Below are 207460 nucleotides of genomic sequence, written 5' to 3' on the forward strand. Positions count from 1 at the left end.
AACAGTCTTTTTGTGTAGATGAAAATGTTTTTGTAATTAATTTGTGTTGCATTGTTGCAAAAATCCTTAAAATATAAAGAATCAATGAAAAAACAGCGTACGTGACTTCTGCACCAGTTTATCAACTTGTTAAAAAAGGCATTATTTTAGCATCACAGTTTGTGGCATTCAAAGGAAGTGTTGAATGTGCAGCGTTAAGCAGGTTTTAGTAACTTGGTTAACACTGAAAGGGACCCACTGCACATTCTTTTGATTGTGCTGTGATGACTGGAGTCTTCTACTTCATCAACTGCAGTAATTGTAATTAATTTGATTATGGACGAGTTCATAAGCCCACTTTGGTCCCTATCCAAGAAATAGCTTTAAAGTTGTATAAATAACTGAAAACAAAAAACCTGAAGCAGCTCTGTTGTAAATGTATCTGTTACAGACCTAATTAATTTCTGTGTTTTACTAAATAAACTTACCAAGAAAAGCCAGTAATGATGTTTCTTAGAAATTGCTCCTGCTTCTATAAGCAAAGCAGATTGTTTACATGTTACTGCTTAATAAATAATACACATCTTCATCCTCCCCCAGTGACTTATTGTCCTGTTTCGTGTCAAGTGACATAAAGGTGGAATGTGTTGCTGGGCATACAGGACTAGACTTTCAGTGTTTTATTAGCAATTCCATTTTTCATTAGGGCACTGCAGATATGCGTAAATGAAAAACAGAGACATTTTTTTTTCTGTTTTGCTGTTAATCAAAGGAACTGATAGCAGCATTAAAACCCAACTACCATTTAAAATCTACATTGCTGCTGCTTTTATAAGTGTATTTTGCGGTGTATTCAGCAGCTTCCACATGTGATTCTCCACAGTTCTGTCTATCAATACATTAGTTGACGCACCCTCTCTGAACTGTAAAGGTTAGTGGGTTAGTGTATAGTTCACTCACTGTATGTGCAAACAAACAGTGGGTACTTTTGCTATGACTTTGCAAACTGCCCAAACAGTTTTTTGTGATTGTAAACACAAATACTGCTTGTTTGTAAAAGGTTAAGACATTTTTGATGTAACAAGGGCTTTTGTGTTCATGATCAGGTGGATTAGACTCTTTCTAAGCTGAACGAATGCGAGTGAAAAGGCCAGCTGTTCCCCTCCCGTGGCCTTTTGGGGTTTGTCGGGTCAAACTGTTTGAGGAGAATTAGTGTTGTTTTATGTTTTTTCAATAGACTCAAAAAGACTGAAGCCACAGCTTGCTCATACATTACTACAATGTGCAACACATTTTTTAGAAACTGTGCCAAATCAACATGCGGACAATGATGCGCTGTGGCGACCCTGAACTCATGGGAGAAGCCGAAAGGACAAAAAAAAAAAAAAAAAATCAGATAAAAAATTACAATATCATCTCTTTCCCTACACCGGTGCAGCCACGTCATTTAAAACTTGTTCAATGCTTATTTCTTTCTCAACAATGTTTTTAAATCATCCTCACACTTCTGTTTTTTTTAACATTCATGTTGCGCTTCTGTCTTGTGGTTCATGACACTGTTTTGCTTACAGTTGTATGGCTCTAAATGTGATGTTGTTTTCAAGCAATATAGGCTACATGTAAGTGGCTGCAAAGGAAAGAAATTATATAAGTTACATTTTCTCAAAGGCACCATTTTGAGGTAGCAGCACTTCAATTAACCGTTTGTATTTTGTGCTACAAAAGGAAATTTTAGGAAAGAAAGATGTCACCCTTTACTTTTCTACAGTTACCTTACAGTTATTTACTAGTTTGCATACAGAACATAATCAGCAATATCATATCAAAACTCCTCCAGGTTATGTCACCTGGAGCTGTTGTTTTTCCGAATTGTTTGACATAATTCAGCTAGAAAAAACATTTAAAAAAAAGAAAATGAATTATAAATGCTTAAGATTTTCCAAGGGAAGCTAAAAAAAAGATGCTTCCTTATATGGTTTTAGGCAAACGTCAAAACCAGTAGCCTTAAAAACTCCTAAGGCAAAAACCTCAAAGGCAATTACGTGATGTCGTCATGATGACGTCACCTTTTTAAAAAAGTATACAAATATACAAATCTTAAAAAGTATACTAAAAGTAAGCTGAAAAGTATTCCGAAGTTGTTAGTCGAAGTTGTTAGGAAGTCATAATAATAATTCTAATAATCAAGATTGGAGAGAAGGGAGCGTTCACAATAATATTTACTGTGATACATACACAGTAGATGAAGGGAAGGCAGGCAGACGCTGGGTGTCATTCATACACGTGCCTCCCTAATCTACAGGAAGTTGAACACGGGGGAAGTCATCTGTAAGATGCGGTTTCCTGATTAATCCATTATTTAATTTCGCTCAAAACAAAACTCATTCACTTTTCATTTTGAAATCTTTTCATACAGGTCTCTTTAAAAATAAATATGATAACTTGAAAACGTATTTTACCCACAAATATGTCTCTTTTTAAAGTGTGTTTTGAAAGAGTTAACCCCCCCCCCCCCCCCCCCCAAACCTGCTGAGAGGAATGGGCGGAGTTTGGGTGTGCACAGCTTTTGTATGTTGAAGAGGGCAGTCCCACATTGTGTGTGTGTTTGTGTAAATGTTCGTGTGTGAGGGAAACAGAGAGCGAGCGAGAGAGAGAGAGAGAGAGAGAGAGAGAGAGAGAGAGAGACGGGGCTAAACATGGATACAAAATTAGGCGTGAGTTGTGAACTCGCACTGATCCTGAGTGGAAGAACTAGCTGCTCCTAACTGGCCGCAAACACGCGATTATTATGCCCAGTCCCAACGTGTCCGTGCGAAGTTTAACCGAAGTAGAGAAATCCCTCATGAGCCGGATGGTGAGTATCATGTGAGTGTGTTTCTGTAGTGTTGTTGTGTCTCAAACGGCCGGTCCCGCATGGTACCACGGATACATTGTTGTCTGTGGAGCTCCGCGTCATGTGAAACCAGCAGCTGCGGCGCTCAGAGCTGCACATTTCCCCCCAACAAAGAGCTTCAGTGCGCCGCTGAGATGTCTTCATGGAGATGTTGGGGTGAAGCCCCTAACTGTCCCGTCACTGTAAACTTAGTACGCAGCCCCACGAAGTCCTCGTGCGGACACAATGGGTTGCTTTCATGGGTGTAATAAGTTGGTCCACATGTTTGACGACATTCAAACCGCACAGTTATTTTTACTGTGCCTGGGATAAACCGAAACTAGGCCTGAAAGTAATGATTATTTGGACTATTCGTGAATCTGACAGCTGTTATGTACAGATGAATGGACAGAGTAGTCTGTTAGTGGCCGAAACGAGTTGTACCCATTTCCATCCAACAATCAAAACCTCAAAAATATGAAATTCACCAAGACAATATTTACACTGGAGACTAGCACATAATTCATCTAAGCCATCCACTAATAAGTAATTCAGAGTTTTAAATCAAAGCAGGTGATGTTAGTGGGTGTTGACTCTCTGTGCTTCTCCAAACTTTGGGCAAATGAACAGTTTGTTCATTAAAAGAAGTCAGTATACAAACAATAAATGGTCTGAACAGAAACGGAAAGTCCTCAGTTATCATCTTTATTGCAGAGGTATAAGAACTGCATTCCACCTCACAGGTGTTTCTGTGTTCTCTCTCCATGACTCAGTGTTTGACCCATTTTTCAGAAGTAATAAAGACTTACTTTATGTGGCAGGTAGTAGCCAAGCTAATGTTAATCATTATGTTACACTTATATTTAGAATATTTCATGCTAAATAATGTAACATTTGGCAATTATTGCTTATTGCTGTGTTATTGTCATGATCACATAATCTTCTTTTACCGACACACAGGCTTTTACATTATCATATACTTAACACATCATAATGACTGTGCAGCTTTTATTATGAGTGTATAAATAGAAATAGTGTTAAATTTATGCCTACAGCAAAGATGTGAATTTATAATTACCTAGAGAAATGTCCTGATTACTATGTCCTTACACTGAAATATAGTATTTTATAGCTTTATGATTTTCATAGCCTTATCAGAAATTTGACTAAAAGAGACACTGCTTTTGGATAAAAAAGTAAAAAAAAAAAAAAAAACTAACAAAAACCATCCAACCATTTGGTAATGTTAAATTAATATGTTCAGAAAAATCCCCTTATAGCTGCGACAGATGAACCTGATGTATGCGTGGTCTCGGTCACAGAGTGTGATTCTTATGCAACTGTCAGTTTTTCTACTTTCAGAACATGTACGTTCCAACGTGTAGGCCTGACATGAAATTTGAATCTACCTATCAGTGGGAACATGCATCCTAAAAATGCATCGGGCAGGTCGTCTTTGGCCTGTTGAAACCACCTGCCAGCCCGTAAACAATAACCATATTTCGAAATCAAATTGTAACCCCTCTGACGTCTTTACCTCTTAAAAAATGAATGGAATCGACAAGCTTTTCCCCGGAGCAGATCTTGAAAGAATCACACACGCACAATTTGAGCCATATTCTTCAAGTGAGCAACTAGACACTTGTGGTAAAACCATCAACGCAATGTAGTGCATCAGCAGCTCTGAATATGTTGCTGGTTTATTACTGCTTGGTGCTTTTCCTCCTTTTGTTGGCTTCAAATGACATTCCAGTTTTGTTTCTCAAAAAGCCATTGTGCAGCAGATATAGTGGGTTAGAGGCCAAAGATGATGCAACACCTCAGTCTGAGTGTCTTTTTTTCAGGAAACTGTTTTTAAACGTCACTGGACGGTGGCTCTGTGAAGACTTTCTGTACTGTTTTTTCACTGACATGCTTGTTGTTGCATCAACATTGTGCCGTTGTCTGTGGTAGTTCTCTTACCAGACTAAAGGCAAACAAACTAGCCATCACTTCTGCATGGCTTTTGACCTTTTAATATTCTAGTTCTGTATGTTGTGAATCTTTAAATGGTAACCACTTTTTATTTCTCTATAAGGTTTGTTGGATTTCTCATGGTTAATGAACTGTTTGACCTTCCACCATCTCTGCCACACCATTAGCTCTTCTTCCTATCTTACTTTAAATCAGTATGTTGAATATAGCTTCATATGTAACTTAATTGAATCCCATTCAATAATTTCCCAGTCCACGGGGGGAAAGCAGACACCGGGAGTGTTACTGGGCTATTGATTTAGTCCTTGACCAGTTTTGCTATGAGATAATGATGATTAGGTACTAAGCAATTAATTCCAAAGATTTTAGAAGGATTAGTCATTATGGAAACTTTCAACTTTGAATGCTATTGCTCATATTTTATTTGTCCTTTGGGATTATCCTGTGAGTTCAGGGTCACCACAGCGGATACATTTTTCCGGCACAGATTTGGAACTGTTTTTACGCCTGATGCCCTCTCTGACGCAACCCTCCCCAATTTCTACCGGACTTGGGACCGGCACTGCATGACGGATGATGGGCTGTTGGTGGTTCAGTGTCTTACCCAGGGACACTTTGGTATGTGGTCGGGAAGAGGAGGGTGCGAACCATCCGACCCTATGGTAAGCGGCCACTCTTACCAACTGAGCCACTACCGCCCCCTATTGCTCATCTTTTATTTTGATGAGGCATTTTTTGGCCTCTACAGAAAGCAAACAACGTGTGGCCACAGAGGCAGCTGTGGGATGCAGATGAGATGAGCAGGAGATGTTAGGTCAGTTTTCTGACTTCAATCAAAGATGTGCTCCCTGTCGCTTCCCCACTCTCTCTCTGTCGTTTTCTTCCTGTTCCCTGTGTGAGCTCCGAGTGGGAGAGTGTCTGTATCCATGAGGATCAGCTGGAGGGAATACCAATAAGCACTGTGGGCTTCTTCCCCTCTGAGATTCTGTTCTTTGCTGAAGGGACGGTTTTGTTCCATCTCAGTGAGTGTGCCAGCTCTCTTTCCCTGTGTGTGTGTGTGTGTGTGTGTGTGTGTGTGTGTGTGTGTGTGTGTGTGTGTGTGTGTGTGTGTGTGTGTGTTTATTTTGGGGTGCATTAACAGAGTCATTGCGGAGTGTCACCCTGTACACCAAATACTACTTCTTCACATCAGTGCTAACACCTGTGCTCGTGTTTGTTTACCTGCATGACTTGACCCTACATTGCAAACAGATGATTCTACTAGATTACATCTGTGGTTGGCTTACACACACGACTTCCTGAGAACAAGGTTAAGGCCCAGTTTGCATTAGAAAAATATCTGTGGTTTTAATTACACCCCCCGAGCAGGGACGTGCAGAAACAAACTCTGTTTCTGTATGTTCTGCTAATCCAAATCAATATTTTATTCATTAACACAGCTCAGTATGTACCTTTCCAGTTTGTGTGTTTTCCCAGTTTACAGTTTTCTCCTGTCTAAAATGCTGAATCGCTGCTTTGCTGCTCTGCCTATTTATTCCGGTGCTGCACTCTGCGAATGAGAATAATGTCCATTTTTGCATGAAAAATTGAATCACTAACTAGATCATTGATCCAAGAATGAGAACACTGTGGAGCAAGATAAGCAGCATCTGCAGTTTGTATCGACTTTTGGGATTTGGGCTGATTTCTCAAGCAGAACAACACATCACTCCCTCTTATTGGCTTTAGTCAGAATAATCCAGTTGGATCTTTATGTTATGCTGTCAAGTGAGTTCAGAGCACAATATGTGGGTCATGGTGTTGGACAGACGCTGTGCTGCTAAGTAGGACAGCGCAGGGGAGAGGGGGGTCAGAGGCTTTAGGTGTGAGAGAGGTGCCCCAGGGGCACAGGGGATCCCTGTAGATCCTGTTGGTGGAGTTGTTGATCATTGGGATGATGGGTGCTGCTGAGCCGTGTTTCGGAGGATCCACCCTTTGTTTTGTTCGTGTCCTAAATCTGTTTCAGTTTCTGTGGTCATCTCTCTGTTCTGTTTTCCACTTTCTGTCTCTATTCTTCTGCTCTACACACATGCTATTTATTATTATCAGTGGGTGAGTCAAACAGCAGCAGGCTGCTCATTTGATTTGTTAATGTCATTTCTAACAGTTTTCTTAAATGGGATGTGAGGGGATTATGGAATACTGGGAAAAAGCATTTCCAAAAAGAAAATGCGCTGTGAATGCTTCGACGCTGAAAGGTTATTCAAGCAAAGCTGAAAAAAGCTGAACTGTTTTTGATGAAATAGTTCAGTTTTGCTTTTGCTGAAACAAAATGACACTTCCTTATATACTGTTAGGCAAACTTCAAAGCCAGTTAGCCTTAAAAACTTCAAAGGCAAAAACGTCAATGGCAAATTATGGGAAGTCTTTGATGACGTTATCGATGGCGTCGTCGTTTTTTAAAAGCATAAAATTATAAAAATCTTGAAGTACACAGTATATCAAAAAGCCACATACAAGCAATAATGTCCTTTATAAGCTAAACTTTTTTTAGTTTGAAATGTATTTCTAGTTGAAAGTATATCGAAGCAGCCAAAAATATGGAAGACGGAAGTCATAATAATAATAATAAATAATAATAATAAAGACTAGAATATGATTACACTATTTTGTCACATTAGTAGATCAGAGCTTTTATATCCTAAAAAGTAATAATCACTGAGCACAGGTGGAAACTCAGAGTCTTGCTCAAAAGCACGCAGACAGGCCACCATGTAATCAGTCTCTAACCTTGTTTCAATATGTGACCTTTTCTTTAAGCACCTTCCACCTAATTGCCAGACTTTACTGCTGCCATCTGCCATGTTGTTGCAGCCTGTCCCCTAGTTACTGGGCTTTAAACCACCCATTTGTGCCCAAAGACTGTGAGTCGTTGCCCTGCTTTACCCTCCTACCTCAACAACCCCTGGTGAGTGCTTGCATATAAACTGCAAGTGCTTGTAAGAAACTGAGTGAAAAGTAGGGCAGCTCCTCAGCAAATTTGGAAGGACATTTTCATCAGCACGAAGGTAATTTGGTTAACGGAGCCAGTCATCCAGAGAGACCCTCAGATTGCTTCAGCCAACGTGGGTAGAAACCTTGAGTGGTGGCGGTGGTGAAAATAGGCTTAATAAATTGAAATGGTCTAATTTTTTGCAGAAACTCTTATCAAGAAACTGTCAGATGCCATACTCCCTTTTTAGTGCCAGAATGCGAAAAACATCTGGATTGTGTTATTTGTGTTACGTGAGCTGCTCCCTAGAATCAGGCCTTATCCTTCCACGGCCATGGACCTCTCCTTCCAGCTTTGTAATACAAGTTTGGCTTTGTTACTACACATGCATGCAAGTTTTATCATCACTTTTTAAACTTATCCCAAACCTTGCAAAGTCTGCTTTTGCTGCAGGCCATAGCAGTGATTCACCAAAGGTTTGCCAGGTCACTATTTGATCTATTTTACAGTCATCCCATAGCTACGGTATCACAGCACTGTGAAGGAATAAACTTAAACCCCTACTTGGCCCCTAATGCTACAGAGGAGAATTTTGATGTGGTGGGAGAGTGCCTAAGGAAGTAGCCTAGTGCCAGTACTGCAGAAATAACATGCAGGCCATGCTGTCTAGTCAAACAGGCCATTCTTTGTAGTTTGTCATTTGAAAACTACAAAATAGTGTAATATGAGTCACAGCAGCTTGTCCTACACTCTGTTGTGTCGGATACCCAGCTCCTTTTCTGTTTGTGTGACAAACAGGTTTGACACCAGGGCAGGTTCTCTTTGAAACTGAAATTTGGACAAGAGGTGTTACATGCTCAACAGAATGAGTGGGTTTGTGATTGGGTGCAGTGCTGCTACCGCTATATGTCACGCCAGTGAATCCATATGCAATGGCTACCTCATGAGAGCCCTAGACAGCAGAGGTAGGGCATGACAAAGTGTGCTTTTTTTCTCGGCAAAGAAAGAGTCCTGTGTTCAAGAAGGACAGATGCCGGTGAGGGAGAGAGTGGGATGAGGACAAGTGGCTGAAACACCCCAGGCATGCTTGTGGAAATCAGCTTGGCCCTCCCTGGTTACATACTTGCACATAAAAATATATAGTATGTATGTAAATATAAAATATTGGTACAGAAATCAGTATGGGGGGTTACCATGGTGATATTCATACCAATTTATTTGGCAATTTCATAGTAAGATATTTGAGTCTGAAACAAAGCGACGGACTGACTCAGTAAACAAACACAAAAAACAAACACAAAGTTTCAGTGTTGCACATTATGATGAAACTATGTTCTAGTAGGCTTAATAAGTGGAGATGACAGTCTTGCTGCTCACTGTTCGGCCTCACAAACAAGTTTGACTAGTTCATAAAGTCCTTGTGTCAACAGTGAGTAATACAGAAGGCACAAGTCTAAAAACAAATGAATGTGTTTTTGTTTTAGTCTGAGCATCTACTGTATATTTCTCACTATGTGTGCCACTGTGTGTGCCACTGTGTGTCTAATCATAATCACTTTGTTATCGGTAAACCGTCTTGTCACCTGACTGTCGTGTGGCCTGGAGCGACAGTGTGCGTTGAACACTAAATGCATTAGTCAGTTAGCCTGAAATGGAATTTAGCCTGCAATATGTAACCATTATGAGGTGATGTGGAAAGACTAAGTAGGATTGAGTCCTAAGTCTGCTTGAGTTAGCTGTTTATTTGCTTGAAACTAGCAGTGTTGTTGGGATTAGTGCAGCTTACAGCCTGTTGTGCTTGTTGTACAACACCTATTATCAGACATGATGATCTTGCACTTCTTATCATTGCAGTGGTTTTGTACTGTGATCATCTGCAGCGCCAGTACACATGAAGTGACACTTCTGCTCCAAAATGCTGCTCACAGACCTAATTAAATTCTTGCTTCAATGCTTCCCTTGGTTTCCTCTTTTTGGAACGTCTTAAAGTTTCCTCTGATAGTTAAACTTGTTTAAGCACAGAACATGTATTCTGTTTCACTTCCTTAAACCTAAACATGAGATCTGAACTAATGACACAAAGTCAGAAACAGAATTTCATGTTGTACCTTGATCAGGGAAATTCTAATGTATTGTAAAAGTAGCCTGAAAAGGGGATTTCCTGAGCCTTGGGCCCTTGTGTGACCTTATCTCTGACATACAATAGATGTGCACGCTCTATTTGTTTCTCACACATTAATAGTGGAAATTTGTCATTTGTGTCAACTGTGCACTATACTATAACCAAACAGGATTACTTAACTGCTAAGTGCAACAGATGTGCCAAATAAGAGCATTACATACACACCCAGATGGTCTCACAGTGCTAATATGAGCATAAATTCAGACACAAGTGAAAAAGCCCATTTAAACCTTGCTGTACAAGTCACCCAGTTATCTAAACTTTGCATTCAAAACAGTTTGTTGTAAAAACTCATAGTACTGTACAGGCACTGAACTTACTAGTTCAGCCTTGCACAAATATTTATTGCCAGGCCTGGATCACATAGTAATTTTACAAAGTACTTGTGTATTGTAATGGATAGCATTGTTTTACCTTTAAATAGGTAATTTAGATAGTAGTAGTTTGGAGTTCATTACTACAAAATAAAGTCTCATTTGAAAACTGATGGCATTACTCTTAGGGTTTACATTTTCATGCTTAAGATTAGAACTGTTGGCCATTTTAACAACAAACTTTTTTGTCCTTTGTGTTTATCCTGTGAGTTCAGGGTCGCCACAGCGGATCATTGTCTGCATGTTGGTTTGGCAGTTTTTTTTTTTGTTTGTTTTGTTTTTTTTTTTACAACGGCTGCCCTTCCTGACGCAACCCTCCCCAATTTCTCCCGGGCTTGGACCAGTACTGCACAGCTGGGGATGGGAATGGGCTGTTGGGGTTTCATTGTCTTGCCCAGAGACACTCCAACATATAGCCGGGCCTAGGGATTGAACCACTGACCCTGTGGTCCGTGTACTGCCTTACCAACTGAGCAACAGCTCAGTATATATCTATATTCCCTGTAAATGCACCACTTTACAAACAGTGTCTTAGCGTCTTAATCTTAATTTCTCTTATCTGTAGGATCGGAGCAGTGAGAGCAGTTTCCTGAGCATGTCTGTGTCAATGCGGCGAGGCTCTTCAGAGAACAATCTGGATTTCGACCTAACGGATGAATGTCCTGGTCCTGCTCTTGGCTTTGAGGTCCAGCGTAGTCGTTCCTGCTTGGACAACCTCCAGCAGAAGATCCTGAAAGTCACAGAGCAACTGAAGATTGAACAAACTGCACGAGATGAGAATGTAGCTGAATATCTGAAGCTGGTGAACAGCGCAGACAAGCAGCAAATGGGGCGCATCAAGCAGGTGTTTGAGAAGAAGAACCAGAAATCAGCACAAAACATTGCTCAGATGCAAAAGAAGCTGGAGCTGTACCATCGAAAGATGAAAGACAGTGAAGTCCATCACAGCCCAACACCACACCTGTCCACTGTCAAGCACAGTACCATACCCAGAGAGTCACCCAGACAGCTGCTGAGGGATATGACTGGCAGTGGCCGACACCCAACCATGGACAAGATCAAGACCATTGGACCAGGTGTATCCCTCTCCCCTCCTTTCTTCTTTAGCAAGCCCAGAGAGTTTGCCAACCTTATCAGGAACAAATTTGGCAGTGCTGATAACATTGCCCATCTAAAGACCACTCTGGATGCTTCGCCTCAACTGCCTACTGACAGCGCAGGAAAGGGGCTGAGTAGCAGCACTTCTCTGGTGGGAAAGCCCAAGGATCCCAGTGATGATGAATGCTCCTCAGAGAGTGCGTCCATTTCAGCAGAAAGTAACGGAAACCCAGCGGTGGGAGGAGTGCCAGCGGGTCATGCGCAGGGTCACGGTCAGGGGGGAGATGGTGAGAGCAGACTGGCCATGACCCTGGAGGAAGTGAGGGAGATCAAAGAAGCCCAGAGCCAGCTCGAGGAGGACATGGGGGAACTAAAAGCTCAGTTCAAGAGAGAGTATGGCATCATCAGCCAAACATTGCAGGAGGAGAGATTCAGGTATATTGTTATTATTTGATATTCTTTGCATTTTTCAACACCAGCTGTAACATTATTGTCAGATTGCTAATAGGCGTAATATATAAATCTATTGACATAAAATGTAAACATACAGAAGGGTTTTCAAAATGGTAGATCTTAAATGGCATGTGATAAACAATATTTTCACATCTGACTATAAGAAAAAAATTGTTACAATAATCCCACTCTGTGTTGATTGGTAGGTTTGAGCGTTTGGAAGATCAACTAAACGATCTGACAGAACTTCACCAAAATGAGATGGCTAATCTGAAGCAAGAACTGGCCAGCATCGAAGAGCGGGTGGCCTACCAGGCTCAAGAGAGGGCCAGAGATATACAGGTAAATAAAAGTTAATGTGTACTCTATGGTGCTTGACCACTCAGTTACAGGCCATAACATTTACCCAGGGGTAATTTCTATCAGACTGTTGGTGGATTAGCAGGACAACGTACACACATTGCCACAGACAAACGCTTGTCTGACATCTTTTAATAAGGATTTTATCATCAAGGGAGAGACCTGTAAATATCCATGTTTTTTTTTTCCTTTGTTGTCAATGCTGACACAGAGTTCATAAAACGTATTCGCAACCTTCAGTGTAAAAACGGTGAAATTAAATCCACCATGATTTAATGTTCGCCCATAGACACAACAAAATTGCCTTTAGCCACTTGAGAAACATTCAGGCCATACAAACCCTCTTTTTCTCCGTTCGCCTCAGGAAGCCCTTGAGTCGTGTCAGACGCGAGTGTCCAAGCTGGAGCTACAGCAACAGCAGCAGCAGCAGACGGTCCAGCTCGAGAGCCATGACGCCCGGGTCTTGCTGGGGAAGAGCATCAACGTCATGTTGGCCATCATCACCGTCATCCTGGTGTGCGTTTCCACTGCTGCCAAGTTTGCCGCACCACTGATGAGGAGCCGCTGCCATGTGGTAGCCACCTTTCTCGGGGTTTGTTTTCTGACCATATTCTGGAAGAACTGGGACCGTTTGCAATATGCCATAGACAGGCTGCTGGTGCCTGCCTGATAATGTCGAGAACATACTGAAAACAATAGCACGGACGCTATTGATTGTCAGGAAAGGACTGTCTAAGAGGATTGTTTGTACAATCACCAGAAGACACGGTCATCATGCATTTATTGATGTCACTGTTTATTTTAAGTCAGACTGAAAAGAAATTTGACGATTTTTTTTTCTAGACTTGAATGTGTGTAGCTAACAATTTCATTCAAACTTTAACATTTATATTTTGTTACTTTCCCAATTACTGCTATCAAAGCATTACATGCAAGACATGCATGGTCTATTAAAGTATTAAACATTTTAACTAATAATGCAACAACATCACTCTTTCCGACAATTTCTTTGGAGAAAGACATCAATTAAGCAATATTTAGTGATTTATTTAGTGATTATTTGCTCTCATCATTCTTCAGTTCAACTCAGATATCTCTGCATATGTCCCCACAAACTAATCGTTGAACTTGGTATTGTGTTGGCCATAGCTGTACCGTGTTAAATGTTACTGTTGAAACAATAGTTCAATATTTTGGTAATTTTTGTTATTCACTCTTTTGCTGAAAGTTGGATGAGTAGATTCATACAACCCCCATGCTTGTAAAGAACATGCTAAACTACAGGCAGCTGCTGTTTTGCTGCTGTATCATACAGACGTGACGGTTGTATATTCTAAACTAACTCTGCAAAAAAGATAAAAAGCACTTTTCTCCATATTTATTGCTTAACAATTTTATTGAAGACTCTACAGACTAAAGCACAAAGGCAAGAGACATCTTGTTTTTTGACATGCTTAGATTTTTAGTTTTAGTTTAGATCTCTTGCCTTGTCTGTGTTGTCAGTCATGTCTTAAAAACACTGTTTGTATAGTTCCTGATGTTTAAAGTGCAATATATTTGATTTCTAAGAGCACAGTTTTTAAAATGTTTTGTTGTCGTTGAGTGAATGTCGGTATATTACAGTGACAGGGTGTTTGTGCTGAGTGGAGCAAGTGAGGAACCGTCATTAATATTGGCAGGAGAGATCCATAACCACTGAAGCCGCTGCTCGGCACTGATAAGAGCAGCTGTCTCCTCTCTCAAGGGTCAAAAATCAATCCCATCTGCATTACGGTGCTGCTAGTGTGGTAATATCAACACGTGCCAGTCCCTCCCGTGCAGCCACACATGCGCACTCACACCCAAACAACGCAAAAACAGTTACTTTGCTGTCTCTATTTACATGTCTTATGGATTTTGCCCAGTTTTATGTTTTTCTTTTACTAAGAATATGTTTGAGAGGCTGGGTCATACTGTGATACAAGGGCTTTTTTCTGAGGAAAAATGCAATTCCCTATTTTTGTTTTTTTTTAAGAGAAGCAAAAAACAGCCTTCAATGCTCCAATGATGACAGAGGAGCACATTGCAGACTCTTAAGTGATGAACTATGAGCCTATTTTATGACTAATGTGTTCTTTTGTGTTGTCGTACAAACATTGCTTATGAGGATCTCAGCTAGGGATCACTTTTAATTATTGTCTACCATCATAACATGGTTGTGTTGAAGATGTGGCTGCATCATTGTATTTTGTTCTTTTTTTGACATATTTGAGGAAGTTTTACCTGCAGAACTAGAAACGTGGTTTACATTCTTTCATCTCTGGTACACTATGTGATCAATCATTTGTATTTCTATGCATTAATGTGCCTTTGTCTAACAATTTCTGTTAAATTAAACATGTCTTTTTAATCGAGTTGTGACTGATGTTCGGGAATTCGTATTTGCAATTGGTGTATTCACGTGACAAGTCTTGTGTTGTGTGGTCAGCCGTCAAAAATCGGAGAGGACTCTACACTGTCATTGCAAAAAGAAAAGTAATTTCATTGCAATTACATGAAAGATTACATTTTATTATTAAATCAACAGACTACTTTTTCTTTATTTGCCTCTGGGGCATGTGCACCAGAACAATAAATGTTTAGAAAAACTTGCCAAGCTTGCTGTTTCTGAGAAGTTCCCCTTAATGAACATAAATACAACAAGAGTTTTTAGTTTGCAGTGGTACATTGGGTTTCCTTCACCACCACTAGGGGGTGTAGGTGCTGCACAGTTGACGCCACAGAGCTCAAAACCTATTGCAGAGCTGCATTATCTTTCACAGCCAGACGAATTTCCTTGTGGCTGTGACATCACAAACAGCGTGGAAGAGTAGCGCCCCCTGCTGCTGCAGAAAATTAATAAAACTACAGAATTTCTACATTACTAATTAGAACAAATCTGTATTCCGTCATGTGACCAGGTACGTATGTGTTCATCATTAGGATGCTAATTGTCAGAGAGAAATGAATTCAATTATAGGTTTTTTTCAGTTTGATAACTCAATAATAATGACATGTCAGATATTTACAGTACACATGGGATTATTCACTAAATGCATTATGTCACATTTAACAAAACATCCGTCAAGCGCAATAGTTGCAGACAAAGGGACACGCTATATGCACACAAAATGAAGCTTATGCCTAGTTGGAGCCAGTCACACCGCACCATGGGTCACCTGGCACAACGGCGTGCATGGTTTATTCTGCGTGACTAGTGCCTGCCTGCATGTCGAAGAGTCACAGACACACGGTAAGATCTGGCAACACGAAGAGGGATGGTAGACGGATAGCTTAACTGAGGATCTCTGTTACTCACACAGTGTTCCTGTACTTTGTGAGAGCTTAAGTTTAAGAGTGGAATTGTGAATTGTGTGCACGTCTGTGTGTGTGTGTAGGTGGTAGGTGGACTGACTGTGTTTTAATGCATTTGTGCAGCAACTAAGGCCTCTGGGGGAGAAAAAAAATATTCAGATTGGTGTGACACAGATCCTCTCCAGCACACACATACCATTCCCCCTCAACACACAAACACAAGCTGAGGATGGGGATTATGAGCTATATTTGTAGGTGTGAATGGAGAGGATTATTTTCTTTCCCAATATCTCTCTTCTGTATTATGTGATCTAAAAAGTAAGCGTTTTCCTTTGATGTGAGCTCACATCCTGTCTCTTGTGGCTCCTGGAGCATGCTGGCCTATTCACTGGGCTCCATAATGAGCTGTTAATTATCCCAGGACCTCATCAAGTCTCTCTGGGCTCACTGTTAAGCTTCCTCCTCGCACAGGTTGGCATGGTGACTGTAGGAAATGGGACCTGCATAGAGGAGGCCACCAAAAGGACCGCAAAAGCTTCACTCATGCTCTCTTCTACTGTGGGGGTGTGAGAGGGACACATTTTTTTCACTCCCGGGAAGACAAAGAAGAGAGTGGGAAGTGTGTAGATACAATTAGCTTTATGCATTGCTGATTTTAATTTTGTGAGTGTGCATTTGAGTGTTTACAAATATGGGTGGGCTTATGTTTTGAAGTCGCTCTGTATTCATAGACTCATATCATGGGAAAGTTTTGACCTCTCTTACAACTTCCACGCTGATTCAAACTCTTCTGGCAGCAGTGGGCCCTTCACATTTCGGAAACAGGCCATGTTCCGTTCCTCTGCTTTTGCTTTATAATGTAAAAATGTATGCTGCAACCAGGAAATGGTCTCGTACCTCAGCAGGTGCAAGATTTGCAGTTCTGTTACGCAGCAGTGTCTGTGGCCAGAATTAGACCTTCCGATGACAAATACATAGAAATATCCGGTAGAAAATTCCAGATTTATGGAGACATTTATCATCAAGGTCTTCAGATAAATCACCTTTTGAAACGCCCTAATTCAAAGGCACCTCCAATTTCCTTTAGTTGCTAAGCAACCATGGAGCACCACAGTAATGCTTGGAGTTAAAGGCTGGCAGCCCAGTGGTGTAGATTGTGGGGTGAATCACTGTCTTTTATAGCCCTGAGGTTCCATTACACGGCCAGCTGACAGTGACAATGATACACTGTCACCAGAGGTAATTATACAGCCTCTTGGTTCCTCTGGTGTGTCCACAAGCAAATAATGTCAGCTGAACAGTTGAAGTGGGGGCTAGAGGTATTTGACCACTACCAGTGGACAAGCAGTTATAATCATTAGAAATGGTTTCAGAGACCTAACAATCTATTGTACTGCCGTTTGAATGCTGTTTCAATTTGGTCATTGAAAAAACACCGGTACTAAGAAAATATTGTCATGTGCGGTTGCACTTGTCTGCATTTAGAGTTCTTTTCAATTCTCATCTCAGGGCTTGATTAACCCACTATGGGGCCAGGGAACAAATATTAGCTTGTGTGCACTGGATATGTGACCTACAAATTTCAATTCAAAGACTAGTTAGAAATCACTATTTTGAATAGATTTAGATGAAAAGAATGACGTCGCTTTTTTGTCTGAAGTTGAACTATAAAGCTACAGCTGGCAGCCGGTACGAATTGCTGTGCATGAAAACAGGAAGCAGGAAAAAAGAGGTAGCTTGGTGTTGTTAAAATATGTGTGGTGTAGTGCAAAATGTGTGGCTGAACTAGTCTAACAGTGCCTCCTGTTTCTAGTCACCTTTTGTGATAACATGACAGTGATATCAAGCTTCATGTCTAAAATGTCCACACATTTACATCAAGTCCACACTGCAGACTACATATAACAGGATAATACTTCACCTACTGTCTCAGTATAGCTCCTCCACAAGACAGAATCTCAAGATGAGGTCATGGTGCAAGAATTGTCATAAGGCCCTCAGTTCTCTAGCTGATATGGTATAAACCCTTTGTTTGTGTGTCTCTGAAGGCTTTAAAGATGCTTTCTGTTGTTTTCAAAGATGCCAGGGAGCCATAACGGTATGAGAGTGAACCAGCATGCCTTTTTGTTTCTTTCAGATGTTAATATCATCCTACCCCAGGACTGAGTTGAAAATTTGCCTTTTGGGTAAATCTGTCACTTTATTCACTCTTTATTGATATTCTGCAACAACAATTTTTTGGCAGGTGGCAGAAACAAACTGCAAACACAAAAGTAACATATAATCACTGCAGGGGGCAACATCCAGCAGATGCATTAACATTTATTTGGGGACACATTTATCTATCCCCACCTGAGAAATACAATTATGAGCTGAAAGGCAAAAGAAAAATGCTCATTTAGATTAAGAGGACATGCAGAGTTGAATGTAGCTGGGTTTCTTGAACAACCCTTTTGACATATAGGAATCTGATAAACTGTGTATATAAGAACAAAACATTTCTATTGATGTTTTTTATTTCATGTTTCATGTTCATGTTAAATAATACATTCATAAATTATTAAATAATAAAGTAATAGGATCAATGCTGAGAAAAACTTCTGCATGAACTCTTCACATTATCACATTACTGACACACATAATCCATTTTCCTTCACGCATCAACATATGTAATGAAGCAAAAATCATAGATTTATAAATACTTTAAGAAACTGCTGACTCTTTGCTTTGTGTCTGAGTGAACACATTTGCATTACGTATCGATAACATGTCAATTACAGGCTCCTATTCCTGAGATCTGTACTCTAGCTGTGGGCGTCATGTGTACAACTACTTCAATCTGCCTACAGTATGAGTTGAGCGAATAGATTCCCGTCTTATGACCTCACACTCCGTGGGACTGCTCTCAGTTAAAGAACAAACAGCTCATCTCTAACACACTCTTACTGCTGGGTGACCACACCAGTCAAATGGCACATACAGACACCTTTTATAGTTTACTTTAAAATACTTTACTTTTTGTTGTTACCTTTTTAGGTGTAGCTATAGTATGAGTATAAATTACATTAAAAAAAAATAAAGAGCATATCCACATACTGCATAGCATACTTTGTGTATTTTGACAAATTGCTTTGTGGCTAGTTTTATGTGAGCTCTCCCAAGGCAGGAACAACCCATCTACCCGTCCATCTGGTTCAGCAAGCAGTTTTAAACAAGCACGGAGCACAGTTATTCTCACGTTAGACCAAAGTTTGATGCTATCTGCATTCTTTCTGTGCCCATTCTGCTCTGCAACCGGGCTGCTGCCACACTAGAGTGACATGGGTGGATTGAAGCCAGACATTGTCAGCTCATTATCAACACCTTGTCAGCCAACTCTCGCCACAGCTCCACACAGTGTGTGTGTGTTTGTGTGTGGAGAGGGGGTTGTGTGTTGAGGAGACTGTGGGATGACTTCAAGTTGAAAGATGCCTCCATGCTCACATTCCGTGTCTGTGGATTACAGCTGCCTGAGGAAAAGCTGCACAGAGCCACACGGAAGTGAAGGAAGTGCTTAAGCAGGCATCAGTCTTGTAAATCTGGTTCCTTTTATCCCTTTTTGCTTGTTGTCTGTCCCTCAGAAATCACTTGCGGTTTAACGGAGGTACAAGCGAGCACATGTTGTCTTAAGCGTAGACTTTGTGCTTCTTTCTATTTCTGTTACATAACATTTCCTCTTTCAAATGGCAGCAGGTTTTACGTGAGAACATGTGCGACCATATTCTTGATGTGTGCTGTGTGTGTGTGTATGTGTGTACATCTGCAAAGCACTTCCTGCTCTCTGTCAGTGCTGTGATAGGAATATCCTCGTACTGGGCCAGCTAACGGTTAAGCCTGGCCCTCCTTTCCTCTCTCTCTGAGCACTGACATATTTTCAGACTGCTTCACGGCACACCTCATTCTTCTGGCTCCTTATGCATTACACAGAAGTTGCTAAATGTGATAGTGGCTGAAATGGACAGAGAGAAAGAAAGAGAGTAAGAGGTGAGAGACAGACAGTGAGCGATATGTATGTGAAGGGTAATGATGATAATAGATGGGGAGGGGTGTGTTTCAGAAGCAGATCATAGCGCAAGAACCTTTGTTCATTGGCAATAAACAGCAAGAGAAAGACAGTCAGCGAGAGAAATGAACTACGGAGGGGAAATGATCAGTAATCTGCAGTGTTAGCTGTCAGCCTCTTCTGCAGCAGCCTGTCTGGATCCCATTATAGGTAAATTCATTTGGCTTAGGGGCCTACGCTGAATGTGCACCAGTGTACCAGGAAGCCAGTGTGTGCATGCATGTGTGTGTGTTCAGGAAAGCACAGAGAATAGTGAGTGCTGTGAGAAGCAGATATGTAGTTTCTATGCATGTGTTCCTCCTGTGCCCTCCTGAGCTCCTATTATATTTTTATATCTTTGTACTCAACACAACATATTTTAAGTTTCTTTGTTCATGTGGATCTGAACAAAACAGTTGCAATGCACGACAAAATACACAGTATGGAGATTTTGCATATTTGGCACTTAATGAAATTGTCACTCAGTAATATATAATGCTTGATACAAATAATTACAGTTTAATATCACAGGGCCAGATGAATCATTTTACAAATGTTGGCAGTTTCATGTGACATTTTACGTTTGGAAACATTCAGAAACCTTTTTCAGAAAGTCTATATATACACACATAGTTCTTAGTTCTACTCTTCTTTTTTGGTCAGTGTATGACCATGTTAGTAGTGATCATGCATTACTTGCACATCTGTGGTGTAGTATACACAAGTGGGGGTAATAATAGGAAGAAGCAAGACATGGAACTAAAAGGAGAGGAGGGTATAACATAGTAAACAGAGAGTAAATGAAGCAAGGAGAAAGAGTGTGTGTGTGTGAGAGAGAGAGAGAGAGAGAGGGAGGTCTTTGCAGGGAGACCAAGTTCGCAGTCTGGAAAACAGCATCTTTCCCTCCACCCTGCTCCTCCCCTCTTCCCTTTCGGCATCTCTCCCACGCTCCTAAGCTCAGCCTTCAGCTCCCCGGATCCTCCCAAATTCTCCAGAGGAACAGCCTGTGTGTGTGTTTGTGTGCGTGCGTATGTGTGTATACACACTGAAGCCAGCGTGTGTCAGAGTAGGCTACTTGACGCTGTTCTGAGTACTTTGCGTGTGTTTGTCTCTCTCCCTGCAGCTGAGGTGGGCGTGTGGAGCCTCTGACCCTCTCTCGCCCACTCTCTTTCTCTGTCTCTCCCTCTTTGCTGCAGCTACAGGGGGATATGGATGGACTGCGTTTACCTCCACTCATCGAGGAGGCTTTGGACTCTACAGGTCTGTGTAGCTGTTTTATCAGTGTGTGTTTATCTGCGATGCTGTGCACTCGGATAGTGTACGTGACTATTTTTAGCACTGCACTACAGATCAGATATGATCAGCCAAAAAGGTAGAGGGGATGATGTTAATCTCTGCTAAGAAAGAGTGTTTATTCCTAAAGTAAGGAACAGGGTGGTGAACTGAGCAGGCAGAGGAGCTGGTTGTCAGGTGGGAAGCTGTAGTCGAGCTAACAGAGTGGGCATGTTTATATGGCATTTGTGGACATTTGATAAAGGCTACACTTTGCCAGGTAATGGTTGGCTGGTGTATAATAATGTAGCCTAGGGTGTGTTAGATGGGTTGCATATGTTGTCCTGAGGCTGTTTGAGAACTGATGCAACACAGAGTCATTAGGTTGTTGTTTCTGTTGGTTTGAATTGCGTCGCAAAAAGTAATCATGGTGGAGGACTCGCTTTGCATGTTGTGGCTGTGTGGAACAGCTGGAGTCAAACTTCCTTGGTGACTTAGCTATAGATCGTCTTTTTTTCTGTGTCGCAAACAGAATCAGCACTGCCTAACTGAGGGTAACGATTTAGGGAAGAATGTGTCAGTGTGTGGAACAAGGAAGAACTGGGTGTTTTGTGTGTGTTTTGAATGGACATCTCTGTATGGTACACTGCTAGGAGGATGTTTACTGGTGTGGATGTCAAAGGGCTGTTAACCTCTGACCCCAGTCACTGAAGTCAGTGCTCTGGCTGCAAGAATCTAGCTTCTTTTTCCTGTGTAGTACTTTCATAAAAAACTTTTAAAAACATATATTTGGTGTATTTTTTTATTATATGCCACTGTTCGGCAAAGTAATCTGCAGAATAATTAAATCACTTTAACTGAGTAATTCCCTCTTTTACAATTTGTTATGCTGAAGCCTGTGTATTGACAAGGTGGCTGTGTCAGGAGAAAGTCATTCATCCCTAACAAGTTTGTTATCTGTTACCTGTTATCTTCACCCTGGTGATCTCTTTCCTTTCATCATGCTTTTAAAGATAGATAGTATAGTATAATGATAGAAGTGTCTGCTTTATCAACCGTAATGGGAGACATCAAGCGAAGTGATCGGAGAGACAGACAGCTTTCTTTTTCAATTACATATACACTTAGGGATCTAAATGGATTTACGTGTATGGATTCTGTCCTGGCTTGGGTCAGTTTTAGGTTCTTAGAAAGTGGTCGCTTTGTTGTTTTGTAGACTTTTTATTTCATTGTTTTTTCAAGCCTGTTGTGGATAAATTTCATACTGCACTGGAACTAATGCTTGTCAAATCCCTTGCCCCATCTACCAACAGGGAATACAGATGCTCTCACAAAAGCACACTTTCCCCTCTGATCAATAAAACCCCATCACAGCCTAATTTTACATTTGTTTATGTATCTTTTAGCCATCGACCACCACATTGTTCCTCCCACTTGCCCAAGTCGCAGACCATCTCTCGTCGTGCTTTCTTCTGTTTTTCGACTGGATAGCTGTTCCCCTTCTTTAGTCTGCTCTCTTCAGCGCCCACACACCCTCCAACACGCACACAAGCATGTGCATGCGCATGCACAGGCACATAAACCTTTGCCCCTGCCAGTGCCTCAGCCCACACAGCATTTCTCTCCTCCTTTCCCTCTGGCATTGTGCCTTCAAGCAGTGATACTCCCCAAGGGTGCTCAAAGAGGGTTTTTCTCAGGTCTTTGGAACTAATAAACAACAAAGTTGATGCCTTGGATAAACTTTGTAGATCTGAGAGCTGCAGAGACCTCTGAGAAAAACAACAATGTGAGATTCTCACATCAGTGTTTAACGTGGCCAGTCATGGGGCTAAATGAAAACATATCTTGCATGCTTTTACACCCTCATGCACCCTGGCTTCTTCTCTCTCAGTCCTCCCCACTCAATCCCCATTTTCCTCCACCAGACTTAGTGTTTTGCTATGAGAAAAAAAGCTTTCCAGGCACTCTGCAGGTCCCTGACAAAACTGAGCATGTCATATGTATTTTTACTTTCTGTTGGTTGCATAATGGAAAGATTCTTAAAACTTTTCAGTGAATAGAGGTTCGTGAACTCCTCAGCAGCTTATTCTATGGATTTTTCTTGACTTTTCTTCTCCCTCACAGAAATGTTCAGCATTGTCTACCTATTATTACCATGCCCTCTCTCTCCCTCTGAGTCTTTTTGCTTTTTGGATTTGGCAGGGGTATTGTCAGCTCTGCTATCCCCCCTTTCCCCTGTGAGTTAAGTGATGTAAAACCTTCCAGAGAGATCTGTTTTCAGGTGGGAGGCACAGATTTGTGATCAAATGGATTATTACTGCATCGCTTGTGTTTTATGCTCTGTTCTCTGTCTCTATTCATACCCTTAATGGTACTGCTAAAAAACAATGACATGCACACATACACACAGCCCCACCACAAACACATTCCTACAAAATCACTTTCCTTAAATCATTCACTTACAGTATGTACACAGTGACACAGTTTTTGTGCTTGCTCATCTAATGAGGCCAGATTATAACACACAATCTTGACCCACTTTCTCTTATTTCTCTTTGAAAGTGCAAACATCAATTTTACATTTTAATTACACAGTGACTTTTTAAATCAGTCCATCTCTTGGGTGCTCGTGGTTCCTGATGCTTTTATTTTTTTGTTTACCTGCTTGTTCTGTTCCTCACTGTCCCTGGTGTTTTCACCCTCAAAGTACAGAGAGAAAGAGATGAGATGTCTATCCCTGTAGCCCACCCTGCAATGGTGACCTCATGGTGTGGACTTCATGGTAAGATTGTTTATCATAAGGGAAAGGAAATGACAGGAAGGTTTCCACTGCAAGCTAAACTGTGGACAGAAGCTTTATTACCGCAGTGACTTTCTATACGTTAAGAAGCTGGGTTGTGTGTAGTAGTTGTATACCTTCCTGCGACTGTGGTGCAGGATGGTAGAGCGGTTGTCCACCAATCTCACAGTTGTTGGTTCAACCCTCGGCTCCTCCGGTCACATGTCGAAGTGTCCTTGAGCGAGACACTGAACGCCAACTTAGTTGCTCCCGGTGAATGTTGGCCAGCTGCATAGCAGCTCCCCCACTGGTGTGTGTGTGTGATTGTGAGTGCGAATTGGAGCTTTGAGTGCCAACAGGTAGAAAAGCGCTATATGAGTGCCGACCATTTACCATTTATATGTAGATGAACTGTTATATATCCTCACCTGACCTGCTTCAGCTCTGCTGCTCTCAATCCATAACTGGTTCTCTTTCCTTGCATCTCTTTCTCTCCTTGATTCTTTTGCTGTCACATAATCTCTCCATCCCTGCTTCTTATTATGAGTTGCTGAGAAAGTGAGCTAGTTCAGGGGTAAAGCTACAAATCATTGCTGGACTGGCTTCAAAGCTGGGCTAGGAGGGGGTTGTGTGCATTATGCATGGCCTCCTACACGGTCGCAGAGATCCATGGCAAATGTATACATACTGAACACAGCCTTGTGTGATCATATATACTGTATTTGTAATAGGCTCATAGCCACGAGCCAGAAGTCCATATATTGTATACTCATACACAAGTACATGAAAAATGTCCGAACACATGGTCTGCAATCGTGCACACATTCATACACATTATACACAATCACACACTAATGTGCTGCGCACACACAAGCACACACCATCACCAGCTGTCTTTGCAATCCCATTTTTAAGCTCCGTACAGCACAAGGCACCCATCAAACCGCACCTGTACACAGTTTCCAGCTCCTGTTTCAGTGAGCTGTCTTTTCTTTTCACAGCTGATTTGACTCCAGATGTTACTCTCAATACAGTAAAATTAGAAGTTTAACCAGCAGTCACACACACACAAACACAGAGTAGTGTTGACTCCTTTACTACATAGAGTAGAGAAGCTACACTAAAAATGTTATGCAACACATATGGTACCGTATTACACCCAGTGACATAAACCAGTAGCTCAAGGCTGTAAAAAGGAGAAAAAATACAACTGCTTATGCAGACATCATATTGCTATTTACTCTGTCGCACTTTACAGTTTTTCCTGCATATTTGATGTATAGAATAGTTTCTCTGCAACTGCAGACTCGTACAGTATTTAATGAACAAAATCTCTCCTGTGGCGCCAGGTTAAAACAACTGTGTCCTACATTTACCCCTCTCCCACAATGCATCTGTGTGCTTAAAATCCTCACTCTGCACTTCAATTCTGCAAAGTGCAAATTTCATTACACTCCTCACCCCATGATTGGACACCAAAAGGGCTTGTGTTTCCATATTAATGTTTAAATTTAATCTCAGACAGCAATTCCAAGAAGCTGACAAAGAACACTCAGCCTGCTGCTTATTGTCTCTTTTCTAAAGTGGCACAATGTTTGCACTGACATACTCAATGTGTACTGTGGCAATGTGATTACGAAGGAATGTGCAGTGGCTAGATAAAGCCATCCTTTCCCTGGAGCCATAACACCGCTCCTGAGATGACTTCCCTGCCCATTCGCGCTCTTGTATGCATACAGCGTCTTCCTCTAATGAAATCCCACCGTGACTAAATATCGGCTCTGTGCCAAGTGTGCAGTGGAGTGATCGCAGGTGTCACTGCAGCTGATGCTGCATCACAGTGTGTTTGGCATTCGCTCACAAGGTGAGGTGGTAAACCTTCTTTGAGGAGTGAAATGATTAACAAGCTGAGACTTAAAGGGACACTTAATAGATAGTATGGTTGGCTGTGTGAAGGAGGCTCGTAGAGATGATTGGCACATAATTTCATGTTTAGAGATACTGTTATGATTTTTCACAAAGACACCATCAAAAAGCAGAAAGGATTTTGAATCTCTTGCCTGGAGATTGAGTTGAGTTAAAGCTGCTCTCACTGAGACATCACATCGGGTATATGTGAGAAAAAGCCCCTAAAATGAACCTTAGACAGGATCCTACAGCCCTAAAATGTCTTGTTCAAGTGTCAATTGTGCTTCAGGTTCTTGGCCGTGACATTCAGGATCAGTCTATGTACTGTGGCAGCCTTAATGTAGGTACAGTGTAAGATAACATTATTCAGGCCATTCTCCCATTGGCTGAGGGGGGAGGTGAAGGCCACAGCTCCAGCCAGTCAGAGTAGGGCTCATCAATAGTACAAATTTACTGTAAAACCTGAGCAACATTAGGTAAAAAAATGTTATAGATATCATGAAATACACTCAGTATTTATGAAAAGGATTAAAAAACAACCATAACACTAGCTCTTTAACAATGTGTCAATGCCAAATACCTAAGTTGTGTACACAGTATACATACAACATTCATGTTTTGACTATAATTGAAACAATATATCACAGTTTTTTTTTTGTGATTAGCTGTATTTGGTGTCCATTCGAGGACACTCTGGATACCCCATCTGCAAAGCCAAAGAGGACAATACAGAACAATACAATTCACTGGAGCACAAATCGCTTGAGTCAAAGATTTGCACGTTATTATAGCCTGAGCTAGACGTCCTGAATGATTTTGATGTGAGTGATATTCAGTGGGAAGCCTTTTGTCTCTCGATGGTCTTTAGCTGCCGCTGGCTATACAAGCAGCCCCGTCTCTCTTTGCCACACGTCTCCAGCTTTCTCCTTTATGACTAACTCATTACACCAGCATCAAAGTTTAATGACAAAATAGCTCAGTGCTCATGAAACCTCTCACATGCCTCTCTGGGGTTACATTGTTTAAATTAATATTATTATGAACGAAGAAAGGCTAAGGCTGCCGCTAACGTCATATAGATATGATGAAAATATGTTGCATGTGCTTGGTTGTGAGGAAAATCTGTAAAGGAGAACAATGCAGAGAAATAATGTCCACAAAAATGGAAGCATCCCCTGAGCTAGCATTACCTTTGAGCATCACTATTAATTAGACAGAACTTTAGTTAATGCTTTATCCTGTTCCCTGCTGCACCTTTTTATTTCTCGTCACATCTCTCTGTTCCCATCCCACAGCACACACCATCCCTCCCCCATCCTCACACTGCTTTGTGAGTACAAACTGCAAGTCTGAGGCACTTGGAGACCACTTGAACGTGAATGTGTGGTGCTACATATTAATTTATTTCTGAGATGGACTTGACCTTGAAGTGCATGTTATTGAGAAGAATGAGTAAAATGACGGCAGGACAGTGTGTGTGATGAAGCTGGAAACGGGGCACAAGTGATAATTTAGTTTCAAACTACTCCTGAGAACGAAGCAGAACTGTGAATAAAATGACCGTTAGGCTCTGACCTTTTTTGCCTTACAGCAAATCTCATGCGAGTAATAGGAAAAGACTAGGGATGGGAATTTACTGTTATGTTGCGGTGGTGTAAATGACCCCTTCTCTGCTAGTTTTCTAACCTGCTCTGCATTTGTTTTTGCTACCCTAGCAAGCGGCAACAGTTATAATGTCAAATCGAGTTTATTGGTGTTGCCCCACATTGTATACAATGTCTCATTAGACTTTACAGGCCTCAATTAACAGCAGCTCCCAACCCACCCAAGGCTGTCTACAAAGATAAGAAAAACTTCCACAAAAAAGCAAGCAAAAACTGCAAACAACCACAGGATTTGACACATTTTAATATAAGAAAGATGTCTGCTGGTCACATTTCTCCAGACTATCACTGCTGGCTTGTGTCATTATGGTCTTTGGGGTGCATGGTTGTGTGGTGAGTCATAGTGATTGCTTCAGCACACTGCCCCCCCTTCTATCTCTCCATTGTATCTGCTAACGCACTCCACCTACTGGCTGAAAATAAAACTCCCCAGTGCAATTAGAGGAATACAAATCCTAGTAATGTTTGGGTCTAACAATCTGAATCAACTGTCCCCATCATGAGTCGCATATTAATAATTCACTTGATATTTAAGGCATCTCGCCTTTGATGTTCTCGACAGCGTTCAGAATATAACCTCATGAATTTTCCCCGAGAGAATAATTCTTTTTTGTTTCCTTTCTATCACGAACACAGATCTTAAATCCTTAAGAAATGCTCTGTTGTTGTTTTTGGTAGAATCAGTGTGTTACGTTAGGGTATATGACCTGCACAGGGGCTTTTGTGCAATGGACTTTAGGCCAGTTTCATCACAAGATGGTGCTGTTGATTCAAAGGACAATCTATTGTAAGCGTGGTTGATTTTGGGTGATGACAGAAGGGTTTGTCACCTGTAAATCTCTTTTTCTGTCTCCCTGTCTCTATTTCTTTCTAATATCGCCATAGTCTTTCCAACAGATGACCCTTGCGATCTGAAGGCAGAGAGCAGCCCCACCATGGACAACGAGATAACAGCCAAGGAGAGAGGCGTCCTGGAGGAGAACAACGAAAAGGAGGAGATGGACAAGGAGAGAGCTCAGGAGGAGGAGGGCGAAGAGAAGAAGCTGAAAGAGGAGGAAGATGAAGGGAAGGAGAAAACCATGAAGGAGCAGGAACTGCTGACAGAGGAGGAGGAGCTGGAGGAGCTGAGGGGCCAGGTGTTGCAGCTGCTGCTAGAGCTGGAGGATGCCAGGGAGACTTCCAACAAACACCAGGAGAGCTTCCATGAGCTGCAAGGTGAGAGCTCTCTGTCATTGCATGCATTTTAAACATATGGAATTATGACAATCTTGTATCCATTATTACAAACAACAGCCCTGAATCAAATGCTAAACATGTTCCATCACATATGACTACAACTTCTACTACTACTGTACACTTCTGTAGCACAAAAGTCAGTCAGGCTGAAAAGATGACCATAAAGTGAATATTCTATGTTATGCATTTCAACAAATTTTGCACCATGAGATACTTTCCATCTGAGTTTGTCTCAATTTCCTATTCAAAACAAATGCTATACTTGCAACCAAGGTGCTGAAAAGTATGTTCTATTTGAAGGTGACAATTACTTGTGAAATGTGATGCTGCCACCTTTTACGGTGTGCGCATTAGCAGTGCTCTGAAATTGCTCGTGTTGCAGCAGGTTCTTTGCTACAACGGATCAACACTGTTCTTGCACCCACATTACATTTCCCACACCTCTACAATGTGGGTGGTGAATAAAACTGTTACCAATAGACAAAAAAGACAAAAGGCAAGTTATTAAAAATAAAAAAAAACTTAATGCTAACAAACATTTATGTCCTGCTGAAATGTTCCCTCTCTATAAATCAGTTTATGTTGCAAATGTCAGATTAAAACCCCTGAACCATATCTGTTATTGTACTTCAATCAAATTAACATTTCCACTTTGCATGTCACGGTTTAGAAAAGAAAAAAAGACGCCTCTCCTCTACCCAAGTATAGTTTCACTGTCCATCTGAAACATTTTGTTTTTGTCAAAGTCTTGCTGATCATGTGGAGGCATAAATGGAGTCATTAAGATGGTCATTTCCTCATAGCCCCTACATGGAGCATCCCATCACACCTTAGAAATGATGAGCTGTGAGTAAAGCCTTTGGTATGGGTCTGCAGTGAGCTCAGTGTGTGTGCGCACGTTTTTCAGTTGGTGCACACTGTGTGTCCTACTGAAAGATATGGTGTGGTGAGCTGGCAGTGGTGGAGGGATTCCTCAGACAACTGCGTGCACACAGGGAAGCTTCCAGACTGGGTGTCCTAGACCACAGGGAGAAATCACCATTGGTCAGCTCCCACTGTGAAGATTCAGCTGTTCAGGCTGCTGGCAGCTGCTTGAGGGTGATGTGTTGGGGGTGGTGGTGCGCGTTCACCGTGTACATGGTCACAAAATGACATAAAGTGAGGTAAAGCTCAAGGATGACTAGTCAGACGATTAATACCCACACCATATCCATTAGTTATATACTGGTTACAGAAAAGTCTCGAACAATCTGAACAATAAGTGGCCAGAAGTCAAAGAATCTGAGGTATAGTGTTGCTCAATAAAATGTGTAATGGCAAATATCAGCAAACAATGTGCAGTATATCTATAATATATTCAAACTACATTTTCTGTAGTTTTACTATGGGATTTCTGCCCCCACAGTTATATGATTCTCATAAATGAAAATATGTTTGTCTGGCTGAAATAATTGGAAAGTTGGGATGAGGCGTAATATTTAAATTAAAAGAGAAAGAAATGATTTGCAAATCCTTAAATCCTTTAGTCCTTCTGCTCTTTAGCACAGAGGACACAGTGTCCACGATTTCCAAATTTAAAATTTTGACTCCGACCACAGGCCAGTTTCCCACTTGGCCTCAATTCATTTTGAATGAGCTCAGGCTCAGAGAAGGCAACAGCGTTTCTAGATCGTCTTTCTATAAGTTTTTTCTTTGCATGGTAGAGTTTTAACTTACATTTGTCGCTGAAAAACGGATCTGTTGCCAATTAACCTCATTAGCTGTGAGATGTTTAACCAGGTGTTTTTTAAGAATTATGCACATTTTCCAGTCTTTAGTTTCCTCCCGTCCCAACTTGTTTGAGATGTGTTGCTGGCATTAAAGTAAAAATATGCAGATCATTTAAAAAATACAATAATCAAGAGTTTTATTTGATATGTTGTCATTTTTCTATTTACAGTCAAAATAGGATTTCAAGTAACTTGCAAATGATAAGTTTTTTAAACAATATCCCAGAGTTTCTAGATAAATCATTAGTATTCAAGAAAAGATAATAAAATTGAGGACATAGGTTTAAGGTAGTCTAGGCACCTTTCTTATTCAACTAGCTGCTGCCATGGCTGCTGCTGTTGTTTTATTAAAACCACAAGTGAATCTGCCTGAAGAATGCAACAGCAATTAATCAGCATGGCACATACCAATGGGACAAAAAAGGAAACAGACTCAAAAATAGCAGCAAACCAAAACAATCTGCTTTACTGTGTTCTGCTATCCTTGCAACTTATTAGATTTACTAACAAATAAATAAAAAAAATGCATATACCAAGAAATCTAATAGTAATACTGGTAGCCTTGCTCACATTATCACACTGACGCACAAATCTGCTTGTGTCATTCAGTCATGCTTTCAAGGTGGGACAGCTTATCAAGATGTCATCTTTGTATTGGCCCACTGAACTGACATTTTCCTCTTATCTCTGCTCCCACCGATGATCTCTCCTCTCTCCATTGCTCCACCAGGTCTGTTAGACGAAGAGCGCCTGGCTAGTGCCCATCAGGCTGAAGCCTTCACACGCCAGATCCAGAATTTACAAGGTGACAAAATAATTAAGTTTTCACCAGTGAAGTTCAGCTCTTTGACAAACCCAGATAATAGTGATGACCATTTTTTTGGGGGGGATCTATCATAAACAGAAACAGGAAGAATAGTCAGAAATTCTGTTCTTACATTTAATGTTGGGTCAATGCTGATTTTGCTTTGTGTTCTGGGATTTAAAATGTGTACTGAATAATGCAGGCAGAATTGCTATAAAAGTACAATGGAGCTTATAAAATGATTGGCGTTATTTGGCTGATTGAATTGTGCGAAATGCATTTTCTGTTGACAGATGTTTTTTAATGAAGTTATTATTGCCATAACCTTATATTTTATGGCTTTATTTGTAATTGTAAGAGGTAAACTTTCCTCTCCTGAAAAAGCTAAACCAACAATTTAAAAACTCTGTTACAATCAGTTACATCAGCACCTCTTTCAAACATTAACACCCCCCAAACACACACACACACAAACACCCCTACAGTTACTGCATTCTCACCCACACTTACCCCCTAAAGCAAAGCAAATGTTCTCCTTTTCCTCCTCCTCTCTCCACAGCCCAGCTCCGCTCTGTGCAGGAGGAGATGGACAGCCTGGAGGAGGAGAAGGAGAGCGAGCTGGCCGAGGCCCAGGAGGAGCTGCGTGTGGCTCAGGAGGAGGTGATCTTGCTCCAACAGACAGCAGAGGAGGCAGCTGCAGAGAGGGAGAATGACATCGCCTCACTGCAGGAGGAGCTGTGTCGCCGGCGGGCCGAGCTGCAGCGCCTCAGCGAGGAGACTCAGGAGTACGAGCTGGAGATCACCACGCTGAGGGCTGAGATCAGCATGAAGAGCCAACGAAGGGAGGCTGAGAGGAGAGAGGGTGAGGGATGGGGAGAATGGAGGGGGGAGATCAAGACACAGACAAAAGAATGGAGGTGTATTTTATAGATTATGTACACCTCCCCTCATGTTAGTTAAAAAGTTAAAATACAATAAGGTGTTTTACTTAAGTTGTTTCTGCTTGCACTGTGGATTTTAAACAGTTTACTATCAGCACAAATAGCTCATGATCCAACTTTGTGGATGCTATTATGAAAACAAAGCATGATGTTACAGATGTTCTTTTTCCATGCTTACATCATGCCAGCATCCCGCAGTCAACATCATAAATCATTTGTTGGGTTTAATAAATATTACAAATGTGACTGCTGATTGTTGCAAGGGGAGTGGTGTGTGTGTGTGTGTGTGTGTGTGTGTGTGTGTGTGTGTGTGTGTGTGTGTGTGTGTGTGTGTGTGTGTGTGTGTGTGTGTGTGTGTGTGTATGTGAGTGCATTTAGGATACCAGGGACATGAAGTCATGAGGGAGGGACACACACTTTCAACACATGATATCACTGCTGTATTCTGCAGCTGAGCCTCGGGTGGGACATAAGGGAGTTAATATATTTGAACATGACCCCACATTTGTATGCAAGTCATTTATATAAAACAGAACATCGTAGTTTAGGGAGGCTGTGACCTGCATTCTCTTTTAATATCCTCACCGCTAACCTTCCTTGTTCTGTCAGGTGATGTGGATCTGCTGAAGGAAGAGTGCCGCATGCTGAAGGAGGAGTGTCAAACCCTGAAGGAGGACAACAGACGTCTCACCGAGAGACTGCAGCTGCTGCAGAGACAGAGGACATGGTGAGAGGTCAATGGCTGCTCACTCATCACCTGTGCTTATTGGATCAGCTGGAGGGGACACCCTCAGGAGTACAAGGCCACGTCACAGCCGTTCACTTCCTGATTCATTTAGAGTAGAATGGCCACCTGTTTAATCACTGCATTAAATTGGCAGTGTGAGGGATTACACATAAGTGCTGCAGCCATTAGTTGCTTCATTATCTTTAATAAATTGTTAAATTGACATGAAATGAATCTACCTATTTTCAGACTAAAAGACAATTTCTTCACAATACATATCACATGATCTACCTCAGGAGATGGAGAAGAGCAGACTCCAACTGTGAGACAGAAGAGACCGAGACGAAGATTTGTACAAAAGGGAGAAATTAGTGCACAACCCACAAAGTAACGTTAAACCCAGGAAAAGCTGAAAAAGATTTTCACAATGCTTTTTACAGCAAAAGACCTTGTTATCAATTACAATTTAAAACATAATAATGAGATCAAAGCACAGAGTACAAAAGGTGAATTTAGGACTGTAAGCAACTAAGAAATTGTGGAGCGTTTTCATTCAATTACAAGAGTCAGCAAAAAAGAACAAAATCAAAACTAACAAACAAAAAACTCCATCAGTATGTGTGCAACATAATACAATCTCTGCATACATATGTGATTAAAGCATGAAAAATGCAGCCTTTAGTTCTCTGGTTCCACATACCACACACTTATTAATAGACACAGACATTATCTGCACATTCAGAGCACATTTTTGACCTTTCAGGTACTTCAGTAGAAATTGAAGGTATAGTGCATTCTTTACCAATACCTCCTTTTCATCTGTGTCACAGCTCCAGTGTCTATCTTTCACTGAAAGAGGAAGATGCGGGGGAGGGCACAGAGGGGAAGGAACTGGAGACTGGCTCAGATGAGGTCATGACAGAGAGCTACATGACCATGGCCCAGTCTGAGAACTGTCGCCTGGTGGACGCCTCCATCCAGAAGAATATTTCATTTGATGGGAAGCCTGTGACACCGACCAGCTGGAACGGAGGCATTGGGGAGATTTTCTCCCTGAGGGACCAGTTGAAACAGGCTGAGGAGAAGGCCTCACAGGTTCAGAGAGAGGTATGATGCATGGTAACTAAGCAATGTCTAGGGAGTTGAATACAAATATTAATAAGAGATTTGGTTCAGATCTGATGAGAAAGTTCTTTTTAATTTTGGGCACATTCAATTAAAATGCAAGTCTGGTTGACCTCTATGTCCTCCAGTGTGACGGTCTGAAAATGGAGCTGCAGGAGCTGCAGATACTGTATGACAGCAGTCAGAGGGAGAGAGCAGAGCTGGAGGAGGAGCTGCAGCGCTGCAAGGCAGAGCTGGAGAAGCTGTCAGGGGGGGCGCAGGTGAAAAGCATAATAACATATAGTTAGCATTACGAAAAGACATTCAAATGCTAATTAATGTTAATTATGATTAAGACGTGATGTTACCTTTGCTTTCTGGACTGGAGATTATGTGGAGAATGTGTTGTTTCTCACGATTTTGAAAATTAATTGAGTAGTTTCCCTGGAGTTTTCAGCCTGTGTTTCTTTTTGATTAAACATTTAGATAAAGATTTTTTCTGTTAGCACGTAACACACTTTGCACTCTCCTACTGCATTCTGTGTCTGTTAAGCTCACTCCTTTAAATGTCTCATATTACAGCAATATATGTTTGGATATGAACTGACTTGACGTGTCAGTCTATATCAGTAATTATTGTGTACATTGTGCTGGGAAACATCCCCCTCCACTGTGTCTGTGTCCTAACCACTCTGTGAAAAATTCCTATTGTACTCTATGGGACAAAACCACAAAATCACAACCTTTTTATCTGGCAAATCCTACGTCAGATGCTGTTCAACCCAAACAACATGACTACAAAACCTTCGCTGCTTTGGCTTTTTAATGATTTTGCTCCCTCAAGACTTTTTAATGAGGTGGTGTATGAAAGTCATCTTGCAGTGAAATGAAACTTACAGCTTACAGCCGTTCTGCAGATGCTACAGCATCATTCATGACATCAATATTTGCTTATTGTTTTGTCATCTAAGCTCGACTTTTGGGCAACACATTTTGTGAACACGCACACACTTGAATGCAACAACTTGAGGAATATCTATGGTTTCAATTGCATTATCTGGCAAAGATAGACTCACTATTCTGCAAGGTGATTTTCATGCAGTTTCAAAAAAGAATGGATACCAATGAAATAAATAAATAGATTAAACTAGACTTTGTTTTGCACAGTGGAAGAAATCGAAATGAAGTGAACAGCATGGATACAATAGGGATAATAAAACTCTGTGTTTTGTCTACAACAGCCGTGATGACATGTCTGCCTTGTGTCAAACTGTCTACCTGTGCCTGTCTCTGATGCTGTCCCTGTTCTCTGAATGTCCATGACCTCTCAGCCTGTTCAATAATGAATTTGGCAAAACATAAAAGTGACTGAAATACAAAATGAAGATAGAGAGACAAATATACCACCATATGCTGGTCGCAGCATTCTGTGTGTCTTTCTTTTTTTTTTGTCATCCCAACATCACACACAGCCAGTAAATGCCACACAGGACTGCTCACACATACTCACATTGAGTTGCTGTGTAATGTCACCATAGAGTTATGCAATGTCTGTTTAGTTGGAAATGTACACCAGTCCATCTCAGCCCTCCCCCACCATATCACAGCCATTTACCATGTTGCACTTTTAATTTATGTCATTTTTGTAGTAGTGGCCCATTTGTGCTGTTGTCATAATTTACAATATCTATGTGTTTATTTTTTATTTTTTCAACCCATCACTTCATCATTCATTCCCTTCATCCCCATGGTCCCTGTCTTTGTTTTTATTCCCTCCTCAGAGATTCATCCATTCGTCTGAGCACGCTGTTCTCTCCATCCCCTTCATAGGAATGATTGTAATAGTGGCTGTGGTCTGGTGCTGGTTGTCGGAGCTGGCGTCCCAGAGAGCAAGGTATGGGTGGAGCCTACCCTCTATCTGGTGCAAAGTGCTGCTGTACACAGTTTGATGGATCAGTTCACCATAAAATCAACAACACATTTTTCTTACTTACCTATAGTTGTTTTGGCAATGCAAATATTGTCTTGGTTTTATTTGCTCAGGATTTGAGGTCTGCCTCTGAGACTTACATTGATATGTTTTAATATGGAGAATTATTGTTTCTGATTACTCTCAAAATTGTCAACAGTTCCCATCAACAATAATTCTTTAGTGGCAATGTAAGTGGTTCAGTTGGAGAAACTAATATGAAGTTATATAGTTTATGTTGGAAAAAAATACTTGAGGGAGCTGCTAAAAGAATCAGTGCAGCAATGTTGGCTCTTCTGGGAGAACTGATCCACTTGTAATAAACACATAAATGATGATTTGATTTCTCGTCAGCAATACCAGAAATAGCACATACAGACGAGAGGGATGTGGTGGAGGGAGCAGAAAAAGATGATGTTATCAAGGCATCAGTGCTGCACACTTGCATGGACTGTAGGTACTTGGTATACAAACAGCGGATGACTGAATGAGTGACTATGAAGCATGAATCAAACAGCTGAAACCAGTGAGCTAATGCATGTATACATGTAATGCTCTGCCCAAACTGTGGTGTTTTACTAATTAAAACATTTGATTTTGTGCAGTAAACTGAACTATATGTTTTAGGTCTTTCCATTCACCTCCATTGTAATCTACACCTGGGCAAATAAAAACAAAAGCATCTGCGTGGTTGTAGTCTTACCACCAGCTGCTTTTATGTGTTTTGGTGAACTGATCCTTTTGACATTGACAATTGAGAATCTTTGATGCTCTGAATTAATTTGATTGTAATGTGAGGGTCTAAACCAAAGAAATGATACTGTAGGTATTGATGTTAGGAATTTACAGGAGGTGGACATGGGACGGGTGGGCAGTTTGGCAAATTCTAACAAATCTTTCTTCGAACGAATTATTTATTTATTTATTTATTTTTCCAAGAACACATTACTTCCCTCGAACCACAGATTGACGGTTCTGGTTTTGTGTCGACTAATGCATTCATATGTTTAATTAATGAGCTTTAAATGTGCTAAATATTTTTACATGAGGCAATATATCCTCTCATATTACTCTGTAATGAAGAGTATGAACATCAGTAAAATGTCAAACTACTGCTTTAAGAGCCCAGTGTGGTTTATCTGTGGCTGATGGAAAGCCTGTACTGACTATTAACACTCTTGTTTTCCTGTCTTCCCTCAGGGGAGTGAGGTAGGTTGGAACTCCATTTTGACTATCGCTGCAGCCACAGCAGTGCTGCTAATGATGACTAGCTTGTTGAGAGCTCTCGTCCGATGTTGATTGGATGGGCAACAACTGCACAGAGACAGACGTCTGCTTCAGACCAGCCCATGTTCTCTCCTGCCATGTCCATAGATTGAACTAGAATTTTCTATATGTGATAGAGCTGACTGGTAGAAAATGTATGGGAAATCTGATGTTTAATGAGAAGGTACTACATGCACACACAGACTGAGAATTATGTGCTTGGCCTCCTTATTTAATGGCACTTGATGTGGAGACCGCTGCAATGTTGAGTTGACCTGCAGAGATGCTAGACGGGGACTGATTCCATTTTACTATATTAATGCTAGTCCTATGTGTCCGTGAACATTTTTTTTTTCTCTTTAGACTGTGAGAGGTTTAGCTTATTATTGTGTGCCAATTGATTTTGGATTATTTATTTGTTTGTTTAAATAGAGTCTGGATCTTTAATGCACTGAACAACCTGAGGTGTACGTACACCCTTAAAACTTTAACAGAATGAGCAGCTTGCATTTTTTGTTACTAAGTCTTTAAGTATCAATTACTTCCCCACAAATACTAAATGCAATATAATAAAAAAATACTGCGATGGTGTATTAAAGTCACAAAACATTTACTATTCCCTTTGCAACATTAAATATCAATTAGTTTTGTTTTTACAGTATTATAAACACTGATCATATGCTTTTACAAGCAGAAAAGGGATGGTAAACACATGTCAGTCTAAATATATAGAAAATTTAACACAACGTCACCTCATTAAACTAAAATGGCAGAAAGCCTGTGCAGTTTTTCACCTTCCTCCTGCTGCTGCTCACATTTTACTCTGAAAATTAGTACGCTTACACCCCCAGCCGCAGTGTTACATTTACAAAATGGTTTGCTGTAGTTTTAATATGTACAAGTAAACCTATTATAGCACATTTGTGAGCATATTCTGGGATGACTGAACCTCAGTGTTGATGTTAAATTTTTGTTCTCACAAGGAGGATTTAAATGGCTTGGTTTTCAAAGCATGTTTGTTAAAGGTACACAATACAAGGATGCTAAGTGTCAGTGTTCACTTGTTTACCGAGGAGACAATGGATGCGATAAACGTCATATCTGATAAACACCTGGTTACATCTAAATTAAACCTTTGTAGCAGATGAAATGAGGGATCAAGATTAGTTGTTTGTGAGGCTGTTTCCAAATATGTGAATAGGAAAGTGTCAGAAAAACGTTAGTTTATCCAATCATCACTTACAGAAAAATATGCGTATATGTGAAAGGACTCGTGTTTGTTTTTGTAGGTGAAAATCTTTTTGAATTGAAGAAGCATGCCACAAAACATACAGAAGCACAATATATAATTTATGTTGGTTATGTTAATTCTGTTACTTTGTATTTCATGTAAATAGGTGTGACATATAGTACTATGGGAGAGATCTTTCTTAAATCCATTTGTACTAGCTTTGTAGAAAGTTTATTCTATTTTGAAAGAGGATTGTATATTTGATATACAAGCTTTTTATGCTATGTAGATGTTTATTTATGGTGACATTATTCAGAAGCCCTGCTAACACTGATGATTATTTTCAGGACCTCTGTGTATAAAAGTGGAGTAGTCATTGCATGCATTTAGATTAAATTTGACCTTTGTTTCCCGTAAGAGTGAAATGACTTCTGGTTTTTCCTGTTCGTTAAATTTTGTGTTGGAATATTTCCTGAAACGTCTGTCATTAAACAGCCTTGATAAGCAATGTGTGACCGATGTAATTTTTCACATGAATATACTGTACTTTAAGGAGCTAATCTGCCCCTGGACTGCAAATGTCAATGTCTTTAGCAATAGAATTAAACACCCTGAACTCAAATAGCACATTTTATTCCTGAACTTATTTCATGAATCTTAATCATAATCACAAGCTTCTAAATTGCACAGTGTTTTTGAGCTTGCTGCTTTACATTAATAATTGTTGTTTTAAGTATAGTTGTGGCTATTTTGTTACCTGGAGGTTTATTTTGTACTGTAAATGACTTGAGAAAATAAAAATATTGAGACCCCATGATGTCTTAGAGCTTTCTTTTCTTGGGAAGTAGCATCACCAGCTCTCACAGTCACGGGGTTTCAGGTATCAAGGAATCCCATTCATGAACTCACCAGCAGTCAACTTGAGCGAGAACCGTCTCTCTTTTGGCATCACGTTACAGGGGTTGTATGGATATTAATAACCTTCAACTCCAGAGACATGACATAAGCTCATAGACATGTTCTTCACGGCACGAACTGGTTCATGAGGTATCTAAACTACACTCATTACGCCAATGCCATGACTCATGGTTTACTAAGCTTAAGTGCAGCTAATTGCCTAAAAGTAGCCTGTGTTTGCAGCTTCATGGGGTACAGTTAACCTAAACCACCTTCTGTTCCATGAAGTTCTGTAAATTATTCCTCCATGACTCCAATTATTCCCAACTGGTTCTGAATCAGGTTTCACTATTATTCATTTTGAGGGTTGAAATGAAAAGTGTCCTATCGTTGAAATGTCAGATGCAGATCATCAACAAAATCTAATCCACTGGCCCTTGGCCTCGAGCCTATCTGTCCAGCAAATTCACCCCAAATCCTTCCTTAAATATTTAATGGATTCCACTGACAGGCTGAGGGAAAAAGGCTAATTAAAAAGGTGGAAAGCTGAATGTGAGAGCAGCTAGGGCAGTGCACATACAGGTCAACTGAATCTGATTTTAACTTTACACTTCTTACCAATGGGGATAAGCACAGATATTAATATTATTTAATTTCTGAATTTATTTAATGTAGCTAAGATTACGAATTGTGACACATGTAAATAGAATTGAGCCTTTTTAATTGTTTTATTCAAACATGAGAAATGTAAAAAAAATTCTATTCTGGAGACATGTTTAAACATATTTTTCAAATTATTTCATTAAAGTGAACCTAACTTCCCACAATAGGCTATTTACTATCATTATAACTGGATGTATTCTGGTCTTTTCTTCAAGTATGCATTAAATTATCCTACAGGGTTAAGGTCTTAGTGTAACTACCCAGGTTGCTCGGGTAGATTAAACTGTAACATCCCCGAAGGGACAGTTTGTTCCCACCCAAAGGGAAGTAACACCTGTCATGTTGGAAGCAAATCAATCTCACTGTGAGTCCATGGAAATGGCCTGAGATCTCTGTGTAGCTCTGACTTGCTAGAAGTGCCAAGATCATTTACTTTACACCAGTTATTATAGGTGTAGGAGATATATGTATGTATGTATGTATGTATGTATGTATATATATATATATATATATATATATATATATATATATATATATATATATATATATATATATATATATATATGTATATATATATATATATATATATAATTGTTAAAATTATTAAATTCAAAACTATATATATACATATATATATATATATATATATATATATATAAACAATTGTTAAAATTATTAAAAACAAAACTAGAAAGTCTTTCCCCCCTGTGCGAGATCAACGTGGGGACCCCCTGCTGTGTCGAGACATATTGGCCAAAAAAAGCTTCCTACATGTGTCATAGTTATTCTTACCTTGCTCTGCTTCATCATGGCTGCTGCTGGCATATGGTGTCACTGTCATGTGACTGAGTGCTGAGTCACAACACCACAATCAAAAGCAAAAGCTGTGGCAAAAACAAAATTATACTAAGATTACATTTTGTTTACATTTTCAACACTGAAAACTCTCTTAAAGTATTTCTGTCTTCAGCTTTGTGTTCAAACAGGGAGTGTTTTCATGTTATGTTGTCAGAAGTCAGTTTCTCTTCTTTTTTATTTGATTTTAGTTTTTGGTGATTTTAAATGTATAACTTTGGGGAATTTTGTCCGCAAATGTTATGACTTATAATGAAATAATTCTCGTTTCTTGCTGGTGACAAAGGTGAACACATGTCATATGTAATATTTGAACATTCCACTGCTTGATGGTGCAGACAATGAATGTACATGAAAATCCACACAGTTTTAAAGAGCGCTCTCCTCCAACCCTCCCCAAGCTTGTGGTGGAGATGCTTTTCACTCAGGGGTGGGAGATAGCTGTTAAACACACGTAATGCAGTTGCTTCATATTTGCCAGGGTGACCTCATGCCTTAAAATATTTCTCCCCGGGGCCTCAGTGAGAGATTTTGTTTAAAATCCCACTTTTTGACTGTTGTCCTCTGTGAACTTATTGACATATCGGGACTCGCTGCACTTCTCACTTTCTTTTCTTAGCTCGTTTTTTCAACCACTTGGACCCTCAGAATGACATGCATTCACAACAATCAGTTAAGTCCCTGCCCCCCACCACCAAAATAGGAGCGCCTAAAAATAAGGAACATGCCGCAACTGTTGCGCTGCCCGGGGTCTGACCAATCACTGCCCCCGTCTGCGCGTAAAACGACCCCGACTCCCGTTATCCCTGCGGTTTAACAAATAGACTATGATCACAGAGTTTGAGTGACGTGGCCCTGGGTCCTTTATAAACCCCCTCATCTCTTTCCTCTCCCAACATTCAAGTTAAACACGCTCAGATTGAACTCCAGCAGATCTACTCCAGCCTACCTGCCACTAAAGTTTCGTCGGGTGACAGCAACGACTTGCCGAGAGGGTGCCAATTAAAAAAACAGACCAGCAGCTGCCTTGCACATTATAAATCGGACAATTTAATCCATCACTGTCCTGACACGAGTGGTTACTTCGCAAGTACATCCGAAATATCTCCGGGCTTCTTTTTAAACTCCTCCAACTTTGAACTTTCCTCCACGAGAGCGCGCTTGCCATCGACCCGCTAAAGTTTTCTACGCCGCCGAGCTCACAGTTTAACGCGTAAGTGTCACCGAGGTATAAAAGTGGAGACGGACAAAGCCACCATGATGAGCAACAACTACGGCGACGACCAGCTGCCTCCACAGTATTACCAGGCCACTGACTTTGGGGAAGAGGAGGAAGACGAGATGCCAGCCACGGAGAAGGACTTGGCCGAGGACGCGCCATGGAAGAAGATCCAGCAGAACACCTTCACCAGGTGGTGCAACGAGCACCTCAAGTGTGTCAATAAGACCATCACTGATCTACAGAAGGAATTTAGTGACGGGTTGAAGCTTATTTCACTCCTGGAAGTTTTGAGCCAGAAGAAGATGTACAGAAAGCACCACGCCAGACCCAACTTCCGTCAGATGAAACTGGAGAACGTTTCTGTGGCACTAGAGTTCCTGGACAGAGAGCATATCAAACTCGTCTCAATAGGTAAGTCCCCAGTGGAAACAATGCAACAATAAAATGTAAACATAAGTTGTTAGGCTATTATTAGATACCAACAAGATACCAAATTTATGATAGCTGATAGTGTGGCCAGATTCAGTTAATTAAATTGTCTTAAAATGTTGAACCACGGCATCAACATTTCATAGCATTTGGTATATTTAAACCTGCCAACTCTTCACAAACACTTGCTGTTATCAGCCCAGGTGTCAGCCAGCAGTGAGACTTTCACAGGCCTCTGGAAAGCTGCATTGAGTTGGGGTCAACAGCTCATAGGAAAGTTATTGTAGAGGTGTCACAGAGGTCATTACCTTGTGGCAGGGCCAAGGCCTAGTGGCTCCATTGTATGATTTCCACTGCAGCAATTTGGCAAACTATGGACTGGAAATTTACTAGGGCTGTGTTAATGAGAATGACACAATTTATACATGGGGATTGCAGGCACACACATGCCTCTGTGCACACGCACACACACAAACACTTGTCTCTGTCTGGCCAGAACGACTCACTGGGGCTTTCTGTTGACAGCCAATTGCTGTCCAGACACATCAGCAACTCCTGTGAGGTGAGGATTAACTCTGGTGGGATTTATGGATCAGGCTGCAGTTACAGATAGCTGAAGTTATATTAAATTGTAGTGGATTTGTGGAATTTGTGTCACATCTACAGAGTTTCAACAAGAGGATCTCACTCCACCAGAGTGGGCAGAATGCCGCCTCTTAAAACAATTTAATGACTGTTGAAAAAATAATCGCATAACATAAAAAAAACACAAAATGTGTTAAGTTGAAAAGTTAAAGGTTCATTATAAACCTGTGGAAAATTCCACAATTTACAAGGCTAGTCGTTATTAATTGTGTCTGTTTATGTGACTAATGATCCTGCCACACACTTGAGTGGAAGTCCTCGCATGGGCCACTGTGAAGGCCACTGTGTGTCCACTTGGACATGCAGCATAGGGCAAAGGTCACCATAACACATCTCTGCAGAATACATATTCAGTAAAGCATGCCTAGGACTTAACATGTTTGTGTGTGTCTGGCACAGTTTATGCAGCTGTACCGACAAACACTAGGTCAGACTGTTTTGACAGAAACAGGGCGTGATAATAGAAGTCCGAGCATTTTACTTCCCAGCACTCTCTCATTGCTTGTATCTATGGTGAGTCAGTGAAACCCTCTTAAGATAATGTCTCAGCCCTATTAAAGTGTCCCAGGAACACTAAAAAAATCACTACAGGATTAGTTCCACATGTGTCACACATGTGTGTAACTAGATTCCCTCTTTTTGATGTCTCTTTGACCACAACATTGCCCGCATTGTGCCACCTGCCTGTGCCAGTCAAATGATGACACAAGAATTTCCCTGTGACAGAAGACCCTCATCTATTCATGTAGTCCAAACAGTCTCTGATAAACAAGTGCCATAAATGTCCCTCTATCATTAAAGCTTTAATGAATTAACTGGAGTATATTATACAAGATTAGATGAAAACATTAAATCAGGCTCTCCACTGAGGTTATTTGGCTTAAATGGCTAAATTTCTAAATTAGAGTGGATTTAAAATGGCTTATTTGGCAAAGTTTTCCTCTGAGAATTTCAGGAAATGAGCTGCATGCTTGCTGTCAATGAATCTAATCTTCACCTATTTGATTTATCACAGTCTGGTTTTGGAGGTAATTGAAATCCAAGTGGTATTTATGCAGAGAAGGATCCACTTCCACATACCCTCAGCTGTCACTGTCTTCTGAGTGCCATTGTGACTGGATGACAGATTGTCAGGGGTCCTCAGCCAGGCAGCTGTCTGAGAGAAAGGGGCTCATGGGAAGCCGCGAGGAGCATTACATTCTAGTCTCCTCAGCAGTCAATCATAACTGTTTATATTTCTACTAGAATAACCCAGTCAACCCTGCACAACAGAAGAAGGCCTGTTTTGATATAATATACTTATGTAGAGATCTTACCTCTTAATGTCTTACAGTTAGCATTAGAATGCCTTGGTCAGTAAGAAAAAAACACAGTGCACAACGTAAAACTATTTACTAGATTGCAAAAAAGAAATACAGCTGGACAATGAAGGCAACTAGCATACGTCCAAAAACTGACATGATGCATTATCTAAATCGCTGGAACTCACACTGTTGTCTCTCCTGTCCAACTACAGATAGCAAAGCCATTGTGGATGGGAATCTAAAGCTGATCTTGGGTCTTATCTGGACTCTCATCCTCCACTACTCTATTTCTATGCCCATGTGGGATGATGAGGATGAAGAGGAGACTAAAAAGCTGACTCCCAAACAGCGCTTGCTGGGCTGGATACAGAATAAAGTGCCCCAGCTGCCCATCAACAACTTCAACCGTGACTGGCGGGATGGCAAAGCTCTGGGAGCTCTGGTCGACAACTGCGCCCCTGGTAAGAAGTGTGTGGTGCAAGTGCTGATTCAAAATACGTGCAGTGCCTGTTGACAGGCTTGTTGAATATGACAGTTTTGCTCGGTTGCTATGGAGTATGGGGTCGTGCATGTGTCAGTCAGCGTTTTTGAAACAGTATCACCGTCTCAAGAGAATTTGTCTCCTTTGCTCATCTAGAAATAAAGGCTGTATATCTGTCACACATTCTAGAGTGCACACACACACACACACCCACACTAAGCCAGATTCAGGCTCAGATTGTCAGCCAAGGCAATCTGTCTCTGGAGAGCAGGTAGTGTCACTGGGCTGTAGAGGAGTTGCTGATGGCCGGAGGATGTCCCTGCCAGCTGTCCCACAGTGACTGAAGCTTTTGCTCTTACTGCTTCGGCCCCGAGGCCCAAGCTCGGCTTTAGTGTTTATAGCCTTACTGCTACACAATACCCCCAAATTTGGGCACCATTCCTCCTTTTCTATCAAGAGGGATGCTTGGCTCTGCATCAAAATGCTGAGTGATCTGTCACAGGAAGATGCCTAAGCCAGAGATCCAAAGACCACAAGACCACAATTTGGATCACTGCCAGTTTAGGGTTTCTGGTTCCAACCCCAAGCATTGGAGAGTCTTCTCTTTACTTCTGTTTTACTGAGCAAAAGGTGGAGGAGTGTAGAACACTGTGTTTAACTATGTTTATATGAGCCAATGATCTGAGAAGACGCATCTTTCAAACACTCTGCGGCAACACTGACCATACAAGGTTCTGTTGTTTCATCTGCTAATGCCAAACACTAAAGTAACTGATGAAACTTGCTCTGCTCTGAAACACAGAAGCTCTGCTTTTAATTCAGAGACAAATGTGGAAAAGTAGAAACTAACATTGTAAGTTATAGACAGATATTCTTTCTGTAGTATATATGCATATATATATATATATATATATATATATATATATATATACACACACACACACACACACACACACACACACACACACATATATATTTATACATAAATTTATATACAGTGACAGTGACAGTGACAGTATACGTATATATACTGTCACTACACACTCTTACCTTGATGCATGTAAACTCAGTCTTGTTAATACTGTGGTTCCTGTGTCTGTATTAATTGCTCTATCGTAATCTGTGTTGTGTCTGTGTGGGCCAGCCCATCTCTACACTAATCCAATTTAGGCTTTAGCGGCATGGAGGAAGCTAGCTTTAGACACTGTGAAACTACCAGAGTATCTGTCAAGGTTGTTTGTTCATGGGAGACCTTCATTGCCACACATTTCAAACTCACAGGACCACAGGAGTGTGTGTAAGGTCATGAAGTATTCTAGTTCGGAGTGCTGCAGAGATAGCAGTGACAGCCCAAGTGGCCTATTATAGTAACCACAGTGCAACGCTGCCTGCATTAGCCTCTGCAGAACTGTCTAATTGTCCTATTTGTATTCCGTTAGGTTTGTGTCCTGATTGGGCCGAGTGGGACCCAAACCAGCCTGTGCAGAATGCCAGAGAAGCCATGCAACAGGCTGATGACTGGTTGGGTGTGCCTCAGGTAAGATGCACGATAAATTCTAGTCATAAATGACTTTTTAGTTTGGATCCGCTCAGCGTGGTGTCATACGGACATGGTCGATCTCATAAGACAAGAAGCAAGTGTGTTTGTTTTTTTTTTTTGATTGGCAACTCAGTTGTTATCTGGTGGACAGACATTCAGGAAGCACCACTCATTTTCAAGCAGTTTAAAACAAGTACCAAGACACACAAAAAGGCAGTAATGTGAATGAGCCCAGCTTATTTCCAGAGAGATCACATTGGAGGGTGTCATGAAATATTTATGACCCAGCTTACGTTTAATATTTCCTTTTACTTTATTGAAGCTCTCAGTAAGTGAGTGTGTGGGAGTTTTATTTAGTAGATTTCTGAATTTGTGGAGGTGTGAGATTTCGCCTTTCGAGCCAGCCACCGAAACAGAAACGTAAATATGCCTGTGCCCATCAGAATAACAATGTGAACAGAGCAAGAGCACAGTATTTCAAGTTCGTGTTGTAAATCTTTGCATTGTAATGTGCACTATGCAGGTGTGTACTTGTTTGTCTAAGACACAGGGTTAGCTTTTCTCCATAAGGCTTAGGATTGGTGAGATAGTTGGGAGGTGCATGTCATGGCTCTGCAGGCCTGGGGGCTAGATTCCACTGTGGTGGTGTTAAGGAGATGTAAGAGAGGTCTGGCTCAGGATAAATCCCCCTGACTGGCTTATTGAGAGCAACAATCCTTAACCCCACCGTCCTGGGGGTTAAATATAACCAGCATGGAGCATGGCTTTGTGCCACTATGTGATAGACAAGCAAACAAGTGCTGCAAGGGAGAGAGTCAGAGGTGTAAAGAATAAACAAGTTTAATCCTTGTTAAAGCCAATTGCTCTATGTAATAAGAAAGTTGTTTAAATTCAACCATATCTTCCTTACAAATGGCAGCAAAATCACTTTAAACAGAAAATGTAACTATTTAAACTAAATTTGAATCAACACTTTTCACATAAAACACTACTAGTTTTTCCATGCACACGATTAACTGTTGTGTTTGTTGTCTTTCTGTGCTTTAGGTTATTGCCCCTGAGGAAATTGTGGACCCAGATGTGGACGAGCACTCTGTGATGACCTACCTGTCTCAGTTCCCCAAGGCAAAACTGAAGCCTGGAGCTCCTCTTAAGCCCAGACAGCTTTTCCCAAGCAAGGCTAAAGCCTATGGACCAGGTGGGTGCCATGATAGTGGCCACGAAAACAAGCACAATTAACAACTGTTTAAAATAACTTTTGTCACCTTCTTAGTCCTCAGTATCAAAACAGTGATGGTAGGCAGAAGTACCACATAATTACCTGAGAAAGTGTACAAACATCTTACTCTGAGGAGACATTGTCCAGAAACTTTGTAGGTTATATTAACACACAATGTATCTTTATTTACTTTTCAGGTATTGAGCCTCACGGCAACAAGGTGCTGCAGCCGGCTGTGTTCACTGTGGAAACGCTTGAAGCTGGAAGTGGTGAGGTCCTCGTCTATGTGGAGGATCCTGAGGGCCACAAAGAAGAGGTGAGTAAACAAGGAACATTGACCTAAAGTCAGCTTGCCTTCTCAGATAACCATGGTGCTAGTTAGAATTTAAAACTGTAGCATGTAATTATTATTTAACCTGCTCTTCCCCTTTCAGGCTAAGGTTAAACCCAACAATGACAAAAACAGAACCTACACTGTCACCTATCTTCCTAAAGTTGAAGGTGTCCACAAGGTGAGAACTAGCATTATTCCTCATTTAAAGTATTGTAGTTTTACAACTTGCGGTCAATGTCTTAAAATTGTCTTTTCTTTGTAGGTGAAAGTGTTGTTTGCTGGTCAGGACATTGACAAGAGCCCATATACAGTAAACGTGGCAAAGGCCATGGGTGACCCCAGCAAAGTCAATGCAAGAGGTCCAGGTCTAGAGCGTACAGGCAACGTGGCTAACAAACCCACATATTTCGACATCTACACAGCTGGTAAGTATTTAAAATTCAACCCTGACTTGAAGATGTGAAGAAAACATGAATGTGATCCAATGATCAAATACCTGCAATGATTTACAACAAAGCCAAAAGATTCACTTGACACTGAAGCTACAGCATTAACCATTTGATATCTGTCACATTCAGGTGCTGGTAATGGCGACGTCAGCGTGGTTATTGTTGATCCTCAGGGCAAAAAGGACACAGTTGAGCTCATCCTGGAGAATAAGGGCGACAATGTTTTCCGGTGCACCTATCGTCCCATGTTGGAGGGACCTCACACCATTCACGTTCTGTTTGCAGGCCAGGAGATCCCCAAGAGCCCTTTCACTGTCAATATAGCAGAGGGTAAGTCATCTGTCTGTGTTGTAAATTACTGTCAGACAAATCAGATTTCTCAGCATGCTGTTAGTGTCAGGGTGATCTATCCATCACAATCAACAGTCATCTTTATTCTCCCTGGGAACAGCCACCCAATATAGACGATAACTCTTCCTGTCATTCTAGCTCTGCCAGTTGCTCCTCCCCTGGGGGCTCCACTGCAGATAGTTCCTCAGTCAGTGCGCACCCCTCCAGGAGTCAAGGGTGGGAAAGGGGCTCCACCCCCAAAACCTGCCCGCCCAAGTTAGTATGGTCTGCTGGGAAAGGAGCTTGTGCCGATTGCTCAGCCAGATCTGCCCAATCATTTCCTATTCTGTGCCCATGTTGGCCCTTTTTGCTTTCTCTATGATTTGGGTGCTGCAGCTCAATGGCAGCTTGATCGCCTGCTCGATTTTCTTGCGTCCTGCAGCTTGTCGGTTTACATTAAAGAGAGATGAGATGCAGTGCTGTACAAATAATTTACAGAGTTTGACAAGTTTGAGTTTCAGTCAACTTTGTCTTTCTCTGTTAAATATCTTTGCTTGTGCTGTTGACATGTTGGTTTTTATAGCATCCAAATTTGCATCAGCCGGCATTTAGTTTAAGCCTGCAGTAAACATTTCTGAGTGACTGACTGGAATGTTGTCAGACGCTCCCTTGGTGCACTCAGTCCTATTCAGCATTCTGTACTTTGTGTTGTATGTTCTGCAAAAAGCATCATTCTCATTTTCAGGTTCTGTCAATCAAACTTTAAGAAATTTAAATGTCTTTGCTACTAACATTGCTGTCATATGCTGGCTACTGTTTGCTTTGCCAAATATTCTTCTCTTTCACACTTGTTGTTATTCCTTTCAGCTATTAACCCAAATGCTTGCAGAGCGACAGGCAGAGGTCTCCAGCCTAAAGGCGTGAGAGTAAAGGAGGTTGCAGACTTCAAAGTTTTCACCAAGGGAGCTGGCAGCGGAGCACTGAACGTCTCAGTCAAAGGACCAAGTGAGTCAGACAGCTCTCTTTTCTCAGCATCGCTTCTCATTCTTCCTTGTACATTTTTGGAAATATTTCCCTTGTTTGGGCTGTTTGTCTGCAAGGTTGCATTCACATATGCATATAATAAAGCACAAAACAAAGTGCATAAAATGTCTCTGACTTGATAAGAATCCATAATGATTGCTTTATTTATTCTCAGCTGGTGCAGAGGAGCAGGTGAAAGTGAAAGATGCAGGGAATGGTGTGTATGAATGTCAATATTACCCCCTTAAGCCTGGTAAATACACAGTCAGCATCACCTGGGGAGGCCAGCCCATCCCACGCAGGTAGGGTCCTATTACTGCCTTTAGCTATTTAGTAACAATGCAATTTCTCATATACAATAGGAAGTATTCTTTATTCTGTTGTGTGCTGCAGCCCCTTCGAAGTGGAGGTGAGTGGGGAGGCAGGATTTCAGAAAGTGAGGGCCTGGGGTCCTGGTCTGAAGACTGGTATGGTGGGAAAATCTGCTGACTTTGTGGTGGAGGCCATAGGCACTGAAGTTGGAACTCTGGGTGAGACCTGTTAAATGTACTCATACCATGAAAAAAGTATAATTTTTCCATATAATTTAAATTTCCAACTAAATTAAATTTCCATCTAAAAATCCAACAATGTGACTTTTTCTTTCAGGCTTTTCCATCGAAGGCCCATCACAGGCTAAAATTGAGTGTGATGACAAGGGTGATGGCTCCTGTGACGTGCGTTATTGGCCCACTGAGCCTGGTGACTATGCTGTCCACGTCATTTGTGACGATGAGGACATCAAAGACAGCCCCTTTATGGCCCACATTCTCCCTGCAGCCAATGATGTCTTTCCTGAGAAGGTAATACCTATTCACTAAATTTTAAACCTTATATATGAGTTACCGTGGTGATTTTTTTCCAACCATATCCTAAAGTAAGACATTAAAAAGTTCACACCTTTGTTGTGGTTGTAGGTGAAAGCTTATGGTCCAGGCCTGCAGCCAACCGGTGTCATTGTAAACAAACCAACAGAATTCACTATTGATGCCCGCATGGGTGGGAAGGGTCATCTCAAAATCTACGCACAGGTATGGAGAGCAAAGGCTGTGAAATGTTCATTGTTTATTTATAGGAACACATCATTTATATTGCATGTAGATGCCAGCTCTCACATGCTTTTGTATTCACTAAGGATGCTGAAGGCTGCACGATCAACATCAAGATCACTGACAAGGGAGATGGCACATTTTTGTGTGTGTACACTCCTGTAAAGCCCATTAAACACACCATCATCATCACCTGGGGAGAGGTCAACGTGCCCAACAGTCCCTTCAGGGTAACGCATATGGCAATGTGCACACACATAATTATAGTGCAAATAAAATTCAGTCCATTTAATGTAACGATACTTCAAATATACTGTAAACATAGAAGTTAGAGGACTGCTGCAGTTCACTTCAACCAAATGCTTCTGCCTCAAGTGTACTGTGAATTCATTAGGTGCTGGTTGGAGAGGGTTCTCATCCAGACAGAGTCAAGGTCTATGGGCCTGGAGTGGAGAAGACAGGGCTCAAGGCTAATGAGCCAACATACTTCACTGTTGACTGCAGTGAGGCTGGCCAAGGTGAGGAGATCATGTGGGTGGTTACAAAAACACTTCTGAGTTTAGCCAACTCTTAATGTAATTAGAGCTACATCATGTGAATGTTAAAAAGCACAGAAGGAACAGGTCCAAATCTATGCAGTTGATTTGCAGAGGTGAGATAAAGTTATTTGAAATGTATAAAATGTTCTTAAAAAGCTCCAGGCAGTGGATGGACCGCTTCTATTTATTCAGATCATCTATTTTGAATGACCTGTGTGAACTATGCTCATTGTTATGCACCATTAGGGGACATCAGCATTGGAATCAAGTGTGCCCTAGGGGTTGTTGGCCCTGCTGAGGCAGACATCGACTTCGACATCATCAAGAATGACAATGACACCTTCACTGTCAAGTACACTCCCCCTAATCCAGGCCGATATACCATTATGGTGCTGTTTGCTGACCAGGTAAACTATTGAAACAGAGTGTGTAGTGTGTTACATCACATGTGAAATAATTGGGTTTTTTTTTGAGTACTTACGAAGATTTTCATCACTTGCAGGAAATTCCTATCAGTCCATTTAAAGTCAAAGTGGATCCTTCCCATGATGCTGGCAAAGTAAGAGCAGAGGGTCCTGGACTCAACAAGACAGGTGAAATATTTACCAAGTTACCAAACAATGAAATACCTATATACCACAGAAACAGTATGATGAGGCGAGGACTGATGTTACTGACAAATGCTCACGTTTTTTACAGGAGTGGAGGTAGGCACTCCAACCCACTTCACCATTTACACAAAGGGAGCTGGCAAGGCCAAGCCTGAGGTGCATTTTGCAGCATCAGGCCCAGGAGAGGCAGTTCGTGACTTTGAGATCATCGATAACCACGATTACTCCTACACTGTCAAGTACACAGCTCTTCAACAGGTACTGTAGGTTTCTGTTTGAAGTCCAATAATAGTCAAACAGAATTACTGACAATAACATCACAAATGAATAAATATGAATTCCTTTTCTGGTGTTTTTCAGGGTAACATGGCAATTTCAGTGAATCATGGAGGAGACCCTATTCCCAAGAGCCCATTTCACATCACAGTGGCACCACCTCTGGATATTGGGAAGGTGAAAGTGGAGGGATTAGACAACAGTAAGTTATAAACACTACATACTGAACCCTTGCATTTACCATGTAATAAAACATAATAGCAAAGGATAAGTGTTTGATGTCAATCTTTGCTGCAGAAGTGGAGGTTGGAAAGGATCAGGAGTTCACAGTTAACACAAAGGGTGCTGGTGGGCAAGGCAATGTAGGAGTAAAAATGACCTCACCATCAGGCCGACCAATACCATGCAAGCTGGAATCAGACAAAGCTAAAGGTACTCACAGTGTGAAGTACATTCCCCCAGAGGAGGGGCAGTACAAGGTTGACGTCAGCTATGATGGCAACCCGGTGATGGGAAGCCCCTTTACTGTTGATGCAGTGATGCCCGGTGATGCTTCAAAGGTAAAAGTTTATTATTGCTCTATGTAGTTATTCACAGTGATAATATGTCAAGCTCAAGAAACATAATGCACGTTATTTTTATGTTTTTTGGATACAAGTTTAAAAACCACATTTGAAAAGCTGACTTAACTGTTGCATCACAGGTGCGAGCTTTTGGCCCAGGTCTGAAGGGAGGCGTTGTGGGTAAACCTGCTCCATTCACTATTGATACAAAAGGAGCCGGTGCAGGTGCACTGGGCCTGACTGTTGAGGGTCCCTGTGAGGCTAAAATCGAGTGCCAGGACAATGGTGACGGCACATGCTCTGTGGCTTACCTGCCCACTGAGGCTGGAGAATACGCTATCAACATCCTCTTTGCAGAGCAGCACATCCCTGGCTCTCCCTTCAAAGCTACAGTGCGCCCAGCTTTTGACCCCAGCAAGGTGACGGCTAGCGGTCCTGGTCTAGAGAAGGCAAAGGCAGGCGAACCAGCGACCTTCACTGTGGACTGCACCCGAGCAGGCGATGCTGAGCTCACCATCGAGATCGTGTCAGAAACCGGGGCTAAGGCCGAAGTGCACATTCAGAAAACTGCAGAGGGGACCTTCTCTGTGACATACATCCCACCCTTCCATGGCACACACACCATTACGATCAAGTATGGTGGCCATATGATTCCTCATTTTCCAAAGGCGCTACAGGTGGAGCCCTCTGTGGACACCAGCGGAGTGCATGTCTATGGACCAGGAGTGGAACCCAGAGGTAATGAGACCAAGATATTAATCTTAATAAAATTGACAGAATGTATTAAAACAGTTAACAAAGCAATTAGTGGTTCAGCATGAAATGGATCATTAAAGTATTTACAAAGCTTTATTAAGAGGAAACGAGCAATTTGAATTGCATAGATGGTGAAATAGGGATTTTAACTATTGATAAAATTTCTTGACATTTCTAGGGGTCCTCAGAGAAGTTACAACTCACTTCATTGTTGATGCTCGTGCCCTCAACAAGGTTGGAGGAAATCATGTGAAAGTACACATTATCAATCCCTCTGGCACCAACACAGAAAGCTACATAACGGACAAGGGAGACGGCACCTACAGAGTGGAGTACACTGCATTCGAGGATGGTAGGCACATACATAAAATATTACTGAATAATAGAATAGAATACAATGTCTTTTTTGTCTCTGTACAAGTACAACGAACCTGAAATGCAATTTCTAGTTACCAGATAAGATAAAAGCAAGATAACAACATAAAGCATATATACAAGACATTGCAAGAAACATTTAACAGTGCTAATCTGTTCAATTATACTGTAGATGGAAATACATCAAGCATCAAAAAGTGTTACACTTACAAGTAACCTGCCACAGCCACAAGCAGATTTTACTTAGACAGCATGTCTGAAAGGGTGTACACAGACAGACAGAAAAATCACTAACAGGTGCTTGTGTTGGGCGCCATTTGGGAATAAAACAGGAGAGTGGGAATGGAAGAGCAACAGAGAGAGGGGTATAAATACAGAATGATGCAGTGGAGCAATGATGTGAAGGGCAGAGAGCAGGGAGGCAGAGAAGCAGACAGGCTCTGCTTTATAAATAGTGTACTCTGGAACAGAAGCTCTTAACCAGGCAGGTATGTGTGCCGAAAGCTGCCTGCACACAGCAATACAGCAGAGGAATGACAGGGGATATTAATAGAGACCTATAACACAAAGCAAAGAGATCACAGAGCAATGCTTCACCACCAGACATGCTCTAATATCACAGCAGTGTAGCTGGGAATCTGCCATATAGGCCTACTGAGAGGGCTCTGTCAGGAAAATGTAACAGAATAATGAATAGTGAACAGATGTAATGCCTTGTACGTTCACCAGAGCGTCTGCGTTGTAGATGGTGTCTTTTATAAATAAACAGATGTTTATCTCCCTAAAAGGGAATTTGCCTGGTCCATAATTAGAAGCAAGTTGCAATAACAGAGAATATTTGCTCGCTTTGAGAACATTTAGACAGTGAGTTAATATGTGAGACATTAAACTTCTGTATGTTTGTGTGCAGGAATGCTTCTGATTAAGGTTCTCTACGATGATGCGCCTGTACCCAAGAGTCCTTTCAGAGTGTCAGTGGTGGAGGGATGTGATCCAACGCGGGTTCGTGCTTATGGACCGGGTCTAGAGGGAGGAATAACCAACAAGCCTAACTGCTTCACTGTGGAGACACGGTACTATTGGGTCACAGTTCAAGTAGCCATTTGTGCGGATTTAACTCAAATATGTGCAATAAAATTAAAGTATTGGCTTTACACTCAGGGGCGCTGGTACAGGAGGCCTGGGCCTGACCATTGAAGGAGCCTCAGAGGCAAAAATATCCTGCAAGGACAATAAAGATGGCAGCTGTAGTGTGGAGTATGTCCCCTTCACTCCTGGCGATTATGATGTCAACATTAACTACGGAGGTCACCCAATCCCTGGCAGTCCATTCCGCGTTCCCGTTCAGGACCCTGTGGACCCCAGCAAAGTGAAGTGCTCAGGTCCAGGTCTGGGCACTGGGGTGAGAGCACATGTTCCTCAGACTTTCACAGTTGACTGTACCAAAGCTGGACACGCCCCACTGGATGTGAAACTTTATGGCCCAACAGGTGAGGACATACTGCACGACTATGAAAGCCCAGTAACCTGAACCTTAGGTAGATTTTTGGTTTATAATTTTTTTCTATAATGTGTTATTCCCAGGTACTGTGGAGCCAATCGGAGTGAAGAATAACAGCGATGGCACCCACACAGTTCACTATACCCCAGCCCAGGACGGGCCCTACACTGTTGCTGTCAAATATGCAGATCAAGAAGTCCCACATAGGTAGAGTTCATACATCAAGCAAAGCAATATGTGCAGATATATCTTAATTAAAGTTCTGCTCTGTCTAGCTGGACTTAACAAAGAAAAGAGTAGTTCAGCAAATTTTCTGTTCCCATTTCTGTCAGGCTTTAGTAATTACACTTGATAATCTGTCCCTCTTCCACAGTCCATTCAAGGTAATGTCTCAGCCTGGGCATGATGCCAGCAAGGTACGTGCCAGTGGCCCTGGACTAGACACAAAAGGTGTTTCTGCAAGCCTGCCTGTTGAGTTCACCATTGACGCCCGTGACGCTGGAGAGGGACTACTTACTGTGCAGATTCTGGTGGGTTCAGTTACATTTACTCAAAGATTTCTTGCTTTAAAATCAGATGTGCCCATCTAAAAAACTCAATATCTGCTAACATAAGGACCCAGAGGGTAAACCAAAGAACGCAACCATCCAGGACAACAGGGACGGCACCTACACTGTGTCCTACGTACCTGACTCTACAGGCCCGTACACTATCACCATTAAATATGGAGGAGATGAGATTCCTTACTCCCCATATCGCATCCAGTCCCTGCCCACAGGAGATGCAAGCAAATGCCGCCTTACTGGTAAGAAAACTACATAATGTTTCTGAGTAAAAGTATTTTAGTTGTGTCATTTGATATCTATATTCACTAGCATCTTTTTTTCTTTCAAGTGTCTATTGGAGGACATGGCGTCTGTGAGTAGTAGTAATTTTAAATTCCATGTTGTGTGGCTAAAAGTCTCCCAGGATTTCTATGTGTATTCGCTGCACTTTTTTTTTACCTTTTATCCTTCTCTCTGTCCCTTACAGCCAGTCTTCAGAAGTTGCAGACTTCTGAAGATACAGTAATCACAGTGGATGCCAAGGCTGCTGGGAAAGGCAAGGTGACCTGTAAGGTGCTGACTCCACAAGGGATGGAGCTGGACATGGACGTGGTTGAGAATCATGATGGGACCTTTGACATTTACTACACAGCTCCTGAACCTGGAAAATATGTAATTACCATCCGCTTTGGGGGCCAGAACATCCCAAAGAGCCCGTTCCATGTGGTGGTGAGTGAAGGACTATTTAAACAGCTGCTATAGATATGTAATAGGTTCTATCTGACATTTAGTTATATAAAATCTAATATTTCTCGTCACTTATCTTCTCTGTATTATCAGGCCACAAACGAGCCAGTCGTTCCCCGTGATACTGTGGATCCTCTATTCCGTCCTGTCAACTTCCTTGTCCCCTTCACGCCACAACAGGGAGAAATCACAGGTGTGACAAACACCACTCATGCAAAAACTAAATCCTGCACAAACACACACACACGCGCACACTCACAAAACATCTTTTTATGCCATTAACCTTTACCCATGCTGCTGTCACTTTTAGGTGAAGTGCGAATGCCTTCAGGCAAGACCGCCCGCCCTCATATCACTGACAACAAAGACGGCACCATCACAATCAAATACCAGCCCACAGAGAGAGGCCTCCACGAGATGGACATCAAATATGATTGCAACCACATTCCAGGTTGGAAAGACACTCTGTTAGTCAGATGGGATGAATGGAAAGTTCTTTAAAATACAACCATGATATTTACGAATGCACTACTTTCTTATTATACAATAGATGACTCATACCGAAACACCACTAAACACACTTAAGTCTAAATGCTGCTAACCAATGGTTCTATCCCCTACAGGAAGCCCGCTGCAGTTCTATGTGGATGCTGTGAACAGTGGGGTGGTGACAGCTTATGGACCAGGTCTGAGTTACGGCATGGTCAATAAGGCTGCCACTTTCACTGTGGTCACCAAGAATGCAGGAGAAGGTAAAATTGCTTTGCTTTCCAGTGATGTTTGCTACAGCGTGTGGTAGCACAGTCACCCCTTTCAAACTATTGGCAACACCATGCTGCAGGAAAAAAATGGATCAGGGTGTCTTTTCTCCCTTTAAGGTGGCCTGTCTCTGGCTGTGGAAGGTCCATCTAAGGCTGAGATCACTTGTAAGGACAACAAAGATGGTACCTGTACTGTGTCATACCTGCCCACAGCTCCTGGAGACTACAACATTATTGTCAAGTTTGACAACAAGCACATTCCTGGCAGTCCCTTTACTGCTAAGATCACTGGTGAGGAAATAAATTATTTCTCCGACGCACTGACTTTTTTATACTGCAGATATATATTTATGGGGGATGCAAACAGTATAGATTAGATTTCAATCATTGAGAAACCTATAAACCGCCTTTTTTATATCAAGGGGATGACTCTATAACCAGGACATCCCAGCTGAATGTCGGCACATCAGCTGACGTGTCCCTGAAGATCACAGAGACGGATCTGAGCTCTCTGAATGCCAGTATCAGAGCTCCATCAGGCAATGAGGAGCCCTGCCTGCTCAAGAGACTGCCCAACAGACACCTTGGTGAGATGCTCACTAGATACACAAAATTGTAGGAGAAAAACAGAGATAAGACACTTTTTGGATGCATATACTGCATTTATATTTCCTTTTGCTTGTGCTTTATTCTGATGTGCTTTCTCCTGCTTGTTTTTTTTTTTTTTTTCTTGTTATGTTCACAGGTATTTCTTTCACCCCTAAGGAGGTTGGAGAGCATGAAGTGAGTGTGAGGAAAAATGGAACGCACGTCGCCAACAGCCCTTTCAAGATCATGGTTGGCCAGTCAGAGATTGGAGAAGCCAGCAGAGTCAAGGCTTTTGGTAAAGGCCTGGTGGAGGCACATACATTCGAAATGGCTGAGTTCTTTGTGGACACAAGGAATGCAGGTAATTGCTGGAAGTGGAAATTTATACCAAGAACATTCAGAAACAAAAACATTACAAAAATGTATACTTTACTCATTTCTGTTCTTCATCTTAGGTTATGGGGGTCTAGCATTGTCAATTGAGGGTCCGAGCAAAGTAGATATCAACTGTGAAGATGTTGAGGATGGGACGTGCAGAGTGACCTACTGTCCAACAGAACCTGGAAGTTACACTGTTAACATAAAGTTTGCTGAAAAGCACATCCCAGGTCAGAATCAACCATTACAAGACTTAAAATCTAAAAACAAAAAAATGATATAGTTGACATTGATATATTGGATATATTTTCTTAATGAACTATATATGCATTTTTCCCATGCAGGAAGTCCTTTCACAGTAAAGGTAACAGGGGAAGGAAGAATCAGAGAGAGTATTACTAGAAAGAGGCAGGCGTCTTCTATTGCCTCAGTCGGCAGCACATGTGGCCTTAACCTCAAGATCCCAGGTGAGATAAACAGCCATTCATACATGGATAGACTGCATTGGTCAAGTAACTCAAAATAAACAAATCTGCTTTTTACTCACATTTGTAATTTGACTGATTTCTCCTCGCTGAAGGAAACTGGTTCCAGATGGTTTCGGCTCAGGAGAGGCTCACCAGGACATTTACCCGCAGCAGCCACACCTACACCCGCACTGAGCGCACAGAGATCAGCAAAATCCGTGGTGGAGAGACCAAAAGAGAGGTACGAGTGGAGGAGAGCACCCAGGTGGGAGGAGGAGGAAGCCCATTCAGAGATGTTTTTGGGGACTTTCTGGGCAGAGAGAGCCTCAGCGGCTTCGCTGGTATCACTGCCAGACCTGAAGGTGAGAGTCCAAATGTATCCTAGTTCTAAATATAAAAAATCAGTTTAAGCATCTAAAACAGGTTCCATATTATTAATGAACAATGTGTTACACATGTTGTAAAAGATGTCCTCATTGTATCTAAGCTGCTGTGGTGTTCTGTCTTTCCAGTGGAGAGTGGCTCCCAGGCCATGACAGCTCAGGTGACCAGTCCCAGTGGGAAAACGGTTGACGCTGACATTGTGGATGGAGGGAGCAGCACCTACAGCGTGCGCTTCATCCCACAGGAAATTGGACCCCACACAGTCAACGTCAAATACAGAGGCCAACACGTCCCTGGAAGCCCTTTCCAATTTACTGTGGGACCCATGGGGGAGGGAGGTGCACACAAGGTCCACGCAGGAGGACCTGGTCTAGAGAGAGGCGTGGCTGGAGCTCCCTGTAGGTTCCCCGTGTGCACATGGACATGCTAGCCTTGAGAATAATTATGCTCTGTACTCTAAATGGCACTCAAGAAATGTTTCATGAAATGTTGACTGATGATCCTTCGTCTAACTGTACTTTGCTTTAACTCCTCTAGCTGAATTTAGTATCTGGACCAGAGAGGCAGGTGCTGGTGGTCTATCCATTGCTGTAGAGGGGCCAAGCAAGGCTGAAATCTCCTTTGAGGACAGGAAGGATGGTTCTTGCGGTGTTTCCTACATAGTGAAAGAACCAGGTACAACTTTTGTCACCCACGAACGTAGAATCCATCTTACTTGTTTAATGTGAATGCAATTTATCTTTAACGTGCTTTTTAGCAGTTCTTCCATACATCCACCAGCTTATTTGATAGTGAAAGTAAATGATGAAGGTCTGTTTCCCTAGGTGACTATGAGGTGTCAATCAAGTTCAACAACGAGCAGATCCCTGACAGCCCATTCATCGTTCCAATTGCTACACTGTCAGACGAGGCCCGCAGGCTCACTGTCACAAGCCTTCAGGTAAGATCACACACGCAAACGCACGCAGACACACACACACACAGTTGACAAAAGCCACATTAATTTGTTGCACTAAATAACAAACACAGCCACAAAATAACAGGGTTAAATTACAGGTTTCATGTAGCATAATGGAGAAGTGTTTGTAGATATTCTGTCTAATAGCACTTTGCCCTTGAAGTGTAATTGATTGCCAGTGTTGAAGCGGTATCCATGACTATAATACTCTGATGCTGGCGAGTGATGAAGGGCTGGATTAACTGTCCTTTGCTAATGCAGGGCAACACAAGCTGTGCTATGTGTGGGCAGAAAGCTAGTCAGTGAGACTGTGCTTCTGTCAGAGAGGAAGCAACAAAGAAAAGTGTGAGGGGAAGATAAAGATACCTGTGACAGTGTTTGTCTCCTCACAGATGCTTGTTTTATTTTCTTTCACAGTTTCCATTACGCTAAAAACATGTATTTTTAGTTAACCGAAATGCCACTTCGAAGTGCTGTTTCTACCACTACAAGCCAAGTGAAGTGCAATATCAGTGCAACATTTAAAATGTCACTCTAGCTCTTATGTCTGGCAGAACTGCTCGTCCACCTATAGGGAAAAAACACTAAACGCCTCGGTGTAAACTCTGACCTTTTCTACTTCTCACACCCAACTGCTCGATCTATTCTCGTTCAGGCATGGTGAGTCACACGCTTTGTATCCCTCGAGGTGCGGGCACACACACACACACACACACACACACACACACACACTCATTGTGATCATATTCATCCCTGTCTCTTGTAGGAGAAGGACTTGAAGGTAAATCAAGAAGCATCTTTCATGGTCCAGCGAAATGGGGCTAGAGGTGTGGTAGATGCCAAGGTCCACACCCCCTCCGGCTCTTCTGAGGAATGCTATGTCACTGAGCTCGACAGCGGTACACACCATTCTCACTTCGTAGCATTAAACACAATTATTGTGTAAGAGTTAAGATTAGTAACATCTCCACCACTTTTCTTTTGTGTTTTTTTAGACAAGAGCGCAATTCGCTTCATTCCACGGGAGAATGGAGTTCACTCCATAGATGTCAAGTTCAATGGATGCCACATTCCCGGAAGCCCCTTTAAAGTGCGAGTGGGAGACCCAGGGCTAATTGGAGACCCAGGCATGGTGACTGCACATGGACCTGGTCTGCAGGGAGGGACCACAGGTAGATATCTTCACCATTATTAAATATGCACACTGCATTTGGTGACAAGTTGTATTTTGCAGCACAAATAAACATCAATTTTTTGCCTTTTCCCGTTCCAGGTGTAACCTCAGAGTTTGTGGTCAACACCTGTAACGCAGGCTCGGGCACTTTGTCTGTTAACATTGATGGACCCTCTAAGGTCAAGATGGACTGTCGCGAGTGTCCCGAAGGCTACAAGATCACCTACATACCCATGGCACCTGGAAACTATCTAATCACCATCAAATACGGCGGGCCACAGCACATAGTGGGCAGCCCTTTCAAAGCCAAAATCACAGGTCTGCTCGATCTCATTCTCCCATCTGATCTGTGGATATCAGATGACAAGTGTCGTGATTGTGGAACAAATGTTCTTCTGAAAAAAGTGTGAATGTCAAGAAATGTTCTGTCATTTCTGTTCATACTGCTCAGTGTACCTCTTACATAAAAAAGACTTTCTCTGCCACTAAAGAGATACATTCCTGTCACTACTTGGTGCATAAATTCCCTTTTTTTAATTAAAGTACATTGATATTTTAAAAGAACTCTCATAAGTGCTGAAAGTTCACTTTATTTAAATGTAGTATGAAATATTTTCATATGTTCGCTGGCACCAGTCCACTACTTGTAATTTACTGTGGAAGGAAACTCTCCCCACAAGCAGCAGCGTCTTTACTTACTTCATATATTTATCAATACTGAGTGTGTTATGTAATGTCTGGATGGAGCACTGATGACATTAAATAGCATTTCTCTCTCTCCTTGTCTCTCCCTCTCCTGCAGGCGTGCGACTGTCAGGAGGACACAGCCTCCATGAGACTTCCTCTGTCTTGGTTGAAACAGTTACCAAGACCTCCAAAGTAGGTGGTGCCTACAGCTCCTCCTCCTCCACCACCTCATCCAAACTGACATCTGATGCCAGCAAGGTGGTCTGTCGTGGAACAGGGCTGTCCAAGGCTTTAGTGGGACAGAAAAATATCTTTACAGTTGACTGCAGCAAAGCAGGTGAGATAATCATCCATAAAAAGAAAACGGCAGGGAATATTTATATATATTTATATTTATATTGGGAAATAGACAGATAGCATGCAGTGTTTTTATTAGTGAGAGTAAAGACAACACAAAAATTGCAGGCTATAAAACCAAAGCTAACAACCAAAATACGCTACAAGTCTGAGGTAGTGCTGAGATAAACAAGTGCAGCTTATGTATTCAATTTCCTCATTTACTGCTCTCTCCAGGCACCAATATGCTAATGGTGGGTGTGCACGGACCCCAGGCTCCCTGTGAGGAGGTGTACGTCAAGCACATGGGCAACAAGATCTACAACGTCACCTACACCGTCAAGGACAAGGGCAGCTACACCGTCATCGTCAAATGGGGTGACGACAACGTCCCCGGGAGCCCCTACAAAGTGACTGTACCCTAAAATAAACTGCACCAGTACTGCATCCCTCCTCCTCCGCTGACCCAGCATCCCGTTTTTGTCCTGTGCACGCATTCATCCAACTCCCCCAGTTGGTGCTCTTCGCTCTTCAACAGATTACCCTACACTAAAGGTGCACTAAAACCGGAGAGGACATTTGCTTACAGTTTTTTCGAAGACAGAAATGTTTATTGCCAAAGCTTTGTATTAACTCCAGAAATGACATATATGCATTCACTTTCAAACGGTTGTGAAGGCAGCAGTGTGGTTTACAAGCCTGTGAGTGATGTTAATGTTTTCCTCGGTCTATAAAATTGTCGTTCTCCTTTATGTTGTTAGATGGCAGAAAATATGATTGTTGAAAGGAGTTATCAGCAGTATTAAAGCAGTATTAAAGTAGAATATGGTTTTGTATGGTTTAAGAATGAGAAATACACTTTTTTGTTATATTAACCTATTTTTGGTAATTCTTTGCAAACCTAATAAAGATTTAATTGCTAAGATGAAAGTGACTGAATTTATTTGACTTTTCAAAGTACTAGCAGTGGGCATCTATTGCTTTTTAGATTTGTATGGTTTCATCATGCGGCTGTTTCTGGGCCGCTGCTCATTCTTCTCTCTGATAAGCTGTCTGGATACTTTCTTTAAGTCTCGATGAGTAAATTTAGTCTCCACTGCTGTTAATTTATTTTAGACTTCAAATAAATATCACAATTTAATGTTCCAAAATATTCCAGGAAATCTTTCCAGTCAACTCATTTACATCTTGTACTTGTCCAGATGCAATCACAAGATGGCAGCATAGTCAAGCTCTCATCTGTGTCCATGTCTCAACCAAATTCACCAGAACAAAATATCCATTGTTGCCAGTCAAGATTAACTACACCTTCCTCAACACAAGGGAGCCTGTGGAGCGTAGAAAGCAGAGGCATCAGCTTCTATTGTATGTGTAATTAATCCTGTTGGATCAGAGATGGAATGCAAGTGGTTTCTGTTGTGGCATCCTCAAGGGTGAAGTGGGGGTGGGGGGCAGACCCTGCTGAGGCACAAATCAACCAGAAAAAAGAGAGGTTATGCCTTTCGCCCATGTGCATTCCTATGCATATGTGTGTGTAAACACTCGTCCCCTCTGTGGCATGTGTGTGTGTTCTGTATGTCCTCTTCATGGTTTGCAGGCCTGAGTCCCACAGTGAGTCAACCACCCAGCCTCCACATGCTGACACACACCACCAGCACCAGTACCATTCCTCACAGAGAGGAGCCTATAATTAGGTGCTAATTTTCTCTGGTTCCACTGTGACGTGATGCTGGGGGCCATGGTGAGGCAAGACAGAGCGAGCGGGTGCATCTGATGAAGAGTGTCGAGAGCTCGACTGTGGACCATCTGGCCAAGTGGCTGGCATTGTCCGTGCTGACATTGGGACCAGGGCAGGGCCCACCCACGTCAGTCTGCTCCTCCGGACTGGGACCCAGGCGTCTGTCCACCACAACATGTTTATTTCGAGTGGCTGCCAAGTGAATCACAACTGCGTGGAAGATACAGCTCCTTTCAGTGTACACAGCAGGGGGAGGGGATGGGGGCTAAGACAGGGGAAGAGAGTGTGGGAGGAAGAGAGGGAGAAAGATGGATTAGAGGAAGAGAATGGGATTAAAAGAATCCAGATGGAAGAAAGTGAGACAGACAGGCACTGGCACACAAAAACACAGAAACAGACAAGCAGAAGAATTTGAAACAACCTAAAAAGCACACATGGCAAATTAATCAATCATTGCTTGGATTTCATTTACAAAATGCTGATGCAGTTTATAGTTTAACCTTTAAAGCTATCAGAAATGTTGGACTGTGAAATGGGTGATGAGTTATTAATTCTGTTCTAACGGGGATCAATGAGGAGGTGTGGTTGCCACGGAGATGCTTCTTTTCCCTTACATCTCTCTCATCCCTATCCTCACTCCCCCACTCTGTCTCTCTCTCTCTCTCTCACACACACACTTTCTCAGATAAGCGCATGCACACACACACAAACACGCACACACACACACACACACACACACAGACACACACACACACACACACATTTTCTGTCTCTCTTCTTGTGTCAGAAATGTGGATTTTGTTAAAAGTAAAAATGTGTAAAGGCATGCCCCCAAAAGCTTTTGAAGTTGGTGCTCTCAGGGTAAAAATCTCATTCTCTGGCTTGCCCCTATCATGCTGACTCCTGCTCTCTTCTCTCTCTCTTTCCATCTTCTCTGATCCACCCTCTTTCCATCCCACTCTCCCTCCCTTCCTCAATTTAATTTTTCCTCCCTCTCTCTAAATTCCAATCAATCTAAGCCTCTGCAGATCCAGTGGTTTATTTCTCGCCTCACTTCTTCTGTCACCACAAGCCCTGTCCCTGGGCCTGCTTCTTCTACCTTTGACCTTTGTTTATCAATACAGCCCGTATCTTCAACCGAGATCCCTGTAGACTGGTTCGCAAGACTTTGACATCTCTTGCAGCAGATAAAAAAGAAATGCTTCCATGGCTGAGCGAACAGACAAACAAATAGCTAAACGAATGTTTGCACAAACAAATGGCTGCTCGGCTGGATTAATGAATGGACATATAGAGAGAATGAGGGGAGGGATCGTTGAAGGAATTCATCCATTTGGTTTCCATCCGAGCCCCAGGGCCTCGGTATGTAATTGTTTCATGCATAGTTGATACACTGCATAATCAACCAAATACACTAGATTTTGTCTGTGTTTATGTAGAATGCCGCACTTGGGCATTTATTGGTGAATTTTAGATTTAGTGGGAGGAGTTCTCAAATGCAAGGGCTCATTCATATCTGAGTGCTTGCCTCTATCCTTCAGAATGGCCATATACACACAGGACAAGTGAAAGGTATGCTGTCCTGTAGTTGAATAAGGACCTTGTTGTGTTTTATTCATGTGAAACAAAGATGAAATATTCATACCAGAGTGTTGTGGTGTGATTTCTCCTGCGTCTCTAACCCTCCTGTACACAATTCCTGATTAAAAATCAGAAAGACTACAGCCACAAATTTCTTTCCTTTGTGTGGGAGAATAAAAACAATGCAAATGGATGGAAGGGATTCCCACTGGGCATCAGCAGTTTGCGTTCATGGAGCATGCAAATGCACAAAGCATGGAGCTGGTCAAACCTACCTTAACCCAGAACAGGCAAGCTGAACATGCAGGCTGAACATGCTGCACTATACAGAGGGATGGATTTCTGTTGATGGAAGCCTCGGACGAGAGATGCATGCCAAAGACCTCCGCAGCATAGCATTTTCACATAGGCGCCAAAAGAGCAGGCACACATAATCAAAATCACACACATTTTTGCTCACAGACATATAGACAAACAAAAGCTTGACCAGCCATTCATACTTACAGGCTCACACAGCTGGGCAGCACCACACAGATGAAAAGAACCAGCATGATGCAGAATGCTTTGGCTCCATGAGGTGAATGAGCAGCAACAGCCACAGGCAGGAAAAATGACAGCAAGGAAACCCTTCTTTTTGTGGGAGAAAGGTGTGCTCACACTTCGTTTTGTGGAGCAGCAGGGACATGTCAGGGGCAAAGTCCCCGTGTCTCCATCTCTAATTGGAGCATATCCCTCTCCCCTGTTCCTTTCACACTATGGTGAAGGCATAACGCTGTGCTAATGGATAGCCCTCCTATGGAGTGCTTGTCCTTGATGTGCTGGGTTGACGATGGCCCATGCTGGGGATAGACTACAGATTAGAGGCAAATCAGAAGATTTGTTTGTCCTCTCCAACCAGGACGGAACATTCAAGGAGAGAGTCCAGCTATAGCTGTGATGGAGTGGGTTGGACCGGTACGACAGATGTGTTGTAGTGTGACTGATGTGTTCTGGGTGAGCAGGCTGCACTGGGTCATCGACACCTGGAGAATGAACATAAGCCCGTCCAAGAAACCCCTAGGCATACTGATGATGTTTGTTTCGATCAGTGTCCAAAAGGCAAATAGCTGAGCCAAAGGTAGCTTTCTGTGATAACACCTTTGGTGAAGATTTAGGAGAAGATAACGATGTTGTAATTACCTGTGCTAAATTGGAACTGTGGATGCTCAATGAGCTATAAACAAGGTTACTCTGATCCCCTTGGGGTAATTGTTTCAAAAGCCTGAAACAGTCTGGTCCAGTGATGGCGAAATTGGAAGGGGTGGTATCCTGCAATTTCTCAGACCACTGAAGCATGCGCTGTGTGTGGGCTAAAACTGAGGTTGATTTGAAATGGAAGCACAACTTTTCGTTCCCTCGTACTGTAAGAGTCAAAGTCAATGGTCTCAATCAGCATTTAACCTAAAGATGGCAGGGGGCCTGTGGGTTGCTGGGCACCTCCTGCACTGCACTTTTCCATTTCAGTGAGCATGCCAATTCCCATTACACAATATGACTTCAGTCATGGACACCGTGTGTATAAAAACTATGTTAGAATACGTGCACAGGTGGTTAAATCAATGTTCTTCTGGGCAGAAATAGCTCAGTTGAACAGAAATACATCCTATTTGATGCTCCTTGCAGATGGGCCGTCTGTTAATATTAGCATAATGGAATTCAGAGCACACTCGCAGAAATTCACTAATTCATCACATAACAGCATCAGGCCCAGCTAAATAATGCTTGGGCCCTTGAGGTTTGAAAGGGCAATGTGCTTCCAAATATTAAAGTAGATTGACTGTTTACAGTCTAAACAAGTGCTGGACTTAATTCTGAATCTTAATACAAGCAGGCATGGCATTGCCTGGTGAGATGCCATGTCCGTCCTGTAGTGTTGACCATACGAAAGCTGTGAAAGGACAGGTTATCCCTCTGAGCTTGGTAGCTTACTCCTCAAGCCCACATCATACCATGTATCTGAAATTCACAGCCATGGCTTTGCTGCTGTTCTCTCACTCTGATTTCCAATCCTTCTCTGCATTTTTTGTCCTTTCTCTCTAGCACGGCTCAGTTTGTTGCATGCACCTCAAGGAAAGCCAGACTGAGCTTTATCAAAGTTTGATTGTTATAGTCACCCTTTTTGAGTTTATCTGGCACACAACCAAAGTTTCTTTCAGACTGCTTTTGAATGCATGTGTTGCAACCACTCTGTCTTCCTGATCTGCTCCCAGCCATGATTAATAATGTGTTGCTTACATTATTAGAATCTTTAAACTAGAAGCTTCTATGTCAACATGTCTATTACATTATCATGGAGGTTCAGGCCACATTAGTATCATATAGGCTCCTCATAGACCCCATGTATTTAATTGTTGAAAAGCTTGTTGTCTGTCTTGAGCGTGTGTGAGGAGTAATGCAGGCTGCTTACACAGACAACATGCCCATGAATGTCAATGCTAATTTAGACACCACAGTGTATATCATCCCGGTGCTGATCCCTCAAGAATTTTTTGTTAGGAAAACTATTTTTAAATTGGCCCCTTTATTGATGTAAATAAATATTCAAGCCCCTGACCATTAAACCCTAAAGCTGAGCCCCGACCTTAACCCTGACTTAGAAGTAAACAGTGACTACTTTGAATTAGCAGCATTTACTTGCAAGTGTATTAAAAGCCACATCAATCAATATCAAAATCAGGGAAGGCTTCTATTCTTTATTTAAAATTTTGGTGATTGACCTGCACTTTGTTTTTGTTTTTTTCATTTTAAAATGGGTATGGTGTTAAGTTTGTATCACTACATTTTGTATTTGGACAAATTGTGTTGAACAGCAGATATCGTTGCAACCAGTTAGTTTCTGAGAGCACTCAGAGTAAATGTGATTTCAGCTGAAAAGTCCGAACAAAATCAAAATTTAGCAATCTGAGCTAGCCTCCACAGTTAACAGTACAGAAAAAACACTTCCGTTGTGATCACACCTTCACATCCTTGTGCGAACGCCGGTTTGTTTACAGCCTACAGCCTGTGTGTGGCGCAAACTTTTGTAGCTGTACTTAGTAAACTTAAAAGAGGAGGAAGATAGAGACTCTTTTGAATTAATGAAGCAGAGTACACAGAAGGAGCTATATCAGATGGCGTGAGGCAGAAGCACAGAAGCACAGGGTCTTTCGGCATCCGGAAAGACAACTCAGGACACCTGTTACACAACTGATGTCCTTGTTTAGCACATCATTGCATTTGAGGGACACCAAGGAAATAGTTTTTTATTAAAATAATCCCATAAAGCGCTAGGCCTCCCCCATGTCAAATGTGATGTTATATTTGCCTGTTATTTCATCCTGATTTTACACAATGGTCAATTAAAATGAAGTTCAACAAAATATTTCTATTCAAAAATCGAAATGTGAAATTCAACAAAATACTTCCATTTAAATGTCTCCAAAACTATATAACAGGTTATGTTTATTATTTTTGCACTTTTCTCAGACTGTCTATTTATTTTGATTTGCCTCAATTTACCCTGTCAGAAGGCCACAAGCAGCATATGTTATTTAATGTGCTCATTTGAAATGGGACAGAAACCACCTCCACCCTCTGTGCTGAGCGTGTTTTGGAGTGCACCTACCGGTTCATATCCTCACAGGGAAACAAACTGGTGTTGGCAAAAGGATATGACCAAGTGATAATATCAGCTTGGGAGCTGCCAGACGTATTTTCTTATGCTGTTATTTTTAGAGTCTACGGTTAAATCTCACATTTGATTTCATTCTGACTCAGAGATAAGCATTAAAAATTATCTCAATGAAATCGCATTTATTCTGAGCACTCCCTGAAGATATTCAGTTGCCTTGATATCTGCCAATAAACATGATTTCTTGTTCCCACAATCTCTGTAACAGAGGAAATGATAGCAAAATTAGCAGTAGCTATATACCCACTTCTAAGAGAAATACAGCAGTTTTAAAAACCTTATTATTAGTTATCCTTTAATTTTGCTCATGGTTTTTGAATCAAGGTTCCAGTCTTTAATTCTGCAACAATTAACAAATGATATGGCATCATTTACAGTGAAAAGCCCACAGAGAAAGTGGCAAGCTATTTGCCAACGTGTTCACTATATCAATTTTATAGGGTGACAATATGCCGGTTTCATGTTTATGGCTTCTTGCCATGTCATAAAGAATTGGCCAAAAATACATGAATTCTGCGTAAGGTATCGGTATTAACTCCACGTCAGAATGAAGAGAACGATGTTGTTATTTGGTTTAGTTTCTAGTAGCTCGTAGTATAACTTTATAACCTATAATAACGTGGTTCAGTTTGGTAATGTAATGTGGATCAACCTTGAATTCACTTTACAACAACCAATGCCTCATTCTCATGTGCATATTTTGCCCCTCTCCCTATAACTAACATAAGGAACTTTATTTTACTTAATTGAGGAGGGGTTAGGGAGAGCTTGCAATTATGCTATTATTCCCAGTGTGTCCTGTCAGGCTAAACACTTCAAATCCAACAGAAAAGACATGAATTAATCTGGTTCATTTGAATAGGATAATAAACCCTGTGTAATAAGCATTATATGGAAGTGAGTGGCAGCTTGTCTCTTGGCCTCTAGGTTTGTGTTAGAGAGAGAAAGCACTGGAAACAGAGAGAACATATGTGCTTGTGTGCTGATGTGTATGCCCATGTGTGCATGCGCTATCTGTTTATGTGCTTATGGATTTGTAACTCCAATGGGGGAGGTGGGAAAGGGATACACTTTGTCTGTTGTGATCCAGTCCCAGCTGTGTCTCATTAACTGCTGTCATTTTAATCCTCTTAGTCAAATCCCATAATTTTGTCCATCAACAAGAAAACATAAGCAACAGGGCAATGATTAAGCTACCCAGTTTCAGCCTTTCCAAAATGGATGAAGTCAGAGTCAACATTGGTTCAGTCAGATCCACCCTGGTGTTATGTAAAACAATTGGGAGGCTGATATATTTCCATTGACTACTTGGTGCAAGCCTACTATTAATCTGCTTTGGATGCTGCAGAATTCTAGGAGCTGAAAGGATTTGTTGTTCGTAGCTGTTCATCTGCAGATTCTCTGGGGAGGATGAGCAGTTTGGTTACCTTACTGTACATACAACTCTGGATTCCTGCAGTCAAATTCCAGTTTACTCATGTGAATTTATTTGAAATGTATTACTGATTCAGTCTCTGCCTCCCCGTGGCCCGACAGTCTTCTCCCCTCCCTGATGAAAGCTATTTTCTTCTCTTTCCACACACTGACAGCTGGTATATGCTCTTCACCAGCAACACTTCAGAGCTCAGACCAACTCTATGTATAGATCGTTGTCATTGAAAAAAAACTATTTCATTGGCTCTTGCTGCTATGAATATGTGTGCAACAGTCTGCTGTGCTTTATTTCCGATGCAATTGCTTTTTCTCCCCAAATGAGTCAAATAATGCTGCAATGCGCAAGCTCTTCAGGGTACATAAAATCCAACTTATTTGTGATGAGAAACTCAACATGATTGTCCAAATGTCAAGCTGTCCCCTGAGAGGCATTGTAATGTACATAAGACTTGTGATTGGTTTTAATTGTGACATTTATGAGATGTGGGAGAGCAACATTTGTTCTCCCGTTCTCCTGTGCCAAAGCTACCCAGAGGATTCTTTTTTCCACGAGTGTGAATCGTCCATTAATTGTGGGTACAACTGGTGAATCGATCTGTCAGGTAGTATTTTCCCGAGCTGCAAATTAGTTTCCCTCGAAGCTGTTAGTGTAGCTATGAGAGGGTTGCAGTACGTCTTTGCCCAGTGTAATACTGCACTGTGTTGCCATAGCTTCCCATGATGCCTATAAAGTTCAAATCAACACATTGCAATTACCATCTATTCCTCAGTGCATGGCTGCCCATAGTGACTGCCTCCACCAGGAGAGTTAGGACAAGCTTCACCACTTTATTCTCCCGTATGTCATCCTGAGCTGAAAAAACAAGATTAAATTGGTTCTGCCCAACTATTTGCTGTCAGCTAAAAGTAGATGGTCTAGCCTTAGAAAAAAAGGTATCCTGCAAATCTGCAACCAAACACTCACTCAGACAGACAATAGAGGCGTGCATGTACATATGCATTTGGACACAGAAACACACACACCACACACACATATACACACACTTGAAAGAAACAAAGAAATTCAAAAGCAGATCCAACCAAAAACAACAACAACAACAACAAAAAAACAAAACAAAAGAAAACCCTACAGGAGAGACAGTTGTACACAGTCTCACACAAAGATGAAAATGCAAAAACTCACAGACCACACTGTCAAACATTAGTTGCGTGTCAGAAGTCTGTCATTTCTTGTTTGGAAGATGTGGAGGCGTAGCCCAGATTTGTGACCTTTGTTGTGACTGTGAGGCGTGTTTCTCCCTCTTTGGGGAGGATGATTAATTTCCGTTATTTACATTACTGCCCTGAAGGCTTCTCAATAGCCCTCCACGCATTTGTCATTTCCACTGCACTGTTTTTCAAATAGAAATGAAATAGAATGTACAGCCTCCTGGGTGCACCTCACCAAGACCCTTTAAGGCAGAGAAGGTGCTGAAAAAAACATTTGCTCTTAATAAAACAGCCATGTCAACATGACGCTGCAACAGTCACACAGTGCAAAGTCTTTTGGCTCTAGTAAACAACAATATAATCTTGAGGGCTATGAGGTGCTATGTTCTTACTGTTCCCAAACCGCTCTTGCTTAATTAGAGCTCTGATTGGATGGCACAGTCCATAAACCAGCCATAACACTGGTTCAATCCAGCTGCAGATCTGCATTGCTTTTTTAACATTGGTTTATTGTGGGCAGGAACCATGACGTCCCCAGATGTCTATCTGTGTACAGCAGCCAGCACACAAACATCTTAGTAAAACATCCTGTGAATTTATGTTCACCCTCTTTGCACTTCTTTTTCTGCCTCTCTTCCAGCAGTTCGGGGCTTACTTCTCTCACCTCCTGGGAGTGTGGCGATGGAGTAAAAGAAAAGGTAGAGGAAGAAACAGGGAGTTAAAGGAAAAGTGAGAAAGACTTGAAGGTGTCCTGAGAGCGCTCTCGCTTTATGGAAAACGCTGCGGCTAATCCTCTGAGTGTCACTGCACTCTTCGCATCCCAAATAAGAACCTTCTTTGTACGGTAAGTACAGACACTTCCAAAGACGTGACTATCTCTGCCCCTCCTCCCTCCCTCTGTCATTCGTGCAGCCTCACAAAAACAAAAACGAGCCTTGCTTCATCATAATCATGACAAGCTTTTACCAACACAATTAAGACTTTTTCTGCTGTTAGAAGAAAACCATGAGCACAGAGTCACTGTTCCCATCATTAGGGCCTGCTGGGTTTCACTGACATTGTCTGATTTGTAAACAGCCACCACTGATGAGCTATAAATGAGTTATGGTCATTTATGCTAATTGAAGCTACACACCACACACCTCATTCTATGTTCAACAAACGCTTTATTTTCCCAATGAGAAAGGCTGGCATTTGTTCCCTGGGGTTATATTACTACAGCTGGCCTACAGCTACAATCATAACTTAACGTCTCGGTAATGGCTTGGCCCTCTGAGCAGGCTGACCCGTTAGGCCTGGGACTGCTTGACGGCTGTAATTACACATGTGAGCCATTTAAATGAGCATGATTAGCCGGTAACAAGCTGAAAGAGTGAAAGGAGGTGATTAGACAACTGCGTGCTGATTCATCTGCCGGTGGGAAAATCCAAACTGCTGCAGGTGAATATTTGTGTTGCTTTATGCAGTAATACTTGCTCTAATGATGTTGATGCTTGTGCTATTGAGCCCAATCATAACGAGAACCTTAAATTGTAATAGAATGTGATGTTACCAGTGTAATTTTGAGAGGAGGCACACCAAGGCACAGTGAAGTGCAAGTGCTTTTCTGCACTTCAGAAAGTTGAAATCTATTTAATATCAGCAGTTCCGTTTGAGTCGCTCACCTTGTGTTTATTTCAGTCTCTTGTTTAATTTAACCACATGCTTGTGCCGTCAGCGTAGCCCCTGAGCTACACTCAAAGTCCCAGCATTGCCCTCTGGCATTTTTTCTATTGCAGATAAAGAAGCTTAGCATATCAAAATGTTGCACTTTAATACAGCAGGTTTATTTTTAGAGCAAAAGATTTATAATTATTTTGCATTGAAATACACAGTGGAACTGTCAATCTAAAGCTTGCACGTGCTACTCGCCATCATAATATCTGACAAGCAGCTTCAGGCACCTCACTGTGTAGTCTGAGCTAGAGTCCAATTGTAACAGTTTCTTTCCTCCCATTTCAATAATGCTCTCTCTTTTTTTTTTTTTTTTTTACCATTTAGATATTCATGAGTCTAAACACATGCCTTTTCCTGCCACCGCAGTCACTCCTGTGAGTGCAGAAAATTTTACTTGACTTTATACTCTTTAAAAGACACACTAATACTTCTATGGATTAACTTTTGGTGGTGCTTCTCTGATCGTTTTAAAAGGGAGCTGAGCACCAGACACAAAGGAAAAGAGTGAAAAACCAGTCACATGACATCTTGAATGCTTTGGGTGACCGATATGCACTTGAAATACAGTAGAGTGAACCACAAACTGTGACTCCACTGTAGAAAATCAAATTAGGCTCAGCGGTTATTGGCCTTAGTTCAGGCTGGTAATAAAGCAGGACACATGTCCAGAAAATGCTCACGAATGCACATACCCAGGCCCAAATAGACGTTTGATAATGATCCTTCACTCAACTTGAAAAACGTATACAGCCGCAGCACAGTTCCAGCAGCCCTTGCCATTAATAACATATTAATGATGTATGTCTGCTTTGAAATTATAATATTTTTGCAGTGGCTCAATTTAAAATCCATCATGGGTGTGGGGGGCTCATTACTACTATGTAGCTGAGGAATTATCAGAACAAGGCCCTTTGCTGCCTGTCTGTCATTACAACACTGTCAGATGTGCTTAGGCTAGGGGGGCTGTAAAAGGGAGCACGGGGACTTATCTGCTCAGCTGTAAAATGATTTTCTGTCTCTTCAAGAGATACTGGGACTATGTGTGTGTTGGGGGGGTGGGGGGGGTATCAGTGATCTGAGAGTAATTAAGATATGGGCTCACATCACACAAGGGTTTTGCACGTGGGAGACAAGCAGATAAAATTGAATGTGAAATAGTGTAGTTTAAAAAGGGGAGTTCGATTAATTACAAAACTCTCAAAAGATGGTCCACCCCCTCTTAAATTGAACTGCCATCCAATAGCAGCTGCTCTGGAGTGGATGACCTCAACACCTCCCCTTTATCTGTAACAGGCAGGTTATCTCGTTATTCATTGCAGCTCGCCCATTCATTTGCTGTATTACTCTTACTGCAAGACTGAAATACATCATTATCTTTGTATCAAGCTGTTCCATGTAAAGATTTCCTTTAAAAGTTAAGACAACCGTCTGCTCAATGGAATTTTAATTGTGTTTATGACACATAGCCTATCTACACTAGTCTCTTCATCTTGTACACTCTCATTGTTAAAGATTCTGATTCCAAGGTTTCCTCATTATTGTTATACTTTGAAAATAGCTGCCAAAGATATTCAGGTGCCTCAAAACCCACAGATGCAGCCAGCACTTGTTAGCTCAGCTTAGCATAAGCACTGGAAACGGGAAAACAAGTAGCCTAACTGCAGCTCGAACAAAACTGAATGAAAAAAATGACAGTGCACCTTTTCACAAGGGGTTATGGGCCAAACTATGTCTTGGCTCAAAGCAGTTGCTAAGCAACCAGAAGAGACCCCAACAAGTTATTGCTCCAATACCAGAAATCACCTTGAAGCAATAGCCAACTCTAGAGCTGTAAAACCAGCGAATTGCCTGTTTTTTCAATGTATTTTTTTGTATGGATTACACAAAAAGATACAGGGTGTAAATTAGTGAGCTTCAGAGAAGCTAGTGGGCAGATTTGGTTATTTTTGGGCAGAGCCAGGCTAATTACCTTTGTTAGTTTGCAGTCTATGTTAAGCTAAGAGGATGCTGGATGTAGTTTACCATTCAACATGCAGATATGACCGTCGTGTTAACCTTTCAAATTTTCTGACACAAAGCAAATATTTCCCAAAATGTGAAATTGCTCCATTAACTGTCACTGTCAGAAACATGCCGCCCCAGCTCCACCACCACCACCACCCTTTGTGATGTTGTGTGCAGTCATTTGGTCAAATTTGGAATTGCTTGGGCTCAATTCCCAACAGAAAATATTTGTTCAATTATAATCTGGTGAGTTACATGACAAAAGCAGTGGGATGTGAATGTGGAAATGGATCACCATGCGCATTCCCTGTCATCGCCTCTCTATCCCTGTAATTTCCTGTGACTCTGTGCTTTCTGTGCTTTCTAGTAGAGCAGAAATGATTTTACAAAAGCAGCTCAAAGGAGCTTTAGATTAAAGTGCTGATGCTTATCACAGTTTACTGATATGATGTATTTAGAGAAAGCCTCCCTTCATTTAGTCTTCCTCCAAGCTGTGATGCTCATGATTGATAAAACGTTCAGAGGGGGTAAATTGATTTGCCTCCTCCTAGCAGGGTTAATAGGCCACACTTATATATACCCCACAAACTGTTCAGCTTGCTTTTCAACTCTTGTCTCTCTGTGCCTCTGGACTACATCACAAGGTGTCTGGTTCAATAACAAATCTCAGTTCGGTGGCTGTTCAGCAGAATGGTATTCACATATGACTAACGATTTCTTCTTACAGGACTAAGGCAAAGAAGGAGGGGACATGAGACACTGAACAGAAGAGAAACAAATTTTGCAATCCAGATAAAGGGGAGGTAGAAGAGATGTGTGCTGTGCCTTCATGATGATATTTCACCCTGAACAAACAAGCTGAGCCTCTCAGAGAGGGGAAAGCATCGATCCTCCCAGCTCCAATCATAATACATCCACTTTTCCCCAAGTTTACTTTCTGGCATTCTATCAGGACTTTATAAATTATTTTGGGTGACAAATCGATCTGTTGCTTTGCCCCCCACCCCCCACCCCCACCCCCTCCCCTCTTCTCTCTGTCTGCTGAGTGAAGGGAAACTTGACTGTTAGCAGTGTGTCTATGTGTGTATGAGAACTTATGTAAATGCCTGTGCGTGTGTGTTTTGGGGGATGGGGGGTGGGGGGCAATAGGCTTGCATGAGTGTTTTTTGTGTTGTCTGCTTTGGAGGCATCAGCTGCCATCTGGCCTTAAAGTACAAGGCCCACATGGTGGGAAAGCAAATGTCACTGGACAGGACAACCAATGCCAAGTTCCGACAAATGACGTCAGGAGAAGCCCACACTGCCACTGCCCAAACAAACAACCATGACACCAAGTCTGATCTCCCCTCTTGACCCTTTGCTTCACAGTCACTTGCTTGTGATAATAGTGATGAAGGAATTAAAGCTTATCCCTGTGTCCTGAAAGGCCCTCTGGCGAAGTGTTGAATGCTTAAATAGAAGTACAATATATCTTTAGGGATTACAAAGTGGAGTGTGTAGAAAACACAAATGACCAAAAATTGTGGCGATTTATGGACCATCACACCAGTTGGATAACCTAAAGAGACAACAGAAAGCTTATCCAAAAAATAGACTGAATATCCACGTTGGAGCCAAGCATTTGAAAGCCAGTGACATTTAAGTATCAATCAGGTGAAATGGCAATGAAACTCTGAGCGCAATCCAATGAAACGGTACCTCACATCTGTCAAACCAATATGATTTCAGTGCTGAAGTAGATTAGATCATATTTTTTCTATCTTGGATGCAGTCCCATGTGCTCCAACATTACCGTCATACAAATTTATGCAAGCCAATGATGAGCGATGAACTCTGAATGTGCTGGTTAATGTCTGATCCGATCCCGAGCTGAACTCCTACAGCTAATTTCCATCTTTACTTAGACTTTCACGTTGCACAGAAGCAAGTGGAACATGGAGGTGAAATAAAGCTTTATTTGAATCTCAGGGCTAAGGCTTCACAGATAGTGTGAACCTGTAAAAAGTTTAGTGCTTAGATGTTCACATAGCATCTGCTCAGTCCCTCTGCAGTGGTGATTGTGTTCAACAGATGAGTCGAGTAAACAATGTAACGTCCTTGAAAAAGAATTACTATTTCTAAAAGGCTTTGCCAGTCAGTTGCCATGCTGCGTTTGGCTTTTAATTAGACACTACGAGATTAACGCACACCTGTATTTTTCTGCACTGCTACAAGGCCAAGAAAAATGCTACAAGGTTGAACTGACAAGCCAAGGTAAGGAAAAGTATGGTTCAGTCTAGTTTCATGGCCATATATTACATTTTCCAACTGATGTGCCCTTCTGCGGTGGTACTTACGAGGCTCACGGCTGAACCTGCAGTGATGTACTGTACTCGAAGCGTTCTCAAAGCCCCAGACACTTGCTGCAGTGTTATGTGCCCGAGCTACAGGCACAAGCACTCTTAGTGACAGACGCCTCCCTTTCTCTTCTAATCCCTTCTACACCTCTTCGCCAGATGACAAGAGCTACTTTCCCTAAAGACACAGTAAGAAGGGTCGAGGTGAAAAACAATTAAAAATGTGCTAGTGGGTGGAACACTTGTCCCCATCTCATTGTCTCCCATCTAGAATTCACTGTATATACATTTGAAAGTGATTTAATCACTAAGACTGTATTTCAACAACACATTTGTGTGTTTGCCGGCCTGTATTGTTACTAACCACATACTGCACAATTTAAGAATTTGATTTGCTCCAGTGGCAGCAGAAAGTAAAGTTATAGGCATTACTATTACTACTTCATGCTAAAAAATACATGTAGCATTACAAGTGCTGTGAACCCAACATGCCTACGTGTCCTATTTGTAGCTTTCTGTCCTCCAGCAGTTGTTAACTTACAGATTATCTCAACAATCCTGACAGGGATGAAAAATACTTATATAGTCCCCAGCACAACCATCAGCACCCCACTCCTGGAAAGTCCCTTCCCTGGAGTGCATTATTCAAACATGAGAACATACATAATATAAATGTCCTTACACATGAGTGCGTGCTTGTGTACCCATACACATGGACATGGACAAAGACGCAGATCCACCAGCTGCCATATGCAATAAAGAACCAAGAGGACCAGCTCTATTCCACACATCCGCAGGGGGTCAATAACTCATTAGAATGAAGGAAAGGCAGAGGCAGCAGAGGGAGGTGACGTGGTGGGAGATGGGTTCTGTGGCTGCAGGCTGTTCACCTGAGGACGCCAGCATTTCATCGTGCTCACAGGTGATGGGGACAATTCATGACTTCATTAGCGGCATGTCATAAAACAAACCATGATTTCAGGTACTTTTGTATGTGTGATTTGCCTGCTTTATTTGCCTTTAAGCTTTTTCTCCTTTTCTGGAATTGTACTGCTCGTTTTATTGACTTATTTATTAACCTTTTATCACATGTCATGAACTTTGCATCTCTTTGAAATGCTCCATAAATAAAGCATAGAATGAGGTTAAACTTGACTTCTTTCCTAGTATGGTCCCTGTGTGGTGATTGTCTTTAAAGCTATTGAAGTCATTGAAGCAAATATTTGTGCTAAAGACAATTCATTCAGTCACTGACTTAAATAACAAAATTCCCTCGTAAATGTCCAGTATTTTGAGTTTCTATCTTAAAGACCCGAATAAACGGGCAGCTGCCCCTTCATTTTTTCCTTAAAAAACACTGGCATCTCTCCACTGAAGGGGACTCATCTGTTTAATCATCTCAATCACAGAGGTAGACCTGACTAAATATAGAATACAGAAAACAGGCTGCAGTGTGGACTGCATCAGTGTACGGGCTGTAACTGTCTTCGGAAAAAATTAAAAGGATGGTTGTTAGTGTGTAGCTTACATGTCACTATGTCAGAAAGACAGTGTGTGTGTGAGTGTGTGTTTGTGTTCTTTTGTGTGTGTGTGTGTGTGTGTGTGTGTGTGTGTGTGTGTGTGTGTGTTTGTGAGACTGCATTACAACACTGAGAACACTTAAGGTCCTGTTTACACGTTGTATCCTGTTACACAACTTAATCCCAAAGGCTTCAGCATCACTTCAGTGGTACAAGTTTAAAATGTCAGCAGGCACTATTTGGCAGGACAGGACAAGAGTCTGATTATGGATTACTATTACTCGAAGCCGGTGAACACCATAACAACAGCATGTTCTACATACATACATTAGTTGCACATTGAAATTTGTTGTCTTTATCTATGAACTAATGCCCATACAAAATACCTAGGATGAGTCGTTCAACCTTGTTAAGGACACCGGCTAATTACTCAATCCAAAGAGTAAATCCGTAAACACAGACACAATAGCATAGAAAATGACCAGTCCATACTAGTCTTTTCACAGTAGCAAACTGCAGGACAGGGTACTTTTTCACTTGTTCAAATATTGCAAAACCAAACATTTTTCAACTTTGTCACACACCCACACATACTATGCAAAAACACATCCCCATATTTTGTTGAAATATCTAAAATTCAGAACATCTACCTTCACTGCACTTAAATGATGGGATATGTAAATGCTAAGTAACCACTTTCACCACATTTTAAATGACAACACAGTGGCTATCTGTGCTGAGACAAGCTTGCAGCTAATCTGGCATCCAGCTCAGCTGGGATGAATGTGGTTGGTGCCATTTGGCAACCGCTGGAATATTTAAATGCCCTGATGAATACATAGCCCCTGGGCCTGCCTGCTCAAACTGAACACTGAGTGCGCTCTGACATGCTCAGCATACACTAATGGGACTTCTGACGCTCCTGTGCATTCATCCTACAAAACTCAGCATTGTGCCAGAGGGGGCCTGAGGCTGGGTGTGAATGAAGCAAACTGGCTGAAGTTCTAAAAAGCAAAATGCCACAAGTCTGACGAAAGCAACTTCTAGTGTGTCCATCAACAGCCACTTATACTGTCAAACTGTCCCTGAGCACGACACCAAGCCATGTTATACCCACTTGTTGCAAATAAGTATTGAGAAGAGCAACAGCTGCAGCAAAATGTCTAAAGAAAACGAAACCACACCTCATCACGGTTGAGTCCGGGTTAATAGTCGCGGAGACCAGCCACTTTCTCAAAGCTCGGCAGCTGTGTGTATTTAAGCGTGACTCTAAACCCTTGTGCTTAGCGGAAGCTGTAGAAGATCAACAGCTGTTTGCAGTGCGAAACACGCCAGTTCACTGACATCTGTAGAGATGTTGAGCGCTCAGGCTCTGTCCGTGGTGCTGAAAAACAAAAGCTGTGAAAACGCAGACGTCAAATCTGCTCAAGGCTCAGCGGGAACTTTCTCTGTCTGTCCTAATAGGTAGATCTGAAGCCAAATATGGTTCACGTCGCAACACATGCTTCACAATGGACGCAGCTGTCTCGTATCCCCTAGGAGATGCCTGTGCTGTGTTATGGAACACAAGAGACATTTCATTGATTATGGTTATTTTGGAAAATGTCAGTAGAGCAGTGTAGCCCAATAATGTTGACCTTTTAAACCGTGTAACTCCCTTGAACAGCATCACCAAAGGGTGCAATAAAAGATGTTGATCATGATTTGAGGCACATTTTAAATCAGTATATTTATTATAGTTATATTTCTCACTACAGTTATGAGCCTAAATGGAATCAATAAATGTAGCAGTAGAGTTTTCATGCATAATATCAACCGTATTGTCACTTTTCCCTTCTCTCTTTTTTGTAATATGTGTATTTCTAAAGACAAAAAGGAGGAAAACTTCGAGGGACTTCATGCGCTAATGTCGCTAGAAAAAAAAAACAAGAACACCGCGACCTCCACGGAAAACAAACCACCTTGTTTAAAACATGCAATGGCATTAACGGCAGTGTGACTTAACTGATAGGAATTGTGAGGGTCCACGGTTTGCAGCGGGAGGAAACACACTAACACAAGCGTTAACTTGACGCTTTGGATATTCCGCCTACTTAGACAACCATTACGCATTGATTAGTTCCCCCCCATGGTGCGGCGGCAGAGGAATTTCTGGGTGCAGATAGGACCACTCCTCTCTCTGCATGTAATTTTCTCTCCTCTCTCCACAGTCAGGGCTTGGTGATGAGAAGGGGGGGTGGTCTTGCAGTCGACGGGAGGAACAGGACTTTATTGAGGAGTAGCTGCAACGGGAGAAAAAACGCATGCAACTGAGCACCGTTGCTTTGCGGATGGTTAGAAGAGAGGAAAAAGGGGTCGCAATTGGACGAATGACCACTCAGGCGGCTGAGAAACTGCCGCTTGAATTGTTTAACTTGTTGATGCGACGTATTTGTACTGTTTTCCTTTATCGTCTGGCTGCAGTGACAGATAGATGGGTGGCGGAATCGCAAGTATTCTCTTCCGAGGATCGGGATTCTATTGAACTCGCAGTGGATGCAGTTTAAAGACCAACCTTTCCTAAGGTATGTGGGGGGTTCCTTTACTCGGATTTTCACATGGGGAAAACGTCCTTCTTACTGATTGGGGACGTTTTCGAAATCCAATTTAGCCTATATTCTGCCGCAAAGTGAGCTTCCGTAACTGAACAGTTACACTGTGGTTCAAGGCTTGAGAGTGACCCTGTACTTATCAGTACTATGCGCAGTATGAGTATAAATAAATTGCTTTGTGTGTTTTCTTATGACATTCTGTTAAACCCGGGTGCTTCTTGCGCCTGACCATCAGTGTCTCTATCTGTTCTTCTTCTTGCAGATGCAATTCATCCCTGAGCCATAGCACTGTGATAACCGGAGCCGGGTCGTATTAAACATTATAGGTCAGCATGGCAGCAGGTGTAGCGGCATGGCTCCCCTTCGCTCGAGCGGCGGCCATAGGATGGATGCCCGTGGCGAGCACCCCGATGCCCATCCCTCCCCAAGACAAGAAGAAAGCCCAGGACGGACTAATCATCCTCAACGTGAGCGGGACCAAGTTTCAAACCTGGCGAACCACTTTGGAGAGGTACCCGGACACTTTGCTGGGGAGCACGGAGAGAGACTTCTTTTTTCACGAGGAGACAAATGAGTACTTTTTTGACCGCGATCCTGACATCTTTAGACACATCCTCAATTTTTACCGCACGGGGAAACTACACTATCCGCGCCAAGAGTGCATAGCCGCGTACGACGAGGAGCTCGCGTTCTTTGGTATAATCCCCGAAATCATTGGGGACTGCTGTTATGAGGAGTACAAGGACCGGAGGCGCGAAAATGCAGAAAGGCTTCAAGATGACGAGGAGATGGACATGAGCAATGACGTCACGCCGGTAAATCTGACGTCCCGGGAGTACCTGTGGCGGGCTTTTGAAAATCCTCACACCAGCACCTTAGCTCTGGTCTTCTATTATGTCACGGGCTTCTTCATTGCCATATCAGTGATGGCCAACGTGGTGGAGACGGTTCCGTGTGGGACTTTGCCCAACAGGTCAAAGGAGATTTCATGTGGAGACCGTTACGCGCTGGCCTTCTTTTGTTTAGACACTGCGTGCGTCATGATATTCACAGTTGAGTATCTCCTCCGTTTAATCGCAGCTCCCAGCCGATACAAGTTCATGAAAAGTGTGATGAGCGTCATTGACGTAGTCGCCATCATGCCTTACTATATCGGCCTGGTCATGACCGACAATGACCAGGTGAGCGGTGCTTTCGTCACGCTGAGAGTCTTCCGGGTCTTTCGGATTTTCAAGTTCTCCCGGCACTCCGCAGGGCTGCGCATCCTGGGCTACACCTTGAAGAGCTGCGCCTCCGAGTTGGGCTTCCTACTATTCTCCCTCACCATGGCCATCATTATCTTTGCCACGGTCATGTTTTATGCAGAGAAAGGCTCCACGGCCAGCAAGTTTACCAGTATCCCCGCGGCGTTTTGGTACACCATCGTCACCATGACAACACTGGGGTGGGTGGATAAGTTCATAAATCCCCTTAAGCTTTTCAGTACACCTCAAATCACGCATCACCTGGTTTATTACCTTCATGAAACACCCAGAAGTTGCCTCATTATAAAAAAACAATTTACTAAAAATATTTTTTGTTGTTTTTCCAATTCCTGTGGAGCCGTTAAATTAGCTTGATGAGCGACACACAACCTAATTAGCAGAAATCTGTGGCTTTTGTTTGAACTAATTGTCGTGAGGCCACAGGTGTGCATTTACTGGGTTTGTTGGGGGCCTCGCGAACGACCCGCTTTGTGAAGGTTTCTGTGCGCCATTCACTACCAATCAGCGAGCGTGCACCTTACAAACAGCCTTTATCCAGAGGTTAGGCAAATGTTTTCAAAGTCTCTCATGAAAAGGTTAGTGCAATGAACTCAAACACACGACAGACGAGTCTTTGTTTTTATACTACAATACAGAAGAAGAAGAGCTCGTATAGGACTAAAAGAAAGAGAGGCTCATACAGCAACTGGCCAAGATTTTACTTTCTGCCAAACTGAGGCACAAGTGCAATGATTACATTAAAGGCACACACACACACACACACGCACGCACGCATACTTTTCCTCTCCTTACACCCCCTCCCCTCTGTCTCTCATTCCTTTTCTCTCAGATCCTGTCTCTTTCTTTCAGCGAGGTACAGTAAATATTTGAACTCTTAATTTCATGCCACAACATCAGTTGTACTTTGTGCTTATGTGGCACATAATAATTAAACGCGGTAAGACGATTACATCAAATTAATTTGTATTGATGAGAGCACTCAACCGCTCAGCCGCTCGGCGTGGGTTATTATTATTATTATTATTATTACTATTATTCACTCAGGCTCAGAAGTCGGGGGCGGTGTGCTTTCCACGGTGCTGAAAAGTTGTGTCAGTGAGCGGCTGGCTGCTATTTGGGTTTTATTTGTTAATGCGGCGTTTGGCTGCTTGACGTGAGATTACTTCGTAGTTAGTTACACAAAGGAGCATAATAGACAGTTCCTAATTTGTGTGTAAAAATATCCTGGCTGCTTCTTTACTCACTGCTGCTCCTGTGAGACTGAACAGCCACTCAGTCAATGTTAGTGCTCACGGTCTGCTCTGCACGGATGACACAGAAATGAGGTCCTGTTGAAATAATGTTGTCTTTTAATTTCAAAGTCATAACAGCACAGATCAAACATAGTGGGGAAAAAGCCACAGGCTGTGTGTACTTGTATGTGTGTGTGTGTGTGTGTCCACGCTTGGTGTGTATTCATGGCTGCAAGTGTGTGCTTGAGATGTGTCAGGCATAATTCTGGGATCATACAGTTTAAACATATATTTTTTCGTTTGACTGATTGAGGAGTATCCGTAGTACATAACGCAAACAGGCTGAATTTTATGGTTGACTTTTCATGTCTTGTTTTTGTCCGTACTCATATCTGCAGTGATGCAGCCACTCTGCACCTGCCCTTTAGATCTGCAGGCAACATTTATTATTAGCATTAATATTATCGTAATTAACAGAGAGCCAGCCTCTTTTCTATCTGCTCTCATGCTGCAGTGACACTGGGCTAGTAGATTTTCCATCCTCCTGCGCTCATTCAATACCAGTCGAACGACCACTCACCCTCAAAATGACCAACGAGAGCATAATTAGCAATGTCTATGAACTGGTGATTGAAGCTGCCACCTCAAACCTAATGCTGCATTGGCCCTGCTTTCCATTCAGAGTCAAAGCACAGATGAAAGATGAGTTGTGTAAGAGGGTACATTATTTATCTTTGGGGAGATATTGCCGCATTCAGCTCCGAATCCCCTTTGTGTTGCTTAAGATGGATTTGAAAAAGATGTTCTGCCATGTGAGAACAAAACTGAAATGTCCTTGGTAATGGGAACATTTCTGTCAGTCCATTGTGAACCATGACAGCCTCGTTGACAGATTTGCAACCTGAACTGAAACCCTTGCAGAGGTGCAGAATGCTGCATAGAGGACCACCGGTGGAGAGGCTGAATACCCATCACTGAAAGACAAAGTCGACTATTTTTCGTGATCCATCATTGTCTTAAGGTGGTACGCTTCTTGAAAAAAGGAACACATCTCATGCAACCCTGTAGAGCTGAATTGTCGTTGTCGTTGTCTATGGAATACACCAGAGTGAGGAAAATGTGTACTACTCTCCTTCAGTAACCTTCAAATGCTTATCTGATCTGGGGAAATTCTGATGGTTTGTTTCAGCGCACAGCATGCAGAAAAATTGATCCATGTCTAACAAATACTTATTTAAAGCCGATATGAATGGGGTAGTCTTTTCATTCGGTGGCAAATAAGCTCTTTAGAGACTAGCAGGAGTGCTACTGGCTGGAACCACCATTCGAAGACTTTGAAAGCATGTGATTTCATTCTGATAGTCAATGGTGCTTTATGCCTGCATGGTATCATGATGCCTTTCCACTACATATATTTTCAATTTCCCTGACTCACACCCTGTGGAAGTAAAGACAGTGGTGTGCGTTCTCTCCCCTGATGATGGCCCATTGATTGTGCTTAAGCAGACGTGCAGACATTGGGAGAGCAGGGGCTCCTGTTCAGAGGCACTTGGCAGGCAGCCTGAATGAAAGGGAAGGGTGCCTGGAGACCAGCGGAGAATCAATAGCACTGTGCAGCTGCGTGTCACGTCTCTGTGTGTCTACTGCTCTGTGCCACCAAACACAGGACAAGACCCACTTATCCCTCCTTATTTATTGGGCCTTATCTCTGTGGCTGCTTTCAGATAACCTACAAAGAGGAATGTGCCTCTGTATGAATGTTCCTGCCACGATCGTCAAAAATTGGGTGACTGAGTGTAAAATATGAGATTCTTATCTGTGGTATTGTATTTTCCGCATTTGTGAAAACTGTGCTAAGGCCTTACAGGATAATTTTTTGACTTGATTTAATATTGCTCGTTTAAGGCAGCAATAGGTTCCAAAACAAAGACAGCATTGCTTTTTATTAGGCTAGAATTAGACAAAGCAATGTTTCCTTGCTCTTGTTTCCTCTAGATGATCCACACAGTCAGGGTGAATTAGCTGCAGAGGGAGTTTTTGGTGCTTCGGATCTTTTAAGTGATTTAAGGTGTAATGGAGTGCACTGCTGAGAGCAGCTGTGAAAACGGTGGAAGTCAAGCGCAACCCACAAGGGATGAGGAGTGGAAAGGACAGGGTTCAGTCTGGCATGGAGGCCCTCACATTCCTCTGGACACAGATATTATCGTTGACACATACAGTATAATAGGTTTTGCTTCCAACGCAAAGATTTCACACGTCTATTCACACTTCACACACACGTCTATGCCAATCATCATATCAATATCTAGCTATATAGCACCTTTCATATGGGTTGCATTGTGGTTCAAAGAGCTTTACAGATGATAGAGAAGCTGCTACTAAACATAATAAAGTAAATTAAATGTCGACAGTTTAAAAAACAAACAAAATGAGACTAACATGCACGAGGAATAAAATAATAATAAATGTGAAACAAAAGAAGAAAAACAACAAAAATTAAAATACAACAAAACCACATAAATGGATAAAAATACAACAGGATAAACAACACTGAACATGAATATGATCAAATAAATTAATTACTAATTAAAAACGTTTGAACCAAAGACCAGATTCAGATTTGAAGTTTGAATTTAAAAGCAACACTAGCCCCTCTCTGGTCCTTTGACTGTTTTAATGGTTCTGAGTATGACGCAACTAAAAGACTTATGACACTGGAAACATGTCAGAAAAACTGCAAAACCCTGAGGTGCTTAAAAAAATCAACTAAATGGAATTTAAAATCAGTAAAGTGACTGACATACCAACCAATGCAATGAGTTTTAAAAAGGTGTAATAAGATCTCACCTTCTGGTCCTGAACAACATTCAGGGAGCAGAGGGCACTATCCAGTCTGCAGGCTAATAAAGGCATCAGTGTGTCAGAGAGAGAAATTGGTGCACTATATTGACTGAGCTGTAAAAAGGTTTGTGACATCCAGTTACACATATGTTTAAAAAGTTTAGTGTTGTCAGGAGAAACAACCACAATAACCTGAGTATCATCAGCATAGTATGAAAAGAAATGCAATTGTTCCTGATTATTAATGTATTAAAAAGTAGAGGCTCTATGACTGACCCATGAACTCTGTAAATTATTTTACAGTATGTAGAGTAATTGTCTGTTTGCTTTGATAAAAGAATGGATAAAAACACTCTCCGGCAGTTTGGGGGGAAACTGTATCAAAAGCAGCAGGTCAAGGTGAACAAAAAAAAAAAGATGGGGTTAGTATTTATCAGATTAACATAATTTATTTTTGTACATATCATTTACTTTTCCACACTCTGTGATCCAACAGTTCATAATTTACATTTAGTCATTTGGCTTTTGTACAAAGTGAAGTACAAGTGAGGTACAAGGCAAGCAAAAATCTAAGTCAAGGAGAAAACTGGAGCCAACCTGTTATTTAATGCAATTACCACACTGATGAGACATTTGATTTCACCTCTGCCTTGTTACTGAAACAAATGTTTCAATAACCAACTATAATAAAACTATGATATTTAGCATGATCACACTGCAGATAGTCAGTTTTAAAAAAAAAAGAGGACAGAGGTCCGGGGGTTTTGAGATTTTTCTCTAAACGATGTGACTTCAAACACGTTGAAGTTACAGCAATTTACTCAAAAGCAGGAAAAGTTACTGTATGAGTTCAGAGTCTCTCGTTTTACCTTCTCCTGATAGGAGTGAAAGGAATGATCATACCAATTACTGATTTGTGAATTTACTGTGTGCATTGTTCTAAGACAACAAATGTGTCTGCACAGTGTAGTAACTGAACAGATGCAGAATTTATCACTGTGTCTGTGCTACAGCCCTACCCACCAAATACGACTGGAAGGGCTTGACAAGTGAGCCCCATAAACCTCTGTGGATAGGATTTATTTGACAGAGGAGGCAAGGTTAACAGACACAGGGGTCACTGTAGGGCCCATAAACCACCAGGTGTATTACCATTATCATGCTTGCCAGTTTTGACACCTCGACCCTATGGCAATCAAAGCCTACAATGCAAAGCAATAACTTTGTGTTCAAATGTGGTGCAGGGCAAAGCTTTCTCAAATTCCAACCCATCTCTGCATGTCCAATGTAATTGAAATGTACAGGAAGAATCTGGAGGCCATTTTACTGTAGCTGTATCCAAGAGATAACAAATGCTGTTTTTTTTTTTTTTTTTTGATGATATAGTTCTCATGTGGATGGATAAGTTACCATGCCCCTAGCAGGCAATGCAGGATTTTTTTCCCTTTTTTTTTTCAACTGTGCACGACAGTCAGCGAGAACATTTGGTGTGTTTGATTATGTACTGCAATGGGTGTAATTTTTGTGTTGACTAGAATACATTACACCACTTGGCATTGTGTATGTTATGCACATTATGAAAAGCAGCAATCCGTTATGAGCGATTTGATGTATTACTGTGTAAAGCAGAAGTGGCTGATGTGAGATGTGTAGGCTGCCATTAGCATGTAGGCTCACAGTGTCCCTCCAGGTGCTTTATTGGGGAGGAGAGGTGGTGCTAATATGAGGCTGGTATAATGGTCCTGAAGTGACAGGTGACTTAATGAGGGGAACCTGGCACTGAAATGTGTTTTGTGCAAGCTCCTTTCTGCCCATGCAAATGATGTGAAATGGAGGAGTGAGAGAGAGGGGTGGGAACAGGCAGCCTTCATCGGGGAAGATTAAGATCATTGTGAAAGACAGAATATATGTGTGTGTGTGTGGGGGGGGAGACATCCTCTTTATTTCAGCTAGATTGGAAATACGCAAGCAACCGCATTTTCTTTATTCTCTTTGTTTTCATCACTGAAGCTGTTTCACACTGGCAGTTGGAGATTCAAAAGGGTGTTATGGAGGTGTGCGTTGAACGATTGATTAACATTTTATAGGCATTCATATTATATTATATTTCATAAGTGGAGATTTCAGAGACTTTCATTTGCATGGTAAATACCATTTTAATGATAGTATATATAATTTGGTTGAATAATACAATGTCAAGAAGAAAATGTATTTGTGGTCAGTCAACCCTGAACTGAAAAACAAATTATGGCCAGCTGGTAGGTTGATGTGAGGATGCTGTGTGTGTGAACTGACTCTAAAAGCAGGCATGCATCACTGCGGATGGTCAGATTGATAAATAATCTATATGGCAAGGACAAAATGGCTGTCCTTCCATTTGATTCGATTTCTTTGACAACCCGTCTTCGAGGCAACACCAGTAATACTCATTCCACATGGGGATTTTTCATTAATAGACTCTGAATGTGCTGCATTAAGCAGGGAAATAGACTAGCATGTTCTGCACTTGAGTGTGGGTAACGTAGTGTGGGGACATAAAATATGGCATCAGTGTTTTTTTACACTGCTCAGCAACTTCTTCTTTGTATTGCAAGCAACATCAAAGATTAATGGAATTTTCCAGAACAAGATTAAAGTTGCTCGGAATGAATGCAGCATCACTGCATTAGGAAATAAGGAGATATGTGAGAAAACACATCACTTCGATTTCATTGTTGTTAGAAAGCATTTGCTGTGCCTTGCTCCGCTTCCATCCAATCTAACAGCCCCGAAAACCCTGACCCAGCGTGAGTGAATGAATAAAATGAGGAAATATTACCTATTACTGTATGTGTCCCATCTTGAAATTTGATGTGTTGTAAAAGATATCAGATGTGAAGTGTATGCCATGAGATCAGTGGATCAAATTGTGTGCAAATGATAAGCCCAAGCCCAACAGCTATCTCCTCCTCTAGTGCTGCATGTCTTATTTACATACCCAGCATTAACATACAGATGAAAATGGTTTGTCTGGCCATGGAGATTGGTATGCAGACACATATAATGCGTGCTCATCACTTTGTTGAAACGGTTCTCTAAGTGGATTCTTTTTCTCTGAACGCTCTGGTTTACCCTGTGCTTAGCATTAGATTTATGCAATTATCATGTCACGACCACAATAAATGTGTTTTAGCAAAAGTATACAAGATTTTAGGATTGTCAGCCTGTATGTTATTATTTGAAATATTGATGTATGTTATTACCGTTCCTATTATTGCTATGCCTCTATTGACAGAGATGCACATGTTTACAAAGGCTATCGGATGTTTCTGATGCCAAGTAGTTCCAGGGCCAGAATCACTAATATCCTTCTGAGACCTTTTATTATTGCAGACAGTTATGTAATATCATGAAGTGAAAGGCCATAAGTCATGATTTACAGCATAAGTAAATCATGACGTACAATATGACAGTATAAGTTTTTAATGGTAATTATCAAATGTGTGAGTGATGTAAAGAATTCTGTGAAGCAATAAGTCCATGCACCAATTAAATTATTCTGTCCATTTTTTGTACTCATCCTTTCAATGCAAATATTGATACACAAAGCAAGACCTATTTAATCCGTGATTACCATTAATTTGACAGGTATACACAAACACAAAAACACAGCAAGTTTTCTTAAAACCTAAACTTAAAAACACAAGAATAATAACAATGTTGAAAAATTAATGAAATATTTTACAGTCTCAAACACTGTGATATCGTGATTCCAAAATAATTGAAAATCAGCTATAGAAGCATTCACTTTTTACTGATATCTGTTCATTGTTAATGGTGTCCATTGTGTTGTGTAGGACTTTTTGTGTTTGCATTCACATTTGTTTCTTTTCACTATGTTGCGAGATTAGCGTATATGTTTGTTTGATTTGATTGTTCCCTGTTTGCTCCATTTTTAATGCCACGCATGTCATTTTCAAAATGATGAAAGTTGTTGTTTTTTGTTTCTTGCAGTCCTGTTCCAACTACATTCAACCATTTATACACTTTTTATAATATAATACCAATATATGCCACGCTAATTAGTGCGTTTTAGAGGCGATAGTAGCTACATTTTGTTGCCTTTCAACAGTGCTTGACTAGCTCTTCTCCCCTGGTTTCAGTCTTTATGCTAAGCTGAGATAATATAACCACCTGCTCACTGTAGCTTCACATTTATGGTACAGACATGAGAATAATATCAGTGTTTTCATCTGAGTCTGTCTTTCCAAGAAGAACAACAGCATCAGTCTTTTGAGCATGTATCCCCAAACAACATGGGCTATATTAAATTTAAAGAGATAAAACCCTCAAGTGGCCAGAGGAATAGATTGCTGTAGGGATCATGTTTTTTTAGACCTATAGAAATTAGCGTCTCCTTGGTTCCCTCAACAAAAAACCCAATTGATACTTGCACGTTTTGTTCAGTGCGATAATCTTCACAGATAAACACCACACTTATTATTTTTAAGCCTAGAGACAATTGTGACAGGTAAAAACCTATTGTTAGGCTCTAAACAAACTACACCACACTCACTAAGCCTCCAATGTGTAATCTGATTTAGTGCACTTACCTCCTCTACAAAAAGCCTTTCCTCTTTGTGTGAATTGGTCTAGTGATCACGAGCATAAACACCACAAAGCTGTAAGGGCGAACTAGTCAGTAGACGAGTATGATGATGCATGGTGATGTTTAATGTTTCTGACAACCTTTGTACTCTCATTTAGATGCTTGTTAGCAAATACCAGTTTTAAAAATACAGGGAGAGTGATGAATTTTGTGTTGTAGAATAAAAAGGGAAAATCTTACAGACTTTATATTAGACATTTAACCGAAAGCCAATTGAAAAACACATCCATTTTTGGTGAATCAATCTGAAAGTGTAAAAATACTACAGGAACATTTAGAACCCGTTTTCATTATCACAAGAACAAAGGACGAAGTCAGGTGATTATTACAGAAAGTCAACATAGAGAGCAGTGGATGGATGAATCAGCTAAACATCTACACAAGTGACTGTTGTTTTACTATTTAAAACACAGTTATTTGAGAGCCTTTTTTCTCTAGTATGACCACATTAATAACACTTTTCTTTTCAGCATGTATTTGTTGTATTTGTTAAGTTTTTAAGAGACACAGACATACGATGTTGCCTTGCTATTGCCAATCTTAAGGACATAGACAAAAAACAGACCTTCATTTTATTTGGATTGTTGTTGATCAAGCTGATGCTTTCTTCTTCCTGTTCAGCTGAAGCACTGTACTACCATTTTATTCTGAAAAGGTCTTAACAATTTCTGAAGGTTTTTCTGTACTCAATGTGTCAGTTTATGTGCTTTAATTTCAGTTGGATGTTACATTCAATTAAACTATTTTTCAAACTGTACAAGCTTGTTTAGTACAGTAGAAATTTGTACTACAAATTTCCTTGGAGAGTAGTAGTCCCGACCATCTGCTTGTTTAAATGTTCATGGTCAATGTTTCACTGTAAGGTCAGAAAACAAATTATCAGTACTGTCTTAAAAAAAACATAGGAATTAATTAATGTGAGCAATTCCCACACTGTCACATTACCACTGTGGAAAAAAACAAATTACTGTAATAAATTGTAGACCGAACCAAATGCAAGTCACTGCACTTGTTACTTTTGTGTAACTTGTGAGCTAATCAGCCCACAAGAAAAACAAGCTGTGCCTGATTTCATGTAGAGTTGTAACATTTTAAATGTCTGCTATGCCTGTCTGAACACTACACTACTCCCCACTCTGCCACGTAATGAGCACTGGTCGAGAGAGAAACAGTTGTTCTCTTATTTTTAGATGCCACTGTCGCCATGGTAAACATTAAACTAGGATTCATTATTCTCCATTACCTAAACCTGCCTTTGCCCCCTTCCTGACCTAGAAATCCAGCTTTGCAACACAGATGTAGGCCAAAAGGTTATGTGGAAGGTGATAATAGTCCCACTAGTCACTGTGATGAGCTTGGGAGTGGTGTTTTGCTCTTTGCAACAATTCTTTTCCTCTCAGGCTCACAGAACAGCATAGTAAACACAATATCTTGAAACAGGGCCAGCTTTTGTAATGTCGGCGTGTGAGTATCCCTCCCCCCTGACATTTGTCTCTTTATCAAAAACGCCCCTTAGCCAACAAGCCAACATCTGTGTTCAGCAGAGATTCAGAGATTAAACCTAACAGCAATCATCAGGCAGCTGTGAGAATGAAACCGAGAAAATTTTAGATTTACTGTAAGAGTGATGTGACTTCTGCCGCTCTGACTAAAGAGTGATTGGGCATCACTGTAGATAAGGTTTTAAAAAGAAAGTTATGCTGTTTTTAAAGCCTCTCAGCAAAACATTAACCAGGGTGAAATGAGAGAAATCCATTACCCTGACAGTTAGCCTGGTTTTAAAGTACCTACACTTACGTGCTGCAGAGCATACATTCATTTTATGGTGGCACCCTTTCAATGTATAATGGTGTGTAATGTTAAAATTTGCTGTCTTGTCTCCTGTAAATGCGCTAAAATCAATATAGACTTTCATGTACCAGAGACAAACAGCACCCATAGCTTTTCATCAGTTTCAGAGTGAGCTGTAACTTTGATGCCAATGCATTAATTGAAACTTGGTTTACAGCCCATTCGTAATCCCTAAACGTGAGCAGCTTCGTGACAAAGTCATGAATATTGATTCAGCCTGTTTGTCAGCTTAAAGCTCTGTTTCACCTTTCATGAACCGTATCATTTTTGTCAGAGCGGAGGAATCGTGTGCCAGTTTACAGCACCAGGATGCCACAATAAAAGCTGCTTGTGATCAATACTGATCCCACTTGAATGAAATCCACAGTGTTCGCTGTAAAGGCAGAATACAGATCTCTGTAAAAGCGCACAAATGTGGCTTTGAATTGAGCTGCCCATACCAGCCACTGTTAACCCAGTTTCATTGTTGAGTCTTTGCCACAGGCTCCATAGATTATTCGTTTCTGTATGTAGTATGAATGATAAGAGGCTATGTCCCATTTCAGTGTAGGTATAAAGCACTTCCTCCTGTCTGCCTGCCAGGGAGGTCCTGCTGAGATGAGGGATGTCAGCCTGTCACCCTGACTCATGGCAGCTGTTTCCTGCCCGCCCTAGCTTCTATAAATAGCTAAATATATCACCTAATGTAGGCCATTTGGTCAAACAGAGACTAAACAGGCCATGTGCTCTGGGGCTATATTTTTCTCTTTCACCTCAAACTAACTTCTCATACAGGTGTAGCAGCATCTCCTCCATAGTGTTAAATTTTTTCTCCATGCATTCTCAGATGGCTTGATAACATTATGTTAGGTGGAATATAGTGCTATTATTTCATGTCAAGATACATGATCTTCAGCCCGTTTAAATGGGAAGGAGGACTAGATATTTATATATGACTATTAGAAACATGTCCTATATTTTATTTATCATTCCTGATGCACCACCATAGCTGCCAGCTGCCATTATTGCATTTGCTATTACAGAACACTGCATTGTTGGTGGACTCAAAAGAGCCTGTAAAATATAAATTACTTAACAACCCTGCAGTGACAACCAGCAATTGGAAAGGAAACAGCCTTGTGTTTTTAAAAAAATGTGCTCAAAAGTAGCAACACTTTTAATCAGTTCACAATATGAAGTCACTGAGTTACCACAATCAGGTGTTTAAATAATATTGTAAAGCGTTAAATCAACATTTCACCATCGGGATCTCAGCAAAAATTTGGCGCTAAATGTGTGAATTCAGAGCAGTCACTTAGGAGGCAGGTAGGAGGCCGTACATATCGGCACCTGTCTCTTGTCTGTAATTGAGCAGGATTTATTATCCTACAGAGATAAACTGTAGTATTGTCCAGGTTTATGCATCAGCAGCTAGTAGCAGTAGTTTTTTCCACTTAAACGCTAGTAACCGTGGTGAGATTGATTTCTATGATATTTTGTATAGACATTCAGGGTCCCCAGAGGGTGGAGCCTTCAGACTTTAGTGGTCCCCTGACTCTGACTAAATAAAGCCTCACAGAGCCCCTTGAGTGGCTGTGTAGACCCTGACTCTGCATATTTGTTCAATGAAATGACATGTTTGGTTGGTTTCACTGCTATAGTGCAAGCTGTTAAAATAACAGTCACATTATTTGAAAACGTCTTGCTCTAATTTCACATTGTTAAATGTGTTTAAAGCTTACATACAGGCGGTTATACTCCAGAGAAGGAGTTAGGGTAAGAACTAACAAGGTCTCATCAGGTAAGTTGAAAGTAAAACGATAAAATGACAACTCCTAAGCCTTTCCTGTCAATGACATCTTTATTTAGAAGCGGATAGACGGTGGCTAATGTACAGTAGACTGATATGTTTGTCTAGGTGTTATTGAACTGCAGGTTCAGCTCCCACCTAGAGGATTACCTGTCTGTGTGTCCCTCTGTGGGCATCCTACACAGGAGTATCTCAACTGCTTAAGGATTGCATTTCCATGTGGGGATTTTCGTTTCTTTTTCAAGGTATTAGTAGCAAACCATAAACAGTCGATTATTATTTGTATTTTTCCCCTTAGCCAATTGTCCGTAATCCCTGTGGAGGAGCTTAAGAGTTAGATTTCTGGCATGCATGGCCTTATCTTTACATAACTACCACAGACAAATGGAGTGTGTCTCATTTTGACTAAGCCACACATTTAGGCCGTAAGGCAAAGACAAGCAAGCGGGTTGAGCAGAGAACAAAGCCACCCAGACAGTCAGCATTACCAAAGCCAGACACTGGAATCAGTTTCTGATGCTGCTTGGTCTCATTTTACTTGCACATACATGAACAAGTTGTGTGTGCAAATTGTTCATTCCTGATACAGTTGCTGGTCACATATGTACATCTGGATGTGCTGGTCCTTGCTGTCGACAGGACGTCACAGGGGAATCATGCCTGAGCATATTCAGGCATGAGGAGTCAGATGCAGCATTAGGCTCTCTAATGGTAAATTCAGTTACCTAAAGTTAAAGTGGTCTCATTAGGATCCAAAAATCTATTTTGCGTGGACTTTGATATAATTTACTCCTCCTGGCTGTTCTCTATGATTTTCTGTACACATGTTCAAGACAGAAAACAGGCTGTGCTGCTGTTGTTCCAACTCCCATTGTCTTTCCTATAAAGTGGCATCCATCAAAGTTAATGGGCTGTAATCATCTCCACAAATACATTGTCACACGTCCCACTGCTCGCTCCTGAGTATTCAACTCCCAGTCAATGGGACGTAAAAAGTGACAAGTGTGAGGAACACAATTTCCCATATCAATAACAACTCCAGGTTAGAATTGGAAGACAATCCAAAAAACTTTTCCAGATTTCAAAGATCCAGTCTGTCAGCTCCACATCTTTGGGGACTGCAGAAGAGAGACATTTATTAGATGTGCATGTGACATACAGTCAATACTACTGAAATTGTGTTTCAGGCATCCGTCAACATTTTCATCTTGCAAAATAAGTTTTATTAGTATGTCAGCCACCACAGACAGATCTCTTGTGTCATAGATAGATCAGTTCTGTAGCCAATCCTGCCAGCTTTATATCAAGAGCTCAGCATATATTGTATCTCTATTTATCTCCAGGCTGTATGCCGCTGGACTTCTGATTATAGATCACACAGGTGCCCGCACACACACACACAAACACACACACACACGGAGACTGCTCTCTCAGTTCCTGGTCTGGCATTGCTCCAAGAAGACTGGCCCTCATGTATTCATGTGTTTGATAGGATGTTTTAGCCATAGCATCCCCAGAAGACAATTTACAGACCTCAACAGATGGAGAAGTCCAATTAGAAAGTGGGCAAATGAATGGGAGAAATGGGAGACAAACGTTCCAACTCTCTCTCCCTTAGGACAGACAACTAATCTTAGAATACAGGTACAAAACCAACATTGTGCCTGTTAGCAAGGGGAGAAATTAAAAAAGAAATAAAAGCTCGAAATCAGGTGGAAAAAAAAGCAACCTGTGATTTCATTTCTTAACACTAAACAGTCAAAGAGGAAGGCGTTGAATTTGATACAGCCCGCTCTCACTCCACATCTACAGTATGTATAAATATCTCCTTCTGTTGTCTGATTCTTCAAGGGCAGACATCCCACAAAGCAATTGCCTTGCCATCAGCCAAGACCAGAAAAAAAAGAAAGAAAGAAAACGAGAAGAAATGAAAAAGTGCTTAAATATAGAAACCCCCTGGGATAGTGGGAGGGAGGGTGTGCTGTAGTGTGATTAAAATGAATAACCTTCATTCAATCAAGTTTGTTAACGCTACATTGGAGTGTGTCGTCTTAGGTGGAGCCAAAGCTGTGTCTTTACTTTGTTTTGTGTTTTGAGTGTTTTAACATCATCATCTGCACCGCCGAAAATGTTGGAGATATAAATAATGGGAGTTGTGCCATGAAGTACACATTTCCCTTACTGGCGAAGGGTCGGTTTAATTCAGGCGTCAGCCACCCTGGCTGCAAAAGCAGACATAGCAATAAACCCATTGATGACTGATAGATTGTGTGAGAATTTTCATTGGCAGAATGACCTTTCGGCTGTGTTGTTGTTGTTCCGCCCATGGCCCTGAGTTATTATTTTTCATGTTGTTTTTTGATTTGACAGGAGAAGTCTCCTGAAGCAAAATGGGAAAAGTAATGATGTGCCCGTGCGCGTGAAGTAGCGTGGTGCAGGTGCGGAGATGGTGGATACGGCTGCAGGTCTACTCTGCCCCAGGGGCCAGTCAGCAGCTGCTAGAAGAGATGCAGCTCTTCCCCACAGCAGGTTCTTGCTGGTTCCTGGTACTCGCTCTTATCTGGGCTCGCTGCAGTTGCCAGTCTGGCTGCTGTCCACACTCTCTGAGACAGTGCACAGTAAAAAATTTTATGCTTTGCCACTCTTTCTGTCTCAGCCCAACCTCTGCATTCCCCTCAGCTTCAGTGTGAAATTTTGAAGTGTTGCTTTGAACTTGCAGCTGTGTTTTTTCCCTTTTTCTTTTTAACAGCTGGAATTTGTACCTTGATGTATGTTTCAAAGACGCTCTGGGGAATATAAAATCTCTCTTTAACTGGTATGACAAATAGTCTGAAACCATTTCTGTACTGATTTCTGTATGTACTTACAGTACTGTATATAAGTCATTAACTACATCTGCAATGTGTGTGTAGCTTTGTATGAGCAAGAAAAAGTTGCTACAGCTGCTTGTTGTGAAACACAGATACAGACAATATTAAGCTACAACTAAGACAGAATTTCACCTTTCCTCTTAATTTTTTTATATATACCCCAATCAGCCACTTCATCATTACCACCTGGTGGTAGTTACCTAGGGGCTTTGTTTGTGTACTTCTACCACGTCTGCATACAGTGTGTCACATTTTGCTGCGTATAGGGTTTTGTAGCTGCACACTGCTCAGAGTGTCAGTGGTTTCCCTTGTACTCCATGCACTGTAAATTCTAATTATTCAAGGCAATTGCCTTCAAAAATCATATACAGGAATAGGAAATGTATTTGTTTTTACAAATGCTTATTAATTTTACTACACTTACGATTTAGTTTATTCAACTAAAAAAACAGTGTAGAGTATTTGAAATATTACTTTAGGTGTTCTCGTAACTCAGTATGAAGTATGCAGAATTACTATTTCCAACAACAAAACACAAAAAACAGACTTATTTACGCTTGGCCAACTAATGTGACATTTCCTACAAGTTTAAATGTCTGAGTTGTAGTTACTTGCAGCAGCAACAGCAATTACACCTGATTTACTTGTTAAACCATGTAAACTTCCTACCACACCACAATACTATGTTATTATATAGCCTACTACCAAGGTAGGCTCTTGAAATTGATAGTTGCCCCCTTCTCTAACTCTTCCATGTCTCCATCTCACTCTCTTTCTCTGTTGTGTTTACGTAAGTACGCTTCTTGTGTCAATTAACTGTAATTATCCAGTGCTCAGATTAGTCCCACCACAGTGTAAAATGTTCTTCACGCTGTACTGTATAAAAATTAAATTTATTGTTACTTGCACCAAACTTTCAAAGAATGTAAACCTTGGTCGGTGATCAAGTGCACTGGGTTTGTGAATTACACCAAGAGGCTTTGACCCCATTAATACCTATATCACCCTGGTAATACTTGCCTAAGTTTTTCTAGGGAACTTTTTGCAAATTACTGTCTCCCACGGGTGTAGTAGTACCATTGCCTCATTTGTTGCTACTGTACTTGATTGTTTTTCAGTTAGCTTCACTCAAATACAATAAGTAAATGAGCGTGTCCATTCTGCAATTACCATTCTGCAATTACCATTCTGCAATTACTTGATGAAAACTAGTAACAACTGCATTTTCTTGATAACTGTTTAACGTTAACTAATGTAAGTTAGAACAGCTACTGGACTTATTAAGTGTGACATTATTAAGACCACAAGTGTTATTATTGTAGTTCATCAGTGTATATGTAAGCCTAGGGATTCATTAGGTTGCTTAACCTTTGTTTGGCTTGTACATTTTATCCTTTGTTGTAACATTGATCTCTACAGAGACTACATTTTGGTGCCTCAGCAATTCAGTCAACAATCACGCAAAACTACTCTTGATGAGGTCCCATTAGTATCTTTACATCTACCCTAACGTCTTTATCAGCAGATGGACTTTGCTCAGTTATGCAGTTGGACAAAAACAAGTTTTCACCATCGGAGATTCTCTTTGTTTTTGGTCTTTGAGAGGAAACTCTCTCCTACATGTACATTGAATAGTTTAGTTCAGGTGATAATGCAAACAAGTGCTTCAGCAATTTAAGCATTGTTGAGATTGCTGAATAACTGAAAGAGACTGATATATTAGACCTATATTCCCGGGTTTTGGCATACAAATTTCAAGTGTAAACTTGTGGTCATTCCCTCTAATCAAAAGCACAATTCATAGATTTAGCCTAAATGACTAATGCCATAAATGGCACATTTGAGTGAGAAATACCTTTAAATGGCGGTACAAGTAGTACTTGGGTGAATACAGATTCATTGAGGGTAAACTTTTCTGCCATTAAAAAGCAGATTTTTAGATACTATAGCTCATGAATGCACATGCTGCAAACTCCGAGTTAAGGGGCCATTTGGTGGAGGGAACTGATATCCAGCGGCTGCTCTGTGTGGAATCGCACATCAAAGTTAATCTTGCACCGTCTGCTCTGGCGCCGCAGAGCACTAATCTGCTGTCAGTGTGATGAGGCTCCTGGACCAGTTCCCTTTTTCAACACAGAGGCACTAATCCACGAGACCTTTCACATTTTCTCTTCTCCACCACCTGACCTCACTACAAAGGTCACTGGGGTCACTTTGAATCATCGGGTCAGTGCTACTTGACTGTTAGCACAGGTTTTTATATAGCACCACTTTGTTTTGCTTTATTGAATTGGATTCCTATTTTACTTTTTTTTCGTATTTAAGAGAGGAATCTCAAATTATTGTAAAATAATACAATTAATGGCACTTTTTCTTAATACGTTGTCTCTAAATTTCTGCATTTTTACCTTTAATCCCACCCCAGGCCTTTACATGCCATAGGTGAGATTACTTAAGTAAAGCTTTTGGTGTTCAAGATAATGCCATCACTCTCTTACCGATTAACCTATGATGAATATGGAATTAGTTCATTAGCATAATCGCTTGAGTGCCTGATGATTTCATTTCATTATCATGTTCCCTTATAATCCATAGCTCTGGTGCTGCTCTGCTTCCAATGCTTCTTTCATGTTACTTTGCCCTTTCCATTCAGCCACGAAGCAGTGTAATTGCATTATCAAAGTAGGATACTGAGATTCTGGGAATATATTTTTAGCCCCTGGCTTTCTGAAGTAATGTAAGGAGGATGGACAGAAAAGTAAACACAGAATGACAAATTTGATTTCGAGTAATGTTTGAGTCAGTTTACCTAGTTTCATCATATCCTGGCTGATCAAAGACTTGCATCATCCAGAACTCTCTCTTACACATAAATTATCTTTCTCACAGGCTTGTTTGCATGATAGCATGTTTAGTCTGTATTTAACTCTCGTAAAACTTCTATTAATACAGATTAGCCCTCCATCTAGTAATTAAAAGAAATTGCCACAAGGAATTGGTCATAATCATGACAATGAGGATGTGACTTGGCATACAAAAGCAGTGAAATAAGGCTGCTTTTTTGCATAGGACAGCAGTTGTTTCTCAAGTGTCAGCAGGTGTACACTGAGAGACTGGAGAGGAGCAGAAGAAAAGAAAAATGTCAAGCGGGGCCGTGCTAGAACTGCATGATAATAGAAAAGAAGGAGAGGAAAAAAAGAGAATGAAGCGTTTCATCTCCAACTCATAGTTAGAGGCAGGCAGGTCCGGGCAGAGGAAGGGTGAGTCAAAGTCAGGAATGGAAAAGCGGCAGAGAGGAAAGCTTTTTATCATCCCTGACTCTTAAGAAGATCTCCCAAATGAGTGAGGGCATGCATGCTAATGTCAAAGCCGCAGTGATAACTAGCCGCCTGGTTTCGCGGGGTTGAGGGTTAAGCTGGGATTTGGGGGGGCTGAGAGAGTATATGTTTGATATGTGAGCGAGAAAGGGCTGAGGTGCCTTTGCCAAAGCTATACGTGAGGGATTACTCTGTATGGTGTATCTGTCTCATGGCTAAAAGAGAGGAATTTCATTGGCCTTTATTGGGTCTGGGTAGTTCCTGGGTGAATACTCAGATGTAAGATCAAGATCACATTGACACTGTTGCATCACACTGTCTTCATTTACAATGCATTGACACTGTTTGGCATGTAGCCATGCATTCTGTGGCTGCTTCCTTGAAGTTCACGTTAACCTTCAGCTCCAACCTCTCAAAAATCTACATCTCAGCTGGATTGTGGAAAGCATAAAAAAATGTGTGTCGCATGTGCTTCACGCTTCATTTAACTGCGTTTCAACATCCAGTCAGAACAACGGAGTGAGGGAGTTGGTGATATGCACCTACAGTATCTCAAAGTTGTCCTTCCCTGTAGCTATTGTTCGCAGATACTTATACTCGAGCGCTCTGTTTTTCTTACCGCACACATTACACTAGGCAGTGCAGTCCTCTATATCCCTCCTATCTCTGCCTTCCCATCTGCCCATTATGTTGTGTAGTTCTGCCAGCCTCCCCTTCCCTCCCTTATCACCTGCAGTGAAAATCTAGCGGGCTAATCCCAGCGCCTGTGGGATTCCCTCCATCTATAATGATGTATATCTGAGGGATAGCATCAGAGCAGAGTCCTATCAGCCCACACACTCTTAATCCCATCAGTCTTTGGTGTCCATACCCAAGAGAGGCACCATTATGGATGTTGTGCTCCTGGCCTATAGCCAGAGATGCATCGCAGAATGTCAGGAATGACTCGTGGTGTTTAGGGATTGTGTTAGAGATCATGTTCATTTATTGTCCTTTTGATTCTTTAGACCTTGTGGCCTATATCTCAGATGATTGCATTGCAATAGTGCACACTGTGGCTGGGCCCACTGTGATGCTGCCAGTCTCTCTGGCATTACAAAGATGTTATTTACACTGTTTTACATTCTATTTATGGGGGAGGCAAATAAATACAGTATGTGCTTAATATTTAACATGGTGACCAAATGACAACACACATTTACATTTGGTTTATCAATAATATATAAATATGAGGTACAACAAAGAGTTTTCCGTTAGCGGTATTTATCCTTGTTTATCTGTAAATGCAGCAATTTTTGTTTGCTGCATTTCTCTTTTAGTACTTTGTGGTCAGATTCATAATGGCCTGTGGCACAGAAAAGAACGATCATATATACTTTCCTTTCTTGTTTTTAGGAACTAAAATTTTTATGAGGGCTCTTAATATGACATAACCACCCTCAAGACTTCTCCTGCAGTATTTCATAAATCTTACGGTCCTCACAAAGAACAGCCTCACAAAATGTATATTTTCTCGTCACTCGTGTTACTATGCCTTACAACATGCAGACAGTGTAATCCATTTTCTTGAGATTCTGAATTCATAGTTGTAAGAGCATGATGGAATTCAGGAGGAAAATTAAATTTTTTTGGTACATCTATTTAACTGTCAGCAAGGATGAATACTGTGCTCTTTCAGCCTTGTGGAGAAGGCAGAGAGCTGTATTGTCATGGAGCATTGCTCCATTTTCTCCTTGTCATGATCTGTAAAATATGAACCCTTTTATCGGTTGGTCAGTGTAAGGCTTCATCACTTCTATGTTAAGTTCCCAGGTAAGATTTTAATGTTGTGTCCACACTGACACCCTTTGATCCTCTATGGCAGCTTTACATTTTACATCACACCCACAGGAAGTGTCACCACTTTAAGGGTATGTGATACTTCCTGACCTTGCCACTATCCTGATGTCCCTGTGCAATTTTAATGCCTCTTTCTGTCTCTATCAACTGGCGATTGGTACAGTCAGTGGCAGTATCAAAGTTTCAGGATAATTGACAGGTTTCGGCCTCACAGCTTTGGAGGGCTTGTCTGTGCTGTGGAAACCATTGAACTGTGAAACTGAGCGAGTGAATTACCTCAGGAAGCACAGATAGGTAGCTCAGTGTGCAGTGGGACGTTTGGTGAAGGTCAAACAGAAAATCGTGGATTCACAGAATTATCAAAGATGTGCTGAGGACACCTGATGGAAATAGCATGTTTAGAATTTGCCAATCGCACCTTTTTGGAATGATAGAAAATGTTAATGCTGTGATTAGAAATGGTTGACCTTGGCAGTTTTTCCTCAATAAAAAAATAATAAATTAAATGAATGCACCTCATAGTAAGTTCACTGTGACAGATGCCAGTGAGTCCAGTAATGATTTTTTTCACTGCCTGCTGAAAAGAAGACTTGATTGCTGAGTGGGATGTCAAGTTAGACCAATCTTGTGGAAGAAGATGAGATTAATATTAATTTGAGAATCAGATTATCAGATTGCAGAGGTCGGAGTAATTATTGCTATGAAAGCAACAGCGGATAGATGGTGCATGAGATAGGACAATGTGCTTAACTTCTCTTAATTCTAATCAGATGATGAATCAAAATGTTTATTGTATTTATCACATTATTTTCATTCCTTTGCTTCTCATTGGAAAATCAAAATGGGGTAGATCAAAATGGAGTTTGATGAGATAGAGATTTAATGTCTTTACCATGAGCGGGATGGTAAAGACATTTAAATGGATTTAATAGGACGGGACCACACTATCTTCATCAGGGTTTTTTCTTCTTTTGTGTGAATACTTTGACCTTCATCTCTCATATCAGTGGAATCAAATTTTGCAAGTATATTTTCGCTTCAATCATTCCCTTTTATTTTATTAATGTACTTTTCAACAGTTACTTCTGCAGAAAGCAACTTAGTTTCCTGGTAAAACCCAGGGAGAGAGAGCTAGACAGAGGTGTCAGTCGATGATTGGATTTTAACACTGCTGACAAAGCCCTCTCAGCTGAAGGATCTGCCACAGTCCTACTTGGATTCCGATTGTCACCACTAAGCTGTTAGTGATGATCTCAACTGGCATGTGACTTGGTGGGACAACAGGACTACTTTAGACGACTAGGATTACCCCAGAAACTATAGCTAGGTTCGCTTTTCTCCAGGCAAGTCCCAAATGCTTTAATAGGATGGTTTATTTGTGTGCAGCAGGTGCAGTGGCTCCAAGGACCAGAAAAGGTCATGTTTTTACAATTCATGCTCATTTTAGGTGAAACAATTGTATTTGATTTTGTTTGATTTTAGCAAAAGGAGACCTGCCCCTTCTCTGAAAAGAGAAATAAACAATGATGTGTTTGTAAAGTCATCCAGATATCTTTTTTTTTTCTCGCTTCCCACTAACCAGATGGCAGTCAGATTTCAGACGCAGGGTTCTGGAAGACAATCAAGGCACAAGATTGCTTTTTTAGGAAGCGGGATTGGTTTAACTAGATGTCAAATTAAAGGCCTTTTTTACACACACATACATACACACACACACACACATACACACACACACACAAACATGAACATCTTCCTGTGCCTGGCTGTGTGGGTGTTCCTATGGGTTTCAGGCATGTCCGTGTTGTTGGGTGTCAACACTGGCTGAGGCGGTGAGGTCATGTACAGAAATCTGTCTCTGAGCACCCCCTGATGGAATACTGCACCGCTTTTAAGGTCAACCACACAAACTCTGCCGCACAGGTTGATACAGGGACTCATGAATGTTTGATTGGTCTATTATCCAAGCCGGGTGGAGACATTCTTCCCCCCGATTCTGGAATTCAAATATTCCTTTTAGTCTGACATTTCTCCTACACTGTCTAAGGCAAAGCCCCGGTTTCACACTCTCACTGTGCTGGGCTTCATCTGCAATGCTGTCATCTGTAGGACAATTCTACAGAACGCGTTGTTTTTAGGACCGGTGTGAGCACGAATGCATTATGGTTTCAGGTGGGTGGAACTGGGGAATTGATACTCAGTCATTTCGACATTCCTCTTCCTCCTCTGCAGGGTGGATAAGGATCTGGTCATCCGTCTTTGTGTCTCACCCATGTCAGCTCTGGGTAGCAAATGCGGATAACTGGTAGTCAGAGACAACAAGAACAAAGCAGGAACATTACTTTAATCTCTCACTGCTGTTAATTCCTACCTCTGCCATCATCCAGGAGGCAGAGCTTTGTGTATCTCAGCTTCCCCCTTATGAACAATCCATCACTGTTAGTGCCTCTCTCCAGAGCATGCTTGCTCCTTTCTTTTTTCACCTGCTCACTACTATGCTTTGGTTTCAAAAGGCGACACTCGCAGATAGGACTGCAATGCATTGTATTCCACAGTTCACTGTTCAGACTTCTTTTTATATCTAACAGCATCTTGTCACTTCACCCAATGGAAAAAAAAAACATGTGAGCAGTCACATTTATGTGAGGGAACACTGTTCTGTATTTTTTATGTGGATCTCGTAAATGGCTTTCAACAGTATGTCCAGAATCTATAATTGACACCTGTTGTCAGCCTTTGTCCATAATTACATATGAAAATGACTTAACCTGCAAAGAACTGTAAAACTAATGACATCTGTGTGAAATTGCTCAACTTGAAAGCAAACTGTTGTACATGAAGTCCCATCAAGCGTGATATTAAAATGTCCACTTTTACATCTTTCCGCTCAAGCTCTGCAAAAGTCCAGGCTGTTGGGCCCCACATGATGGAAACCTGAGGCTAATGACTCAAGCAGACGGCCGCGGGCATTAGACAACTTCATTTATGAAATAGTCAACCTCCCGTGTAGCGATACATTCACATTACACTGCCTCACTTGAGAGACGCGCCGCTGTCACAGCCACTGAGCAATGCTGATGTCCTTTCCTACCTGCATTCATCTTACTCTCAGGAGGTAATGGTCTTCGCAGGTCATTTGCGCATTAGGGTCTCGATCATTCATCTCACCCACCTGCAATCCTGTGGTCCTCTGCAGCAAACTGAGGGATGTTTTGAAGACAAGGAAAACAAACCCCAGTGCACTCTGTGGCCTAAAATGCCAACAGAACATGCAGGTTATGAGTGAATGATTTGTGTGTATAATTTGGCAGATGTGCACCAATTAATTGCCTTGGAGAAATCAGGGTTTGCTGACTAATTGCTTAACGACATTCAATGATAATCGCCCTGCTGTGTGTCAGCAGAACGTCACTGTGTTTGTGCTTAAGCTTACTGTAGTTGGGTAGCCGGGGTTGTAGTGCCTGGAGATGTCTGCTAATGTAAAAAAAGTGAGATCATGGATGCAGTTTGATTTTAGCTTTATCTTGCTCACACAGACAGGTCCAACTGCCTGACTCAAGGCAGACGCACTAATCTCTTTAATAGAGATGATTCAGTCCCATCTGACATATGTACAACCATTAATCTGCTCATGCTGAATGTAGCCTATTTGACATTTGTATGATGTTAAAAAATGACATGCTTGTAGTTAGGTACCTCATCGGATCAGTGTTGTGCACAGTTTCCAGAGTCGTTTCTCTCCTCATCTCAAACGTGAATTGTTTTAATATGGTTTTAAATTTGCACTGAATTTTTAAGGTCCATCTTGAGGTGGGAAAAAGAGCAATACATACAAGTCAGTGTTGCTGAGACCAGCACGCAGCCTCTCCCTCGTTCAGCATCACTTCCCCTTTTGCTTTTACTCAACGTGATACTACTCCTTGTATCTTTCACAAGCTGTTTGGCTAACAGAGGTCACGGGGGATATGTAGCAGGTTTGGTCTCAATGTAAGAGCATTAGCCGGTGCCAGCAGGTGTGTAATTATATATGAAAGAAGATTTTTAAAGAGGAGCATCACGATGACATGTAGAAAGTAGGCCAGAAAGCAGATACTTCAGAAAAGTCCTATTTATTCCTCATCCACTTCAAATTTATGGCTTCCTTTTTGAAGTTGTAAAATAATCCAAGGTTATTGAAACTATTTTAAGATTGTTAATAATAGCATCAAACACATAACAGCTTACCAGGATAAAACAAAGCTTCGGGGCAAATTCTTTATAAGGATTCATTTTTTCCCCCTTGCTTTATGCAGAAGCTTCACTGTCATTTGTTTTCTGTGTTTCAGGTATGGTGACATGGTGCCAAAAACAATCGTGGGGAAGGTGTTTGGGTCCATATGTTCCCTGAGTGGGGTGCTGGTCATCGCCTTGCCTGTCCCTGTCATAGTGTCAAACTTCAGCCGCATCTACCACCAAAGCCAGCGGGCGGAGAAACGACGAGCCCAGAGGGTACTGACTCCCCTCCTCCCTCTGCCTCACTCTCCCCTTTTCTCTGGGTTTTTACTTTGCTTCTATTTGTCTCTTTTCTTCGTCCCTGTCTTTTCCAAATGTAACAGATGACAGGGCAAACACTATCTTTCCAAATATTAATCTTTTATTGTGCTTCTGTGTGTGTGTGTGTGTGTGTGTGTGTGTGTGTGTGTGTGTGTGTGTGTTTGTGTGTGTGTGTTGGGTGGGCCAAACTTGCTTGACTACATTTCAGTGAAAGAAAGAAAATAGCGAGGGAATGACAATGACTGAACAAATGATCTTCGGAGTATTGTGTCAGCAGCTTTTCAATAGCAATATGTGCATTTATTTCTAAAAGTGTTTGCTAAGGCATAATTTGCTAATCGTAGATTTGCGTAGAGCCTCTCCCTACTAAATACTGTGCCTGCCAGTGGGAGACAGAGCCAATTACTTTGACAGACAAACTGTCAGAGGCTAAAACAGAGGTCTGTTTGTTCAAACAGAAAACTCGGCTTGCTAGAATCCGTGCTACGAAGATTCGAGGCACTAATGCCTATATGCGCTACAAACAAAATGGGCTCCTGTTCAACTCGCTGGAGGAGGTAACGGGGGCCGAGCAGCGGCCTGGGGGCTGACTGACCGGGGCCTCGCTGATGCACTGCATGCCGCTCTGCTCGGGGGCCATGCCACCATACTTGGGGCGGGGAACGGCAAACTTTTCATGCTGTAACATGGGCTGCTATCATTCCAGTGCTTCAGTGTGGTCATCCCCTCTTTTACATCACACCTCTCAGCTGTAGCATTGACATGCATCTTCAACACTCTGTCTCTGTCCATACAGCAGGTCGACCAGACAGGAACGTGTGCCTTTTTGTGTAGCACAGCCATTACAGTCACACTGACCCATGACCAAGCTGTGCATGTCTATCCAACAGGGTTTGGAGGGGAAGGAGGGAACCAAGGGCTTACTGGACAGTAGGTCGCCTATGGGGGGCTTTCTGCTCAGCCTGCGTCTCCTCTAAACTCTGTTTTTAGATTGGCTTTATGTTCTGTGTCTTACTCCTAGAGCATCCAGGTTATAGTGCAGACTAACACAACATACCTTCCATCCCAGAGCCGTGCAGAGCTTTATCAAAGTATGTTGTACTGTTGTTGTCTAAAATCTGTGCTGTGTTTGGTGCAATCTGTTCGATCTGTGTCTAGGTGTGCCACTGCTGTTGCACAGAAATGAATTCAGTTCTAATCGGACTTTTATGGTCTTTCTTGCTAAATCCATGAAAGAATGGCAATAGCAATTCTATCAGTGAAACATGTTGTAATCAGCTGCCGTCTCTATGCATCTCTAAAACACCCTCATCTCACTAGGTCCTCAGTAGATTGGCTGCCGTGCTACAGATCAGCATTTCAACCTTCAGTGCTTTGCGTACTCTCCACCACATCACCCAGCTCCTAGATATTGCCTGAGACTCTGTTTCTATGCGGAGACCAAATCTGCTCATTTACAGTTTTTTTTTTTTTAACTTTGTGTGTTCCAAGGCCTCCAAGGAGGCAGGAAAAGCCCTGGTGGGAAAAGCTGCCAGTCCTCCTTTTGAGAGCCAACATCATCACCTGCTGCACTGCCTGGAGAAAACAACGGTAAATTCCCTATTTTTTCTAAAATTCAAAATTTGTGTCCCCTGGAAAGCACACAGTATCTTTAGTATCTTTCATTTTTTACTATCTAAGTAACTTTTAAAATAGCGCACTATAAAATAATGCTTCCTTTTATGTAAAATTGCATCATTCCTGCAGTCTGCGCTGTATCATCAATACTGCCAGCCTGCTGTACTGTGTTGTAAATAGAAGCAAAGTGAGGTTTTTCATCTATGCACAAACTGTAGAATCTATTTCAGATGTAGCAGGAGTTAAAAATAGCAGTAAATGGGGCTGGGAAATGTTGAATCCCCCTGCCAGCAACATGCTAAAGATAACATGAAACAACGCTCCCTTAAAAAAAAACTGCCTCCTTTATTGTACACTATTTATTATTTAGAGATGTAAGAGTCTCTTGAACGCTCGCCTGTGACTTGAGTTTTGCACTTGTGGCTCTAAACCTTGTAAAAAGACGTGGACAGGCAGTAAGTAAGTGTTCCTCCTCACAGAAGATCCTCGTGCTGGTTATGTGGTAAAAACTCAGTGAAAGCATTGTGCTATTCAGAATGTAATACACATTTTTACATAAAACCTCTGCTGTTGTGCATCATAGATGCCAAAGTCTAGGGTTGAAGTGACAGAAGGTGTTAAAAAGGAGGAGTAACTCAGAGCAGATTCTGCGTAGTGTCACTCTGCCACCTGCTGGCAAAGGCTGATTTGCACTTGTAGCCTGACCTTCAAGTCATGCTCATTTGTCACAGGGATAACAGTTGTGAATGCTTTCACAGATGGCACTTAATATGGACATCTGGCCCAATATATTTTGATTCCCCTGATGATTCATTTGCCAATTATTGAACAGTTTTGCAGTGGATTCTGTTCAGTCTGCTTAGCCTTTACCGTGAAACATCTTCACTCATTATTTAGCAGAGCCAATCACTGATGTAATAGAGTAATTCATGAACAACACCCATTCCAAATTTCTGCCATCTTCCTCTGCAGAATCATGAGTTTGTGGATGAGCAGACGTTCCAGGCCAACTGCATGGAGATTTCTGTGATGAACAAGTCAGGCTCGCGTGCCTCATCGCTGTCTTCATCTCCGCACGGCCTCAGCTCGTGCTGCTCTCGGCGCCATAGGAAGAAGAGCAGCTTCAGCCTGCCAAGCACAAACAACCAGGAGCTCAGCACCATACAGATAAGAGAGAGGCCTGTTGCTAACAGGTAGTTTGTATGTTTTGCTTGTTTTTCTCTCTCTGCATCTCCGTCCGTCTTAACATACCAAGTACACCCATTGGCATATAAACATCTGCTTCTTTATTATTAAACAGGCTTTTATTAATTCATTATCAGCGAGAATGAAAGGAAAGGTGTTCAAGACGGTGGTGAGACCAGCGATGTTGTTCAGGTTAGAGACAGTGGCACTGAAGAAAAGACAGGAGGCAGAGCTGGAGGTAGCAGAGCTTAAGATGTTGAGGTTCTCTTTGGGAATGACGAGGATGGACAGGATCAGGAATGAGGACATCAGAGGGACAGCTCATGTTAGATGTTTTGGAGATAAAGTCAGAGAGGCCAGATTGAGGTGGTTTGGACATGTTCAGAGGAGAGACTGTGAATATATTGGTAGAAGGATGCTGAGGTTGGAGCTGCCAGGCAGGAGGTCTAGAGGAAGACCAAAGAGGAGATTTATGGATGCAGAGGACAGGGTTAGATGGAGGCACATGATTCGCTGTGGCGACCCCTGAAAGGGAACAGCCGAAAGGAAAAGAAGACATTTATACACATTTTTAAATGAACCACAAGTTGCTGTCTGGTAAAAACTGATGTGTCTGTAAATTTGGTTGTAGGGTTTTAGATAAAGGAATGTAGAAAACAATTCTCTTTCAGTGTCTGTCTGATTATGCTGTACACATTTAATAGGCTGTTTGTCTTTTTATTGTTATATGGTTTTCATTACACATCAACACTGTGCAAATTAAAATAATTTCTGGACATGCACGACTTCACTGCATATGACTTTTTCTATTGGCCTGTTTACCCAGCATCTCAACCTGTACTTGCTCCTATCTACAGATAACTTTAATTTTATTTACTTTAATATACCTGCCTCTGACATTTCTGCCTCCACTGAAAAAGGCATTAACTGAATTGTTGTTGGCAGTTAAAGAAAAACTCAACATGTTCTTTGAGAGACACTATTTTAGTTACTCCTAATAATCCACAGAGCCATGACTCTAACACTATATAGAAAAATTTTAAAGAAAAACATTTTACCAAGGAGCTCAGACCCCTACTCTCAATAAAAACTGACACCATTACCCAGACCTAGGACACTGTGTCTGGAAAGAGGGGTTACTGTTGAGTGTTATATGGTGCAATTCTCAGTGCTGAATATCTTAAACATTGGTAAAGTAATAGATGAACCTTCGGGTTGTAATGAGATCAAATACCCATTAATCCTGGTGTGGAGATTGCCGCACCATGTAAGAAGTTCAGATGCTTTTTTATATGTTTGCCTGCCACATGTGTTCACATGTGAACAAAAATAATAAAAAAGGCGATTTTTACAGCATCATTCTTTTACAGGATGAGCTTCATATTAAAAAGCGTTGTATTTACGATATGCAGAACATTTGGTTTCAAATACACAGTCATCATGTGTTCTTCCACAATTGATCAAAGCAGTAGTCTTATATGTGTGTATATGTATACAGTTCCTTACTCCTTTAGACTTACTTTGTAAAAAAAGAGATGTGGATATTTCGTAATAGTTTTTTTTATATATAGTATAAGAATTTAAGAAAATAAAAGGACTCTGTGTAGTATAGATTTTCACAAGGTCAACCCACTTCCATCCTGTCTTTTCTTTACCAGCCGCTCCTGCCTGAATGCCAAACTTGATGAGACTGTGCCCTTGAAATGTGACGGATCTTACATCACACCCTCCATGGTCACCTTATCCGCCCCGGTGGTGACCTCATCAGGAGGGGGCTTCTCCACCACCACCACTGCATACTCTCAGAGCAACATTGTCCGAGTATCTGCCTTGTAGATGTCATGCCTATCAGCTCAGCTAACTGGTCTCAAGAAGCACCAGATGCTGAGGAGAGGGACCACCGAGCATCAACCTGCCATAATCTAGAGGAAATATAACATTAGCAGAGGTCTGGGTCTGGGTTTTTAAAGTAGGGATCCCATCTGATGTCAATCTCTGCATACAATTAGAATGATGTGGACGGCCGCCTTGGAATTAAAGTGACCAGCAGATTTTACTCCATTAAGCACAGCAGAGGAAGGAAGTGTTGGGATTGCGTGGTTATCATCGTTGCCTAAAAGTACTGAGAAAAAAACTTTATTTTTGAATTTGTAATGTAGCTGTATTTGTTGTCTTCTGATTCAAAGGAGGAAGGGAAAAGCAGTTGTTGCCATTCTCAATGGCCTCTGATGACAAAGCACACACATTAATTGCGTGGGGGCCACCTTTGTGAATATTAAATCAGTCTACTTACTCATTAGAGAGATTCACTTCACTCACCACCCTGTTAAATAGATTGTTTTAAAAACTCCTCAATTAACTGGTTTCTAATAGTCCCTTCACTGTTGTAAATGCAGAAAACATACATCCACAGGAATGATTAACTGTTGTGAATATTCATTAACTGACTCATTGACTGGTTGATGTCATGGCTTGATGAGTAAAATATATTACACATCCTGACATGTTTGTGAAATGTGCAAGTGAAAGTGAAAAAATGACAAAATCTGTGTTAGCTTACATTTTTGACATTCTGATATGGATCAATGTGAAAGCCACTGTCATTGATTAACAGTTGTTATCGGAAGACACACAGGGTACATATTAGTTAGGTCCCAAGGTAGAATTATAATTTAATGTCCTTTGCAACATTTAACTAATACTAACCCTAACTTGGGATTGACCTGAAAAACTATATGAAAAAGTGTTAAGCTCCTCTTAAATTCAATTATTAAAATATGAGACATGGTAGGTTTCACTGTGTTTAAGGGCCATTTTGTACATTTTTCATATTCATATTGTAAATATCTCGGTTAGAACCTTATTGGCTGCATTTGAAGTTAGCTCTTCTTATTTCTAGATTTAGTTGACAGTTGTTGGGATATTATTTCTGGCTGTTAACTGGTTGAATTAAGGATTTGCATGCTGTCATTGCAGAAGTCTGTTTTGTTAAAGTATGTCTCTGCTTCTTGTTGGAGGTTTGTCAGTAAAAATGAGATTGATACAAGGAAACACAATGAGGCTGGTATGTTATGATGTAAATTCTGCGACAAATTTTGTCATGGAATAGATATATAAAGGATAAGGAAATGGGATAAATAATCACACATTGTGCATTTGGTGCAGTGGATAGAATAAATACTGTAGCTCTCCTGAAACATCCATTAAATGACCCATGTCTTTTCTTTTTACTAGAACCCAGTGAGGTGGATTTCACAATGTTTTGCCAGATTACTGAAAGAGCACTAATAACAGGGATGGGACAATAATTAGGTGCTGCTGGAGAACATGCAAAGACCTGCCTGGCCCAGTGGTGGGTCCTGGCTGCAGGGTCTCCGGAGACACAAAAGCGTTCCCCTGCTGGGCTGATTGCATTGGTCCAGACCGCTTCTCACAGCATGCAGGACCTCTGCATGCAGCGTTAAGTAACTGCCGAGAAGTTGGCCTACTTAAAATACTAGATAAAGCAGCAGCATATAAAACAATTGACCTTCTATACACAAATAAAAAAGAAATCACATATTAACGTCTGGTATTTAATTTAGTTACTATTTGTACAACCTCTAGATAGATTTTAACCATTTTAATATTCAGTTACATACTGAATATTAGATGATAATAATAATTAATAAAATTTATGATGCACTTTTAATTTAATAACAAATCTCAAAGTGCTACCAGAAAAAGGGAGCATAAAACATATAAACATTAACATTAAACAAGCAAAGAGCATTTATTAAAAAGCTTTCTTGAAGAGGTAAGCCTTCAGGTCCTTTTTAAAAGCAGCTACAGTCTGTGGGGCCTTCAAATGTTCAAATGTTCATCTGCCCCAGAAAGCTCGATCTCCCATAGTCCATAACTTAGTTCTTGGCATATGTAGGAGGTGGGAGCTTGTACAATGGAGATTGTGGGATGAAGTTTGAGTGATAAGTGAAGTCTGAGTGATAAGCTCCCTGAGGTACACTGGGGCGTTGCCATGGATGCACTGATATGTAAGTAACGCAATTTTATATTGAATTCTCGAGCCAGTGAAGGGACTTAAGATTAAGACTGTGATATGCTCATGTTTGCGCACTCTCATCAAGATCCTGGCAGTGCTGTTTTGTACGTGCTGGAGCTTTTGAAGACTCTTGCCAGGGTTCCCAATGAGCAGTGCGTTGCAATAGTCAAGCCTGGAGGATACAAAGGCATAGACGAGAATGGGACAGAATTTAGCAATGTTTATGAGGTGGTGGATTTAAATAGGTGTTTAATGTGGTTATCAAATGTTCCGTTAGGGTCCAGGCTCACAACAAGGTTGGTAACTGAAGATGGGACGGGAATATCCTGTCCGGAAAAGGTGAAGGTGTTTATGAAAGATGACTGGACCTGATGTGGGGTGCCAACCAGTATGGCTTCAGTTTTTATACTGTTTAATTGCAGGAAGCTTTGGCTCATCCATGCCTTTATCTCCTCCAGGCATGCAGTCAGGGTGGACAGCGGTGATGACAGTGATGAAGAAACAGCAGAGGAGGTTGAGTCAGTTTTGATGTAAAGCTGTGTGTCATCAGCATAGCAATGAAAAGAGATTCCATGCCAGCTGATGACATGCCCGAGGGGGAGCATATATGGGATAAAAGGGATCGGTCCAAGAACGGACCCTTGAGGGATACCACAGGCGACAGGAAGGGTTCGAGACTTTGCATTTACCAGGCTGACATATTCTGTCATCCCAGAAAGTTAGGAGGTGAACCAGTCCAAGGCAGTACCAGACAGTACCAGACAGTCCAAATGTCACAGTGGAGTCGACTGATATGGTCATTTGGTGTAGTGCTACTCAAAGGTAGGCAGAAATATCATCATTTCTTATTGAATCGGAATTTAAGTCTATTTTTCAGCCTGTAATACTCTGTCCGAAACTGAGGGTTCACTGCAGCATATATTATTGGGTCGCTCAGTGAAGTTACACAAGCAATAGACACAGACAGGATCTCCATATCCTGAATGATTTTTATCTGCAAAAAATACCAGAGAATTGCAAAAGTCATCAGTATGTTGACTTTCTGTGACGACGAGAAGAGATGGAGTCAGCCTTAAGTTGTGGGCCCCCCATGTGGTCACTTGATATGCAGACAAGGTTATATACATACAGTGTGCAGATATACAGCGTCTACAAAAGTTGTGGCAAAAGGCCGTGTATAAATATAAACATGACAAAGGAGGTCTGAGCTTATGAGTCATCAAATTAAAGAATGGGGAAGAAAAATTCTTTCACAATAAAAGCATTTAGTCTCCACAGTTTTCCAAACACAGTGTGTTGCTAAATATAGTGGCATGCAACACACTGACGAGCATGCCCCTGTTTTTCAAATTCAAAATGATCAAATATATTAAAAACATTTCTCATTCTCAACATGTGTTGCTTTGGTACTACAGAAAATCAAAAATAGTTTTATAGTGATTTGCAAATCATTTTCAACACATTATTATTTGGAAATGGCATTTGTAAATATGTAAATACATGTATAGACTTTTTTTAGCACACTTAATGTAAAATCATGTCAGTTTTTGTTTTTAATGTCAGTAAAAGTTGCATCCTGAGCTTCACCTTACCTGTGTGTTGTTGATATTGTAAACTGCAAAATTCACCAGGATAGTTGTGATCAGTGGCAGCCAGAATAAGAGGAAGGTTATGATGATGTAGCCGGCACGCTTCGCCATTTTACTTTCCTTCATTTTTTTTGCTCTTTCTCTATTTGCTTTTGAAGGCATCATGCAAACAGCACCTTCTGTCACCATATTTTGATGTGTAGCTCCTGTTTCAGGATTATTGCTTGACACAGGAGGTAATGAAGGCACTTGATCTACTGAAGCAACAGCTGGTGTTTCTCCTCCGTCACTCCTTTTTGGTGCTATCAGTAAAACAGAAATGGATTCAGGATTATCTAACTGTACATTAGAGGGAACATGGTGGCCAGATTCTCTCATTTCAGAGGGAACTTTTTCTGTTTTCACGACATCTTTTGACTGATTTTCTGTGTCGAGATTGGTTGACACCTTCTGTGGCATTGAGGCAGAACTCCTAACACTAGCAACATCACCTTCATTTGATGGCTTTGCACCAAGGTTTGAGACCCAGGGTGTGGACGACTCTGTTTTAAAAGTTTTATCCTCAGTCTGCACTGCAAGAAGGTGAGGTTGTTCTCTTCCTAAGTCTGTCATTTCCAATGTATTTTCTGTTTTTTTTTCTAAAGGAATGGAAACACATTGTGGAGCTTTTGTTGCGGGCCGTACAGTATTTGATAGACCTTTCTTGGATAAATTTGGCACATCAAAGTGTTGCTCCAGTTGAACACTTTTGCTCAGGGTCTGGGTTTGCACTGACTTTCCATGTTCACTTTTCCAAGCTGTGTTTTCTTCTTTATTCTGTTGGTTTTCTGTTTTCTCTTTTTTTGAAAGGTGCAAAGTACCTTTGTCAAATACTTTGCGATTGTGTGATCTCACGAGGGTAAATATGCGAGCATAGAATCCAATGATGATGCTAAAGCAAGCTGCCCACAGTGGGAGCAGCATGAAAAGTCCAAAGGTGTCATAGGAGGATAATGTTTCCCTCTGTGACCCTTTACATCTCACATTTACAGGTGAGTCCTTCAGAGAAATGAAGCAAAAAGCAGCCGCCAGAATAGACAAAGTCCAAGTGAGAGGAATCAGCACTATAATCCGTTTTCTTCTTTGACTAGTTTTGAAGGGTTGTGCAATGGCTTGGTATCTCTCTGCACTTATGCATGCCAGTGTTAACAACTGGATACAGCAGCTGAAAGAGAAAGATGCCACTTGTATATCACAGATGTACGTGTCCACATGTCCTCTTTGATAAGCGAATATTATGATGGTTAAAAGAATGGGGCAGTCAATAACACATCGCAGTGTGTCTATAATTGCAAGATCCACCACTAATGCGTTATTCAAAGTCTGCAGTGATTTCTGGTGATAAACTGCCAGTAACACAAAAATATTTGCTGCAATCCCCACAGCAGAGGTTATTAAAAGAATCAGGCTGTTTGCCACGACAAAAGCAATGTCATTGTATTCCTCCCAAATGGTGCTGTTCTCAGAGCCCCATGCAGGTGTGGTTGCTCGTCTCATCTCCAGGTTTAAGATGATGATGAGTTCTGTATCTTCATCCGGTCTTTGCTGACATTATGCCTGCTTCTCTTTCTGATTCTCCACTGAATGAATAAATTTAATGATTGAGTCTATAACTTGGACAAGTTATGGCAAAGCGTCCGCCTTTTTCATTATCACTCCACAGCATCGGCAGGTCACCTGGGATTCCTCGCTGTTCACATTCATTAAAAGCTATGCTGTGTATTTGCAGCAGAGACAACTGGGGAATAAGGTGCTTTTTGATTGAATAGCAGTGACATCACTAGTGACTCAACCAGATATCCAACCTAAAAATTTGATCTATAAGCTAAAATGCAACAGCAATGATGTTGTTATGTCACTGTACAGCATATGTGAATTGAACAGCTGTCTGTTTCATTTATTACAGTTCCTCACAAAGGTTAAAGGCTTTGCATTAACCATGCCAGATGGATGTCTTGGGAGTACTTGAATTGGCTCAGGAAATAAAGGAAACCATGCTGCTGGATTATAGCATGACATTGTATAATCCTGTTTGGGGGTTAAGTGTGAAATGTTCTTTGCTTCGAATGTACAAGCTTATTGAACTTGACAAAACTGGGATTAGATCAACACAATATGTTTTCTTCCTGACCATCCTACATTTTAAACCGTGCAAATGTCTCTAAATCATACCGATAAATACAAATTCATCAGAGATCTTACTGCTATAAAACAACAGTAAAAAACACTTTTAACTGTGATGAAATATTAGCAGAAAAAGAAAGGATGAGACAAAGGAGTAGGTGCAAATGAAAAACACTTTATTTACAATCAGGCTAACAGTACTTACATTAAGCATGCTAAGCACAGAAGATGACACAAAACAAAATGAGAAATTAATAATAATGATAATAAAATTCCAATCAATTTCTACGCAACAAATCATTTTCATCTAGCATATCCACACAAGGACTAGTATTGTAACACAATGACAGGACAATCAACAGTGTGAGTACAGCAATAGAAATCATGTGTGCACATTGACCAAGCGTAAATCTCACTTGCAGATCTAACAGCATGAGTATGGTACTCATTCAAACCCTCTTGCAGCTCGTTATGTTGTTTTTGCATTTGGGTGACTGGTGAGAGATGGATCTGTTGCTCGCAGATGGGGAGAGAAAGCTGATAATGACTTGAGAGTTAGTGAACAGCACGAAGGAAAAGAAGAAAAAATAAACTATAAAACCACAGAAAATAGTGCCTATCGCAGATAAGAAAAGAAAGATTTTTGTTAGTGCTGTCAGTGAAAAACTATTTTGAGAAGTTACTAAACTGAATCGTGCTTACTAAATATAATGAAATGGTGCAGAAAATTTAAAATATGACCCAATTAAAAAACATCAATAAAATGTAAGAAAGTAAATCAATAAACAATTTTAAAAAGTCAGAATCTTACTTTCCAAAACTAACCTAATGGCTAAAATTATCTGTGCATCTTTTTGCTTAATTTGTATTCAACGATTCACATTAATCTTTGTTGTAGTGACACCGTTTGAGCTCAAACATGCATCATGTAAGACAGGATGTGCTGGGTTCAGGCCCCTGGGACTATGTCATTAAGTCGCCCCTCCCCAAACTGTTTTATCCAACTCTGCAATTTTCACAATAATAAAATATAAGTTAATAAAAATTAAAAACTGCCAGAATACAGAACAGGGTAAATAAGAAAGGTCTTCTATTGCACAACTGGCCATAGTTAAAACTGTGCTTGGTGAGGTGTGCAGCAGGCTTGCTTAACAAGTGCACCTAAATTTCCCATGATTTTTTAATATGATTCTGTGGGTATTGCAGAACTGATGTGCACATATTATGTTACCTTTGCTGTTCCCCTGCAACTAAAAGTTATTAGACTGATTTAATCCTGTATTCACACAGGTACGTGTGTGTGAAATCATGCCTATATACAGTGCGGCAATCTAATATTGTGTTTTGTGCACCAAATGCCTGGAAAATGTATATTATGATTAAAGTGAAGACTTATTAAATAAACAACAACAAATACAATTATTTGGCCTATAGCTCCCTGTGTGTACTGAATCTTGGAGATGGCTCCTGTTGACATTATTTGTATTTATTTAGATATGTTATGTAGAATGAGGTGTTGTGCAGTATATCTTACACAAATCAGAGCCCTTTTGTTAAAAACAAGTCAGTGTGGTCTGGTATATGTATAAATATTTTTTTCATTGCCCAACACCCTAAAATTGTTAAACACCTAAATGACTTTCAGAAAGAATCTCATCCCGCTTTATGGTCATTTTATTTATGAGCGAAAACTTAGAGATCAGAAATGAATAATTTGTTTACAGTGCAACATTTCTTTTTTCCTCGTTTTCCTACAAACATCCATATGAAATAACAGTTTAATGGTTTTAAAATGTATTGCTTTTTTGCTTGCTTAGTATCTCACTTCCAAGTTGCTTTGGATAAAAGCATTTGCATGTTAATTTAATGTAAATGTTATTAAATACTTTTTGTTTTTGAAAACAGAGGTAGACGATAATTACAATACACATATAAGGCAATACAATAAAATGCCAAAACAAAGTAGTCTCAAAAAGAGATTAAATAAAATTGTGAATCAAACTAATAAGTACTTTTGCATTGATCTGGATTGCATGACTGTATACTTGATTGCCTGTTATTTTGTCCGTATCAACCAAACGTCTCTGTTCTTACGTGCTAAGGTGAAGACCTGACTGAAAGACACGAGCCTGCACATGAGCAGGTGTCAAAGAGGCAACACCTTGCTGTGAATGTTGATGTTCCTACTTAAGGAGCACATGTTGATGGTGACACCAGGCCCATAGGGGATGTTACGGCCACATGTTAGCTCCTCAAGAGTGGAATCATGGAGCTGTTGAACATAAAAATACATTAACACACAGTCAGGTAATATATGAGCTCTATGCTACGATTCAGCTATGCATAGCAGAGTAATTTAAGCACCATTAAAAGCTAATAACTTGTTTTTGTCTGTAGGTGGTAAATTGCAAACAAATGACACACAGATGAGTCGAGATATGAATTTTAAAATCTAATATAATAGAGCACACCTTGTTCATGGATATCAGCACTTCAGAGTAGCATTTAACATGCATAATTAGGTGTGTAGAAGATGAGGATGAGGGAGGATATCTCTTCCCAGGCCAGAGAGCAGGAGCACTGCACTCTCTCAGGTCCACAGGCGCTCCAGTCGAATAACAGAGTTACAGCCGCAAACAAGCAAAAAACCCAGACAAATGGTAGCCCAAAGACGTTTTTCTGCATGCTCGATTTTAAAAGAGTATTCAGTTTACACACTAAGTTTTACCAAACAACAAGGATCAGAGTGCAGCAAAACACAGACATATTAAACAGAACCAAATAACATCTTAACACGGGGTCCACACATCGTTGTCTAAAGATTTTAACTGCATTATTTTATCCCTGGGCAACTCAGCATCCTTGTTTCCAAGAGAGAATGTAGCTGTTAAAATCAGTATGTTTAATATTTTTGTAATTATTTCAGTAATAACCTGAAGATGAAACTGAAGTCCAGCATTAGGCAGTTCAGTCATTAATCTTCTTTGTCGTTATCTTTTGCAATGACACACACCAAACAGCATTTGTCTCAAAAGTCTATACCAAACAAACTGTTGTCTTACAATCCCACTTACTAAAAGTAATTGTCACCTTGAATCATACAGGCTGTATCCTACCAACAAAGAGCTGTGGTAGTTTGTGATGATGACAACCAGGGAGCTGCACAGACCTATTGTGAGGCAGACAGACACAGCTGAGGATAAAAATGTTCATTGGCTGGAGAAGAGACTGGTTCCTCAGTATCACAGTTATGGCGTGACAGTTGTCAAACACTCATAACACTGTGGTGAAACATGAAACATGAGGAAAGTACACTGTAGCTGACTTGAGGGAACATGGTGGGCACCACAGTCGCCCCCTTGTCATGGATGGTTGGAGGGTGAGAGCCAGAGATCCACCATGTGCCACTGTTTTTTATTGTCTCAAGGAGTTGGAGCTCCAGTGAAACAACTGTATGACCAGTGGCTGAACACACAGCTCAGGAGCCAGCATCAGCAATTTTATATTCTGATCGTGTTGAAAGACACAGCTTTTCCTGTTTTCCAAGATCTCAGATTGTGCATCTGTGTAATAGAGAAAAGCCCAAATGCAATATGGGAACTTGGTCCAATAAATCTAATGCTACAGCTTAACAATTATTGCAAATATGGGGGATATAAAGGAGAGATGGACTACTTCTCAAATGTAAAAGTAAAGATTAAATTAAAAACATTTCTCTATATTGTTGTTATAGTGCTGATGATAAACACGTACCTGGGAATTCAATCTCATTATAGTGCAACTGCATCAAGTTTTTAAATCAAAAGTCAGTCATTTTGGTTTTAATAAATAGTCAAATAAAAATACACTTATAAATACATATTCAAAACTACAGAAACACAAATAAACCATAAGGTCTTGGTTTTGGCCACTGTTAAGAAATAATGCTTCCAGCTTTTATAAGAAATAAATCCTTCTCAAGCTTTCATTCCAGCTTCTGAATATCTCACACATTTTCTGCAAAGTGTCAATGCTGCCTTCACAGATCAAACAGCAACATTTATGCTAAATATAGCAATGATGTTCTATTTTTTTCCTGACAAATATTAAAATTCCTCATGTGCTAAAATGAGACATTCAGGCTGCACTGTATGAAAATTTCTAAAACAAAGACCTCATAACATAAATGTGCAATGTATATTACAAAGTGCAGATCTAAATGAAATGAACTAAAAATTGTCGGGCAAAATCTGAAAAGCTTGATTACCATAAACTTAGATTTGGGTATTACAAAAATATATATAGATTGCAGTAACATGAACAAGAGATTAAGGCAATGCAATTTGTTATGTAAATGTGACATCTGAGAAGTTCACTGTTTTAGCCGTACAGAAGCAAACAGAAAAATGCAAGACATTCTTTGAGTGGGATGTGCAATTCATAACACAAAAATCCACCATGACAGACTTGATGTGACTGCCCCCCCCCCCACATTGTTCAAATTTTAAACGCATTATGTTTAATCTAGCCTTCCTTCTAACACATACAAAGACCCATTCAACCAATTAAACATAAATCAATCAATGTTCCAAATTTAGTTATTAGTAATTTAGATGTAATTTAGATGAAAATAAAAAATACAAAGTATTCATGTTATAAATGAAAATATCAAAATGCTCATTCGGTCACCTGGCTTAAAAAGTACCTTATTTTCTGATTTCTAGCTAAATTCTTTGAATGAAAATACATGATTAACTAGCTCAAAGCTTAATAAGCACCATCAATTCACATGAATGTTACCTATTATACATAAGCTAAAAAGAGATATTAATTTTTTTCCTCTCTCTTTTTTTTTTTTATAAATACCACATCAAAACTTCAAAGTTATGTTTAAATCAGCAAAGAAGATCGCTTAATTCTTTTCTTCCTGTGCTAAGGCCAGAAGGGGGACTCGTGCTGCAGAGGAGTACGACGAGGAAAAAATGTGTGCTGCAAGTCGTAGTTAAGCATGCAGCTGATAGAGGCCATGTAGATGTCAGCAAAGCGTGACAGTCGCCGTGAGAAGTAAGTGGGGTTGTGGTATGTCCGAAAGAGGCTGCCAAACTGAGCGTTGAAGAAGTCCTTTGTTTGTGGCCTGAAAAAACGTCAATATCATAAAGATATATTTAGATCAGTTCTACACAATTTCAATTAACAATGAAAAGTTGCTCCTAACCCCAAAGTAATTATGTCCATTACCTCATGGCTTCTCTTTCTCTGATCCATTCCTCAACGACAGCTTGAGATGCTGGATCCCTGTGTACCTGTTTGGGAGCAGTGCAGAGACATTACCCATACATTTTGGTACAGAGGAATAAAGGAGAAAGACAAAGAGCTGCATGGAAGACTGACACACACATCTCTATCGTGTTTTTCCTGACCTGCATCTGTTCGATAAGTCCAGTCAGTGCCTGTAACCAGGTCATCATGTGCGCATACTGCTCTGTGTTCATGATCTTGATCTCCTTCCTAAGCTCAGGGATGATTGCGCCCGTCCTCCAGCCATGTTTCAGCGTCAGATCCTGCAAAACAAAGGATCCAAAGGCCAGAAGTCTTGAACGAAAAATGATTGTAGATAGTATAATTTGTCAATGATATAGGGATTTACTTGTTTGGCTGGAGGTCAGACTGCTATAAATCACAGTCAAGTATTAGACTTAACCTACGCAGACTACATCTGTAAAGTCACAGAAGCATTGCTCAGATGCAATCGAGCCCTCTCGGAGACAACATACAGTCTTTGCACTGTAGTGGCACACGAGATGAATAAAAATAGACTTCAAGCAGTCACACCCCCCCCCCATGGTTTCAATTTTGTACCTAAAGCCAAATTAAACAACACTAATAAAAACCAAAGTCTATCACACATTAGGCTGAAAAACTCTTCTGAAAAGGTTTCAGAATAGTGGGAACATCTTTCTGAATTCTGTTTATGTGTATTCTTTAATAAAACTGCATAAATCAGAAATAAATGATTGCTTCATTCCTCCCTCCCCTGCCACCCCTTAATAACTCAGGATGCTTCTGCTCTGTGTCCATTTGCACTAATGATCTCATCCTACAGCCAGAGAGGCTGACTGCAAGCTGTGGTTGCTATAAACCGCACAAGCCATGTTCCATCTCTCTAAATAAACAAGACGACGTGCTTGACAGCTGGCTGCCTGCCACCAGCAAGGCAGAATGCCAGAGATGTAAACTCTCTGTCTTTCATTATCACCAGTTACAGCTGATCAGACACACATTAAAATGTACATGTCGTCATTATTCATTGAGACTAAGAACTAAGTCTGGATACGCTCTTTGACTTCAACACAAACACTGTTATCTTAAATAACATCTTAAATGGAGCACGGTCAAAGCAGTGCTACCTTATTTGTTCCTGGTACCATAATCTTTCAAACTACAGTGTTTTGTGTAGTTATGTTGCTTACTGCCAAGTCACTGTAGATGTGATCACCAAAGTAGAGAACTTTGGATCCTCTCCAGCCGGTGAGTCTCAGGAACTCATAAAGGTTTCCCTGCAGTTGTCAATGAAACCCATCAGATAAATCACATTTTATAGGGTGTTTGCAGGAGTAATTTGTCAAAACCTGTAATCAGGTGTGTCATGGTAATTTCCTGGAACAACACCTGTTTGTAGATCTGCCCCTTTTCCAACCTGTGAATCCTGTCCCACAGCAAAGCACCTTTGTCCGTCACTCGTCTGAAAGGTCTAAACAAAAACACACACAAAGAAAAATCTCTCCCACTTACAATATTAACAGCTCCAAAATATGCATAGACCTTTGAACATTCTGCGTGCACATAAAGCATTCAGTCTATCACAAGTGTGGCCCAGTGAGGCCTCTAGTGGAAAACAAGAGTCAAAACATGGACGTGTGAGCTGTGGACAGACTCACTTTCTCCTGTCATTGAAGAAACTAGGTTTGTCAGCCTGAACGATAACGACATCAAAAAGATCCCTCCATTCCTTCCCGACAATGTAGTTCATTCCTCGATCCCTGACGACAAAGATTCAAAATATAAAACCGTCATCAGCATCTTAAAGCTCATCACGAGCGCTCAAATACAAAAACATCTTCTAAGAGCACAGAACAGAGGAATAGTGAGGCAGAAGTATGTCCACCTTTTACAATGTCAGTGTGACTTTAAATAAAACTCAATGAAGCGGCCATGTTATTTTTATTCAGGCTATGGCATGTTTTTGTTGCTGTGATGACTGAATGTAATAATTAAGTGAAGGACATAAGTTTAATGTCTTTGAGTACTGGGAAACCTTTTGAGGTGGGATACGCATAGCTGGTCATTTTGTGCAATCAACCGTAACTTCAAAGGAAGCTTATAGTAAATGACTTACAATATAAAATACCATTTGATGTGCATTTCCACATCCATAAATGTTGGGCTTGATACAGTGACACCAACTAAATGCTTGTACACAATAAAAGACATTTTAAATTAATCAGGCCTACAGATTCTTGCACTATGTTTGCTTGCACATACACAAAGTCAAAAGGGCTGTTGGTAATGAGGAACATCTTTTTTCCATGCTCTGACAGCTTCTTCAGCACTGCGTGGCTCTGCTCGCCATAGCAAATGTATTTCTCTGGAAAATGACAAAACAGAGAGACAGAGGAAAAGACAAAAGAGAGAAGGAGTAAAGTGGTGGGGGGATATTGATATAATGCATGCAAACAAAACTGTTTTTTTTTTTTGTATTTCACAGCTTCATTATTGCTAAATCAATTCTTTATGTCTTGCCCAACAACTCAGATGTGACTGTTTAATTTCTAATCTTCATTCTAAGAAAGTAATAAAAAAATAAATTAAAAACAAAAAAATTTAAGAATATTACCAATATCTGCCTCCACAGCTCGGTACATAATTCCCTTGACGTGAACATCTCTAATGGCTTCCTGTGATGAGAAAAAAAAATAAACAGCCCTCAGCCAGGAAGTCATGACTTCAGTGACACAATGTTAGCATTCAGCTCCAGTAGCAACTTTGCTCTGTATATATAAACTGTTGACTTGGAAGCACAAAGGAAGTGCATCACTGAATACAAATGAAATATGAAGAAAACAGACCCTGGAGTTTAGTTACTTTGGTGACACAGAGAGAATGTTTCCACTCCATTTTCGACAGTTAAACGTGTGCTTTCAAATCAGTGCTGGAGTGAATCGAGATGGACATTTAAGGACAAACCTAAAAGAATTTTATCATACACAGAGACTGTTTGATATACACAAAACACAAAAAAAAAAAAAAGTACAAAAAAAAAAAAATACCGAATAAAAAAAAAATAGTAAGGCTTAGAAAGAAAAAAAGATTAAGGGTGTCCTTGCACTTGTGGAACAGAGCCTGTATGAGAGTTTTTAATGACAGCGATCTGTCAAAAACGCTACAATGTCAGACAGACAGGACCAGCGTGACAGCTGTGCTCAAAGGGAGAACACACCCTCCCTTTTTGGCCCTCTCCCTCTGAAGTAGCAGAGCCACCAGAGACCCGAGGGGCTTGAGGTGGGTTTGGTCAACTAATATTAGACACCAGTTTACGGAGCTAAAATTAAGACAGTATTGAATGGCAGGATTATCATACCACACTGCACTGATTGGATTTTATGCATTGTATTTAGACACACACTGGCCACCTAAGAGATACAATTATGTGAAAACTGAAGTTAAATCTTTAATTTTCCAAAAGCACCAATGACAGTAAGGTAGAACAATAGGAAGAGAGTTTACCTTTACGTCTTTGTAGAGATGGACTGGCTCGTAGTCGATATTGTGCCTCATGAAAAAGTCATTAACACAGCACAGAAGGGTCATCTCGGGCAAGGAAAATATGTCCATGAATTGTTTCATAGTGTGGCCGTGAGAACTCTGCAGAACACGGATGAACATAATAATATTCAGTTGTTTTTACATCTGTGGTACCTGTTTTATTACTGTTAGGTTTTGAAGTGATCATCACCTTGCCATAGAAGTCGCTCATGATCTCTAAAGGTACGTGACAGCCTTCATACATAGCAATTACTTCCTCATCAGAAACTGGATGAAGGCCCCTGTTGGACAAACACAAAATATCACAATTCATTTGACAACAGTCGGGTTTAATGTACTTTATCTGCGGAATGTGCAACCTCCTAAGTGATCATTTTTTTAAAAAGACTGTAACCTCATCAGCCTCAAATAATGAATGACTGCATGAACTACACATTTAATAGTTTTGAAATCTGTTGCCTGGTGATGGTAGTGTAAATTTTACATTTCTCATTAGTGTGTTAGATACTTACTACCTCTGTAATTAAGTACATTTTCTCAAGTACTGTACTTTTATATAATTTTGTAGTATTTTACTGGAGTATTTCCATTTTAGGCTACTTTTACTATGATTAAGATGAATGTATTATAATTTTACTCTGCTACATTAGTTTAGCTTTAATTTACTAGTAATGTTTGTAGATTCTTAATACAAAATCTAGTTTAAAAAATTATGATGTAGTATTATAGATTAACCGCCAATCAGTACTTAAATTGGTTCATTTCTGCACAAACTGCAGAATGTGCGGCAGTGGGGTTTGTTTTGTTTTTCAGATACAATAGGTAAACTAACTTTGGCCTTTATTTTTAATTAATTACTTTGACTTTTTATTTTCATAATTTTCACCTTTGATCGTTAAAATTAATCTGGACTAGACTGTCATTAAAAGCATGAAAGTCAGTACAAGAGGAGTATTGTACTTTTGTATATTTTAGAGCAGATACTTTTGCACTTTGAAGGGCTACTTCTACTAGTAGTCAAGTATTTTTTAGGCTAATAATTGCACTAATTGCAATAATTTTACTTGAGTATTGAGTTTAAGTTCTACTGCCTCTGGCTATTTATAACTAATTACCTTGATGTGAGCGGTAACACACATACCTGTATACAGTTCCCAACTGAATGTAGTGAAAAGCATCTATCTTCATCAGCAGTGCCTGTTACAAATCATTCAATATGTTGATTAAAATGGTCCTCACATTAAGTTTACAGTTCAACATATGCAAAATATATCAGAAACAATTCTGGAAAAAAACCTTCTCACCTTCTGAACATCATAATGAAGTCCTCTCACTGCAAAATTAGGAATATACTCATACTTGCGAAGACCTTCTGGATACTAATGAACAACAACAGGTAGGAGGGTAGTGTGAATTTTCTCAGCTATAAGATAACAGGTAATTAGATTTTAAAACACCTGAGAAACACTAGTGGAGTAACAGAGTTCCCGATGGTAAAACAATGTTGTAATAATAATCCAGGAAAGCATATGGTCATACATTGTTCTGACAAATATTATTATTAACGTGTGCCTATAGAACCACTCTGCCCCTCACCCTGTGGTTAGAAATGAGAATATCCCGTGCTATGTTGAAGATGAGGGTGTGGAGGTCGCTGGAGTAGAATGCCAGCGTGTAGTCATAATCAAAGCCGTAGATCTCTATGTCTCGCAGGCTCATCTCATTGTTGGCAAAAATGATGTCAGGGTTGACTGAGTTGGTGACTTGGATCAAATCTAAGAAGGCATAGACACGAGTGGTTAATACCCAGTTCCCCTCCACTTGCAAATTTTGTGACAAAGTATCTGAAGACATATGTTTCTTGATGGTGGTAGATGATTTGCTTTTGATTTGGTGATTTATCCGCGGAATGAGACGCTTTTATTCTGATGAATACAGGTGGTTGCAACCATTGTATTCTTGGGGGTAAGCGAGGTACAACATACAGTGTGGTCTAATTGCGAACTTAAATTTCATTTTCACCTGACCCAAAGTATACGATTATGTTGACTGCTGTTTTAAGGTGCTGGCATCTTTGAAATTCCCAATCAAGAAGTGCACCGAAAAAATGAAAAAAATCCTCCAGTATATCGTGAAAGTCAGTATAAAACCACACTTAAGACGCTCATTCTCTGACACATTTTTAGTAAAGAATGACATATAGGCCTCACAAAGTAAAAAGGCGTAGCTGTTGCAATGAAATACAATTTAATTTAGAGCGTGTCGTGTGTGTACACCTACATGGAAAAGAGTGTAAATACTTGGGTTTTGATCAGGCAACTTAAAGACATTTGTATATGGTTCTCAATTAGTGTTTAGGGGTTAGAAAACACAACACACATATGCTGTAATATTGCAGCACGACTATGGGCCTCCAAGTATGTCCGTGAAACCAAGTATCACAGCCTATGCAGTAGCTATAATCTGGAACATATTTTAAATTTACTTCCGCCACATTTCCAGGCTGGGTTGGAATGAATCCTAGCGGCGACACAGTGCAGGTCAGTAACAGTATGTCTCGTTACCGCAGTGCTGTGTGCTCAGCCTGCTGTACTGGGAGTACTCATACCTTTCGTCTGTCTTTTTGTCTCACTGTAAACAGACCACAGCCTCTCGGTCCTGTCCTGACCGTCTGGAGAGCTGCTACAAACAGATGCCGCGTAGTGTTTAGCTGTGGGCTGCTGTGACAGTAGGTGACCAAGTCCCTGCGATACTGCACCGAAATTCCGCTTCCATAAAGGAGCCGTGAGCGGCCGTAGGTGTAAACGCTGTAAGGCCTCACAGAGTCCGTGCACCTTCTGCAAGCACTCCCTGTGTGTCAGGAGGGAAGAAAGGGGCAATGACAAAGGAGCCATGGTTCTGTATTTTCTTTTTCTTTTTTTTTCTTGAGGCTGCCCTTATGCACGTTACGGTGGGCTCCCAGATGAATGCACGCAGCGGACAGGCTCCTCTGTAAATATCGAAACTGTTGAACGGGTTTTACGTCACATCCGCTTAGCGAAGTCCCAGGCAACCGGCGAATCACAGGTAGGTGCGTCTGTTTGTGTCGTTTCCTACTAACAACCAATCTCTGGTATGTAAAAAAAAAAACGATTCATACTACTTGATACATTTAGGGGGGAGATTAATTATAGTTTTTGTTCTAAATCTTCCCATTTTATATGTTTAAATACATTGATTTAAACTGTCAGAGAAAAAAAATTACAGAAACCAGTTCATGAGTGAGATAAAGCTTTTCTTGGAAACACTGCAAGGACTGACAACCCAGAAAGCCACGACCGTCACAGTGCTGTAAGAACTAACTCTAACTTTCTAAGTGAAAGTTGATATACCCCTTTGTTGTTATTGTTACTGTTATTGTTGTTTTTATAATATCGTAGCTTTCATTAATTTGTGTCTATGAACAAATTAAAAAAATAAAAATAATAATATTATGCTTCCCTATACTCAACAGCTGTAAAAGGTAACACGATACATGCGTAATATTAAATATTATTAAATATTATGAATGATGAAATGCTAAGTTGCAATTTTGACTTTTTGAGACGGACTTCTGAGAGACTAATTAAAATTGCCTGACATTTTGAGCATCTCATTGTTTTGTTTTTGTTCCTTTGGTCTTGATAAGTTAAAATAAGTGACAAACATTGTACAGTGACAAAAATATCACTCAGAAAGGCTATATCACAACTTAGCATACAAAGTCATAAATGTGTGATGCCACGTGACAGTTAATGAGATCTTTAATCCAAGGTTTGGGTTGGTCATCATTTTGATTTAAGCCTTCTGCTTAATAGGTGTGACATACGTACAAACAATTGTAAGACATTAGATTCTGTAGAGAATGTAAATGTAAATGTAAATGTAAATGTAGATTCTGTTTTTCCTGTCAGTAACTCCATAACTTACCCATTGTGTTCAAATTTGTGTAATACTTCATAATAATAGCACATCTTTATCATGTGGGTTTTACTAATTGACTTTATATGTTAGAGATTTTACTTTCATCATCCAAAGTTTGACCAAGGATCTCATTATTCTGATTTAGTGGCTCCATTTTGTCTTGATGGATGAAATAGTATGACAAATTTAGAATCTCTCAATTTGGATTTCCTATAAGTATCTGTATTTCATCGCACGTCTCTCTTTTGTAGATTTCTATGGGCTTCTGTATGTAGAAATATTATCCTGTATTGATTGATTTAAAATCTTTTGTAGCAGTTGGCCTTGTGTTCAATCCAGTTACATTCAACTGATCAAAGCACTGATTCAAAAATGACCTAATATCATTAAGACATAATTGATCGGTGTAATACAGTGCACGATCTAACAGCTATATAGATTATTGACATTGGATATTTTTATGAATCTGAAACTACAAATAGTGTATCTCCCATCTCTTTCTGCATCTTTAACACTCAGCCATACACTTAATATCACATAACAACCACCACTTCACCTCTACTGTATATCTGTAACCACAACAGCAACTTGAGACCTGTATTCTGATAGTAGGCAACCAGGTAGTATAGGTATCCATCAGATAGGTTAAGTAACACACATTAGCACAATAATGTGAGAATTCGTGTGATAACGTTATCAAATCCTGATAATTCTCTAATGACACTTTCATTACTTGAATTTTTTACATGATGACTAACTGAACAATGCCACCTTATGGAGAAAGATCAGAGGTGCAGAATTTGTGTACTCATTCAGTGGATGCTGTTACATCAAGATAGCAGACTACACTGGATCCGCACCTTTAAGGAAAGGCGTTGCACATATGGCTTTTATGTAAGCAAATGTATTTATGTCTAACAGAACGAAACATACATAGATCAATGCTACAATCAGTGCCAGTAAAGACAAGACAACAACAAAGTGGTGTCTACATCTTTAGTGTCATCAATATTGTGTGTCCCTTGGCAGTGATATTGCATAAGAAAAGCAAAGTTTGAAGTGCTGACTGAGATTTCTTTCCCTACAGTGAGAGGTACATTTTAGGAAGTGATGTGCTGATTATTCATTCTTGGCCAATGGGGTCCAGCCACGATTTTCGGGTATTGACTTATGTTGAAGAATTTGATTGGAGAGCATGTACCACACATGCCGCCCTGATTGGTCAAAGTGTGTGCGTGGTGCGCAGCCATTGGTCAGTTGTTATTGGTTTAATAGTGTAGGCTCTTTGGTGGGAGAGGTACCTTGGTAGTCTCTTGTAAAGCGGTGCTGCGTGCACTGATCTCCCGGCTTTTGTCTCTGAAGACTCACGTCGTCGTTCAAGCAGCATCTTAAGATGAAACGAATTTGGTTAATAGGTCTTCTTTCCGCACTTTTAGCCTTCGGTGAGTAGCAGAAACATTTGCTATCCCGTCTCACCTTTTCCTAACGTTCCACGACATTTTAGCTAACACTAGCAATTAAGCTAACGTGGGTATTAACTTGCTTTTGTGCGTCCTTTCTGCCGTCGTTTATTACGGACTGGCGGCTTTATAGATGAGCAGTTTCCACGTTTATTTTTGTCAGTTAATAACAGGTGGCTCAGGTGGTCAGAAACATTTCTCAGAGCAGCGCAACTATTCGTTGTTCCCTGTTGTCTTTCCAGAAGTTTCTGATCTACCCATTACATGTTAAAGCTGGCAGATGCACGCGTTAACGCACAGGGACATAAGTGAATGTTAATTAGTTGCAAAGATCCGTATACATATTTTATTGAAAAGAGAACGTTACACTGTACATATTTGGTGATCTCCCTTGGTCACGTCTTTGCAGAGTTTGATTCTTAATGTACTAAGTGCTGGATTTCTTACAACGTGTCCCTGTGGCAATTATTGTAATTTCAATTTGTTTAATATTAACAAGCTTTTTCGCTTTTATAGCCGCTGTAAAGGCAGATGATGAACTTGACGTCGAGGCCACAGTAGAGGAAGACTTGGGTAAAAGCAGGGATGGCTCCAGAACAGATGATGAGGTGGTACAGAGGTAGGTGTTTATCTTTTCAGATATTTCACGTTTAGTAAACTGTAGTGTTCCATGTCAGATAAAAAAATCAGCTAGCTTAAGAACACAGTCAGTGTTATCTAGCCTGTGTACACAAATGTAACCTTGGAGTGGAGTGGCCTGTGGTGTTGCTGTTGTGCTGATGCTTTGCAGGACTTTATTGCATATCTTATTAAGGAAAGGATAAACTTTTTGCCCTGGGGTTATGTAGCATGTCCTTTGACTCCTGTGATTTGTTATGCACTCTCCTGATCTCACATTGTGTTTGCATCCATATGTCTTCAGAGAGGAGGAGGCAATCCAGCTGGATGGGTTGAATGCAGCTCAGGTTAAGGAACTCAGAGAGAAGTCAGAAAAACATGCCTTCCAGGCTGAAGTCAATCGTATGATGAAGCTAATTATCAACTCCTTGTACAAAAACAAGGAGGTGAGCACAAAAAAAAGCATCTACATTTATACACTACTATTTGTAAGGTGTTTTCCATGCCTCTGAAAAGGCTAAGCTAATGATCAAATGTGTATTGTCTTTTACAGATCTTCCTTAGGGAGTTGATTTCTAATGCTTCAGATGCTCTAGACAAGATCCGCTTGTTGTCTCTGACCCACGAGGAAGCGATGGCCTCCAATGAAGAGCTGACTATCAAAATAAAGGTATGTAGAAGAAATAAGGACTGCTCGAAGTCACTGTTGTCGTTTTCGATAGTAATTTTGACAATTCTTGATCTGTTCATGATCTAAAAATGTATTGTTCTATTCTGCAGTCTGATAAAGAGAAGAACATGCTCCACATTACTGACACTGGTATTGGAATGACCAAAGAAGAACTTGTAAAGAACTTGGGAACCATTGCCAAATCTGGCACCAGCGAGTTCCTCAGCAAGATGACAGAAATGCAGTCTGAGGGACAGTCTACTTCAGAGTTAATTGGCCAGTTTGGTGTGGGTTTCTACTCTGCTTTCCTTGTTGCTGACAAGGTCATTGTGACATCAAAGCACAACAATGGAACCCAGCATATCTGGGAGTCTGACTCTAATCAGTTCTCTGTCATTGAGGACCCCCGCGGAAACACACTCGGCAGAGGAACCACTATCACGTGGGTTCACATTTTATTTTTTCACCTATAGCTATGTCACCCTTCATTCAGTGCCCCAAACTATTAAGAATATGTTTGTGGGCAAGACAGTGTCCATAAATCATTATCAGCACTAAAAAAAGGTCTTTAACTGTGGCACCTGTTGAAGTAGACCTTGTCATGTTCCTGTAGTTTCAAATGTGAGAAATTTATAGAATTGTGACTTTAAAAGTAAGAAAACTGTCTCTTTTCTTACCTTAGACTGGTTCTGAAAGAGGAGGCTTCAGATTATCTGGAGCTGGAGACAATCAAGAACCTTGTCAAGAAATATTCTCAATTCATCAACTTCCCCATCTATGTTTGGGCCAGCAAGGTAATTACTTAGATGCTTCCTGCCACACATTAACTTGGTCTTGATCTTTGTGAATTATCTGTTTTATCATAACTCCTTTCTTCATCATGCCAGACTGAAACAGTTGAGGAGCCCATTGAGGAAGATGCTGAGGCAACAGAGGAACCAGAGAAAGAGGCTGCTGAAGATGAGGCTGAGGTAGAAGAAGAGGATGAGGACGCTAAAGACAAGCCAAAGACCAAGAAGGTATAAAATGTCATTTAGTATTGGTCAAAACTTAATAGTTCATTGACTATTAAAAGCCTTTTTTATAAATGCTGTGGTTTTTGTTGTAGGTTGAGAAGACTGTGTGGGATTGGGAACTAATGAATGACATCAAGCCCATATGGCAGAGACCAGCTAAGGAGGTAGAGGAGGATGAGTACAAGGCTTTCTACAAGACGTTCTCCAAGGTAGGCACCCGAACAGTGGCAATTCAAACATCAATGTGGCTTGTGTGCATCCACTGTAGACTCAAGATTTGTATTATTAACAAAATATATTAAATAATTAATTAAAAAAAAATATTTTTGTTGAACAGGACAATGAAGAGCCTCTGAGCCATATCCACTTTACAGCAGAGGGGGAAGTCACCTTCAGGTCAATCCTGTTTGTGCCCACCTCAGCCCCTCGTGGCCTGTTTGACGAATATGGGTCTAAGAAGAATGACTACATCAAGGTATGTACCTCAGACAGTGTTCACTGTTTTTTGACTGTTTGATTACAGAATGGTGCTTAGTTTCTTAATGGATGCCTCTTTCTGTCGCAGCTGTTTGTCAGGAGAGTTTTTATCACAGACGACTTCAATGACATGATGCCCAAGTACCTAAACTTCATTAAGGGAGTGGTGAGTGTTTGTTTCAGGGGTTGTTCTATTTATTTCTATGTAGGTAATATACCACCATGTGCTAATTGACGCTGTTCAGTCTTTAAAGGGTGACTTCAGCAATTTTCAACTTGCTTTTTAAAGCTTTATTTTAGCGTGTAAATCTAGGTTAATGCTTTTAAACTTCCATATATGAAAATATTTGTCAGCTTCTAGCTGCAAAACTCCTCCAGATGACATCACCTGGAAGAGTTTTCAGCATTAGTTCCGATGATGTCATCTGGAAGATGGAAAAGCAGGTTGATTGTGATTACAAACTTAAGTTTGTAATCAGATGACATAATCTGACTTGAAGGTTCCTCAGAATGTCATCTGGAGGCATTTTCAGCTAAAAGTCGAGTTTTTATTATAAACCAAAAGAAGCTAATTCAAAATCAGTAAATATGTCCTTTAAGACTGTCTGTCTGCATGTCATTAATTGAAATTCATTTCTAGGTTGATTCTGATGACCTTCCCCTGAATGTGTCCAGAGAAACCCTGCAGCAGCACAAATTGCTCAAGGTGAGCTTTATATTCGAGATAAAAACAATGTCAAAATCCACACATTTTATTCAGAAAATTGCTTTCTTTACACTAAATCCAATAAAACAAGCTAATTTATCTTAAGGTTTTTAACTACATGCAAAAATATGTTCTGCTTGATAATCAAGAAGAAAGTCAGAAACTACATTACATGAAGTGAAATTAAGAAGAAACAAAGTAAAATAATTAGGAATAAGGACTTCAAACCTAATGTGGTAAATGACAATATAAATGCTTGTTGTCCTCACTCAGGTTATTCGCAAGAAGCTGGTGCGTAAGACTTTGGACATGATCAAAAAGATAGCAGAGGAACAGTACAACGATAAGTTCTGGAAGGAGTTTGGAACCAATATCAAGCTAGGTGTCATTGAGGATCACTCTAACAGGACCCGACTGGCCAAGTTGCTGCGCTTCCAGACATCCCACAGTGAAACTGTCCTGGCCAGCTTGGAGCAGTATGTGGAGCGCATGAAAGAGAAGCAGGACAAGATCTACTTCATGGCTGGTACCAGCAGGAAAGAGGTGAGAAAATTGTATAGATGGAGTAAAACATAAAATTAAAAAGCATACAGTAAAGCCAAATAAGGAATCCTAGCATTGATCCTCTTCACTGTTCCTCTCTAAAGGCTGAGTCATCTCCCTTTGTTGAGAGGCTGCTGAAGAAGGGTTATGAGGTGATCTACCTGACAGAACCTGTGGATGAGTACTGCATTCAGGCCCTACCAGAGTTTGATGGGAAACGCTTCCAGAATGTGGCAAAGGAGGGTGTCAAGTTTGATGAAGGTGAGAAAGCCAAGGAGAAGAGAGAAGCCCTCGAGAAGGAGTTTGAACCTCTGACAACTTGGCTAAAGGACAAGGCCCTGAAAGACAAGGTAAGGGTCATATATGTTATAACAATCATTACCTGGACATAAACAGCAGTCATAGAATTTGTATTTTGGACACTGTTTTTGCATCAAGTCTGTTCCAACAGCCCTTTGATACAGTAGTGTTTTTTTCCTACAGATTGAGAAGGCCATCCTCTCTCAGAGGCTAACAAAATCACCCTGCGCTTTGGTTGCCAGCCAGTACGGATGGTCTGGAAACATGGAGAGAATTATGAAAGCACAGGCTTACCAGACAGGAAAAGATATATCCACAAAGTAAGCAACAACCTAGATACTTTTCATCAGTCATAAAATGCAAATTTAGAAGTAAATGTTGTGGCCTGTGTGACAGTTAACTCAGCTTTCTTCCTCTCCTATTAGTTATTATGCCAGCCAGAAGAAAACATTAGAAATCAACCCCAACCATCCTCTTATTAAGCAGATGCTTAACAAAGTCAATGTAAGTCTGACCAATGTCACTTCACTTGCTTTGTGATATTTTAATTATGCTGTTTTATGTATAAAATAACATGCTCCCTTACATTATCTAAGTAACATGCATTGTTTGGCTCCAGTGCAGCATTTTATTTTAACATAATTGACCAGAGGAGAGAGCTGAAGAGTTTCTTATTCTTGTGTTCTTCAGAATGATGCTGAGGACCAGACTGCATCAGATCTGGCTGTGGTTCTGTTTGAGACGGCAACGCTGCGCTCAGGCTATCAGCTGGCTGACACAAAGGCTTATGGGGACAGGATAGAGCGCATGCTCCGACTCAGCATGAATGTGCCCCTAGATGAACAGGCTAGTAATTTGCAACATTTGCTTAGCAAATGATTTCAGTTTGAGTAAGGATATATGCAGCTTTTTACAGTCTGTAAACACATTCTTGTTTCTGGCTTGATTGAGCCATGTTCATGTTCCATTGATGATGGTCAATCATTTTTTGTTTTCTGTTTAGACATCAACATCCCTAATAATTTAATTGTTGAACGTGGCAATTGTGTTAAACATGTGACTGTTTTACAGATTGAAGAACCTGAGGAGGAGCCAGAAGAGCCAGCAGAGGATGACTCTGAGGATAAAGATGAAATTGCAGATGAGGAGGAGGAGGATGATGAAGAAACGGTGAGAACATTCAACTTGCTATGCCAGTTTAATGACCTAAAAATTCTTATGCTGGACTGTTGACATTTTGTGGCTCTTTGTTCATGTCTTTAAATTTGTTCTTTCACAGGCAAAAACAGATAAAGATGAACTGTGAAGCACTGAATGGAAGGGCATGTAACAATGGAGCTGGAAACTGGATTTGAATCTTGGTCCAGCACCATGTCATCATTCTGGGTTGGGTTTTTGTTTTTAAGAAGAGCTTTGTTTTTGTTTTTTTACATTCCTCATGACTGTAAATTTGTTAATATTTAACTGACCTGTTGATGGTAAAATGCGATCTGGTCTCGATCGAATAAATGTTTCTTGGAGAAAAAAAAAACAAGCATGGTGTTTGCTGTTAAGCTGTTATGAAAATTGTTGTTAAATACATGAATAGCTGAAAGACATTTTACAGTTAATAGTAACAGTAATGTGCATTATATAGGGTGACTACAGATTGTGATGTCAAACAATAGCTGTAACAGTAAAGGTTTCTAGATATATTTAAAAAAGGCAGGTTATGTTTGGTGGCCATGGAAATCAGTCATTGAACTTGTCAAAGCAACTTAAGGCCAAATTGTTATGTCTAGATTTCCACAGTACTCCAAAACTCATGCAAAGGTGAACAGACAAGACTTTAACCTATTTTCACAGTAACACATCTCGTACAAAACATCGGCCAGGGGAAAAAAAGCCTGAACGGACATAACCCCTTCACTCTAGGTTCAGTTTCATTTAAATGTCCTAAATGGCCTTTACTGTCAACAATACATTGTAGAACACAACCCAATCAATTGCAGGGAACAAATTCTGCATTGATGGCTTCAAGTGTGTCAGTGATGCCATACTGTCACTAGTTGGCCTACATTTTTAGTCAACTGTTAAGATGGTATCTCTGCACCTGCTGATAAAGGAAAAGCAGAAATGCAAAACATGTTACTAAAAAAATAAAATAAAACTTAAAAGCCGTGCACTTGAAATCAGGTAGGCATGAGTTTCTCTAAAGCTAATCCAAACAGCAGTCCTACAGGTTGGACTTGATTTAGTTTTGGAGAGGGGGGTTTTCTAATATTTTAAGTGCCTATTGTAACATGTGTCTTTTGAGCAGTGTTGGCAAGTTTGTTGCTGTTTAGTTTTATGGGTGAACAAAATCAATAGAGTGCAGTGGAGAGAGAGGTCATCCTGGTAAGTGTCACTCACCTATTGACAAATGTTGGATTTACTTTTATTATTGTTGAATGTCAGTCATCCACACTGGAACCAGAACAGGTGTCCCCACAAGGAACAAACAGCTCTCAGGAGTATCTGAGCACCGGAACACAGTAGATGAGAAGCAGTCAAGTCTTGCATAATCAATAACAAAAACTCATAGTGGAAACAAGAAACCTAGAAATGTACCAAAAGCATCTCAGCTGCAGAACAGAAAGTGAAGATGTTTACACAGTAAACTGTTCCTTAAAAATAAGGCTAAACTGCAGCTTGTGTGTGAGTTTCGATACCAGTAAAATATGATGACATTAAATTGTTTGGGTTTCACACGACACCTGAGTACAGCAGCAGTTAAGGTTTGGAAAACCTTAAAAGAATGAATAGACAGAATGGCCCGCTACAAAAGAAGCAGGCTGATACGGAGCAGAACAATCAGATAAAAAGTATCTGCACTTTATGTATTATGTTAAACAAAATAATAAAATATACAAAAATAAATGCTTTTAATTTTACTACTATAATAACAATGACTTTTGTCATGACCTTGTATTTGTCCACTGCATTTGTTAATTGATGGCGTAGGTTCTTTGCGACACACTGGCATTGGGCTGCCAGAAATTGATGAAGTGTTTCCAGTGATAAATCTTTCTGGTCATTTTTCAGATCCACAATTATAAAATTTTGCATGTGCAAAGACAAAATATCATAATAATCATTTACTCGGTGCATTACAATACCTTATCGTGTCCTGTAGGTGGCTCAGTCACCCAGTCTTAAAACCATGAATGGAACAAAGTTATAAGGTCATTTTATAAGAATGAAGACATGTTAGGACAGGACTGCATGCAACTATATTGACAGTACAACATTTACTCTAAGTTTCATTGTAAAATACTGTAAGCTGCACTGTTCTTTGCTATACTTAACTCTGTAAGCTACATTTCCTTTACAATAGCATCACTAATTCCAGTCAAGGGCCAACAGAGGTTAGTTCATGCTTGTATAGAGAGTTAGATTTAATTACCTGATCTGTCCTTTTAGTTGTTAATTACATTTCTAAGTTTTAATGGCATACATGTAATATTAATAATATATGTAATATTAATGACATTTTTTTCTGCATTTTTTTAGTGCAATAATTCCATAGCTGCGGGCTTCTGTCTGCCAGTTGAAATGCATTACGCAGAAATAGTCTTCAGGATCTATGCTTCAGAGAGCAGGGCAGATGCAAAGTGATCGTTCTCTGCTGACAACTGCTTTCGTTGTCTTCTTACAGTAGATACCAGGATGTGGTGGGACTGCACATGTCCAAATAAAAGCTGTTTGGGAACCCGAGATCTTGAGTGGTGATTTTGAAGGCCAGTAGCTGAGCAGCATAACTGTTGCATCACAGTTCACACAGTTAATTTTGGAACGTGTGCAGACCGCTTTTTAAAAACATCTTCTCACTCTGTTGCTATGGCTATTGAGCATAGATTAATGGGCAAAAGACAATGGTTGAGGTGATGGGTGAGAGGTATTGGCTGTAAGAATTTCCCTAATGTAGAATTGTGTCTAAATTCCTTATTGCCTCGTGCTTGCCACCATCAAATCCAACACAGCGGGATAATCCCAAAAATATGGCACACAAAGGAGGACTGTTGCACAATTGGCACTCTGTGGGGGTTTTCATACTGTAGCACTATTCAGTGTCCCAGTCGAAGCACTGACCTCAGATCATCTGTCCAAAGGCTCCTCTCTGTCCTTAACCCCAGCACTAAATGCTTTGGGTCTCTGCTCCTTCTGCCTTGTGCAGTTTTCAAATGTTGATGGTTTTAAAAGTCACTGTAATCAGATCCACCATTTCTTTTGAAGTTACTGTTTGTTGCATTTCTTTGGTTTGTTGTCTCTGTGTCCACTAGTGCCAACATATGATTTGGATTTCTCCTTTCATTGTCCTCGCTTGTATTTTCTTTTTTTGTGATTTCTCACTCACTCCCTGGAGGGAGTTACCTGGTTTTACAGGTTCAAGGGCATGCATGCAGAAGAAAAATATAGCGTACAAAATAACTAATAATTAAATGGTTATCACAGCTCACTGTGAATGGGTCTCTAAAGTGCGTTGGCTTTAAATTCAGACCCACAGAATTTAGTCTGAATGTTTCATTCTGTAATAAAACTGGCAGCAACTTTCTGGTCCTACAGTATTTGCACTAAATGTAGTAATTTCTCTCTCTCTGGAACAAACAATACCGTTAGCTTTGTGAGACTTTGTGAAGAACTTTTGTCATATGGCTTAAAATTATATTTATGATTTTAGGTAATAACTGGTATTTAGCTTTTATAGTAAAAGTGCAACAGTGCCAATGTGACCACTTTGATTCCATTACACCTCTGGCTGGTCTGCAGTCATGGCCTGCATTACATTTAGCAGGTGTTGTTGATGTTATGGCTGATTGTGGTGTAAATGATTGTATACGTTTATTGCATGTTCATTTATAATAGGAGGCTACAGACTTATTTTGCAGGTGTATTATTGCTTGCTGTGATTACTTAGAAGTGATATTCACTGTAGGTCTGCACAAACACAGTAGAAATAAATGTACATTTATTTACAAGAAACGCTGAACTGACTACAGGAACAACAACGGGCCTAATACGGACTCCAGATCTCTCTTCTCATCCCTGTCAGTGCAAATCGATAACTGGCTGATATACCCTGAGGTTTCCATAATTTGTATTTTGCGACTGACTGCAGTTTCTGCGCTGCTGCTGCTGCTGCTCATACGCAATCCCTGGATAGGTGGTTGCCATGGATTCCTGGGTCACATGCGTGGGTTTCCTGTAGCCAGAAGCAGCAGAAGATGCTTGGACCAAAAATCCAGAGCCATTTTCATTCAAGAAAAAGAAAGCAGCGGCTGTAGATGGCTTCCTGACGACACCCATCTGCTAACTGGTGTGCTTTTGATTATTTCTGATTTGTAGCAAACCGCTTTTTTCCACATTCATAGACTGAAAACAGGAATGAGTATAGAAATTCCTGAAGGACTGACGGAGCTGTTACAGAGCTTTACCGTGGAAGTGTTGAGGAATCAGCCCAGGGATTTGCTCGAGTTTGCATTACAGTACTTCACCCAGCTGAAGGACAGTGAGACCAAAGAGGCCTCGTTTGGCAATGACCAAAATTCGGCCCCAAGATCTGGAAAAGCGGTCAATTTCATTGACGAAGCCATGCAGATCGATTCGGAAAATGGGGAGGAGGAGGAGGACGACGACGACGATGACGAGGAATTCATAGGTGGGCCAGTAGGTTTAACACATGTCAGGAAGATACTGCATGTGAATGTGCATGGCCTCAATACATTTTGAATTATGAGCATGCATCGCTGTGTGTGTGAGGAGGAGAAACACACGGAGCGCAGTGATGCTCCAGCGCTCTCCACCTTGCATCCACCAGGGCTCTGTCCGTTGCCATATATGGTCACGGAGGCTGAATGGTGCTTAATGAACGTGTCTTGCTCTTCGTCTATGCAGGGTGTTTTTGTGTAGGAAAGCAGCAGCTGCAAGAACAAGGGACTGCATGCACTTCTCAGCGATTTGAATATTTTCAGTTGCGGTTGCAGGCCTGCTGGGCCTACACTTATCAGAATATATACAAACTGGCAAAACAGATAAATGTCAAAAAGTAAGGTTCTGCTATGGGGCAAGCAACAAAAACGTTACACTGACTGCCCACATTTAGGTCGTGCGTACTAGCTGTGGGCATATTGAACACAATGGCCAGTGCAGGATTGCCATAAGGTGCAGCAAGTAGCATAGCAACCCAGAGCTCTATAACAGCATCCCAATGAGTGGTGGGGTCTGCAAGGCTGGCAACAGTGGTTATATAAAAACACTATATTCAGTCATGAAACTAACAATTGTCATATGCATGCACCGATGATATTTCAGTGTATTTCCTCAGACAACACTGGCTGGCTGTTAATGGATGAGACCACCATTCATATGTATATTTCCTAATGAGCTATTGTGTGGGAGCTTAGCAGTTTTTGGTGCATTTTACATTTGAATATTTTCTCATTTAAATTTGATTTGAAGAGGCAAAGAGCACTTCAAAGCAGCTGTGCTTATTCAGGTTTTATCCAGGTGATGATAGATCCCCAACAGGCACAGGGCTGGCTTCACTCTGCTGCAGATGTGATACTGCAGAAGTAGAAAACCAGAGCACTAAATTATATCTTGTGAGCTATATTCATTCTATAAATGTAACATGTTTATATATATTTTTTTATGTTTTTGCAGCCCCAGTGATAAACAGATTCATCAGAAGAGCATCGGGTGAGTTTTCCTTTACCGCTGTTAAAAAGCCTGCTGCTCTGTTGAGAGGAAATCTCTGGACAGTGTTGGTGCTGGACATATATAAAACTTCTTTGACACATTATTACCAAAGCTACGTCAGATTTGCTCTAATACAAGCGACATGGAAGTATTTTTCCATCTGTCTTTGCTCACTTTCTTCTGTTTCTTATAATGTTGATTTGTGAAACCACTTCTCTGGTCTGGTTGTGCGTGACCTGGGCACAGAGATTACGATCACAGTCTCATCTCTCATATGTTGGTCATAATCTCTTTTTCATGATAAATACAAAGGAAAGTATGTTCAAGTAAATGTATTCTGTAAAACGTGGATCGTACTTCTCTTTCGTTACTTGACTTTAGATCTTAAATGGACTCAGATAATCTCAGTCTAAAGAGATTTATCTCTTATCTTGCTCTTAAAACCACAACCGTCACTGCATCCTTTAAAATCATCAAACCTAAGATTGGAAAGTTGGCTTTATGGCCTGACATGACATAGTGCTAAACCATCCACAAGGTTTACTTTTTGTCAGTAGACTGGCTTGAGAACTGTGCTGCTTGGCCACTTGAAAAAGAAAGTTGGTTTGCGGTGTCTTTGCCCAAACATGTTTTTTTTTTTGTTTTTTTTAAATAAATGCGAACAGTGTTGAATACACACATGGCAGACAGGTCACTCATTTGTTGATCTCTGTCATGCAGTGTGTGCTGAAGCATTCAATCCTGATGAAGATGAGGAGGATAAAGAGCCCTGGGTAAGCTCTGCGTATTGCTAATATGTTCAACACCATGACTTCCTCTGTGCACAGAATAAATAAATGTGTAACTTCACACACTGGTTTCTTCCTACAGGTCACCCACCCAAAAACTGATGAGCAGAGACAAAGACTACAGGAAGCATGCAGAGACATTCTTTTGTTTAAGAATTTAGATCCGGTGAGTTAATTATTCCATGTGTTTGTGCTCTGCTATCACTCGAATTACACCGTCAGAAGAGTCAGGAGCCTTTTGTCACAGCTCATTGCATAATATAGTTATTTATTAGAAGCTAAAGCAGAAAACTGAGGGGATTGTATATCACTACTGGTTTGAAATGCAAAATTCATATGATGTTTGTGAAATGCTGGTATTCTTTACTATATAGGAAGAGATGTCTCAGGTTCTGGATGCCATGTTTGAGAAGTTCTGCACAGAAGGGGAGCACATCATTGATCAAGATGACGATGGGGACAACTTTTATGTTATCGAAAGGTAATTACACACTTTCCCCCCAAATAAATTTTTAAATATAATTAGAATTCAGGGTTTATTTCTGACTACACTTTTAAGGAGGCACTAGTACTACTGCTATAAGTTGCTTTTCTGATTATGTTCTTTTTTTTTTTTTTTTTTTCATTCAGCGGGACATTCAACATTTTTGTGAAGATAGATGGCACAGAGAAGCTTGTAGGCTGCTATGACGACAGAGGCAGCTTTGGAGAACTTGCATTGATGTACAACACTCCCAGGGCAGCCACAATAATCGCCACCTCACCCGGAGCCCTTTGGTGCCTAGTGAGTAAACCATTAAATCCTCACGAAGGAGCACAGCTGGTTCTGTACTCAGGTTTTTATATCATGCTGTGCTGTCACTTGTTATGATTTACTGTAAACATCCAGGTTGTATGTGGTAGTATACTTTATCATAAGGGAGACCACATTGTCATCACATAAAACCCAGTGAATACAATTAAAAGTGATAGAGCTTTAATAATATCCCTAAATAAGAATTCACATGTTTATAAATGCATATATAAAATCATAATTAATGTGCAAGCTAAATATGAAAATAATATTTTTTCATAACTGTTAATACAGGTTGTTTTGTAGCCCGTCATCTAAGACAACCAAGCTTAACAAGTATGCACCTCAATCCAGACATCATAATACCAATACCTCGACAAAGTAGACACAAAGCGAGATAATTGTATAATTTCTAAAATCAACAGTAATTTTTAAAGCAAAGTTTCATGGGTGTTTTTCTTAAACAGCATCTGACTCTTTTAAAATTAATGACCATGAATATTCAGTTGCTACTTGATCCCTTCCTGTGAAGCAGCTTGTTTATTAATGACTCAGTCAGGGTCATGTTCTATAAACCATGGGTAACGGCGTTGTTATGTCATCTCTGTGTGGACGGGGCATGTTGCAGCTGTGTCCGCTGTTGACCTGTGTACTTGTACTCTGAGAACAAGCAGTCAGCAGTGTTCAACCAACGTAGGTTGAGGATGGAGTGTACTGAAAGGCCTCTGTGCAAGCAGTGGACTGTAGTTAGAACTCTAATTAGGGTTCGATAGGCCTGGGATAAAGTCGCACACAGGTAACTTAGTGGCAGCTTGTCAGAATATTAATGACCTTGTACACTGAGCCCTAGTGCCCATGACTGGCTCTTCTGACAAATGTAAGAGTCATGCTTGCTTGTTTTGGGTGGTAAAATATTGTTTCCCAGCTAGAGGGCGCCCTGGCCCACTGTATGTGCTATCTTACATGGTGATAATAGCTTCCACTGCATATTGTCGTCTAACATGCTGCTGGTCATTACTTGTGTCTGAAGCATTTCTATACCTAAAAAAATTACAACTGGGAGATTCATTAAGGTTTATTGCTGAAATAAGCAAGATATCCCACGGGTGCGGTGTTTTGAGTTGCTAAAAATGTGTTTATAGCGACCCCTGCTGCGAAATAATGTTTCATAAGAGTTATTGGTTGGTCAAATGTTGCCAGAACAGTCTGGAACTATAGGGAAAAGAGTTTTACTATGCATGTATCCTTTGTTCCAGAGAGTGTGGGGGAAACAAGCACTGCATAAAAATTATGATGATGCCAGACCTACTGGACATTTTTGACACACGCACACGCACACACACACACACACACACACACACAAACACACACAACCATAAGCAAGGACGCATGATTAAAGCTTGGAAAATGTAAATTTCTTTAACCACAATGCTGTTTGTTCTTGTTTTCTTTATGTTTCAGGATCGTCTGACATTCAGGAGGATCATCGTGAAGAACAATGCCAAGAAGAGGAAGATGTATGAGGCATTCATTGAAACACTACCACTGCTTATGTCATTAGAGGTTAGACAATTAGTCCTCGAGCATTATGAAGCTGCTGCAGGGATTTACAGTAAAAACCTTATCAACCAAGTATCTTTTCATCCACAGCTCTCAGAGAGAATGAAAGTAGTAGACGTGCTAACCACCAGGGTGTACAGTGATTCACAGCAGATTATTGCTCAGGTGATGAATCTTTTTGTGTGGCCTGTGCTTGAATTTGTGTTTTTATTTTCTTCTCCATTAGAGTAGGTATGAACGCTAAGTCACTTGATTTTGTGTTGCATTATTTCTTTGTTTTGCAGGGTGATTTAGCGGATTGCTTCTACATTGTTGAGTCTGGCCAAGTTAGAATCACCATGAAACGAAGCAGAGTATGTTTGCCAAGTTTCAACCTTTAAATTTTAAGTGTAAAAAAAAAAAAAATGTTGTGGTTGTCGGGGATGTTATTTTTTGTCTTTCTTTCTTGCCAGACGAAAAAAGACCAGGAGGAAGAGGAGGTGGATATTGCAACATGCTCTAGGGGCCAGTATTTTGGGGAGTTGGCGCTTGTCACAAACAAGCCCAGAGCTGCATCTGCCTATGCCATGGGGAACGTCAAATGCTTGGGTATACTTTGTGCAATGTTATGAGCAATACTACAGTTTGTCCAGCACCTTCTCCAGGATATGATTCAAGCCTGACTCTTCTGTTCTCTCTCTCTTTTTTTTTTTAGTCCTGGATGTTAAAGCCTTTGAGAGACTGCTGGGCCCGTGCATGGACATCATGAAGAGAAACATTGCAAACTATGAAGAGCAGCTCGTTACCCTCTTTGGAAGTAGCCCTGAGATTGAACAACAGAGTGCATAAGCTGGCTCCAATGGACCAGGAAAGAAAAGGCTTGTATGGATGGGTTTTTTTTCCGGTAACCACTTAAACTGCTTTTCTTACAAAAAATGTGAATGCCCACTACAACAATTGTGACTATGCGTCAGATCCCCATATGAGAGGTTCATTTTAACAGTTTGCCACAGAGTGTTGTAACTAAAGTCAGCCAAAGCAGAGTGCTTAAAGCTTGTTTAAATTAGATTTCTCACAACTCTCACCTTAAAAATGTAAGTCTACATTTTCCTTGTCAGTTTAAGGCACATTATTTGTTTGTATATTAACCACTTTTGTTAAATCTCACCTCATCTCCAGTGTTATACTTCCATCTACAGTACAGTATCATTTGTAAATTTCTAAACAGTGTTTGTTAAAATCAGATGCCAAAGCTAATTTCTTACTGGATAATTATGAATGAATATGTCATGTTCTCTTGTGATTTTCAGCAAGAGCACACTTCCAGCATGAGGTGCACTGATACAAGACTGCCCAAACGTGAAAAATGAAAGATAATTTGATTTCATTAAACTTAATTAAAGGTTCATTTTGACAATATAGTATAGATTTGGCAGTATTTTAAGATTTACACAAAATCAATTTGGTTTACCATAAAAATGAACCCCTGGAATACATATTCATAAACAATGTCATTGTTGGTAAGTGTTCGTGGCTGTGAGCCTTATACTGCTTTTGCAAAAAAATAATCAGAGAGATAGCTGATAGTTTTGTATCAATATACAACATATTGCTGTACAATTTGAAATTGAGTATTTACTGTTATTATATAGGGTCACCTTTATTTTAGTAAGTTGCCTCATTAGACTGTAGTCATTATAAGCAATGTCTTGAGCAAATTGATTTTCCTGTGTTTTAATGTAAAACAGTAAGACCTTTTTTGTGTCAGTGAAACAAGGCATCCATTATTGTTGTCTACCTCTGCCAACAACTTACCATGTCAGGAAACACATGCTCTCATGTTCTCTCTAAACAGGAATCTAAAGTGGGTCTTTTAAAATCAATAATTGAAGTCTTCTGTATTTTGTCTGTGGTTTACTGCAGCTTAAACATTTAAAGGTTTATCATCTAAACATTCAGAATTTACCACCCCTCCCCCTTTGTGCAGGTAGTACCTGTAATTTTTGAAAGTAATTCCATAACACTGGCTGAAAATACCATATGTTTCACTTTTCATGTCAATAAATAACATTTGTATATCTGCGTGAACTTTTTTTCATATTAACCCTTTATTACAATGGACCGTATCAACGTTTTTTATTCAATTCGAATTTTATTTATATTACCCAATATCACAACTTTGCCTATTAAGAGTTTCTCCATTCATTCATTCATTCATTGTTCATACACTGATTTGATCTCTCGATACGCATTAGAGCAAAACTTTAAAGCAATAATCTCATTACAAAAGAAAGACAAATAATCTGGAGAACAGTATGTGCAAGTACTTCTTGCTGTAGTTGAAATATTGCAAAAAATAAAATCCACTGTATTGTTCCTGTTTTTGCCAATCAGCTGTTACTGGGTGGTAACAGTCACGTACGTTCATCCAATGATACGATGATCAACAAAGTGGGCCCCGCCTTCTGTACGTTTGTCAGCCGTATGAACCAGTAAAATAGTCCGATTTCTTTTATTGACGTTATTGTCCACCAATAGGAGGCTTTCTCCTTTAGCATTCATTCCCACCCGTCGAGTGAATGCCAGAGAGTTTCTTGATGGCGACAGCTCTGGTAAGTGGGAAGTTGAATACTTTTCTCGATGAAATAAACGGTCCAAACTAGTTTTTAACTAGAACACCGTGTGCTCCGCGTCTTTGCATCTGTAATAAGGCATTTTATCAGGGTTGTCACGCGTTTATTCGATGTGAACAAAACGGGTTTGCTCGACAGAATTTTTTCTTCGCTGTGGCGCTTTTTGTTGTGGCGAAAACAAACCCTTTCGGTTGCAGCTTTCTGTAACCACAGAAGTCAGGCAGTCGCTGAACTCCGAGTTTATTTGTATGAAAAAATGCGTTTAAAGGCTTCTGGGGGTTTTCGTGTCATTCATTTTGAACGGGGCAGAGAGGTTGCGTCATGCCTCAACTTGTTGACATTCTTTTGTTTACAGTGTTAGACCCGTCAGCCCCTGGGTTTGAGCTCAGGGCACTGCTGCTGCTTTGGGGGGGGGGGGGGGGGGGGGGGCGGCAGGCCAGGCCTCAGCACAGTCTTCTGCAACATATGGTTAATTTGGAATCGTTTTATTGACGGTATAAGTGACGTTATATTCGCATGATCGAAGTCCCAGCAGCAGTTTGTCAGAGTCGTGGCGAGCGTTGATCGGTTGGCAGAACGCAAATAACCCAAGAGTTCTTCGTGGTAAAGTCATGCATTTGGACTGTTGCAGCAACTGCTTCATATTTCCACATTATTTTTAAATATTACACGCAGCCAAAGAGCAGATAACTTTCAAATCAACGTACAACAGTTCACTCTTCCATTAATATTTTCGAGCATATTTACAACTTCGTGTTTTTTTTTCAACGTCTATTCGCCACTTTTCGAGACATATTCCTGCTATTTATCAAATTCGCTACGCAGTTATGAATGAATGAGCTCTGGTACGCATGCGCCAAACCCCTTTTAAGTTTATAAACAAGGCCTCCACGCAGCCGATCACGTGACCAGTTACAGTGGTTTGCTGTGTCGGTTCAGAGACAAAAGATTCCGTAAAAGCTGCTACCTTTCTATTAGCCTTTACCGATGAAGTGCACGACATGTCTTGCAATGATTACATGCTGTCTGGGATCTTTTTTTATTTGCTGTAGCCAGAAATGCTTAACAGCTTATGTGTAATATTTTATTGTTGTTCTGTGTCTATTAATTTTTCTCCCAATGTATTAATGGAATCAAATGTCTATCAAAAGCCACATACTGCCATTTAGACTACAGTTTCATTCATTCTGAAAGTTTATTGAGTGCATCAAATTGAAACTGACTTTAAATTGAAATTGTGCAGCAGTTTCACTTTGTTTGTGAAAGCGCTAATCTTGTCTGCTTTTTTTTTTTTTAAACCAGCTGACGTGGCAGATTTTGATGATGGATGCTGTGTAAACTGACCTGTAGCCCCCTTTTTGTTTTCTAAAGAGGAAACAGCAGAGCATTGTGGGAATGGACAAGTCCTTTGATCCACTCAAGTGCACTGAGGACCTGCCTTCCTCACCTGGGTGCCACATGGATTATGGTAAAATGTTAAACTGGCAAGAGGTTGCATTCTACATTTAGATAAATGTAGCTTTTCCATGGTATAATATTGTTGTCTTCTGTACAGATGACATGCCAGAGCTGCAGGAGGTGGAGGAGGACCAGAGGTCTCCAGGGCTATTTCAGGTCGGAGCAGGAGTGTCTCACCAGGAGCTCAGCTGTTCTCCCAGTACCAACTGGCTTGCTGAGCTGGCCAACATTGCTACCAGTCCTCAGAGCCCTTTGCTGAGGGACGCACCACATAAGAGGTTAGTGCAAAAAACCAAAATTAAAATCATCTAAATATAAGTTATTGCTTCATTGACATAAACACAAAGACAAGTTGGCAACAGCCTACAAACTGCACCTAGACGGATATTATGACCTCTCTTATGACCTCTTATGACCAGAATACTGCAATGTCATCTTTACAATCAATTTGGCTAACACTTGATTTTACACGATTACATTCAGCTCAGTTGGTAAAGGCGTCCACGGACCGGGTCAGTGGTTCAATCCCTGGCCACGGCTATATGTCAAAGTGTCTCTGCGCAAGACACTGAGCCCCTAACAGCCCATTCCCCTCCCCAGCTGTGTAGTGCCGGTCCAAACCCTGTAGAAATTGGGGAGGGTTGCGTCAGGAAGGGCACCAGGCGTAAAAATCAACATGCGGACAATGATCCACTGTGGTGACCCTGAACTATAAGCCTAAAGAACAAAAAAACAAAAACATTCACTTGTAAAAAATGTCATTTTCAAGATATATAGACAGTATCAGTGTCTTTATAATCAACTTCTTTGTTTGCAGTGTAATAATGTAAGAAGTAATGTTTATGTATCATTATTGTATTTTTTTTGGCGTCTTATACAATGTCCATGTGAGTTGGCACATTTATGTGGATGACACAGCAATGATGAGTATGCATTTAGTAGGTATGCATTTACTTTTTTTTTTTTTTTTTAAGATCATCTCCAGTCCACATCTTTGGCAACAGTAATAGTTTACATTCCTATGCCCGGCCCCCATTAGCCAGCAGCGCACCCAATCCCTCAAGAGGTCACCTCAGGGAGCGCAGGCGTGTCAGAGTAAGCTTTCATTTCTAACCTGTGAAATTCATTGATGAGGAACCAGTGTTTATGTCTTAGCAAATTCTGTAGGACATGCACAGTAAAACTATATATTCTACTTTCTATAAGTTGTATTCTATTTTATACAACAGGCCAGCAGTGAATCTGAATCTGGAGTTTTCTCAATGTCCTCATCCTTTTCTGATGATGAAGACATGGCCTGGTCTCACTCATGGCCCTCCACAGCCTGGCATTGTTTTCTTAAAGGTGCATACATTCACTTATGTACACACTTACATCTCACCTTATACACACACCAACTGTTAGCTTTTTGTTTGTTTTGGTTATTTTTTTTTAGAAATTACTTTAAAAATTTCCTTTGACAATTAGGCCTTGTGGCTTAAGGGCATACTCCAGACTAAAGGGTCTGACACAGTTTGTTTACACTTTCCTAAAGAAAATCCACCCTTTCTACTGTCCCCAACCAATATTAGCCTGAATTACACCCTTTTGCAGACAAACCCTGACATCTGCTGTCCAAATGGTCACATTGCACCAGTTTTCCAGAATCCTTGTGTTAGTAGCGTCACACATCTGCTTATTCATCACATTGCACTGTTGTGTTGATGTTCAGGAACCCGCCTGCGCTTCCATCGAGGCCCTAATGTGGAGTGGCAGGAAGCTGATGAACTTGGAGATTCCGATGATGACTCAGATGATGAAAGAGTGATGCCACCATCCTTCTCTCTTAAGGTAGGCAATACATATATGACCTTAGTGGGTCTTAAAATATTTTTAATAATCGGTTTTACTGTTATAATTTTCACGTTTTAAGGTTTTTTTAGTGGTAGTATAATAGAAGAGCGTCTCAGGCTGTCAGGCACCAGTTCTTCTTCCGTTTGAGTTCAATTATCGTGTGTTGATGGTGAGTTATGACTCCTTATATTGGGCTTTACTTGTGTTTCAGAGATATGGATCAGAAGGGCTGAAGCTGGTAAGTCATGAGGAGACGATATCTTTTGGCCAGGCTGTTCTTAAACTCACATTTGACCCTGGCTCATCTGATGACAGCCCTTTAACAGCTGAATGCCGATTGGACCACCCATTCTTTGTCAAAAATAAAGGTAAAATAACTTTATTTTATTTTCATCAGTATGCAAGCTGCTAATTGACTGGGGATTATAGTTCTGCTTTTGAGACAGAAGACCAAGATAAATGTCAGCTTTTTTTGTACGAGGCAAAAGCTGAATTATTTCAGAAACAAATTTTGGTTTAATAAACAGCTTTTGGATCAGTGTGATTTGTAATATACCATCTGTCTTTTTCAGGGTGGTCTTCCTTTTATCCGAGCCTTACCGTGGTGCACCATGGGATCCCTTGCTATGAAATGCAGCTTGGAGATATGTGCCTGCCGCCAAACCATCCAGATGCAATTAACTGTGATGACTCTGTCGTCTTTGACACGTTCAGAAGGTACATGCTTGTATCTAATGTGATTGTCCTTAGTGTAAGTAAAAGATGCAAGTGAAGAGCCATATCATGTTAGCATTATATGCAGGTGTCTGATGTAAAGTTACGTACAGACAATTATACAAGGTAACAACACAGTTCTGTTACCATGCAGCCTTCTTTTTTTTCCTCATTTAGCCATTCTAATCACCACTTTTTACAAAGTATAAAAATAGGTTGTATTTTGACATTGGCTTTGCTTAACAAAATTATACTGCACACTGGAGTGAAGTTTTCTTTATAACTTCAAATAGCCCAATATAAAATTTACAAATGTTGTTGTTACAATAAAAACAACAACAGTTTATAGTATTTATTGCATTTACTCATTTATAGAATATGTATATGTAGAATCATTTACAAATACAGCATCTGTGGAGAGTGAGATTTCTATTACAACAAGATAAATTAAAATGATAAATGTCCGTTGTGCAGAATTTCAAGTGACATCTTTAGATTTTCTTGAACAAATAACAATGAAAATCTTCAAATTGCTTGTAAAATGAATCATATTACAGAGACAATATTAACTTGAATCTTTTTTCCTTTCTCTCTCCCACAGTTATGACTTCACCCCACTTGATTCCTCAGCAGTGTATGTTCTCAGCAGCATGGCCCGTCAGCGCAGGACCTCCCTGTCCAGTGGGGGTGCTGTCAGTCCAGACTGTGATAAACTTGAGCGCTCCAGTTCCCCACAGTCCTCCAGTAGCAAATCAAACAGGAGCCACACCTCAGGGACAGCCAGTGGTGCCACACCTACGAAATGCAAGCGGCCAATGAATGCCTTCATGCTCTTTGCCAAGAAGTACAGAGTGGAGTACACGCAGATGTATCCTGGAAAGGACAACAGGTACTGAGGTTATGTTGTCTATAGTAGTTTTTTGTAAAGCAGAATGATCAAATTGAGATTAAGGTTCTGTCACATCTTAAGACTGATTGCCTTAGCTGTCAAAGATCCCCTCCTTCTTGGCACATCCTCGGTTCTACGGGGAGTGAGTGTTTTGGTGAGAAGTAATCTTTACACCAGTGGGTTATCAGTTCTAATGTCTGGATCAGCTACGTTTGAATAATGGCAAATACATTGTGATTGAGAAATGCTGTTTCCCTCATTTAGAACCACCATTTAAGCACCGATGAGTAATGCTTTTTTTTTTTTTTGTTACCACAATAGCGGTGGAGCAAAGACAGAAAACATGCCTCAATATGCAGTATTTAGCTACTGTAATGTTATGTTTTTATGTTTTATTTCATTCTGTTGGGTTACCAGCCTATGTCATGCCATTGTATGAGTATGGTAAATGACGCCTTCTTATATAGCGCTTTTATCTAATGTTGCTTCACCAGGTGGTCATGGCAGTCTGTAAAACATTTAGTGCAGTTTGGCGATGTTACCATTATATATTTGTAAAGTAATCTTTAAAGCAGGGCTAACATGGCCTAATTTAAGTTTTGGAAAAAAATCTAGTGTAGTGTGTCATATTCCCTGATCGAAAAGAAAGGGAAACAAAATAGAAACAACCAAAAATAAATCCACAACTAAGTAAAAACCTATTTTAGGACAAAATTATGAGAAAGGTGAGTCCTTGATAGTCTCCCTGAACTTCTCACTCCAGAGCCATTAGTGTCATCCTGGGCGACAAGTGGAAGAAGATGAAGAGTGAAGAGAGGAGAATGTACACCATGGAGGCCAAAGCTCTGGCTGAGGAACAGAAAAGACTCAATCCAGACTGCTGGAAACGTAAAAGAACCAACTCAGTAAGTCACTGTTACCACACAGCAGCTTTTTCCAACATCCTGACGCTGCATCTTACATTAGATCCACCCGTCTTTATTTTCTGTCTTGTGTCCATCCTACATTTTTCCCTACTATTTATGTGATCTTTCACCAGGGTTCCCAGCAGACCTAGATAATCCCCCAGAAACCCCAACTGCTGGTGGTTTGGCATCAGAGAGGTGCTGGACAGAGTCTAATGGACCGCTTGATGCCTGTTTGCTCTCCTGTATTCTTGAGACTCAACTGTGATGCTGAATTCACTTGCTTTTTTGTAACCTTGAAACATTATAAAGACAAACCAGAAATATGAACTATAAACAAAACATGTAATCTAGTCACTAACAGTGCATATATTTTCTTATCTTTAATGTCATAGATGTCTTATTCCTCTGAAATAAGAATGAATCCTCTCATTTCTTTCACAATATTTCAAAGTCAAAGTTGAAACAAATGAGAGCCTGTGGTGCTATACTTCAACGTAGAAGAAGCAGTAAACAAAAAGTGTCTATTTATAATTGTATAAAAAGGGGATTTTAGATAACCTTTTCACCACTGTTCATATTGATTATATTTGTACCATTCAATATATTGCACAGATTGGTATACCTTTCATACATTTTGTAATACAGAATATATTCTGCAGTTGAACCACGGACAACAGTTTGTGATAATGCCCTGCCAAGTGTTTGGTATTTACCCAGCCACCTGACCATAAGATGAGAAGGCTTTTAGCATGTGGTGGTGGGTTTACAGTCACAACGCACTTCAGGCCTTCACTGTAAGTGTTTATTTTTTTTGCACTTTATATAAATATGTAATCTTATCCTATACAGCCACTGTATACTGGTGGAAACCATTTGTATAATATAGCTAGTATCTTGACACAATCATGGTCCGGTAGCCATGCTCTGCTTTCAGGTTGCTATTGAATTTTAAGTGCTTGTTCATAATGTACAGGTGTCACAGCCCCAACAACCTCTTGCACAGAATATCCTTGTACCATATTATAAATATTTTTTTTTTTTTAAACTTGCATCTCATTCAAGTATATGGTTCTTTATCATAAATTGTAATAACATGTCGGGATGTTTGGCTTCAGGTTTGAAATACGTTTTTTTTTGTTTCTGTTTTTTTTGCCTGTCCTTTGCCTTGAATCATGACCGGTTTCCTTCCATGAACAAGTGCTTGTTCTTAAATGTCACACTGACCCAGGAAAATGTTGTGTCACGCTTTAAGAGCTCTCAATATCCACTGATCTACACGTCCATCCAGTAAAGCCAGAGGTTTCCAGGTAACAACACAATTAAAGTGTTTTGTTCTTCTGTTTCTCTGCCACATCAAAACCATCAAGCACCGACACATACAAAGTAGCAATTGTACTTTTAGGAGGACTATTCACTCATGGGCTGAATAAAGACAATGCCAAAGCTTTTAATGAATCTTATACTCACTAGAACTCTGGCCTTTTCCCCTGGACAAGACAAAAGGATCTGAAAGGAAATGGAAAATAAAAGCACACATTATCATAAGCTTTTAAGTGTAGACTGTTTCCAGAGAAGAAGCAGTATTTTCATAAAACATCTAGTGATGTAGTTAGATGTTAACAGATTTGCAGAGCTGGCTCTTGGCTAATGGTATTGGCATAAATAATAAAATCTTATAATGTAAAATAATATAAACTGTTTTAAGACACCATTTATATTGTTTTAGCCAGAGGGCGCCATTGCTCTATTGTTTATTGGAGCCGAGCTGCTTTCTCCCATGATATAAACGTTTCACTTCTCAGTTTTCCATTTATAACATATGATACGATTGTAGGGTCAACAACTGTATGTCTGCTGTGCAAATAATAAATATTGTGTCACTGCTCAAGGAAACTAAAATCTTACGGTTACATGAACAATGGCTTTGAAAGCTTTAAGAAATCTGAACATCTCAAATGATTTATGGACTCTGGGATGTTATGTTTATGAATATCTCTGGGCCTTTCTTGTGTGCTGGTAGGAAATGGTTAGTCTGAAAGCATGAGATTCATAACACTGCATGTGCCTCATGAAATAACAATGATCAACACCCTGCAAGCGTTTCAAGCATAGGAATCTAATTTTAGCACGTTTGTAACAGTCTAATCCAAAATGATCTGAGTTGAATACTTTATGGAGTATATGGTGAAAAGGAAAACTTTGTCTGATGTTCTTCTGGCTCAAGATTATTGAGACTTTAAAAGAACAACTAAAAAAAACTCAGTCTTGGTCAGATATTGAAAGCATTTTTCATTTCTTCTCGCAGTTTTGTAATTTAAAACAATGTGTCTCTGTCATAAGGTGCAAGTTACACAATACAGGTAATAAACACTGCTGTGTGAAAGAAAAAAGTGAGCTACAGTAAAAACCACAACCATCCATTGTGTTTGCTTAAATGTGATTGTTATTGCTGCCATATGGAGGTTTAATGGAGGGATAAATAAAATCTTACCAAGATGCTACCACAGTCAACATCCTGCTTCAAATATAATTTTGAATAGTTGAGTATTAGATCAGATTACTTTAAATAATATACATATTTGAAGAAAAAACTAAATAATCACCCAAATGATTTGACTGGGTAACAATACACAGACAGAGGATTTCACATTATCTATGCACAAATGCTTTGTATTAATGCAAAAGGTCCTTTGATAGGAAAAACTGAAGAAGTGAATAGCAAAATTTACAATTAGAATGAAGGGAAACCGAGACAGGGATCATCACTGATGGCTTCCTCTTAAATCAAAAGCTTCACCTTAATCAAGGCTTCCTAATTGAGGGCAATTAGCTTTAGTAATTCACTGAGAGGTAGCAGACACTCACTGTCTTTGTTAGCGAAAAGTGTTTGTGCCTGTGTCTGACAGTTATCTCTAAATGGCACTTTGTTATCGATACACGATGACTTTGCTTTTTCAGTTTACTTTTTTGGGACAGTGGTTAATAAATAATTTACTATACAATATTATGTAAAAAAAAAGAAAGAAAACAGGAGCTGGATTATGATTCATACAGTACCGGCCTTCATAATTATATTCAGAGTTTCTGCAGGGCTTGAGATACATATATAATTCCTAATAAAATTTAATTTATCCCACTTCACCATCACATAACCAAAAATATCAAAGTACCAGAACAGATAATAGAAACTGATGTGGCCTAGAAATATTTAATAATATTCCATCAAATCTGTTTTTAAGTTCTACACAGTCATATGCAACACTAATTCCTAAAAATATTACTAAGAATCAGGATCTAAAAGGTAGCAGGGGATGATGAATTAGCGTATTAAAATAATAACATTCTTTTTAGAGAAGAATTGATTAGTTGACAGAAAATTATCAGTAGCAAGTGTGATAACTGATAAATTGCTCATTCATTTCTCATGTAACAATGCCAAAAATATACTGATTTATCTTCTCAAATACGAGATGAGTAATATAATACACCAAATGATAGGATGGTAATTGATATATTTTTTTTACTCTTTTCCTTTCCTTTACAACATTTCACCAGCTTAAAAAAAATTATGAATTGCTACAAGAAGACAGATCAATTAATGAGGTACAGTAACATAATATTTAGACACCGTCCTAATTCCTTCATTTGCAGTGGCGTTTCACCTAAAATTGACACCTGGGTATTTTGAGATGAACTACTGTTACAGCAGTACTCAACAGTATTTGCTGCAGATTTGATAGTGTTAACAGAAAGCCCACAAAAAGGAACTAGATATCTTCCTGTAGCATAACCCAATAACAACGATGTCTTAGTTATGTATATTAGTATATGATGTCTAAAATCAAATACAGGCTGGTTTTAGAACTACAGCAGGCAGGCAAGTGGAAATATCTAAGGATTTTGTAAATGCACTTATATTTTAATACAGCTTTTTAAATGAAACTCTTCATGTTTGTCTCTTGTCTCAAGTCAATATGCAAAAAAAGCTATATATTAAGTGGACTACTTTTCCTTTGCAACTATCACTGACAGCTTGCTAATGACATAACAGTCACTGTGTTTCCAATAGTAACAAGAGGGGAAGTGTGTGACAAAGCATTGGCAATGGGTACATTTACAAATGGTACTATGGGCCTATTTTTTCATTGCCATTTGATTCTTTTGTGGGTCCCTTTTCTTAAACTTGACAAAGATGCATACTTACATCTGCATGGTCATTAATTATATTTGGCTATGTTAAAACATCTGTCAGTTATTAGCATTTAACAAACTTTTTGCTGTAATCCTGCTACTTAGAAACGGCTCAACATTTATCCTAGAATACTTCCTGCTCTGTCACCCTGTGATGTGAAAGGGTTGAAAACAAAAAACACTGCTCGCATTCAGGAGACTGCTACTTGGTGGAAATCTGTCTGATAAAGGGAAATACAGATTGTTGCAGCAAAGATTCGCATGCTGTGATTTTGATACTGATGATTTGAAATGTACGATTTCCTGATTGGAACTGTGATTGCTTCACCTTAAAAATCAATTATTTCTACGCAGTTTGTATGTTGTATGTGGACAAATATGTGCTTCATAATTTCTCAAGCTATCACAGTCTAACATGCAATGCTTAGCTTTGAATTTGTAATTGGATATTAATAGGATTCTGAGCCCTACAATATGATTTACAGACAACATGAATTCACTAATACCTTGATCGTAGGCAAAACTTTGTAAAGGTCCCCAAAATTAATGAAAAATAAACTTGTACTCCATTTTATTTTGTTCTATGTGGGTCCCCACAGCGCATCATTTTGATCTGCATGTTGATTTGGCACAGTTTTTACACCGCATGCCCTTCCTGACACAGCGCTCCCCAATTTCTTCCGGGCTTGGGACCTGTGCTGCATCGCTGGGGCTGGGGATGTGGATTGGCTGTTGGGGGGTTCAGTGTCCCAGGGACACTTCGACATGTGGTCGGGAAGAGCGGGACGTGAACCTCTGACCCTTTGGTCGGTAGGTAACTCTACCAACTGAGCCACTGCCCCTAACTTGTCAGTGCTCTATGTTGGATATAAAATGTAACAGACACCTCAAACATATCTGTGACCTTTCTACTGTGGAATGGCTGGTTACTTTTGAGACATTTAGAATAACAGTGATACTGCATATCAGCAATCAGCTGATATCATCCAATAAATGGGTCTAACTTTAACACAGATTGTACAGAAATAAAAAAATAAATACAAACAGTGGAAAAAGCTTAAAATGAATACAAAGTGACTGTTTAAAACCTAATTAGGAATCATACATCATCTCAAACAATGCAATTACTGTATACAAGCAAAAGCTATGGTATTTCAAGGCACCATATTCTGCTCCCCTTTTGTCTCTTTCTTTAGTTATTTTCTATAACACCGTTCCTCTTTTGTCATTTCATATTGCCCACATCTCTGCCTGCCTATTGCTCTTTCCCTTATGCTTCTAAGCCCTAATGTGATGGTGAACACTGTGAAGGGGGGGAAATCATTCCATTTTCTTGGTTCACGGGTTTCAGGCAAGAGAGAAATGAATTGAATAAACCCCTGCTGATAGAATTTGCACTTTGGTCTGACAGCTGAACAACAGAACAGCCAAGAGGACAGAAATCACATAAGAGTCAGACAAAGCTCTAGAGAAGCCAGGGACACAACCGCTGGCATACTAATCCATACTAATACTCATAGTGTAGCTGCTGCCCTGGATTACATAGTTGTTAATGTAGACACACACAAGCACAGCAAGCCGGTGCTTTCCAGGTGGCTGCTTTCAAAGACCAAACGAGAAGGTTGTGTCACAACTTTGTGACATAACTTTTTAATCCCACTGTAACAGGTCCGATGACTGGTACCACAGCAACAAGAAAGAAATCATGAAAAATGCAGATAATGTGCAACGACACTCTTCCTCATTGCATCTTAAAATCTCAAGTTCAACTAAAATAATGAAAACAGATGCATTTCTCTTCGGGTGAACTGAATGATCATCACATAGTCTATTTCACAATACTTCACTACAGGCAAACATACTACATTGCCAAAAGTATTCGCTCACCTGCCTTTAGACCCATATGAACTTTAGTGACATCCCATTCTTAATCCATAGGGTTTAATATGACGTCGGCCCACCCTTTGCAGCTATAACAGCTTCAACTCTTCTGGGAAGGCTTTCCACAAGGTTTAGGAGTGTGTTTATGGGAATTCTTCAAGAAGTGCATTTGTAAGGTCAGACAATGATGTTGGACGAGAAGGCCTGGCTCATAATCTTCGCTCTAATTCATCCCAAAGGTGTTCTATCGGGTGGAGGTCAGGACTTTGTGCAGGCCAGTCAAGTTCTTCCTCACCAAACTCAATCATCCATGTCTTTATGGACCTTGCTTTGTGCACCTGAATTCACTTATTTGGATGGGTGAGCGAATACTTTTGGCAATTTAGTGTACATTCATTTCTACATAAGTGACTTAAAACTATTTTTGAAATTATATTTTATAAAGTGCTGTTTACAGCAATGCTTAAGTAAACCAGTTGAACTTCGTACCCTTTTAAAACTTTTTTGAAATTCAAGCCACTTTTGAAGTCTAACCATTTCCATTATGCTGTGAAGGTTGGACTTCAAATAATACTATGTAAATGCACCTAGCGGTCTGCTAGACTGCACTGAGGCAAAGGACACTCATTATTTTGGTGCCTGCCTGCTCAGTGGGATCTGACTCAACAAACTTAAAAAGTACAACATAAATGTTCAAAATAACAGAGCACAACGTTTGATAGATTACTATCCTTAAAAGACTGATTGCATAAGAACTGCTCATTTATAATTAGGAAGTACTGTGAAATTCCAATGATAAATTATATACATAACAGGCAATGACGCACGTAGAGGTTTGACTGGTTTCAATTTTGGGACTGTTTCTAATTAGGAACATAGTATAAACACACACAGAGTCTGGGTACTGTACTTTAGACAAACGTTTAATCGCTGCATCCTTTGTAACCGTGTTTGCAGTAAACTCAACAACTGCAAAATACTAAAAATAGTTATGGAGGAGGTTGGAAATGAAGTCACTTAGATGGAAATGGTTATAAAATGACAGGCAGTGAGCTTTTATTAATGCTGCTACATTAATTGATTCCTAATTTCAGAGAAATTCTACTCCGGTTTCAGAGATAGAGGCTCCAGTTAGTGCATGACTAAAAACTGTAAACAACCTTGGATCTTCATTTCCTGTGTTTATTATACTGAAAGATACAACTCAAGGTCAGGTAATGTAACCTGTGTCTCCCAGAAACCAATAACCTAGGCAGATATCTAATGAGATATCAAGACAGACACCTGTCTCTACTCACATTATGTTCCAGTGATGTACTAAGAACAAATGGGGGCCTAATAAATATGGCTTTTCCTGTAGAGGGTCATAAAATACCTGTCAGTGACATCTTAACAGGAAATTATTTATATAATTGTTGACATATTTGAGGTTAAATTAAAACATAATTAGATTATTGCTTTTCATCTAATGTTACTGCTTTTCTATTTGCCCAAGAGTATTTGTGAGTAGCTGGGAGTTGTTTGCCTGAAGCCAGCTGCAGTGGTATCAGGAGGCCCATAAACACATTTGAAATTATGAAGCCAACTAATTCATCAAAACAGAGGAGGCGCCATGTTTAACATGACATCCACTGCAGTAGAACAGCTGTTGGGGGTATGAAATGCCTTTTTGATTATTACACGGTGTGGGCGGACTTCTATTTGACAGTTATGCACAATGGTTATGATAATGGATCATGGACTACTTAACATGCTATCGACTGACTGCACTGCACTGCACTGCACTGCACTGCACTGCACTGCACTGCAGACCCCTACAGAAAACCAGTGACAGTGAGTTTGTAATTTGGCTGACTGTGCAGTGGAAATTATTTTAGTCTCCTAAAAATAGGCATGTGTGTAACACTGTTTAATGACTAAAACAGAAGACCTGGAAGTTTCGAAGGTTAACAATGCAAGTTAACAAAATTGTTGCTTCGACACACCCTAAAAATAATGGTAACAAACTCCCTCAGGTGCCTTACACACTCCTCCCAAAACCTATTAGCATTTCTGAATATTGGCTATTTAATTTTATTATCTTAATCCTCTCTTATTCAGGCTTGAGCAATTTACATATGAATTAAAAAGAGACTTTAGTGGCTGCTGGCACACGTTTGTATGCTTTTGCAGAAGTGCAATGACTGTGCTTTTAAAACTACTAAGTATATAGAAAATCCTCTCCTGCAGTGTATATAATTTTATGCTGGAATAAACAGTATTTTGTAATGCATTTCTGGAAAATTATTAATCCAGTTAAATGCAGAAATGACTAAAGCCATAGTAAATTAGCAGCTCTGTAAGGCTGTACTTGAACATAGTAGTACTTTGAGCAAAATATGAGTGAGTCATAATGCTCGCTGTCATAACTCTAATATACCAATGTTTAGCGGATGTTTGCCATTTTATTTTAGTGCATTAACATATTAACATTTGGTTAACCCAAAAGGAAAAAACACTCTTTCCAAAGTCAAAGGTTAAGCTGTAACCTGTGAAACACTGTGGACCATAAGTGAGAGTCAGCCTGTGGCAAAGACACAGGATAAGGGAGGCAAGTGCTTCCTTAGACTTTGGTCTCTTATCTTTTATTAAATCTTTAGAGACATCAATGAAAACCTAATAGACTGCTGCTCTAAGCCTGCCTGTGTTATAGGCAAATCCCTGATATCTGCTCTGCACATCACATGAGCGCATTACATACAACACTGCTCCTCTAAAGCACTGGTGACTATCCATTTTTTTTCCATGTGCAATTTCAGACTGTAAAATAAAAAGGCACTGGTCTTGCAAGGGACCACAGCAGCTGTGACAAATTCTCTGGCATAACAGCTTATGAATTGATGGGGGTGCAAAGAGTCTGTGATGTGAAGATGAGGAGTTTATGTTAAATTTAAAATAACTTTATCAACTGAGATGGACCTTATTCATTCCAGCACTGTATGACTAACATCAATTTTTATATATAAGAAACGATTGTACCAGGCAGGCAATCATCAAAATGGGCTCCAAAAGAGGCAGTAGCACAATTAATATACAGTTATTAGTTAATGTTGGCATATCTGGTCTTCATCTCCTCTGTTCTTCATCTCCAGTGCAAAAGAAAGACAAAAGGACAGAAGAGCTTTCACAGACCTCAGATATCATCACTCAAACATCATCTCCCTCTTAAACTAAAGATCACCTTTGATGATATCGCACTTGTACTGTCAAACATTAATATTTGCTATTGTGGTTATAAAATATCTTAAGAGCCAGGCAGCCATTTCACATTATGATTCCATTTGTCAAAGACAAATGAAGCAACGAGACAAATCCTGAATTTAATGTGATAAATAGTAATTTTGACATTCAGGGTGGATGGACAAAGTAACATAATCTGTATAACACAATTCAACTTAATATTACTGTACTGAAACAAATACTTACTGAAGTGATATTGTGCATGTTCATATGTGATGCTGCACCTGTAGTATTATCATTGTCAAACTTCAAAAAAAAAAGTCCAGAGACTATAGACCATTTATTTTTAATGTTTAATTTCAAGCTCAAGCTGTGGAGTTTACATGTTCATAGGATTGACTTAGAACTTCAGTTTATTTACATGAAATTAATCAATCAATTAAGAAAGACAACTCTTCTTAATGAAAAACAACACATAACACAACAACAAACCAAATTTGAGAAACGTTTTCTGTCGCGAAAACTCAAACAGTGGAGACAAACTGAATAAAAAGCACTGACCGACTGACAAGACTAAGCCATCAGCCACAAAGCTCAATGTAATGTCAATTAAGCTTCAAACTTGCTTTGCAGCTTTAAAAAGACCCCTCTATTAATACGCAGAAATATGGTGTGAATTGCAACAGAGTGGACAGGACTGACATCCTGCAGACAGATGACGATTGAGACAATGTGCAGCAACTGCTGTTACCTGCAGGCTACAGCCCACTAGGCAGTGACCTGATCTGACCATGATGGATGGCACTGTCATCCTGTTAGGACCACCGCAAACTTGGAAACACAACCACATGCACAAAGTAGGATGAGGAAATTGTAGGTCAAGTGCACAAATATGTTAAATAAATATAACACAAATCAGAACAAAAATTAGAAATGTGAGAACACTAGGAAGTAGGTTACAGTTAAGATAATAAAGGTGCTAAAAGAGACAGAGCTGTCATGGCAAGATTCTAAAAATGACAACGCAACAGTTAATTACCACCTCCACCCACAGGTATGATACATACATAATAGAGGAGGTGACAGGACACCTGCTACAAAACCACAGCTAGTTATCACCTGCAGGTATTTCAGGAGGTGCCAGGAGACTTGCCTTGGTTTTTTTTTTTCAGTGCAAAAGGAAAATGTGAAAGTGTGAGGGAAATACCAAGAGATCTGCTGCTCTAACTGCCAGTGATACGGCTTGACATTCCATCTCTGCTGTATGTGCCAGAGACCATTTAGAGGATGGTTGTTATCCTATCATCCCTTTCCAGGTGGTTATGACCTACATACAAGATGTTCTAGTGTTCCCTAAAGACCATTTCAACAATATAAAGTGTTAAAGACGCATCCCACTTAATTTATTATCAACAAATTGTAGCACAATTTGCCACCTATCATTAGCCACGTTGTTACGGTGATTACAAACCATCCACTTGCCGGGACACTTGATTTAAATTGGTCCATTAATCGCGGTTATTTGTCAGTACTGTCTCTGTAGACTCAAATCAATCACTGTTCTGGAAAGCTGCTACGAGATTGGGGATCATTAGAAATGGCAGGATAAAAGTGAAACTGACCCTTGAACTAACACGAAACAAGAAAAATGCTACAAAGAAGAAACCGCAGGTTCAGGTTTTTACTTCTTATAAAGACCCACTATAGACTCGTAAATTATCATGTCTGCCTGAATCGTCACAGAATTAAAAAGGTACAAATACATTATACACAGTTTTTCCTTGGAAAATGGAGGCATGTGCTAACCATAAAGCCATTACCAAATTAATGTACCTTTGTTTGTATTCATGAAACGTGCATGCATGGAAATGTGCTGATACTGTATGCAAAATCCCTTAGCATAAAAAAAAAAATAATAATAATCCTCAAATTGGAGGAATAACGACAAATCCACTGACACAACTAATCATCAAGCTAATATAGTGTTACGGCCCCGGCCGTATGTCATGTAAGTTGTTGCTCCTATTAAGCTGTGTTTTGACTGCTCTTTGTTTGTGTGGAGTTGTGTTTCTGATTTGTAGGTGCCCTGTCTGATTGGCTAGATTGGGGGGCAGTGCTGGGAGCTGATTGGTCCATCTTACACTTCCTGGAGTTTAAAAAGTCTGGTTCCCACCAGACTAGACTGGCTTCTCTGGTAGCAGCCCTCCTACTCTGTTTTCAGCCTCCTAACCCTTTTTGATCTTATTGTGAATTTTGAATTAGTCTTATTTGGATTAATTAGATTGTGGGGCCTTGTGCCATAGTTGTGTGTAGGTACTGTATATTTTCTAAATAGTATTATTTATCCCTGTTTTGTAAATATTATCTGTAAATAGTATAGAAGCTCTGCTGTTTTCTCTTGTTTTCACAGCAGGGAGTCAGGGTTAGTGAGTGTGTTTTTGTTGGTTTACTTCTTATGGGTTAGCTAGCACTTTCTTTGGGAAATAGATGCTTTCGTTTGTTGTTTTGGCCTTGGTTCACCCTGAGTTATTCAAGATTCAACATTCAAACAACTTTATTGATCCCATGGGGAAATTGTGTTGCCTTGTTACAGCTGCTCTCCATGTGAAAAGTAGAAAACAAAGGAAAATACCTCCACCAAACCAAGACAATAGACAAGTACAATTACAAACTACTGATCAATAAGTAAGAAAAAAAAACCCAGCTAGAGGAGTAAACGCAAATGAAATGAAAACAATACTATTTGTCCCTTTTGACTATTTAGTCCCCCTCCTTATTACAGAAGGTGGATGAGGGAGAAAGGATCTCCTGTGGTGTTCTGTGGACCACTTGACTGGGCTCAGTCTCTGGGTGAAAGCGTTTCTCTGTGCAGGCAGCACACAGTGCAGTGGGTGGGAGGGACTGTCCAGGATCGAGGAGTTTGGACAACATGCTCCTATCAGCCACAACATGCAGAGGGTCCAGCTCCTCCCCCACAACAGAACCAGCCTCCCTTATTAGTTTGTCCAGTCTGTTACTGTTTGCCACCTTCATATCTCTGCCCCAGCAAACCACAGCATAGAAGATGGAGCTGGCTACCACAGACTCATAAAAAGCTCATACAGCGTGGTGCTGCAGGACCTTAGTCTCCTTAGAAAATACAGCCTGCTCTGTATTTTCCTGTATATTGATGCTGCATTTAATGACCAGTCTAGTTTATTATGCGGTTACTCCATGTGTACTCCAAAACTACTTCCACCCCTCTTCCCGTATGGAAAGAGGATTGACAGGAGTTCTGGACTTCCTGAAGTCCACCACCAGTTCCTCTATTTTACTGGACAGGCTGGATTGTGTTAAAAGCACTGGAGAAGTCAAAGAACACAATCCTTACAGACCCCCCAGGCTTGTCCAGGGGGGTGTAAATGCGGTGTGGCAGGTAGATGAGAGTGTTCTCCACCCCCAGCTGAGGCTGATAAGCAAACTGAAAGGGGTCCAGAGGTGGTTTCACCAGAGGCCGGAGGAAGTCCAGCACTAGCCTCTCCAACACTTTCATGATGTGGGAGGTTAGAGCCAGAGGTCTGTCGTTGCTGGGGACACTGGGGTGGGTAACTTTCATTACTGGTGCCAGACATGATGTTTTCCAAAAATATGAAAAAGGAAGAATAAATTAAAAGAAAAGGAGAGCAACTGCAACAGGCTGTGGCGCCTGCACATACATACATTATAGTGCTTCACTTTTGTATCACATTCGCTTAGTTGTATTAATAAATTGCACACTTAATTTCAAAATCTGGATTCTGGATTTTGGTTTGGGGAGCGGGGAGGGAACAGCCATTTTGTCCTTGTTTCTTGCACTTCTACCCCGTAGACAGGGGCGTAACAATAGCTGTATGTTTTTGTGACACTGTTAACTATTTTAGGAAAAGGAACATCTCTCCTCCTTGATCACTTTAGGGTGTAACAACCTAATTCTAATGGGGGACAGAATTGGCTCTAGTCCCCCCACGGCACTCAGAAGGATAAGTGAGTACATATATATACTGCAGCTACTTTATAGATGGGTACGCTTCTTTTTCATTCATTGTAATTTATTAATGGAAACTACCTGAAACTCTGGGCATAGCAGAGCACAGCAGACTGAATCTGAGGCTCAAGCTAGTACTACTGTAGCTTAATTTGCATATTGTAGCTTCAGTACAGCAAAATTCACACTCTTGTCACACTCTTGAGCCCACTCACTAGTTTGGCAAGTTTGGACAGAGAGGGAGCATGATAAAGTCTGAATCACAGGTGTCTTCAGCAGATTTAAATGAGTACAGTGCTTGATGTCCTCTTTGGTATCAATGTGTGCACCACACTGAACATGCACAAGAGAAACATCAGAAGAGAACTTTCTGAGGAGATGAACAGAACACCAGCCATAGTTAGAAGATGCTCTTTCAGCAACATGTTTTGCATGTCCATTCTCATATTCATTTTCTACTTATTGCGAATTAATTTTAAATAGTGAACAATATTACTGCACAAAATTGTAGCAACTTGACAGGCAGAGGCCAAACCAAACTACCTTTACCTTTCCACCATTTCTTTTAAGCGGTTTTCAATCCACAGCTGTGACGAAGGATAATGAAAGATGACACAACAGCACAACCCACACTTGGGAAAAGAAGATCTCCTGAGCAAAGAAACTGAACCTAGATATAGATAATAATTATACTAGAAGGAAGAACGAGAAAAGTTAGAGGGATCAGTCCGATGATGAGACTGAATTTGAATTCTTGCTTGTTATCTGATTTCTTACCATCAAAAAAAGACGGCCACTGTTATTTGTAGAGTAAGATGTCAGTCATTTGTTGTTGTACTGATGTTTTTGAAAGGCAAAGTAGTACTGCTTTTTCCTTAGCCCATAGAAGAACATAAATACTTTCAGCCTGAACGTTCATCTTTGAACACATGGCTTTTTGGCCAGCTTGAGCAGCCATAAGAACCCTAACACAAACTAATAATCATCGTTCTCTCCCAACAGATGGAGCGACATGTTTGGACTTTCACACTTACAATAGGTGATGATCAGTATAATAAGTGGTGCTTCAAAAACTGCATTTTAAGACTGTTAAGTGTTTTCAAAGAAAACTGCTCTCATCAGAATTGCTGACAAAGTATCCCCAGATGTCTGTACTTCAGAAGTTAATCTTTTTAGACAACTGGCGGAGCATCCTCATAGAGTTTAATATTTTAATGCTAGAGGTAAAGAGAGGGCAAAATGTATAGCTCTATTCCTACAAGCCCTGCATTAAAATCCACTCTTTAAATCTTCTAAGCAAAAAACTGACAAATTTGTCACTCGCTGTTGTCAGCAGATTTAATTTCTGGCTGCAAGTTCCTCATCCTAGACTGCAGATCCTCGCACACTCCATTTAAAAGTCCACAATAAACATCATGATGAGCTGCAGTGAATGCTATTTTTGTCAATGATTGTGCATTAAGGTTTTTCCCCACATACAACATATAATTAATTCTTATTGTAAAGTTAAGATTTCACTGTAAATACTATTTAACACACTTTAGCTACATTACGGAGGTTTGCGCCCCGCTCTTCCCGACCACATGTTGAAGTTTCTCTGGGTAAGACACTTAAACCCCAACAGCCAATCCCATCCCCAGCTGTGCAGTGCCGGCCCCAAGCGCGGTAGAAATTGGGTAGGGTTGCGTCAGGAAGGGCATCCAGCGTAAAAACTAAATCAAAATGCGGACAAATGATCCACTGTGGCGACACCTGAAGTCACGGGATAAGTCAAAAGGACAAATCAAAAACACTACATTACCATTGTCTTACAGATAAGGGACATACATATAATAATTAACTAAACTGCTCCTCTGGCACTTGTCCAATCATTACTTGGTAACAGCAAGTAGGCACAGCAGGTCTATCTCTTTGGATTTCTCAACATGCTGAGGTGGTGTGAATAGAGCAGCAGTAAGAGAGATACTGTGAATGTACAGGCATTGGTGGGTGGGGTCTTATTTTAGCCCTTCCAAGACCAAGATGAAAAGAGGAAAAGTTTAGTGTGTATGTTCCAACATAAGAGGCAACTGTTAGCATGTCATGCTAACTATGGTACCTTCAGAGTCATGGAGCACATCATTAACTACAATGGCCCGTTGTTTCAAAAATGACTTTTAGGGCTTTTTGAAGGAGTTTCGGTTCTTATTTGTAGACCAGTTGCATTTGAGAACCACATAAGCAAAAACCAGTGAAGTGAGCCAACACATTTCAACTGCAGCACCATTACATCTAACATCTCCAGCAATGGAATTTAACATCGGATCTAAGGAATTAGGAGCACCAGTAGGTTGGTTTGCTGGTCTGCAGCCCAGTGCACTGTTGAGGAAGACCAAGAACTCCTTGTTTACAGTTACAGGTTTACAGTTATAACAGGTACTGGTAGGGAAGGGGGTTAGACGATGCTTGTCTGCTAATAATGTGTAACTGGTAGAATATTGAGCTTGACAGTTTTAATCTTCTAAACATTCTTTTATGAGTTTGCTGATAATAATATTAACTATTATACTGTCAAATATCAAAATAAGGTGATATACTGTAGACAGGCCCCAATTAGATATAATCAGAATTAATGAGGAAGCCTCTAGCGTATCTCAACAAGTGACAGTGATAAATCCAATAAGGAGTCCGAGCAACATGACATAATGGGAAAAGAGAATGTGATACTGTTATGATGGAGATTGCCGCAACCTTTGCTGATGAGTTTTTAGACTGCAGAACTTGATTTAGCCTTTTCCTCTGAACAGTCTGAACCGCCTATACAAAGTCTTATTTTTTGGCTACCTGTTTAAAATGAATTAAATATTGGAGTTATTTTAGTTAGATTTTAAGCATGAAATTATCACCCAAACCAAATTGTAAGTGCCTATTATGATTTTGATTATTACATCCTGTATTGATGTAGAGTTAGCTGCTTGTAGTCAGTTAATGAGTTAGCGTGCTGGTAAATTAGTTATATTTATGGGAACTTAACCTGTAATGGAAAGTTGTGTTGTGCAGGTAGAGATCGGAGGTTCTGGAAAACTGGAACAAATTGTTAGGCCTTTTTTTAACATGCACAAACCCTGGTTTGTCAATAACCTGGTTACAGTAAATCCATGTACCCATACATCATCTGAGTAATCGGATTTATCCTTTACCTTTAAATTATTATGGAAGCTTGGCCTACAGACTTTACCTGTATAGTGACAAAAGATTCTGATTGTGTGCGTTGATGCCAAATGAGTTTAGTGAAAGAAAGAATACATGCGGCCAAACATTTAAGAAAAAAACAAAAAAAGAAGTAAAACATTGTGAAAAGCAACGTATGTATCTTTTACACTCACGTTGTGTTAATTTTAGTATTAGCCAGGCTGTGGGGAGCGAGGTTGCAGATTGTAACATCTGATAAGGTGCCACAGTGTCATTTACAACCACACTGAGTAGCCAGTGTCAGTGAATGGTCACTTTAGCGAGCTAAATGTTTATATATTCAATCTAGTTCACTTATTTTGTATGTAAAACTATAGGTCATATCTTCCATGTAAGATGGTGCGTATAGTTGTTATTCTCCCAAATTGAGTTTGCATTTTATGTGATTTAACTGTCAATGTTATGTGACAGCTCTGTGTCAATGGCCCAGGTATTTATGTGTAAAAATAAACTTGCTTTTCTGTACAGTGTATATAAAATGTCATGGGAAATGAATTATTCTCATAATTATTTTTTAATTAACCACACACATAATATACTTGACAAAAATGTTGTTAAACATTTCCACTCGGCAAATATCTAGAAAGAACATTTTTGTAAAGCATTATATCCTTTAAAACAAAGAAACAAACAAAACAACTTACCCTAACCCGAAACTTGTCCACAGCTCCAAGTGACACGTTAAAGAAACCTGTGATAATGAACTGGAACATTTGTAAGCTCTGGCCTGCACGAGTGATTGATTCACGAACACATCATTGCTCTCTCTTTACTAAAACAAAGGTTAGAAGAAAAGATGCTGGTATCTGTTGAAGTTCAGAAGAGCTGCTGATGTGTGAAAGGCTGTTTAAAGGCCAATGCCACCCAATATCAAGGCACTTGAATCAAAAGAATGCATGATTTAGCAACAACTCAATAGGTCTTCACAGCTGACTTGACGTTGTTAAATACTGGTCAACCATTTTCCAGTAATCCAGATATTTCCCAGTGCCTGTATAGACCAGTAGTTGTAGGCTTCATTGTCTGCTGTGGCCCACTTTTCCAAACTCTTCCTCCATCGAGCTATATGCAGCGTGGGTTATTAATGAGAATTGCAGCGCAATGCATCACCACAGAGGCAAGATATGGGAGTGGGTTTGTAATGGGTTGTAGTGACAATACGCTGAGCCCAGAATTAATGATGACAACAAGCTCAAACCTGGGGCACAGTAGGAGGACTATAATACACTGTTTGCCCTGTGAAAAATTAGGCATGGAGAAGTTCAGACAATATTCAGAGATGGCTGGGTCACAGTAACCCCAGCCAGGAAATGCAGTGTCATACAATCAGAAGAGAAGTGTCATTACAGAGCTCTGCATAAACATCTGAGCAAAAAACTGTTATGGAGCCTTTCTTTTACCCATTTTAGCTACAGTTTAGCATAAGATCTGAGCACGTTTTTACACACTAAGATGAATGAATCACTTTCAAAGAAAAAAAACATCTAAAAATGATCTCTATTGGGTTAAATATATTTGCATACTTTTTAAGTAAAGTGGAGTTTCTGAGTGAGTTATCTAAGTAGAATAATGTTGTTCCAAAAAACATTTATACATATATATATGTACCGTATACACTTCCACTATGTGCGTGTATCTTTTGAATGTTTCAGTGATGCAGGACATGCATTATTTATTAAGATAAATAAAAATCAGCTGATTCATCATCACATTTTGGCTCCCAAATATCTGTATCATTCCATGAAATTCCAGTATCTATGCTAGCTATTAGAAAGGATGATAAGAAACATGGTTTAATTTTGTACAGTTGCTGGGATTGAGCTCATCGTCCTTTTGATTAATGCATGTATTTTATTAAAAATTTGTCATCATTAAAGTTTTCGCTCACTCTTAATTGCATTGAATATTCCAAAACTCAGGCCAAAGCACACTGCAGAGTTAGGCCTGTCAATGCAGCAAAATACAGCTTAATAAATAAAGGAGCACTGGTGTGCAGCAAAAGTATTAGTTCTGTGTCTAAAGGGAAAGGAAAAGAAGGTCACGCAACGATTACTGTAAGCCTAGCAGGCAGGACACTGAATGACAACGGTATCTAGAGTTAACAGGAATTACATATCATGCACGAAGGAATGGTAGACTTATAAAGACCACAGGTAACACAATTAAAGCTGAATGAATGAAAAAATAAAAAGCATCACATTTCTGCATTGAACACAAACCCAACTTCAAGGTCTAGGTGCTGGGAAATATTGAGAGTTCCTACTTCCAGACAATGGTGGTACCACATAAAAAAAAAAATGTTAGTGACAAACTGTGACATTTCTACTTGCTTGTAATTTTAACTCCACTCAAAATATTATATTCAGTGATTAAAGACATATTTATTTCATGTCATATTTATAAAAGGGATTTTTATCAAAGCCTGCTTTGAGCCTAAAATTGTAATACATGATATATTTTGAAATGTGCTATGACAAAACATTTTAAAATAAATTAAATCTTGTCAATTGAAGAGCCTTCATACACTCATACATTACACAAAGGTATTTAAATATAAGTCATAACAGAGAGAAAAAGTTTTTTAGGAGTTTGTGAGGTACAACTCCATGGTATTGTTTATACAGAGGCTGTCACCCATTTCCACAAGGCACTGATGCAGAGGGCAACAAAAATACTTGGTCTGTGTCCAAAAGAGACCAACACAAAGACTGGTCAGACAGGCAGTCCAACACATGAATAGGCAGGAGCTGACAGCTTTTCATGAAAATTATACTTTGAAGACACGAAGACATTGAGGACATGTGGAGTTTGACTTAAAATTTTAAACTTGTATTAAATGTATTCATATCTGTATTTAATTTTGTGCTAAATGTCTAAAACTTACCACAAATGAATTTAAATAACTGTGGTGCACCAAGTGTTCAGATATAAATATGTAAATTTATGATAACTTATGAAAATTACATAGCTAAACATATGGTTATGTCTCTAGCAAGCTGGCACATTGTTTTAGCTAACAATGTTTATAAATCCCATAATACAAACACAAATCCTCCTCAGCATTATGCAGCTACAGTATACAATGTTTTACATAAATATGGATGATGATATCAAAGGTATGAGTTGTGAACTAAATTTGCGTTGATAACTGAATGCAGAAATGGATTTACCTATGGCTAGACACAAGCTCGCTGCATAACTAACTTTATTCAAGCATTAAATCAGGAGTACGTGATATTTGTTGTACATGCTGATTTTAAGGTCAGATACTCTACATTTTGTCATACAAGTTGCTTACTTTTACTGTGTGTACATTTAATCATATAAATATATTAATAAAAACTAGATTAATTATCTTAACCGTTTCTCCTGTTCAGGGTCATAGGAGGCTGAAGCCTGTCTTGGCCTTCACTGGGAGAGAGGCAGAGTACACCCTGGACAGGTTGCCAATGTATCTCAGGTTCAACACGGAGAGTCATGCACAGACAGAAAACCAGTCACATTCACAAATATGGACAATTTAGGGTTTAACAATTAACATAACGTGCGTGTAATTGGACTGTGGGAGGAAACCAGTGCAAGCACATACCAAATTTCTGTCTGTAGCGAATGCTACAGACAGAAACACGGCTGCTCCATCAGTTCCCCAATGTCACTTAATACTGACAACATGTATATAGAGGAAGCGTAGAAGAAAGTGCTCAAATCCTACCCAGGAATGGCACCGACCCACTGGTTCAGAAGACACTTAAGACAACAATCTGGCCTTCCTGGTCTGTGCAGTTAGTGTAAGGACATGTGGCAACCTAGAAATAGAAATCTACAAGAACCCACACACACACTGACCAGTACCACCCACTGCAACACAAAGTAGAAGTCATCAGGACACTGCATCACAGAATGAAAAACCTCCCCACCTCCATGGAAACCTAAAAGGAAGAAAGATCAACATCTGAGGACAGCTCTCAAAGACTGTGGTTATCCTAAGTGTATCTTAAACAAGACAGTGTCCAGATTCAGCAGAAGAATGTCAGAGACAGACCAGAGACACAGAATCAAAGAAAAAACTCGGTGAATCCTTAGATGGCTGGAGTTTTGGAGAAGCTTAAACTATTTTCGAGAAACACAGTATACCTCTTCACTTCAAACCTATTAACACACTGAAACATTGAAGAGAATCCTCCTCTGAACAGAGGAAGACCCCTCAGATGCAACCTGTCTCCCATTTTCAATGCTACCCTTATATTGATCCCCAGGAAAATTAAGACCACGTCACATACCCACCAGGAAATCCCCACCTAACAATCCCTTATTTGGGGATGAGGGGTTTCAAGAGTTGGGTTCCATCCCAGTGACTCTTTCACATCCTTTTTTCATTCACCTAACGAGCCTATTCAGGCCAGAAAAGTGAGAGACAAAGGACCACCCTAGAAGACATTACTGGGTCCCCTGCCCAACTTTTTAATCGGACTTCAGAAGCTACTTTGAGGAGTAGCAAAATGTTTCCAACTAAAAAGAAATAAGTCCATTTAACCACACCTGAATGACTGAGAACCTCCACCACCATCTGCTTGCTTGTGTGTACATTTTAATCTAACATGGTACCACATAAAAAAAATGTTAGTGAATGTCTGTGAAAACTGTCTAACCTGGTTTTAAGAAGAACTTTAACGAGAGGAAGGGTTGATGGATGAGGCCAAGTGTTACAAATGGATCTGAGGGGATCTCACGTGTTACATAACAGACATTTTCAAGTTATATAACAAGTATATATTAAATAACTATATTATATGTATTAATCATTTATGAATGCTAGCAAGTAGAAAGAAAAAATAGAAAAACAGCCTGTAGCACAAAAAGTAAGCCACCGACAATCAGCAGTACCTGTCTGAGACACAGCAGAAAAAGTTATTACTGCCAGCTCGATATGTGATCTGAGATAGGAGCAGAAATAACAACCAAACAAGCTGTCTGTGTAAACATTTCCTTAGCCCAGTGGAGGAGGTACAAACACAAGAATCGATTAGTAAAATGGCTGCTGTGATCATCTCGGTGCTGTGGATCAAAACGACATGCTTTAACAGCTCTGCCACTGCGAACACAAAAAGCAACCACTTACTTTGACACAAATGTTAATTCTGGGAGAGGCTTACATTCTGTCAGCTACCACTGAGCTACTACAGTATTTTAAACTAGCTATTATGTGGTGTAAACCCCTTTTTTTGTGTGTTTACCATCCTACCTCCCTCGGTGAATGTAATTAACTCTTGCTGAAGATTCCTTTAAACCACAAGCATGAAATCATTGTACAAAAAATATCTGACATTATGAATTAGCTTCTGGTGTTTATTTATAGATACTGCCTCAATAAATACTGATTCAATACAGAGCGTGATTTCACATCCCAATTTAATACAATACAAGGAGCCTTTTCATCATATCCTTAACAATCCAGTTTAATTTTCCAATAATGTGGCTTATAACTGTAACGTAGTCACTTTTTTCTGAGACTTTATGTGCAACCCACCAACAGACTGCCAAAATAAATAAAGATTTTGTAATGTACTTTTTCCTAGTGCGTAAGAAGACACACTAAACAGGCAACATATTAGAATGTTTTATGATAAGTAAAATTCTAAATAGTCACAATAAAACTGTAGTTTATACACTCTACTATGGCATATAGGTTTCTAAGAAACAATTCTTTGCAAAAAGAAAGATCATTTACTTTAAATATTTGTATAATATTATTTTGTTATGCTTAATAACTAAAAGTGGTCCCAACCCACATTTAAGCAGATGAAGATTAATTACTTCTATATTTGAGGTTATACCAAAGCCTGTCCTAATTTAAACTTGAAAAAATGCTGCTCTTAGGTTTTGGGTGCTCACATTCAGATCTGTGTCACATGTGTTGAACAAAATAATGTAAATGGGGACACCTTTGTCTGCAGGATGAATATAGAGTTGGTACTGCTCAGAGATGCACAAAACAAAAGTAAACTTTTTGATGAAGTTTGTTGTTAAGATATATGTGCTCATTTTGTGAATTATTATGCGGCACAGTACCAGAAATGTCAAAAGTTGCACCGTCAGGCCAGCAGCTCTTCTATGTGGTGGAGCGCCTTGCTCTGCATACCAGTATCCTCACACTGCCTGCTGTCACTACTCTGAATAATACCCCAAATGGTTCTGGCAGCAGAGCATAGCATGAAGGATTTAAATATGTGATGAGTTTTGAAGTCAACTTAAAATCTGGCTTTTTTTTTAAACCCTGTACAACACTAGAAGGCAACACTGTTTTTATTCCTGTACCTGTATTTAAAACTACTATCCCAAATTAGGGATGTAGATGAAAATCATCATTACCTATATATTCAGTGATAGCTTTAGGATGAAAGCTTTCATTAGACAAAACAATAGAGACCAGATGAGCAGACACACCCTAAACTATATTAGTGCATTAAGTGGACAAACAAAGTAGGCAGTGGACCTACATCAGGTTTGGAAACAGCTGGTTGGGGTGCATCCAGACTGAAGTGTCTGTGAAGTGTCTATTCAGTAATCTGAAAGGCAGTGGAGCATCTGTACGGGGGCATAGCAGTCTCCTGCAGGAGCACAGCCTGAATGCTAATGCTGTAAGGCTCACCTCCGTCCTCTCTCCTCTCCGAAACATACAAGGGCAATGCTGCATTAATCATGGATTCACATCCCTCCTTCACTTTTACCATCTCTCTCTCTCTCTCTCACCCACACACAAACACCCACAAACACCTCTGCTTTCTGATTCTCTCTCACTAATTGCATACATGTATTCCCTTCAATCATGTGAAGCATCATTGATGTTACCTGTTTAACTAGACTTTGAGATTTAAATGTCACTTAAACTAAAAAGCACAAGATTTTCAGATTAATGTAATTAGGCTGTCTGCTGCTAATAAACTAAGTACATCTCTGTTCCACACCAGAAAATACTGCACAATTCACATGCACATAATCTCAAATCTCTTAAACAACACCTACGCCAAATATGCACAAGTATGTACACCCACACACACACACACAATACAGTCACACACACACACACACACAATACAGTGCACTCCCATTTTCTGCTCCAGCACTCTGAGAAAAATGAGTGGGAAAGAGATACAGAAGCACACAGTTGTATCTCTGAATTCCATTTCAAAAAACCACTTCAAGAGAAACAAAATTATCAAACACACATAATGGTCACAGACCTGTGCAGACAATGTTTTAGATATTCTTGGCATTTTCTTTACAGTGGAGTGCAGGTTCTGCACATTAGTTTTACAAAATGTAACAAAAAGGTGCCAGACGTCAAAAAGGACAAAGGACAAGGACAAAATGGTGTGAAAAGGCAGTACAATAGGAGCAATGACACCATGAGATGTCACTTAATTCATAATTAATAGATGGTACAGAGAGAGACAAATAGGCCTGTGTTAGATAGGAGGGTGGGCAATTAGCTGTGCGACATGACATGACACCAAGAGGACACTGTGTCCACACACTGAAGCAAAAATTCAGGATAGGAAAGTATCTTCAATGCAGAACAATTTGTAATCATGTATGCTATGTGGAGCAATGTGACTAGTGATGTGCTCTAAAAAATAACCAGCAGTGTCCCGAGACATACTAAGGTTTGGTCAGATCCAGGTGTATTTAAAAGAACTGGTATCAGCTAAAATAGAGCTGATCAAATGCTCTTTCACTTTTCATTGTGTTTTGTATAGTCCACCTCCGCTTGCTACTGTTGCAGCACTGCTCTCCTTTAAAGCAGCCTACAGTGCAAGCATTTTGCTGCATATGCAAGTTAAAATTTGAGTGTTAAAAGGGAACAGTGGAGCAAGCGACTATGAGTTTTTAGGACCATACATATACAGTACAATGATCAGCCATAGTATTATGACCACCCGTTTTGCTGGGCAGACTCATCAGGGTATGAGTCAACTAGAGCTCTGAAGATATGCTGTGGTATCTATCTATATTTGGTTTTCAGACCCACTTTCTTATGTTGCAGCCTGATACTACAATGTTAAAATCAAGTTTTTTTTTCTCACTAATATACACTGAGTGGTGTAAGGACAAAGTGAACACAGAATTTTAGAAATGTCTGCAAATGTATTTAAAGAAAAAGCTGAAACTCACATGTACAGTATTCAAACCGTTTACTCAGTTTTCGTTGAAGCCCATTTGACAGGGATTACAGTGTGTCTTCCGTCTAGTCACTGCCATAAAGCCCAGATTGGTTGAGGGCTGCAGTGATGGTTGTCGTTTCGGAAATTTGTCCCATCTTCACACAAGATTTCTGAAGCTCACTCAGACTGACCTTTGGGTTCTTGGTCACCTCTCTCACTAAGGCCCTTCTCCCCCATTAATCTGTTTAGACAGGCGACCATCTCTTGGAAGAGTTCTGGTTGTGCCAAACTTCTTCCATTTGAGAGTGAGGGAGATCACTGTGCTCTTGGGAAGCTGCAGTGCAGCAGAAAACTTTTTGTAGCCTTCCCCAGATCTGCGCCTTGCGAAAATCCTGTTTCTGAGCTCTGCAGACATTTCATTTGACCTCACGGCTTTTGCTCTTATACACTAGGCATTGTCAGCTGTGAGGCCTTCCATATAGGTGTGTATCTTTCCAAATGACACATCTTAGCATTGTTTTAAAAAAATGGGAGGCACCTGGCATCAATTTCCACCAATGTGATATTTCAGCTTTTCCTTTTCAATAGATTTACAGACATTTCTATAATTAGTTTTCTGTTTGTCATTATGGGGTACTGAGCGGAGATTAATGAGGGGAAAAAATAATTTATAGTATCAGGTTGCAACATACCAAACTTAAGAAAAAGTTAAGGGGATTTCAAAACTGAATGCACTTTATATACATACACACACACACACCACACAATTCTTGTTGCTGTGATGGTTCAGTAGATTCATGCTTCTTATCATTATGGCTTTTAAAAGGGAATGATTAAGGGATTACTTGCCACTCTACTCTGCTGCCTTATACATTTCATTTGTAAAGAAAACATTAGTTAATTAGTTTAATACAGTATTAAATTATATAACGTAACCAAGAAAGTGCAGCTGTACCAGCTGTTAAAAGGCATTATTGAAGCAACATGGCACCTTATACCAGGCAGCTAGAGGCTACACATACAAAAAAGGCTTCTGTAAGATGAGCAGCATAATCAATAGCCTTTTATTGCTTTACTAGGCTGAGAGGAAGACTCCATGTTTAGGCCCTAATGCACTCCCCGCCCTGATCAATAGAGAGCTGATGATTTGGATAAAGGCGGCGGATGAGAGACAAGATAAAAGTATCATCTCACATGATACTTCTATTTTAAATGTTTAGCAGGAACATGACATAGCAAAGTGAACACTGAGAAGCAGTGCAAACAGAAATGTTTTGGTTAAGAATGAGTAGGCAACAAGACAACATCAGAATCAGTTAATATAGTAGGTGGCATACATGATGTTGCAGGTGTCCTTCAGACTGATCTGGGAAAAAATAACTTTTAAAAAAGCCATATAGATTTGGAGATGACAGGTGGGTTCCAAAAAGTGAGCACTGTGAGAGAATGATAATAGAAAGTGGAAAATGGACATCAGGAGGGGGATATTATAAAGAAGATTGAAGCTGGGTAAGAGGCTAGGCAAAATGCAGGATGGAGAAAATGTGCGGTGTGGAGGAATGAAAGGCTTTAAGAAAAACGAAAAAGGGTGTATGGCTGTGCAATAGCAAAGGCAGTTTAAATGCACTGACACAGTTCTGCAACATAAGACGTACCCACACACTGTAATTCAAAAATCCAACTTCACACTGATAATTAAAAAGGACAAATAAATAACTCACTTTTCAGTGACTTTAACATCAGTAAAGCTTTGGGGAAGACACATTAAAATAAGCAGTCAGACATTTTGCCTGAAAGATCCAGAAACTGCTGATACCAACTTCAGTAAATAAACCTTCTCCCCAAAGGAAAAAATCATCCAGACTGTGTTATGGCTATTTTACATTCTGCATAATGTATATCCGGTTTATATTTACATTTTATTTGCTAAAAATAAAATAAAATTTTGTTTTTAATTTAAGTTCAAGTTTAGAAGAAATATAAGATTCTTTGTAACTACAGAAAAACTTGATATCTTGCACATCGAAAGGGACAAAATGTGGGACAGAGTTAGACTTTTACTTTTTACCAGTAATAAACAGTAATAAACCGAGTAGGGAACACAAGCATATGTGTTTGACAGTTAAACTTTGTTAAACATTTTACCTTACAGATCACAATAGACTCAACCAATACTGGTATAGTAGGAGGTGTGTGGACACTGGACGGTAGACAGTGTCATCTGCTTCATTGTCCACACACTTCCTTTTACACACTGTCTAGGATATGAGGTGCTGAGAGAAGGCAGATTCGGGTCTAATCCTCCTTGACTGACACTGGCATTTCCTCTCCGTTAACATCCACTTTTACACAACACAAACAAAAGCAACAGCCAGAGGTTGATACTGAGATCACATCAGACACAACCCCAATGAAGACATAAAAGGTAGGTATGTGGATGCGGTTAGTTGTGGACAAACTCAGTGAAGTTCTCTTTTAAGACCTTTTGCTGTTTTTGTAGTGATCAATAGCCAGTGCTGCTAGTTTTCTACCAGCAAGACGCAGGATTGTATCTTGTAAATGTCCACTGTTGGCTTTAAAAGGCTGCCATTTTACATTAGCATAGGTAAAAGCAAGTATAGCTAGGGAGTTAAAGAGACAGGACCTAAAACAGAGCATTTCAGACGTGCTGCAGCAAGGACAGTATTTGTTAAAGGTGCTTATTGAATGAGACTTTAAAGCATGTTAACAATTTCTAATAATCCCCCCTTCTAAGAATTTTGTTTTTCTTAAATGTCTGCTCCTGCCTCCTAAAAATGTCCTTTCAAAATCCTAAATGCTAAAAAAAAATCCTAATGATGATTTGTGGTTTTTCACTTAGAAACAAAACACTTTAACTGTAGATTTGGTGTTATCATTAATTTGAATTCTTTTTGCTAACAAATGTGGTCAAATACCAACATGACGTACCAGCATGTTAGATAAGGAGCAGTTCTCTGAAAGCTAGAAAGACACAAAAGCATGACACATCTAAACTGAGGACACTGCTTCCTGATATTTAATGTGAGATGACGAAAAAAAACGTTATGCTGGAGATCTGTGTCCTACCCACATGGTTTCCGTTTAACCTCCACAAACAGGTACACTACCTGTGGAGACTCAATTAGAAAGCCATTAGCCACTGACGGACTGGGGGATAATTGGTGCCTGAGGGGAATCCAGAAATGGAAGAATTCAGTATACAAGGACATGAGCACACCATGAAAGATGTCAATCAAAAGACAGTAAAGTGTCTCACATTTCACCTACTATAAGTAATTTCTTTTGACTCTTAAAATGGCACAGAGGCTGTCATAACTAGAAATAATGATTTTTAGATTAGTTAGAACTTTGCTGTTGAAAGTTGAGTTGAAAATTTGGGTGCGTCATGGCAGCTGCAGTTAATGTAACCACTAGTTGCTTGCCTCAAACAGAGAATAGGTTGCAAAGGTCTAGTAAACATTCCTCTTTATAAGCCAGAACCCCAGACTACCTTCCACTGAAAAGCTTTAAATGTATAACCCCAAACAATTCTGATTTAAGTGACAAAACTGAGGCAATTTAGAAGATTTTGCACAGCTCACTCTGGAGTCACGAAACGATTTAAGAAACTTTTTCTATATGTACTAAAAGAGCCAAGTGTAGTGTTTCAAGCTAACAAGATGTTTGAACCAGGTTGTGCCTGGTTAACACTCTCGCCTACTTGCTTGCTAAATTGTATTCAATAAGAATTGGATGGCAGTTCGTGTTCTGTTCTGTGAAAGTAGAATAGATTTATTTCTTCCACAGTGCAGCATTGTGTTTAGCACTATCAAAAACCTTCTGGCCTTACAGTCAAACACCTGAGGACAACAGTAGGAGGGTTACATATATCATAGTCACTGGAACCTACACAGTATCACCCAATGTATACTCAATGAGTTCCTACATATGTAACAGTATTTCCCAAGATGTGTGAGACAGGACAGATATTTTTTCCTCACATTGCTGATTCTGCTACCTCAGGGTATCTGCTGAGACAAGGTACCAATGTTATGCCAGAGCTTTCTTTTTCCTAAATATATAATCTGTCAATTTCACTGTGTGAAACCAGTTAATGTAAGGTGACTTGAAGCCATATATTCTTGTGATACCAAAAATTGAACTGACAACACATCATTAATGAATAGATGGAATGGATACTGTAGAAAAAACAAATTTTTATACTGACATACTGATCCCACATCGTGGATCAGCAATGACATGGCAAATATTCAATTAACCTCCAAAGGTCAGGCTCTGTGCTGAAGGCATAGATGCCCTCAGCACAACCAATAAACCATAATATTTTGCAAATAGAAATATTTCATTTCCATGCAATTAAAAAAACCCAAAGTTAAATAAAACCTTAAACTGAAGCTGAAGCTGGGAGGATTAGTTTTGTAATAATTTAAGAGACCTTGTGTGTCTAAATGGTGCTATACAAATTAAAATTTGCATTTATATGCTTCTGTAATACAGAAGTGCATCTCCTCCATTTTTTTCCACTTTTTCCTGTTTTACAAAACCAGTGCCTGAATGCCACTGTGATATCTACGTCAATATGAGAGTAATTAACATATTTCCTCCTTTGTTTCAACCCTACATCCCCAACCAAAAGCTCCATCAAAACTTTGTCCTCCATTGTTACTTCCTCCCTTCAGCAGACTCGCAGAGTATCGACCTGGCATCACTAGGACACACAAGCTCTTCTGTTTTCTGTTACAACAAACACAGAAGTGTCTTTTTACTCTCAACCTCTCAAGATTTGAAAGGCATAGTGGATTTCTGGTAGTTTTGATAAAAATGTCTCCACAGTAATAGGAAAAGCTTTTCTCCAACAACACAGCTACATTTCTTGTGTTACTATGAGAATGCTGACTCATAAAAAGATGCTGGAGACCCCTCTTTTTCAAGGCCAGGAAGGGAATGCTGAGCCAAGTCAGTGAAGACTGAGCTGTCATTCTGTGTTTGTAAAAATAAATATACCCAAGAAAATAAATGTATTCAATAATTAAAATATCAACATGTCACAATTAATACAGGATCAAGTCATTGTTTATAGTGAAGCACACAAATAAATCTAAAATGTAAACCAGTTATGTGTATCCGTGTCAAAAATTACACAGGGAATGTGGATCATGGAGCCCCCTAAAAGATGTGTCTCCAACTCCTTATTAGTCTCAGCAGCTCTAGGCTTTAGTAAATACTTGAGATGTTAGTACTATATTGTTTATAATAATGGATCATTTATGCACAAGTTATGTTATTATGAAGATTTTGAGACAACATGGTACAGCACATAAAACCTCATGTAAAACCTCACTTATGAATCCAAATTTATAATGCACAGTATCAGCTGAACACCTATAACCTAGGGGGAATCTGATAAGGTAAGAGACATGGTATGTGTAACTTAGCAACCCTGTGTAAACAAAGATGGTGAGCAGTAAGAGCTCAAATTTCAGATAAACACCAGGTATGGTTTTCTTTGTTCATTACTTTAGCACCATTATTAATATAATAATAAAATAATTTTATTACACAAATGAAGCTGAGTTACGATGCAATCGTTGTTCAAAATAGTATCACCAGCTGACCTGCTCAGACTGCTAAACAAAAGACACTTAGGCCGCAGTTCGGCCTCTTTTTAAAATCAATGGAGTGCGACTGGAATCTGACCTAATTTGAGCCAAATTGTACAAAAGCTATAGTGTCTGCTTGTCTTTGATAGTACTGTTCTTACCTTATGATGCATTGCTTTAAATACTATTTAACGAAAGACCAAAATAGCTTCCAGACATAGCAGAGAAAGTAAAAAGTAAAAGTATCTCAAACATCCAGTAGCATTCAAAGATTTTGTAAAGTTCTGCAGGTGCCTCTGCTGCCCCGAGGTGAAACAAATTAAAAAATTGGATCAATAGATGGAATGAACTTGCTTATGCATGCTATTTTGGTGGTGTTAAACCTGGATTTTTTTGTGTTCTCAGGAGAGTTCTTGGTAATCATGGAAACAACGATATCAACACTAGTGTAGGTCATGGTGTAAGTGATTCACAGATGCTTGAAAAAGGTCGACTGGATGCCAAAACTCATTTGCATTTAAAGATGCAGACCCCCAGAACAGAGCATTTGCCAGTTTCCAGTTTTTCAGACATGCCAGAAAAGATGATCTGATTAGTATTTCAACGGGAAAATTAACACTAATACTAATTCCAAGTAAACACATTGATGTCAGTTCAAACTGAACAGTAAACACTTTCCATTAACTGTGGTGTTTTTATGCACAAATGTTGAAAAAACTAACAAAAAACAAAAATAAGAATACATAATATATAATCAATGCAGTGCATCTTTTCTTTATAACATGCACAAAAACTCATGGTTTTAATGTTGTCCTCATCCCCCAGTGGCCCTTGCCCATCTCAGCCTCTCTGACTGTCACACAAAAAGAAATTCACCTCTGACTAAGAGGAACCTGCAACAGAATGCAATTCAACTTTCTATGCATTAAGCCTCTTCTTACATCCCATTCCTTTCTTTTCGCCCCTTAGATAGAAATATGAGGAAAGAAAATATCTGTGGATACCAAGAAGGCTAAAAGATGGTTTACTGCACCTAGTTTCATCTGTCATTGACAGTTTGCTTCTGTCAATACAGTCGATAGATGCTGTCAATGCTTACTTCAGTATAGAGAAGAAAAAAAAAAAAAGATAGCCTGAAATGACCTCAGAGCATAGGCAAATAGTGTACAGCAGCAAACATTCATGTTATGAAGTATATTGATCACAGCCTCAATTTAATAACACTTAGCTTTTATTTTATTCAATGTAATAAAATTCCCATTCTGTTAATTGCTAGTCAGCTTGGTAATGTCCATGGCTATTTTCAACTCTATTCAATTTCCTGAAATTACTAATCGTGCGTCTTAATTTTTGTAATTAATAACACTACTCACAAAAAAACAAATCACAACATTAAGTGTCAGCCCTCTCTCTAATAAGAAAGGAGTTCTGGCTTTTAACTTCACATAAAACCATCTTTGCATTTAGAACCCAAATGATTCTGATGGTATTGGAGAACAATAATGGTCAAAAATAACAGCTATGTCCAATGATGTGGAACAGCAGGAAGGAGGCACATTCTCATTTTTCCGGGTCTCTAAGGAGGTACTACGGTTTTGCTGCAGAGTGATTAAGCATCCAAAAAAAGATCAATCGGGTTACTGACACAAATTCAATATGTTGGCCTTAGACCCTAAGCCATCGATGGCTCCTCGCCAAGGTTAACAAAAAGACATTTGTCTGCAGTGTCTATGATCTTCTTTTTTGAGCGTAACTTAGTCCAAGGACTAATACATTTTAGGAACAAGTGTTGAGTGAGTCAGCTTCTATTCTGAAATAAGGAATGGCACTTAATGGCTCTGGCTACAATTTGAGAGCAATAGGAAGCCCTTCAAAGAATTAAGAAGACCCTTTAATTAGATCAGCTAGTAAGAGGACTTCACCCTCTAGAGCGTTTTTTAATTAAAAAGTCACAGGAGTTGAAATTAAAACATTAGCAATCATCTCATGTTAGTAAAGCAAACTTAATAAAAAAGTCACATTTGTTGTGATTCTCTTTTGTACATTTTGTGTTGTACACATTGTGGGATTGTGTCATGTTGACTAAGAATTTTATTTACTGTGTACATTTTCATCAACTCTGAAGTGTCTTTCTCCGTCCATCTGACTCTGTTTCTCTTTGTATTATCACTGCAAGATGGGTTTATACAGACATGCATTATTCATCTGTGTCTTTTCTGTCATTGCAGAGCTGAGCTCTAAGCAGAGCAGAACTACATCAATCAACCAAGGTCCCACACAACAATGGAATATGCTGATTGAAAGTCACAGGATATCCATGCAAACAGAAAAGTGTTGATATTGTCTGGAACCTTTTTCTTCCAGGATCTTGGGGATGGTTGCTGCCTGATTTTGCTAGAGCTTTTCTAAAAAACTTTGATGCATGTTGCAATGTTTTTATGATGTTTTAAATTGCAAATTGTACCCCACCTACCCGATAATCGATGGATGTTCTACGCCTTTCAACACAAAAGAGAGCTGGCCACACAAATGTGATATACCAGTATCAAGTGCAAATTAAACTATATGCATAAATAATTGGCTATTGGTTACAAAAATCTAATAGTTTGATATCCATGAATCTTACCAACTTAATGTGACAAAATATGTTCTTCACACATTTTGGAATAAAGAAACATGTTGTCCAGTGAAGCGATGTGTCTGGTTGATGGGTTTTTATTAGTTTTTTTCCCAATCAAAACTAAAATCCATATTTTTTTAATTTATGTTTTTATTTATTTATTTTCATATTCCTGTTTTATTTTGGACAATTACATTTTGTTGGGCAAGTAAAACATTTGTCCAAAGGACAAGTAGTTTAAAACACTCAAGTTCAAGGCCTGTAGTTGTTAAATGTGTTGCAAGCCCTACAGGATGCCTACTGCAGAATATGTATCAGCAGGAAAACAAATCACATTTATCTTCAAGCTGTAATTAAAGGTAGACAGGCGACATTTGCAGTATGAGGTCATAATGTTTTCATTCTGAGCGTAATCACAGCAGTTGATTAAAATGCTATATCAGGAAACAGAGAAGTTTTCATTTGCTGATCCACTGCCTGCCATTATTTACAAAGTTTGGACCTTACACAGGATCTATGGTGTGGGGTAAATGCTTGTGCTCAGAAAATTGGTTGAATTAATAGTCTGCAGCTTACGTAAAAGAAGCTACTGTAAGTAGAAAACTTGATGACAAAAAAAAACCTTGAGTGCACATGTGCAAATCCAGTTGTTAAAAGTAGTATTAATGCTCCAATGTAATTATAAATTTCAAACAAAAGGGCTGAAATGAGGAATTGGGCCTAAACTCTCATCTGTTCCCTATTTATCAGAAAAGTCAATTTCATGGCTAATAGGTTCATTACTGTGGTCATGCTTGAAGGGCCTTCTCTGATAAAACTCACTCAGGAGTTTAGCACTAAGCCACTGGATCACCGGTCTTAATAAAGGCTCTCTCTCTGTCTTTGTGCTTCTCTTTCTTATGGCAACATTACAGTGAAGTTAAACTTTAACCCCAATCTTCATAAAACTCATGTATTTTAGACTGTTGCGACTCATGTGGAGCAGATACGGTGACATGAGAAATCTAGTGTAAAAAGAAGGGAACAGATTTTCCTCAGATGCTCTATTCACTATAGACAATTTATCTGCTGTTCTGGGAAAGTTTCTGCAAAGGTCCAGCTAGACAAGACGGGTCTGGGCTGCATACTAATGAGAGCCAACTGTTTCCATCTAACAGCCTTGTCATCCTGCATTCCAGCCATGTTCTCATGCTGTCACGCTGCGGTGGAGATTTAGCGCTTCATAAGTTGATGCAGCGCGGTCTGCTTTGCTACAGCGTGTGCGAAGCTCCAACTTGTGTTTGAAATGCAGCTCTTTTTTGTTATGCAGATAGGCTCACAACCAACCTGTGTGAGCAAGTTCATCATACCACAACCCAGTATCTTGACTCAGCAGAAGCAGGTACATGACAGAGGCTGATGATTATGAAAGCCTTATGGCACCGTCAGACTTGCACCTGTTTAATCCCACATGCATGTGCAAGGTGCATTAACGCCAGGTGCTTTCCAGAAAATCTCATTTCAACTTCTGCTCTCTTTTTGAATGCATATTCCAATTTTAACTGCACCTATCAAACAAAGTGCAATTAAATCTACAGTATGTTTATGCAACTTGGCTGTGCTAGTGTTCCCGCTTTCATCTGTTCTAATCTAACTCTCTCATGTAATATTCACCAGAAAGCTCCAGGCTTATACTAATGAACCATGTGGGCTAAATAATCCACTCTTTTGTTCCCAATCAGATTACTTCCTCCTTTTTTCTCTCTGCTTAGATTTCTCGCTCACTCTTTTTGTCATTCACACTTTTAACATTGAAGGGCACCGTTGATGGTTTAAAAGTGAATGCTAAGCACTACAAAATTTTCCATAGACACAAACATGCACAGATACAACTAATGGCGCTGGTAATCAGGCTTTCAGGATGAACATGTGAACAGTGGTATATGTGTTTCCATGTTCTTTTGCTGAGCAGAATGATGAGATCATGTCTAATCCAGTACAACTGATTGGCCTCAGCAGTCCATAATGATTTTCAACATAGGTGAAATATACAGTAGATATTCAGAAGAGAGATGGAGTTAATATTTCTTGCTGCCAGTGAAATACAATTAAAAATATTAAATCTTGAATTTATATCATACACATCTATCTCTATTTACCTCATTGGCAAAAGGCAGCAACTGAGCAGTTTTGCATGGCAAACAAAATTCAACTAGAGGTCAAGTGCCTTATGGAGCTTCATAAAAAATAAACCTTCTGTTGGGTTTTTATTTGGGTAAACAATTGGGCAAACAAAAAAGAAACGGGGAATAAATCTTTGTGATCCTCGGAAAAACAGAAATCAGCTCTATAAATAGCTCCCACAGACGGTCCTGGCCAATTATCTATAAATAATAATGGAATGACTTGCATGGAGACATGTCACAGTTCAAAACAACATCATCCATCTTGCCTTCCATCTCAACTCGCATTGCCCAAGGGGAGGTGGTAGGAGTGGGGGTGAAAGGCAACGGGGGTGAGCGTGTTAGTAGTTTAAAAAAAACTAACAAAAAAAAAACAAAAAAAAAAAACAAAGAGAGGGGAGAGAGAAAAAAGATATGCAAATCAGAAAAATCTGTCTTTTTGAGCAATGTGAAGTAGGCGCCTCCCTGGATAAAGCACACTGAAACTTAACACATCAACATCAAAATCAACAGAACGGAGCGGGTCCAGCAATAGCAAAAAAGGAAGAAAAAAAAGAAAATTACTTAATTAAATAATGTTTCTGGAGGACAAATAAAATTATGAGGTAAAATTATTTCTAGATTAAATATGTGTCTGCGTTTCCTATATAACAAAGAATATCACTATTTAAATTATATCCACGACAGTATGAGCAGTATGTATTTGGCTTTAATTAACAAAGCTATGCAGTGGTGACAACTAAATAATATTTTCATTAGGAAAATAACTTGTGGCAACAACTCCATTTGACCATGATACAGTGTCTACCTGTAGCGTGTTATTACAGAACTCTTATCATTAAAAGTGCTTTCTAAAGTATGCTGGCTCTAAATATAATGACCTGAGCCAATGAAGCATATCACATTTTGGGAATTGGACAAGCTTGGCCCATCATCATACATTACTCAGCATCAGTGTTCAGTTTAGTGTAAATATCAACTGCGGGGGCACATAAAAAAGCCTGTTCCATCCTAGTGCTGCTTCATTTACATTTAAACAATGTAACACTAAATTATTTTTATGATAGTCATGATGACAGTAGAGTTGGCTGTAGACTAAGTTATGGAAGTTTCTAGACATGTATATTTATAAAAAATTAAAATAAATATTTCAACCTGAAGCTACGTGTTACTAATTAACTGCTGAATATATGCATCTACCCTGCACTGGAAATATGCCCACAGTACTCACAAAGCATGAAGCACATGTTGCATACCTCTGGCAGATTATGTGTTTGCTTAGAACATTTCAGTTGCACACAGGGGCAGAAGACCTATAATGGATCTTCCAGGCCTAATTCCAAAGTGGCACATTTTTGCTATGCATTGAAAAGTTTTAACACCACAATATATTTCCGAACTTTGATAATAATGGTGAAAATGTCAAAATGAACCAAGGTTTTACATTTGACATACTTCTGTCAACTGTTCCAACCATTCAGGGACAAATAAACTCATCTTTGAAACTATGACTCCCTTAAGCTCCACCTTTATCCTAACTGTGGAAGCAAATTGCTTTAGAATAATCTTCATAATTTGCATCACATCTCTAATCTACAGTTGCTAAATATATGCAGAAATCAGCTTTATGCATTTTTTTTCTGTATCTGTATATGCAGCATCCTTCCATCTGTCCTGTGAAATACATCTAATTTGGGGCAATGCCTCGCCCCCCCCTCCCCCGGAGTTCTCCTTGACTTTTCTGGGTCATGATGACAGGAGCCAACACTAAGCCCGTGTTTCTTATCTAGAATTGAAAATGTCTTGCATGACATTTTGGCTTCCATTGGCTGTCACTCTTATATACACATGTACTAAAAGGTCTCCACAAAGAAACGTAAAACTAAAAAGAACAAAAATTTACACTGGCCCAAAAACCATTTACATATAACAATGACCCACATGGTGCCACATAGAGTGCAGCTCTATAGACACATTTTACTATTGAGCAGTGAGAAACTACCTTTGCTATGATTCCAGAGAATGGTTCTATTTGCTTCTCAGCCAAGTTTTTTATACTTTAGACAAGATCTCTAGTAAAGAAACATCTTCCATTGACAAATGGGATCCAGGGTGTTATAAGTAACTGAATGATTCTATGTTCAGGTAAGTAATTCTGGAAAAAATATGCAAATGTCTAGAAGTTCATGCAAATTATTGACTTTTATTTAGACTAAAATCTTGTTATTGGTGTCACACTTTTGATTTAGAATCAATCCCTGAGTCACAATTGATTCTTGAGCCCATTCATTCATAAGCTATACTGTTTATACTGTTTAAGGTCGTGGGGAGGGTGGTGGTGTAGGGGGGTGGCTAGTGTAAGAGGCAGAGATTGTCCCTGGACCACATATAGAGACAGATAACTGACACTGAAATTCACAGTTAAGAATAGAAAAGGAGTACCCGGAAGAAACCCAGTGGAGGCATACATAGGCATGGGGAAAGACTATATATGTGGGGGGGGGGAACTAAACGTATAATACGGTGGTTACTCAAAAAAACATTTTTTTTAAACCAAGGTTGCTGTAATTGCTACCAAAGGTGCCTCAACTTTTACTGAGTAAAGGGTCTGAATACCTAAGTACATGTGATATTTCAGTGTTTTTTTAAAATACATTTACAGAGATTTCTGAACGTCTCTTTTTACATTTTGATTACAAGATAAACAAACATGAGTTCGTTGTTCATTTGTTTCTTTTCTCTCATCAGTACTTTGTGTTATTTTTTGAGCAGAGTACCATTAAAGGATTGATGAGCAGTACTGGTAACAGTAGTAGTGCCATCTCGAAAAACAGCATAAAGGACACCGTTTTTTGGGCAGTTCAGGTTAAAAGCATTAAGGGTTTATGGGTTATGAAGCTGTGTTCCCAGAAGTGAAGAAAATACACATCACTAACCCAGTTATTTTTTGGGTGTTGGCGTACTTTGTAGCCACAGCATTTCTTCATCTTGAAACTATTTAGGTATTAGATTTAAAATATGCTCACAGTCAACTTTACTTTATTAATAAAAAAACTAAAATATTTTTTGGGAATATGTGAATCAGGATTTCAAACGTTATACTGCATTTGTGATTCTTATGTTAATCGACTTGTTCTCCACCCCTACTTCATTTTGCATAATTCTGCAAATAATACTAAGTACAAATATTTTGCCAGAATAAACTGCATGCATACAACGTGACCATTCATGGTGCCACAAAGTGGTTTAGATGGGCCGTGTTTGATGCAGGAATAGATGACAGCACCTCCTCTTTGCTGCCTACACTTAGTGTTTTCTTGTAAATGGAAAATGTGCACCACCTGCTACAGTAGAGCAAGCCAGCAGTCTCTAAGCCAGGCCCAGACACATCTCCTGGTCTTCTGAGTGAGTAGGCGGACAAACTCCTTTCCACTTGGCAACAGTGGGAATTTCTCCCTACATGTGTGTGAACTTAAGTCTCTCCCTTTTCCAGGCAGCCCCCTTCCTATGTATATCTCAGTCATCTTTGACAGAGAGGATCTATTAGCTCCACTTCTGCCCCACCATTTTGAACCACAATGATGTATATGATGTAGTCTAACATCATATATGGAGACGGAGACAGACAGAAAGGTGGATAAAAAGGAAAAAACATAAGGAAGGGCAGAAAAAGGTACAACAAAGAGATTGTGAAAGAACATCAGCACCACTATACAGCATCCTTGACCAAACTGAGAAATTTTAAAACATCATTATGCAACTGCCACTGTGGGATTTGGTTGCATAAAAAGTGAGGAGGCAAAAGCACAGTTGTTATGTGCGATCTGCAGTAAAAAACAGATCAGAGGAAAGAGTGAGTTTTCCACCCTCTTAAAATGACATCGAGTTGTATTAGAGACAGATGGCTTGATATCATCCATCCTGACTTTTTTTTTCCCCCTGTATTTTCTTTCAAGTGCACAACCCTGCACTGGACTGACAGGGTCCTGTTGCTTGCCATCTGCTTGCCATGTTTGTCACTAGAGCATGTATTTCCTGTTTGAGATCTCTCCTATTGGGACACCATTAATGACTCACTTTGACACTCCTGTCATAAAGACATCTTATCATATTACATCTTATTCACATGACGTTCAGTCATAGTCTTACCTCTAGAGTAAATCAGTTTTAGCCCATCAAATTCCATCACAAAACAACTTTGTTACTCAATTATGTAATTTCCCCAAAATTTGGGAGCTCAACGAAAATTATTTCGACCAGAAATAATTCTCATTCTCTAGGTGAAGCGAAAAAAGAGTGTATGAATAAAAACTGAGCAGTTGTTTGTTTGTTTTGCTAATGCTTCCCTGTAAATTTCTTACAGAGCCCAGCAGAAATCCAATCTCTACCGATCATCCAGCCGGCCAAAGAAATTACAGTCAATTTGTCAAGTGGAACCAAAATCTAATCTGTTTGTTTAATGATACGAGGCTCCTTTCTACGGGGCCCACTAAAGAGCCCGTTATTAAGTCTGAATGCCTTCATGGCTTATCATATCCAACATTTAAATAACCCAAGGAACATATCTATCAGTTTCGAAGGGGTCATTAACATCGTCTTAGTATATCACTGTTATAGCTTCACTGTGTATTATTCACACGGTTGGGTGATACATTCTAAAATTTATAAAAAAAATTTGCAATAATAATATAAATCAGGAATGTCCTGAAACCATGTTTTTAACCACAGTGAATACAAGTACTTACATTTGACTACTTGCTAATACAGAGTACCAATATTATATTAATAATATAATTAATAATATAATATATTAATAATATATTAATAATTTATATTAATATTAATATATAATAATGTATTAAGCTGTTGTAAAACTGTTCTAAGATGACTTGTTGGACAGTTAAACTGGCAGACATTTCTGGTCCGAACAGTGGTGGAGATACACTTCAAGACTAAGACTTTCAAAAACTTGACTTTACACGTTAACACTTAAACACTTTTTGCACCAAGTGTCACAGAATTAAAATGGTCCCATTCACTGGCAGTACATGTGCTGCTAAATTTGAACGAGTGAAAGGGGCACGGTAGAGTAGCTGTATTTTACAGTGGAAGCCCACAGCCTTCGCTTTCTAAGATTTTCCCATTTATGGTATTAAAAAAAAATAATAATCCCAACATTACTTCTCAAATGAAGATGTGTTATGGTTATCCACTTAGATACATTTATTTTTTTTACAAAGAGAATCAAAATAGCGCAGTTGCAGAAAGGGTAACAGAGTATATTAACAGAATAGATTGACATGTTCAAAGTAAAATGCAATGGTCTGTTGTAATAAATTGTACATTTTGGATTAAAGCTAATAGGAAATACACTATTTTCCCATTTTTAACAGTGTGAATAAAAAGACACAGTCGCTTCACAATAAGTTTAACAATGTCCCCATCTGAATTCATTTTTCAAGTCACCCTTCCTGGAAATCTGCCTAGGAAAAGTACGATCAATTCGCATTTTGCAGAGATGAGTAAGAGCCTGAGAGCATCAAAAACCTCCATCCTGATAGAGAGGCTAATTTACAAGCCAAGGCAAACATTTCTTAATGAAACATAATTACAAAGTAACTAAACCTTACAGCGATATGGGTATGATTTTTGGTTTTTCACACTTAAATAAACTAGACTAAAAATAAAACTAGTGCATGATTTCTTGTGACACCACTGCATGGAAATATTCATTTAGGATACACATACACTCACATACAGTATTAATACACTAGCGCTGACATTTCTGCAATGTCTTAATTTGCTCTCCTAGTGATTATGAGTAACTACAGCTGGTGGCTCCTGTGCCACTGCCAACCTTGCTGATCCTAAATGATCATTTCCATGTTTTGAACTTGGAGGTTATTGGGAGGCAAATTCACTGTCTACGGTCTGGAAATAGCCCAAAAAGGGTAACTCACAATGAAGAGGATTGTCAGAAACAACTGACAACAGAGTTTGACATTGCCATGAACTGAAAGGCTGCTGTCCAAGAAAAAAGAAAGAAGAAGAAAAGTGATCAATCATGCAACCTAAATTTTCCTACAAACGTGTTGATTATGTATTTTTTTATTCTTAAAAGATGTAAACTTTTACATTTAAGTTTGTATTTGCAAACCTAATTTTGTAAGCTTCTACATTTTCCAGAATTAATGTACTGTTGCTTTTTGGCATTATTCTCAAAAAAATTACTTTTTCATCAGCATGTTCCGTGTCAGTTTAATGTGGTGAGATTAACTGATGAGTTTAAATCCCACCTGTCTATTTTAAACCATTTGCAGGTTTATTTCAGTAATTTAATCTTTTGAGCGTTAGATGCTAACTACTTTAAGTTCCCTTTTTGTCTAACATTAGCATTCAGTTCCATTATATCCAAAGCCAACGAAAAATGTTTAGGTCCAATGTCTTTATTTAGAGTGTCACAAAATGTTTTATTATGATCAGTATTGGATTTTAGCCCTAAGCCCTAAGCCCTCATCACTGCTCTGTTCTGCAGTCCAAAGAAAAACCGTAACAAACTAAGTATGCGATCGTTTTACAGTATATACTTCGTCTATTCTATTTCATAAGTTACTCTAACTACTTCTACTTAAATATTTTCCCCACTACAATTTAGAGATAAATTAAATTAAATACAGCACTCTCTGAATCTCCTTTAATTTGTACATGAATTAAACTTAAGGCCTGCACATTTTGGATTTCAGCAGAGACCCTATTTATACATAGAACAAATCTAAACTAGAATTGTACATTCATGTTAACAACAGCATTAGGTTTAACAATGTTTAAAATGCTTTTATCAGAAATTTACCTGGATTGGTTGCCAGAAATCACTTAGTGGAGTACTTGCACTTTTGGACCTAAAATATAAGTGTGTACTTGGTACCTTGGTAAATTATTTTGGGTTGTTTTTGAATTTGTAGTGGAGTACATTTTTCAGCAAATATATGCCTGCCACCTCTACCACTTAATATTTACTTAAACTTTGTTATGTTTTACTACTTGTTTAAGCAGGTGAGAAAAGTTTAGAAAAAATACAATTTTGACAAATACTTTTGAAACTGCAGTCTAAATGCTACAAAAGGCACACATGAAGACAACTTGGGCCTTATAACTGAAATGCTATTGTATATTTCTGCTTGTAGACATAAACTTTTTAAATATGCAACATTATATCTTGAAAATAACAACTTAATGTGTACTGTCAGTACATATTCAGATTTGGCATTTAACAATATTTTGTTGCGCTACTGATTCCATAAAAACAGCTTTAATTATAGCTGTTAACAGAAAGGTGGAGCTCATTTATATTAGATCTGAATGAATCATATTAAATCGACATTTCACCTCAATAAAATAAGAACTAAAAACTAAAACATCGTTTCTCCAACAGGGCACAAAATCAATGCCAAAATGATCAAAATAAAGAACATTCTGTGAGGAAAGAACCATTTATGGCGCTTAGGACCTTTTGTAAAGATCTTTTAAAGACTCTCATGGAAGGAGGAAAAAGAGGCTTTCGTGGTGCTTCCTGCTGTGTATCAAGTTGGGTCTGTCAGAATGAAGCTAATAGACAGATTTTTAAACAGATGCAATTTGGACATGCCACACACCATGAAGCAATGCTGCTATAATCAGCACTAATGTTTTTGCTGTCTATTGCACCTTATGACCAGTTTGCAGTGTAGTAATTGTGTAGTATTAGACTGATATAAACTGGGATGACGTAATATTAAAATTACTTCAGTATGACATTTTATAAGTGGAAACAAAACTGAACAGTACAAAGTTGAAGAAGATACTGTTTGCCTTATGGTTGCAATACTTTTATCTATAAACCACAGAAGATTCAGAAAGTAAATGTATGATAAATGGGAGCTTTGGTGAATCACTTTGTTGAAGTCTTATGAAAGGTGCTACACAACTAACAGTTGATTAATTAAATTATTGATTTGTTCATGTTTGCTCTGCTTACCAATATACCTGTTAAGAAATAGTGAAGCTGACAATTATGGCTAATTGGTGTTAGGCCACAGTAAGATATGTTATTTACAAATCATCATCATGATGCAAATACATGCTAATGGTAAACCAATACAGGAGTTTAAGTAGTTGTAAACACACTGTCAAAAGATTAAATTAATGGAATAAACCTGTAGATTGTCAGACGGTGGCCTTTAAACTCCTCACTTAACCCTAGCAAAGTAAGCTCAACATGTTGGTAAAACAGTGATGTTTTTGAAAATAACATAAACAAGACAGATAATAGATATACTGTAACAGTAATAGGTATAACATTAATATTGCCCACCAAAACTTTAACTATAGTACTAATAGGTTATAGGAATAGGGAGCCTATGCAAGGGTACTAATAGTAATACTAATATTGCAGATTTTCCTCTGTCTACCTTCAATGACATCTGTTTTCATGTTTACACAGATTGGTTGATTTTGAAGGCAAATTTTCATTTTACCTTGTTTTGTGAAGTTTGTAGTCAATCTGGAACATCTGTGACTCCGAACAATTAGCAGCTTCAAGCCAGCTTTTCACTGGACTGATGGAAAAGCACAAAAGTGTTGGCTGTAGCAGATACAGAGTTTTGTACAATCGTAAAATATTAGGTTTGCATACACAAGCGTAAGTGTACATGAAGTTTTTTATTAAATGTTTATTTTACAATCATTCTGCCAAAAAGGGGTTTGAAAAAATCATCCATCCATTCATCATTTGTAACAACTTGTCCCGAATAGGGTCATGGGGGGCTGGAGCCTACCCCAGCTGTCATAGTGCGAGAACCAGAGTACACCGTGGACAGGTCACCTGTCTATCTCAGGGCCAACAACGGATAGACACATACCATCAGAAAACAATTTACACTCAAATCCAATTTGGTGTCACCAATAAACATAACTTGCTTGCCTTTGGACTGTGGGAGGAAACCGGACAACTTGGAAACCCACGCAAGCACAGGGAAAACATCCAAACTGCACACAGCAATCATGCAGATGGCCAGGGGTGTTCTAGCTGTGAGGAAGCAGTGCTAACCTTTCCCCCACCGTGCGGCCCTTAGAGAAATAATTTAAAGCCCAATACTGCTATGATAATCATGACAAAATGAGTGTCTGTAATCTTCTGATCAAAACTTCATTTATGATAGTGCAGCATGTGAGTTAGCCAGTATGTCATCCACAAAGATACAAATGTTTTTATAGAAGCAGTTTGTCAATATACATTAATAGAGTATGACTCAGAAAAGCACTATTGGAATCAACAGTGTGGTAACATCTTCTGTACATGCATGTATACTTTTCAGTCACACAGAACCAAGTGGTGTGACAGTGATGATGGTAGTGACCAACCCCGTGTCACTTTGACCCGTTGCCAGACAATCAAGGGCCAGATACATTGACAGGCAGGGCGAACACCCTATTGCTACCACCCACACAGACTGTCTCACTGCTGAGCAACAGCCATTGCTCTGAAGCATGGAACACTGGACAAAACTGCACCTGGTGTCAGTGATGCTCTTTAAAAAATAAAAATAAAAAAACAATCTGTGGCTATTTAAGAACATTATACTAATTTTGAAAATGGCAAGATAAATGATCTTTAATTCCACGTGTCACAGGTTGATGTATGACTAGGTATAATAAAGAGCTCTATTCACTGCTACATATACTTGCTACGGTACACAGAGAAAGAACGAGCAGCTTGGTGGTGCATTTAACCCTTAATTACATATAATTGACATCAATTTCCTTCCATTTCAGCCGTTGAGAAGTAAGAGGAAAAGATACAGGCTTCACATTTTGTGCCGCACAAATCTGACTCTTAACATTTGCCCTGTGAAACAGACATAAGCCTAATATCAAGGTTTCCTCTTTATGCGATTGAAAACAATAAGCATCAGCTCCTTTCACTGCATTATTTAAACAAGAGAAAAGACATGCAGCCATGCTTCCGCCATCTTGCCAGGTGCATGAGTGTTGAATTCTGGCGGAGATCCTCAGCTGGTCTGGCAGACCCAAGAGACAAAGGTGCTGATCTTTGTGCCACAGTAGCTGGAGGCAGACCTTAATGAAGAGGTAGCAGCTAAGGAAGCTAGACTCACCTTGGTTGTCAGAACCATCACAATGGCCAATTAGGGGTGGACTGCTAACAGGAGAGGTCTCACTGACGAGGTGTGACTAGGGACAGGCACAAGACGACAGCTAGTACTGGCTAATTATTGTTAGGTGGTGGCAAGAAAAGTGAGAGAGAAGAGAACCAAGAGAGGGCATAGGATGAGGTAGGGAAAAAAGGCAATTTGAGGGAGGGAACAGCAAAAATCTTGTGTCATGCCACCTACGTCTACAAGGTGTAATATTGGAGGCTTTTCCTGCAGGCAATACATTTCATTTAAAATAGGAGAGTTGTTGAGAATCAAGTAAATCACCGTAAAGAGAATCTTCTCTTGTTTGAAAAGAATGTAGCTTATTAAATAGATAATTGCATTTTTAAAAAATGATTACTTGCAACAATTTCTTAAATCCAATTTGCAATTCAATTCTTGTTTCTTTGTAAGTGGGCATGAGTATGAATTGATGCATGCACGTACAACAAAGGGTCATTTTGCATTTGCCTCCTGTTGGGGTTCACAGGCCCATCTATTTGAAGTTAATCCTTCAATCCCCCAAAGACTACAACTTAAAGGAGACACAGAAGAGAAAAAAACAAGCATTGTTGGGTGCCTAAAACCACAAGGTCAAAGTGTTCCAACCACAAAGGCATCTTTACATTAGCGTGAGAACTGATGAACACATGCTGCTCGTAACGTACATATTGTTAGCATCTCCTCTGCTGCAAACTACACCTTAGCATGTTAAGTGACTGTCAATTTAACCTCATAAACATTTTAATCATTGCTACATGACAAAAATATGCTGAAATTTGAAAATGGAATATAATTAATATCAGCAACAAGACTAAAATGTGCTACTTAAGTTAAGAGAACAGAGCCAACTTCAAAATCAGCTTTAGACAAATTACTTGAAAGAAATGGCAACCACAACTCCATAATGGCATGCTGCTCTGTGATAATAGCATAAAATGGCAGTAAATGTCATCGTGCTCCATTAAGAAGTCCTTTGTCTGTGTTGTTGTGGTCTTCAGAGCCTAATGGTCTTTGTAGTCTTTGGCAGGTCATTTCTTTCAAGAAGGGAATTAGGGAATTCCCTCTCTGTAGCATTCCTTGAGGCTATTGAACAGGGATAAGCATTGTATTAGTCAGTCAGAAGAACCTACGGGATGTACAGGATTAGACCAAAAACAGCATTGCACTCAGTTCTTATTAAGTAAAACATACAGACAACCTTAGGTGCACACACATGGATACACAGCCTCAAGGACCAATGTCCTTTGCACAAAGCATGAAACATTTTAGGGTTATTCTAATTTGTATTTTAGACACAGGCAATTCAAAATTCTGAATATGCTGACCCAGTTACCCTCGAGTTAGTTTAAAAAAAAATAAACTGGTCCTTAAATTAGTTGTTAAATAAGAGTGGCCAAAAAACACCACATTTCCAGTAACATGAAGTCCCACGGGTAGCAGCATGACCAGATGAAATGAGATGACAAACACTGAGTGCTCTGATGGCTGAGTGCCTGCAGGGAGGAGTATGTATGTGTGCATCTTTGTGTTTAACTGTTGAGTGTGTGTGGCTTTGCGTGCTTTCTCCGAGAATCAGCCTTTCACTGCACTCGCACCTCCCCGTGGGTGAGTGTGGGGTCCCGCGTGCACTCCCTAGCATTCCCACGCTTTGGCCAATGCTCTCTGACATGACTAACGTAAACAGATGTTGCACTGTGACAGGAAGTGGTCAACTTCTGAGGGGCTGATGGAAAGGAAGCTGTTCATCTCTGTGTCAGAGGACAGTGAGAAGGTTAAACTAAAGCAGGAAGCAGCAAATAATCTGTCCCAGATGAGCACGTGTGTAAGAAGTGTTGGAAAATGGAAAAAAAATGCATGGACAATTTCTAACCCCATGGACCAGGTTAAACATATATGTTCACCTAGAACAGCTTTATGGGTCTAACCTTATTAAAGCGCTGTGCCACCAAAACAGTAAATCAATAGCAAAGTATATTGCTCATATCTAACCAAATGACAGAGACAAAGTGAGAGAATACTCTAGAATGGATTCTGTAAGGAGGAAAAGCATGTGCTATGGCTTCTATGAGCTGAAAGCATTTGTCCTTTGATGGAAACAGCCACAAACAGAGTTCTAAAGGGATATTATTGTGTAGGCCAGAAGTAAAAATCTATTGTTGGTATATAAAGAACTACACCAGGGTAGCATGATATAAACGTTGGCACTGCTTAGTAATTTATTATTTATTTTAGTGCGTTTACCTCTTCTACAGAAGCTTTAGTTCTTTTAGTGACCTGATAAAGCTGGGGATTGCAAGTTTTAATTTTCACAAAAATCAAGGTCTTATTCAGCTGTATCAGACAACTACCAGAAAGACTGCTAAAAACCACAAGCACACACATCAGCACCACTGATGCAAGTACTTTGCTTGTATGAATTAAAATTAAATACATAAAATAAACGTAACAGGTACGTTGATAGGCATAGCTGCCTAATTGGTGGTCACAATCAGTGGATGTAAATGTAGCACAAAAAAGTTTTGTCTAAAGTCACTAAGAATCTTAATATTTAGGCTTCTAATCACTCAAGAGAGGTGTGTGTATCAATGTAGGGTAGAATGAAGCTAATTATTTACATGGAGAACAGGTCATAAGGAATCATTAAAAATTAATAGTGGCTGCCCACTGCTCGCCCCACGGGTTTGGATTTTTACATAATAGTGCAAGTACCACTAACTGGGGGCAACAGTGGGTCAGTTGGTAGAGTGGCCACCTACCAACCATAGGGTCATTGGTTCGTGCCCTGCTCTTTCTGACCACATGTCGAAGTGTCCCTGGGTAAGATGCTGAAACCCCCAACAGCCCAACCCCATCTGCAGCCGTGCAATGCCCGTCCCAAGCCCGGTAGTAATTGGGGAGGGTCGGAAAAGGAAGTGCATCCGGCATAAAAACTGTGCCAAATCAGCATGCGCACAAACAATCCAGTATGGCGACCCTGAACTCACAGGATAAGCCGAAAGGACAAAAACAAGTGCAAGTACCAATAATTGACCATCAATGGGAAAAAAATGAACAAAACACTATGCTTTCAATATTTACAAATTAGTAAAAATATGGTTCCACTTCTTTTGCTCAGTTATTGCTCACTATTATTACAACTTATGTTCCATGTTGTTTAATATATCAGCTGAAATTCTGACCTGTAGCTTCATATCAATCTTTTATCTCAATCACAAATTAACTGACCTTGCTATTAAAAACAAGATCCTGAGATCATCCCCATGGCTCTTCCAAGAGACCAGATCCCAGATGCGTTTGCACACCTCCTGCAAGTCCAAATCCAGTATAGGACAGGATGCTTATCTGTCTCCTGCCTAGGCCACACTTGGCAGTGTAAGTTTTGGAACACAGCAGTTCATCACTGTCATCATAATGTGAAGTTATGCTGTTGCGTACTGCTAAAGATAACCTAGTGTGGCTAGTAAATTGCTGCGGTCAACTGGGAGTGTTGCTACTTTCATATGCCTTAATGTTAACCACGGAGAGTAGCTTAACATTAGCTAATGTTAGCTCATACTTAGAAGTGTTACCAATCGGTTGGAGCAAATGTAAAAGTATTGCTACTTTCTAAAATCTGAGGCTCAATCCCCTGTTTGGTGGCAGACCAAGTTTGTGCTCAGGTCTGAGGACATTTGAGCTCTGTCTCATAGAAACAATTGGATAGAGATAAGTATGTTAGAACTTCTGCGTGTCCCAAACAGATGTTTTTAAATGATGGTCTGTTCAGTGTCATCCCCTTTCATAGGGGGAGGCTTTCCCCCTACTTTGACACCGTCATCCTTAGTCCCAGCAAATGCTCGCTGGCGGAGTGAAATATGAGCCTCTGATGAGGTCGCGCTGAAGGCGTTCCCAACGTGAGACACTGAACGAATAATATGAAAGAGAACAGAGCAGTTAAGACTGAACTGAAGCTGATGTTGAAAAGTTACCTTTACTGAAATTATGTCAGAGGAGATGGTCCATCCATCCACTGAGAGATTAATGCAGAAGGTCAAAGTGGACCAATTACAGTACACAATGTTTAGTTATATTTCTGGGGAGGTGCATGCCAGGCCACGCCATATGGGGTCTTCAAAGGGTCTGCTGCTATGCAGAACCGAAGCAAGACATAAAGCATATTTTCAACCATTATGTATAAATAAAGCTTTACATGGAACTTCTTTCGTATCTTTAAGAAAGCATTCCTGGCGATTACATGCCTGCGTGTTGTTACAATACCAAATTTATGCCACATTGGCTTTGCAGCTTTGTTGTGGACAGTCAAGAAGTGTTCCTGCACTGGCACTCATGCCTCTCTTTACCATGAAAGCTACCTGCAGAGTTGATGAGAGAAAAACGGCACGCCCACTATGTCTGCACCGAAGAGAGAGTGCTATTCACGCACTATTCAGCTGTCCATATCAACGCAACAGGTTTTTCTTAATATGCTGTTATTCTTATGACACCAGTACTAAAAAAATGGGAAACAGTGTTGTATTTTTAACAGCAGGGTATTGCAATACATTTTTAAGATTGGTTTGTAGAGCAACACTAATATATAGTGTGCAAAGCAACTTAACTGAATCTAAAACAAACGTAAAACATAGGTAATACAAGGTTCTAAGTTAATTATCATTCAATTTTGCTGAGTTATGGTTACAGTTTTGTGTAAGAGTACTCCAAGCCTCTAGGTGTCAATATCACAGATGTAATCACTGTTTTTATCAGGACTACACAGGATAAAGAAAGCATCTTGCCTGATGCTCATTTTTGATTGTAACATGACACATTTGTAATGTCAGGCTGTTCTCGAGCTGATAGATTGTAGTATTATATCTGCATTAGACAGACTTTGAAATGTTGAAGCCGCATTTGGCAATAATAACATGCAGAAATCAGATGTGAGCTGTGAAACAAATATTCAATCAATTGTGATGATATTTATCAATAATTGTCATGTCAACCTTGCACATTTTGCCTGCATTCTGGTTTGGGTTTAAAAAAATAATTATATCATGATTGTCTTAAAAATAACGTCTTCAAAGAAAACAAATTTTACTATGAAATTTATAAAGGTCATGATCCGAAGAAGAAGAAATCTTCCAAATCTCAGTACACTGCAATGAATATCATGGACAAACTAATAGAACTTTAGGGGATAGAAGAGGATAGAGATACATTTCCTCTAGCACTGGGGCTGCATTTTATCTTCAACTGCTACTCATCAATCTCAATAAGTGTTTAACATAGGAGGTGGAGAGGATAAACTTTTGTTCTTCTCTTCTTCCTTTATGGTCTGGGCACTAATCTATTACCAACTGAGCATGAATCCAGAGAGAGACTGGGACTAAGGCCAAAACAGATTGCCCTGTTGCAAAATCCAAAAAGGACCTTGAAGGGAAATGGAAGGATTTCAGCCCAACATCTATTCAATCCCCTTATCATCAACCCAAAATCCTTTACAGTTTCTATGGATCATTTAAGAAGTGGATGCAATCACTCCATATTAAACGAAGAAAAACATTTTAGACACAAATTGGGTAACTGAACCAAGAGGCATAATTTGGCTTTTTACATTTCTAAACAATATGCTGCACAGGTGAAACAAAGAAATCCTCAGGGCTTGTGAAAAGATGATAGCAGATCAGATGATAGCAGACCACTTAAACCTTTGAAACCAGCCATTCCATTAGCTCTAGACTACGTATGTTCTGGTGAAAATCTGGGGCAAATCACAGAGGCACCAAATACAAGTGCAGGATGCCTGCTGCAGGGAGATAATAATCAGTGTCCTGGGTCTTCTTGGCCTGCCAGCGTACATCCCAGTGTTCCGAAATTGTTTGGCATGTACAATAAAGTGTGGAAATAAGATGCTACCAGTGGAACATCCACATTATCTTTTTTGGATGGATCGTCTCCACAAATATAATTGGTATAAAAGTGGAATAGTCAAAGAAATGTACAGGCTTGAGTATTGACAGCCATACTCATATTCACAAATGTCTAGGGGCATTGGGAGTGAAAGTAAGGAAAAACTAGTAAAAGACACAGTGGAGTCTGGGGACAAAGAAAAGGCTAGATGAAATATTAATGGCAATGAAATATTAACGTCATTCTTCTATTGAACTGTGAAGTTTTGGGAATGCAGTGTTTTTGCAGCATTGCATTAACTACTCTTTAAACTTGGAGGATTCCTGAGGTGTAATGGGAAGGCTATCAAGTGGTCTGTCCAAACTTTTCAAACATACAGAACATCCATTTATTTTA

General features: G+C 40.0%; 9 protein-coding genes and 1 long non-coding RNA gene across 28 annotated transcripts; 7 read left to right on the plus strand and 3 right to left on the minus strand.

Moving 5' to 3' along the window:
• Positions 1-2596: 2596 nt before the first annotated feature.
• LOC137125670 (transmembrane and coiled-coil domain protein 3-like) lies at positions 2597-14656 on the plus strand. Of its 7 annotated transcripts, none has more exons than XM_067501503.1 (5): positions 2597-2833; positions 5280-5487; positions 10918-11885; positions 12110-12245; positions 12628-14656. In XM_067501503.1, the coding sequence occupies exons 2-5, from the start codon at positions 5392-5394 to the stop codon at positions 12931-12933; spliced, it is 1506 nt and encodes a 501-aa protein (XP_067357604.1). In that variant the 5' UTR covers positions 2597-2833; positions 5280-5391; the 3' UTR covers positions 12934-14656. The 7 variants fall into 7 exon arrangements, with proteins under 7 accessions (XP_067357604.1, XP_067357605.1, XP_067357609.1 ...); XM_067501504.1 differs by having other exon boundaries at positions 5313-5487; XM_067501506.1 differs by lacking the exon at positions 2597-2833 and adding an exon at positions 5574-5639 and having other exon boundaries at positions 5375-5487.
• Positions 14657-15516: 860 nt separating this feature from the next.
• Positions 15517-39162, plus strand: LOC137125750 (coiled-coil domain-containing protein 136-like). 9 transcript variants are annotated; one of them, XM_067501696.1, is made up of 11 exons: positions 20555-20743; positions 20874-20937; positions 28186-28515; positions 31036-31110; positions 31670-31972; positions 32661-32778; positions 33609-33885; positions 34032-34163; positions 35664-35776; positions 36206-36308; positions 37052-39162. In XM_067501696.1, the coding sequence occupies exons 1-10, from the start codon at positions 20708-20710 to the stop codon at positions 36264-36266; spliced, it is 1509 nt and encodes a 502-aa protein (XP_067357797.1). In that variant the 5' UTR covers positions 20555-20707; the 3' UTR covers positions 36267-36308; positions 37052-39162. The 9 variants fall into 9 exon arrangements, 7 of the variants coding, with proteins under 7 accessions (XP_067357803.1, XP_067357797.1, XP_067357798.1 ...); XM_067501697.1 differs by having other exon boundaries at positions 20556-20743; positions 28198-28515; XM_067501702.1 differs by lacking the exons at positions 20555-20743; positions 20874-20937 and adding an exon at positions 15517-15534 and having other exon boundaries at positions 28198-28515.
• Positions 30746-31754, minus strand: LOC137125751 (uncharacterized). Its single transcript, XR_010914201.1, has 2 exons — positions 31621-31754; positions 30746-31196 (listed from the first exon to the last, which is right to left on the minus strand). It is a non-coding gene; the product is annotated as an uncharacterized lncRNA (long non-coding RNA).
• Positions 39163-41652: 2490 nt separating the features above from the next.
• On the plus strand, positions 41653-63403 carry LOC137125808 (filamin-C-like). 2 transcript variants are annotated; one of them, XM_067501880.1, is made up of 47 exons: positions 41653-42396; positions 44576-44824; positions 46284-46381; positions 47432-47582; positions 47801-47919; positions 48038-48115; positions 48200-48362; positions 48516-48716; positions 48876-48992; positions 49584-49721; positions 49915-50041; positions 50133-50269; positions 50388-50581; positions 50696-50809; positions 50914-51057; positions 51222-51345; positions 51613-51773; positions 51869-51959; positions 52066-52235; positions 52338-52455; positions 52551-52813; positions 52957-53554; positions 53751-53924; positions 54858-55020; positions 55109-55437; positions 55532-55655; positions 55822-55978; positions 56064-56253; positions 56343-56366; positions 56481-56722; positions 56834-56933; positions 57051-57191; positions 57364-57492; positions 57619-57792; positions 57924-58088; positions 58247-58450; positions 58545-58697; positions 58812-58934; positions 59048-59296; positions 59447-59716; positions 59856-59993; positions 60143-60258; positions 61043-61175; positions 61272-61448; positions 61550-61768; positions 62253-62474; positions 62711-63403. In XM_067501880.1, the coding sequence occupies exons 1-47, from the start codon at positions 42021-42023 to the stop codon at positions 62896-62898; spliced, it is 8235 nt and encodes a 2744-aa protein (XP_067357981.1). In that variant the 5' UTR covers positions 41653-42020; the 3' UTR covers positions 62899-63403. The 2 variants fall into 2 exon arrangements, with proteins under 2 accessions (XP_067357981.1, XP_067357982.1); XM_067501881.1 differs by lacking the exon at positions 48876-48992.
• An 18328-nt stretch (positions 63404-81731) lies between these two features.
• LOC137126217 (A-type voltage-gated potassium channel KCND2-like) lies at positions 81732-122856 on the plus strand. Of its 4 annotated transcripts, none has more exons than XM_067502744.1 (7): positions 81732-82284; positions 82574-83755; positions 108286-108448; positions 108952-109050; positions 109985-110083; positions 111083-111306; positions 112954-122855. In XM_067502744.1, exons 2-7 carry the CDS (start codon positions 82644-82646, stop codon positions 113129-113131), a joined length of 1875 nt encoding a protein of 624 aa, XP_067358845.1. In that variant the 5' UTR covers positions 81732-82284; positions 82574-82643; the 3' UTR covers positions 113132-122855. The 4 variants fall into 4 exon arrangements, with proteins under 4 accessions (XP_067358845.1, XP_067358847.1, XP_067358846.1 ...); XM_067502745.1 differs by having other exon boundaries at positions 81736-82284; positions 111083-111303; XM_067502746.1 differs by lacking the exon at positions 108952-109050 and having other exon boundaries at positions 81734-82284; positions 112954-122856.
• On the minus strand, positions 116173-118459 carry LOC137125140 (probable G-protein coupled receptor No18). The gene is made up of 3 exons (XM_067500133.1): positions 117699-118459; positions 116927-117146; positions 116173-116328 (listed from the first exon to the last, which is right to left on the minus strand). Exons 1-3 carry the CDS (start codon positions 118457-118459, stop codon positions 116173-116175), a joined length of 1137 nt encoding a protein of 378 aa, XP_067356234.1.
• A 35-nt stretch (positions 122857-122891) lies between the features above and the next one.
• Positions 122892-130905, minus strand: nt5dc3 (5'-nucleotidase domain containing 3). Its single transcript, XM_067502748.1, has 14 exons — positions 130497-130905; positions 129485-129663; positions 129193-129267; positions 129030-129085; positions 128079-128169; positions 127850-127987; positions 126960-127020; positions 126608-126710; positions 126004-126105; positions 125735-125816; positions 125536-125622; positions 124486-124626; positions 124304-124368; positions 122892-124199 (listed from the first exon to the last, which is right to left on the minus strand). Exons 1-14 carry the CDS (start codon positions 130780-130782, stop codon positions 123998-124000), a joined length of 1668 nt encoding a protein of 555 aa, XP_067358849.1. The 5' UTR covers positions 130783-130905; the 3' UTR covers positions 122892-123997.
• Positions 130906-133110: 2205 nt separating this feature from the next.
• On the plus strand, positions 133111-139154 carry hsp90b1 (heat shock protein 90, beta (grp94), member 1). Its single transcript, XM_067502749.1, has 18 exons — positions 133111-133272; positions 133807-133909; positions 134213-134354; positions 134462-134578; positions 134689-135020; positions 135261-135372; positions 135466-135597; positions 135687-135803; positions 135932-136069; positions 136160-136237; positions 136712-136777; positions 137051-137320; positions 137425-137670; positions 137804-137940; positions 138046-138124; positions 138311-138466; positions 138692-138790; positions 138900-139154. The coding sequence occupies exons 1-18, from the start codon at positions 133224-133226 to the stop codon at positions 138924-138926; spliced, it is 2400 nt and encodes a 799-aa protein (XP_067358850.1). The 5' UTR covers positions 133111-133223; the 3' UTR covers positions 138927-139154.
• A 3653-nt stretch (positions 139155-142807) lies between these two features.
• On the plus strand, positions 142808-149535 carry LOC137126222 (cAMP-dependent protein kinase type II-beta regulatory subunit). The gene is made up of 11 exons (XM_067502751.1): positions 142808-143297; positions 144302-144337; positions 145058-145110; positions 145208-145291; positions 145500-145606; positions 145756-145909; positions 147380-147481; positions 147569-147643; positions 147763-147831; positions 147931-148066; positions 148173-149535. The coding sequence occupies exons 1-11, from the start codon at positions 143024-143026 to the stop codon at positions 148304-148306; spliced, it is 1224 nt and encodes a 407-aa protein (XP_067358852.1). The 5' UTR covers positions 142808-143023; the 3' UTR covers positions 148307-149535.
• A 441-nt stretch (positions 149536-149976) lies between these two features.
• Positions 149977-157343, plus strand: hbp1 (HMG-box transcription factor 1). Its single transcript, XM_067502750.1, has 11 exons — positions 149977-150069; positions 151462-151558; positions 151646-151826; positions 152523-152643; positions 152778-152892; positions 153260-153378; positions 153593-153749; positions 153954-154098; positions 154697-154984; positions 155748-155889; positions 156024-157343. Exons 1-11 carry the CDS (start codon positions 150037-150039, stop codon positions 156039-156041), a joined length of 1416 nt encoding a protein of 471 aa, XP_067358851.1. The 5' UTR covers positions 149977-150036; the 3' UTR covers positions 156042-157343.
• The last annotated feature ends 50117 nt before the right edge of the window (positions 157344-207460 follow it).

This window comes from Channa argus, chromosome 4 (genome assembly GCF_033026475.1).
Source record: "Channa argus isolate prfri chromosome 4, Channa argus male v1.0, whole genome shotgun sequence".
NCBI lineage: Eukaryota > Metazoa > Chordata > Actinopteri > Anabantiformes > Channidae > Channa > Channa argus.

Bases quoted from the DNA above. Each gene is read 5' to 3' on its own strand.
- LOC137126222 (XM_067502751.1), top strand. From the start codon at position 143,024: ATGAGTATAGAAATTCCTGAAGGACTGACGGAGCTGTTACAGAGCTTT. The intron at 145,292-145,499 runs GTGAGTTAATTA...TTTACTATATAG, and splicing joins TGTTTAAGAATTTAGATCCG to GAAGAGATGTCTCAGGTTCT. The intron at 147,644-147,762 runs GTGATGAATCTT...TTTGTTTTGCAG, and splicing joins CACAGCAGATTATTGCTCAG to GGTGATTTAGCGGATTGCTT.
- LOC137125140 (XM_067500133.1), bottom strand. From the start codon at position 118,459: ATGAGACGAGCAACCACACCTGCATGGGGCTCTGAGAACAGCACCATT. The intron at 117,147-117,698 runs GTCAGTGCAAAC...TCCTGTGTCAAG, and splicing joins TGGAAAAGTGAACATGGAAA to CAATAATCCTGAAACAGGAG. The intron at 116,329-116,926 runs GTAAGGTGAAGC...TATTTTTTGCAG, and splicing joins ACAATATCAACAACACACAG to ATAAAAATCATTCAGGATAT.
- LOC137126217 (XM_067502744.1), top strand. From the start codon at position 82,644: ATGGCAGCAGGTGTAGCGGCATGGCTCCCCTTCGCTCGAGCGGCGGCC. The intron at 109,051-109,984 runs GTAACGGGGGCC...GTGTGTTCCAAG, and splicing joins TGTTCAACTCGCTGGAGGAG to GCCTCCAAGGAGGCAGGAAA. The intron at 111,307-112,953 runs GTTTGTATGTTT...TTTCTTTACCAG, and splicing joins AGGCCTGTTGCTAACAGGTA to CCGCTCCTGCCTGAATGCCA.
- LOC137125750 (XM_067501696.1), top strand. From the start codon at position 20,708: ATGTGTGTATACACACTGAAGCCAGCGTGTGTCAGA. The intron at 20,938-28,185 runs GTCTGTGTAGCT...ATATCGCCATAG, and splicing joins GGAGGCTTTGGACTCTACAG to TCTTTCCAACAGATGACCCT. The intron at 31,973-32,660 runs GTGAGGGATGGG...TTGTTCTGTCAG, and splicing joins GGAGGCTGAGAGGAGAGAGG to GTGATGTGGATCTGCTGAAG.
- hbp1 (XM_067502750.1), top strand. From the start codon at position 150,037: ATGCCAGAGAGTTTCTTGATGGCGACAGCTCTG. The intron at 152,644-152,777 runs GTAAGCTTTCAT...TTTATACAACAG, and splicing joins GGGAGCGCAGGCGTGTCAGA to GCCAGCAGTGAATCTGAATC. The intron at 154,985-155,747 runs GTACTGAGGTTA...TTCTCACTCCAG, and splicing joins TATCCTGGAAAGGACAACAG to AGCCATTAGTGTCATCCTGG.
- LOC137125808 (XM_067501880.1), top strand. From the start codon at position 42,021: ATGATGAGCAACAACTACGGCGACGACCAGCTGCCTCCACAGTATTAC. The intron at 44,825-46,283 runs GTAAGAAGTGTG...GTATTCCGTTAG, and splicing joins GGTCGACAACTGCGCCCCTG to GTTTGTGTCCTGATTGGGCC. The intron at 48,116-48,199 runs GTGAGAACTAGC...TTTTCTTTGTAG, and splicing joins AAGTTGAAGGTGTCCACAAG to GTGAAAGTGTTGTTTGCTGG.
- nt5dc3 (XM_067502748.1), bottom strand. From the start codon at position 130,782: ATGGCTCCTTTGTCATTGCCCCTTTCTTCCCTCCTGACACACAGGGAG. The intron at 128,170-129,029 runs GTATGTGTGTTA...TTTGTCCAACAG, and splicing joins CAGTTGGGAACTGTATACAG to GGGCCTTCATCCAGTTTCTG. The intron at 126,711-126,959 runs GTAATATTCTTA...GTCATTTTCCAG, and splicing joins AGCTGTGGAGGCAGATATTG to AGAAATACATTTGCTATGGC.
- LOC137125670 (XM_067501503.1), top strand. From the start codon at position 5,392: ATGACGGATGATGGGCTGTTGGTGGTTCAGTGTCTTACCCAGGGACAC. The intron at 11,886-12,109 runs GTATATTGTTAT...GTTGATTGGTAG, and splicing joins TTGCAGGAGGAGAGATTCAG to GTTTGAGCGTTTGGAAGATC. The intron at 12,246-12,627 runs GTAAATAAAAGT...CGTTCGCCTCAG, and splicing joins AGAGGGCCAGAGATATACAG to GAAGCCCTTGAGTCGTGTCA.
- hsp90b1 (XM_067502749.1), top strand. From the start codon at position 133,224: ATGAAACGAATTTGGTTAATAGGTCTTCTTTCCGCACTTTTAGCCTTC. The intron at 133,273-133,806 runs GTGAGTAGCAGA...TCGCTTTTATAG, and splicing joins TTCCGCACTTTTAGCCTTCG to CCGCTGTAAAGGCAGATGAT. The intron at 138,467-138,691 runs GCTAGTAATTTG...ACTGTTTTACAG, and splicing joins ATGTGCCCCTAGATGAACAG to ATTGAAGAACCTGAGGAGGA.